Source organism: Bombus bifarius, unplaced genomic scaffold (assembly GCF_011952205.1).
Source record: "Bombus bifarius isolate JDL3187 unplaced genomic scaffold, Bbif_JDL3187 scf7180000008176, whole genome shotgun sequence".
Taxonomy (NCBI): Eukaryota; Metazoa; Arthropoda; class Insecta; order Hymenoptera; family Apidae; genus Bombus; species Bombus bifarius.
In genome coordinates, this window is record NW_022884493.1 from 120439 (window position 1) to 392036 (window position 271598).

A 271598-nucleotide genomic window follows, 5' to 3' on the forward strand; every position below is an offset into this window, starting at 1 on the left:
CGAAACCTGAGGCCGGATTTTTTCTGGAGGGGGAGGACGTGGGGGATTTATCCGCGAAGAACGTGGATTGCGAATCGCTTACATTTCGAACTTATTTCGTGCGAAGAAAGCAGTCGAGTGGGCAAACGAGCGAGAAAGAGAGAGAGGGTAGGGGAAGGGGGGGGGGGGAGCAGCGAATGACAAAATTACCAAAAGAATCATTGGAAGATTCTCGACGATACGAGAAGGAATTCGTTCAGATTTGTTCTGGAACAAAAAAAAAAAGGAAAAAACGCTTCCGATGTGCCTGTTTCAGCCGTGAAATTTACGTCGACTGGATCGGAAGTTGCGCAACGAGACGTTTACCGAACAAATCGGCAGTTTAATTCGTCGTCGTACTTTCATACCGGTGGGTCGTCTCGGTTAAACTTCGTTTCATAGGCGGCCGTGGGTATAAGTCGCGATAACAAGGGAAACGATAATCGAAGAAAGAGAAAGAGAAAGAAAAAGGAAAAAAAGAAGAAACGGGCAAACGTTCCCGGTTACGAAACCACCACGACTGTGACTACGTAAACGTCGACGTCGACGTCGACAGGCTGCTGGCCTGTTTTATGCAAACGCTCTATGTTGGGAGACTTGCGAAATCAATACGTAGTCTGCACCTCTTGCCTCTCTGCCTCTGTCACGCACACATTGTATGCACGTACACGCACACGTACACACACCCACGTGTTCTATCCCTTCACCGTTCCAACCCTATTTCTTCGACACTCTCTTGCTTCAACTTTTTCTCTCGCTAATTTTATGTGGCAGTACTCTCAGTCTCTCTCTCTCTCTCTCTCCCCTCCCCCCTCTCCCTCTCTCTCTCTCACCTTTTTTCATCTTATCAACGTGCCCATGGTTAGCCTCCTCGTCGAAACTCGAGCACCGCTCAAACTAGCCCTCGCCCAAAACTTCTCTCTCGACGGCTGATAGCCAGCTGTTGTCCATCTCCTTTTTCCTTTTCTTCGTGTTCTACGATTCGGATACACGCGAAGCGTACATCTGCCCTTTCACGTCGCGTTATTCTCGATTTCTTTGATTTAAAGCGTTAACAGCGTGGAAGGCTGAAGAAGAAGAAGAAAAAGAAGAAGAAGAAGAAGAAGAAGAAGAGGAAGAAAAAGAAGAGAAGCAACGCTGCGAATGATCGAAACATTTCTGTAAAACTAGCGAATTTGCCGTATTAGCTAAATAAATGTCTCTCATCGACGATCGAACGAGTGTTTTTACCTTGATCCTGATACCATGGGTCAGCATTGTGCGATTTTCTCACTGTCCTTTGCTCGTGTTTTGATCTTTGGTCTTGTCGTGCGATATGCTTTTTTTCTTTTTACTAGAACGAACGATAGATAGACAGACAGACAGACAGAGAGAAACGAAGGAAAAGACGAACGAACGATAGGATACGATAAGAAACAGTTGGAAGAGGACAAGGAAAATTTTCAACGAATTTGTTACGAGGATCGCACGGGGATAGGGGAATTTCTTAATTCTTTTACGAACAACTTGCTGGAGTCAGATGGGTACGGATTCCTGGGACCACGGTCGTTGTCGCGTCTCGTCGTCGATCTCGCGAGGTGACGCGGACAAAACGAAAAGAAGGCGAAAGAAGAAGGAAAGGGGGGAATGATAAAACGGGAGTGAAAAAGGTCGGAATGAATTTTCAGTAACAGTCGTAAAAACGTGGAAGATCAAAGGAACGGTTTAGCTCGAAGCACAGGCCTTTTACCTCTGTAACGATATTATCGTGCTTCCACCCATTCGCACCTTATTATTTTCCCTTTGTAGGTGAAAACAATATTCGCGTGCAACGTCCGCGTGACGTTCGCGAGAAACGAATTTCCCCTTGAAACAAAAGATGACGGATTCGTTGAGAAATCCGCGACTACGAGCTCGACAGCGAAGGTTCGCGGGTTTCGAGAAACGAGCAGTTTCTCGTAAGGAAGCGCGTTAGGCGCATTAGCACCGCGATATCGCGAATGGGCGTGACGGTTGTTATCGATTCGCGATTGAGAATTCCAAACAAGAGACAGAATCGCCGTTCATCGATTGCTTCTTTTCGAGCGCGAATAGCGGAAAAAAGAGGGAGGAGATGGACAAAAGAGGAAGCACCGCAGAGAGCTCCTCGGATTCGAGCGGAGTTTCGGATCGATCGGAACGTAAATGCGACCGCGTCTCTAAAGACTCTTTAGAAACGAGAACATCGAAAGAACGTTCGAAACGCAGCTGAGCTTTGGTCAGTGAACGCGGATATACGCTGTTAGGAAAGGACTTCGTGTACTTGGCACGATGCTTCCTTACCCATTCTTCCTATCGTCACGCACTTGCTTTCGCTGCTTCTTAGTATAATCTATAAAAAAATTATATCGGAATCAACGATGCGAAAATATTCTTATTACTCCGTCGATTTTTCCCTTCGTTAATGGTCCAAGAACATTGCTTATCATTTTCTAAACGAACGAACGAACGAACGAACGAACGAACGAACGAGCAAGACGCGATCTACGAGAACGATAAAGTTGGCGAGCAAACATTTCGGCGTTGGTACCGATTTATGGTTTATCGTTTCTCGAAGATGCGAAACGCGGTTGATAGAGAGAAGTAATATCGACCGGAAGTCGATCGACGAGGCATGATCGACAAGAAAATTGAGACGAGTCGAACCGATAGAAAGAGAAGAGACGAAATAACGAAAAGAGCGAAGCTCGCGAGAGTAGATCTACGAGAGTTGGATAAATTTTAACGCGTTAATCGTGGTTCCGGCAAATTACTGAAACGTTTATCGTTAAAACCCTACGTTAGATTAGTCTGTTTCAGAGATCGTCGCTTTCCAAGTAAGATAGATCGTGCGCGAATTAAAAGCCAGCCAGCATGACGATTAACGCGTTAACGTAATACGTGCGTCTTCTTTTAAAATCGATTTATCCGTCTTGGTTATGTTTACGTTCAAGCGCGTACGCGTAGGTGCGCGCGTATTTACGTATCGATAAAGCGTAATTGCGCGTACCTCGCGCACCCGTCACCGACGAGTCACGCGCGTTTACGATTCAATGGTTCGTGGTTCGTGTCAGGCTGAACCATTCCTACAACCAATGTCGCTTCGCCGAAACTAATCTGGGCTAGATGGCGGTCGCCTAGGAAGAAAGAATAGATCACTTATGGCGCTGGCTATCGCTTTGCGTTCCTCTCGGCCGTTTCAATTTTTCTTCTCCACTCGTCATCGTTCGTACGTACGGAGTGTGTACGCACGGAGACGGCTGCGCGTACACCCGTGTCTCTTAACCATCCAACACGGACGAACATTCTTTCACCTTGTTGTTTCCATTTTTTCTTTCTCCTTTCTTTCTTTTTCTTTTTTTCTTATTCCCGTCTTTCGCTCAGGCACAACGTCACGGCGATCGTATTCGACGGAATTGCCATTTCAACGCGTTTCAAGTTATTGCTCCGGTTACCGTTCGACGGACTCGTCTGTCGTTCAAGCGAAAAACTGTAACTCGTGTAATTGCGTTTGCGTGTTGTGCGTTTCATCCTCTCGCCCCTCACCGGAAATTAATCGCCTTAAAGTCTACACCGCGTCTAGCAGCCTTCCCCCTCTCCGTTGACCGTCGTTTCGTCGATGTTCGATCGTTATGGGCCATACGCTTCCCTTTTCGCATACTCCGCTATACATATCATTTCTTTTTTTCTTTTTCTTTTCCACTGTTTCGTTCAACCGCAAAAATTGCACGGAAAGCAGTCGCGGATAGCCAGACTCTCACTAGTTATTTTTCGCTCTCGGCACACGCATACGTCGCATCGCTAGTATTTTTCTTTGTCTCTCGCTAGTTCCCATACATACGCGAACAGGTGTATATATGTTTACATGTGTGCGCATACATGAACGTTCACATGTGCGTTTACACACCCACACAACGTACATACATATGTATACACGTAAACTTTACATATATACATATACATGTAAATACATATATTTACATATAGTCGAGCAATCGTGTTTTTTAAGACCGTTTCATCTACATGGTTTTATTTTCTTTGTTCTTTCTCTCTCTCTTTCACTCTCACTCACTCACTCACTCTCTCTCTCTCTCTCTCTCTCTCCCCCCCATTGGCAATTCTTTCGCGTAATACCTATTTATATATTTATAATATTTATATGTCTTTTTTCCCGTGCATTGGCCATACCTTTGTTAACTTCGGTTTGCAGTCGATTTCTTCCTTTCACACTTTCACTCGTTTCTTCCTCCCTCTTCTCATTCGCGCTGTCTTTCGCACTCTGTCTCTCCTTGTAACACTCGTACACAGATTCTCCCTCTCACTCCCTCTCTCACTCTCTCTCTCTCTCTCTCTCTCTCTGTTTCGCTACTCTCTTCGTTCATCTTATAAATGTACGTTAGTAACAATTATGTATTGGACAATGTTTAACAACGTAATGAATGCACGCGCGGGACACAGTGTCTGTTCTCCTTATCTCCGCGAATGCATTTCTTATTTCCGTGTACGCTGCACGTATGTATATGCGTGTACCTCTATTATGCGTGTAAGTAAGTGTATAAGACATGCTTTTCTTGTGCACGACCTCCTGCAATTTTACGACACAACGATGACGACGATTCTTCTCTTCGCTCGGTGCTTGTCTCGCTCTTGCTTTCTTTCTCCGCATAGTGGCTCTCGTGGCTTCGTTCGGTCACCTTCGCGTCTTCGAGATCCTACGCTTTCGACGCGCGTTCAGATGTTTACATTTCAGCGTGAAATCGTCCGTTAGACGAACGACTCTTCGTCTTTCCAAATATACTTCGTCGATTTCACCTGTTTTAAACGATCCACACGCTGAAACGAAACGCGTCCCCTCTGAAATTCTATCATGGTGTTCCGCGGTATGTGCAAGCGAGTTTCGTGATTCGAAGAAGATGGTAACGCTAGCGTGTGAACAATCTTTTTCTCGTGTCTCCATCTACCGCTAAAAGTTCAAGGACAATGAAAAAAGTAATTATTCTGCGGGTAGGTGTCGTTTAATTCTCCTTTAAATAATCGATTTCGTAGACTTCTCTTCTACACACGTGCTATTTCGTAACGTGTAAATATCCTGTGTGTGACGTTCAACGTTTTCGAAAAAAAAAAAAAAGAAAAAGAAAAGTTCGAAGCCACGTACACTGTGCAGGAAAGAACGTGAAAAACAAAATTTTTTTTCCTTTATACCACTATTTTTATAATATCTCTTTAGAATATTCCTCTATAAAAAATTCATCAGTTTCCTACGTTTTATTTTTTTTTCTTTTTCTAGTCAACGTATGTTCTCTAGCTTCTCTTGCAATTTTTTTTTCTTCTTATTTTCTACTTTTCGTTTACTCTATCGTTTTACTCCTCTCCACGCCTCGCACCTCCTCTCTCTCTTCCTCTCTAACCCCTCACAATCGTACGCATATACACTCGCGCCCTTCCTCTCTTTTTTCTCTCCTTTAATTTATATCGTTACACGTCTATATTAATGCAATACTTATTTATCGTAATGTCTAAACGAACACATATTTATACCTCGATAACGTCGTGTTTATTTATCTCCGTGTGCTAACCGTTGCCGGTTCTACCGTCGTATAATTCTCTTCTCGTATCGATTCGGCAGTCGAGTTGCTCGAATCTTGATTCGCGCGTTTCGTACATGCTCTCCAATTTTCTGTCTCACGACCGAAGTACTATCTACCTACATCTTTTTTTTTTTTGTGTTTTTTTAAATGTCTCGTTAATCGTTAACGGCTTATACGAAAACGTGTACTGGCATCTTCTCGCCCCTAGCGTTCCCGAGACTTCCACCGTTTTCACGCTCTCTCGCATTCGCTACCTCTCTCGCGTCTCCACGCGTATTCGCTCTTTCTCTTTCGTACGCTGTTCTCGCTTCGTTATACTACGGCGCAATCTTCCCCTCTGACGCTCGCTCTTTCTTGCTTTTTATCTCCTCGCGAAATAACGAATTATCTGTGTGTACGTGCTGGTTCCGTGTGTTCAGTGTATATGTGCGTGTTCTCTTCGTTAAATTCGAATGCATACGACGCATCGAACGTGTAACAATAACTGTAATCGTAATCATTCTATCGTTAACGTTAACGTTACTCCATTGTATCATCCCCACCTTTTATCGTTATCTCGTTATTTAATCGTTATCATTTACTTTATTATCCGTAAACTATTATTTATTCATTGTCCTTTGTCACCATTTTATCGTTATCATTATCGTTATCGTTTGTGTATCATCGTTTTCATCATCGTCGTCGTCGTCGTCGTCGTCGTCGTCGTCGTTGTCGTCGTTGTCGTCGTTGTCGTCGTCATCGTCGTCGTCGTCGTCGTCGTCATCGTCGGCGCCGTCTCCATCGTTATCGTCGAAACGTCGGCGTCATAGTCGTCGTTGCAATTACCGTCGCAGTCACCGTCTCCGTCATTGTCGTCGATATCCTCGTTAATATTTTAATTAATTAATTATTGTTGTGTATTGTTGTTCTTGATCTTGTTGTTATTGTTGTTTTTATTATTATTGTTATTACTATTATTATTATTATTATTACTATTATTACTATTATTATTATTCTTATGATTATTATTATTATTAATATTATTATTATTATTATTATTATTATTAGCGACAGACGTTACGATTTCATCGTTTTGTTTCACGTCCTTTTGTCCTCACGTGCGAACTTCGTGTTTCGACGTCGACGTGTTTCTTCGTCTCTTCGATAGCCGGATTCTCCCCATTTCTACTTTCCCCTATTCCTCCATGTGTACACATTTTCGGAAAATTACGTCGCACGAGTTTTCCTCCCGATCCTTCTCACACTCTGTTCCATGTATTTTTCATCTCCGTACGTACGTACTTCGAACGTTTCGCGTTTTCCTCTCTCCGCTTCCTAACGCTCGTCTGCCAGCATTTCTTGTACGCTCTTTCTCGGATTCCAGTCGTTCCGCGATGCGTGCTTCGCTCGAAGACGTTGGATCTATCGAGAGTTGAAAATCGAGAAAGGTACGGCCAAATACGTACTTGCCGACAGAGCTCTGGATATACCGATAGAAAAAACCTGTATTTTGTACGCTTTTGCGTAGACGAACTGCTCTATGGTGGGTCCTTTTTCCTCGAGAATAATTTCGAACGTCGTCTTCCAGCCGAACAAGATCGAGTCCACTGTTCGGAAACTTCTAAAGCCTCTCTGCTCCGTCTTCTCCTCTTTCTCCTCCTTCTCCTTCTTATTCTTCTTCTTCTTTCTTTCCTTTTTCGATTGGCCGCTTCGTCTCGATCACGCCGGAAACCACGAAAACGATCCTTCCTGCCGAGCGATATCGCCGTTCCGACGAATCCGCCGTAATGCGTTTCTCGTGATCGCCACCATCGGCGCAGCCACCACCACCGCCAGCACCATCGTCGCCATAGGCACTTTACCGTGAACGAATCGACGAGGAAACACTCGATCCAACGCTCGTACAACAACGAATCACGATACGTCTTTCGTAAATGGAAAAAGGATTCGTTTTTCACGACGGTGGTGGTGGTGGTGGTGGTGGTGGTGGTGGTGGTGGTGGTGGGGATGGTGGTGACGACGGTGGTTGGAAAGGTGACGACGATGGTAGTGGCGATGGCTGTGGCGATGGTTGTGGCGGTGGCGGCGGCGGTTGCAACGATACGAGTTAGCGTAGCACCGGTAGTCGAAGGATGACGCGTGTCGACGAATCGAGCGAAACGACTTTTCCCACGCGGCCGTCGAGGTCGAAATTTCCATCGGACACGACCGCTCGCCGATGATATTTTTCGCCATCTCCACCACCACCAGTACCAGCAGCGACACCACCAGCTTCGGCATCGACGTTCGATCACCAGCCACTTTTCCAGCAACCGGTTCGCACGGTAACGCGCGCCGACGTAGTTGCCGCGAAAGCAACGGCGCAACCAGACGACGATGTCTATCAGGCCGCTCGTTTTCTTCGACTTTGATTCGCTACCGCAACGATTAGCACGGTGATCGCGACCATCGCTACCCTCGTTGCCATCGAGCGGCACGACCGGCCACAGAAGGATCTTGGCGATCCAGAGGACGGGAATCGTTCGAACGTTGCCGAGGATGCTGGTTAAAACGGAGCATAGCCAGAAGAGTTGCGGAAGGATCGAGGCTGCCGATCGATCGGAGGAGGAAACGCTGGCGATCGAGTCGACGCCATCGCCGGTTCCGCACACCAACGTTCCCTGTTGCCGCCCCGTACTCGAAATCGACGCAGCTGCGGAGTAAGTGGACGAGTCGTGTCTCTGTTCGCGCTCCAGGCTGCTGTCCGTGAATCCCGATTCTTCGTATCCTCCACCTGGTCGAAACAAAAAACGCAGAACCTTTGTCTTACGTCCGATCCAACCTACGGTACGCCGCGTCTTTCCACGTTTCTACGCGGTAAAGAGACGAACGTACGAAGGAAAGCAACCGAGGCTCGAGCCATTCGCGCGTCTGACGATATCGCTATTCGTAGCGCGAGGGATCGCGATCCAACTGTCGCTGCTGTTCTTCCGCGACGTTTTCGACGCGCTTTCTTTCAACCGGAGAATCGGACCGTCGCGAAGAGATCAGCGTAAAGAAAGACGAAAGAACGTACGTACCTGTGGAAGCCGGTTGAATGGGATTAATTTCGCAACGGGGTGCCGTTGGAGGATCGTGGTTGTTGCCGCGTCTCCGTGGTTCCTTGTCCGTGCAATTCGCGCAAATACCCGATCCCGGCAACTCCTCGGAACACGCGTGAAAGCAGCACTCGTTCTCTTCGCTGCTGTGCAATGCCCTCGCGGCTTGCTCTCCGGTCTCGGGGATATTCGGATCTGAAATCATTTCCGTTTACAAGTGCCGCGTCTCGCGTCTTCCTTCGAACCAGCCACGCGTCTCGTCACAGGATTATCCGCCTTTCGAAATCGGCCATTTGGTCGGACGACTTTGAAGAGGATGAACAGGGTGCCAAAAATGCTATTACCCTTGTGCGATGTGGTGCGTGGTTCGACAGAGGGCGAGGGACGACAAGCGGTAAGAGGACGGTGGTAAAGTACAGGCGGATCGTCATCCACGACCAAAGAGTTACCTCTGCAAAGAAAAGTGGGTTCGCCGGCGTATTGCGTGGGATAGGCGGGAGCACGATCACCCGGAAGTAAATAGGGACAACGTTGCTCCACGGATTGGCAAAAGGACCGACAGGGCCTAAGTCTGCTTCCGGCCCAGTTGTTGGAGCTATTCAAGTCCTGTGGTTCCCCATGAGCAAAGTAAGGCACCAGGGAGCTGCACACCCATTTCCTATACGCTTCCTGCAATCACAAACGATCTGTTTAGTCTGCGTTAGAACGCGGCGGATCGGCCGATTCCAGTCGGCCGCTAGAAACAGAAAACACGTTCGCACGATGTGCGACCAAAAGATACGTTATCGCTCTCTTCTCGTTTCTACGCTCCGTTTTCGGAGTTCTATTTGCGACGATCGGAGGTCAGAGCAGGCAATAAGACGGGTCAGTGGCTGACCTACTTTAAATATTACACTTTCTGCGCATCCTCTAAGAGCGCGTTATAATTACGCTCTGGTTGCAGGAAAACCCTTTTATTCGCCACGGCGACTTATCCCCGGCTGTTCTCTCTATCCGTATTCGTTATCCTGCTTCTCGTCTCTCGTCGCTCCGCTTTATTAAGTATTTCGTGTACACAGCTGAAAGAAGCGCTGCTCGGTATCCCGGTGATACAGGATCGTGAAACGGGCTACGCGTTTCACGTTCTTCCGTAACCTTGGCTCGTGCTTTGCCCGGCAAGTCCAGCTGTACGGCCGCTGCCATACGAAAACGAGCGACCCGGAACAAATCTACGAAAAGCAACGACCTCGGCGTAACTGCCTCTGCCCTGGTTTCTACCGAATCTCCGACCAGCTCGCTTCTCGCCGCCAAAATCCGCTCGTTAACGCTCGATCGGCCGAATCTCACGATCGATCCCTGTCGCGATAAAGTCGCTTTTCCGCCAATTGCTGGTCGCAAAGGAACGCGCGACGCAAGCACGCGTCCCAATTGGAAAATATGAATTTCACCGTGGCGAAAGCGTACGGTCGCACGGTACATACGACACGCGCGGTACACGCGTTAACGCGATTTAACGGCCGTTGCATCGTTTTTCATTTGCAACCGTTCGCGCGACCAGACATACAACGGCGCGTTGGAATTGCATCGTACAGGCAGCAGTCGCGTCTTGCGGTTTTTCGCTCGTGCAGAGACTCGCGTGACTCGGCTGCCGTATCAAGTAGGCAACGTATAATGCGATACGATATAATACGAACTATTGGTTTGGCACCTAAGTGATCGCGAACTTTGACAATACCACCTCTAATGACAGTTGCCAACCCGATACGATCGAAACTTGTCGGAGTTGGACTTTGTTCGCGCAAATGCCACCTTTTCCTTTCGTTCTTTCTCTATCGAAAACGAACGAGTCGTCGATAACTGCGTTCGAACGGAACGATGTTGCGAGTTAACGGAGATGACAGTGCTTCCTGAAGAATTCTACGAATCGCAAAGAATCGACTAAGAAACGCGGCGGACGTAATCTGCGAAAACCCTGGACGAGCTACCCTCTGTCTGGTCCGGAGACGCAGAAGGGAGACTGTTCGTAAAGCCAAACTCGCGGCAACGCGACGATATCTCACGGTGCGAGTATCGTAGCTTCGCGTATAGATATCGACGCGTCTTTTCGTCGGATTGGAAAATAGAGCGGTGGAATCGGCGTCGAAGCTGTGGCAAGGACTCCGAGGCTGCGACAGCTTCTTCGACTCGACGAATGCCAAGAACGACGGCAGTTCGCCGCACGGTTAACGAGAAAAGAAAGGGCAAAGATTGCTCGGCGAGAAACGCGAAAGGAATAGCCGAGAACGCTAGGACGGTAGATCGGCGGATAGGTAGCTACACCTGAAGTACGCACTCCAAGTTGGTTGACCCAATTCTCTCCAGCCTCTGTCGAGTATCTACGTTCGAGCTAGGCAGATGCGGTACCCTCCCCTTCGGGCTACGTCCTTCCTTTCGTCCCTCTGCCAACCCCGGCTCGTGCTGCTCGTCTTCCACTCGCTCCACCCGCAACCCCGTCCCTCTGTCTCCCATCTCAGCCGTCTCGTCCACCCTGTCCCTTTTCCCGCTTCGTGTCTCGTCGCTCGCCGATCAGTCTTCTCCCACCTTGTGCTCCGTCGACTCATCCCCCTCGATCGGCCGTCCCTACCCTTCCTACGCTTACAATTAGATCGCTATAACGAAGCGCAGCTTTCGAACAATACGTCGTTTTCCGATTTCCTTCCGCCGAATTCTTCGACGCCGATGCGTTCGCGGTTACGTGGCGCGACGACGCGGGTCGCAACCTGCGCGGGTACGTTCCGCCTCCTTCCTATCCGATCATCCCGTCTTCTGTCTTTTTCCCGCCGACTGAATTTCTCTCCTTTTCTTTGTCCCTTTTTTTCTGCTCTCTCTCCTTTTTCGTCAGATCGACCAGATGGTTCTTAACCCGAATAACGAACGAAACAGCAGCCACGTATCAACGTTTCCGATTCACTGGTCGGACTGGGAAGAGAGAGAGAGGAGCAAAGAAATGGGAAATCGGATATAGTCGGTGGAAATGGTGCGTTTTGTTCGCACGACCATACACGTTCCACCGGTCGCGATGGACCGCGTACTTCGTTCCTTTTCACCCGGACTAACGTACATCGACGCCGAACCTGCTTTCTTCTCGCTCTACTTTTCTTTCTCTTCGATACGGGCGACAGATAGCGCGCAGCCAGAGGTCTGCGTGTGTGTACCGTACGAGTATCTGTGTGGTCGTATTTTCCGACGCGCGGCTGTGTACGCGTGTATGCACGTACAGCGCATACAACGACCCGTAATTCCGCCTGTCATTGTTCACCCCGGATCCGTGACATTAATTTTATCCCTCTTTCGGAATACGCCGGAGTGATCCTTTGTCTCGGTCAGGCCGTCGAGATCAAAGACGAGAGGCTTGAAATTAGTAATGCTCTTTGCGCCAACGATTCTTTCGTCTTTCTTTTTTCTAGAAAAAACGCCACCGCGCTTGTGTTTCGTTTCACGTAACTGGGTAATTTAACCGACGATTTCACCGCCGATCCTCAGGATCGGACAAGCGTCTCGCGACGAACGAAGCCTCGATCGCGACGACCGTGACACAGCTAGCACGAGGCACGTTCGGCTTGACCTGGCGTACGTGCTAATTTGCCCGCTGGGAAATTTTCAAACGATGCTCGTGCAACCGGAAACCGTAGCCCTCGGTTCCGGTGTTTCTCGTTTATACGCCGCACTTGGCTCGCGAACGAGCTTTTCGGCCCACGAGTGCCACGAGTGCGCCGGATTAATTACCTGCGAAAGCGAGCGGAGGAGAAGAAAAGGGAAACGGCGAATGTACAGATCGCACGGGGCGAATGCGTAATTCGTGCAAACCTGAACGAGTTGAGGTGTATAAGTCGTGTCCGTGATGATTGTGGCTGGAGTGACTGTAGATGTCGCTGCTGGGGGTACTGCTATATTTTCTTCCTATTTAGAATCGTGGAATAAAAATCGGACTTAGGTCGCTGGGATTCGATCCCGCGTTCCGAACGTTCGTAACCTAATGCGCTAACCACTGCGCTACCGTTAGTTGTTTACGTCGAGTGGCGGTATTTGTGCTGTCGAGTGCCGCCACAGAGTCAACGAGTCGTCAGCCTTTCGATCTTCGAAATGCCTGCGATTCTCGCGACGACCAGCTGTTCTTGCAACGTTACGCGCGAAATTTACCTCCACCCTTCGAAGGAAATTAATCAGGGGCTCGATGGAATGGGAAATGGAGAACACGCGGCACGGAAAGTGGCCGTGCGTGATCTTTGCAATTTTTCGTAGCTGCGACAGCTGAAACATGGAGAAGCAAAGGGGGAAAAGAAAACGTCCGCGACGCGATTCCTTTCCACCGTCAAAGTTCCCTCGATGGAGCTGCAACGCCGTGGTAAATTCTATCGTCAGTCCCGCGGCAAATTCCTCGGCCGTGTAGAAACCTCGACGGATCTCCGTCGAATAGCTCGGTGGAATGAAAGAAAGTATTTTTCGTTCTCCGGAGAAACGACGAAAAGACCGCCAGCAGAAAAGACGCGAGAAGAATGAAAAGGAGAAATAAGAGCACCGCTGAAACGCGAGATGCGTCAAGCGATACAACGTCGAGGAACAAAGATGCCTATCGCGGATACAGAGAGATGCGACTGTTGTTCGACGTGTCGTGTCGTGCGTCGTGTATCGAGTGACGATGAGGGAAGCGACGAAGAAAGAGAGACAGAGAGAAAGATAGATAGATAGATAGATAGAGATAGAGATAGAGATAGAGAGAGAGAGAGAGAGAGAGAAACGTGGAAAAGGATGGAAGGATGAAAAGGGAGAAAAAAAGAAAAGGGGCCAGAGGGGAAGGGGTAGGGAAGGTTAGAGCAGCTCGAATGGGGTGACGGGGTGTCGGTGGTGGCGCGCGGCGGTGGTTGGCGGTTGCAAAAGCAATGCCCTTAGTCGCGGTGACCTGGTTACCTGGCCCATATCCGTGCCACCGTTCTACCAATGCTACCCCAAATCCTACCCCTCCTCGAGCCAGCTTCCACAGCCTCCTGCTGCACCTTCTGCAGCCTCGTCCCGGTGGTTTTCTCCTCCTCTTACTCTTGTTGGATCCTGCCTTCGCGTGTTCGTCGTCCTCGTCCAGATAAGGACGTTTCTCGATCGTGCGTACCTCTCTCTCCTGCGTCCTTCCCCTCGTCTGCGTTCTATCGATGTGCGATCAGAGAGAAAACAACGGAAAATGTTGCTTCGTCCAACCACGCTCGTCTTCTCTTCCGACGTTCGATATTCGGAATTTCACCGGGCATAGATTTGCTCTCGCGTAGATTTCATTAACGGATAGGTACACCTGCACCGCTTTCAAACAGGCGAGTTTCAATATTGTTGGTTACTCGGTCGCTGCGTGCCGAATTCCAATTAGTTTCGCCCCAGAAAATGAAAGCTGCGCGAACCTCGCAGATCGACATTTTCCAACGGCGAAATTCCCAGCCAAGTAAATATCGATTATTTCGAGCGTTTCCCAGCGCGTTGTTTCGGAGAAACGAAGAAGAGAAAAGGAATCATACGGAGATATCTATGAAATTCTCGCGATCTCCTTACCTAAACGCCATTGCGAAGGATCTAGAAACACGACGACGGAGACGACGACGTTTCGTCGTGTAAACGCGGATGAAAATTTTCCCGTCTTCCCACCTTCGATCGGACAGCGACGGAGGGCTGACCAGAGGGACGTTGTACAGGCGAACGAGGACGATGGACGTATCGATCAGCCGAACCGTCTCGTCGTTTCTCCTTTGCCTCGGAGTAGTAAGAAATTTTCGATCGCAAGAGCGGTCGTTCGACGACGAACCGATTTAATTACGACGAACGCGGTTCCCGAGGGCTGTCCACTTTCTTCGAGTAGGCGCAGTTTTGCGAACAAATGAAAAAACATTCAGTTACGCTCTTATACGTCGACCGGGCGCCACTTCTTACCGAGACAATTGCTCGCAAGACGACAGCCGCTGGCAAGTGTCGCTTCTCCGGCCGCACAAAGGCTCGAACAACTTGGAACAAAGAACGACAAAACGTGCCTCGAGTACACGACGTTTCCTCCTTTTCCACACCGTTGCTTTCCCAGCCAGGCTCGATCAACGAACCGTTTGTCCAACTAAATCGCTAAATTTTCGTTTGAAAAGGAAGCGGTGGCTCGAATCGTATAAATCAGGCTGTAGAAGAGAAGAGAAAACGAAGAAAACGCGGAGAAATTGGCGTTCAGTGGGCACGGAGTTTGGTAGAATTCGATGTCGTTCGGTCGGACGATTACGAACAAAGAACGATACGTACGCGTATCACGGTCGTTGAGCGAAGCTTCGTTCGTGTCGAACGATGTATGTACATACGTCGGCCGTAAACGCGTCCGCTTATTAAACTTGGGTATTGCGCTGTAAATACGAGCGGTAATGAATTTCAACGGTCGACAAAGGGACCCGAGAATCTCCGATATCCGACTTACGCGAGCGAAAATTGAAAACGTTCCCTCACGGCGCTTACGTGGTTCGCACTAAACGCGACAATTACCGTTCGTATAGCTTCACATCGACCACTCTGACCGCTTAGACCTTTCCGATGATATCGTCGAATCGGAAGGAGAAGGAGGCGATGAAATGTCACTCGTTAGACTCTGCTCTTCTCTTCTTCTCTTTTTTATTCCATGCTTTATACGATTGAAAATTATCGTTTCTGTCGGTCGTCAAAAGGTTAATAGATCACCGTGTTCTCCTATTACGAGCGACTGCAACGCCATGGTTTCTCACTGCAGTCCATCGTCGTAAAAACCACCCACCGGCAAAGACGGAGCTGGCAATCACCGAGAGCGTCGCTCGTATCCCACTCGAGGCCGTTAACGATCAAGCAGCGACGATTCCACTGAACGGACAATAAGCATTTAGCCAGACAACGAGAAGATCGTGCGACGAGAATAAATAATCGCCGCGAATGAGAAATTATTGTTGCAAAGCGCGAGCGTGACATGCACCGCAGAGTTGTGCCCGAACCAGCGAGTTTGTAACTAATGCGATACAGAGATCGTTGCGTGTTGTTGCGCCGAGCGCCAAGTATCCCTCACTGAAATTAGCCGGCCGTTCGTGGAACAAGGCAATTTTTTAACGCTTTACCGACCGATACCCGATTAATCGACTTTTTATCGACAATCTTTCTTATTTAATTCGTTATTTAGTACTAAGGTGCTTTCTCAGTTGCGTCACACAGTTTTATACCAATTTGAAACCGAAACAGAGTCGGGGCCGGTCAGATGTGCGTATGCGCTGTTGAACCGCGAGCGGTCGGTAAAGTGTTAACTAGTTGTCCGATGTAAAATTTAAAGGTTTAAAGACGTCTCGCGCATCGAGCGCTCGGGCAGCGCCGAAGATTTGAGAAGCGGGAGAGACGAAGGGCCGCGAACCGATCGGATCAAACCTGTTTAACGTTTTCGTGGCAAAAGTTGGAGAAAGAGCGGCGGATTCGGGACTCGGAGATCGATTTACGGCGTTGAATAGCTAGTTACGTTGCAGCTATTTGCGTCGAAGAGGCCAGAACGTGAAACGAACATCGATAATCGAAAGAAGGGCGAGTACGCGGTGGTAACGTGATACCGCCACGTGACATACGTTTACCTGATGAGAGGATTTAAGGACGTACGCGATCGTACGTGGATCGAAGGTCGCGCGATAGACTTATTTGATCCTGGAATATATATAAAAAAAAAATAAAAAGTTATCAGCTCACTTCCTAGCTGTCGATGAGTTTTATCCCCCATCCGGTATGCGTTGCAAATTCGACGAACAATTGCGCGAGTTTGGAACAAGGATCGAATTTTTAAACGCGGTCGTCCTATTTCCTAAATTCGTTCGTATCAGATTACGACGATGACGACTGTTTCACGGGCTCCGATTCGAAAGAACGGCACCGCGTTCCCTTGGGTATTTCCAGATAAAAGTTTTCGAATATTTACGAACAGCCGACCGTGTCTATATCGGTGTCTATATCGCTCGGGAGTAGAAGCAGAAAAATCGCCAGATACGACGAGCTAAATATACCTATGCAGCACTCGCAAACACAGATAGAATTCGTCATTTCCTACCGCTGCCGTTTCTAGGCGAATCGAAAATATCAGCCTCCAACTAGCGTCGTCTTTCTTCCCTCTGGAAACACGGAAACACGGAAAATCGATTTCAGCTTGGGAACCACTATCCGCTGGTACGTATCGGCGATCTACGGGCTATGCTGAAAATTAATTTTGTCCAACGATAGGACGTAGGGCGTAGAGGGAAGAGAAAAGGAGAAGAGAAACGTAAACGACGACGAGAGAAAAGTGGATGTCCCCGTGAAGACGTATGGCGTAGCGTCGATGTTAAACCGAGGAAAATAACGCTCTTGGAGGAGATCTTCCTGCACGTGTACGCTGTTATCGATCAGGCGAAGGATACGACGGTGACCAACGCGTACGAAGAACCAATGGCGAACAACAACGATCCCTTCGATCTTCCTTTATCCTCTCGCGCTGTATCGCGTCGCGTCGTTCGCTGCCACAGGACTCGCTTCGCTCTTCTATCGATCGAGCTTCGTTTTCCTAATTTCTCCGACCGCCGTTCGTTGCGAGGGTTTCGCGACACGGTACCTCTATTCGTGGAGCTCGCGGATGCCGAGAGATCGTTTGTGAAAAGGCAGAAGGAAACGAGGAAGCGGTTTGCGGGAAGCAGGAATTTCTCACGGGCAATTTCCTAGCGGTCAGCCGTGGAAAGTTTGTAATTTTTAAATGGACGCGAGGGAACTGTGGCGACCACACACGGTCTTGTATTCCCCGGACGTTGCTCGCAAAGTCTCAACCTGCGCTACGTATCGCGTAAAAGCGAACCACGTTACCTCCGAGCCTCGCTTTCAACGTTCTCTCCAGGACGTTACTACGCCTCTCCTCGAGCTTCCTAACAAGGTAAACAGAAAGAAAAAATTGCCACTCCTTTGTTGCTCGTTCGTGTTTCGCACGATCGGATATCGTTTTCACCTGTAACGCGCGACCTCTGGCTTTGACCTACTTGAACTACCAGCATCGATGGTAATAGAGAGAGAACGCTGTCTCGGTCAAGTAAGTTTTACAGCTGAAAGACGCACAGGCCGAACGATTACAAAGAATTTCTTTTCTTCGCGATTAGCGCAAGTCGAGCGCGCTACTTTCATCCACGTACATACGTATTTCCCCCTCGATGAGAAACAAAAGCGTTCGTTCTATAGCTGAGATTTTCGTAGCGGTCTGTTTTACCTCGTTTCATCTGCAGCCACGTGCGATAGGACTTCCTTTTGTTTGTATACCGATCGTACGTAAGCGTCCACTAATATACGCGCGTAAGAAACCTTAGCGAACGATACGATATCCGCTCGTAGTCCCGTCGTTTTTCACGTATAGCGATTCGATGGAGAGTGGAGAGAAGAGGCAAGTATTTTTCGCGCGCGCCAACGTAAAAGAGGACGATTCGTGTGTCCTGTTAGAACCTTTTCATTCTTCTGTGCCGTTTCGTTGTATCGATCGAAAAAGTCTTCTGACTGTACAGCCACAGGACGAGAACCGATACCCGTTGTTTACAAAGTCTATTCACCGATGTTATACCCGTGAAAACTTCAAACAACGTTTTACACTTGCTCGCAATTCAAGTAATTAGATACGACCATCGCGATACGCATCGCTAGAAGAGAATCGTTGGCCGTGCGAGACAAACGGAGACAGAGGTCGAAGAAGATAGAACTCGCAAGAAACGGGGTCGCGCGAAAGAAAAGGCCCTTCCATCGTAGTCGCTGGTTTCTCTCGGTCGAATCGATTCCCTCGTTCCAAACCGAAGGAATTTTAACGGAAAGATGTTCGATGTCGACCCCTTGCGACATCGATCCGTGTTTTATCCGCGCAGCATTGCCTCTCCGGTTCTGCGTTATCCGGTTCGCTGTACCATCGTTCGTATTTCACCTTCGTTCTCTTCTCATCGCTGTTTCTTCACACTCTTTCGACGTTCTCGTTCGAATCGAACGGCAAGCCTTCTCACGCGCCAACTTTCCTGTCTTTCGCTTCGACAAGGAAAAGAAGAAAACTTTAACGAGTAGAATCGAGGGAGCACGGAGGGAGAAGCTAGCGTATCTCAGGGACGAAACACAAGCAATTCGATCGTGTAAATTTAGCGATAGGATGCTCCCGTTGCCAACGAGTTATCGACGTTCGATATCAGTCGTTTCTTCTTCGAGCGAAATAAATGTCTTGCCGAATCTTTCCTATAAATTATAGAAAGTTGTGGCAAGTTGGAATCAGGTTAAATCCGTGGTTAAAATATCGCCGCGTAATAGACGCCTTTACATCCATACACGTGATAAATAGTACGCTCTTTTCCACGATGCTAATCGCTCAGTTTCGCATGCCGAATCCTTCGCTTGCACACGGAAGGTTCGTAAAAAGAAGAGAAGAAAAGGTCGATATGGGCAAACGGGAGAGCGATGAATTCGTGGCGTTTCAACACCTTCGATCGTATCGCGTGTACTCGCCTCGCTCGGTACCTGCGTTAAACAGAGAAGTACACTCGTGTTGAGACGTGTGCACGTGTACGTCTCGATGGTCGTTATCGAGTACGTCTCTGGCGCTCAACGAGGCTTACGTCGGCTACTAGGATTACCAATTACACGAACCGTTGCCAATTTCTTGGTCGATGTTCATCGACTAACGACAGGAAAGCGAAACCGTGCAATTTTATGGCGAGAAACGTTTGCAACCTCGAAGGATAATACTCGTGGAAAGAGAAAGTTTCTCAAAGATAATAGAAAGTTTCGAGGGGAATCTTTCGGTAAGGTTACGTCTCGCAACGGTGTCGACTATAAAGTAAAACAAAGAAAATAGAAACGGAACGTCTCGTAAGCGCGTATAAAGCTGCGAACGTGAATTCTTATTCGCTGATTATCCGACAGCATGCGCTCGCAGTAAATCTACGTACATATACGTATTTCACAGCCGTCGATATTTTACGAGGATGCCTGCAATATCGATTCGGTAAGTTGCTAACCAGCGCACACGTGACTACACGATCGCATAGTTGCAACTTCGTGAACTAGTTGATAGACCAGCAGACTTCCGATTTCCTCCATTCTATTCCTTAAATGACGGTTGCCACTCGGGTACGTTCGCCAGTAGTCGACGTATGGCGGAAAGAGAAGGAACGTCAGCGAGCGTTTCTTTTCAGTTCGATTAAAACAACCAGCTATAGAATGAAATATCGACGACGAGTAAACTTAGTATTTTTGCTATACGAAAGTAAGAACGAGCTGTTGAAGTGTCACGCGAAGGAACGTAACGCGTGCTGTAAAAGTGGAGAGGGGACGGTAAGTAGGCGAGAAGAAAGATTGGCGAGAGTAGACCGAATTCGACGATGCCTTGCAATTCCGTCCGATATATGGGTCAGGACGGTTGTTTTCTTCGAGTATTTTTCCGGTTTCTGTTATCGCGTTCGTCGCATTTGCTACAGCGTCGTCGAATTATAAAAAGGCCAGACTTCTCGACACGATCTGTTTATTCCCCGAGACACGCGTCTTTTTTTTTCTTCTTCCCTTGTTTCTTCGACGATCGTCTTGCCGGCGTTCTCCTCCGCCAGGTATTTTGCCTAGTTTCTCGCAGAGGGAAGAGAAGAGCGAGAGAAGGAGAGCCAAGGGACGAAGAGAGAAAAGGACGTAGGGAGGCTGAGTCACGACGAGGGTAAGAAATTTAAAGGATTTCGCGGCTGGAGGCGCGTTTCGCTCGAGTTGCGCGAAATCTTGACGCGAAAAGGAGCTGTGCAACACAGTTCTCGAGTACTCGTAGCACCCAAGTGCAGGCTAGAATAATAGGTACTCGTAGCCGGTACGAAATGGCAGCTAAGCCCCGATTTTATTCGAGAATTTCTTTGCACGAAGGAAAGCCATTTGCACGACTTTATTACGGCGAACACGTGCGGGACAACAATAGAAAACAAACGTAATATTTCCAACATCATCTTACCAACGTTTTACGACAGAGAGCGGCGTCTACAGATTGGAGCAACGATCGATCGTATCAGGTCACGGTCAAATTATCTCTTATTATCGGCTACGGAGGATCGTGGCCGATCGAACTGTAAGCGCGACGCCAGCGGTATCGTCCGACAGACGGATCGAAAAGTCCCGATGGCGATACCTTGGGCACGCGTTTCGGCTATGTAGAATCCGGTACAGAGCAGCGAATCTATAATACAATCGTAACAGCGCTAACAGCTCTACGCTCGTGTCTATAACGTTCCTCTATTGGCGTTGAGTAGCTACCGAGCGAGGGCAATCTCGCTATTGATTGCACCTCGCATCCTCCCACCCCTTTTACTCTCCTACACCGGCTCCCCTCTCTTCGACCATCCTTCGTCCACCCCAACCTTCGGAGCAACCCCTCCGATTCCCCTTTTTCTCTATTCCGCTATCCTCTTTCCCTCCTCTAGACTCTTTCGATTCGAATCTGTTCCGTGACAGACGTTCGGCACGCGCGTATCCTTTCGTTCCTTCGACACGACATACGATGCCGATTATCAAGTCCGACGAGCGATCCGTTTCTGTCCGATTAATTCCTTTTCTCGATTACTCGGTGAAACGCGCGATAACGCGACGTACGCGTTACAATTCGCAGTAGTATCTATATACAGGATGGTTGGTAACTGGTGGTACAAGCGGAGAGGGGATGATTCTACGCGAAAAAAGGAGTCGAAAATATAGGATAAAAATTTTTCGTTCCAGGCTTTGTTTTCGAGAAAATCGACTTTGAATTTTCGCTCGGTACGCGTGCACTTTATCGCGTCTCGTTATAACGGATCTCACTCTGTAGATCGGTGTCTCGATGGATATTATCGCAGTTTCAGTTTGTTTTTGCCGTAACGGAAAATTAGGAATACATAATAAAATAATATTACAAAAATTGCTGAAAATGTTGCCCATTCTGCCGAGCACGTACTTCTGCTCTTCCAATTAAATTTCTACGAACACTTCCTAACGTATTCGATTGTTTTAAAGTACGAAGGGCTACAATAATCTTTTCTTCCAATTGCTCGCAACTTGCGATTTCTTCGGAATAGACAATTGATTTAATATGGCTTCGTAAATAAAAGTCAAGCGGAGTTAAGCGAGGAGGGCAACATTTTCAGCAATTTTTGTAATAACAAACTTTATGATTACTCCGTATTATTTCATCATGTATTCCTAATTTTCCGTTACGGCAAAAACAAACTTAAACTGCGATAATATCCATCGAGACAACGGTCTACAGTGACATCCGTTATAACGAGACGCGATAAAGTGCACGCGTACCGAGCGAAAATTCAAAGTCGATTTTCTCGAAAACAAAGCCTCGAACGAAAAATTTGTATTCCATATTTTCGACTTCTTTTTTCGCGTAGAATCACCCCCTTTCCGCTTGTACCACCAGTTACCAACCACCCTGTATATACGTATGTATGGTAAAATGGTACGGTTACGTCGCAAAGATCACGTACAGTCGTAAGGCTGATCGATAGCTGGAAGCAACTGGAAGCCGAATGGCAAGAGTTAAAGGAACAAGCAAGGAAATAAATATGTATCAGGAAATAGTATCGTCCGCGATAGTTCGAGAAGCGGCGGTCGCGCTTTGACGTCAGTTTTGTTTAATTAATTCGAGCGAGTTGAAAGAAACGATGGAGACCCGAGGTCGAGACTACGTCACAGACGAACAGGGCCGCGTTCGAATAAAACGGCAACTCGATTCAGCACTGCTAACGCGACCTTTCGTCGCTCGATTCCACCAGTGTTCCGGCCGGCCGAAATTAACGCAGCTTATTTTTACCAGCAATATCGAGGAACGCGTCGTCTCGCGCGTCGACTCGCGTCGACGGTCCAGCTTGACGTCAATTTTGTTAATTAATTCGCCTTCGTTAGAACGATCGATCGAACGAGACGCGTTAGCCACCTCGCTACCCGCGAAAACTCGATTTAACCGCTTAAACATTTATCGGGGACATCCTATCTCGTCGACTTGTTATCGTATCGAGAGACCGATATTTTCATTTCGAGCTACAGTTCGCCCCCTTTGCGAATCATAGCTTTTCCTCCGTCGTCGAATTTCACGTAGCGTCGCTTCGTCGCAGCTCGCCGTACGTTCGTCGAATGTAACGCTTTGCGCGTGTCGTAACGCTTCTGAAAAGTTGGGATCCGCGGCGGTAAACGCGATTACCGTAATTCGTTCGCTCGAAGGTCGAAACGGCGGAGCAACGAAGCCATCGTTTCCTCGTAATGCATCGCGTAAAGCCGCGCGAAAATCTACCAAATCCGTCTATCTGCTCACTACCGAAATACGCTTAGTTGAAACAGCGAAACGATAAATTACGGGAAAAGCCGGTCGTTCGATCGGTCGACGCGCGTTACGTACTCGACGAGAAACGTACGGACGCGGTGGACGATGGAAACGAGGGAAAATTTCAAACAAAAGAGAGATAGCATAGAGTGGCGCATCGGAAACGAGAGATACTGGAAGGAAACACCTAGCTAGTCGACATAATAAGGAACACTCTGACAGAGTCGCATTCATCCGCATAGTTTGTTGCCAATTACCCCAAGTGTCCACCTACGTCGAATTCTGCACCAGAGCCGAGAGACATCAACGTCGTATCGTTGAGTAACATGTATGCATAACTTGCATAGGACACGCGATATATAGCTATGCGCGTATATCTACGTAGCTACACGTATATGGATAATGTACACACGTAGGAAACGAACGAGGAAGAGGAGTGGCCGCGCACTGCATCGGACAGCTTGCAACTGCGTATATTGTACATCGGTAATAACCGTTCGCCAAAAATGTAGCCAAGCATAAACAGTTTTTTGCGCTGTTCCGTTCAAGCCATCTCAACTGAAAATCTTTGCCATTTTCGTTGGTCCACGAAGTATTTTATCGGAATTACGAGCTCGGATTTCGCTCGAAGGCAACGAGAACGAGTTACGAGTCGCGCCAAATAAAAGTTTCTTTGGCAACAGGCAACGCGATCTTGCTACCTCGCACCGTACGTTCTCTCTGTCTCTCCGTCTCTTTCCCACCATCTTTCGTTGCTTCGAGTTTCCCCTCGAGCGACGCTCCACGCTCCATCGTTCGCTTCCCTTCTCGCCTTTCCCTCTTTCTCGCGTTTCTATCGTTTTGCAAACCGTTCTTTCGTTCGTCCGGCCATCCACGCTCCTTACCGATCGCTCCTTCTTTTAACCTGGCGATCTGCCGTTCGTCTCGTTCGTGCCGAATTTTCCCATCTACGACAAGTACTAGCGAGTTTTCTCGATACGATATCGCTGTTACGCTTTCCGCCTTGCCGACTACCGCCGACTAAACTAATTTCGTTCGCTAAGGATACGTAGTTTACGAGCAAATCGTGGCTTATCCGAGGCACGCGCGTCATTACGAACAAGTCGTAAGCAAACTAGCTGCCACGGCCAACCAACAGTTTCGCACCGACGCACGGTTGACTATACTTGACGTTTAATCGTTAAACCACTTGGTACGCGCCAACGTGTCCGTACGCGTGTGTAAGAACAGTACGCACATGTTCGTAGCACGTACCAAGGGACGAGCGAGGCTGGAGCAAGCGCACTAATCGCGCGACCGGATTTCGCGGTTTTCCATCGTCGGGCGAAACGACGGGTAAGAAACGTAAACTTTCGGAGGCCGAATGGTCGACGGTTGGACGCGTAACGTTCGCTTTCCAGGCTAATCGTTCGTTACGTCGAACGAACGATACGTGGCTCGGACAGCGGTTTCGAGAAGGGACAACGAGCCATTAACAAGGTTACGCGAGGATTTCCCTCTATATCTGTCTCGGACGATCCGCGTGTATACTTTGCTCACCTATATACACAGAGACCCTGCAAGCAGCGTAAACGCGCCGACGCCAACACCGACACCGACACCGACACCGACGCCGGCGCCAGCGTCAATTTCGTAGCACAGAAAAGCAATGACCGGCTGCCCGTCGCCTGCCTGCAACTTTAACTGCAACTGCAACTGCGCCGGTCATAGTCTCCGGTACACCTGCACTCGGGACCTTTCAACCCTTGCTGGCTCCGGTATCACCTACCTATAGCGACGTAACGACGTAACGCAAAATGCTCGGACGTTATGTAGAAAGTTTCGTTGGATCGCACGGGAAATCGGTCGGGCCGAAAAAGTTTCAACGATAAAAACCGATAACCACCGATCGACACGTGACTGATAACGGCTGCCACGATGTTCAACGCACTGGAATATCTGCAAATTGATTTCCGATATAATCGTCGGGGACGTCGTACAAATTAGTTTACTACTTGATCGTACCAACTCGTTGCATGTTAAAACAATATCGGTAGTTGCCGAGGAGAGACGAGCAGTTCTAATCGAACAAGTAGCAAGTATAGCGTAACGAAGGTTTCTTTCAGAAATTGCGCCATCCACCGGATATCGCGAATACGCGGATTACAAATATAATACAAATAGGTATAGGTCCGCGTTCCTTCCTAAAGGTAGAACATCAATCCGGAGGAAGCGCGCTCGATGATTAGCTGTCTGGCAACGACCCGACTGATTGGGATCGAGACGCGAGGCACGTTCGTATCTCCGATACGTTGTCCTTAACGTTGATTTTAGTCGGATCCCGGTACACGTGCTTCGATTCGTTCTGCTAGGAATTTTCGCTCGTCGATGCGCCACCACGATGCCCTCTTTTCGTACGCGTTTCGTTCGAGCAAAAAGAAAAAAAAAAGAAGCCGATGAATAATAAACGAACCCGTCCGATTAGCTCACAATCAGCCGCCAATTAACGCGTTCTCGCGTTATATAAAACAGACTCGCGTACCGTAACCGGGATCCTGGCCATCTCGTGCAAGTTCGTTCATCCACTTTCGTTCTCCTAATTTGTAGGTCAACGATCCTTCAACTTTCATCGAACGCTGAACAGAATTAATTAATCAGTCCCTTTCCTTTTCTTTCTTTTTTCTTTCTTTTTTCGACAATCAGACGTTTTATCCCACGAAGAATCCGGCACGCGTTCCAAACGTGTCGCGGTCGCGTACGATGCAACGACGCGCTTACGACGATTCTCCGGCGGATAGTCGCAGCATCGACGGAGAAAAAAGAGGACGAAAGTTTGAGGCGGAGCGCAGATGCAGATCGAGGTAACGAACGAAGAAACGAATCGTCGCTTCATACATATGTATATAATGGCATTAAATCACGAGCCGCAAATGGGGCAAACGAATGGTCGTGCTAATCGCTCGAATCGATATCGCGCTCGTGCTACTCTTCTCGCGTAAACTTCTGTCCGCGCGATCAGCCGAAAATTTTTAACGCCGTGTAAGCTTGGCGCCACCAACACAGCGGCAGTCCGAAGGCACACCGTGGCGAACGATTTTTCATAGTCGGTAACATCGCACGATTAATCGGATCAATTTCTTCGCGATGTTCCCGAGACTCTCGCTATCGAGCGCGAAAAGGTGGAACAAGTTGCGCGCGATGCGAAGAATTTGCACTAGGTAAGATACTCGTTACGAGAAATATAACGGACGTACAAGGAGAGAGGGAAACGGGATTCGTAGCTAATTGGCAAACTTTCTGCGCGAAACGTTTCTCTGCGCTGAATCGAACGAAAGAGGAGATCGTTCGGTTGTTCGATGGTGCGTCCCGCCGATTCGTCTGCCAAATACCGTGTTTCCGCGTTTTCCCTCATCTCCCGGGAAAGAAGAGGGGACAAGATCTCACGAGGACGACGGTTATCGGCGAGACGAGGCGCTTCGTTTGCCAACTTTTGCGATTACTTTGCAAGTTGGTCGGTTATCGGCTAAAGGCTGGTCGAGCGAGTACGCTCGACGATAACAGAGCGGAGATGGGGGAGGAAACGAAGAGACGAAGGAAGAAGAGAAGGAGCAAACGGAGAGAAGAAGAGGAGAGAATAGAGAGAGAGAGAGGAAAGAGAAGAGAGCGTGAAGAGCCGTTACCTTGCAGTGGGTGCAGTTGAAGATGACCGAATAGGGCTGTGCACAGTCGTATCGCGCGAGCACTTCCTCGAACTCACAATGCAATCTTGCGGCTAACACATCGGCGTGCAACAGCTTGTCCAGGGCATCGACGCACTTCTGGCCACCGTTTAGCACATTCTCGAGCGGACCACCCTTGCCAGGTGCCAGGGCGTTGACCACCGCGTGGTCGCAGCAGTGCCGCAGACGCAACCCGCTCATGAACCAATATCGATTCTCCCTCGGGGTTAAAAAACTTCGCGTACTGGTCCGGCCAAAATCATCCCGACAGATGTCCCTCTTATGTGACTCCTCGAGATAAAAAAGGCACTGTTCCGGATCCATCCGTACGCCCTCGGCTTTCTCTCGGTCGGTCCTTCCCTTTTTGTCACTCGCCACCTCACCGCCGTCCGTCCCGGACGACTTTATCGAACTCGAGTCGAACCGTTCCGATTCCGCCACTGCTGTCTCTGTCGTTGCCTCCTTCTTTCCACCGGTCGACCAATAACAATTCCTTCCGGTGACCCTGACCTTCTCGATCACCTCGACGAACTCGGCATCGTTTCCATTACCGCCGTTTCCCTTCGAGCTTGCCACACAGGCGACCGGACAATATTTCGGTACTTCCGGTGGACCGCAGCTACCCTGAAGATCGGCCGGCGCTGGGCCCGCCAGATCGCAGGCCGATAACCAAGGATTTATTTGGTTCATCTCCCAGCTATATTCGTTGTAAGGATGTGTCGATTCGGATTCGAAAACGGCTTCGCCGCGATCTCGATACGACGATTCTTCCACCTCTCGTTGCTCGCGACCTTGGTCTTCCCGCTGTTGTAGTAGTTGTTGTTGTTGTTGTTCTTCGTGACGGCGACGGTGATGTCCGTTACTGGCGTACTCGGCGTCCCGGACCAATTGCTCTCGCACACCGTGCTCTTCCTCCAGTTGCCGATAACGTTGCTTCTGTTGTTGTTGTTGTTGTTGCTGCTGTTGCTGCTGCTGCTGATGTTGCTGATGTTGTTGACGCTGCTGATGTTGTTGACGTTGATGAGCGACGCTCGACGACAACAACAAGGAGGAAATTTGCGTGACATTGTGCCGCGGAAGGTTTTCGACTGGGCCGAGGGATGGATTACGGGTAAAACCGGAGATGAACTGTCCGGAGAGATTCGTCGAACACACCAGCGGCCAAGCCAATAAATACAAGATGAACAGCAATCCGTACTTTCGGCCGCGCCAGTTGTTGGATACCTTCGTCGTCGTTGGTCCGTTCCTCGAGAGTTTCGTTTCGTTCTCGCTGCTTCCGTTGGGGATGATCGGCTTCTGGAACCGGGCAGTGTAGTGGCTCTCGCGTCTCCCGCTGTTTCCGTTCGCGACGCAAACCTTTCCGCGCGTATCGCGTCCCGAATCGGCATTCCGCTTACGACGGCTTCGAAATTTACGAAAACGTTCTCCGTCGTCACAAATACCATCGTCCACCACTTTTCTCACTTGGAGTTTGTCCCCGTGGTTGCCAACGTCTCGACAAAATTTCGTCTCTTCTCGATACTCTTCCTGTCCAACACGAACGTTCCCGATCTCGCGGGACGACGCGACGACACGCGACGACTCCCCGATATCACGGTAGCTTCCGATATCATCGTCCTCGTCATTGTAGGCAGTGTAAGGAAATACATCGACCGAAGGAACGTTCGTAACATTCGCGATACGAATTCCAGAGAAATTGACGGATTCCTCGGTGATCGCGCGATCCCGATCGTCATCTTTCTTCCATCTCGTTCTCGGTTTCCTGCTTCCGGTATAACAAGACCGTGACCTCGATGCTTGGCACGTCGATAAAATAAGGTCATTGACGTAACACACGTAGTCGATGACATCGTTGTCGTCGTCATCGTCTTCGTCTTCGTCGTCTTCGTCTTCTTCGTCTTCATCTTCGTCCTCTTCGTCTTCGTCGTCGTCGTCGTCGTCGTCGTTGTCGTCGGTGTCGTCGTTGTCGTCGGTGTCGTCGTTGTCGTCGTCATCGTCGTCGTCGTCGTCGTCGTCGTCGTCGTTGTCGTTGTCGTCGTCATCTTTGTTTTCGACGGTGTCGGCGTTGTTGTCGTCGTTGTTGTCGTCGTCGTCATTGTCGTCATAACCGTTGTCGGCATCGTCATCGACGTTTTTCTTTTCCTCGCTTTCGAACTCGAACCGATCGTTCCCTCGCTGTACGCGACAATCACCGCTTTTTTTCTGCAAAATATTGGTGAGCGTGCGAATGCGCGGGCGCACTTCGCTGCGGTAAACCGAGTCGTAAGAGACACGAAAGGCAGTGGCGTTTCTGGTTTCGGATCCGTTTCCTTGCTCGATCGAGCAGCAACGTCGAACCGACGACAAGAATCGACGATGATGGACACCGTACGCGATAACTGCGGTGAATTGTCGTTGCCGTTGGAGAATCTCGGAACCACGAACGAACGGGGCCGAGAGTCGGAAACGAAAGAAAGAGATTCCCGCGGTGGTAGATCGGCGCGGAAGAAAATGAAGAGGCAAGCCCGAGGACGAGTAGCAGCGGTCGTTGCCGTTGTTCCAATCGTACGACGTGGATGGTGGTCCCGTGAATTCGGGCGGATCGAGCCGCATGGACACAAGCTCGGGAACGTTGTTAACGTCCCCGGTCCGTCCCGACGACGATCGTCCCCGTCGACGGCCCACGCCACTGACTCGTGACGCGGTCCAATATCCTTCGGTTTGTCCACGTTGCCTTTCCGTTCTCGACGATATCCGTTTCGATGATATCGACGCCGACGATATATCGTGATATCGAATTTGTTTCGCTGATGATCCCTGTTGCGATCGCGTACGTTCCCGTCGTCTGACTGCACAAGGCCCCGCATCGCTGCCACCAAAGATCGGGGCTCTTGTTAGCTCGCCGCGTATGCTTCTCGATTCTGCCGTTTCTCGTCGTCGTCGTCGTCGTCCTCCTCCTCCTCGCTTCTGTGCTCGTTGTTCGCTGGACGGACGACGACGGGTCGTCGGTAACGCCGAGGCGACTCGCGCTACCTCGTTCCTCGATTCTCCGCGGGTCGACGACGACGCGATCGACGGCCTCCGTGCTGGCGTCGCCGCGGCGATTCTCGTCGGTAAATCGTCGAGACTCGGATCTTCTCGGTTGCAGCGGCAACGAACACCGACTGTCTCGGGGAATCGAAGAGCAAATCGAAGAGCAGGCCGTGATTGCCGATCGAAGCAAGGCGAATCTTTCGTCGTAACTAAGTTGCCGGTGTCTATCGTATAACCGATACACGGAGGATCGAATTTGCGCGTAAAGAGGGACAGTAGATTGTTCGGCGAGTCGCTTTCCTCCCCGCGGATGATCGAGACGATCTTCTTTTCCAGACGACTCGTAAATGATGTCAGCCCCGCTCGTAGATATCCCGGAGCCGATAGCCGGATGACAGCTGTCCGAGCGGCCCGGGGCGGCGGGGCCCTTAGAAGTCCCCCTGGAGCAGGCGGCCTCCTTCTCGACGATCCCGGCGATCTCGACGATGATCTCGACGGTGATCCGCGAAGCGAACGGCCAACTCGAACCGCGCCAACGCGACGATAACTTGCACGGTGGTGAAAACACCGGACGCCAACTCGCGCGGCAATGACAGTAGTGGTAATAACAATGGCGTGACCACGCGTTCCACGCACTCGGGATTCTCGTGCCACCGCCGCCTCCGCCGCCGCCGCCGCCGCCGCCGCTGCTGCTGCACCCGATGATCCACCGCTTTCGCCTCTTCTTTCTGCCGCGCCACCTGCACCACCGACTCCTCGTGTCGTACAATCCCGCTGCTGCTCTCTTCTTCGCTCTCGATCTCGCTCTCGATCTCGCTCTCGATCTCGCTCTCGCTCTCGTTTTCGCTCGAACGCTCCTGTAACTGTTGTTGCTGTTGTCGCTGTTGTTGCCGCTGTTCCTGTCGCCGCCGCCGCTGTTCCCGATCTCGCTCCCGTTCCACCTGCCACTCGCGAATCTGTTGCTGATCTCGATCTCGATCCCGATCCCGTTCCCGTTCCCGCTCGCTCTTTCTCGCAATCTGATTCTCTTGCCAGATGGTAGCCGCCACTTCCGATGCCGTTGCGGCACTGCAACCACGCCGGTAACGGCAGCTCTCGACCAGATTGACCAGCGAGACAGTGACGATCGTAAACGCGATGACAACCGTCGTCGTCGTTGTTGTTGTTGTTGTTGTTGTTGTTGTGGTAGTAGTTGTTGCTGCTGTTGTTGCGCCGACAACGGCGACGGTGACGACGACGGCGACGGCGACGACGACGGCAGTGGCGACGGCAGTGACGACGGCAGTGGCGACGACGACGCCGGCGATACTGCCCGTTTCGAGGACGACGGAGACCTGCGATCTCTCGACCGGCGAAAGCACCTGGACACCGTAGTCCCCCTTCCGAGGCTCACCAGCTCCCGATACGGGGCACCGAGGTTCATGCTGCATCCTAAACGCCCGGCTATTCTCCCTTTTCTGTCTGCCCCCCTTCGGTTATCGCGGATGATCACGCTTGCCGATTACACGGCAACGCGTCCCACCGCGTTAACGACAACTTCAACGGCCACCACGTTGACAGCCTACACGGCACCGACGTCGTTTTCTTTGTTCGTTGCCATTGCGTCGGCTTCATGGACACACCCCAAGCAGGTTCGCCAGTAGCCTGCCGAGTATCCACCTTCCGCGCGAGTACTCTTACCTAACCTTTCCTCCTTGACCTCGTTGTGCTTTTCTCTCCCTCTCTCTCTCTCTCTCCGTCTCTCCTCAACCCTATCAGGCTGTCTTGCTCTTCCTTGCTCGCTCGCTCTCCCGATACAGTCAACGTATACCTGGTTTCTTACCCGACAACACCACCGTACGAGTTCTTATCTGCTTCCTCTTATCCTTTGTAACTTTTTCCAACGCGGGTCCGGACAAACACCTTCTTCTCCCTTCCTTCGCTTCTCGTTCGTATACAATACAGACAGGATTGCTTCCTCGGTGGCAAAGTGAGGTTAGGGGACTACCCTTGACAAATATGGTAGCGCGCACCAGGATCCGCGCGTGAGAGCTCGCGCGCGCGCGCGCGGAGGGGCGCGCGCACGGCCCTCTACACCGTGACGATGGAAATTCCAAACGATAGACGACGATAAGATCGTGGAATATTTCCTTCTTCCAAGGAATTCACCGATTCCTTTCTTCTTTCCTTTCCGTGCGTATTCCTCGTCGACTTCCTAGCACGAACGTTCGCTTCGTTCGATCGTTTCGTCGTTTCGCCGCGCGTCCTCGGGCAACCACCTTCTTACAAACTCGACGATTCCACTCGAGCCGTTTCGATACGCGAGACACTTGGACGAGGCACAAAACGGACGGATCGCGCGTCCGATCGGTTCACACGGGCTTTCGAAACGCTTCTCTTGCTCGCTGTACGAACATCGGATCGTAGCTCGAACACAGACGACGACTCGTTTCGGCTAAAATTTCAGCGAGCTTGTCGCCAAGCTCCTCGTGGCACCGTACTCCGTCTCGACCGTGGCGCACCTTTAAAATCGCGTCGTGTCACGTCGACTCGTTTGGTCGAATCCGGCGAAGGAAGACTGGCACGCGCCTGCTTCTATTCGGCACACGATTCGGCACAGATTTACAGACGGGTTATCGATACGCGCGCGACTCCTTCGCTCAACTTCTCTTATCGACGCATCGTATACAGGTTCGAAGGAAGTTTTATGCCACGACCAGCGCGACCGACGAACCTCTCCTTTTTTTCTTCCTCTCGCGCGTTTCTTTCGTTTTCCTTTTCGTTTCTCAGAACTAGGAAACGTTGGAGGCCGTGGGTACTGGCGTGGAAAGAGGCGAAACGGGGCCAAGTATACCGTGTTCCAGCGAAACCGACGAATCCACTTTTCGCGGTTTCGGGCGAGCAACCTTTATCGACAGGATGGTGGCGCGACCGATAACGATCGTGACTCGTCCAACCTTCTTTCTTCTTTCTTTCTTTCCTTCCTTCCGTTTCTCTACCTCTCCTCCCCCTCCCTTCTTCTTTCTTCTCCTTCGTCACCTGCGATTTCCTCTGTTCACCCTCGTACGCGAACGTTCCACAGGCAGGATCCCGCGTTTATCGTCGCGTAAATGAGAAATCCTGCAACGCGGACGGCGCTCGAACCACGCACGCAGGTACGCACGCACATACACACTTTTTGGGGTCGTGCGCGTGACGCGGAAACACCGACCCCGTAGCCGCGCACCAGCAACTGCGCGCGGGTCGTATGACGAACGTGCGGAGAGTCCCTCTTCGAGAGACGACGGAAACTTCGGTGCACCTTCGCTCTCTCGCTGCTCTGTCTTTCCAATTCGCACGCGCACACGCACACATACGTCGAAATTTCTCCTTCCGTTTATCCCCTCTCTCTATCCGCTACCGGTCATCCCCTCCTTCTACCCCATACTTTTTCCATCCCCTTCGTGCTTTCGTTCGCACGCGATTTTCCTCTTTTCACCGCCCTACCTTGCACCACCCGCTCCCTATTTAACTCGCTCCTTCTCCTTCTTTCCCCTGTTAGCCTCCCTTTCCAACCGACCCACCCCCGTCTATTTCGGTCTCCGTCTCTCTCCCCTCTATACACGTATTCCTACCAGTTGTAATCTCGGGTGGATCTCTTGCGCGCGCCTCTATCTCGGCTCCTTTCACCCCTATCCTCCTTTCCTATATATTCCTCTGGGAATATCAGCTACGTTGCCTCTCGCTCGCTGTCCACGTCCACGGCTATTACTCGCGAAAGAAAATTAACCACGGGATGGTACGTCGTCGAAAAACCATCGATATCGGTAGCCTGCGAATAAACATCGATCGCTTAAACACCATCACCGTTTACCGAACCAGATCGGCATCGGTTGATCTGCACGCCGTGCGTTCTGCATACTGTTTACGGAATAGAAAAGTGTCCCGTGATCCGCCATCTTTCTTTTTATCGCTCTCGTCCAGGGGAGCTCCAACCATTTCCACCCTGATGCCTGTTTCCCTACGCCTCGATTCTACCCTTCGCTCTGTTCCCCTACCTCGGCCACCCAACACGGTGCCCTTGCCTTGCCTTGCCATCAGCTTCGCGTTTGTCCGTCTCTCTCTTTCGTACCCCTTCCTCTACTCTCGCTATTCCCCTAACTCGCTTTTCGGCTCCTCCAGCTTCCTCCCTCCCCGTTACGCAGTTTTCACGATCCCCTACCGCCGATTTTCCACCTCTTCACCCCTTTATCCCGTATTTTTCCGTCTCTCGACTAAAAACAACGGTACACACGTTGCCGGTTGCCTTCTGCCCCACGCAGTGCGTCGCTTCTATCGTTTCTACTACCAACGTCTATCGTTACCGTCTCCGACTTCTATTTCTCTTCTTTCCCCCGTCCTTCTTTCTCTCTCTCTCTCTCTCTCTCTCTCTCTCTCTTTCTCTCACTCTCACTCGGAACTTTAACTCGATCTCTCGGCCTTCGAACAATTTCCACCGAGATGCTCCTTCATTTTCAGAGAAAGCAACAATTACCTTTCCTCGTCACCGTTCGCCTATTTCCGCTCCATATTTTTCTCTCTTTTCCGTAATTACCGTCTCGTTCGGCATTTCCGAGCTCCTTTCCTTCCTTCTTCCACGTTCGATAGATTCCTGTAATCGTACGCGTTCGCGCTATATCCGAAATTCCCGGACAACGGAGATACCGTGGTCGGGACCGACGCGAGGTCGAGCGTCTGAAAAAAGCGTCGGATTAAGATATCCTCGGATTCGATGTCGCGCCTCCTTTATTCGTTGACCTACTGTCGTAACAGATCCGATAGAAACGTAATTCTAATTGCTTGGGATCGTGTTCGCGAAAGACGTTCGTATCTCCTGTCTCCCACCTTCCCCCTCCGCCGCTTGCCCTGCTCGTACGATGCTCAATCGCTTCGTTCGTTGAACGTAAGGGATCGTCCGTTTTCGAGGACTGATCGTATCTCGATAAATGGCTGCGTTTCCAAGATGCGACGCAATCGTGCGTTCGTTTAAACGACGATCGTCTGATACTTATCTTTGTCGGAGAGAGTAACATCGATATTTACGGAATTGAGAAGATCGTCAACGTCTAAGGACGTATCGCCGTAGATGCAACCGTGATGTTCGAAATATATCTGTGGACGATGCAGCATTGAAGGCGCAAAGCGCATGTACCGCGTTAGCATCCAGAGCGACCACGTTTTCTTGCGCACGGATATACGCATACACGAGAAGGCGTATCCTACCAAGGACGTTTCGCAGCAGATCCTTCTCTCTCCGTCGCCCTTCTCCGCTGTCCCCCTCTCTCTCGTACTTATTCGCTCTCCCTGTTTGAAAGTTAGGTCGGCAGTATTACCGCGCATGACCACGGACGAAGGGAAATATTCGCGAATCGATAATTCGCGAGCAGCTGCAGCAACAGCAACGGGTTAGTCACGCGAACGACTAGCCCGTTCGATTATTACTGGAGCAATTCGCGTTGTGGTGGTAATCTCTAAATTATACATTGTTGTATATCCTTCGCGATATAGCACGGTCGTAGGTTAAGTCAACCGTCAAAGTCTATACGATCGAGACACCGATACGAACGAACGAAATTTCAGAAAGTTGGAGAGATAAGAGCCGGACTCTTAGTCAGAGTCTCACGGGTGTACCAACTCACCTATGGTTTGCCATCGGTATTTTACGCTTTAATTTAGAATCATACCGGCTACGGTAGAGAATTTATCGGTCTCGTAGAATTTGCACGTGTATCGTGTCACATTGTCGTACGTCAAGAGCATTCTCAATCTTAAGATGATTTTCGTTCAAGTATATCCTAAAATTTGTACGTCGTTTCCTGCGCGCATGAAAATTTTTACTTGTCCTTCGTGTCCTGACGATAGCGGAAAGATAGCGATAGCGATAGAAAATCCTTGCAAATGTTTACGATAGCCAGATAGCCATCGGAAATAAAAACTTCAAAAACGTGATCACGCAACGCTGATAAATACCTCGCAGAATAGACTCCGGCATTTTAGTGCTCATGAAAACGTGCGGTTATCTATATTCTTTCGAGCTAACTTCGATCGCAATGACATCTGATCATTGGCAAGGAATATGTATGTACACGCTTAAATATACACGCGGTACGATCATCATTGATCTCGTATCTTGATCCGCTCGTATCATGTGCACTAATTATCGCAATATCATTTCCTTTGTCTAATATCGTGAGTTGAATTTTAAAAAGTATATTCTTTGAATATTCAGATTTGTATCTTCAATTCTTTCTCCACCACTTTCCTTCCTCCGACAACACTTAGCATGTCGATCCGGTGTCAGTTACGGACATTAAACGCTATTAACAGATAGAACGTATAAAAACACGACGCAGGTAAACGTAAGGTCAAGTTGTTAGAATTCGTTTTCTTTATCTTCCTCGATCCTCGCGCAACGGCAAAATTCTATTTTTATAAATCGCCTCGAGAACGAAGATTTATCGATTGCGATAAGATAGAACACTCGGCAAAAATTACTTGTTCCATAATAATTTTGTATCCGTACTAAATCATTAATTTTCATTCATCGCGTTAAACATTATGTAACAGCTATAATATCTTCCTTGAATATGCGGATGCGATTACAGCGATGAATCGCCGACAAATTGCGTCGCGTTACAAACGTTATCTAACAATACATACAGATTTTTGTAACACGTTCTGAATGATATACCAATGGTTGCGATACGAGGAAATTGATAGAAACGTTCGATTACTTAATTTTCGGTCGCTAATGTGACACATCCATATCGTCGAGAAACTGTTTTGAAATAACTAGAAAAAAATAAAAAAATTACAATTACGTGTGTACGTGTCGGAATCTGACTGGTTATTAGCATCGGACGTGCTCGATTTTGTGATCACCGCATATGAAAAAGCAGCAAGAGGTAGAAAAAGGGATGTCGAAAGGTATGGGTAACAGAAGAGGAAAGATCAAGAGGATGAATAAGAAAGATTCAGAGGTGGAGGAAGAAATCGGGGTTGCTGCGATAGCGAAGGTGGAGAGGATGAAGCTATTCGGAAGGTTGAAGAGGCCGAAGCTACGAAGAACAGAGCACGATCTTTCCTCGTCATCGTGACCGTCTCTGGCCGATTTTCTAACAAGGAGGCCAATTCAAATGGCATTGTGTCGTCACGTGCGGCCACTCGCTCTTTCTCAACAGAACGCTGTTAGAACCTCTTCCCCCTGTACAACCGCAAAACTTTCCTACATTATCACCTCTCTGTACCTACCTTCTTCTTCTCCTCCTACTCCTCCACCACCATCCTCTTTCCTATTCTAGTCATTTTAGTCTCCCACCTCTTCTTTATTCTCTTGTATCAAAACAATCTTCCATGAAATTATACACACTTTGTTTCCTTTTTTCGCGAAATGCAATTTCCTACTCTTTTCCTTATTTTATGTCGGACCTAAAATTTATCGGACAACAGTAACATGTTTCTATACGAACAATTAACACAATGAACCAGTATGTATTTTGAATGTACTATGAAACACGATTCCTCCCTCTATTTATTTAAATAAATTACTTTATCTCGATAGCGATAGAAAAACTACATACAGTAGAACACAAAATATAAATATCTTTTTATTTTTATCCGAATAATACATCTAGCGTTAAACAATAAGACGATAGCAAGCCCAATCTTTCGATTTAGACATCATAATGATCAAGTAAAAATTCATTCTTTGATATTGTAAAATATACATATATATATACATACATACATACATACACTCATACATACATACATACATACATACATGCATGCAACAAACATACATACATACATACATACATACGAGCGCGCGCACGGATAATAAGTTCACACATACCGGCTATTTACACAATTTTATACAACTTTCCTTTCTCCCAAAAGACTTTATTTAAACACCAATCGAATCACAGTAATCATTTCCTAATTTCCGTAATTCCGTAATCGTATTTTCTTTAGATAATATGCTTTTCTAATATCGGTACGCAGTTTAATTTCAGATAATTTTATCACGTTATTAGGAAATGGCTGAAAGCTCCCCTTTCTATCTGTCTATATATATATATATATATATATATATATATATAAAAGTTTACAGAACCTATACAGAAAACGTCATGACAAAAACATTCAATTACATTTTATTACGTCATTTTAGAAAAAGATATTACAGATGTACCATTACTCTCTATCAAAGGTGTTTAACAAACAAATATTTCGTATTAGAATTTTATTGTATTTAGTTATATCTTATATGTTCTGCACATTGAAGAAAATTCTATTTTTGGTCTCTTAACCTATATATGTATATATATATATATGTATGTATGTATATACAATAACAAATAATATTTACAAACTCATGTTGCGCATCATATCATTAAAAAATATTTTTTCTCTCATTATATGTATATATGTATATCGCCAATAATCATCATTTAATGTTTATAAAATAACTAAAAGTATATCTATTCGTCTATCAAAGAAAATTATGTATATATCATGGTAACTGATAAAGAAAATGATAAATGTAGATATATTAATCGATAGCTGAGTGCAAAGATAAAATATCTAGGCCATAATTGTAAATATAAAACTGTAAATAAACATTAGTAATTTTAACGATGTTGATCAAAACTTTGAATAAAATAAGTGAATATTTCAAGTGGACTGATTATAATAATTTTGGGTAAACTGTTTCTATACGAATATTTTTTAAACGACTAACAGATATATCTGAAAGATTAAATTACATAGACATATGCCTAAAAAAATAATTTGCAGTCTTAACGCTATTAAACTATTTTCATATATTTAAAATGAGTTTTAGTTAAAACAAATTAATAGGGTAACAATTATTCTTACTATTAAAACAATGGCAGATCGTTTTGAAGAAGAAATTTTCTCTTACCTTGATATAAAATACACGATGTAGAAAAAATGGTTGATGAATGGTGAGAATGCTAGACAAATGAAATAAGTTTACAGAACATGCACGTTAATGCAAACCATTTAGTTGACCGAGTTACAAGTGGAGATAATTTTAGTTCTTTTAAATAAAAGGTAAAGTTCTTGAAGCATTCAAAATTTTCCATTTTTTCATAGTTACGATTATTTTAGTGATCTATATCAAATTTTGTAACACCTTAAAAGAACATACCAATTTTATCCAAGACATAGACATGTGATAAAAGAATAGATGCAATCGAACTTTATACGTGAATATCGGTCTCTTCATAATCAGTGTCAGTAATATTTGTAGCTTCATTTTCAATTGGTACAACAGATCCAATTTCACAAATTTGTGAATTCGCTACGGGTCGTCTATTGCGATTTATTATTTGAGCAACAGGGGCTGGCAACCCTTCAGCATCAGTATATAAATTCACCGTGTGTGGTTTAGTACTGCTCACAGAACACTCTAAGTCCGGCAACTCACCTAATTAAATGATTAAAGTTGCTATTTTCTTTTTTTCACTACTTTGTTTATTAACCCTCACAGTGCTAGGGAACACTATAACCATATAACAAACTATGTAGGTACTAATGAATAACGAATCATGTTAAGCTGCAATGGGAGGATTAATAAAAACCACATTTAAATGATGTATAAAAATAATTCTTACCATTGATGCTATGAATGTCAAACGCTCTGAAAACCGTTCCACTAGATGGTTCTCCAGCACTTATACTAGATTCATCATCTGGAGTATCAAACAATTCTTCAGAATCAGAACTACTGCTTGAATGGATCATATCGCGCTGCCTTGTTTCCGGCCTTCTAGCGCGACTAAAAGGATTCTCCCTCTGTCGTGAAAATGTTCCACCTTGAGTTCCTAATAAAATATTTCCAATTTAGTAGAATATAACTTATCATACGATACAAGTAATTCTGTAATTGAATTTTTTAATATGGAAAAATAAAGATTTTTTTCATACCTTGATGACCTTCACGAATCAAAGGTGTCGTGTCATCGGCATCCGAATCACTTTCGTCAGTAACAACTTGCTCATCCGCCGCAAAAACTTTTCGTTTACAAACAGGACAAACCCTACGATTTTTTGTCAGCCAAGGGTCAATACATTTTGTATGATAAGCTGGAAATAAATGATACGTTATTATTCAAGATACAAATAATATTAACTATAAAACATTTCATGTACTAAACAATGTGTTTAACTGCACTAAACACATACTAACCATGTGCACAAGGCAAAACTCTTAATTTTTCACCTTCTGCGTAATCATCTAAACAGATGGCACATGTTTCATATGGATCGCCTTTTGTATATTTATGCGTAGGAATCTTTTTCAAACTTGAATTAGGTAACCTATGCCTTCGTTGCCTTCTTCTATCTTTAATACATCTAACAATCTGTAATTTACAAAAAAATGTTTTAAATATAGTTATTTGCTGAAAACACTTACCACAATAATTTAGACATTGTTTAATATATGATATGCTTAGGATGTGCTCACCATAAAGATAACCATGACTAGAAAACATATCCCAACAACAATAGCAAAAGGTAAGAGCAAGTGTGTTATATTAAATGGAGTATCATCATTAATTAGTACAAAATACAATTCATCGTATAAATAATTTTCCTTAATAATCAATCCTGTGATCTCGCTAACAAATACAGATGGTATTAATATTCCTACAGGATCTCTAGCTTGCATTGGTTCTGTAACAAAGTATATATTTATAATTTCCCCCTCTCAATACTGGAATATTATTATACAAATATTTCCAATGATGATTATTATATATGTATATTTTTTATAATGAAAATAATTACCTAATTTGTTGCTGTTCACATTATGTATAATTACAGCGTCATATCCTGCTTTCTGTGCCATTCGTATTTTTCTTTCAAAACTACAGTTATAGCGAGCAATTAAAATTACCCAATTACCATTATAATTAGTAATATTGGGAGGGCCCTGTATTTCATGACATGCTGTAGGTGGTTCTGCATACACAACCATCCCCTAACAAAAAGTTTCCCGTAAATCAAAGTATTTATTTCGTTTCTAATTTGTATTTGTTTATTATTTTATTTTTTTATAAACTATCAAAACTATTAACATAATGATATCCCATAGATAATATTTTATATTTTATACATATCTGTATAAATACTGCGATATTTTTTCCAATGTGTATAACATAACAGGAAAGATCATAGAAGCATCATATATGATTGTATGTTAAAATACCTTAATCCCTTCAGATGGTATTAAACCTCCAAATCTTGCAGGTATGTCTCTAAATTCTTCTTCAATTTGATGCCTTGCAGCTGCAGAAAATACTAAAATATCTGCTCTGCTGCACATCACACAAAAGACAAGAAATGTAAGCCACAACTGAAGTTGGTGGCTTAAGCAACACTGTTTCATCTTTTAAAGTATCAGAAGTGTGTATCCACTATCTTGTTAATTTTAATACTCTATCAAGAATTTGATTAAGGACTTCATTATATATTGTATTTAATCCCAAGATACTAATGTATCCATCGCAATGAACAAAATAACGCTAGCCTGCCAAAATGATTATAATAGTTTCAGACTGTTTATTTACATTGTTGTTTACTTTTTATTTATGTATCTTACATATCATCATAAAATTGCAATTAATAAATTATACAATTTTATAATTTTTACAGTGAAGCTTGTGAACTTGTATTCAAATATTTCGATTAAAAACAACATTAGTTTTCAATGTGAATCTTTTTTCCCAATACATATTTCTTAGCGATAAGTCACATATTTTATAGTAATGAAGACCTTTTATCTTTAAAAGGATTGATTATTAGTAGATTTACTAGTAGATATGCTAAATATTGTTATATCATTAAGTAATAATTAGCTTTCCGTGCAATAACAAAGAAGTTAATTCGCATTTCGTGGAGTAATTTCCATTTATTTTACGTAATTAATGAGCGAAATTAAGGAATCAGACACATACAAAGTACCTAATATCGTGTGAATTATAACGTTCCCTTCTAACAATATATGTATGTTGTAAACGATTAATTATTGATTAATTACTAAATAAACGACCCGTAAGCAGAAAATATAAATGTTATTCTTTTGCTGGTATGAGAAAAAAGATTGTGCATTTAATGTGCGACGCACATCCGTAATTTCGATGTAATATATCGAGGAACGGTTAGCATGATCATAGGATATGATAATTGAATTTCTCCAAGTTATACTGGATACAGTAAAATACTAGATATAATAATTCATATGAATAAAAACAATATACACAAGTAAATAGATACGTGACAAACGGTGAGATACATATGTATGAAAATTTAACCCTATAATTTTTCTTGCTAGTAGAACGCTCAAATATAAATACATAGATAATTTCGATACATACTAGTATTCCTCTATTTTTTTCATCCAGGAAACTGCGTTATGTACGGCACGCAGGGAACGTTCAATCGGTTCGTAAAGTGCACGTACATGCAAACCATCCATTCACAGATGTAATATCGTAGATATTATGGGTATGCAATAAGATACATATCGTTTACACATCGCATTTCATTTGCACCTTCTTGAATCTTTCTTCCAAAAATTTGAGGTTATAAGGATATCGTAAAACGTCGTGAATATTGTTCACTGATAAAAACGTAAAATCTTTACGACGACATTAGGTCGACTGCGAAGTTGATTAATCTATTGAGTAAAATTTGTAAGCAAATGTCAAAGGCCCAGCTTTGTAAACGAATTGCTCATTCGTGCTTATTCATAATTACTTCGATAAAAGCGATTCGACCAGTCGCATGTACATAACACAAAAACCATCTATACAATTTCTCTATTTAAAAAAAGAAGAAACTGTACGTAACTTGATCACTGGAGTGGAGTCACGCGGATGTCATACAGATACATACATATACTTTTTCCTCTATTTTCTTGTGGAACTATCTGATAGAGCCATGACGAACATATTCATCGCTGTGTTTGCCTGTGTACACGTCCACGCGTTGCAAGCGCTAAATTTAAATTCAATTAAATGTCAGCTTATAACACATCGATTTTTATGTCATACGACTAATATTCTTTATAAAACTAACCTACAGATTAAACTTTACTTATTTAAACTTCCGATTCGTTATTTTCATATCCTAATCATTAAAGGAATGCTAATATTTATTTGAGATATTTTATTCTCTAATCTAATCTAAAGTATGTATGTAGTACTCAATTAAATTTGTTATTCTTATAATCAATTATAAAACTGATGTTAATATTTTTAATATTATTTTTATTTTAGTTCATTAAACAAATTAAACATATGACATGATTTTCGTAAAAAGTATATTTAAAGTATACATACTTACAATTAATATAATTAGTACAATTACAACTGTTTACATTAGATAAAACATCTACAACGCCAGTGTACTTAAATAATCACAGAAAAGACTGATTACTCAGTAAAATCAAACAAGGGAAGATACTTTTCTGTTTTCGGATGTAAAATTTATGTCTATGTATTTATAATCTCGTACTTTTCTAAGTTACTTATATTTTATGTTAAGAAATTATTAGCACATGTGCACATCACAAGTGTGAAGAACGATCATTTACAAAATATATGATTCAACAAGTGTAATACATAGCAAAACTGAAATTCGACTTTATCATTTATAAAGACAATTAAAAAAACATTATTTATATGTAATCTGGTTTTTTAATACTTAAGGAATAATTAATTGAATTTACATCATAGTATATAACATATTTTGCCTGAGTGACTTCGAAAAGACTATATTTTTACTATTTCAGCATAATTATCATCATTTATAAAAAAAGTAATTAACTATTACAATGGTAATATACTGAATATATTAAAAAGAAAGGTCATTATGGAAAATCAGAAATTTCGGCTTGTATCAAAGTGTTATTCCATTATAAATAAAAATGTGTGTATATATATATACACATATATACATACACATACACACATATAAGGTGAAGGCACTCATCAGCAAAATCGCTTATACTGAAACAAATTACAAATTTATACATTGCACCAAGTTCGTTATTTTCTATCAGATTTTAATAATGAAGTGAAACATTACTCTGATTTCATTAAAACTTTCCACGAGAAAATCTTTCATCCAAACGTTGTGCTTTATTAATGATAGCATTCTTCTGAGCTTGATCAAATCGATTAACTTGTAAGTCAATATCCCTGTCAAATGGTCTTCTAAGTACCTGCTCAGTTGATCTTGCCTTTTTCTCTTCTTTCTAAAATATATATTTTATTTACTAAAGTTTCATTTATCGAGAGATCAAAATATCTGAAAACAAAGTATGTAATAAACGTATACCCGCTTTTTTTCCTGAAGCTGGTTTTGATGTATTTCTAAAAGTGACTTTTCACATTTCTTATTTTTCCGACATTCAGTTTCATTACTTTCATCAAATAACTCTCGAATTGATGTTTGAACATTGTACAGTTTTTCTTCTTCCTAAAATAATAAAATATTGACAACTTTAATGTATTGAAATAATTCTCTACTCTACTAAATATTATATCGTATTTACTCGTTGTTTCCGTTTCTCAGCTTTCTTTGCTGGAGTATCTGTCCAGCACGACCTATCAGACATATCTGGACCTGTTTTCATTCGAAATTTTCGTGCTGTTAATCCTAAATTATTGATCTGAGTCGGAGGTAACTCGATCATCCATTCTTCCCGTTGATTCACCATACTATAATCCTAAAATGTTATTCATTATATTGTTGTCTTTGAATATTGTAAATATCGAAATATGATTTATTTTACCTCGTCCTTTTGTTCACTTTTAATTAGCTGCGCTCTTTGTTCCAATTGTCTATGTACATAGTTACTCTCTAACGCTGGATGATTAACCGGCAATGGACCTATGCCGTCTTCGTCTTCAGATTCTATTTGATCTACTTCATTATTATTAAACGACTCTATGGTATTTGGAAGAGTAGGGCCTATGGTTTTTGTATTTGTTTCATCATTACATTTCTGCTTTAATAAATGTGGTGGTAATGCTGGACCAAAGACAACATCCGAATCGTTTTGCATTATATTATCTCGATTAATACTATTTAGTGTGTCTTTTTCAATTCTTTCATTTATATTCTGTGCATCATATTTTGGTAAACAAGGTCCTATAAAATGTACATCTGTATTTGATTCCATACTAGTGGGGGAATTAGTTATTAACTGCGGCGGCAAAGCCGGTCCATATGTCGTAGATTTCTCAGCATACATATGAGATGAATGGACATCTGTTACTTTTACAGAGTCGTAATTATTAAGATGCAAGGAAGTTTGCTCAGTAAAATTCAAATTTTCTTCCTTACTATTTAAATCAACTGTATCTTTCCTTGATTCCGTCAGTATAGGCGACGTAGTACCTAATGAGGAATCTGAAATGGCACCAGAATTATTATTGCTGGAACCATACAACATATCATTCTTCCTTGCATTTACCTTTTGCGATCCTTCCATGGATTCGATTCGTATCACGTGCTTTTTCGGTGAATTATCATATTCATTGCTCAAATTTCTTTTTTTCGACTTCTTATTATGTTGTCGTGATAGTGAGTTCCTGTTTCTTATTTCCGAACTATCAGACATATTTTCATCCGTTTCCGACAGGATATCAAATTCAGATAAATTTAATTCCTCCTTATATCCTTGACTCTCCACTGAAAAATCTCGTTTCATTAGTGATTCATTACCGCTATGACCCTGCCCTATATTTTTGGGTGAGGAGTATGCTTCTAAGCGTTGCCCTTCATCTTCTTTTGCCTGCATCCTTTTATGTATGTATCTTTCAGACTCTCCTCGAAACTTACCGTGATCTTCAGATCTTACTTTATATGATTGATAACTTTTATCACGACTTTTATCGCAAATATGATGCTTATATTTTTCGTTAGATTTACTTCTATGCTTGTCATTTTGAGATCTATCATTTTCATTTCTGCTACGACATCGTTCTTGAGATCTGTCGCTTCGATGTTCGTTTCGATCTCGATTTTTGTGTCGTTTTGGGTCTTTTGTTTTATGCTTTGAGGATAACGAAGTACTTTTAGTATCCGAACTGACATCTCTTACACTTTTATAATCTTTATTATCTTCGCGTCTTGAGTTCCTTGACTCGACAGAATGTTTTGTGTATTTAGTAGAATATTTGAGGTCTTTATTATCAATGTTTAATTCTTTTGAAAATCTATGTTCTCTATTACAATCATGTTTAGATTTGTCTTTTTTGTCTTTGTATTCTATGTCACTATAGCAAAATTCCTGTTCTGACTTTCCTGATTTTACATCTACTTGCACATTATCTTTACGGGTGGCTTCAAAACGAAATCGTCGTCCTTCATCACTGTCCTGACTCTCCGAGTCAGAATCCATCGTAGTCATAATTAGTTACTTGCTGAAAGTAGCAGAAATTTAATTTTTTACATGTACATAAAAGAAATACACATATATTTTTAATATAAACAGATAACACCATATACATATATATGTAACAGAGATTAATTTTAATTCTTAACTCTTAATTATTCTAACTAGCTCATAAAAATATTTCATGACACGACTATACATTATGTGAACGATAATACCCAGGAAAAATAATTACAATTTAACTAGATGAGAACTTTATTTCAAATACATTCGTATGAAACATAGTACATATGACAGAATTAAAGTATGAGTAAAATAAATGTAATTACTACTCCATGCGCTTGGCTGTTTCCTTTGATTGTGCTTGGTTCTTCACACCTTCCACTATGCTTTTGACTTTACTTTGATTTGACTCTAGTTTTGAAAGGGATGTTATCTGTGAATTTGTTTGTAACATCTTCATTACTTTTGCTACACTGTACTGAACAGATTTCATAAATCCAGCAGTTATAATCCCTTTTAAACTTTGGGTAACACTGGATCTCCATACAATTTCTTTCAAGCATTCCTCTAATATTTCACCACAATCAGGATCATAAGCAATTGCTCGTAAACAATCTTCAGTATCCTTTGATCTAGGACCTTGAGACCATGCTCGGACAAGTTTAACTTGTGGTATTCTAGGTAACTGATTCAGATGATGTATTTTTGCTGTAGGACTTGCATCTTGATGACAGGTAACAGCCATTTTCTCAGACTTTGGAATATCAACATAATTTTCAAAATGTTGTAAAATTGGACTATATAATTGCTTGAAGTATGTCAGCTGAGGTAGAACAATGTTATTAACTTTTTCTTTATTCTCACCAAAAGTCATTCGAAAATCACCGTTGTAGGATAAACCAGCAATTTTTTTATAAAAGTCAACTTCCGTAAAATGCTGTGGAAGTAATAATAATGCTGTATGTACAGCTGAATGTAAATTTTGTACGAGAGCTGTAGGTAATTGAGAATATTCATTTGGTTCCACGAGTATTTTAACTGGCTTATGTAACCTTCCTGCTAAATATATATCGGTCCAATCTAACAGATCTTCTATTAGTGAAATTTCAGAAATTACACCATATTTGACAATATATCCTTCTGACATTTGAACTAATGTATTATAATATATTTTAGCACCCCATTTTTCTTGTACATTAGTAATTGCTTTATGTCCAAAAAATCTCAATGGTTGAGCGTAATGTTTAGGATTAAGTTTCAAATTTTCAGCATGCCATTGATTTACATTGCGAACAACAAATATAAGATCCACCATATTGTTAGACTGATTGTTTAATTGTTTGAATGCAGCAGATCCATATGCAAAGCAAAACTTTATGTTTCTTGGGAAATTTTTAAGTAATTCTTTCAATTGATGAACTCCTACTAACTTTTCCATTGTACAGAAATATTAACAGTACAATCAAGTTCTGTATAAAAGCACTCAATAGCTTTAATTCTGCATAATACTTCTTTATCCTTAAATATTAGACTAAAAATTGTAATGCAATCATTACAGATGTTTCCTCTTTTCTTTCTTCTATAAATTTAATTAGAGTACAGTTGATTTGTTTTGTGACTATCAAAATTATAAATGTAATTAAAGGAAAAAAAGAAGTGGCACTTGAAGTAAAATAAATATATTTCGGTCCCAAATCGTCTTACAGTTTCAACAAGAAAGATCGCAAATTTTTGGACATTTGTAATCAACTGCGCCCTTTATCAACCGAGATCCATTCCGTCTAACCTAAAATTTCGTCTCATGAATTGTTTAATTAATGTACATACTTACTTAAAGTTGAAGGAATATCCTATACCGAAGATTTACTACTATCCATTAACCTCAATAATATAATTAATTTAAAATAAACAAGAGTAAACAAACGACAAAATTATGCAATATAACATTTGTGCTGCGCATCGCATTCACAAAAACATGATTGCTTGAAGTACAATACTATCTGTTTTATATTGGCTAGTTTAGAAATCGCCAATTTCCGTTCTGTCTTTTCATTGGATTTAATCATTGGATACTTCTATGTCTATATTTGTTTGAACATTTTGATATATTTTCGCAGTTATTTTCACACATACACACATATATACCTGTATTAGTAATACAATTAACCATTTTAATAATTCTTAATTATTTCCTTTCAAAAATGTTCCAGTCTATTCGGTAGTATACATATATAGCTAGGTACTAGATGGTTTGTCAACTTTGTCACCCTAGTGTATTTTTTATGCAACTTCTGGTAGAGTACGAGAGCATGATTACTAATTCCAGATTTGCAATAGATTTATAATAATTTACAATTTATATCAAAACAATATATTTTCTAGTGTATTACGTGCATTATCTAGTTATATATGCACGTCTAAATTTGACAATGTTGAATATATAGTTAAACATAATAGCGAAGGAACACACGATCAAATTAGACGTTTTGATTACACGGTTGATATTACTTAAATAAAGGATATTATTTAAAAATATCTATTGGAATATCACAAGGAACTGCTTCGTTTTATTAAGAAATTGGGTATTGTAACAAAATCTGTACGTAGTATATTTCATGAAATATTGACTAACAATTCTATTTAACATATATATTATACAGACAAATAGAAATAGATATTAAAAGCTATGGAGGTTGAGGAAAATAACGCAGCGGCTTCAACGGATACACCGATGGAAGTTGACGAGGATAATTCTGGAAAAACTAATATCACATCAACAAATCCTCCTAGTGCTATCAAAGTAATGGCATCTTCTGGAACTGTTGGCTCTGTTTCTATCAGTCTTCATCCTCTTGTTATAATGAATGTTAGCGAACATTGGACTAGGCTTCGTGCTCAAGAAGGGACAGATCAACTAGGTATATATTTTGTATCATTTTTCGTTGTTCTTTCGTTAGATCATATTTTTCATAATTTTAATATTTTAGTATATGGAGCACTAATTGGCAAGCAAAAAGGACGTAATATAGAAATTATGAATTCTTTTGAATTAATGTTTACATGTATTAAAGATGATGTTATAATTGATAGAGATTATTATAATACTAAGGAAGAACAATTTAAACAAGTGTTTAGTGAAATGGATTTTCTTGGGTGGTATACTACAGGTGATATGCCAAATGAAAGAGACATTACAGTACATAAACAACTTTGTGAAATTAACGAAAGCCCTGTGTTATTGAAACTTGATCCAAGACCAAAAAATACTGATGTATGTATTTGTTATTATTAGCTATATGTGTACGTGCATGTTATTTAATAAGTATTTAATATGTCTTGCAGCAACTCTCTGTATCCATGTATGAATCTGTGATTGATTTGGTAAATGGCGAAGCTACAATGTTGTTTGTTCCATTGACTTACACATTGGCAACAGAGGAAGCGGAAAGAATTGGAGTGGATCATGTAGCGAGAATGTGTAGCAATGATCAAGGAGAAAGTTCATTGGGTAATTTCAGGCCTATTTAGTTAATTTATAATTATGTAAGTAACTGAAAATAAAATAATATTTAAATCTGTGATTTGTTTGTTACAGTTGCAGAACATCTTACTGCACAACATAGTGCTATAAAAATGTTACATTCAAGAGTAAAACTAGTTCTGAAATATGTACAAGCTGTACAAAATGGAGAATTAAAGGGGAATCATGAAGTTTTAAGAGCAGCCTGTTCTTTGGGTCATAGATTACCAGTTTTAAATAATCCCAAATTCAAAGCTGACTTTTATAACGTAAGTATATGTTACAATGTCATTAGGAAAAAAATTTGCCAACATATTTAATATATTGTTTGTGTTTTTAGCAATGTAATGACTTTGGTCTTATGACATATCTTGGTATCATAACAAAAGGTTGCAACAATATTAATCAATTTGTTAATAAGTTTAATATTTTGTATGATAGACAAGGTGTAGGTCGTCGATTGCGGAGCCTTTTCTTGTGATAAGTGAATAGGATTCATTGTTTTTATACTTGTATCTTTTTTACTCCATAAATTATAATGAATATTCTTGAAATTCAGTACAGTAAATTTAATTGGTTTGTAAATTGATTGCTGTAGTAGATATTGTACCTCTTAAAAATAAACATAAAAGTGAAATAAATATTGCAATACTTGGTTTGAGTTCGCAAGGATAATCAAATTCTATGTTACTTTTGTAATATAAATTTTTTAATACATGCTTCGTACTTCTTTTTTAATATACAATATACATACAAAGAATTTTGAAACACATTCTACATGATATTATTTAAAACAAAACGTACATCGAGAATGTACAAATGGTTGATACAGATATAGTTGCGCGCTTTTTCCTTTCTTGTTTTCATTTTTTTGTAGTAGTGGAAGACATCTCGTAGTATATATATATACATACATACATACATACATACATACATACGTACATAAGTTTATATATATACGTGATTTATGTTCTCAGAGGCCACATTACTCTCTCCTTATATACTCAATTTGTATCGTTAATGTAATTTATTTCGTATAAATTCTATTCAATATAAAAAAGCGGCCTATAAAATACGACTAGAAGTCTTTATCTAAAAATCTATATGATTATTACATATATCTTTACTTGACATTATATAACGACTTATAAATATTATACTGTACAAAATATATAGTATAATAAATTGTGCCTCGTTAATTATTGCAGGTAACTGTTATCCAGTTACATACTTTATGTTAACATAAAACAGAATTGACTTCTTTTTCATATGACTAGATCTCTATTGAATTAGGACAAATGTCTGTTCACGATTTCATCAAATAACTGTGTTAGTTACTTATAATATTTAATTTATATTGCACTAACGATATTTGATGTTACCTGTACAATATATAATATATTCTCTAAAAAGTACAGAATTTACAACTGTTATTTTTGTACATTAAGTTGTGCGAATTTGTTTGATATTGTATTGATATGAAACATTTTAACCACGAAAATTCATGTTTCTTTCTGATTCATACAAATGTTAAAAAACTAAAATTCTTTTGATTGCGAGATATCTCACAAATAATTTCTGAAGTACATTTTACTTTCACGAATTGCAAAAGACACACACTCGTTTGTTGTACTGTTTTGATATTACCTTCAAGTATTTAATAAGCTGTCTTCGATCATGGTAGCAAGTATGTCTACCAAAACAGACAGCATTAAATCGGGCTAAGGACTTGGTTTATCCATACCAATTATCTCCTCAAAAAGAGTATTTCTTCCTTCTGTTCTTTCATCAATAATGTGTAACGCAAATCTTAATGTTGCTGCGGCTAAATCGCCGACTGACCAATGTCTGTCCATAAGAACTCTACTCACAGTATCTAACTGAAATGTCAAATCCAAAGTGATAAAACAAATGGAATTGTGTATGGAAATGTTATATATGATTAGTGTTGTATTTGTTACCTTAGACAAACTGGGATTTCCTGTAGTATAATATATTAATTTTGGTACTCCTGCCAAGGAAGCAGCAAGCCATTGAATAACAAGCTTCAATTGTGGGTCACCCCTTAAACGGGATCCACAACCCCAGTTGCCTGTAGCAACAGGTAATAATCCACCTGTTTGTGGACTACCATCTCTTGGTATCTAAAAGATTATTTTAGTAAATTCAAAATTATTTGTCATTTTTATATAAACGTAATTCAAACCACATAAAACTATAAAATCTTGGACAATGTTATTATAAAATGCACAACAAGTTATATCATATTTTATATTAATATAAAAGTTATACTATATTAATCTACGAGTAAGAGACATTGAAGACGTTATCAGATAGAATGAGAGACAAATCATTAGTTATTGGGAATACAATTAAAAAATATTTTAAGCCAGATAGAGAAGTATATACTTGTAATTCATCATGCAATAAGTAACTAAGTTTAAAAGGCATTTATCGTTATCATAGTAAAAGATAATTAATTGGTGATATCATTACATGCATTATATTTATATTAATATATTTGTAACATAAATTTGCTCACGTTACATGTTATACTCGATTCGAATTGTTGCGCAATTTTGTCATTTCTGATATTGAAAGATTGTGCTGTGTTTATCCCTTTCACAGATCCAGATGTACTTAAAGAAACAGGATTAGATAGATACACGGTAGTTTCGTCATCAACCAAAGTTTGAAAAACTTCAGACGTAAATGTTACCGTTCTAAGCTTTTTACGTTGAATATCCTTTACCTCTTTTGACATAGTATGATTACTTAAAGCATCTTCAGAATATTCTACATCTTCAGACACAGACACCTGTATAGCGTAATGAACTGATGAGATTTGGCTATGTATAAAACGTTATTTAACATAGCAATAGTCTTCAGTTTGTCTCTCATTCTTCATCGATACAATAATTTAAAATAAAAAAATGTATAATCTATGGAATCATTAATAATCCATTTTAATAGATGTATGTTTGCAATATTATTGTTTCGTTCAAAGATCAAGTAATTTTGACTGAAGGAAAGGAAAGCATCTTGTTTCTTACTGATTGTTGCCTCCTATTTTTTTGACGGGCTAGCTCTAAACTCAAACTTCTCACAGCCAAAGCTAACTTATGGCTTTGATTTACGTCGGTAGAATCAATGAAAGGTTGCGGCTCGCCCTCTTGAACTGGAACACCAGCAAACGATTCACTAAGAGCTCTTTTTAATAATGAGCCTGCGAATTGAACTACTGCTCTATCTCTCGCGTCTAATTCACGAGACTCATCTGCTGTTATAGGGTCTTCTAACCACTTCGCCAGTTGTTCGTAAACTTCTTCGAGTTCCGAACAAAAATCTTAACATAAGAAAATAAGTCAGTTTCCTTACATTATATTTAAAAGCTGATTAAAGTATATTATCTATAAAATGTTCAGTGTGATACTTGCCAGAATTGTATTCAGTGCTGAAACTGTACCTACTACTTGCACTTGTGTCTCTTCTTTGTAGCATAGGTTGATTTTGCCGAAATCTACCTAACCATTTTTGTTCAGCTTCCAAAGATTCCTTCAAAAAATCTTCATCCACCGTTTCATCTCGTAAAACAAAACCCCTTGAACCTCCTCTTTTTACTCTATATAATTTTATATAGATAAAATAAATTTTTAATTATGGTACAGTGTGCGTATTTAAATAAATTGTCTTACTTAATATCTTGATCGCAAACGTGACTTCCAGATACGCTTATTCCTACTGCATAGCTACTCTCTCCAAACGAAGTATTCAACGAAGCAGCTCCAGTAGCTGTAGTTTCTCGTTTTAATGCGTCTCTTAATCGTTGAGCGAAAGTTCCTCTTCGTTCTGGGGTATCCAATTGAGTGCTGTAGCGTTTACTTAATTTCTGTTCTTCTTCCTCTTTATTGCAACAAATAATAATATATAAATTCCGCGTTTTGTAATATAGGCGATTGATTAAAAATATTACATACATACCCAAATCTTCATCTATAGTATCTTTCGCGCTATGGAAGCTGTCTGTACTTTGACTATTACAACTACTGTAAACCGACATTTGGCCAAGTGACTTTCGTGTAACTGGCAAAACTTCGCCGCTGGATCCAAGAACGATAAACCGATTTCTTTTGTTTGTATAACTAGTATCATTGTACACTTTATGGGGACTAGGTGATCTTATGGATTTACCATTTGGTTTGCTACGAACTTCTGTGAAAATATCATACTTGTGTTCACATAACACAGATTTATCTAAAAACAGATACGAATTATAATTCTGCGTGATTATTAATTATCTTCGATAATGGTTTTGTTATCGTATCTCCTTTGGTACCGTTATTTGTTGATAATATTTTATCATCCCCTTCTATTTCTGGAGGAGTGCTACTAAAACTTTCTCCGATCGGTGATAATCTCCGAGATGCAACTGTAACGTCTATATCTGATTCTGACTTTACAGGATCAGTTGGGCTACTTGGAATATGTCTTTGTCGGAATCCAAGTAAAGATTTATTCATTTCTCGTAATATATTATCTTCTTCGAATTGTGACAAAGGTAATCGTGAATAATCTTCAGGATCGATACAGCATACCGTTACCTGTGCAAAAATAACAAAGAAATAGCGTAAATGAAAACATATCGATAGTAAAAAGAAAAATTGAGAAAAATGATAATAGTATACTAACGATATTTGGTTTTGGCAGAGCTTCAAATATGGCTCTGTTGCGAGGATCATTTATTCTAGATAAATGCCTAACTCCTTCGACTATTAAAACTTCGTTGTCTTCTAAACCCTCGACAGACAATATTGCCACGAGCATTTCGGGATGCGTTGCTATCTAAGAATTAAATTAATAACTATAATCGTTGCTTTTTATTTCGAAAACAATCTCTATTGTTTAGTTTTTTCGGTCTCTCTTTTTTTCTTTTAGAAAGCTACGATTAATCCAGATGGAAATTATTTTTCTCACGCCTTTAATTATTTACATGTACGGTTTCTTGCGTAACATCACCATCAAGTACACCGCCACCAAATTTCGCACTCGCAAAGCAAACTCGCAGTACTTTAGCTTCTGGTTCCACTCTGTCTAAACGACCCTCGTGGCGTATCATCAGCGGACATAAAGGAACAGTGCTCTCTAACCAGTCCTCAATAGTTAACCACTGTTTTGATATCATTACCTAAAAATTTGATGTTCATTTCGATGTCACGAGATTTTGATAAGACTATAGCATCGAAAGTATAGCATACAGTACCTGTCTAGAAATTATTAATTTTCCATCTAAAGCGTTTTCAGTATCAAGGTAGTCGTAGTAGCGAAATATGCTTCTCAGTTTTGCTTTTTGCCCGTTACTAAAAAAAAAATAACACAGAATTACATTTACGTTTCATATTGACCTTTTATCCTGTGCTTTGCTGAAAGCATCCTTAACATTAAATACTTTTTACTCAATTTCTTGAGCTTGATCCTTACTTATGAAGATGTTTGAAGAAATTTGTGAAATTGAAGTCCCGTAAAGTTGGGTGCGTCTTTGCGGTTCTTTTTGGGTATGTGGAGAAGAACGCGTTCGCGATTAAAGATGAAATGAAGGCATAACTGTACTCCACGCAATCTCCTACAACGTAGACAAAAAATATCTCGTTTCGTCTTATCCAGGATATTTATTACATTATTATATTATTGTCAATCGCTCGACATTAAATTAAATGAAATTTATTACAAATTACCTTGCTGCTGAAGACTAAAGTGTAAACCTTGCGGAGGTTTACAAGATCTTAGAGCTTTCGCTCTTTCTACTATTCGTGGTATCGTATTTATAAAGATTTGATCCCGTTCGGTGAAATCGAGATCGGTATCAAGAAATGTCGCCAATCCGGAAAATAATTCAGGATCCTGTACGTCCTCTTCAGGATCAAGACTTATGCTGTAAAATAAATACGAAATAGCTTAGGGTAACTCGTTAAAGCTGGCTGGAAAACTTATAAAAACACGTAACAATTACAGTACAAAAAAACATTTAAAACATGGGTGATTTTTGTACAGATAGGCGTTGTATACTTAAGAGCATTTGGGTACATCTTTTATGGATATTTAGAAATATTTTTGATCAGATACCTTTTCAGTATGCACTGTTCCTCGTATCTTTATAACAGCATGTAGCAAAAAAATCGAGTTCGTTAATATCTCCGCGAGACGGAGCAATCAAATCGATTCGATATGCATATCATACATATATATTCGCGTTACCGGTTAATCGAAATTCGCGTATGCGTGATATTCATTTAAATAGCTGTAGTGACGACATACTTACTTGCACATGTCGTGTAGTCTTTGCATCGCTTCCACGAGATCTTCGGAATTCCTGGCAGCAGCCGCCCGGTCCAGTTGCTTTACGACGGCAGGCCACCATGGTAAGTCACAGGGTAACATTACTAGAGCCATTCTAATCGCCGATCTAAACATCAAATATCACGGTATCCGGTCCAACGACGCGTCGAGTATGTAAGTCGAAAAAGAGTGAAAGAAATAATCGGTAATAATCAGTCGTAAGCCAGACGACGTCGCTTCGATACTGTATTTATCTATATTCTCGATCGTGTTTCTAATCACATTGTATTTTATGTTAAAGGACTTAACATACGTAATACTAATCTTTGCAGTCATGCTACCGCATAACATTACGTGAAAAGTAAATATAAAGTTTCAGAAGAAATTCTTTGTTTATAGCTAGCCTACGATCACTGATTCACCGATTTGAAACTATCTATGTATAAGTGCGAAGTTGGACTACGATTGGACGATGATACGTAAGCTAAGAACGAGTACTCGTTATATTATGAACTAGATAAATTTTTGACTAAATTTTACTATGTAATATTTTCTATCTCATTGCTACAACAATTTCGCGTAATTATTTCGATCAAAATTCAATCAAATCCCACAGCATACATATATATACATATATATACATATATATACATATATATACATACATCTTTTTACCTGAATTATTATTAGTCTAATTGTAAATGTATTACTACAGCACACACTACTATGTGTATTACTTGCGAGCATACATATTGTATTCTTTTAAAGAATGGCAAGTAGTATAAATTTAAAACAAGCGCGATGTGCCTACCGAATCGTCGACACGGCATACGTACGTTTACGCGCGAATTGTCGCGTAAAAATAAATATTCCATGGTTATAAAATGAAACAAGGTTTCACGCGCCATGTAACTCGATATCCTTGGTCTCTCGCTTAAAAATATACGTCGTATTCCTTGTAAAATGGAACCTCTAATTAATTTTTAAATACACGTATTCGAAAGGATAAGTAAAAACTTCTACATTACGACACAAATTTCACAAATAAATTGTTCTTTTAATCGATATTATTCTCATTGTGCTTAGTAATATATAGACAAATAATTATATTAATATTACAATCAATTATTATAGAAAAAAGATAATTCATAGTACGAAAATCATATTAACGTTAATTGTATATATAGGCCATTTAATAAATTACCTCTCTCTGACACTTTTCCCGGTTCATTTCAAACTGTAAACATTAAAGTATTAAACACTCGATCCACGATTTTCGTTAAGCATAAGTCAGTTTTATCCAACGGACAGGCAAATAAATCTCCATCAAGGTCCCCATATAGATTTGAAAAGTGCTCGTGTGCCTGGTGGAAAGGGTTGTATAGTTAGTAATCTTTCGTCACGGATAGTATAATTAGTTTTTCTTGTAGGCAGGTGGAGAACTAGCCGGTTAATTCGCAAATATTGTGTCACACAGAGGTACATAGGTGCCCGATAACGTTTTGCAGGACACGAGTACGGCTATTCAAAACTAGAATTTACATAATCACCTAATTTACTCGATAGGTTGTCGATCAGCTGACGCGATCACGAATAAAGTCACATCTTAATGTGTGCCATTGCGTCAACGAACATGCTGCATATCGTCCAGTCAACACTCGTGCTATTGTAGCGTCTTTAAAAAGTAGAAAACACCCTACATACAGCCGAATTTAATGACTTTTGCCAATAATTTTTGACGACAATATTAGCAACTCTTTGATATGGTACAGAGATACATAGTTTACCCTCTAACAAATTTGACGCGCAAACTTATCGAATTGATTGGTATACGATGCAGCGAACCAATAAATCTATCTTCGCGGGTAGATGGCACAAAACGCAGAAATGACCCACCGTTAACTACAATCAGCTACAATACTATCTCGTCGTGCACAAACGATGGCTGGCAGTCCTTTTACTTTGTTCATGAGCCGCGACCGGCGGTTGGCGTTGTACGCACTATTTATAGAGCGGCGCCGGCGCCTTGCCAAACCCTATATAGAATTTTTGACAACAAACTTACTTATAATACTTTATTCAATCTGGGTGCCATACCAAGCATCAAGACAGTAATCTTCTAAACTTCTACTCGTTAACGTGATCTCGATACAAGTAAAATACTAACACAGTCTTATATTCAAAATTAACTATATATATGTAAGTACACAGCAAGACGCATACAGGACATACAGAACACATTTTTCTGCTTCACGTCTTGAATACCGAGTTCTCTTACCATTTTAACGTCATTTCCGATATTACCGAGTATAGTATAACGTCTGTGACTAAGTCATTGACTAACAAATCGTAGAGGGCGTAAGAAACACTCTGATTTTTTTCTAGGTCGGTAATTCAGAACGTGAGACACGAAGTCCCACCGCCCACGAGGTACAGAATATTTTTGTATCACATGCGATATTATCGATCCAGAATAGTAGTGGTTTGGATTGAAATTATATTTTCATAAAACTAAATTTTCCCTTCAAAAATTGGACGCGTAAATTATAAACATTATAGTTTACGATTCAAATGTGAATGATTAACTGGATTGTGTATGACTAATCGTTTCTTTGATCTTTTATCGACGGATCATCGACGGATCCTATCAGTCTCGAATGTCGCTGTGCAATACTTAGATAAAATTAACTTTAATTACAAAGATTATTGTATAATTTCTTAAATTTAATCAATAAATAGGTCTTTTTAAAGCGAATTCGAATGTCTTATCATTTATGCTTAACTCTCTCACCTTTGTCTTTTCTGTCATTTTCCCAAGTTAGATTAAGTGAAACGTTAAAAAATAAAGACGCAAGGTCCAGTGATACAATCCATTTCATACCCTGTTCTTCGCTGTAGGGGAGATGCTGGCCTATGAGGGGATGCAATTTCGATAAATATAACAACGATAGATACAAAAGTTCTTAATAATTACATCGGTAAAACAGCAAGCCGTTGGTAAGCTGACGCCACAAATGTCACGTTTATTCTGTACGTCGGTAATAATTCTTATGTTCGCCATGAAAAATCACAGAGGACGTAAGAAACACTCTGATTTTCTGGCAGGTCGGTATTTCATAACCTGAAACACAAAGTTCCATTTAATATCACATCTATCCTGTCCTTAGTCAGTGGTCCCACATATAGAAGTTTATGTACAATATATCTTGATTTATATATATATTGTATATTTTGTTAATACCCCTACCTACATTGTGACTAATTTATAAAAGATATTGGTAGGTAGGCATTCTATCTTATATCTTATATTCCATTCTGTACAGCTTAAAAAATTGATAACATGATATTCATACAAGAATAATTGTAATAAGAAGCAAGGACAAACATTTTATACTGTATGTATATTGTTATGACATATGTATAAACATACGTACATATATATGTATATGAAAGTTTGATGAAACATGAAATGTAGTTGAATATGTATGAGTAATTCAACTATATAGATTATATAAGAATATGTATTATTATTTTGAAATGATATCGATAATTATATCAAATTTTTCTCATTCTTAATGATTCCGTATAAATAATAAAGCATGGTGAAATTTTTAAATATAACTGATTAATATATTAAACGATATATTCTATGTAGATGGGTGGTTTGGAGATTTCAATACGTGATAAAGAAACATCCGAATACAACGATGAATCCCAGTCATTGAAGTTACTCCCATCCGAGTTGCTTACTGAGAATAGCCAGATATAAAAAAGATCTTTAAAATTCTTGTTCGACAATATATACATACATGCATAAAAACGTATTGTATAACGTAATGTATAATAAAACATAATTTGTTCATACACCTGTGGATATGCTACCTTGCGATTGCGACTCCGACAGGTGCCACCACCTTGCGGAATAATTTGAGTGATTCTAGTTACTGAATTTCAGTGATGCATCAAACAGAAATAAGTAGGATATATTTCACAAAAATTCTTGTTATGCTGGAATAATTTCATTTGAAATCATCTTTTATTTGCTTTATTTGTCGGAAAGATCGAGATATTCTCGTTTAGTAGTCTCTCATTTTGTTTAAGATATATTATTTGGATTATAAAGAAAGTTATGCAGTGCGGGGCCCGTGGATGTATAGATACATGCTTATATTCATCACAATCGTGTGTTCCAAGTTCCAACGGTCTCGGAAAGCGCTTGTGTTGAGCTGAGAAAAGAAGGGGTTTTTCATGTTAGTTCAGTGAGCTCACGCGCGTCGAAGAACAATCGTCGACAACGGTACGATCCGGAAATCTTCGACAACCAAAAATGGCGTTTCTCGCATAGTATATCGGCACGTTAAAGTCCATCCTAATTTTATCAACGAGTGGAGCAAGCTGTTTCAAAGAAAAATCGTGTAAATCAAGGAATAGCGTTCCTTCGGAACGGTTCCCTGAAATTTCGTGTTCAGGAAGTTGCTTCGCAGTATAACGACGTAAATATCAGTTCGCATACCACAACGTTCTTACTTTCTTACGTCTTCAGTTGTGCAAGTGAATGAATAAAACAATTTGCGTTTATAATATTTATTTCGGTGACGTGAACTTCGTTCTTAACGATCAAAATTTTTGCATAATTTCGGAATTATCCTTTTGCGTATTCTTTGAATAAACCTACTCCAAATCGCGCTCTTTCAACGAAGATTCCGATTGGTCACTTCATTAACTATTGACCAATCGACGAATGCTCTTCGTACAAAGTCTACACAATTTACGTACACACATTCTAGAAACTAAATTATCTATTATCTTACGTTAGAATGACTTCCATCGATCATAAACAATTATCCTGTTAAGTCGTTTAGAACCACGTCTGTTAGCGCCTGCCAAATCTTAATTAATATTGTGGAATATGCCAAAAATTGAGTGATTGACAATACAAAAATTCGGCAAGATAAATGTGGTGAAGCTGCAAGGAAAGCAAGTAAATTTCGTATACATCAGCTCTGTAGGTGCAAGTCTGTAACGTCGATATCTATCTGTGCTCTATTAAAGTTTCCCACGAAACAGTGAAAGAACTTATTTTTTCTATTCTTGTGATTAACTAATTTCTTGCAATACGTTCTTACAACGTTAGTATAAAATATCATACATAGTCGAATATTAAAAGTGTATTTTTGTTGCTCGGTAATTTTGTTCTTGCTGGTTTTATATTTATTTTCGCTATTTACGTTATATCTCGAAATCGAATTTTGAAATCGAACATTACACGATAAACGTACGATACCACAAGAGAATTCGATTCTATCGTGATCGTAATGTTCGATAGCATCGTCGGTCGAAGTTTTGGTTCAATGTAAAATTTTTACATACTTACGCAAGCTTCACCGGTCGGACAAGGTTTTGAGAGAACAGTGATGTCATAACATAGTGTAGCGTAACGAAGCAATTCCTTTGGCACGTGCAATTGATGTCACATTACTATAAGTATCATATTAGTAATTTGATTAGTAATAGGTTGATTTTTGATGAGACGTCTTTCGCAGATAAAGAACACGAGAACAGAATGGCTGAACTGCAATATTATTTCTACGCTTTCTTGTTTCCTTTCTCTTGCCTGTAACCGTAAGAGATTTAATGAATGCAAATAATGAAGTAGCGGAGCGCTGGATTTTCATTTTAACGGATATAAACTACATAAGATGCATCGATGATTAGAAACATAGCAGTGTACCGACATTTACTTTCACCATAAGATATATTTTAACGAACTCGCGGGGCAACAGTATCGTGCAATCAATCGAATCTTTTACTGATTTTTGGAAGTCAATAAATTATTATGTTGTACTCAAGAAAGTTCGATATTGCTATTATCTCTTGCCCTGAACATATTAAATCACTTGATTTATAGTTCGCGTTTAATTATCTCGAATTATTATTTTTTAATTAAGAATATTATATTAGTAGTAAGTAAGAATTTATACGGTATAATTTGTTCAATACACAATAGGAACAAAAATGGAATCGACCGAACAATTACGACCAGAAGAATTAGTGGGTCTCGTAGCCCGGTCTGCCGAGGGTACGGCAGCGAAAGGAATGCCTATCAAAGGACACGAAGATCTCTGGGTGGAAATTCAAGCGAACACTTTCCGAAATTGGGTGAACGAACACTTAAAACACGCGGTCGATGCTGCAAATGGTCCTGTGATCGACCTCGTTGAAGATTTTCGCGATGGTACACGACTCTGCGCTCTTGTCGAGGTACTTACTAAACGACGTTTGCCTCGATGGAATCCTAGACCAGCTAATCAACATCATCATTTAGAAAATGTTTCAACAGCCCTTCAAGCTATCGAGGCTGACGGTGTGAAACTCGTCAACATCGGTGAGATAAATTCTCTGTTACGCTAATTTCTCACTTATAGAATACGATACAAATGTTATACCAAGTACATATATGTATACGATTACTGTAGCAAGGAACGCGTCACATTATCTAATAATCGCTTTTCCATTCTAGTACTTCTCCTAGATGATTTGTGTATAATTACATACATGATTCCTTGATTTGTTCGATTTACATAATTATGTGCTTTTGATCAATTAATTATGTAATTTCTTTCTTGCTAACTGGTTGTGAGGAACAGAGAAACTTTATCTACTAATCGAATGTGCCATATAAACTACAGATTATTTTCTTCGATAAAACATCAAGCAATTAAAATGTTCGGAATCATATATATATATATATATATATATATATATATATATATATATATATATATATATATATATATATATATATATATATGTAAAGAGAAGCTCTCTCGGTGGTCAGTGGCAAAATGCACAAACACATGGCTTGTATGCGCTATGCTATGAGTCACATCACGATAAGCGTAATAGTTAAATGTGGATCATCGTCACAAATGTATTTTGTATAAACTTATATATACAAGTAAATCCATACATCACATTTTTTAATAATATTTTTCGAAATTAATGTTTTCACAGTGCTACAACGATAACATTTATGCACAATTAAACTTATCTTTCGAAATGAAAAATACAATTGTGACGACGTTGCTTGTAAATCAAACTTCGAGGTCATTGCCTTTCTGGTGTTCTATTGGCGCCTACGAGATCATGGTCTAGCACCATTACAATTAAACTTCATGTGTGTATCCAGCAGCTAATATAATTTCTAGCGCGTAAGTGCCTTATTAAGGGTCTTTAACAAGTGAAGAAACTTTTATAATTTTTTTAACAATACTTACTTACACTTAATGATGGCAGAGTTACTAACATTAAACCTCAGTTACGGTAATGATCAGCTTTATCTGTATAGTTTCTTTTTATTGACAGAAATTTAAATAACTTAAATAATTTTAATCTTACACTTGTTCTTTGTAGGTAACGTAGATATCGTCAATGGAAATTTGAAACTGATCCTTGGTCTAATATGGTCGCTCATTGTAAGGTACCAAATAGGCAAGTCCAAGTTCCCACCAAGGAAACTTATGCTTGCATGGCTCAAGGTCAGTACATATATGTAATTACACCAGTAACTTTGAGTAGATTTACTCTTATATATTTTGAGTTACACGCTGATACATAGGAAAACTTCTTAAGTCTTACGAGCTAAAGGCTGTTTTTTTTATCAATACATACACATTTTACAGACGGTCTTGCCAGAATGTAGAGTCAATAACTTCACTACAGATTGGAATTCAGGCGTATACCTGAGTGCGTTGCTTGATTATTGTCAACCAGGTCTATTTCCCCACTGGCGTCGGCTCGATCCTAACGATAGGTATACAACTGCAGAATCTTAACTTTTCTATAATTACTTTACAAATTACAAGTTAGAAATTCCATAAGAAATTTTATACTTATAGCGTGTATAACTGTCGAAAAGCTATGGAGATTTCAAAACGTGAATTCGATATACCTATGGTGTTGGAACCAGAGTATCTTGCATCTCCATATTTGGACGAATTATCGGGAATGACCTATTTATCATACTTCATGAAGGAAGGTTCGCCAGGTTTTCATGCAACATTACGATGGGTTAACTCACAATTATCTCATCCAGTACAAAATTTTACGGTGAGTGAGTACTTCTTACACTGGTATGAGATCATACTACGAACATTTTTCTATTTTCGAATCATTTCTTACAGACCGATTGGAACGACGGGAGAACTTTATGTAGCATTGTCAGAAACTTGGGTGGACCAGCTCCTGTTTACGATAAAATCGATACCGATCCTTCTGCATGGGAACATAATATACAGATGGGTAAATAGCATTTATGTGTAGTTACATGTAAGAGAGTATTTTCACTCTCTTTGTTTTTCCTTTTTCACTTTATTGTGCAAAGTACTATGTTTACTTTATATATTCTTCAAAAGGTATTGACGGAGGCAAAAAACTGGGCGTGGAGCCTATTCTCAAGGCAAAAGATATGGCAGATCAAAACGTAGAACATTTAGGCGTTATGGCGTATGCGGCAAACTTTCAATGGGTAAAGCCTCGCCCTCAAGCGAGCAAACAAATTGTTGTTCACATTGATAGCACTTCCGCTAGAGTGCAACAGCCGGTTAGTTCGTTAATTATTACCTAAGAACTTATTTGCGTTCATTCTTCCAAGTATATTGTTATATGTATTAACAAAATGTAACAGTGATTATAATCATTGCTTTTAGGCGCATTTCAAATTAGAGATTCTTACCAAAGAAGTAAATACAAGAGAAGTACGTGGTGAAGTGATAAATCCGAGCGGACGGATAGAATGTAGACTCACGTGGAACGGAATTCATGGGAAAGGAACCTTCATACCTACTGAAGTCGGAATGCATAAGGTTTGATTCGATAATTCTAAATACATTACATGTTGCGCATATTATATGAGCAATTAATACCCGAAGTTCATTACTGTTTGCGTCACAGTTAATGGTATATAACGATGGAGAATTAGTAGATGGATGTCCCTATTACTTTAGAGTTTTACCTCCTTTAACCAAAATTAAATCGCCTGGTATGGATCCGTGCGCGATAGGATCTATCGTCGAAGTTCTAGTCAACAGTTACGGTAAATATTTTATGTGAAATAAATGAGAAATTATATCAAATTACTTATATTTATAAAACAAATAAATTTTAGGAACTAGTCATGATGGCATTGATGTGACTGCGTGGTCCCCCACTGGAAGATCTCTGTCGTGTCCTGTCAAAGAGAATGATGGAGTTCATACTGCGACATTCCAACCTGATGAGACAGGAGAATGGAGTATCGCGATAACTCATAAAGGAAATCACATACAAGGTGGACCATTTACATGCTTTGTATTTGATCCTAATGGAGTAAAGGTACGTCAGTTTTTATATTGTATATTTTCATATTTATTTTATTGAATATCGATGATATTCAGTAAATATTTGTAGCTACTGGATACGGAAGGTGCTTTGCCAAGACAACCATTTTCATTTACCGTTGATGCAACAGGAACCGGAGGTCTTGGCGATGTAATAATAGATTTAGTCCATGATAAACAGTCCGTTCCTTTCAGAGTGGAAAATCTTGGACATATGCAATACCAAGTTTCATTCGTCCCATCAGAATCTGGAAAGTACAGAGTTTATGTATACTTCAATGGTTCCGATGTTCGAGGTTCTCCATTTTCTATTCGAGTGGGAACTCAAAAAGGATCGAAAAGGTCAAAAGAATCTAGTCTCGAAAGATCTAAATTATCTTCGTTGGAAAGACGAATGAATGGTTTGAACGTTTCGGTTGGAACTGATCGATCGAGTCCTGTACAGCAGAAAACTTATTCTTCGCCTACGTACAAATTACCCAGCCCAACTCAACGAGTACGCGAATACTCTCCCGTACAGCAAACTACCTCCACTTATAAGACATCGAATAATTATTCGTTGGAAAATTCTAGCTCGACATACCATACATCAACTTCTTTTAATCATACTCGATCTCCAAATCATAGTCCTGTTTCACGAAATCTTCATAGTCCATCTATGGTTAAAGATACGAAAGAAATTTACTCTTCCACTACATACAATCATTCAAGATCTCCGACTGTACAAAGTCCTAGCTTTATGAAAGAATCGAAAGACGTTTATACGTCCAATACAATAAGTAGATCACGCTCTCCAAATCCAAGTCCGACTGTACATGATCCAAGATATTCGCCAGTTATTAAAGAATCTCGAGAAATTTATAGCTCAGGATCATTAAAGCGATCTCGGTCACCGAACCGAAGTCCAATGACATATCGTAGCGCGACTCAAAGTCCTATCAATAGAAGTTTCAGTCCAAGAAATAACGACAGAGACAACGGTTATAATAGGAAAGATTCTATAGATAATGGAACAGTTGATACAAGTAGCAACGTTAGAGTATCGTCAATGGTAGGCGGAACATCTAGAAGAGATTCGTGGGATGCTATAGAGAAAACAAAATCTTTGTTATCTTACGGCAGTTTAGAATCTCTTGCTAATCTAACCAACAATTCTGCTACAGCTGAAAATACGAATAACCCAAATTATTTCAATAACAATTACAAGAATACTCAAGGTTATAATTCAAAGAATATTTTGCATACTCACAATAGTTCCTCAAATTTTATGTCCACTCAGAAACTTTCAACTTCGGAGTACAACATATCTCAAAAATATAACAATGAAAGTCATAATACTCGCACACAAACGCATGGAATTCTTAAAAACAAAAATAATAATTATTACAAAAGTGCGGATACCACAGATGGAATTACCGAACGGTATATTAATAGTGGAATCTCTACTAATTCATCAACGCAAGCTAGGGATTACGAACTTGCAAGTGGAAGTGCGCTTGAAACATTGCCGATCCATAGACCGGCTACTTTTATCATAGATCAAAGTATAGATCCGGATAAAGTTACCGTTAGTGTTTCTGGTAAGATTTTTTATTATATTATATTACTAGTACAGCACATCATATATTTTTCAATATAATTTATCCGATTTTAGGCCCAAATGGTAAAATAATTCCAGTACAGAAATCAACTCTCCGAGGTTTAACGTATACAATAACCGCCGAAGAAGTTGGAGAACATATCATTCAAATTTTAGTAAATGGCCAACATATTCAGGGCTCACCGTTCAGGTTTGTATTTACTGAAATTATTAATAAAGATATAATCACATAAAAAATTAAATCCTTTATTATATCAGATCGCAAGCATACAATGCACGTGGTATTCAGATTGGGAACATTCCGAATGGCATTGTTAATCAGCCAGTAGAATTTGAAAGTATGTATTTAAAAACATATATTATACAAAATAAAGGGTATTAATGCAAATTTATCTGTATTGTCCTGTATCTTTCAAATTTATAGTTGACGGATCTAATGCTGGATCTGGAAATCTAGAGATCCTCGTGAATGGTGGTCACGTAACTAGTTTTGTCAGAGCATTAGGTAGTCAACGATTCCTGGCATCATTTGTACCCCATGAAGCCGTTGTACACCTTGTGGAAATGACATTCAATGGCGAAGTAGTCCCTGGTAAGTCACTTTTTATTCGATATTTATACGATAAAAATCCGTTGCATTCCTACAATATAATAATTTAGTAAATTAAACTGAATGTAGTAGAAAATCTTTAAAGATAATATAGCGTAATAATATAAAATAAAATTTTAGATATTTCCAAGTTTAAAATATTTAAAGAAGATCTTTTAGACAATGATAATGTTATTTCTATTTCCTGAGTGAACGATTTTCTTCTCAAACTGCCTTAATGTATCAATCTTCTAATAGTAAAAGTGATCCATAGCTTTATATATTTCTATAAAGAAAATAATTAAATAGAGATGGTATTGCTTGAGAATTGAATCTCTCTATTTGGTAAAAGGAGTTACCAAATAAAGTTGTGCAATGCATAATATTTAACGAAAATGTTTTCTTACATTGTAAGAGTATAATCAGTACTGTTTATGAAATTTCTTATATTTATGTACGATATTATATTTAAATTTTGTACGAAAATTACATTTAATAATCTGCATGTCTTATATTATTTCACTTTTTTCGAGCACGTTTGTGCATACACACATACATATACATATACTGTCGGAGTCAACAGGTCATTGATCAGGTCATTGACTTGCGATTTCACGCATCCACGTGATGTTCCACTGACATATATACAACGTCATCATTTCCTTTCTTTCTTAAATTTTTTCCTTTCATTTATTAACTAAGCACAATCAATAATATCCCTATTTAAGTAGAAATATATTACTTTTGTTGTACAATATAATACGATTATACAATGTTTAGGTATTTCGGGAATTTATCTTATTGTTTGGCACAATCTTATAATAGTTTAGAACATTATTTACTATGACAGATTATGAAAGTAAAATTTGAAAGAATTTGTGCTACGCTACTGCACATCTACGAAGGATATCATTAACGATATAAAAAATTGCATTTTGCAACGGTAATTATACATTGCACGTGACCTACAATGCTGTAAAGAAGTTCGTTGGTGTACAGTTTTCCAATTGTTCCGAGCATTAAGATAGCTCAAAAATGTCATTTCTGGTTTTTAGAAAAAAACATGTTTAACATGAAAAAAATCAGAAAAAATTCAATATTCCGATAGCCTAGATTTTATTTTACAGTCTACGTCGTATAATATTTGTCGATAAATTACATTTAACAAATTCTTTTATATATATAACGCTAATGCTTTTCAAGTAGCATTTACTAGATAAAGTTTGTATAATATTTTTGTAATATTCAATCTTGTATATTATCATTAATTGAACAAGAATATCACGGGGAGAAGGAAACCGTAGGTGTGGTCACTAAAGTCTTTATATGCTTGTAGACGTATTTGGTTACGAACGAGGATAGTCGATCTCTGCCTACATAGAGGTAAACGTAATTCGCGTAACTGCACATACTATAATGATGATTATGATGATTCTTAAGATTTTCTAGAGAATATTGAGATTTAATATTAATATGTAAATATATCAATATGTCATGATATATAGCTACTATTAAGACAAAATGTATTCGATAATGACCTGGATATCTTTTTACTTTCTTGATATGTTTAAATAATGAGTATTTTTTTAGTTATATTTCTAATAATAGTAGTCTATGATAACTATGAAGAACAGCTGTTCTTATGCGATCATTTGTAAAGCCAAATATGTCCTGCGCCGTTATTATTTATCACGAGAGAAATGATTGCGGTTGTTTCTATTCTAACGCACCACGCAGAATAACTTATGGTTTGACGACATGTGGAATGCGTCTTAGATATATTTTTCAATTTCTTTATTTCAATTGCTTTCTCTTCTCGCTGTTTCGTGCTATTTTAATTCGATTTCCCTAATTTAAATTTATTTCTTAGTTATTTCCAAAATGTTGTAAAAGCACATCTATCGATTGTAATTAGAAATACGTATGTTGTTAAGAATTTATCTAGATATATCTACATATCAAAAAAATATATATACATACTTGCAATGTACCCATATACATAAGTACAATTTCTAAATGCAAGTGATGCGCAAATTACCGTAACGCTCGGTTAGAATATGTACTAACCATGAAAATTTCAATTATGTATTAATTACATCGCTACAGAAGAATTTATTGCGTTTATAGGATGGAAATTACGATACTGTGTTTATATAACATCATTGCTTTCGTGCCAAATTATGTATTCTTACATTACGTATAATTAATTCCAAATTATTATTGCATAAGTGATGTAACATTCATTACGATATTAGATTTACAAATTAGATTTGTTTTTTTAGATTTTTTTTCGTTAATCGTATTTAAATCAGTAGTTAACAATTTAAGAGATATTTTTGAAAATATTGAAACGAGTTTTCTTCCGTATGACCCGTTATGTCGGGGAATGCAGCGAATCATGAACCACAGTCTCTTCGACATAACTCCTGGCATTAAGAATGTAGCGCAAGACAATTCGGAACGAAAGGAAAGCAGGAAATCGTGTAAAACATATCGAACGCTTTTTAATTGCCCTTTTTACTTTTCATACATATAAAAAAACATTACTAATCTTGTTCTTTTTACATTAACAGACTTCAAAAGTATAAGATGTATTTAACATAAAATGTCACAAACACTGGCGAATTCACTTCCAAACTGTCCTATTATTGAAGCGATATATCAAATTTATTATGTCAAATTGGAATCTCCTCGCATGATTGGTTATAAAAGATGGCAATGCCAAATTACTAATAAAGATAAAGCTCTAGTTTTCCGACTCTCTCTCAAGGAAAAACCGAACGAACTCGACCGTCACGAAATTCCAATACATGAAAGCTATATTTCTTTTATACATCCAAGTATTGTGTTGTGATATTCGTTTAGTGTAGTAACAAAAATGTGATTATTAAATAGAATCGCGATACATGGAAGATTACACATTTGTTTCGTTTGTATCGAATGATGATAATCATTACTCTTGTCTAATCGTTAATTATACAGTCACACTTTTTCCATAGTTATTTTAAAGTAATTTCGTATTGAATGCAAATAGTGAAATTTCTATTTGCGGCCGACCTTAAAGTATCGAAATACGCAGATCAGGTATCCTATGAACGTGTACTGTAGTACATACATAATATACTGTAGCCGGTCGAACGAGCAAGAAACGGATGGGAGAACATACTCGTATCATGTCCATTTAAAACCCTACTCTGATTTATACTATAAAGTTAATTTCTAGTTAAAATAGTCTTTTTTTCTTGGTAAAAAATCATCGTATGAAGGGGAAAAGATCATAAAATCCGAAATGAAAGTAAATGTGGAATAAAATAGATACAGGGGAAAAAGTATGAAAGAGGATTGTTGAATGTATACCAAGAAAAGCACGGCCCTGGTTTTGGGCCTAAGCAGCAACCCAGTAGTAGCAGCAGCTACACCCGTCTCGTCGCTTGACTCTGAGTCTGTCTCGATTCTGAGTCGCGACCTGCTGACGTTTCTTCATCAAGAAATTAAAGCTATAAAGTTCTCTGACTTTCTCGATCATTCGATCTTTCTTCTATTTTTCGTCTTTGTAGTTTACAAATGATATTTAAAATGGATTTCCAACGGAATCATTCGCAATTAGTGTTCAGTAAAGATGGAATGATCATAATCGAATTAGTGCGCGAGCGATTGTGAAAATACTCAATATCTGTTCGTGCTTATGGCCGAGATCGAAGTGTATTCCATAATGGAACCGTATTATTGACCGATAGATTCGATTTGTGTGTTTCGATTTCCTATTTTGAAGTTTAGTACCCTTATAACGTAATTCGATTCTACCCTTTCTCCCTTAAGTTTTTCAGCATTTTTCAGGTCTCTTAGTTTAATATTAACAGTAGTAAAGGTAATTTGGTTTCTTGTATCTTCTTACAATTACCATAAATGTCAAATATTCTCATGTCAAATTCGAATAAATATAATCCTAACGATTTTCCCGCGATAATTATGAAATCTATTTTCTTCTTCACTTTACGTTATGCTTCTTCTTATACTAACTATAAAGGTTAGGAAGCACTTGATTGGAGTTACATAGTATTGCCGGAAAATTAAAATTTTACTCAAAGTGATGCAGTGTCATATATAAATTCTTCTATTATTTCTAACAAATTCATGGTGTATATTGAAACAATCAATTAAAGATTGTTACTATATTACTATGTATATATATGTATATATTTTTGCAATTTTATATATACAATTACTATCTGATAAAATTATAAATTTACAGGATCACCCTGGCGTGTGGGCATTATGCCAGCCCCAAAAATGTCAGTGATTGGGGATTCCATAAGATTGGTCCCTGCTGGTAGTCCAGCACTTTTTGAACTTTCTGCTCTTGGCTTTAATAGTAATGAAATTGATGTACAAATTATAAGTACGTATCTAAAATTAAGTATATTTCCAGATTTGATATTATATTTATTAATTACTTCGTATAATAAATATATAATAATTATTTCTAGCACCTTCTAAGAGACATGTACCAGCAAAAATTGACGAAGAGTCAGGAAGACCAGGAGAATTTCGCGTTGAATTTACTCCAATAGAAGTAGGCAGTCATCTTGTAGAAGTAACCATCGCTGGACAAAAGCTACCGGCAGGACCACTAGTTGCTAAGGTGTACAACAGCAGTTTGATACAAGTTACCGATGTACCCAGTGCTGTTGTTGGGCATGCCTGTCAATTTAGAGGTAACTAAAGATAACGAATTATAGAAGAAAAAATATAATACATGTCAATCTATATCCTTTGTTAATTTTATAGTTGATGCTAGTGCGGCTGGTGAAGGACAACTTGAAATTTCTATCAATGAAGGAGAAGTACCCAATCATGTTCAAGTAGTAGGGGGAGGACGTTGCCTTGTTTCTTTTACACCAGAAATTGCTAAATCACATTACATTGATATAAAATTTAATGGAGAAGCAGTGAAAGGATGTCCTTTTATTTGTAATGTATCTGATACCAGTAGAGTAACTTTAAGTTTAAATCACCTGGAATTAATTCCAGTAGATCAACCTGCTAGTTTTCATATGGGGGTTGATGGTAGTGGCAGTGCAGAGCTTGCAGTTTCTGTAAGAGGTCAGTAAGAATATCATATTATAAATTTCCCAGTACTATTTTATGTGATGCTAGGAAAGCGTATTCTTTTTAGGACCAAATAGTGAATTGCCCGTGAAAGTAACTGGAGATATAAAAAGTGGTTTTACTGCAGAATTTATTCCAAGAGACGTCGGTGTTCATTCGATTAGTGTTGAATATAATGGTCATCCTGTAAATGGCACACCATTTTTAGCTAAAGCATTTAATGCAGATAAAGTATTAATTGGCCCAGTAGCTAGGGGTAGTGTTGGTCAACCTACACATTTCACTGGTATGTAGAAAAGATATTTAAAAATTACTTCTGTTCAATTTTCGATTTTTTGTTACAATTCTTTACAAAATATTTATTGCTTTGATAGTTGATGCAAGTCAAGCTGGTGAAGGAAATTTAGAAATTACGATATCAGCTCGCAGTCAGAACATACCTACTCAAGTCACCCCACAGGGAAATGCTCGGTTTTCGGTTAGTTTCGTACCATTCGAGGCGTGCGAACACATAATTAATATAGCCTTCAATAAACGAACAGTACCAGGCTGCCCGATTGTAACTCGGGTAGGTGGTGATAGTCATGTAACTGTGAGTGGGCAGGCATTAAGCAGTGCTGGACTAGGACGACAAAGTTATCTTACCGTTAGTAATGTTGCCGGTAGCTTAGAAGATTTAGAAGTTAACGTTGAAGGTATGTCTATCTCCCTCTTATTGTCATTGACATTGACATTTCCTACTGTAATTGTATATTAATACGTGTATCCTGCATGTATATCTTTCAGTTCAAAGTTGTATCTTTACTGTTATCACACAAATGTCACAATTTTCACAGCAACATCATACCCTACGATATTCTTTTATTGTTCCAATTCAGTATTATAAGATTTTTGCAAATGTTGCACAGTGGTTTGCCGACAACCGAAAGTATATATATATAAGCACCTTCCATGTTGTATTTATCACTTTCATAATAAATTTTTGACTGTTTGTTACATTTGTTAGTAATATTCATGTAATGTATATCTTGTCTGTTAATTATGGTAGAAACTTGCACGAAGTTCTGCCTCTGTGTTGTCTATCTTGTTAATCTCTAGCTTGAGAGCAATTCTCTCTCTGTTGCAGGTCGGCCAGCTTTCAGACTACGACATTACTAGACTTCTCAAACACAACTAATCTCATTTTTATTTTAGTAATGGATTATATGAAATAACTGGTGGTGGGTTTTTTATTTAACGTATACTCTAAAAATATTGTATTGAGATAGCTCATTATGTCGTCTCCATGTTCTTCTACCACTAGTTACCACTTTAGAATATTATAAAGGCGTCGGTTTTACCTTAATATTCGTTTGTTAAAGCAGTGACTAACACTTCCCAATTTTACTGTTAACTACTAAATCAAAGTAAGCGTGACAGCCATTTTCGTGGTGCTATATATATGTTAATTTTATCTTTATCATAGACTCTGAATGTGAAACCCGTATTGCTTTAGCCAATGTGCCAACATGATCATTTATTTGAGTAGTACTTAGCTATTAAGTATAATATCAACAATGCAAAAATCGATCTCTAATCTATTTCTTAAATTTTCATACATTTTGCTTGAGTTACTTGTTTTATATAACTTTGCAGTATCTAATATAAACTAACTATCAATTTGAATTCAATTACCAGACAATACAAGCAAACTAATACCTTATTGAATTTTTATTTAAAAAGCTCCAGTGATTAGTTCTTTCATAATAACATGTCTGTATATATATACATATATCGCTTTCTTTAGACAATGCTTATCATAATTAAATACCTTAACATCAGAAAAGAACTTGATAGACTCGCATAAACGCTCCACTGTTCACTTTTGGTATCCATGTGATCCACCCTAGTAGTTGGCTGACTAAATTGTATTAAACAACTAACCGGCGGACTTGATAGGACCCAATGGACAGGCTGTACCCGCTCAAGTCACTGACAACAAAGATACAACGTGCAGCGTAGCATTTACGCCAAGAGTAGTTGGAGAACATAGAATTTCAGTAAGCCATCGGAATGTTCCCGTGATTGGTAGTCCATTTAGCTGCAAAGTGTATGACGTGACTGCTATCAAAGTGAAGGATTCTAAACATGGTGTTATTGGAATGCCTGTAACTTTCTTAGGTATTGTTGCTATAGTTAATAATATATTGAAATCTATTATATATTACATATATCGAGAGTTATTTGTTGATTTTCTTCTTTCTCTTTTTAGTTGAAACTAGTCAGGCAGGTCCAGGAAACCTGGAAGTGACGGTAAACGGTGGTCGCGTACCTACATCTGCTCAAGCTCAAGGTCCTCACACGTATGCAATATCGTTCACACCTCGGGAACCAATTGTACATACTGTGGATTTAAGGTTTAATGGAGAGGATGTACCTGGCAGTCCCTTTAGTTGCCAGGTATAATAATTATTTTATTTTTTTGCTCTTGTAATATTATTACGTATTTCTATTTATTATAGTTGTTTATTAAAAATAATTAACTTCTTTGAAATGTCAGGTAAGCGACACGGCGAAAGTAATAATAACTGAAGGACTAGAAAAAGTGTCTGTGAATCGTTTAACAACGTTTACAATAGAGGCAGATTCCTCATTAGGAACTCCTACTGTAGAAGTTCTCTCACCAACTAGAGAAAGTCTACCAATTCATGTCAAGCAAAGTGGCCATGGATGTTATACTGCAGGATTCACACCTAAAGATGTTGGTATGTGAATGAATATGAAACGATGATAATGGAAAGGATATCTAAAAGAAAGTACATAAAATTTATAGGTGATCATAGCGTTGAAGTAAAAATAAATGGATTGCATGTGGAAGGTAGTCCATTCTTAGTAAAAGCTTACAATGCTGATAAAGTAAAAGTAACAGATATAAATAGTGGTGTTGTTGGTAAACCGGTCTTCTTTAGCAGTAAGTGTAATATTTCCTTATTTCCTTTCATATATTTCATACATTAATTATATTTATACACGCATGTTTCATTTTAGTCAATGCTAGTCAAGCTGGTGCTGGCAATCTTGAAATTATTGTTGCTGTAAATGGTAAGAATGTGCCAAATTATGTGCAAAGCGAAGGAAATGCAAAGTTCAGAGTTAATTTCAAACCACAAGAAGCTGCTGTACACAGTCTTAGTGTTCGCTTTAATGGAGAACCTGTCCCAGGTAAATACAATGAATCCAAATACATAACAGTTATGTATTAGATGCCTCAGACTCAAATTTAATGTTTTATGTTTAGGCTCACCATTCAGCTGTAAAGTAGTTGGTGCAGGCCAAGCCATAATTACAGGTCACAATTTAAAAATGGGAGCTGTAAAGCAATTAATTTCCTTTATTATAGATCCACAAGCTCCTTCAACAAATTGTGACGTAATTGTAACACCACCATCAAACATATCACTTCCTATTACAATAGAACCTATAGAAGGAAAATATAATATCAGCTTTGTGCCTATGGAAGTGGGCAGACATAATATCAGCATATTAGTGGACAATGAACATGTGAAAGGCTCTCCATTTGCTTGCAATGTTTATGATGTTACAAAGGTAATCTTTTTAAAGTGTCACAAAATATCGTTTACTTGGACGAGTTATCTCACTAAAAATTCATGCAGGTACACGTATCAGGTCTTTCTGAAGCATTATTAGGTCAAGCAACGACATTTACTGTTGATGCAGCAGAAGCTGGTGAGGGGACATTGGAATTAGTAGTGAGCACGGACAATAACACAGTTAAGGCCGAAGTAGTTGCTTGTGCTCGTGGATTATACGATGTAACATTCGTTCCACAAACTACTAGTACTCATTATGTCAATATTAGTTTCAATGATGATAATGTACCAGGTTAATAAATCTTTTTCTTTTCATCAGATTTTAATTAATATTCATTAAAAGATTAGTAATTTTATATGTCGTCCAATAGGGAGTCCGTTCAAATGTCCAGTGATTAGTACAATGTTAGATGGACCATCTATGATTCGTGTTGGGAATACAGCATATATGGACTTAGAAATGCCAGGATTAGAGGGGCCTGTATCTGCAGAGGTTACAGGTAAACTTATGTTTCATATATTAATATTGTTATATGATGCATCCTGTAACATTATAATTCAACTGTGCGTCTGATATAGGCCCCGATGGTATAATTATTCCGTGCACACTGACGAAATTATCATCCAATTTATATCGAGTAGAAATTCGTACGCGACAGGTCGGTACCTACAGCGTAATATTCAGTGATGGTCACAAGATAATTAGTTCTCAGACACTTCAAGCTTTCGATCCTGGAAAAGTAACAATTAAGGAAGTGTCAGATGTAGTTTGTCATCGACCAGGAACCATACTAGGTATAACGTGTAAAATATAATTTTATATTAAAATAGATATGAAATATTTCTATTCTAAATAATTCTTTAAAATTCTGTAGTTGTTGCACCAAAAGAAGCCGGACCCGGAAAGTTGACCGTAAATGTACGCGCCGCTGGAGCTGATGTCGATAGCGTAGTTAGAGAAGGAGAAAATGGCCACTATGATATAATGTTTCATCCTACGCGAGCAGCTCCTCATAAAATCCACATAAAATATAACGAAGTTCATATATTGGGTACAGTATTTATTGTCTATTTTTATAGTTATCTGTTGATATTTTAGTTCAGTTACATTATTCACTGTGTGATTTTTTGTTAGGAAGCCCATTGGATGTGACAGTTCGTGGTCCTACTGGAGGAAGAGAAGTAACTGCGACAGGATTAGGATTATATCAATCATGCGTTGGCAAAGTGACCTCATTTACTATCGAAACTTTAGGAAGTCCTGGGAAAGAATTTGATGTAGTAATTAGTGGACCACAAGGTAATGCAGTTCCAGTTCGATGTTATCAGCATCGAGATGGAAATTTACTCGCCGAGTTTACTACAAATACTGTTGGTATGTAATTTAAAAATGCAAGTAATAATACTAGTAATATTATTATACCTAATAGTTGAAATATTCTCATTTTATTAGGGACGTATAAGATTGATGTCTTACAAGGCACAAAGCCAGTTTTAGGTTCACCTTTTTTCTGCCAAGCTTTCGATATTTCCAAGGTGAAACTGCAAGAACTAGGACCAATGATAGTATCTGTACATGACCACATCGCCTTCAAAAGTATAATAATAAAATTATAAATACATGCATATATATTTTTTGTTTCGCAAAATAAAATAACATTTTTATTATAATTGTAATCGTAAATTGTTATAGTAATAAAAACAGATGCTGGAATGGCGGATTTGGATGTAGTAGCGACAAGTCCACTGGGTCAAGAACTTCCGTTACAAGTTACTCCGCTCAACGATGGTGCAGAGATGGTTGAATTTTCTCCTAGCGTACCTGGTACATACATGATTAATATCACATATGGTAAGATTAATATACATACACTTTAAGTATACACTAAAATGTTTAACTAATGTAAAAAGTACTTTAGAGAGATAAAGAAAATTATATTTTTTTTTCAGGTGGGTGTCCTATACCAGACAGCCCATTAATATGTACAGTTGATGCAGCTGGACAAGCTCGTGCAAAAGGAGAAGGTTTATTAAGCGGTCATGCCGACAAAACAGCACATTTTATTGTTACTGGCACCAGAAGCCCTCCAGCAGTTCAGGTACTTAGCAAGAAGTGTAATATTTCATTTGACTCACATTCTACATGGATATTATTATGTTTTACAGTTTTATTCCTTTTTTTACCGTGCTTTATTACGATCTATTACTATCCTTCTTTAGGTAGATGGCCCGGATAGCGTTTCGAAAGCGATAATTGAAGCCGGAGCTAATCCGGGTACCTGGAATGTGTCCTATGTCCCAACTGAAGTTGGGGTATTTGACATTCGAGTTGTTTCTGCTGGTCAACAACTTCCAGGATCTCCCTGGCATCCAAAAATCATAGATACACGGAATCTACGAGTAATTGGTAAATAACAATAACCTTTATTATTGTTGCTATTATAAAAATAATATATTAACTTTTATAAATATTTTCTTTATTTTTCTAAGGTGGCTGGCCGGCTGTATGCGATGATGTTGGGCGATTAAAATTACATCCATCAAATAAAATTAGTTTCGACACTGCTGAAGCTGGACCTGGTGAACTTACTGGAAAAATAGGAGAGCATATGTTGTCTTTTGAAATGACTTCAAATAATAGACTGAAACTCATTCCGCCAGAATTAAATGGTGGGGAACATCGTTTAGAAATATTATTTAACGGAATACCATTCCCAGGGGCTCCAAAATTAGCAATTGTTCAAGACATAGAGGTATTTAACTATTCAGGATTATGTTTATACTATTATAACTGTAGCAAATTAGTATTAATCTCTTACTTTTAGCCGCCTATACAAGACACAAGTCGAGTTTTGCTAAGGGGAAGAGGTTTAACATCAGCAAAGTGCGGAGAAGAAGTTAGTTTCACAATAGATGGTTCTCAAGCTGGCACAGGCACACCAAAAGTTCAGTTATTTTCACCAACTAGCGAACTTAATGTAATGTTACAACATTTAGGTAATTATATCTTTTATTTTTTATAACTATGATTTTTTGTATTACGTCATAATTTGTTGTTTAAATTATGTTTTTACGTATAGGTGACAGCGTTTATCGAGCAAGTTACATACCATTAACGCCTGATCCTCTTCTAATGACTGTGTCTTGGAATGGAAGACAGCTGAAAGGATGCCCTTTGCAAATAAATGTAACGAGTGCCGCTGACGCGTCGCGAGTTATTTGTTCCGGAGATGGATTGAAACATGGTATAGTCGGTCAGGAAATAAGAAGTTTTATTGATACAAGACGTGCTGGACCTGGTATGTATTATACTTCATTATTTTTGTTATTTAATTGTGTGGGTTAAATCTAAATATCCTTTTATATTTAGGCGAATTAACGGCTCATTGCGTTGGTCCTCATAAAGTTGCTTATTGCGAATTATACGATCACGGTGATGCAACGTTTACATTGAACGTAAAACCTCAAGAAGCTGGACGTCATGCATTAACCATTAAGTACGCCGGAGAACATGTCCCTGGCTCACCTTTTACGTTACGCGTTTCTGGTGCTCCAGATGCTTCAAAGGTATCGTAGGATCTACATTTTATATGGATCATGATGCCCATGAACGAGAAAGATTAGTGGCGAAAAATGTTTTTAATAATAGGTTCGAGTTTACGGGCCAGGTATAGAACACGGAGTATTAGCAACATTTCAGTCACGTTTTATTTGCGACACTCGTGGAGCCGGCGCCGGTCAACTAACGGTGAGGGTTCGTGGTCCTAAAGGAGCGTTTAGAGTAGAAATGCAGAGAGAGACTCAGAAGGATCGGATAATCTTATGTCGATACGATCCAACGGAACCAGGTGATTATAGAGTCGAAGTTCGTTGGGCAGGCGTCCTTGTACCTGGATCTCCATTTCCCGTTAAAATCGTCGACACTCAAGACGAATTGCTAATGTTGACGCAGGTAATCAGAATGATGAAAATATTCAAAACAAAAAATATATCCAAACTATCCTTTTCCCATTGGTTTTAGAGTGGAGATAATTATTCAACAGGACATCATACTATTGCCTCATGGCGTGGATCACAAGCTATATTATAAATACATTGCGTATAAAGTTGTTATTATTTTATATGGACTAATAATATATTTTCATAATATATAACAATTCTGTAACTTATCTAAAATATATGCAGTAAAACAAATATTTTGACAACTGCTTTATTATATACAGTTTATTGTTTACATAAGAATACGGACGATCAAAACGTGCACGGAACAAAAGTAAAAAGTGGTAAAAGATAACTGCCAGCCTATCTATTAGAATGCAATATATTTTATAAACAAATATACACTATGACCTCTTTTTCTTTTCTAATTTACCAAGTTCTCTAAACACTTGTTTCTTCAATTCTTTCTGCCGTTTAAGTTTTCGTGCTTCAACGGCAGCAATTTTAGCTTGATGTCCCTCGATTCTTCGTTTAGTAGCTTCTTTAAGTTGTTTTTGTTTATAAGCGTAGTTGGTCTTAATCATTCTCATCAGCTTCGCAACGTTAGCTTCATTTGGTTCACGTATTACTGCTACTCTTCCTTTCTTGAAGTTTGGCTCGTGTTTTGATTTTGGTATTAATTTTGGTTTGTCTCGGTACGGGAGCTCTTTCTGTAAACTTCGGGGAATAGACAAAGGTTTGAACACTTTTACCATTCTCTCGATAGGTGTATACATAGAATCCTTGTTAGCAGGTGCGCGAATGTTCTTTTCTCTTTTTAATTGTCCAGTTGTTTTCATTCCTTGCCATCGATTCTTTTCTTCGACAGGTAACAGGAGCGATGTAACAGGATTATAAAATTTTGGAACGTCAATCTTATACCAAGTTCGACAGAAAACAATATCACTCAAAAGTATTTTGTCTTCGAATGTCGCACGGAAACATCCCTCTGGCTTTGATACAGCTTTCTTTATTTGACCGCGTATACCGGATACGGTTTTTATTCTAGCACCCTCAAATTTAGCAACTTCGAGTGCCGAGTTAAACATATCTTTTATAAAAGCTGTTTTTTTATAAATCTTCATCGGAACACCAGTAAGTTTCAATTTTTTCATGATCTGTGTGCTTTTATCCATCTCTACGATAGAACCTGTTGCCGCTATTCTAAAACCTGGTACCCTAGTGGCAACATCCTGAACTGCCAGGATTCCTGTACTTTGTGGTGTAACAGGACCCCAAAAATGTGCCATACAGGCAATATGTTCTGGAGTATATTTTAACATTCTATTTTTCAAGTTGTCTTCTAATTTTGAGAAAACTGGTAACGTCTGGAATCGACGCCAACCTACAGAAAGTATTAATGGATCTTTGCTCTTTAGGATCTTCGAATACCATCGATGCTTTTTTATTCTTGTTTGTACATATCCTATATTCTCTTCCCCATGTAACAACCCTCCAATAATTAATGGATATGTAGGATCCAAATTAGTAACCAGTTCACATGGCACAGTTTCAATTTCGACACGCACGTACATACCTGGGCGATAACCTTCCAATTGTACCCTTATGTTATCGTCTAATCCCTCAAATTCTGACTTATTTAAATTCGCTTGTTTTTCAACTTCAAGTTTCAATTCGTCGTAATATGTTTTAGATTCGCCGTTATCATACTCTAAATCAAATTGTTCCTTCAATTTTTTCTTCTTTTCCAAGAGCTTTTCCCTTTCCTCCATTTCATCCTTTATGGATTCTTTTCTACTTTCTGCTTCATGCTTTTCCCCAGTTTCCATATCTTCGAAATCACCGTACAATTCTTCGTCATTTACATCATCTAACTTTAAGAGTTCTTCTGCATCTTCCGATTCTTTCCATTTTCCGGTTACGAAACGATTTACTACAAGTATTTTATTTTCTTCGTCCAACCAATTCCGTTGAGTTTCCGGAAAAAATATACATTCTTCTTGATTTTGCAACTCTTTTTCTTGTACTTTTTGTTTCTGCTGTTCTTGAACGACACGGAAGATACCACCTATTTCGTCATTTTCAACCTCCATTTTCTCCACATTCTCATCCTCTTTCGTGCAGTTCCTATCGAACACTCCGTAAACGACTTTCATGAGATTTTTGTTACTTCGCTGACGTTTTTCGAATGCTTGTCTGGCTTGTTCGACTAAGTTTGATTTCCATTTTAATTCATCTTCAACTTCTTCGTCGTCCTCGATCTCATCAACTTCTTCCTCCCTCTTCTTCTTCTTCATATTATTAGCTTCGATATTTTCTTCTTCTTCTTCTTCCTCGGAAGTTTCACGAAAATCAGTTCCCTTTTCCGAGTCATCCATCTCTAATCCATCTCGTGAATCTCCGTCGCTTAATTCGTCAAAACTTTCGCTCTCGCTATTTATCCTCTCGCTTGTTTTACTTGAATCTAAATTTAATTGGTCGAGCGCTTCCTTAATCTTATTTTTTACGAAGATATCCGATTCCTTGCACAGAGAACGATAAACATCCGTGTCATTCGATACATTTGAAATTCTACCTTTTGTCAAATTCAGAGAGTTTTGCTTCGTAATAGATACGTCGTTGTCTTCCAGATTTGAATTATCTGACGAACTTTTCCTCTTTTTAACATTCTCTGGTTTATAGCTTTTACTTTTTCTCTTAAGGCCTTTCTTTTTATACGTTTCTTTCTCACCGTCATTGTCTGTCTGCAAACATTCAGCCTTCGCTTCCACTTCATCTACTTTCTCATTCTCACTTTCTTCCTCTTGATCGCTGTTTAACTGATCGTCTGCGATATCTTCCTGATCGCTATCATCAGATACATCGGAGAAATTCTCCAGTGATTGAGAATCAGAAAAGAGAACCTTTCTCCTGATCCTGCCATTATCAATTATAGTTTCTCCCTTATAACTGTCTAAATCTTCGCTTATATCCTGTGACTTTATTGGAGCAGCATCGCTAAATAACTGTAGCTCGCTGTATTGTAACTTTTGGTCTAATGTTTCCTGTGTGTCCATTAAAGCTCCAACCAAGCCTGTTTCTTCTTCTTCTTGATGAGAATGGCTACCACCCAATTCAACATAAACAGCATCCTTGTCATATACTATACCACCAACACCGGAAAAAGGTGCATAAATTAATCGTTCCTTTTCTACTAATGCACGTTTCTTTAACTCTTCAGGCAAAGGACACGGATCTGGCAAAAAACTAACATCTTTGATCTTTAGATCGCCACAACCCGGAATATGTATGGATGTTTCTTTATTTAATGGAATTCCTCTCACATACCTGTCAATATTAACAAAAAATTAATATTAAAAATTGAAAGAAACATAATATTTACATATATATATAATCCTTTACATACCCATATAAACTTATTGTCCTATCAACTTTTGGATTTTGTCTAATTAGTTCCGGAGATGTTAAATCTTCTACTCTATCAGCTAAAATATAAGGATGCGTGGTACGCCAAGTCAATGGCCTAAATTTCATGACAGAAATAAATCTTGCTAAATTTTTTATTTCTGTACGTAAATATTCTCCATGAATTAATCCAGATAGATAAAATAATTTTGCTCCGGCATAGACTTCCGTCCAAAATCTTTGTTTCAACGTCTTTTTGATTTTCTTTAACTGTTTTGCATTTTTTACTAAATCTAAGTGAGTTAAAACACCCATAATTCTAGGCATACCATGAACTTGACAGATGTTTAGAAATTCAAATATTTCCATCTCAAAGCCAAAGGACGCGTCTACCAAGAGCAACACTAAGTCTGCTACTTTAGCAATGTCTATCATACTATTTAGATCATTGTTACATTCCATAAAGGTAATTCTTCTTTTCTTCCCAGAAACTACAGTAACAGGGCCAACTATATTAGTTAATGGTTGTTTCACGTAACTCTTAATGAGACATTGAACAACTAAAGATTTGCCAACCTTCGGAGGGCCAACAATAGCAACTAAAACCGGAGGAGGTTCAAGAGGAGTTCTATCAACCAGTGGTATGTGTTGTTTCTTTGTTTCTATATCCTGTTTCCGTCTAAATTGTCTTTCTGCCTTAATCGCAGAATTAAATGTAAATGCCTTTGGATTTTTCTGTTTATCCGTAAGTTCTTGAACATGGCTTTTCTTTCGTTTCTTTTTTTCCGCTTTACGACCGGCATTACGCTCTCTATGAGTTTTATGAGTGACGTCGTTCCCCGTTTCACTTGACATTTTCAATTTCTTTATAAAACTTACTATTCGCTAATTGGTATTATAACATTAAGGTTATATTATATCCACGATACACTTTATACACATATTTCTGCATATAGAAACGGTATAATATTTGAAATAATTTCGATATTTCAACGATAAGCAGGTATTATAATTTGCAATACAATATTTAGAATACAAGAAACGCCACAACTTATAAATGTTTATCACGTGTTGTCTGCGAGGGCAGACGTTTGTCGTTTGAGCGATCGTTGCAAGAAGAAGGTTATGTTATGAAAACTATAATTTATGGGAAATGGAATTATACGAGACAGTATGAGAAAATACATTTCCAAGTTAGAAATTAATAAAGAATTCGATATAACGATCAAAGAGATTTATCACGAATAAAAAATATTTATTCTTGCATTCTTCGGTTAATATTTCATATTTTCACCGCTAGATGATTCTAGTTATTCTAACTATGTATACCGACTACTTATTCTTATATACGTAATATCAGAGGTAACATTAAATTTTGTTTGTATCTCGTACAATGTTCGGAAAACACTACGTTGATAGAGAACGTAAAGAGTCGTTTGAAACAAAAACGGGGGGGAGTTAACGCGTTAGGACAATATGTATCGTTAACACGGCCGCTACATTTTCCCCTGGGATCAAGCGATAGCAGACTTCGATTGAAAAGTCATCGATCAAAGGTATCTTAATTCGTACAATAGCCGGTGATGTTGTAAAATTTGGACGCATGATCGATCGTTCCATAGCATGGTGGCAAGGAGCTGGTTAACTGAACGCAATGTCGTTCTATTCTATGAAAGTAGAAACGAATAAAATGAAATTTCGAAGATAGACGTGCAGTGACATATTGGAAAGGAAGGAACGTGGTTCTGCGGTTGTTCCAGTCCGTCGAATCGGCACGTGACAGCTGTCACCTTTGAAAATCACGGCTAAAAAAATTGTTTAATATATGAGCGCGGATCCGCGACGATTTACACTTGTTTTCAATTGAGACGCCCCGAACCGCGGCGAATTGCTGCGACGATTGGGGTGACTTTTAAATGGAAGTATAATTTTAGGGTGTGAGCATTCCCATTCGACTTTCTAAATGTATATATTCATTTAAGTGCGATGAGTTTCTGGCCACCCCCACTCTCGAGAATATACAACGTCCCTTTTCTGTTCGTAGCCCAACGTTTTCAACGAATATGGGAACTAACTGAATCAGAATTACACCGAAGACACTAGAAACTGACCGCAGGACGACTTTTCGCTTTTCCCCGGATCTGTGTTTAACACTATGGGCTTGTAATTCGAGTTGGACAACGGTTAATCGGAGAGTCGATTAATTGGCGAAGGGCAGGCTACGATGTGCCCATGGCACATATGGCATGGGACGAGACGTTCCATGACTCGCCGGATTTTCAGACATTCGTTTGGAAACGTGAAAAATGTTTCGCTATCGTTCGAATTGGTCGAAAACTGTTCAGAGAGGAAGAAGAAACGGAAAAGGGAGAAGCGAGGAAAGGTAAGGATCGAATTGCTCGTATTTGCGGATACGTAAAATCGCGACTAACCTCGCGAAACGTGTGTATTTCCATGTCCATAGAATCCGAGGTACGACACGAAACAAAAGAAGAATTCGATGGTGGAGAAAGATTGCGAGGACAAACAAGGGTAGAACGTACGGTTCGTAGAATCGTAGGGGCTGATATTTATCATTCTATTCCGATCCTCGTAATACTATCGCCGATAAATTCTCGCGGATGCGTGGAGATACTGTAACGCGATCGCCGATAAATTCATATTTCCGATTGATCGGAGAAACTGCACCAACAAATCGTAAAGCAATCGAGCACGCGATCATTTAGATACGCGGACTGGCATATGCGTGCGCGCACGTTGCTTCGGACTCGAGCATTCCGAACAATATCAACCAATTATCGGACGATTGTGTCGCGGTGCCAACTGTCAACGTCGATGGTCAACCGGTCGATCGGCGGAGGGTGTGACCATCGGTCACGATCGATGGACGCGGTCCATCACCCTTCGGTCCATCGTCCGATCGAATTGCGAACCTTTGTTTTCGCAAGGAAGATCGCGCCGGACAAGTGTCGAATGCTACTAATTTTATGCGTGTTTGCTTTACACCGAACATTCGTTGTTTGTGCAAGAGATGGGCAAGCCATCGGACGAATCGACTGGACGCTTTCGCGCGTACTCGTCGGTCCGGCCGGAATTATGAATATAAATATTTGTAGGCCGAAACGAGCGAAGCTCCTCTTGTAAAATTATCCCTACCAGTTTCGCTCGTGGTGGATAGAAGCGTGGATAGAAGCGTGGATAGAAGCGCGTATAGAAGCGTGGATAGAATCGTGAAAAAATCGCGCGGCAACCTCTTCGAATTGGACAGCGTAAGTGGAAGAAGGAGCGACCGCTAACGCGCTAAGTGACGGCGCGGTGCCCGTTCGCAGCAACACGAGCGTACACGAGCGACAAGATTCGCGACACGCGACTTCACGTGCACGAGTCGCGTGCAGCCCGGAAGCGACGGTGAAATACTTTGCTTCGATTTCGACAGCCTTCTCCTATCCACAGAGCGACGCGGAATATCGCGCTAGAACTCTGCCGGAGTATCGATCGAGCTTTTCGATCGCGAACCAACCGCGACGGTCTTTCGAATCAGTTCGAATCAGTACAAAGCATCGCCGAATTACGCCGAAAATTCGGATATTCGGATCTCGCTAGCCGAAGAAGAAAAAGAGGAATTTTCGCGTTTTCGGATCCGGCGAATAGTCGGCGGATCGGCAGCGGTCGTTCGGTTTCGATAAAAAGTCAACGACGCGACGCACGATTAGTCGGCTTGGTTCCCATAGAGCCAGCGATAATCGTAGGAGCGCGTGCCGCGTGCGATTGCCGCGTGAGAACGGTTCTATCGTGATCGCACCCTCCCTCGTAGCCGGCCACCCTTCGTAGCGAGCGTTCGCGAGTCCTGGCAACCGTGGGAGTCGCGTCGAGAGATAGCCGAACCAGCAAAGCGATTTCACGCTAATTCAAGGACCGATCCGCGAGATCCAGTTTTCTCCGATAGATGCGACCGCATTCCTCTTCCTTGTGCGATTCGGTAGGCGTCAGTAGGCTCGTCGACGCGCGCAACGCCAACGCGCATCGAGTGGCGTCACGTTCCCAGATTTTGCAAAATCTCGCACAGGCACGAACAAGAGGGTAGAGGCGGCGTGCGACCAGTTAAGCGCCACGAGCGTTCCCACGAAAATCGCCCTGTCCGATCGCCGCTTTACTCCCCCTTGGTCTCTCGCTCTCTTTCTTCCCCCAGTCGCAAACCCCTGTGCTTCTAAAGGGAGCGCAGGGGTTGGGAGAGAGAGAGAGAGGAGAGGGGTTTTCACCTTGCGATCGAGAAGCGAAACAGAGAAGTTGCCCCCTCCGCACCAAGGAGGCGCGGCACACCTAGTCCCCACCAATAGTGCCAGGGACGAAACGGGGCACGCGGTCGTGTGCCGTCCCCAAGTCCGCCCGCACATGACAAACGTCGTCCGCCACGCGACCAGTGCACACGCCTGCGAGTGCGTCGCGTTTCGCACCATCGTCTAATATATCGCGAGTCTACTTGGCGCGCGTACACGCGACCGCGAACCTCCTCTGGAAGCCGCGACACGTGGACACCATCGACTTCCGGCCAACGCTACGCGAAACAACGATCGCATCTCGCGACGGCCGACTTCGTCTTCCTCTCGTCTTCGCGGTGTAACGTGGTGGTGAAGAGTGACAGCGACGATCGCGTTCGTCGCACGCTTACGAACCCGAAATAACGTACGACGCGACATCTTGCGATGAATCAGTGACGACCTGTTTTCGATCTGTGCGCGATTTCGTCCGCGAGGAAAGCGTCGCCGATCGATTTCGAGGAATACGACAGTTCGAGAGTACGGGACAATTGGCGAAGAAAGAAGAAGAAATGTGGAGGGTCGTGGTGGCGCGATCGGACGAAAACAGCACGTTGCTGTCATCGGAAATCGGCTCCGGGCCGGTCGGTCCGGTCGGCCCGGTCGGTCCCAATCACATCTCCGGTCTTCCCGGTCCGCCTTCCACTCATCATCATCACCACTGGGGCTATCCACCGCCGCCGCATCCCTCTTATCAGCCGCAGCATTCTGACGCACCGCGCCATCATCACGATCCGCGTCCACCTCACGACCTCAGGCATCCGGCCACCACTACCACCAGCACCGCCGATCTCAGACACGAGATGCACAGGTCGGATCCGAGGCATCCTTCCGCCGCATCGGAGATGCAGCAACGACACCAGCCACCGGAATTGCACAGGCCCGAGATGGTGCGACATCACCAGGATTTGTCGGGAATGAGGCCAGACATGGGCAGCGAAATCAGATCTAGTCACGAGTTCCCCGATCTTAAGATCGACGTCGTGGACATAAGGAGTCAGGAGAGCGGGCAGCAGCAGCAGCAACAACAGCAGCAACAGCAACAACAACAACAAACGTCGCAACAGAGAAACTTGAAGAGAGCTATGAGCGATTCCGATTGCGACGACGTGTTTTCCGAGGAGAGCGGCAAAGAACCGTAAGTTTCGATGCCGATTTCGATGCCGCGTCCAATCCGAGTGTTTCGTGTCCGATCGGCCGCACACGTCCAGATGTTTTCGCACGACGCGCTAATTAAAATCTCATTGTCTTGATTGAGAGAGGGTGACTGTTGCGAACAGAGCAACCCCCGGATCGGCCGTAACGTTAACAATAAATTCGATAGTTGTTCTCGGCGTTGTTAGTCGGTTACATAGATCGTGCACTTACGCTTTCCACCGACTAATTCGTTTCGATCGCTTTGTTGATTCTCTTATTTGTTCGATACAGTTGTAATTCGCCGGGAGGCGATTCCTGTCAGCACGCGTCGCGAAAGCGAAGAAGAGGAATGATAGAGAAGAAACGCCGCGACAGAATAAACGCGTCGCTCGGCGAGCTGCGGAGATTAGTGCCGGCAGCAGCGAGAGATCCTCACAGCGGCAAATTAGAGAAAGCGGAGATCTTGCAGCTCACCGTCGAACATTTGCGGTCGCTTCGAAACAAAGGTAAGCCTCTCGACGACCACCACCATCCGTGTTGCACGCCGGTTGGCCCCTTTCCGTGCTTCGACGAGTCCGACTCGTCCGACGAGGATCTTTGGCCCGAACGCGAATATCGCGAACAGACAGTGTAGAGCGAAACGTAATTATCGCAAGCCAGGTTCGCGAACGGAAAGTCGAGGGCCAAACGTAAACGTCGTACCGCCTACCGCTTGGGTCCAGTTTCGTCGAGCTACGTGGCACGGCAAGGGGTTAAATACCAGCCGCTGCTCGTTTGTTCGTTTCTGAAGAACGTCAGAAACGTCAGAATCTTCCGAGTACGTCGAACGATCCGATAAAGCGAAGGTCTATCAGCGATAGACGCGTAAACAAATTCGATAAATTCGCTCGTATTATATGCGTGCAAAGGCACAGGATTATGAAACTTCTATCGCGTACCTTTCGATCGAAACGGTTGGCACGCGAAACAGATACCGATACAGACTTGCGAAAACAGTCTCGCGGAGTGATTCTTGTTCCGATCGCTCGTATTTTGCTTCTTGAGGCAGAATAAACGCAGAAAGAAACGAACGACGACGAGTGCGTACGCGTCGATGCGTAAGACGCGCATAGATAGAGAAACAAAAGTGGCGCGATATCGTGGCGTCGGTGGTGAAGCGCTAGGCTGAAAATCTGGCGATATCCCGGCACCGGCGGTCAAGCGATCAACCGAAAATCACGCGTTATCGCGACACGTTGTAAGAACGTTCGAGCGAGTCGAGCGAAACGATCAAACGAGCAACGTTCTCTCGTAAATCGGTACGAAGCGATACTTTTTCCTACCGAAAGACACCTGTTGACCGTGCGGCGTGCCACGTATCGTGGTAATCGCGTGTGACTCGAAACTGTGCAACCGAAAAACCATCTGTCGTCTGTGCGTTAAAATCGTGAAAACACGAGTCGCTGTCGTTTACGGGATCTCGTGCACGATCGAGATCGAGTCGTTGGTCGGCATGTAAACGACGCTCGTGTTTCGCGATCTAAACGACACGAAGGCGCTGGAAAACGACGGCGTTCGTTCGTAAAGAGGATCTCGGTGTCGGCGCTGATCCAGCGGACAAAGAAAAAGAGAAGAAAGACGCGAGATCGAACGGTATTCCGGCGATTTGAAAGGGAAGCGCGTGGTCGCGTCGGTGAACGAGATATCCTTGGAGAGAAGCAGGTGGCAGGGAGGAGCTGCAGCCGAATCGGAGATCCTGTGGGAAGCACAGGAAGTCAACGACTCTTCCGAAGTGGTGTTCCCACGATTGGTGGCGAGTTAGGTAGTAGTGGGGTGTCCCGCGTGGCACCCTTCGTCAAGGAGGCACCGCCGAGTTGCTCACGGTCGGGGCAGATGTCGAACCCTGTGGGAAACCGACTCCCGTTTTATATCTGCGCGCGCGCGCGCGTACACACACGTACGCGTAGTTTTCGCCCTTGCCTTCTCGCCTACCTATCGGATAGCGATTCCCGTCTCTGTCGATCCACGATCACGCTCTCTCTCTCTCTCTCTCTCTCCTTCTCTTTCTTTTTTTCCAAACGCTCTGAACGCGATTTCTCGCGATTTTTCCAAACGCGAACCAATGTATCGCGTATTTTATTCGTCTTTGCGTAACCGGGGCGCCTCTTGCGAATCGCGCGATGCTCTCGACGAGAGGAAGAACCGACGCGACGTTCGAGCAACGGAAAAAAAAGAAAAGAGGAAGAAAAAGAAAAGAAACGCGGAAGAAATCAGCGTAGTAGCGTAGTCTGGATCTTCGCAGCCTGCGCGTAGCGGCTCGTATAACGCGCATCTGTCAGGATCTACGGGGGTCTAAACGGTTCCCACGCTACCTGTCCCGTTCCTCCTGTACGTACTACGCGTACCATATCCTTCCGGCTGCCATATCCTTTCGCGTAGATGAAAAATACGCGCCGATTCGAATGAAAATCGACACCGCTGCACGCGTACTTGACGCATCGTCTTGTAATTTTACAGGTCCCGAAGGATACGACAGTACGAAGCTGGCGATGGATTACCACGCGGTCGGCTGGGGCGAATGCGCGGCCGAAGTCGGTCGCTACTTGGTCACGATGGAAGGCCTCGACGAGAGGGATCCTCTGAGGTTACGATTGCTCTCCCATCTGCAAAGTTTTCACCGCGATCATCCTCCGTCCGCGGTGCCCTCGTCCGTGCCCCCGGTGACGAGTCTGACGTCGTCTTCGACGAGCAGCAGCTACGAGCCGGCGGCGAGCTCGGTTCCCCCTGGAATGCCACCTGGAACGGGTACTATGCCACCTCTTCTGGGTGGTAGCGCGCTCGGATGGGGCCAGTATCCCGGCCAGTATCCCCAGCAGCAACACGGTAAACCTTATAGACCGTGGGGTGCCGAACTGGCCTACTGAAACACGGCCCATCCTTAGGCGAGTTTCGCCACTTCCTGCGTCTTCTTATCATCTCGTCTCGTTTTCGAACGAACGTAGAACTCTCTTCTGATTTCGTATTCCTCTCCTCGGGGAATTCTCTTTTCTAAGTTACGACACGGTACGGTACTTTACGTACGATAGTCATGCGAGTACCTAATAACCATCCAAGCGGATGTTATCTATTTATTCGGTTCGACTCGACTCGCGATGCCTGCCGATCGAGCCACGACGTTGTACATAGATTTGTATATAGATATAATCGCAATTATTGTAAATAACGAAACGCGATCGAAATCGTTCGCTCTTATTTCTATTTTTTACTCCTTTATATTTCACGTTCCTCTTGTAACAAATATAGTCTGCTCGTTTGTATAATAATCGAGTCGAAGATGTATCGATCGAACAAGTGCCATTAAACGTATCGCGCTGCGTACGTCCTATGGAAGGAAACGCTCAAAGATGTTTGCAATAAAACGACGATAACGAAACATACCATAACGTATATTTATTTACTTATGTACATATAGACACGTACGTTATATCCGACTTCTCGTTTCTGCCGCTACGTTTCCCGCCGATCGAGTCAAATTCACGAAACCATCGAAACGCGCGAGTATTTATCTCTTCTGCCAACTTATTCTCTGCTCGCCTCTATCCCCGCTCCTTATCCTCTATCATCCAGGGTTTTCCCCGGAACAGGATTCGCGCTATGCCCGCTGACGCATCGTGCTCGTAACGACAAAGTCCGCCAACTATTCTTATGCAAAGATTCGTTTTGCAGCTTGCCGAGGCCAACTATTGGTCGCAACGAGAAACAAAGTAAGCGTCCGTGGTAGGGTTCCGCTCGAACAGCGGCATACGAACCAGTTTTGCGACTCGTTAAACCTTCCATAGAGAATACGTTCGCAAAACGGGAAATTCGCGCAGCTCGTTACGATCGATGAGAATAATTAGCCGCTGCTGCTTCTCTTTTTTTTCTTCTTTTTCTTTTTTACGAATATTCGAAATCCACGGGGAGTAGCCGAGCTAATTGTCAAACAGGAAGAATAGTGCGTGGGCACGTGGCTATTGTTCGATGCCGAGCCGCCGAATTACCGTCGCCTCTCTTTGCTCTTCGCGCTCCTCCCTTCTCTTGCGAACGTTACCATGGAACGCTGCTTGTTAGTTGTACATACCTATTTCGCGCGTTTAAGAAACTCGCTCGATCGTTAGTGTCCGCCACTCGATCGATCGCCAAACGTAACTCCTCTACCTTCACCTATGCACAAGTACAAGTACCTATGTACCTCTTTGATCGCAAGCGTAAACGCGTTATGCTGTACCTGCATATGGATACGGGTTACGTGTTTTGCGTTATCGAGAACGAACGCAAGCTTCGATCGAAGCTTCAACGACAAGGGTCATAAAAACGTCGAATAATCGTCGACAAAACTATTTTATTTACGATATATTCGCATGCATTAAAAAGTCACAGCCTCGTCGGACATACTTACAATAAGATATCGCCACTCGTTCGTTATCGTACATCGTCGTATCTATGTACATTCGCGCATATCCTATAACTATGTACATATAGATTCACGTAGTTTCACACATCTGTACACATACCTATACATGTAAATACGATACAAGTAAGTACACGACGCGTACAAACGTTATACCTAAAACTATGGTCGCACGAGAGAACCAAACGTTCGACATTATCTTAACATAAATCGTACGACGTGGTAATTCGAAAAGAATACTGCGAGTAAAATACGAGAGCGGCCTTTACTCCCGCGCGCTTCTTCCGCGAGCTTGAACCTAAGCTTACGACCAGCGGAACGTGTGTAGCCGGCACTCTGTCGTACTTGCGTAAGGAGTGCAACTTTCAGGACTAATTTGTACCATAAAACAATTTGATATCTCTGTGAGCATATCGTGTGAGCAAAATATCTTATCTCTAGAAATAATACTTTCGATAACGAAAATGTTTAAATCGCGCGTCATCGTGCATTTCAGGTAGATTATTTGCATATATCGAAGCATCGATATCTTTTTACGTCTAAGAAACAACGTATTTTTCTCCTTCCTCTTTTCTCGCTTCAGTTCCTCTACTGTCCCTCTGTTCGCTATCAACGATTAAATGCCAGCATCCAATCGAGTCGACGCGAGATCGAAATAACGAGTAAGCGCTCGTGAGAAAAATCCGACTCGATCGAATCGACGAACCACCAACGTGGTGGTATCTACCAACGTGTCGCTCTTCGGAAGACCGATGTAAGTACGTAATTAGACTATTCTTTCTTTCTCTCTGTTTATACGTTATAAACGTTATAAACAAAAATATATCTAATAGGCTCGATTTCACCCGACGTTACATCCTTCGCTCTTAAGAAGTATATATAGCTATTTTTTTAGACGGTTCGTTGCATCGTAAAAAAAAAAGTACGTATGTACGTAGGTAACGTATATATCCTCTTTGATAGAACGTAGGATTCGGCGTGGTCCAATTTTCGTTAAAATTCGACTCGAAAGATAACCGAGCGTACGACCATCTTATAAAGCGAACCGCAAAGGATATCCAAATGGCCGCCAATACTTGTGTTTTTTTTTTTTATCCTCTCGACTCTTCCATGTTCCATCCCGTTCGTCGATATCGTGGCTACGTTAGTACGCTCGAGGCGACGACAGCGACCACGAGATTTAGATTCGTCTGGCCAACGAAGAGAAAGATGGAAGTAACCGTATGGATTAAATACTCGTGGCAACCGTAACGTCGCATACGTTAGATCATCATTTCGTTCTCTATGTTCTCGTTTCGCTGATTCTCCTCGTATTCGTCACAGAAGCAACACATTGAGCCACCATCCTCGGAATTGTCGGCAACGTACGTCGTGAACGTGTCGATGCTCTTCGTATCCAGAGACGGTAAAGACCACGAAAGAGACTCTGTCTCCAACTCCGGCATGGCCGAGTGCCAAGAGGTCGAGTTTTGTGACTTTTTCGCCTTGCGGCTTCTCGTTGACAATTTCTTGATGGCCTGCAAATCGAAACAGCGGCATACGATATAGTCTCCACCACCTCCTTTATCTTTTCTCTCTACCGTTTCAGTCCGATTGATTCGAATTAATCGGCGAACAAACGAAACATCATCGTCGAACTCTATCGACAACTCGCTGAAACCGATTAAACATTTTGAACCGACTATATAGCAGCAGTAGGTTAGGTCGTAGATACACGTAGTACATGCACCTTACAAGCAAAGCATATGTCCGTGCGAGTTGGGTTGTAGTTAAACGAATCAATGTCGAGCAAGGCTAAAATCACGCTGACGAAAATTACACGGCCCTGCGTCGTATGAAAAATGTCCTATATAGAATTGATCGAAGCTTTAGTTAGACACGTGTAAAGAAATCTTGCAATGTACACGGGAAACGAGGAAAGGTTCGCTTCGTTACGGCGATTAGACGAAATTAAACTAAAATCAAAATAGCGACATCAACCCGGTGACTAGGTTAACGATGCGAAACGCGAGGTTAAAGAAATCAGGTCGGCCGATGCGACAGAAACGTGCGTGTATACGTGCGTGCGTGCGACATAGTCGAAAGGGATAATTGTCATCGCCTTACCCTAAGAAGTCTGCGACCAGATTTGCTCAGCAATTTTCGTAACATGTCCGATATCCGAATTTCCTTTCGATTGTCAGGAAAATTGAACGTAGCGGCGGCTGTAAGATTGATTTCTGACCGATACGAACTCTCACCGTGCAAACGAATCAGTTCGATGCGCACGCCTCAGCGTCGCGCGACCAAATACCGCTCCGAGCCACTAGACGGTCCTATTTATCACCTCGGCTGGCCGGATCTTATCGTACCACGCTGTACGAACGTCCCTATCCCCACTCAAACACTCACTGTGTACTACTTCCGAGTGGAATCGCGTTTCTACCTTATTGTACAAAGAGCGAACTTCATGAACGAATGGAGGAAGGGTAACCGAGTATGTACGTACCTCGCTGCTTACCTCTTCCCTTTTTTTCAAACGTACGCCAATCCTCTCATCGGTTACATATTTGAAAAGCACTTTTCCCTGCTTTATCTTCTATTATTTCTTCTTTTCCTTCCCATTCGAAACGCTGTCTATCGAAATACTAAAACGGAAGTGGAACGAGTATTCATACTCGCGACATACTCGCTGATCCATAGAGGATACGAGGGTGAAAGATCGAATCGAATTAAAGCGCGATCGATTCGACCTTTGCAATCGTATCGATAGCGAATGTATAATTTTTTCGTCGTTTACGATCGCGATGATACAAACGCGATACGTATCGATCCATGTTCGAAGATGATGTATACCGGCGAAGCTGAGAGAACAAAGAAAAAGGAAAGAGAAAAGAAAGAGAAGAAGAGGAGGAGTGCTCATTGAAAAGTTGGAGGGTGGCAGAGGCGCGTGGCGCGGTCGCGGGTACGCATGCGTGTACGCAAAGCTAGTAGACGCAATACATAGTAGATATGCACGTGCGCGACGTAACGCGTGTGAGCGAAGCTGTTCTCACGCGGCGACACGCGGCCACCATCTCCCCAATGCGCGTCGCCACGTGCCACCTCGATGCACCCACGGAAAACTCATAATTGTCATAACATTCGAGCTGTGCTCGCTCGAAGGAACGCCAATACCGGCTACTCGATCTACGAAAGTAAGTACTCTTCTTTGTAAAATCCCTCTACACATTCGTCGGAATAAATGGCTACACTTCCTTTATGTTTCTGGCCACGATTTCATAACACCGCGATCGTTTCGTACGCGATGCTCGCCGCGACCGTTCGTCGCCTTCAATCACCGAATAAGAGGTACCTTTATCATTGCTAGGTCGTGTCGCATCTTCGGGAAATCATTGTCACCTTTCATAAGGACGAGTTAAACGATTCTAAAGTAGCGTCATACGGACGACGTCACAATGCACCATTCCAATTACATCGATGACGTCAAACAAGACTACTTGCATCTTGAATTGTCCTGAAACTAGTTCGCCATCCTGTATATCTACCATACCATATGTACATAAATATATGTAGGAAGCATGTACGAAAGTCGATATAAGTAACAACGTGATAAAATAAAAGAGAAAAGATGCTTGACGGAAAGATGCGTGACGCATCCTCGTATCCCCTTTGCCTTGTCAGTTTTTAATCTTCGTATATTCGAACAAGCAAAGTAACCAAATCATCATGGCACGTGCCAAATATTTCCGACAGCGGTATCTAACCACCCGCTTTTTTCGCCCCGGTTAAACATAATACTCTGAACGTGGCCCGGTGACTCGACAAGCTATATACGTACTTAATCGGTCAAAGCATATCAGTGTTCTTAAAAAAAAAGGGGAAAATCGAATTTTCGGAAAAGAAACGACAGTTGCATATTTTCAACGAAGAAAAGAATGTGGAAGGGGAGAAAGAGAGAAAAGGGAGTATCGATGAAATAAAAAAGAGCGTAATCATTTTTAAAGGAAACAATCGCCGATATCGATAGAGTAACGAGCGACGCGTGCCGTGTCACGTGTCCCCCGATGCTCGCTCAAACATTATACACGACATGGCGTGCGCAAAATAAGTCTCACCTAATTGCGACGGCTGTTCCATTAGAGATTAAACTTCAAACGAGACTCGGTCAGATTCGTTCGGTTAATTAAGACAGCTCTCCCAAGTATAACACCGTCTTTGTATTCCCTTCCTTTCGTTCGGAGAGAGAAAACCGACGATATCGTATATCCAACGATTACCGCCCTACCTTCTGCCTTCCCGAAAATCATCAATACGGCACCATTGTCGTTCGATCGCGTTATAATCGATCGAACAAAATTTCCTCGTGATTCGAGAAATTGCACAAACAAACGTGCCTCTCTGACAATAGGAAAGTACAAGGATAGAAGGGACAATAGGGAAATCTGTTTATTCGTTCAATGAGAGTCAAAAGTCGCAGTATCGAGGTTGTTTAACTACTTTTACTAACCTCGATATATTACGTAAATCCGAGAGAACCATTCTTAATCTGTTACTCTTCTTTTCACTATGTCACGTATTGCTCGAGTTTCATTACGTCAAATTCACTTGTCACAAATATTTATAGAATCGTGATTTTCGTCACGCGTTGATCCGTAATAAACCGAAAACAGAAATAGTCACTAACATCCGAGCGAATCATTTTCAGCGTGATAATAAACGATATTTCTTTCAACGACAAGTCAGCGAAACAACGATAAACTATCTGTCATACTTGTCGATACGAAGAGGAATAGAAAATTTGTATACCTGTGGAAAGGTAGAAGCGAACTTATGTACACCTGTACTGGTAACGTGGATGCGTACAAGGTCCAACTGTATAGCGGACGCGTGGATAAAGGAAAAATGGAAAAAAAGGAAAAATAGAAGCGTTGATCTTTTGGAACATGGAGTGTCCGTTCCGTGGGAAACGTCGCAATTCGATCCTCACACGCCTTGCTTCGCATTGATTTAGACGCTCAAATATCGATTGACCAATGCTAAAATACCAGCTCAAATTACATAAACAACCAAATGTACATCTACATTTTATTCGATATTATTTATAAATACTTTTTGTATTCTACGTACAGAGATTCAATGGAGAAAAATGATCACTTTAATTAGGGCATAAAATGTAAGTAACCTTCTGATACGAAATAAATTGGACCGATTCCTTCCTTTGAACATAACGAAAATATATTTATTTACATTCTGTGGTATGAATCGCGTTAAATGTAACAGCGCCATGTACAACAAACAGTTCAAGGGACTAGAAGAGGTTTGTGCAGTGTGTTCGCGTCGTATGGTATATTTCTCTTGTTTCCAGGTAATAACATTGGCACTGTTTTAACGCGAAGCTCATAGGGAAAGAAATCATGACAAAAATTGTAAAAATCGTTTCGAGTATGAATAATATCAAGCCGTGCCATTTCTTTCATCAACGCGTACAATTCAGCTTTATAATTCAAGTATGATTTACGTTTGGCGATCAACGTTGTTACACTCGACAACTGATGTATAAATTTTTCAGAAACCACTCTAGTTTCCAACTTGAATCTCGGTTCCATACACTTCCACAAGTATTTATAAAGACGATCGGTAATCCAGTATTGGGGACGGGGAAGCCGAGGGGCTCTGTACGCTCGCCCATTCACCAAAAAAGCCTTATGGACTTGTTTCATAGGACGTTGATTCTGCAATGTAGACTTCGTATTTTTCTCAATTTTCTTTATTTTTTCTTCCCGCAAAGGCAACTTCTTTTGAACTTCTTGCTTGTTTCTATCTATTTTCATACGAGCTATTTCTCGTTCCTTCACCCTCTCTAATTCTCGTTTTATTCCATCTACTTTCTCTTTATCCCAAAACATTTTCAATGTTTTATCCGACATCAAAAAGTGCCTGATGCTTGTCTGGCCTTTTGGCTCCTCGCTATGTGTGTTTGTACACGTTTTGACCACCGTTGAATGTCGCGAAGGAGACGAAATTGCTTTTTTGGAAGGAGACAGAATTGCTTTTTTAGAAAGAGACGGAATTGCTTTTTTGGAAGGAGACGAAATTGCTTTTTTGGAAGGAGAAGACGGCAATCGAGAAAGATGTAGTGCTTCAGAGACCTTTGATGATTTCAGTGAATGTTCTGCTATTCCATTGGCTGTTGCATTTTCTCCTATTTTAATAGTACTTTCTTGATCTTCAAGTACAGTTTTAAATAAATTCTTCTTTGCATTCTTATTATTATTTGTTAACAACTTTGATTTCCATTTTAATATTTTATGATATGTGTCATCGTTATTGCTTTCCTTAGCGCTACTATGTACAGACAAACTACTACCTTCGAGTATTGTACTCTGTGCTTTTGGCATCGCAAAATGTATAGAATCATCCTCAAAATTTAATGCACACCGATTCGACTCTGTTTCGCTGGAAACTGATGTTTCGGTTGTTGCAGGAACTAAGTAGTTTGTTGCCATTTGTAACTCATTATTTTTATTCTTTGAAATATTAGACTTTAGTTTTGAAATATCATCAGTCTTTTGACTGTGATTCAAACTATATCCTTGTATCTTGTTTAATTGTTCAACGTTAGCAACTGTTTCGCTATTTGATGCAGAATTACTCTTAGAACTTTTTTTTCCACTTCTTTGCATAACTTTTAACTTAGTTGTCGTAGAATCATCTAAAACATTTGAAAAAACATTATCTTTGCTTTCTGTTACCTTAGAACGCGAAAGATATTTTCCTTTTGCAATTTTAGGTTCTTCGGATTCCGACGTTAGTATATTATTAGTCTTCTGTGCAATTCCTGGCGTAGTTGTCACAGAATCGTTTAATATATTCGAACCAATATTATGTTTGCTTTCTATTGCCTTAGAACGCAAGGGAAATTTCCTTTTTGCAATTTCAGGTTCTTCTTCAGATTCCGACGTTACTACATTATTATTTTTCTGTGTAACTTCTGACGTAGTTGTCATAGAATCGTCGAAAACATTCAAAAAAATATTATCTCTGCTTTGTTTTGCCTCTGAACGCAGAGGATGTCTCTTTTTTGCAATTTTCGGTTCTTCCTCTGATTCCGACGTTATTATATTATTACTTTTGTTTTTAACGTCTGACTTGGTTGTTACAGAATCGTTTAAAACGTTCAAAAAAATATTATCTTTGCTTTCTCTTGCCTTTGAACGCGAATGGTATTTGCTTTTTGCAATTTCAAGCTCTTCTTCAGATGCCGACGTTACTATATTACTATTTTTCTTTATAACTTCTGATCTAGTTGTCATAGAATCATTTAAGACATTCAAGAAAATATTGCCTTTGCTTCTTTTTGCCCTTAAATGCAAAAGATTTTTCTCTTTTGCAATTTTAGATCCTTCCTCGGATTCTGAAGTGACTACATTATTATTTTTCTTTTTAACATCTGACTTAGTTATTATAAAATCGTTTAAGACATTCGAGGAAATATTATGTTTGCTTTCTGTTGCCTTAGAGCGCAAGGGAAATTTCCTTTTTGCAATTTCAGGTTTTTCTTCAGATTCCGACGTTACTACATTATTATTTTTCTGTGTAACTTCTGACGTAGTTGTCATAGAATCATCTAAAACATTCAAAAAAATATTATCTCTGCTTTGTTTTGCCTTTGAACGCAGAGGATGTCTCTTTTTTGCAATTTCCGGTTCTTCCTCGGATTCCGACGTTATTACATTATTATTATCCTTTTTAACGTCTGACTTGGTTGTTACAGAATCATTTAAAACGTTCAAAAAAATATTATCCTTGCTTTTTCTTGCCTTTGAACGCAAATGATGCTTGCTTTTTGCAATTTCAAGTTCTTCTTCAGATTCTGACATCGGTACATTGTTAGCTGAATCTAATAAAATGTCATAATTAATAAAAAGTAGTTTTGTAACATATACTTCATAGATTAAAGGAACATACTTTTTTCTACGACATCTTCGTTTATTTTGGGAGAATTTGGAATACTTGAAACATCTAATATTTTCCACCATTCACCTGTAACCTGGCTTGTTTCTATTTGTGAATTAGAATCTAAATGACGACTAGTTTGATTTAAAATTTTCGAATCAGTTGATAGTTGCGTTAACGAAGTGTCTTCCAACTTTTTCCACCAGTATGGGTATTCTGAAATATAAACACTATAGTATGTATACTGTTTCATAATATAAATACCTAACCTAGACAAAGTTGTCAAGCGAATACATACCATCACCAAAAATATCCGTATCGGAATTTAAAATAGCAGAACTGTATCTAGACCGACGTTTGTTTAAACTTTTTCGTTTAGCCATTTTCAATAATATTTTAAATATTTGACATTTTTACAAAAACTATAATTTTCGCGTTATAATAACACTTAAAGTTCTATGATTCTTATTTATATCTTTCTTCTTATAAAGCTATTAATATCTGATAACTAAAGGTATAGTCCAAATAGCAAAATAAAATGATTAACCACTCTAAACATAAATTAGTACATTACATATATTTAATACAATTAGTACGAAACTACGAACACACATTTCTCCGTGTATATGTTTCTTTCTCACATAGAATGTGCGCTCTGTTCCTCGCGCATGTTTCTACCGCCAAAATAACCGAAACAAAAAATGTGCGTGTGGTTCGACCGTTTGACCGCTAAAGGCAACTCGTAGAGCGTACTTTTGGCTAAACTTTTTCCATGTTCATCAGCGATACCCCTATTCATCTCTGATTATAATAAATACACTAAATATAATGAACAATAAAATATATGCAAATAAAATCAAAATGTAATATATGGTGTTATTTTACGCTTTATTATTATATTTTCTTGTTATTGTTAAGCATAGTCATACATAATCATAGAAGTATAAGTATATCATACATATAAGATTATTAAATCAATCGCATTCAGAGTTACTAATTTCGGAGCATAAACGGAAAGTTTGTGTAAATTATGCTCTTGTACATGTAAAATTAGAAAACTTTCACATACAAAGTCTAAAGTTTATATACGCTTAATACAAACGTGAAATATGTATGTGAAGGTCACACGGTAATTCGCATTTTAAAATGATATTAACATAATGGAAATTTTCATAAATACTAATATCAGAAACCTTGTTTATAATACATACATAGATAAATGAAATAGGTACTTCTGTGTGATCAGCCTTAGATAAAAATCTCTTACTTTACTATATATTTATTTAGCTTTCGTAGATGAACGGGATCTAAGATTTTTCTTAGTCGCTTGGTCAACTTCTGGCAGATCGTCATCCTCGGACATGGCAGTTTTTTTTCCTAAACAAAAATCAATTTTGTACTTAAAATTAATGCTTTCAGTGTACGTTAACAATAGGAAAGTTCCTAAAGTCTTGTTTACCTTCTTTTTTCCTTGGCTTTTGTTTTGATTTCACTGTTGTTTGTACAGGAACTACATTTTCACGGGCACGCTTAAGTTGCCTCGAAATAAATACATAAGAAAGGTACGTTTGCAAGATAATGATATAGGTCAAAGCTGTAAATCTTATGACTGGAATATTAAAATTTCCAGTTGCGAAATTGAATACACTTTCAACTTGGCCTAAACCATACAAAAAGACTAACGTTGCAATAGGCAACGTTGCAACGCGTACGAAAACGTACATCGAGTTAGCAACGAGGAATGCCACTGTAACAAAATAATTGTAGAATATTACGAAAGAAGTAATTTTATATAAAACAGTATACCTAATGAAATTATACCCACTTTTTGTCACCTTTTCTTTTTTACCGACAAAATGTACAAGCCTAGCTCCATGAAGCATAGCATCTCCTATGTAATGTGGAACTAATAGTAAGATTCCTACTTGCTGGAAACTGTATAAAATAAGAAAGTATTAGAAAATAATAACTAATATTGTACACTACATAGAAAAATATGTATGTCATACTTAAAGATATAAGCTGCAACAGTGGAAAAGAATCCAATAGTTGCTTGTACAATTCGAGAAGGTATATCTTCCTTCTTTACTCTTTGAAAATATATTTCAGGATAACAATGCAACCAATAAGCAAGTTGGCAAATAAAGAACAATTTTGAGGAAAATGACATTGGCACAGGGTATTCCTTCCACAATAAAGTTATGTTTAATAACAAGTCCTCTCTAAAGGAATCATAAATTTATATTACATTTAATTATATAAAAAATAACTATATTTATATTTGATATAACAGACCTGATAATTATGTCTATACCCCATATAACAGATAGTATATAAAATAAAACAAGTTGACTGGATTCATTAAATTTGGCAAGTTTTACTTTACTAAGATGTAGACGTTTTGAAACTTTCTGAAAAAAGAAAATATAAATGTTAGTAACGGTTTTATTGAAAATATTTAGAATAAAGAAAATACAAATTAATGCATCTTACATCAAAAATATAATCTTGAAATACGGCGTGCATTACAATTGTTATCAAGAAAGAGAAAAATATAGCACATGCGTCTTTCCAACCAGTAGTATATTTCATTGGCATAGTCGGATCTTCAATATCTGAAGTTATATTGTGATGAATAGCAATAAATGTATATGCCCATGGTGATGTTACCTAAAAAATAATTTATAACTTATAATAGTGTATAAATAAGCGAACATTGTGTTAATCAAGAATATTATGTTAATATAACTTCACTTAAGCTCGATTTATTACATATATTCGTATTGGTTAATAAATAATGGCAATGGCAAATAACATATGGTTATCGAACTAACGATAATTGGAACTGTTATTAGGTATAAACTGTTCTTCGAACATAAAGTGAAATATATAAAAATAAAGAAAATCATCGCTAGCGAACTTTGAAAAATATGTATGGGTTAAATAAAAATATCATTGAAATTGAAGAAACTGAATACTGACCTGCAGCAATAAACCCGTTATGAAGATCATAGCCACACAAGAAACAATATCTCCATGATTTTGAATAATGAATTCATGACTGAATATAGGAGGGTTTTTATTTGAATTTTTGCGACCTTTTACTGCAACCATTATTTTCTAGGATTAAAAGCACCGTTCTTGTGACCACACGCGTCAACGACTTATTAAAAGTACCGTCAAATAATTCAACGTGTACTCAATTATACCAATACCTATATACATATACTATAGGCAACAACGCAACACACGTCGTACCGGGAAAGCAATAAATTAAAGCATGCGACCAACATTGAACAATGTGGCGCTTTCTGTCTTTACTTGTTGGCACCACGTAAGTCAGGAAAATTTTGAAATATATAACTCGGTCAATATATTATACGGTATGCATGTATTTCTCATATTTTTGTGATATTAATTAAAAAATAAATTTTTTATGACATATAATGAAAATTATCTCAGTTAACAATATTTTATACATTATTATACGGATGTTCTATTGTTTGTAAGTGCGATGATCAGTCTAATCCAAGGATCAAAAATAACTGTTATATATATATTTCTAAAACTTCTATGAAAAAAGATTATTGACTAATGATGAAGAGATAATTAAAAATTATTTATAAACAATATCCAATTTCCAATACATAATAAATTATTCACATGTGTATAAAATTGATGAATATAACAATAATATTAAATCATACGACAGGAAACATTATAAGATACACTTTATTAATAGTATTAGGTACATTTTTAGTGGTCACAATATTCTTATACATATTCCTATGCATTTATTGTTAAAACTATGCAATCACCACAAATATTTCGCGACACTTTAAATATTTATCTATAAATAAATATGTTAATAGTTATGTGACGGTAAAGAGAAAATACATATTTAACAATTCAATATTGAAACAAAATAATTTCTAGGTTTCATATATATTATGCCAGAGATAAACTGTAAAATTCATTGATCAACAATGAGTCGAAAATATACCTCTGTAATCGTAAAAATAATACTCTTCCAACGTTATATTTTCATTATATTATTAGTTAATCATAGTGGTATGATATTAACGCTTGTGTATTTGTACATTATATGTTTGTATTAGCATGCTTAGCAGTGGAACAATAATCTGTCTGCTCTGATGCACTTAAATGAACACATATGATATACGATCAAAATTCGGAATTTATACTTAAAGTTATATAAAATACATCTTGTGTCTGTGTGTGTTGTAACAGTTCTATTTTCATACACAAAAGCGGATCGATGTATTTATTTACACATGCTTTATAATATATTACTTTTGTTTATCCTTATACATTTTTAAAATTTCCTTTATATCCGATATTTTTTTGATCATCCGCTCTTGTATTGATAACTGTTCAAATTTGAAGTGCAGATCCTCCATTGATTAGGCCATAATAAGTTTATATTTTTAACAATCATACGTAATATGCGAAGGCAATGTAAAGAGGATATCTTCAAGAATCATTATAACCCTTTGAGAGTGTTATCTTCACAGATACAGTTTCGTTTATATTGAATAATATTTTTTCTTTCATATGCTTGTCAACAAAATCTATTGTCTCAATATTTTGCTAAATCATTTGCATTTACAACAACAATTTTAAATAAACAACATGCATAATCCTCCCTAAAATATGCACGTAATTTTGCTGTATTAAACTAGTTTAGGATTCAGTGACAAATATAAATTAGATTATTTTATGTTATCTTCGTGAGATGTTGTTCTGTATCTCAAATAAAAATATTTCATATCCTGATCTGATTGTTGTTGACTTAGATGAACGTGTTTACATTTTAAAAATGGTAGTCAGAAATGTAGACGTTCTTTAATATTGCAACATTCTAAATCGAAACACGACTTGTATTTTATATTAAATGGACGTGTCAGTCAGTTCCTTGAAAATCTTCTTTATGTGTTTCTTGATTGTATCACCGAACTTTAATTAACATCACCTTATCAATTTTTTTAAAAGAGAAATAAATTCAATAAATACCATGATCGTTAACATTAAAAAAATTTACGATTCTAAAATTTTGTAGAAATTGTTTTTTTCTACATCCAAGAAAACAATTTCGAGTTTAATATCTGTACGACTTGTCGAGATGAATACACATGATAATACACGAGTATAATAATAACACGAATTAAATCTAAATATTTCTGTGGTCACAAGCCTTAAATCTTAGCAAAACCTTTTAATGTTATATGCAACCAGTAAGACTTAGGTCTTTAGTTTGCCCTAAGTATCGCTTGTCGTTGCAAATTATATTTTGAGGTAGACAAGTATATTCTTCAAATAGCTTTTCATAGCTATAGGTAAAGCTAAACCAAATGATAAGTTTTCATTTAAGAAAGATGCCACATTACGTTTAATTTTATATCTTAATAGACCACAAATATAGCCTAAATTTACTCGCAAGATCGTAAAGTAGCCATGAAAGCTGTAATTCGATTCTTAGTTCACATTGCAACCAACAGTATTGGAAAGGGTAGAATATAATACCCTCTAAAAGCGTTGCCATACTGATGAATTTCTGTTAAAGCTACAAGAAAAAATTAAGTGTCAAAAATTTCATGCATTTTTAACATTAATACGATTGCAATATAATTATTGTGAGTGGTATCAAGATTTTAAATAGACAAGGATAACAAATCTGATGCTAAATGTGTTAAAAATGTTCATAAAATCTAAGACTGGAAGCTATTGTACTCGAATGTCGCATTGAGAGATTAAAATCGTTAATTGTATTAATTTTTATCGTCATATTCGTATAGAATTATATTATCTTGTATGTTCCTTGACTATGTTATAATATTTCAACATTGTTTTACATTATATTAATAGGTACTTATATTTTCATTTGTTCTATTTTCAGGTGTATGTATATGTGTGTACGCGCGCACGCGCGTTCCGATGGCAATGACAATAAATACTTGTACATTCAGTACAAGAATGTAATTTTTTATTCTCATCAATGAAAATGCTCGTTACGATGTCACACTACCTGTTTCATTCTTTTATATTACTAAGATATAGTTTACCTTCATGTTTCAGGTACTATTTTTGTACCTCCTACTTCTGAATTTTAAGCCGCAATCAAAATATATAAATTCACTATTTTTTAAACAAAATATTAATCTATACTCTTGATTATGTCAATAATATGCAGTAATTTACTATTTATTAAGACAATTCACATTAAGGAGATTAAGTTATATTAGAGCGCATTTCGCTATTGAGTAAACCAATCTATAAATGATAGGTATACAACATATGTGCATGTACACATTGCGATTTCATGTCAATCGCCAAAATAGTTAATCTATACTAAATCTCATAGAATATTAAATTTTACGATTGTGTATCTGAAGTTCCACTTTTTTTTCTCCCGCAAATAACAACGGAAAATAATTATTATAACGCCATACAATACTGTTTAACAAAATCTACAATTAACACTGCATATTTATGGAACATTACCTTTCATCACATACATGTAATTTATACAAGAGGATCGTTATCAAGATCCATTTCTTCTACAGTGATATAAAGTCCTTCTTCCTCATATGTAGACTCATGTTTTGCTAAAACTTTGAGTAATGGCCGCAATTTCATCCACCACTGATATGTCGGAATGCGGTGTCTGAAAATTTTACGAAACGTAAGTACACATTTCCGATGAAAATCAACTGCGATGCATTCCCGTTACTTACTCGAAATCCGTAACTTCAATAAGTTCTGTAAACGGCGTAAATCTATACTGTCTTCGCACAATACCAATCATAACTGCACTATCAGCATCCATCGCCGTTACCTTACTGCCATCGTTACTATATTTTTTTAATTGTTCGCTAAACCACTCAACTGCCTTAGACCCCATTTTTGTGCCCAAATTGCGATCAAATGGAGTCGGTGAACCACCTTGTTGCATGTGACCTATAAAAAATTTTGTAACTTGAGATCTATTGTTATTTAAAATATAAGATAGTATCAATTGTTAAACATATACCAATAATGTTCATTCTACAGCTAAATAGACCCTTTCCTTCTTCGCTAAAAAGTCTCTGCATAAAATCTGTATTATAATTCAAGTTAGCATTTTCATTTCTCAAAATAAGACCTCTCTGTACACCTTCAGACATTTTTGCTGCCATCGCAATGACATCTTGATTTAAGTCTTTAATATTAAACTTCTCTTCGAAAATATATGCTGCGTCAGCACCTCCGGCTAATCCAGCGACCGTAGCTAAATAACCGCAATATCCACCCATAGTTTCAATAATAAATACTCGACGCTTTGTACCTTGCGCCGATTGACGAATTCGATCACAGATCTAAGAATAACACAGATACACTTGACTAAATGAAATATACCAATTGCTGTATTATAAAATAATATATACACAACGTAAAAAATTCTACCTCTGTAATTTCATTTAAAGCAGTGTCACAACCTAATGAAAACTCGGTTCCTGGAACGTTATTGCTAATAGTCGCTGGAATCATAGCAATAGGAATTCGAAATTCTTCATACTTGTCCCTAGCTTTGAAAAAGGTAAGTCCTGTTTGATAACCCTTTTAGAAAAACAGCAACAATAACACATTATAATAGTAAGCAAAATTCTGAAAGACAGTGTATGAATTACTTTAACCCTGCAGAGATCGCGGTTAATCTGATAGATACATATGGAATTTGTTGAAAAATATTCTTAAAAAGGCATATCGTAAATCTTGCTGACAAAGAATAGCTATTATATAATAGATTAAATCTGTATATGTGTGTCATAGGAATATGTTATTTCCGTGAGAAATTTCTATATTTCAAACGTACTAATATTATTCGTGACGAATGTTTTTGGATTCTTACGCGTCCATCAATGAAGAATTCTAATTAGCTTATATAATTTTTACTTTTCTTATCCTTATTACTATGAATGTTTAATATCTATACTAGGTTTAATAATTATTAATAGTATCTGTTTTAATAAAATGAAATTTGTAATAATTTTTATATAAAAATCGGCACTGCAACACGGATTAAAGTCATTAACAATAAATACACCGCGATCTATGACGGAATTATTATAACCGAGATCTTCACAGAATTAAAGAACCATTACCTCAAACCCTCCTATGATGAGCAAAGCTTGAATTCCATATTCTTTAAGTCTCTGAGCAATTTGAGGCAACTGCTCCTCTTTGGGTGGAGCACGTTTAGTTCCTAAATAAGCACCACCTTGTGCTACCCAACCAGTGACAGAAGGCCAATCCATCAATTTAAATTTTCCACCCATAAGGCCCATTATTCCGTCGCAAATACCATATACCTAGAAGTTTGTAACATGAGATCTTGTATTACTATATAAGGATGTACTCATTTTTAAGACGATACCTTATCACCTCGATATATACAGTTCCGAACGAAAGAACGCACCGCAGCATTCATACCACAAGAAGGTGAACCAATATGCATCACACCTAACGTATAGTGTTGCTGTAATAAAATTTGGCGTTAATATTGTGGGGATATTTGATGTCGATTCATGCAGCGTGCACATAAAAAACAAATGCATTCTGCAATTTAACATAATGTTTGATATCAAGACTTTTAGTATGCTTGTGGTTTCTCTTATTCTAGCAGAAATACTTGTTACAGGTTATAACAATGTTATATTTGTTTAGTAATAAAAGAAATAAAAGAAATAAAAGAAATAAAAGAAATAAAAGAAAAGAAACAGACAAAAGAGAACAAAAATAACATCAAGATTTAGAAGTTAGTTAACTCACTTGTCCACATAAAGTGAATTGCTAATTTAGAAGGAATAGATGAGACTGTTAGAAAGGCTATTTTATGATGCATTAAAATTTAATATTCAGCAAAAATATATACACTTATACTTTCTTCTCTCAAAACAAATTTACCTTTTTTAATATCGGGCCATTACTTTCCTGAAGCAGCATTAAATAAAAGATATAATATAGGCAAATCTTCACTTTTTATATATTCTAGATACCAGAACTAAAAACCTTCACATGTTTTTTGTATGATTCATTATGTAAGATGTTCCGCAGTCGTGGTACAACAGAAAGAAAATAATTCGAAACGAATTTTCATGAATAGTGAACATTCAGTAATGAATATTCAGACTTGATTTTCGAAACGAAACTTCATATGGAAAATATTTATTCTATACTTTAAATTATTTGGACATCAGGAATCGTCTCTTTTTCGATCGTACCATGATTTCGGAAACAACCTGTATATTTATTCAACTGATTTCATATTTATTATTTTAATAATCTTATATGTTTGATAGAAGGCTTTAGGTTCATATCAATCTTTATATTATATGCAAAATTGCAACATACCTTACTAGGGTCGTGATCTACAGGTGCTTTCAAACGGGTTAACATTTTATATGTATCTAAATTACGAGCAAATCCCCTAAAAATATTTACAAAATGTAATATAATTAAAGTTTTATTTCAGTATGTAGTATGGATAACATACTTTCCGCGAAGTTTAACAGCAAGTTCCCAATTTTTATCAGCCATAGCTTGTGCTACTGCTTTAGTACGACGAACGCACTCCATAAGAGGTAATCTAACAGCTTGATTGCCATCCAGTGTAACAACACATGCTTCAGTATCTGGTGTCGCTTCCATCAATGCCATTACTGCTTCTGCTCCCATTCGACAACCCTATTATTTTTTATTAAGTATTAGTTATTACCAAATTAATCTAATACTTTTGTCTTTAATATGTTATTGGAAAAGAACATCATGATATTGTATATACTTATATAATAACTAACCAGAACTCTATCGAAAGCTGATGGATTACCACCTCTTTGAACATGACCAAGAACTGTAATCCTTGTGTCTTGTTGCAGTTTGTCTACAACAACTTTATGAACCTTCTCAGCAGTAATTGGTTGGCCGTTTCTATCTATTGCGCCTTCTGCCACAATAATAATGTTAAGTCGTTGTCCTGTGAGTCTTTCCTAAAAAATATATTTTAAATTTTTATAATCTTACACAATACGTATACGTAAGACAAATTGAAAGTTACATAGATAAGTGCAAAGATCGTTTACAAAAAAAATTTAGTTCGAAAGAAATTAAATTGTAGGCGAAAGAAAAGATAATAATATAGAAATTAATGACATTAATGTTCCAATTTATCTTCTATAAACATGCCAAACATTTAATTAGTTAATTTTGGAAATAATTAAACGTTACACATGGAACATGGAACTCTCTGAAAGAACATATTGTAACTATAATAAGCTTACCATTACAAGCAAATAAACTAAACTAAGATTAAAATATCTATAATATTCCTCTTCTTACTCATGAAACAGCATAGCAGCAAACAGCAAACAAGAGCATAAATTTAAAGCAAGGAGTCATTCTGTGATATTACAAGCAATGAGAAAATTAAATAGCTTTATAGAACTGTTTAAAAAATAAAAAAAAAAGATGTGCAGACCTGTAATAGCTTTTTGCACAGCTTGTTTGGCCAATCCTGTTCAGGTGGCCACTCTGGGATGAACACATAATCAGCTTCGGAACATATGGCTGCCACTAGAGCCAGGTAACTGTAATAGTATGTTATAAAAGCCAACTAAAAATATTACATTACATATATAACACAGTAACTATAATATAGTGAAATGGCCAGGTCCAATTTAAACTACTAATATAAATGTGAAGATAAATAAAGAAAAATGTTACTGTTAAAACATTACAAAAATATAATATTGCAAAAAGTTTAAAATCTTGTTTAGTATTGGTAACAAACTTTTAAAACTGAGAGAAATTTATAATATAAATGACCAAAAACTAATATATTCCTATTCTTCTTGATAATTTAACTATTTTGACGAAGGAGCAGACACACGTTTAATATGAATAAAAATGAACTCAATACAATATAATCTGGCTAATAAATTTAATATTATAGGAAAGCATGATTCATTAAAGACAGTATAATGATTGATCAAGGACGTGCCTGTTGCACAGCTTTGCAAAGTTCCTCAACCCAATCACCTGACGGCGGTACTTCAGGTATAAAGCAATAGCATGCTTCAGAAGATAAACTTGAAGCTAACGTCAGATACCTGAAAGACCTTTATTTTTTCATTATATTCACACTACCTTGAATTACTTTATTAGGACTTGTCCCTATCCTTACATTAAAAAGTTATTACAAACGAAGTTTTTGGTTCTTTTAATATTCTGCTTAACTGTAAGAAGGTGAGAAGGAATATGTGTAACACTGACAACAGAATTAAGCAATTAAAAATACATGAAAGATGACAACACAAATTATTGAATTTGTTAAACTAAATTAGGGGAGAAATAACACTGTAACAAAAAATTTAGAAAATTCCTAAACAACGTGCCTGCTCCAATTTTCTACATAATTTATCAGGCCAGTCAACAGGAGGCGGTGATTCCGGACAGAAAACAAAGTCTGCCTCTGCTGCTAAAGCACCCACAATTGCCAAATACCTATCCAAAAGGTTGTCACATTTGTAAGAAATAGTATGAAAACAGATATCCTTCAATTTATAAAATATTGTGATTGAGTATTTTTAGTGCTAAAATACTAAATTCTTTCGAAATACTAAATAACCAACTATTTTTTTTATTTATTTAAGAAACGAAAATTCTTAGCATTTCACCAATAAAGCATAATGATCAACTTACCCGCAATGTCGACCCATAACTTCCATTATGAATGTTCTTTGATGAGAATATGCAGTACTAACAATAGCATCAATACTCTCAATAATACGATGTAATGCTGAATCGGTACCAATAGTCATGTCTGTCCCACAAAAATCATTATCGATAGAACCTACCATACCAGCAATATGTAAATGTTGGTATTTTTCTGCTTGTTCTGAAGTAATTTCACCTAAAGAAACAGCATCTTAGTAAAGTATACATAAAAATATAATATTACAATAAAAATATCGGTTTTTTATTTACCTGCTGCAGCTAATTCTTTTAATAGATCTGACCATTCCTCTTTAAATAAATTTGCACCAGTAAGCGAACCATCACCACCTATTACAACCAAGTTAGCTATTCCACGAGTTACTAAATTTTTTGCAGCTTTTCTACGACCAGCACGTTCCCTAAAGTCTTTGCAACGAGCAGATCCTATTACTGTACCACCCTAAAGCACATAATTATAATAGTTTGAATGAAGCTGCAATAAAAGCATGACAAACAAAATACATACTTTATGAATGATACAAGAGACAGATGACCAATTAGCTTCTACAATATTATTTCCACCATCGACCATACCCTGATAGCCTTCATTGATGAAAAAAACTTTACAACCTAGGTAAATACCCATTCTAACAACTGCTCGAACTGCTGCATTCATTCCTAATGAATAAGTTTTATTATTAAAATTTAAGTAATAAAATATTAATTAATATGTATTCCTATTTTTTAATTGATCTTTTACCTTGAGAGTCACCTCCACTAGTAAAGACTGCAAGGCCTTTACCTTTATGACTACCAGGTTTTATGAACCTCTGTGCTGCTACTTCTTCTGCCATCTTTGCTGCAGGATACCAAGTATATCCCTGTAATATAACTTTTTTTGTAACTTTTTAGATAAAGAATTCACTTTATTCCTTTATTTAATAATATAGTAAGTGCTTATGATAACTTATTTTATAGATAGATATTAATCAATGTGCTTCTTTCGTTATTATTACAAAAACAAAATTGTCTCTTTTTTTCTAATAATCAGATCACGATCTTCCTCATTGTCATAACAGAAATATAGAGGAATATTTAATAGTAAATCAAAATATTTTCTTATAAGCAACCATTTCAATTTTGTATCAATCTAATACAAAAGCACAAAGAATATATGGAAGAAGAATGTGTTATATCCACCAAGTTTTCAACTCACTTGTAGAGGAATTTTTGGTTCCTTTTGAATATCAAATAATATTGAACTTTTATCAATATTATTTTCTGTTATGCTCGGAACTGAGGCACATGCCGTACAAAAATTAATTTTATCTTTTAGGAAGTTATGTTCTTTGTCATCTGATAAAAAGATTTATATTATTTTTCAAAATTATTATTATTTATGTTCTAATAACAAAATAGATTCTATACTTAATACATATTACTTAGTTTTGGGATTGGAACATGAGAAGAAGTAACTTCTTCCTTTGACTCTTTTGTTGTGCAAACACATATTTCATCATATTTTATGGACATTATATTATACAAGTGAACATACAAGAAATTTAAACAGACATTAAGAAATAAATTCTTATGCCCTGCATAATATATGTAACCTAAAATAATAAACACTATTTACACTATAAATCAACTCTATTCTTTGTCATAACATGAACATAGTAGCATCCCATTCATTTTCAGGAATTCATTACAAACATTTGTGTGACAATCATTGTTTATGCATGTATGAAATACACTTTTCATATTACAGTATACTGTAATAGCCTTTCCTGTATGAGCATACATTGCACAAAAATTAACGCGCAATGACAAAGTAAATAATAAATATAATATAAAATAACAACATCGAATTTTCGTCGAATAACAACTTATTTCACATGAGATAGTAATTAATCAAGGGCGAAAAATGAAAAGTGTAATGAATACACGAACAATGTTAAAGAACGTTACAACACGAAACATCTTCAGCAGTCCTTCGTATTTTAAAATAAGATAGCATGTGTTCAAAGAATCAATGGAATCTAGCACAGTCTCAATCTGTCGTGCATCAAAACATCGGAATAACGATGTTAATACTGAGTATAGGATAGATCATTGGGATTACTTCATTTGCATTTGCAAGGTAAAATTAATATATAAAAAAACGTCAAACTAATTTAAAAAATATATAGACTGATGAGCAGCAAAGCAGATAAATTTATTAAAAAATTGAATAATAGTCTATTGTAATGTGTATACAAGATAACGTCACTTTGTCACTGACAATTAGTCATTTAGTTATTTATTATCTATAAAAAGTACCTTTATATGTGTATATGTAAAGAAAATTAAATAATTTTCAACTCACCGAACAAATATATGTCTAGTTACCAATAAAGATTAGAATGTAGACAGTTCTTGTCTGATTTTAAAATTTCCTATACTTGTAGACTTACAACGCTCTGACTGAACATCAGACACCGCTCTCGCGTCTTGAGTCCAACTAAAACTGAAGGTGACCTTTACGTGTGCTTCAGCACGAAGTCTCCCACCAGTAATATTTGCTATCCAGCTCTCGCCCCTCCGCCTATGTAAAATTAAATTTAGGAAGTGGCCGTAGATGGTGCTAGTGATACATAGACAGCCAATACGATATTTCCTTGCCGCTGTATTTATTTTACGAAAACTATTTTAAATTCTGCTTACTAAAAATTTATATAATTTTGCCTGCTCTATTTTTTGTTGGAAGAAAACTAATTTCTATATATTCTGCTATATGCTACATGCAAAGATTGATAAATTCTACAAAAAAAACTTCCTACGTATTCATTATTTTGATCATACATATAAAACAGCAAAACATCTTGACTTAACCTATGGATTCAATCATCATTTTCACTAAATAGTTATTGACATACGACCTTTCAAAGACAATGTAATTCATTCTAATAATAATCTGAGATAAAATGAACTTTGCACGTCATAAATAACAATATATAAATATGTACTTTTACGGCTCCTTTACGAATGTGGTTTGACATTTAGTTATTTTTATTTTCAATCGTGTCACTGAAAAGAACAGAAGCTCAAAAATACCATCTATTTGCTTTTGCTTTAACAAATCGAAATTTCATCAACTACTAATAGAAAAGTTTTATGGCGTCTTGTGTATATATACATGTATGTAGATTGATCTATGATCAGATTATTAAGTAACGAATTTTTATCTCTAAAGAAAGAAATTAGTAACAGTGCCGAAAAAAATTATACGTGACAATGTCAATATTATTACAAATTTAAGGTGTAATAAGATATCCTTATACGACATATGAAAAGAATATCTTTGGATTTTAGCGATAAATTTCATCAAAACTGATCATTCTTTAAAAAATCAACTGTAATTGATCCGCCGGATTTTCAAACAAATTATTTCAGTTGTTTCTACATTTTATCAACAAATCAATTTTTTGTTTTACTTCTTTCGTAAATTTTATTACCTGCTGTTACTTTAATCCAATTTCGTTGGTTTTTTATCTCCAGCAATTATGTAAAGATCTGGATAACAGCCCTATGAGCAAAAAATAGTACGCAACTAAACTAAGCACTTTGCAAGTACTCGTTATATGCACTTCGTTATCCTGCCCTATGACTTCATATTTTTAGTACAGAGCACGATGGAACAAAAAATGTTATATCGAAATATCGTGAACTACTATTAGACCGATTCGATCTTATATAATCGGTTGCATTGGAAAAAAGAGAAAAAAAAAGAAAACTAAACGACAAAGAAATAAAGAGAATCTAGATATTTGAAGAAAATAGAAAGTTCCTTTATCAACTACGTCGATTGTATGTAAAGACTTGTATAATTATTTTGCAGTAGGATTCTTTTCTTGAAAAAATGCACGTATGCGAGTACGTATGCAAAAATAAAAAATTATGACGCGACACAAGAATGTAAGGATCTACATACGGATACTTATTAAAAGCCAACTAAATTACTATATTTTCGTAGTCGAATATACAAACATACATATTTTCGTATAAACTTTGAAAGTTAACAAGATGTACAAAGACATCGCGAACCCATTCAATGGCTAAGTTCTTAATTTCAATATAGGTTACCAAAATGTTGCAACACTGCTTTTTCTTTTATTTCAAGAGGGTTAAATTTAAGTGAATATCGTTAATACACAATCTGTTTTATTAAAAACCAATCCCCTCCATTTCTAGGCTTTTATTCGCTCGAATCAGTGTTGAAAATGATATCAAACAATTTTCATTTCACATCCAATCGAACCTATTTTTACCTATTTTCTAATTCTCTTCAGTATCTACATAAGATGGATCTCGAATCAATGATACCGAAGATAAATTATGACGAAGCTAGCGAGCATGAAAACGATAATAATAATATTAATTATAACGAAGAATTCTTACTGTATAGGAACATTGTGCTTACGTTGGCCTAGCCTCCGAAATCAAGTTTTCAAAATCTGTATTTAAAATACTGTTAAGGATGTAAGCGTTATTATGTTTTTGGACTTATTGACTCAATATAGAATATACTGTCCTTCCAGAACTTGATAATACTGGAAAGCAGAACAATCGAGATTATGGCTTTTCTGAGACATTTTATCAGAATTTATTATTTCGTGTAAACGTTTATAATAATTATAATTTACAATTACGATGATCGATGATAAATACAAATAGAACAACATAACTCGGGACGAGGAAACTAGGAAAATGTAGCGGATGAATATTTGAAATTTGCGATGGCTAGCTTTCTCCACGAGGAGAGAGAGAAAAAGAGAGAGAGAGAGAGAGAGAGAGAGAGTGAGTGAGAGAGAGAGAAATTTTACGAATCGAGATATTATATAATTATTAAAGTGAAGGACAATGTTTTACCATTTGTTGTTATAACACAGTGATAAATATTTCGATAATCAAATCACTAATCTAAACTTTTACAATGATCGAGTAAAAAGTAAATAGAAACGAGAAAATGAATAAAGGAAATGAGCGCAGGAAGGATTCAAATAAGAAAATTACAAAAATTGTACATCACCCCTTCGTAACCCGTAAGAGATCTTCGCTCTCTTTATCTACAAAGTAAATTTACGACGATGTCATTAATAAAAAAAAAAAAAAAGATATATGTATATATACATACTCGAAGATCAAAATATTGAAGGAAAAAGATATATAAATCGATTACAACGAATTAATGCTCCTTGTAGTAACAAGGATATAAGGACAAATGTTGATGGAACGCCGATGGTTTAGGAATTCCAAAAGGGCCAAGGAGAAAGAAAGAGGAATTGAATATTACTAAAGATGCGCTGCGCGAGACCGGTATTAAAGAACAATATATGTAGTTGCCTTCAAAGAATGGTGTCAATTTCCTTTTATAATATCTACCCGAACTCGCTTAACTGGTTCATTTATAGTTGGATTTAAGAAGACTCTCTCGGGAACCATTCTGCATAATTTTATCGTACCATTCTTAGTTCTCAGTCTCTTTTGCATCGGTAACTAATACTTGCGTAAACCGATAGAAAACGCACATTAAAAGGAATAAAATTATCAATCACGGATTCAATCGGTACTTTTCGAACGAAATCGTAATCTACGGATTAGTACTGATTTCCCACGTTGCTATTCGGAATCGATTTTATGGATACCTCTGCAAAATCGACTCGTTTTCGTACTCCAACTTCGTTCATTCATACTCTATTGTGTGTTCAATGCGACAGAAACATGGACACATTAAAAAGTACAACATATTTGGGGAACGTTTACCCACGCAACACACGCTGTAATACCGATAATCGTTATTTGTTTCCATATGGTAAACATTTACGTATATTATTATATGTTTTGTGTCTGTATATGTAAGTCTACGCCTGTGTGTTTAGGGTAAGCGCGCGTATTTTACATACACTTAAAAGTATCCATGCATACGAGACGAAGAATATGTCGAGTTCATTCTACCGAGACAGGTAGATTAGGACCTAATGGAATGGACCGAACCAGAGGCGGATGGTGGATTTCTAAGGATTTCAACCGACTATGTAACAATAGAAACAGAGTAAAAAAGAAACGAAAGCGAACAAATATTTAACGTTTATTTATTTTTAATATTGTAAAAAAGAATGATTGGTTTTAACATAGAAACAAATGGAATTTCGTTTATTCGATCGGCGAAAATTAGGAATTGTTACTTAGAATTTAACTAAGATACAAAACGGACTTGCCATAATTCTCAAATAATTAGAAGTACTTGATTCATACATATATACATGTTAATCCGCCCCTGGACCGAACGTATCCGTTGCATTTGGACGCGATCGATTTATCGTTATCGTTATCGTTTGACTCTTCCCATTTTTAAAATGGCAACGTTCGTCCCTTTTATCAAGGTTTCGTTTGAGCCGATCACAGACCGTTACACGTCTTTGTGATCTGCCGTTTGAATACGTCACCCCGAGATACCAAAAGAAACATGTTGTTTGATAAGTTGTGATGGTTGATGGTATAGGGTCACTATATAGGTGATCGATCAAGATCTATAATGGAGCTTTTATCCGTTAAGGAACAAACGGAAAAAAATTCATTCCGCCAACTTCGCATTTTTCTTTGCATTAACCGAATTCATAGATAATGCTCTGCTTAGAAGAAATTCTGTAAAGTTATTAATATAAATTTGCAAAATAGCAGGATATAACGAATTATCCTCGAACTCTATCGACAAATTTCACGAGATCGATCATGCCGACAAAAAAAGCTGATTATATATATATAATATATATACATGCATACACTCACGCACATACATATATACAAATGAGTATAGATGCTTGCGTACTTGCGTATGTATGTTAAAATTAAGGAGAATATGATTTTTTTTTTACACGCGTACACATAATTTGTTCTCGTTTTCTTTTTTTTCCTTTCGTTTATCATGACATTAGTAATCGAGTTTCCGGTAAATATCTGTTGTATATATATTATTGTGTATAATATATGTATATATATTATAACATATATACGGAAGAGAGGGGAAGAAAGAAAGATAGAAGAGAGGAGAGGAAATGGAGGAGGCGGAGCATAACGAGAGAAAGAGAATCACAGCTTGTGAGAATTATTGTAGTTAAAAATCAGGACAGAAGAAATATCGAGAGAAATTTCTTAAGAGGTAGTCACGTATCGATTGGCTGTTTAAGAAATCAAAATCAAGCGTCCCCTTCCTTCTCAGATATTCACGCGTTAGCAACGGACGGTCATGGCGTACGATGGATAAAAATGCATTCTTAAAGTTATGTGCTTCACTCACCTCGATAATACAGCAACTATGATAAGGACAAAAATTCGAATTTTGAAAAAATATTTAAAAAGAAAAGAGTCGTTTTAAACGTGTCAATTATAAACCATACACACACGGGTACGCGTACACATAAAAAAGATGGAATAGAAAACAGGAAACGAATATGCACACAAAATGTAGTATTCTGTACTCGCGTGCACGCGTGTGTATGCATAAGACTTTTTCGTGTACTACTAACGTGCAATATGTAAAAAGTATTAAATGTAAAAATTAAGTCACCACTGATGTGTTGGAACTTAATAACTTAATGTATTTTTACTCTCCTTTCTCCTCCTGCGTTCTTCCCTTCGTATAATAATATCGTACTTGCTAGACAATGTGAAATTTAATTTAATGACAACTGGATATAATGTAATTAGATTCATGCGTGCTTTTTTCCTTTCACTTCGTTTCTTCTCGAATCTCTGTTTCGTTTAGCGATACTTTAGATGGTAAATAGTGAGCAGATTTGGGAGTAGTGACAGTGTTTCGTGGCTGTTTCTCGCATCCCGCGTCTCATCTGAACAGCGATATCGATACAGGTTTCTGTTTCTACATACCCGTCAAAGACTAGTTTATTCAACATTTTACCTCCATCGGTCACGATTTCGACAGCATCATTTACACCCCGTAATCTACTAGCGATTACCTCTTTCTCTCTTATAACGTTACATATAACATTTTTGTTCTCTTCTATACTCTTCGATACTATCTTTTATACTACCTTATCGTTGTACGATGAGACAGCGTTTGCGAAATTCTCTCTGTCCTTTCCTCTGTTCATCCACAATTTGTTTTCTCCCGTTCTTCCACACAAACACGAGTCAATAACGCTTCCCTCGGATAAACTTGTTGTCAAGAGATCGAGTAACTCTCACGACTCGACCGCTTCCTTTCGTTAAGGGCCGCGCGAGGCGTGGTTACGCAATATCCTACGTTAATTTCGCATAAATTCGCTAATTTTTTCCTTGGCCTTTTGTTGTCTTCTCTTCGTTTCTCTCTCTCTCTCTCTCTCCCTCCCCTTTCTCTCCATCCCCCCTCCCCCTCCTGTCGTAGATCGACACTCCTTTTGAAATTGAATACTCAAATTCAAAACTTTTGACGAGTGGCAATAGCGAGTATATTCAGCGACCGGCACGTGAATCGATCCTTTAGGAAAGGATACGGTCGAGAACGAGATTCTCTCGTGTTCGAGCTTTCGAATCGGGCGTAACAGCTGTGGCGGTGGCATTGGCAGCAGTGTGCGGTCGCGTTAGAACAAAGAGGTCGTGACTTTCGAGGAGGAGATTAAAAAAATAAGGATGCGGAAAAAAGGCGACGTTGCCCTTGCGAATGTGTAATTGAAGAAAGGTGGAAGGAAGTAAGGACGTAAAGAAGGAAGGCAGGAAAGATGAAGAAAAGGATGGGAGAGAGAAAGGATGGGAGGCATAGAGGGCGACATAGAGGGGAAACCCGAAGAGGGATAAGACAGAATAATAAAACGAGGAGTAAGAGCGATAGGATAGTAAAACAGACAAGATAACGAAGATTGTTAAACGGAATGAGAAAAGAATAAAAGTGACAGGGAAGGAGGGACAGGGCAGCGAGGTACGCGAAGGACGAAAGGACAGGCGAATGAATAAATCGATCTCGGGTGGATGGATGGGTGAGCACTTCAAGGGACGGGGGGACGATAGAGAATAGGATGTTCTTATTAGGTTAGAAAGGACTTAAGCTTAGGAAGGTTAGTTATCTCCACCCTCCTGTGCTTCGTCCGCATCGCCCTGCGTGTCACTGGTCCAAAGAGTGAGGTTGTCGCGTAAAAGCTGCATAATTAGCGTGGAATCTTTGTAGCTGTCCTCGTTAAGTGTGTCCAGTTCTGCGATCGCATCATCGAACGCCTAAAACATTTATGCAAACGTTAAACTGGATAAAACGTACATTCCGCGTTCATTTCAATTTACACACACGATTTTATTCAGCAATCGCGCCAGAACTACAGGAACCGCATTCTTTCAATCACGCGAGATCACACATTCGTGCAAAGCATTAACCAATTTCTATTAGAGATAGAAAATGTTACGAACATATACGTATTAAATGCGTATGATGCGGAATGGTTACCGGATACAGTGGAGACTAATTACAGCAATGATCACACCAAATATCGAAGGAGCTTCTTTCTTTCTGTTGTTTTTTTTTATGGGTTAGTATGCACTCAGTAACATAGCATTTACCGCACAGTACCACGACACACTGATGTCAATTGTAAATTATATAAAGTACGTTTATTTGTTTAACCTATGATAGTCATCCAACCAAGCATCAAACTGTCGATTATCCCTAACCTGTTTGGCAAGATGACAGGCTCTAGCCGGAGAATTAATAATTTCGTAATAAAAAACGGAGAAGTTGAGTGCAAGACCGAGCCTGATGGGATGCGTAGGCTGCATTTTTGATTTTGCTATGTCAAACGCTTCTTGATACGCTTTCTGTGAATCCTCGACTACCGCTGCAATGCAAACCGAGAAATCTAAATTATAACTTTCATAAATTTCGAGATAGCGCATAACCTCTGTCGAGGTACATTTGTATAAGTGTATGTGTGTGTGTGTGCGTGTGCGTGTGTGTGTGTGCACGTCGGAATCGGAAGGAATAAAAAATAGGGAGAAGGAACCAATGGAGCGACTATCCAACCCCTGTGCGCAACTAAGTTTCTCGGGTTAAATATTCATACACGAGTTCGATCACGAAGCTTAGAATACACGCCGACAAGTTGTAAAAGTAAAAGCGTCTTCCCATCGAAAGATAAAGTAAAATCATATTTTTGCCTCCACTGCATCACCACCGCCGTCGTCTTTCCTATTGCAACTTTCCACGATTGCTGTGAACACTACCGACATCATCCTCGTTTTTATAAATTATACCTGTTTGGCCAGCTGGCAGGCCTTGTCTGGTGAGTTGATGATCTCGTAATAAAAAACGGAGAAGTTGAGAGCAAGACCGAGCCTGATGGGATGCGTAGGCTGCATTTTTGACTTTGCTATGTCAAACGCTTCTTGGTACGCTTTCTGTGAATCCTCGACTACCGCTGTAATGCAAACCGGGAAATCCATATTACAATTTCTACAAACGTATACATAGAGCGTGACCTCCCTCTATCGCGATATATATGTAAGGGGACCTCGGGATAGGAAGAACGAAGAGGAAACGGGAAAAGAAACGAGCATCCAGCTCGCCTGAATTCTACGCGAACATTTACAGTATTCGTTATGGTGTACGTGAGCGTACTATACGGTTGTGCGAACAAAAAGAAGTCGACCAGAGCTTAGATACACGACAAGTTGGAAAGGTTAAAGTGCCTCTTCCATCACCCCATAAACGATAAAGCGGAATATCATGTTTTTTGCCTCCACTGCATCACCACCATCCTTTCGCATCTTTCCGCGATTGCTGTAAACTCTATTATCGATATGCGTATCAACCCTCGCCTTTGTGAATTATACCTGTTTGGCCAGCTGGCAGGCCTTGTCTGGAGAGTTGAGGATTTCGTAATAGAAAACGGAGAAGTTCAGGGCGAGACCTAGCCTGATCGGGTGGGTAGGCTGCATCTTTGACTTGCTGATTTCGAACGCATCCTGGTATGCCCTCTGACTGTCGTCTACCACGGCTGAATATATTACGTGCAAAATTATCAGCAAAATTTCAATCTTTTCGTAATCGTCGATATTTCGAATTTAACACCGATGGTACCTCGATACATAGTCATCTTTAACGTTTCGCAGATAACGTGACGATGATACCGATACTAATAATAATAATAATATTAATAATAATAATAATAATAATAATAATAATAGTAATAATGACAACAACATAGATACAGAACGATCTGATACACGCTAACCGACATCAATTTACGAAACTCGTAATTCGACTTGTCCGCGTTTCAAACTAATTTCGAAAGAAACGACACCTCTCTCTCTCTCTTGTTTCTGTATGTTATTATGTGAATTTAACATCGAATATACACGAGCGAAATGAAACGTAACAGACGTTTTTGTCATTATCGAGAAAAATATACGGCGTTAAATTCCACCAACGTTTTAGGAACGTTTTTCTGTTCAGGTGTAACGCGTTATACACAGATATTCCGACATAGGACGAGCGTCATGGAATTTTTCAAATCCACTTAAATCTAAGAATATATCAGAGAGTAGTTTCAACGAAGAACACCTGCCGTTGCAGCTGTGCTTCCTTTTTTCTTTTTTTTTTTTTTTTTGAAGTACAACTACGAAGACGGTCACAGGTACGAGAGCATTGTGCGACACCTTTCTATTCGAAGAAAGACGTATATCGATTCTCTCGTACGAATTCAATGTCAGATTACAGACAGTGTATCTTCGATAGTGCAATTACTTTCAAATTACCATGTATCTCAAAGAAACTTTGTAACGCGAGAAAGAAGGAAAAAGAAAGAAAAAAAAAAAGAAAAAACAAAATCTTACGTCGTATTAACGCTTTAGAAGAGCGTCGATGAAAAATCAACTTCGACTAACAGTGATTATTAATCGGAATCGGTAAAGTTGTAGTTGTATAGCTGTTAGTAATTTATCGCATTACCAGATACATACCATTTCTGGTTTCTCCGGTAGCGACTTCTGCGAGATACCTGTAGTAGTCGCCCTTCATCTTGAGGTAGAATACTTTACTCTCGGCATTACTAGCCTTAGGGATCAGGTACTTATCAAGGAGTCCCTGCAATGTTGACAGTGCGATCAATTTTTACATATTTTCCCCTCTATTTAAATATTTACATCGATTTTTTTGTCTATTTATAGGTGATGTCGCGCAAAAATGAAAATCTCCGTTTCCATCGTATATACGCGAGTATACGACGAATATGCCAGTGAGTATTGGGAAACACTCCGGTGCTTTCCGTTTTCCAAACGCTCGTCGCTATAGCGGCTTGAAATATTAAACGCGTTTATGTAAATTTGTTTCGAATATTTGAACACGTCGCATCAAGCTAATCGCTATCAAAGCAAATTCAATCGCGATAAAGAAAGATGTTCTCGCGATTACTGGAACAAGTTTTGTCACGCTCGTTGGACGACGAGAAAAGATCGCAAGACGAGCTATTGGACAAGGAGCCGAGCCGGTGGTAATCAAGCCACGTGAAATCCAAACCGATGAGCGATCTTTGCTTTTGCCAGCCATGGAATACGCAGACGCGACAGAAAGGATCGTTCACCGATGTAAGACGATCCATTTATAAACACCAAAAGCCAGCTACTGCTCCGTGGACGTGTTAAATCTACCATATCAGAATGTTCCGACCAGAATAATGCACGTATCGTAGTTGATCGTGTGCGTCTCATCCACTTAAGAAGGAAATACTCAAACATTTCCCATTTATGTGAATTTCGTTATTCGTCAAATCGAAATTGCATAATAATAATTCGTAATAAAATGTGTAAAAGAGAAGTGAAAAAGGAGGGAATTCTTACCAATACGTCATAACAGATTTCACGCAGCTCCTTCTCAACCTTTTCCCTATATTCCTTGGCCATCTGCTGTTTGCGCTCAGAACCTTCGGTTTTCTGCTCGATGGAGGAGATGACTCGCCACGAGCTACGTCTTGCACCAACGACATTCTTGTACGCTACCGACAACAAGTTCCTTTCCTCGTTCGATAACTCGACTCCTGTTTCGGTGACTGCCTTCATCGCGGCTGCCATATCATCGTACCTTTCTGCCTGCTCGGCGAGCTTTGCACGCTGAACCAATTCCTCCTTATCGACGGACATTGTGTCGGCTAGAAAACAAAAATCTCGATATACAGAGCTAAACAAACAACGAGGCAATTCAGTCAGGCGTAATTGAAAGGACGAAGAAAACATTACTGAAAAGGAAAAGAGAAGAGAAGAGAAGAGGAGAGGAGAGGAGAGGAGAGGAGAGGAGAGGAGAGGAGAGGAGAGGAGAGGAGGTGTGTACATAACGTACATCGACACAGGCGTAACGGTACAACACAGTTGGATTAACTCGCGGCTTCAATGTCGCTGAGTTCCTTTTCTCATCTATCCGGGAGTCGCTGGTACGCGCGTGAGAATAGATTTCACCGACGCGTTTAGAACACAGAGTATGACGTACTCGGGCCGTGCGCGCGTGTGCTTCAACCTAACTGGCCTCGTTCGCACATAGTGTCGCGAGTATTTTCTTCCTTCTTCTTCGAAAAGAAATAGGGAATTTCTTCTTCGAAGCTACAGATGAGCAGATGTTTCGAAAACGCAGTTACATTCTCCTTTTATTCGGTTTGGTAACGGTCATTGACAATGGATTTACCCGAAAGAGAAATTCGGTCTTTCTCAGCCTTGACCATGAACGTCACGTGCACCTTTAGCTCTACACCAAACATTTTTACGTTCTAAATCAAATCGAATTGAATATAATGGATTTCACTGTTTGAATCTACGTTTCTCTTGCGATCAACGACCAATTCAATCGATTTAATGCATAAAACTATTTCACGTTGAAAACTTGAACTTTTAATTAATTTTTCGCTATTTCCAACCATTTTTATCCAATAATATCCATAATAATTATAATACTCTCTTATCACGATTCGTGTCTAGAAATTATGCACTCAACTAACAAATTATTTCCAATGGAATGATGTTATCGCGTGATTATTCCTACCGATTATGTTCAAAACGACACAAGCTGCTGCAAACGTTCCTTTTCCTGTTTCTATTAATACCGGTAGATTTTTATGTTCATTCGATCGATTTTTATCCGTTACATTTTTAAGCAGGATAGAAACGAGTATAACGATTGTGAAATCTTCCATAAAATGATCGATCGATAAGGATCGCGCATAAATGGAAAGAATAAAACTTCAACGACATCTTTACTAACGTGGATATAATCGCATGGTAACGATGAGTCACTGCATCGGACCGCGTTACAACGCCAAACCGTAGTAGGCACACATCTAAACATCTCGACTCCTTTTAACACGTTCTACGACCGTTCGTCGACCGTGCGCGCGCACGCGCACCCGAGATCTTCGGTTTCGTATTTGTACGCGTTTTACCCTACATTCTCGATCTCAACGATCGTTAAGAACATCGATTCATAGATAGAATCAGCGAAAATCATCGACCACGATCAACAGTAACTAGAAAGAATCCATAATATCGGCACGGAGCTTTTATATCAGCTATATCGCATATGGCGCCTGATTCTCCCCCAATGAGTCACGGCGGCAAGGAACATCGTTGTGACGCGACGTAACAGGCAAATCTATATACTTCTCACGCGTACGCGTCGATTACAACTGCATCCAAGAATGAAAGTAATGAATCGCGGATTATACCGGAAACGATACCATCATTTCTCTACGCGTTCCCCTACCGATGTTTAACGACGTTTCCATTTGACTTCAAGCAGAGTCGTTTTCTACTCCCATTCGTATCGATCATCCTCCTTTCTTTCTCGTGCACACAAATAACGCGCAAACTCCGTTCGATTCACGTTTTAAGATTCCAGACGGCTCGAAAAAATCAATTAGCAAAGTAATTTCGAATACGACGATCTATCTCTATACATACGATAAATACGGATTAATCCATCACTTATCGCGATAATAGCAGTAAAAAATTTGGAATTTGCTACAAGAAAATAAAACACGCTGTTCTTATTAACCTACTTCTAATCATAAGCTGAAACGCTGCTATAACATCGATCATTGGTATTCAAAGTAAGTAATTTTAAAAGCTGGAACATGATCGATTTCGTGTATGTGCGATATATGGTAAGTCTTTGTTATTAATTCCTCGAGCGAAATGCATTCTGTGCTACTTAAAGGGGTAACGAACAACGGTGTTTTACGTATCAATCAGTAAACATTTACATCATTGTCATAAAGCAACCATGAAGCAGCTCCTCCCTCCAAACGATTATTCGCAAAGCGGCGCACGCGTATTTTTCATAATTTGCGCATACCCAATTTACGAGTGCGATTCAACGTTGAAAAACAGATGAGCAGTTTTTCGAAACTTGTTTTCTTTTAGTGCGCCTTATCACGCTGGTAAATATAACGACGTAGAAACTGCGTATGAATCGTTATTGTCGCGATCGCCGTTCACATCCATTCATCTAATAGGACTGTTGGGACACGAGAACATTATGTCACCAGAAAAACTACCGTTTTTCTGTAAAAATGTGTATACGGCAATGAAAATTAGACTAAAATTTCTTGTTCGCGTGCTTCCGGTTCGTGGTATTTACTATGAACTATTATAAATCGGATTGGAACATTGCACCATGCAAAAAGATATTCAAGAATACGTTGGCTCACACGACGTTCAAGAAAAACGATTAATCGTAAATCTTATTACAAGATATACATTCATCGAGCATCGTTTTTCACGTTAATGTGTAAATAGTCGATAAAATTATGTACGACGTAAGTAATCACAAGCTGGATTAGTAATCAAATCGAGATTCGATTGAGCATCTCGGAGAAAACATATATCCATGAATCGATATTACAAATTGAATGATACTAAAATGGCAAATTGCGAATCGAACGAGTTAATTTCTTCGAAATTTCGTATCATTTCGTATGGTTGTTATCATTGGTCGATTATTCGACAAGTAGCACGATCCGCGTGACGGTAGATAGACGGAAGGTCAAGCAGCCAAATTCTTCTTCGAAGAAACCCGGACGGAAATATTAAACCGGTAGGTGTATTCAACGTCCTATATTTAATCGCGCGCAATCACCTGGCTTTAGGTTAGCAGAGACTCGGCGACACTGTTGCCGGATCTACACGAGAACTAATGAGAAATCCCACGTTGCCAGTGAAATATTTCCGGCGCAAATTTTTCAACCGGATCGCGAATGAAACGTGACGAAATACATACAACTGTTTGTTCGAACTAACCGATATAAATTCTACGTCTACTTCTCTTGGTCAAACCTACTTCGATAAACGATACGAGCGATTAACGCGAAATACATATTTCGTGCTTCTTTTACAATTTCTTCATACCCTTATCTTTCTTCTTTCAAATGCCATAACGATTCTTACAATTCATCTCGTATTAACTTTGCATTTGGTCCTAAATAGGTCCCCATTGGCCGACCCCATCCATTACCTACCACGACTAATCCCACATTGCATTAAAAATCTCGAAAATGAAATAACTTATATGATATGATCACCAAAAAGCGATAATTTCAGTCACTGAGATGAATACTAGTGAAGATGTCGCACGGATCGAAAAACGTGACATCTCTGTCACGTTGATAAAAATACGAATTTTATCGGCCGATTCTCATTTATCTATGTCTATCTATATCTCGTTATATTACGCGTTATATTCTGTACGATAAATTACGATTCTGTTAACGTACATTACGCTTACTTTAAATCGTTATTTTTCGCATTTAAACACATTAGCCAAAATTGATAAACTAAAGAAACAAGAGGAAACGAGGAGGTTTAATAAAATTTTACCAGTTGCCACACGAATACGTTTCAAGAGGTAGAAAAAGACATTCAATTTAGACACGCAAAGTGGTAGCTTCCGTGGGAGGTGAGGAGTAAAACTGACGCTGTCAGGCCGAAGGTCAAACGCGCGAAACGCTTTGAAATAAAAAAAATTGTGTACATTTATCATGAATGATTTGAGGTTATGCTCGACGTAGTCGCGTATCTCAGCCGAAGAGGGAGCAGTCAAACGGAGCGCCACGGCGCTACTTTCACGAAGCGAGAGCGAAATTCCTTGTCTACGCTCTCTCCCTCTGTCTTTCTCTCTCTCCCTCTCTCTCTCCTTAGTTAACACGCCCCGTCCTCGAAGCGTTCACAACCGCTTCATGTCGCGATATGGACTTGAACAAGCCGAGGACAAAGAAACCAACAACGGGAACACCTTGCTTCCGGCGAAAAACGAATCGGCGTCATTGCGGAGACCGCGCCGATTCACTTCGATTCTACTGCGTCGCAGTATTATACCGCAGAGATCGATAACCGATTCACTCTCCTTGACTCGTTAGTTTAATCGTAGGAAAACGCGACACAAAGCGAAATTTCCAGCACATTCTCGAAATACTAATACGGCCTGCAAGAAGGAGGTTCGAATAAAGGAGATACGGAAGCAATCACTTGTGCCTTGGCATGCATGGCAAAGAACGAAGTCAAACGAAAAAGATAAAAAAAAAAACTAAATAGGTAGAAAATAATTAGAGATTTAAGTAAATCGAGAGAGAAACTCGAAAGATAGAGCAGAAAAGTAAATGCGAGACATAGACTTATAGAAAAGAAGCAGAGCAACGAATCGTCGCAGTCTTACCTATATTTAAAGTCTTTTGTACAATAAATACTTAAATAAATATACGATCAGCGTATTCCGTAGTTTCGCGTAAAATCGGGAGGGGGGCCGAAAACTGACTAGACTCTCGGTACTGCTAGTTCTTTTTTGTTCAGGGGGGTAAAGAGCGAGAGCGTATTACGCGGAGAAACTACGCCGGGTCTTTTTCCTCAGTCACTCAGTTACGGTACCACACATCCCTCAGTGACCACTCCCGCACGACTGAGCCGGCAACGCTGCTCGTGGTGGGGACTCGGCGCGCCTCGTGCCCGGACTCGTCCGCATTCGGTTTTACTCGTCCTAGGTCGGTTTCCCTCGGTTTCCTTCGTGACCGAGCCGAAGTATTGATCGGTTCGCCCAGCATGGCCGGCTTGAAAGGTTGGGTGGGGCAGTGGCGCACGGTTGTCCCTGTCCCGGGACGCCAGCCATGGAATACGATGCGTAGCGTCGTATTGCGCTGCGCTACGCAGCGCTACGCGTTATATATTCTGCATATATACTTTCAATATCTCTTTCGCATGCATTCTATATCATTGCTCTTTCTTTTTTCATTCCTTTCCTTTCCCTTCCCTTCTCCTCTCTTCTCTTCTCTTGTAGTTTCTTTTCTTTCTTCCTGCCTCATATCCCTTCAAACTTGTTTTCTCGAATTAAATCAATCGGATAGGTACATCCTTTTCTCCATCGCTTTTTACGTCAAGTCCACTTCTCTCATACTTTTTATTTTTCGTTAATTACGCTGTATAAGTTACCAAAATGTTATTTTCCATGGTTGTTTCGAATCAGTGAAAAATTGAAATCGTGAAAAGTCGTAATAATTTTTTATCGATGTGTTATATATGTACATATATATTTTCACGTATATATTAACGTTTCATACGTTTATTTGTATGCATAATTAATTGCATTTATATAATTATTACGATACTTTTAGAAAAAACACTTCGAAAAGATTCGAATGACGAAACCATTTTCCATTTTAATAAAAATGTATGCGAACAGTGAAAATTGAACTTGCGCGTAAAATCAAATCCTCAACGTGACGCGAAAACACGTGTATCATCACGTGATACGCAGTTCTTGCCGGCGAATCATTTTGAAAATATACGATGTATCAAATAAACATCCAAAGATATCGATTGATTTCTATTTTCATTTTAAATGAAACTACTTTTCGTCGTATGGTTCGCCAACTCGTAGCCTAAGTACGTAAACGTAAAATCAATTGCAGTACGTATTAAACGGTAAAACGGCATTCCGCAAAATCTTCTGGCCTCGAGGTTCGCTCTTTTCAATAATTTCTGAATTTTCATACAGATTCACGTCACGAACGCAGGTGCATATATTTTGATTTTTTTCCGGTAAATCTACAATATATGAGGTGAAAAAAGAGGGAGAGAGAAGGAGAAGACAAGCAGGAAAAAAAGACAAATTAAAAATAGGAATGCATTTGGTTCGATAAGGAAAAAAAGACAAATGTGGACGATTCGTATCAACGAGAATACGAGTATAGAAAAAGTGGTAATTATGTAGAATACAATGGTTGTATCGAGAAGACGCGTACAAGAAGAGGTAGGTAGTTTTCGTCTCCTTTACTCTTTAGCTGGTTGGCGAAGCTAAAATGAAATATTGATCTGCGGAGGCGCGCGCAACCCCTGCAACCGACCCGCCCTTCTGCCTTGGCCACCATTTTCCATTGCTCACCCCCACCTCTGCTAATGCCGTTTTGCCATTCTTTGCCGAATCTTGTAGAAATAGGGTATTTATTTCGACCAATTGTTTCTGAGAAATTTTTTGGTAAAAGAAACAGATAAACCGATAATATAGTTCGTGGCTGAATCATTCAACCGTGCATTAAATCGTAATGCTTCTTTGTCCTAAGCGTTGTACCGTTTTTCATAGTTCTTTTACAACGAAGCAACCTCTGGCTTCCATTTCGCGATCATCATACACTTGTAGGAACAATCTTCCTATCCTTTAATTAAGACAACGTAACCTTGAGCTGCTTGCGATCCTTTAAACTCTTCTCTTTCAAACGATCAAACTTTCGACATTTGAAAGCTATGCGATCAGACATCACTAGCTGTCGTTTAGCATCTAACATTGTTATTCGCACTTTCACTGGCCATAACAGGCAGTCCAAATACCTATCATAAACCAATCGAAAGCAGAGTAGCATCAAGCTAATTGTCTTTGGCAATCCTTAAAATGAGTCGCCTTTGACATGCTTGCTCTTACACATTGACGATGACCAAAGAAACGAGTCGCAACGAGTCGATCGATAGTAATCGAGAAAATAAGAGACAAGTTCAAGCGTTACGTTTTCGTTTGATTCTTTCGTCGATTTATCATTGCTTGTTATTAGTGGTAGGTAGCGTATCGATACCACTGAATTTAACGTTTGAACGTTTCATACGAAACGACAGGTAATTCGATGGCAAACAATGAAGTAAAATAGTAGCTCCGCATGCATAACGTAAGTACGTTGATACAAACATGAGAGAGAAACAGATGGGCAACGCGTGAACTTGCCGTCTCGATTCGACCGTCTTCTTATTGCACGTAATAGAAACTCGGTAGCAAATACGAAGGAATTCTTCTAATTTCGAATCCATAGCGGTAAGACGTTGAGAAGTAGCGAAGTAATTTAGTTACTGTCATTACGACTCTATCGATATCACTCTTCGTACAGTGCGAAACAACAAGAGATTAGATTTCACGCTTTCGATTCGTACGGCACGAAGTATGTAATATTCCGATAAACACGTTAGATTCGAAAGGACATTATAGAATAATACGATATGCGATAAGCGTGAAATAAATTGCATCATAGACTGTGCAGTAGAGCGAGCGAACGTGGGTATGGTTGACAACCGTTGGAAGATCGGGTGAAATAAGTTGCGACGGACTGCGCATCAAGGTGCGTATAGTGATGCACGGTGTTACGTGAAGCACAGTGCGTGTCAAACGTTTAAGAGCGCGCGATATTACCGAAGAGAGCAAGTCGTTCGACGAGCGTCATGCGAGCGCGGTAACTGCAAGAACTTCGCAATTTTCGATTTCCAGATGACAAACCAGCTTATTCACGAGTGACTTCTTTTAGATTAAATTCAGCCGAAATATGTAAGAGGGATACGGTTAAACGATATCGCTGCTTTTTCTCTGTTCCGCGTTTGCAGACGGGCAAATATTTGACGCAGAAACGAGCGGTTTTTCGCAGCACGTCGGTAGCAACCGATAAGGCAAAAGAGCTCGTTTGATCGTCGGTCGGCCATGAACGAGTTTCTCGTTTCACGCGAAGAACCAACTTGAATACGCCTTTTCGAGAATAGATGATCGATATAAACGTATCGAATGAAACGAAGAAAAAAGAGAGAAGTGCAGGCCATCGAGGATAGAGGAAGCGTAACTGTTACGACACTGACCTTGTACAGGTGGACCGGCTTAAAACTGTCCTCGTATTTTTCAAGCTTCGTCGTGCCTAACGAAATTCTCCATTACCTCGTCGCGTCGTCGAGGCACCGGGCGTAGTCGCCAGACTCGAGGATATTTCGTTATTGATTTTCAATAGTATATGCACCATGCTATTTTTATTGCTGTGTTCTACAAGATTTGATAATATATCGAGAAACCAACGAGTAGGAACGATGAGCGAGCAAAGTGCGAGTTATAGGTACGTGAGAAAGCGTAAGAAACATTTGTATTTACGACGCAATGCAAATAAAACGATGGTAGTGGAGAGCCGTGTCAACGCGCCAGACATCGGCAACCAGTTTCCGATTGAAATGCGTATAAAGGGCGAGCTTTTGCGAACCATCAACAACGCGTACTACAGGTGGTAGAGCGTACGGATAACGTGTAGGCGTGATATTTCAGCTGCTTCTATATTTTTTCGACTCTCATCTCCAACCAGGTGTATCTCTGCTCCCTTCGAACAAGTTCAACTCGATGATTTCCACCATCTATTCGACGAAATCCACATTCTCCGTTGCTTCTTCCTTGACCATCTTGCTGTTATTCCCATGACTTACGTTTAATTTTACAATTAAGGGAAAACGAAAAGAAGGAAGAAAAGGGTGAACCATGTGAAAAACTCGTGCTTATTTAACACGCTGTTATTGCCGGTGTTCGAATGGCTAACTCGGGCAACAGACGTAGCAAGTGCGTGCTTGTACCGCTGCCATTCACTCGTCTTCTAATACACGCGTCTTCCGTTACGCTCGATATTTTCATTCACCTACGACGAAATCTTATGCCAACTTGAGTTCATCGAGCACACCAACGAGGTGGGGGAAAGGTTGACTGCAACGGGTCAGACTTCTTTCGACTTTTATGCTACTCTACTACTAGCTTCTTCTAGTTTCACGTTCGACCACACACACACACGTACACGCGCACGCGCGCGTCCGCACGCAAAAGTTGTCGATAAAAGGGATAAAATCGCAAACGCTCCTGCCGCATTACGATTTATACAAACCGAATAGTTTCCGTACCAAAACGATCCGCCTCGACAAATCGATCACTAGATTTATGATTCAGATCCTATCAACTAGATCCTATCAAACGTACGAAAAGTTATCGAACCGGACACGTTACTCGTCTCAGACTATCAGCAAAAATCAGATCCGATTATTCTTGAAAAAATCGAGCAAAAAACATCGTGCGCAATTGGTATTTACGTTAGAGGTGGCGTGCGTACATTCGAAGAAACGAAACACAGCGCCAGCTATACAGGATGAACTCGCGCGAGTTTCTGCGTCAGCCGTCTTGGAATAGCGAATGATGTCAAGCTCGCTGCTTCGATTCGGTTCAGCTCGTTCGTTCACGAGTTGGCCGGATACACACGATACTTCGCGATACATTCGCTGAATCGAGAGGATCTTTCGAAACTTTGAAACTCTATAATACCGACTAGTCGAATCGATATATCGACGTTACTGAAACATCATTAGCTACAAGAACAAAAGATAATATGCGACGCTTGCTCGAACGTCTTAGACTCGGGCAACCAATTTGGAGACGTTTGAAAACATGGTAACGTAGGAACGATACGAAAAAGCGAATAGTGCAAACTGCTGCAAGCACACCTATGCTAATAAAAAACCTCTACGATTATATCTTCTTATCGTCAATAACTCGCAAATAACGTCGATATTTTGCGGAAGGATGCTTAACATAAACAATTACGTAAAAATATTTCCGAATGAATAAACAAGCGTGTCACTCGAATAAAACTAATAATTTCATCGAAAGTCTGTCTAGTTGATTCTTTTTAAACAAAAGAAAACACCACTCGATTTAGTCGTTAGCAGTAAAGAGAATGTAGAAAAGTTCAGATGCGATCACTCGTCAAAATGGCAATACGATCGTGAACAACGATTAAAGAGACACGCGACGTTCTTGTCGTATCCAAGATACCTTATTAATCGGTAAAATTCAATTTCCGACCGTACACGATACTCGTACCATACACACTTCCACAAATTTCGATCGCAGCCACAAAGTGTTATACCTATGGTCCGTCCATAGAACCATAAAATCGATAGCTGACTACCCGTTCGATAACGCGTTTAATTACCGTTTTCTCTCATTGACAGTTGTCCTTGATATATAACACTACATGTAACAACACGACCACCGAGACTTTCTTCAACCTCTAACAAGCAAGAACTTGTTTGTTTTTAACCGACTAGTTTTAGCCGTTTAGTTTATAGCGTCACGTTAAAAGAACGAACAATGGTAGATAAGGGTAGCGTTCAGCAAGAACAACCCCCTGCTACTGCTCGATCAAATTCTTGAGCATACCGATCAACAACTCGAGACCGCACGCATACTCGCCAATTTATTATTACTTATAAACTTAGCGCGACAACTATCATTCGAAGCTTTTCTCGCGTTATTTCGGGGGTTTTCATTTCAAATTCGAACTTACAATAGTTGCACGCCAAATTACCGAATTATGGAAAGAAAAAAATAAGAGAAAGGTGGGAATGATGATCGAACGAAGGGACGGTCAGACTGGAAAAAAGAAGGAGTAGAACGTTGACATGAATCGATAGAATTACCGTGCCAACGATGTTTACGACTTTTCCAATAAATTTAGAAATGGAATGGAAAACACCTTGAAATAACAAAATGGCAAACTTATGAAACACATCACCTATATGATAACGAGCGAGCCTTAATAAGTAAGCTTACGGGAACGAAAATCTGTCGTCGGTACTATCGTCATCGCCATCGTCATTGTTGACCTTGGCAAAAGCAGTAAACTTTATCTCAATTCGAGTTGTTCGATGACCGAGAAAGAGTAAAAGAAAGATGCGAGAAAGGGAATTCACGGTCCTCCACTACGAACAAATGCCTAAGTACCTTCTACTAAAATTGCCGTTCACAAAAAATGAGAGATAATTCGCTATAATAAACTAATTCAAGAGAGAAGGTAGAGAATGGCGCGTTACTGCGTCCAATCTTTTTCGTGGAAATACTTTACGGAACTGAATGACGTACTACATATTTTGAGAAAAATGGACGATTATGAACTGCGCGCGTGTTATGTCGGTCAATAATGAGACAGTACATAAATTTATACATAACCTAACGCACGGGAACTAAAATCGAATGTTACTATTGATGGATACCTATATTACGTATATGGACTTGGGTGTTTATCAGGCAAGATGTGTCGACGCAATATCGAAAGCACGATGATCGGTTCACCTGTCAAAGGGCGTGTGCTCGGCACAACGCCTTTACGAAGATGGAAAGCGCGTGTCGTGCTTTAACACGATTTCAAGCGGAAGCAGGCCAAATACATATTGTACGCGAGAGAACAAGCTAAATCTACTACGCAATGTATCTCCGATTTCTCCGAACCATATAAGGGATCAAATATTGCAAGCAAATATTAGTTGTAACATCGATCCAACACTTACGCGGTTAGTTGTCATATCAAGAAATTCCTATGTTCGATGAAAACAACTGCCAATACGTTAACTATCGTGTAGGTATACGGTAGAGCGAGATTTGAAACTAATTATTTTTTCGATTCTTTTTAAGCATAAAATGTATAATTTCATCACCAACTATACAACTAAGATGGCGGCAATTATCTTGTTCGTTAGGGCTGTCGCGTCGCGTGCGTCGCATCCGCTGTGAGCGGCAAGTGACTACCTTCAGACCACCTTTTTATCGTACTGGAATCTAACGAACTTTATTAAAATGATAATTCGTTCGATAAACGAAACGATATGATGACGTACATCAAACGAGAACGAGTCGAAATGAACGATTTCGACTACGAAAATGTAATAAAACGACCAAGTTACAAGTTATTTCGAGCAACTTGTGAAAAAGATCAGGCGACTGCATGGCTACGGGGTCTACACGATCCGCGTTCAATTACACTTCGTATTATTTACGGGCGATATTTTAAAAGACATTGCGTGCAATGACCTCTGCTTCACTTGTACACACGCATATAATTACGTTTGAAAAAAGACTCACCTTTAGAGTGTTACAAACGGCCTAGAAAGTCGAGGCTTCGGCGTATTCAACGGCTCCCGTCCACTACGATCTCACAGAGTGCACTGGCGCAACGAGCGGAAGCCGCCATCTTGAACTGCATTCACTTGACGCTTTCCGTCCGTTCGAAATACACTTCTTTACCATTCCCGCCTTTTCTCAACTCTATCGACAAACTATTAATTCGCTTGTGTGCATTTGACAACATCAATTATTTTACATTTTTCCAAATATCTTTGCTATTCCTATGCTTCCTTTAAAATTCTGTTCTAATATATACATACGTAGGTACACATTTTCAATTGATTAAATTGTATGCATTTACATTAGCATGATATTACCGAATCAAAAACAGTTTGACATTCTTCTTTACATTTCAATCAATCGGTTACAATCGTTGTTTCAATTAATTTAAAAGTTGTACAATTTTTCTTTTTGCTTGACATATTTGTTTAAAGTTTGAATAATGTTAAAAACTCTATTGGAACTCGCACCCCCTACGTTTATGCGCCATTTTCTTCAAATACACGTACATTTACCGTAAAGAAAGTTCCTGGTTCGCTAAAGTGCTTCGTCGTTCTATAGACCTATCGTTATCAGTGATTTTTAAAATATCCTTGCAAAAAAGATGCCCAAGTCGAAAAGAGATAAGAAAAGTAACGTTACACTATATTATTCGATAGCTTTTATTTACTGTTTTATTACGAATGCATAATTTTCCCAGACTAACCTAAAAATGCCTCACGTGTCTCCGAGTAATTGATAAATTTGTATTTCACAGTATCTCTTACGAAAACAAATAAGAAAGGCCTTGCTTTGAAACAACAAATCGTGGAGGATGTTAGAAGTTGCGTTGAGAAATATGACAGGATATTTCTTCTATCCGTACATAATATGCGCAATAACAAACTTAAAGATTTACGATCGGAATGGAAAGACAGTCGGTTTTTTTTTGGTAAAAACAAGGTGATAGCGCTAGCTTTCGGTAAATTACCGGAAACCGAAGCTGCGGAAGGTCTTCATAAATTATCATTAGCATTAAGAGGACAATGCGGTCTGCTATTTACAAACAGGAGTAAGAAAGAGGTATATATTTCTCTATTAAAATATTAATTGTTGACACGTAGAAAGTTTGTATCTATTTGTTTGTATCTTGTTAAGGTATTGAAATGGATGGAAGAATATGAAGAAATAGATTATGCTAGATCTGGATTTGTTGCTCAAGAAACTATAGTGTTACGTGAAGGGCCAATGCCAGAGTTTTCACATAGTATAGAACCTCATTTCAGACAATTGGGAATGCCCACAGCTTTACAGAAGGGTGTGGTAACATTAATCAAGGACTACATTGTATGTAAAGAGGGTCAAACGTTAAATCCAGAACAAGCGAGGATTTTGGTAAAGATGTTTTTCTATATTTCATGTTACATCTTAAATACAATGAAATAATCGTTTGTTCCTGTTGCAGAAATTACTTGATAAACCATTGGCTACCTTTAAATTTATACCATTAGGTATATTTTCCAAGAAACATGGATATAAAGAACTTATATCTCAACATGATGTTAAAGAAAATATGGAAGAACAAATGGACATAGAGGAAACAGAAAATATTGATAATACATGAGATAGATACAACAGACAAATTTATATATGTAGGTGTTTTCTTCTACCTCCCTTCCTTCCACACATTTACTCATTTGCATGCACACATACACGTACACACAACGATATAGAATTTTACTTTTCAACTTACACATTTTGTTAAAAGAAAAAAAGAAAGAAAAAAAAAGAAACATATGAACATACCAATTAGACATTTTTGAAACAACTGATGTAAAATAGACATTAACATATTTTTAAAACCTCAAAATTATGAAATCTCCTTTTAACTATTGTCTGTTTATTTAAATCATTTAATGAAACAAAATGATGATGCTACCTCTATATTTTTCTATATTTTGGATTGTTGGAATTGTATGGGTAAATCATAAAATCGTTATGTTAGCCTATGACATGGATATCAAAAAACAACAAAATCTGAATTTAATTTATCTTTAATTGTCTACCTATATAGACGATTTATTATTGGTGCTCCGAGAATCCTTGTAATAATAATCGTAAGATGACTTTTAATGTAAATTCTGATACTAGAAGTAGTACGATATCGATCGATTCTTCGGATGTATCTGACAATGATGAATTTTTGAAACGTAATAGAAAGGGATTAAAATATGAGGTGTATATCAACAAATTCAAATATTAAATTAAAAAAAATTTATGTACTAATATTTATAGTATTACGGCTAATTAAGTTGTTTCGTTACGTATTTCATTATTGATTACAGACTAAAACGCGTTGGCCAAGCAGAACTTCGATAAATGAAATGTAATATGGACATGCAGAATTTCTATCATTGACGACGTCCTTCCATTAATGTAATTTGGCTGTGAAAAGAATAAACCTATAAAACTTGAACTATTTAACAAAACGATTAGTTTTTTATTACTTTGTTATTTATTTATTTTAAAAGCTACAAGATATATATCATTGTTACATATGTATTTATGTTTAGTTGCAGAATACTGAGCAATATCAAATAAATTACATGGGAACTTTGAAATTACATAATACGAGACACATCACAAAACATGTGACAAAATCTACTGAATTTTATAACCTATTTGAAAGAATTAGATCATTATGTGATGATATTATATTAACTATAACGATAAAAATAACGTAATATGCAAATATATAGCAACATACATTAATATGGCATATTCTATAAAACAAGATATTTTATCCAATGAGTAGCAGTATCCTATAAAATTTTATTCATTACGTAGAAACAGGATCTAGTGTAAAATTGCTTTTATTTTATAAGTATTCGCGTCTAGTTAAGCAATATTCATATTAGTTGCAGGAATAAGCATTCGAAATTTAATTTTGTAATTAAATTATTGCTAGGGAATGCTTTCAATAACTAATAATTTATGTATATTCATTGAGTATGAATTCAAACATAACTTCTAACTTTTTTTATGTTTATTATAAATATTATGTAATACCTATGAGACATTGCTGATATTATGTATATTTATGACAAAAAACATACACACAAGTAATAATAAAATAAAATTGATAGAAAATCATAAATTTAAAATAAAATTTAAATTTATTTGTACTCTCTAAAAGTAAATAAGCTCAAGAGAAGCAATAAAATAATACCAAAAATTAAATACATTTGATTTCGTATATATATATATATCATACCAAAATAATAACATAGTAACAAAATAGTAATAATAATAAACTTAATAACAATCAATATACATTGCTTTGCTATTACAAAGTGATAGCAAACTTATGATAAAGACTTGTAAATGGTACAGAAAAGATATTGTCATTTCCTGTATTACATTTTTCTTATAGTTCATTCTCCTTTTTTCGTGTTTCCTTCCTTTTTTTTCTGAGGAATAGTTCATAACCAACCAGGAAATGTTTTTGCGTTAAACTAAATGTCATTAAAATACAATACTGCACCGTCAAGTAATTTGCATCTACTAGCACTATCATTGTGTGGTTAGCGTCAGGATATCGATCTTCTTTACTATAACTGTTTCAAATAATATATCTCTAACATCATATTCTAATAGTACACATTTAAAATACGAAATATATTCTAAACTGAAAATATTTTCGGTTCTATTTTCTTTGGTGGAACGCAATTATATTCTTGCATGTTACTGACAATAGTTAAGAAATATTAAGATCATCACTTTCTCTCATGTTATTATGGTACTTTCATTAACAGAAAACGGCAATCTATACTACTTTACTAACATCCTTTATACTTAACTATCTTTAGATGATACGTTTTGAAAGACATAGGCATAGAATATGTTACTATCAAGAAAAGAAGAAAAGAAGAAAAAGAACAAAATTTCAACAACACGTTTACGTTATAAAATAGAACTTGTACATAGTTTGAAGAAACAATAACTTCGTATATGAAACTATATAGAAACATCAGATAGAAACATTTCTCATTGTTAGTGCAAATAACGAATTCACTTTTATACACTGTTATCGTCCTGACCCCGTTAGTAAGTTGTTCGAATTATATCACAATACACAAATGATTACGTTCTAGAATATGGCAATTTCACAGCACATTAATTTAACAGAGATCTCATATAAAAATAAATAAGAATTAATTTAACGAAATGTTCGATAAATATATTAGCTGAAGTAATATATAAATATCTAAATAATATTATAATACACTAGATTTTTATATGCTAGAATAGTTACGGTTAAACGTTTCTAAAAGCCAGAAATTTTTTGTGAAATTAAACGAGATGTATATTGGAAAAAATAGTAGTAGTGGTACGAATTACGTTATACTGTTTTCTGTTAATAATAAACGGAACTTTCTAGCATGATATATATAAACGCATTAATAAATCATTTTATACACAGGTTTATCACCATATCGAAATTACTCATCGGTATCATAAATGTTTTCAACTATCGACCAGCAACATAATGTATATTTAGTGGAATAATCTACGGATTATCTGAAGCACAGCGTGTAAGCGATCTGCTTTGAACTCTTCTTGAAGCGCATTATGACGTGATGAGTCCTTTAATTATATATATTGAAGCACTCGCATCGTGCTCTCTAAATGATAATTTTGCTATAAATTATATTGAAAACTAATTTAATGTCTTTGATAACTGACAACATAGTCCTATTACACTATGAGAATTGGAATGTGTTTAAATTCAATTGTAAAAGACAGATTACCTTTCTTACACACTGATCCACGTATCATTTATAAATGATGATAAATTACTTTTATACGTATTTAGTGTTCCTTAGAATCTTGCGTTCGACAAACAAAACATGACTACTAAAGCCTACATCACGGTGTAAATCTACTTCCGAGTCTCATCTATTTGAAAGTCAAGAATCACTACGTCTGAATATGTCCTATACCATATGAAATATAAAAGATGATTAATAGAATTGATTATTATCAAATTACAAATAAAATGTATCCATTTCTTCTGCAGAGTAAATATGTAAAATATTTTCACTTAGGTAATTTGTTTTTGAGCGTAAAGTTCTTCAAGCGATGGTACTTCTGGTATTGGGTCTCGCCAATATGCGAAATTACTAAATTCATCTGCAGCCTCTTCTCGCCATGCTGGGAAAAGATGGTCAACAATAAAGCTCATGTTTGAATATCTGAAAAAATAATATGAACAAATTGAATGTATCGGGTTTATCATAATACTATTATAATACTATTCTGCATGTTTGCTAAAAAACATTGGAAAACATAAAATCTGGGGTAAACGTCAAATGCATCGTTCCATTATAGGAAATAAGCTACTATATGTATCGCATTATTATACATATGCATATAATGAACAAAATTCTGCCGAAACAATTCCATTTCGTTGTGACCCTAATAATAGTTTCATCTTAGCATAAATATACATATGTATATGTGTATGTACATATATATTAGAATGGCGCTATATTTAGAAATCGAAAATTAATTTAAGCTTGCTGCTAAGGAAGAACATATGTAGTATGTTTGCAAGTATTTATATGAACTGCTTGATCAATTGATCAAAGATCTTTCTAAACAATAGCTCTTATGGATATTTTTATTTTAGTTTTCGAAATTAAAAAGCTTGAAGCTATATGATTAAATTCAGTAATGCAGAAACAATTCTTCTTTATCACTCGCTTGTAATGTTAATGAAAAAGCCTAATGTATCGACACAGTTGTCGCGCACAGTTGCATCTACACAGAACTTTGTCGTACATATGAGTAATATGTTCGAAGTACTTGGTTGAATGTTCGTGCATAAACAAAAAGAAAGTAAAAACTAGTTTACCATACACACACTGATAATACATTTAGGATTTTTATTTCGTAAAAGCTTTACGCGCATAAAACATGATTATCGTGTATGATTCAAGAGAAAATGATTAATTTCAGTGAAAGTTTCATCTCATCTGTGTAACATTTAAGGTGATGAATCTACATTAAGGCAGCTGTGGATGAATGAAAATGGAAATGATAAGAAGCAATCATGTAAGAACCAGTGCTTACCCTATAAGAATCATAAGAAGATAGGTAGGAGTTCTTGCACAACCAAATACCTCAAAGCATACTAGCAATGTCAAACTAAAGAAATAAGTTAAATTTCTACTTTTAAGAGAAAATAAATAAAATAAAAAAAAAAAGAAATTGCCATTGGAAAAATTTAACTGCGCTTCAACAATTTGTGGTATACATCATTATGAAAGATATATATATAACTATTATATTGAGATGTATTGTGTTATATGTAAAATATATCTTGATTCACCATAATATGAAATTTCTATGAGACTGCAAATATCACTATATTTTCTGAGGAAATCCCGAGTATAGAATAATATTCCTATTACGAGGTAGCAAATCTATATGCATTTAAAAAAAGGACCAATGGCACAAATATATTGTTTTGTATAGACCATTATCAATGGGATTAGTAGAAAAAAACAGCTACGGTTGTGCCGCCATCAGTAGGTGTTTCACATGGGCAGTGGCGGGAACAACTCATTGACGATATCGCACTGACATGCGTAACTGCAATCATAGAAATATCCGACCTATCAATATCTCTTTCTCAATAACAAATTTTCCTTTTCTGTAAAATATCTTCTCTTTTTCTTACTAACTGGATGAAATACAAATATCGAATATTTTTCATATCAAAATTATGAATAATGCTATTTAACAAATTAATCTTTATTCATTTAGGAAAAGCCTAGCGTACATACGCAATTCCTAAAAGCAATGTATGAAGATGCAACATAATATACGCATTTGTCCTTAGAATAACATGTTCAAATTATTTTGCAATTTTGTATAAAAAAAACATAAAAATATTAATTAAATACTAATACGCTAATAAACTGATTAAAGGATTGATTACATTGAGCACTACATTAGCGTGTCTGTTTAACTACTAATACAATAATGAAAGAATATAAATTGGCAGAAAAGGCAAATACTTACGAAGATTGGAATGTTTGCGTCAATTCGTGTTTTAATTCACCTCTATGGTTTATAGTAAATATACGCATAGTTGGAATTCCTACAGCTCGATACGCCCAAACGTCCTAGAAAAAAAAAACAATCAAAATGCAAGATATATACTATGTAATAATTCAGTAAAATATTTTGGGAAGCTATTGTAAATTTATAAGAAATATTTACATTAATTCGATTTCCGTAACCAGCATAAAATGGTTTTGAACCTTCTGGGAATAAAGCTTGAATATCACTAAGACAGGATATCTTAAATTCTTCAGGTTTTCTCTCTATAACTTCACGATGGAATGCTGAAATTAAGCTCGTTGGATTTAAAAGCAATGGCCCTTCAGGGAGTGATAAATCTCCCTGTCTAATGCTTTTCAAATATTCTCTCGTAACTTTGGCTTGTCCGATGGCCCTTGCAGAAAGATACAGCAATTTATAACCATTATTTTTAATTTTTGTAAATAACTGAGCAACACCAGATTGAGCCCAATCTTTGCCAACAATTGGCAGAATATGGCCTAATACATCAGATTTTGTAATAGTTCCATCTATATCAGAGATAACAATTTTATCGTCCCATCTCCACTTGTAAATATGACATTTACAACGTGTTGTGCCCTGATAAGCTGTAGTTACACTAAAAACTACTTCATTAGCTCCGTCTTTCAAATTAAGACTTGCCTGTAACAAGATAACAAACTCAGGATAAATACACACACACACACACACACACACACACACAAAGTATAAGAATTCGAAAATTTTATCTGTGTTAGAATGTTGTAAAAATCTTTTACATACTATCTGTGCTGATGACAATCTCAAAGTTTTACGATATTTTTCAGTAGATTCATAATACGATCTTCTCTCTTTAGGTATTTTGACTCCTTGTGATTGGTTTTGATTACTATCAGAATCTTCACTGCCACTATAACCTTCACCCTCTCTGTCGCGATTTTTCTCAATCTTGGCGATGTCTTTCGTTAATTTTGCAGATTGTTCTACCGTTTCCGTCACCGTCGTTATAGAATCTGCATTCTGGTCAATCTTTAATTCCCTATTTGCAGTTTCATCAACTGGAGTATTTTCTTTGGTTTCCATCTGTTCCGATTGTACAACGACTCCATCAGCTACAATACGCAAGAGAAGATAATTTAGATTATTTTACATATTACTTGAAAAATGATGAATAAAATTAAAAGGGAAACCATCTTACTTTGACTAAGGTCTTGAGACTTTTTGGTTGGTTGTGCAGAACGTCTCCATGAAAACCACGAACTATAACCACTACGGCTTTCGGGTTTGTCACTGCTTTCTTGTTTTTTCTCTTCATGCATCGGTAACGACATACATTGAGCATATAAATTTTCTATTGTACTTTGTGGTAAATGTCTTTGGAATACAGCGTAAGTCATTACAATCGGGCAAGCGGCCGCCCAATTATAGAATTTTCCATTAATTTTTACAACTAAATTTGGATTTTCATATAATTTTGGATCTGAACAGATATCTTCGAAATGGAGCAAATTTTGATGGAAAACTTCTTTGGATGGGCCAGTTTCAGAATCTAAACCACCGCATAAGGATAAACTAATATTCATATTGCCGTCAAATATAGAATGTTTTGGTTCCTCAAAGTCACTATCCAATGACTTTGGTCCACCGATAGCTCCTTCAACGCTGTTAGGGCTTTGTGGCAAGCTTGGTCCATTGCCTGACTCTGTATCTTCTTCGTCTACTCCTTTCCCATCTACAAACATGATATTAGAGTAATTACACATTTTATACAATTTATCAAAACAAATTATTTACTTTTAACTGCTGCTTGGCCTCTGTGAGAGGAAGGAAAATAGAGAGCTGCAACTTCCGGGTCCAGTTCGTCAGCGTTAAGATCACTAAGATAAATCCCTTCTGATTCTGGATTACGTCTTACACGAGAAGTTTTCCGCATAAACGACAACATACCACTGAGCATAGATCGGTGCGCTTCCACTGTTATTGAAACAATAGTTGATTAGTCTAAAGTATATAAAATTATATTTATATATAAAGACACGTTTTAAAAGATGAGACCAATCTATTAACTGATCAAGCAAAATATAATATTTTATACTTTTTATTTTTACGATTTTTATCTTTACGTTTCGATAATTTTTGTCTTTTGTCTGTCAATTGTACTAACTACTATTCGGTTGATTAACAGCATTTGATGAACTCAATGAACTTCTGTGAGGTGCGTGTGTGGATTCTGGAGGCAAACTGGGCAATTCACCCCATCTCCAACTCTGTTGATGACTTTTATCTTCCTCTCTTTCAGCACCTTCTTGCGTTATTTTACGCATTTCAAACTCTGTGTCAGATTGAACAGGTGAACATGGCCTGGAATCCTGATTCCTATTAAATATGATGATAATAAAAGGGTAAACAAATTAATTTTACATGTAAATAATCATTATACATACACCTTTCTCATAATTTCTATAATATTATATATAATTATATATACATATATGTACAATCATACATAACTTTAACATTTATACATACTCATAGGCACAATAATACAATAATACACAATCTATTCAATGGCAAACTTACTTTGTAATTTCAGTATCACTGAAGAAATGGAAATCTGTTTCAGGACGTTTATCTGTTGTTTCCTGAGATGAAACTATAGGTTCATCTTTTCTCCCCAATTCTACAGCTGGATTTGAATCCTTCAATATCTTTAACTGATACACATATCAAAATAAGCAATACTAGATCAATAGATGAATAATTAATATGAAATGCAACTATTAAACTTACAGATTCGGTAAGAATTTCATCCGGAATGGACGCGTCGTTCTCGCTTATTTCCGTCTGGCTACTGCTGCCATTGCTAGTCTTTCTCTGAGATCCTTTTTTTTTCAAAATGCTTTTCCTCTTCCGTTTCTTCTTACTTGCATTGGTATTGCTTTTGTTTTCTTCGACACTCGCGTCCTTTGAATTTTTTTTACTCATGGACACGTTCGATTCGTCACTCGATTTTTCTCTACTGCCACTACTTTGCACATCCTCCGTAATTGGTCTAAAATCATTCTTCACAACGCTAATTTTACGAATTCTTTCAGACGAAGTTACAGCTACAAAAGATTTAGGCGTGGACGCAGTTGTACACGTTTCATCATCATTAATACCATCCATATTAAAAATTTCTTCCTCGCCTTTTAAGGAATCTCGTGTTTCTTCTTTTTCTTCCTTCCAGTCGCTTAATAGAGCTTTCTCAAATTTTTGTCTCTGTTCTATAGGGAGTTCTGGAAAATTTTCTTTGAACAATCTTTCTTTATCTTCGTTTTTTAGAGCAGAATACTGTTTGCAAATTAGTTGTTGCTTTTGGACTGTAGAGATATCACCAAAATTATCCTTCAATATTTCTTCCCTCTCTTCTGAAGTTAAAGCAGCAATTTGGAGCCATTTTGCACGGTGCTCCAATGGAAGATCAGAGAATTGTTCGATTAAGAATTTTTCTCTTTCATCCGGAGGCAAAGCTGACATTTGCTCCCATTTCTCTCTTTCAGTAGACAAGATAGATTCTATAAGGATTTTATCCGTTTGCTCTGGAGGAAGATCAGAAAGAATATTAAATCTAGATGATGGGAAACAATTGTCTTCAGGGATAGGGGAACAAGCCAAATGAGGTGGAATTTCAGCGTCAGTCGGTGAACCATGAGAACTAACTTCCTCAACAAAAAAAGCTTCTCCAGAATCTCCTAATTTCATATGGATTTGTCTAGGTTCTCCATCTATTTCTATATCCACCTGTTAAGAGAATATGAAAAATAAATTATTTTTCCTCTGTGTTTGCTCCTACGTATCCTGAGCATTTCAAATGGCAAATAAAATTTATAAAAACTACTCAGTATTATTTAAAACACTACAAAGGTAAGATTTGAATATATAACAAACAAAATACGAGACACGATATTATAACAAAGATTTCAGAAGTTTCGAAAAAATTATAGACATGAGATAAAAACGATAAAAAACTATAAGAAGCTTACTATTTTTTCTCTGGAACGAAGTACTCCGAGCTTTCCAAAACGAACGTGAAAAGGTGAGCAAGTAAACGATCCATCCGGTTGTTCAACAACGATGACATCGATAGCACCGGTCAGCGTTGCTGCATTGATCTCATTGTAGAAAACGCGAAAGTTACTTATGAACTTGCCAATGTAGTTCATACTGTACATTGTACACTAACGTATAGTCTCAAACCACTCTAAAAATGTATTTCCGTTAGGATATTTCACCGCGTTGCAGTGATGCGTGCGTGACAAGATACTGGAAAGTTGCCGCGACACTGAACACCCGTATTTGTTTAAAGGTCTTTCGAGAAGAAAGACATCGTGTCTGGAAATATCGGATTTGAAGGGTGACTTAACCACATCGAGACATTGTTTTTCGATGGCAACCGTAAAACTGAGAAAATTCGTTGTTTCTTGCTCGAGCGAATCGAAAACTGCAACTGAATTGCCTTTCAATTAAATGACACGATTTTTAACGACTCACACAATACAACCGTCACTGTTACGAGTTACAAGACAGTCGAGAACTGTCAAAAATTTGTAGCCGGGCAAATACTTCGATTACAAATTTACGATCAATTTATCGTGGAAGTTGCGCATCGACATTAACGATTTGACGAATACACGTTGAAAATTAGAAAAGAACTGTGTCTATTCAACAGAATACACTTCCGTAATTCGGCTAAAACTTGAATTCTTTGTTCTTGAGAATACTTCGGTAAGAAATTCAGCCGACTACCAGCAGACGGTAGCCCAAATTGACGTTAGAACAGGTCACGTGTTCAGACCTGGCCAATCCAGGTTCCGATACACGTCGGTCAATAAGACTCAACGTCACGTGACCTCCTGGGAATCACGATGTACCGCGTCCTTTAAATGCTCTTACTAGATCTGAAAGCACAAAGACACAACATACGATTACCAATTTAATTATATCTAGGTACGTTCTCTTTGAATTAAGTTTTGAAGGAAACTAGCGTGGCGTTACGTTTATTTTCGTCGAATTGGTTTATCGTTACCCTTGAAACATTGATCGTCGAAGCTTTGTTAAGCATTGATTATACGTTTTCATTGAAACAATGAGAATATTTTAAACGTTGAACTTTGCTCTAATAAAAATTTGCGATATACGTGTAAATTTAACATTTTAACGCATATATACTAGTAACATTTTGCGTAACATTGTTAAGTAAGATTGCATTATGTTTTAAACGTGGTTAGATGATCTCGAAAAGTGAATGTAATAATCGAACATCGGTTTAGCCGAGATCCTCCAACCATTCAATCATTCGATCTTTTGGAAAATTACTGATTTTCTCTTGTTGTTGTTCTTCTTCTTCCTAGGAACTTTTGCAATTAGATTGCTTTCATATACCGTTTTGTTTTAGAAATGGCACGTAAGAACTTTGTATTTTGATCGTTCAGCTTTTATCGCTACAGATCCATATATGATAATCTCTTGCATAATCAAATCTCCATTTGCCACTATCATTTGAAAACGTTTGCTAAATATCAGCAATTCGTAATTGGACAAATTTCAAGAAATTCGATATTCTACTGAATGCTAATAATATAACACATATTCTTCCGAAATTGTTAGAGATTTCCCCGCGTGACGTCTCTCTCATCTCCTGTCTCATTGACATTCAAATGTCGCAGATAAATATTGTTAACGGTTAATACTACACACAGATTACACTAAAGCAGAATGTATAACAGAATGCAATACTCTGAATATGTCCGGTTATGACCCCATACAGACGAACGATTTTTATTCACGTGATATTGCTGCGACCATATGTCTGTCTCCGTTGTTCTTAACTGAGGAAACAGTTAGTGGATATGTCGCTCGTTTGCGTCGGGCCTAAAGTGTTAAAGAAAGAAGCAACAGCAGCAACTGTTTCCAACACAAAATAATCTTGCCCTTTGTGTAAATCATTCTGACGAACAATTTTCTCGAACATACATTGCAACTTGGTTAAGTTCACGGTCGGGAATCACGAGCTAGTGGCTACATATTCGCGTTACATCTGATACATTTACGAGTTCCTTGGCATTCGGCGACTCGCCAAAATCGAAAGACGTTCGAGCTAAAGCGAAACACATTCTTTCAGAGTATTTATCATTTCTCACTCGTTCGTTACTGTGGAGCTGTACTAGTCAGCCTCTCTTCTTTTTTTATCTACGATATTCTTTTCTTACTTTCTTTCTTTTACCCTTTTCTCATCTTTCTGTGTTCCTCTTTTTATAGTGTCTAATCGCGTGACTTTCAAGCTGCGTTTTCAAGAATGATACTGTTCTAGTTATTCTGGTTCGCAACTTATCTGAATGGCAGGCTTGTGTAACCGCGTGGCTCCATCGAAAGTAATCATGAAAACAAGCGAAACGAAAAATAAAACAAGAAAAAACAACGGGTGAGGATTTACGATCACTATGCTACACATACGCGCAATTTCAGCTCACTACGGTGACACACACATTTACGCGATATCAGCTTTTTTAAATATGGTGTAGAAGTAACGAACGAAAGCACAGCGTTGGCAAATGCAATTATTTTATCCCTTTCACAATTCCGATCGCTGATTCAAATTTCCAAAAAAAAAAAAAAGGAGAATCGCCGACTTCGAAATGAAAAGTTCCAAACACATGGAAGCGTAATTAGATTTCGTAATTATCGTGAAACTTTTTCTTCGGAAAAATAGATGACTCACCGTTGTTTGTCTATCTATTCTACGGATTCTTACATTTTTACTTTCTCAGGTGAGACTTTTCGAAATGATTAATCGAAGGCCGATTCGACAATGACTTGCTCGTTCCTGAAGGTTTTTACCGGAAATAACTTTAATCAACTTTAATGGATTTCACGCGTTAAGGCTGCGGAAATGCGTGTTGTTTCACTCGGAATCTCTCTCCTTCTCTCCAGTTTTCTCGGAACTATAATTACGTTACTGTCACGTCGCGATCGATATACACGCGACAGACACGTCTACGCGAACCTAATTTTGGACTAGTGGCTTCTTTTCTATTCGTTGCTCTCCTCCTCTTTGATCTCACCTTTCTATTCTTCCTGTTTCCCATTAAATAAACCAAAGGAGCAATAGAATGCAGGCAACGGTAGACGATAACAGTAGACTGGCATTGCTATGGCAAACGATTAAAATTTCAAAGATAAAATATCGGAATCTCCTGCCTCTATGTTTGGTCTCTACCTACAGACTAATTTATTGCCCATTCTTCGACACTATGCTTTACGTATGAAACAAAAATTTTTCTTTTCAAGCCGATCATTGGCGACATACTTTTTGCGTCTTCTTATCGAAGTCTCTAACTCCGTCCCGAAAAATTCGAACGGAAGAGAACGATTAAAATAAAAGAAAAATGATTCGAAGGAAAACTGTAGCAAGGCTACAACGCGTCTCGCAAGACGAGAAGCACACGCTTTAAACCTTGAGCTTTGATCATTCTACCGCTTTCGACAAAAATAAGCACGATCGAACCTGAGAAAATACGTGTGACAAGTTCGAAGAAACCAGTGCCAAATGACAAAAGCGAAGATAGACAACTGAATTATGCAATTAGCTTTCCTTCCTCCTTAGCTGCCATTTGTAAACCAACATTCGCTTTTTGCGAACATTGGTAGCTCGAGATACCAACAATCTTTAAATGTCGACAAAAATTGTACATATTATGCTTCGTGTTATTATATTTCTTATCACATAGCGTATCCACGCACAATTCTACACAGCCGAGCGTCTCGTTTCATTCATACATAACTACATACATACATATATACATGCATATGTATACACTCTACTACGTATAGTCTTTCGCACGGCCATTTCACGGTCAGGAAAATATTAGAAAGGAAACTATCGTATCAAATTAAATGGAAATAATAATTTTTTGTTGCAATCGTTAAGATAGGGATATATCTCGTTCGCAGTATGTCCTTTTCCTTTCACTTACCTATTCGAAAATACGGTCCGTGATTTCGTTGTCGTGGTAGAAAGCTTGAGAAATTCGCCAAGTGTGGTACACTCGTCGTGATCGTGTACTTTGTACTACCAAACGTTGAAAACACTTTGAAAAAGTCTATGTAAGGAAGAATCGCGTTGATAACGGTCCCAACGTAGTATTCGATTTCTTCCAACTTACCCTATCGTATTAGCACGTGCATACTTTCGAAAATTATTGGAGAAATAAAGGAAACTGGCTTTACTGACGCAAGAAAAACAAAGTGTAAACTACTTCACGCGAGCATTCGAGTCAAACTGAGTCAGCGACCGGAGAATCTTGACTCTCGATACTGCGCTTACGTTCTATCATGACCACGCGCGATCGCTTGGCGAATATATGTATATACACCGTGCCGCTCGTACTACATTACATACATATGCACATGTATAAATGTATGTTGTAAACACGCACACACGTGCCCATAGCATGCTGAACGCAGCCGTGGGTAACGTAAACACAATCCTTGTCAAGGCAGAGAAAACACGCGAGACTCGTGTTTTCGCCACTGAAAAACTTCTGATTGGTCGTCGATGCTCGGATCAACAGTCGAGCCTTCTTTTGCCTTCGTAGGAGAGTGGAAGGAAACAAAACACATCGTTCGATTGTTGACCTAAATTCTCTGTGCTCCTACATTTGCGTAATCAACTACACCATCTCATCGCATTGCGTTTCCTCGCGACGATGCTAAAATATATGCGTTGATAGAAAGATCATTTTGTTGTCTTTCGTCGATGCCTCCGATCAAATTTTTCTCACCCTTAACCTCTTCTGAATTCATCGGAAATTTACATAAAAAATCATTTGTTCTTTTCAAAAGTGCGAGTAGACTCTGTTCCCACATGTATTCATATGTATATCTACGCATTTCGCTGCATGTTGCTGACAATAATTCCTACAGCGTCGATCAGATTGCGTTGAGGTGATTAACCTTGTTCGGAATCAATCGCTGGGATAATACTAGAAACAAACTATGCGATATGAATGTATACATGTATATATATATATATGTATACGTATGTAGTTACATACTATCGAATAAACGAGCGGCGAATGAACGACAAGAAACAAAAAGCAAGTAGGAAGATATCGCGTTAGTACGAAGACCGAAAAAAACAACCTTGATTGGCAAACAGCAATCCTTCGAAAGAGAGAATGGGCTGTGGTTGTTTACGTAATATTGCGCAATACTATTGTTCGTTCGGTTATTTACCATCTAGCGCGGTTATAGTTGGCTCGATGCATGACACGTGTATGATCGCGCAAAGTTGTACTGAAAAACAAATCAATTTCGCAATCAAACGACAATACACCAAACGACTATAACGCTTAACGTTCACTAATCCGAACTTTTCTATTGGTTTATCCAGTATTCCTGGTAACAAATACTGTATATTGTATGTATTGTATTGTATAAGGAGTAGGTTAGAGAACAATTGTATGGACGATGACGACAAATAAAGCTTAATGATGTAAAACGTCAAGAAAATAACGTTCATTGTATATAGGCTAAACGAATCGAACAAAATCAGCATGAAACGCGCTTTTGTAAGATTACGTGTTTTTAACAACGACATCGCCTCGTAATCTCTCCTTCGCAATGAAGACGCTATGAATCGATAACTTTCGAGCTATTGCATAATATCACAACTTAGCTTAATCAGTGTGCGCAAGCGCTTTGCGTATCATGAATTTTTCGTTTGGCAAATGATCGCAACAGGTTTTTGAACAAATCTTTTAAAGCTGTTTCAGCATTATTGTTTATTGATTATAGATTCTACATGAAATAGTCACTGTCAAGATAACTGTCGAAAATGTTACATTTGTCGAATGTATATACATATATATACTGCTTTGTTATTGTGAACATGCCTATCATCAGTCGCGTATATTCTTGAGCGTTTACTTGTTTGCAAAATACAAATAGGAGCGTAATATGTACAAACCAAATATTTAATTACTTTAATAATTGGATTCCAATTCATTACGCATCACTTTTTTAATCGTCTGTCTTTTACATCGCAAAGACCGGTACGAAATGTAAAAACTCTTATACTTTTAAGTTTATTTTAAAGAAAGTAAAGAGTAACACTTTCAAACAGAAGATAAAAATACCTCGGTACAGTCTCATGGTATAGTTATTCAAACTATTAAATATATATAATTACAGTTAAAGTTTTAAAGACATCAAGCAGATCGATGAAAGGTGAATCGGTTGACGCAGTTGGTTCAATACAGACATATGTCATATAAATGCTAAATGTTGATTGATTTCGTGAGGGCACCACATACCAAATGATATTTATTTGCGTCGATAATATCGATGAATCGTTACATTCATCTCGACGTCTCGACTAGGTTCGAGTCCACGCTATTCTTCGAGAATAGATTTTGTTTGTCGAATTCAACCCGATAACGATTTTCTTGAAATTCGTGACTCCCAGATAACAATGCTATTCGAGATTACAAAATATTTGCTCGTGAAATATATCGATTCGTAACACATCAGGAAAATAACACTTTCGATAATTTTTCGAAAGTGAACGATGCCGAAGTAAGAATGGAATTAATTTATTCGATTAAAGCAATGTTCTTTTACCGTGGCGTGACAATTGTTATTGCTTTATTTGCCAAACAGAAAAAGGAAGAAAAAATTACGGAGAAGAGAAACATTTTACTGTCTTCGATTGGCCAACTATTGCCTTTCGTATCGAAACGTATTGTTGAAAGCTGAATGGATTCATTAACGATCCCGATGTTCGTCAAATTTTTCAGATCGTAGGTATATTTATGTTATTAGTCGTTATTATTTAAAATTATATAGTTTAGAAATTTGATCATTTTATCGTTATGCTGCGAATAGAAGCGAATGCTAGATTCTGAAAACAAAATCAAGATCCGAGATCAGCTGTTACGACGATAGCAAAATAAGTACATACCTGCATATTTACACTTCGGAAACTAAACGAAGAAGGAAGAGTTTGGTTACCAGTTTATTTACTTCCCAAATGATGCCTCTTCCAGCTTTCCACATATTTACGATATTTCGCAAACTACTTCTTTCGTGTCTCGAAGGAAATCGAAAATGGCTTCATGATGGAATCGTGATCATCCTCGTTTCATTCCGAGAATTCGATCTCGTTCTAATTCCTTCTAAATGAGTATGATTCTGTCTTGTTTCGGAAAATCCAATAGTCTTTTTGTGCTGAAAAAAAAGAGTTTGATAGAAAGAAACTTGCAGATAACGAAGTTTGATCCGATTGAGTAAAGATAATCAGCTCACTTTTTCGTTCCTCGATTCGAGTCAACGACAAATGCAAACTGATCGTAATGTTATTGATCCGATCATATGCAGATATCATACTTACATAGCTCATCGTCGAATCTGAGCCTGCTTTACTCGTAAACAAAGCTCGATTTTTAGGTTAGAAAATATCAACGTTATTGAAATAATATCATACTTTCAATAACAGAGAAAGAAAGTGAGAATGAGAGTTTTTTTTTTAATGATAAATAAAGGGAAATTCCATGTTCTTTGTAAGATACACTGCGACCATCTTTCTTCGATTCATAATCAGAGATACGCCTTTCGTATCGTGGCACAGTTTTTAGTAAACATGATTATTTCGGTTACAACGATTTTAGAAGTACAATGCATCAGGAGATCAAGTATCATAATAGATAGGCAATCTATTGACGTCAATATTCTTATTAAAGACATTCCTTAATCTTCCATTTCAAGTATGCCAGCAATATTTTTTTGTAATATACGTTGTGTATAGGTATGTAGCGAACACTGAAATTGAAAGTCAAATTAACGATTAATTACCTATCTCGCTTCCTAGTTGGCCCGCTTTCGAAACGGAGAATGCGTTTCGCTTTTTTCTAAACGAAACTGAAAGCGACTTGATCTTCCTTTTCATCTTAGAACGTTCAGAAATCTACACAAACAACTTTGAATGACCGAATTTGCAAACTAAAAAGAGGATAAGAAGGGAAAGAAAGAAGGAAAAAAAAGACAAAATGTGTTTTCTTGTCTTGTCTTGTTTTCATGTCCACATCGATATCGTTTATTCCTTTTCTTCGGGTTTATTGCGCAACTTATGAAAAATGAAACGTGCTGGCGCCATTACCGCCGCCATTATACAAAGATAAAAATTGACGCAAATGTTACGTTCAACGACATTTTTGTAATCATAATTAATAACAATATTCTTCTCGATCGGATGAAAGAACGTGTTTTACGATGTCTCAAGCAATGTTCCATTATTTCCATCAACTACTCCTTATTCAACAGCGCGAGGAGATATTATGCAGAGACAAATTCGGTCTACATCGGCATTGTCATTAATTTTTATATCATCGAACGTGAGTTTACTTTAAAGAGGTTTCAGTTATAATCGGTAACAAGTGTACAGATTTCGGATCTTTTCTGATAAGCGAAAGACGACAAGATCTTTCTTTGAACTTATCAGCAGCGTCCAAGGTAATGCTATATCGGATAATTTCGTTTTCCGGGTCCAGTAGAATTTTTCGTAGGAGGAGTAAAAGTGGTTTGGTGGACCGTTTAACGATATCTGTTACCAACGTCATCGTGATGCTCTTTGTGAAAAATACGTTGGTCGAAAATATCAAAGAACTTAAGCTTAATAGATAAGCAAATCTTACTCTTATAACGATAACTGTTAAGGTAAAGAAAGGATTCGGAAATACAAATAGTTTACTTCATTTCACACAAAACAGCTATACATATGTCGGGTAATCATTAGGATTTAAGGCGCGTAACGATTCTTCGTTTGAATTAGCCATTGTTTTACGAAACAGAGAATATATTTACGCGAATAAACAAGATTTTACAAAATATTATGAACAATGAGTTTAATAAATGATAAGATTAACAAACGATAAGTTTAACTAATAATTAGATTAAAGAATAATAAGTTTAACGAACAATAAGAGGAACGAATAATATGTCTTACGAATAATAAATTTAACGAATAACGAGATTAACGATTGATAGGTTTTACGAATAATGAATTTAATTAACGCTATTGACAATGTTCCGGGGTTCAAACGAATCCACGGTCAACGGGATAACTCTTTACTATGCGTAGAATAATTTTTAACACAAAAATACGATTGCTGAGACACTCGGTAAATTGCTCGATGTATCACTTTTCAAGGCGATCACACGAATGAATATCCGATGAAAATCTTTTTCGCTATACGACTGCATTTGTTTGTTATATGCTCGCTGGAGACATCGAGAAGGTTCCAATCGTTGTTGCTAGGCAATTTCTGTCAAAAGTTTGTTGTGTACTCTTTGGAAACATCGAGAAAGATCGAAACGCCGTTACTAGGCAGTTTCTGTCTGGAGATTGATTCCTAATACAACGTGCGTCCCATTATATCGACATCTCTAAAGTACAATTCTATGTGATTTCTAGGGAGAACGATACAACCGAACCACACCTTCGTCGGGCAAAACGTTTATCCTGTCACGACCGGCATACTTCAAATCCGACGGACTGACGATAGAGATAAAGATGTGGCGGCACTCGGCGACAATGTATATCGCTGAAGTGCCTAATGAACCATCAACATCCCAACGGTCCTTCCACCGAAGGTTCTAGAAGAAAGAGCACGTGGCAACGATCGCGGACGCCTAGCAAATGCATGGACGGTGGGGATGTTGAGGGATGACAAAAGAAAGTAATCGGATCCGATCGAAAGTAAAATCATAAGAGTCAGTCTTAGAAAGTCACGCCTAGAGTTCGGAAGTAGATTGTAAAGTATATTGATGTTAGAAAAAACATAAAGTTTTCTTTTTTATTTTTTACCTCAAATTCCTTTTTTATTTTGTTATTTTACGTGACAATCCCGTGACCGTGGCTACGTTCGGCGACCAGTTATCACCTCGAACCCACTTTCGCTTTCACAAATATCAAACAATTACAAATGACAATTGCTTAATTACAGTTATGATAAAATCTAGGCTAAAGCATTAGAAGGCTTCCTCAAAATTGCAAAGGGAAGGCTCCGGTTTTCCTTTCATCCCCGACACATATATATTACGCTCTGAAAACCTCGATAACCTTCTTGCACGCACGCTTGTTCTCAAGCGACTCTTCTAACATCTGGCGACAGTCTTTTGTCTCAACTAAGACCTGGACGCCCCCTAATGCTTACGCACACACACTCGCATGTACAGTGTAAATGTATCATCTACCCAACAACAACTTAAACTCAAAAGGTATGCAATCGATCATTGTATCTATCCAATTCTCGTGTTATCAACGTATTCGTAGTAATAATTTATATCGTTGCTCGATCAACTGTTTGAACGAAGGTCATAATGTCGATATAATTCGATAAGCCATTAGATAATTCAATAAAAATAGATAAAATTGACGATCGGTAGCCAGATTGTTGACAACTGATCATTCGACTGCATCGATTCATCATGGATTTTCAAATCCGACTTGGTTTCCTACTTCTCCTCCCTATTTTTTTTACTGCTGCCTTTGCGAACCTTCTCGATGCCGGGTAAGTCTTTACCATTACATATTTATGGTTAATAAACACGTATATACATTCGGATCGCATAATCAGTTTCGCTAACACATGTCCTCACTGTGAAATATCGTTTATACGTTTTTGGGGTACAGGGAAAACGACATCATGTCTGAGAACGTATCGGCTAATGTTAATAAGTTGTTCGACGCGATGTTACCCACGATTCGCAAATTTATTTTGAAGCAAGGATTGGATCCCATGAAATTGGAGGATGTATCTGAAAAACTGGTATTTATGCCATCAACTTGACCGAAATCCTTCGAATTTGAACGTCGATCATTCTTTTACTCTTATTATAGTCAGGACTAATAATTCACGACAGAACTCTGAGTTTAACGAATGGCTGGCTTCAAGGACTATCGAACGTAAGACGGGCGAACGATATTATTTTATCTTACCAAGATGAAAGTCTCACTTTGGATGCTACTTTAGCGTTTGACGTTCTTGACGTAAGGGAATAAACCGATCAAAACGGCTCGACCATAACCCGATAATTTCTGGAAAGTTACAGAACAAAAAAATTGTCAACTTTTTAGGCTAATTACGAGTATCTTATTAAGGACTTGTTGATCACAAAGAAGGGAGAAGTTCATGGTCGTCTCAGAGATATGGAGATGCGATTAATCATTGCATTCGATATGAACAACTATAAAATTGTCATCCCTATGGCCAAGATCGTTAAAATCGAGTAATTCTCATTTGTTTTTGCGTTAGCACAACTTTCCATCGTTTTGAAAGTGGTGCACAATTTTTAGAGCATGTTGAATTAGTTCTAATCGATTAATCTCTATTTTGTTTTCAGTAAGATCAACGTCATTTTTCTAGATGATCCGATAGTAAATGCTGCGGCCAAAGCCATTACTACCATATTTCGTAAAAGCATAACAAATATGGTGAACAAAGAGTTTTGGAAGGTAATGCAAGAATACGTTGATAAAATCAACGAAAAGATTCCTCAACCGGACCCACTACTGGAAAACCACATTATCTAGTTTACAATTTTATCTAATTTATTGTGTAATACCTGGTGCAACTTTAATGAAAGGTTATTTGGTGAATCTTTTTGTCAAGTGTAAAAATTCAAAATAATAAAGAGATTTTATATCTTTTTTCGACACGTGCATCGCAAGCAAAATTTGTAACGCTATCACGGTCGTGTATAATCAAGTATAGTGCATATATCCGGCCGTAATTTCAAATTTAGAACGATACGTTCAGTCCAGACAGTAGTTAAAGGAGTACTTATATTTTCAACAAATTCATCCAATCTTTTTATTTCGAGTATACACCGAGTTAATAGGTTACAATTCACGCTTTATTCCGACAACTTTATAGACATAGATAGTTACGCTGGTGCGTATAGATATAAGTTAACTAGGGATTGAACTAAGGGTAGAACTTGATCAAGAGATGCGACTGAACCAAGGATAGAAGATCAGTCCGGAGAAGTTGACTGATCTAAGGATGTAAAACCAGTCCAGAGATGTTGACTGATTTAAAACTGAGAATCCAGTCAAGTTCGGTGACGATGCTGCGGCGGAAGAAAGTTAGCGATGGATGTGTCTAGTGTACGGGACCATCGGATTTGTTGATGACAATTTTGGCTAGGAAAGTGAGGGCAATAGTCATTGTTTCTGATTGGATAAGAAGAAGGTTGGTGAACAAGGAAGGAACAAATGTTTAGATTATCGGCGGTCCGACGCGAACACCGATGCCTGATATGGTTCCTCAAGAGAGGTTTCCGCGTCTTATTACCTACGCTAAATACTCCACTGACTCGAAAACGTTCTATTATTCATCACCATCGTTATAATTAATGTCAAATTTTTGTGTAAAAAATACTGCATGCAAGGGAAGATCTAAATCTGGATTTTTCCTTTGTTCTAGATATATCTTTAAACTATCTATTAGCTGTCGAAAATCGGGAAATAAACTACATAATTTTTCAACAGTACGCTTCAAGTCATTTACTGATATTTCTGTGCCATTATCAAAGATATTAGCAAAAGTAAGCAATGTGCTAACAAATTTAGGCATACTACCAGGTTTCGAAGTACTACCTTTTACTGTTTCTTCAAGGACCTTTTTTATAAAAGAAATATTTATACGTACATCGGTAGCAGCCCCACTAGCAATTAAATACTCAGTAGCTTCCAAATTATCGAAAAATGTAGCAAAGCATACTGGAGTTAGGCCGATATCATTGCCAATATCCTTGTCTACACCTTTATTTATCAAATCTTCGATCATTTGTTTATCATTATATACAGCAGCAACATGTAACACTGAAATGTTAAGCCTACCAATAAGTGTTTGATCATCGCTAGTGTTAAGCACTGTTGCATCTTTGTTTAGCAAGAAGTCATAAACATCACGGTTATTGCCTATAGCAGCAATAAATAAAGGTGTTACTCCTAATATATTAACCGCTTTGATATTCGCTCCTCTTCTTAAGAGAAATTCAACGACATTAAGTTTCCCATGAAAAGCAGCTGTATGCAAAGGTGTAGAACGTGCGTTATCAATAATATCTACATCAATTTCTTTAAACTCATCTATAAAATATTTTACAACATCCAGATGGCCATTTTGAGCAGCGGCATGCAATGATGTCCAACCATCTTCGTCAATATCTTTAGGATGTGCTCCCTTTTCCCCTATAAGATATTTTATTACATCTAAATGACCATTGGAAGAGGCACAGTGTAAGGGTGTGAAGCTAGGTTCATCATCCTTAACTTTGGCATTATTCGTTATAAGAATTTTTATAATGTCTAGCCAATTAGCAAATGCAGCCAAATGCAAAGGAGTCCATTCTCCTAATTTCACATTTACTATATCCTGTAGTTGATGTTCCTTCTCAAGGTTGTTTAGAAAATTCTTGAGATCTTCTACGTTGCCACTTTTTCTAGCAGCACGAAACTTAGCATGCAATAAATATACATTATATCGCTCAGGCTGTAGAATTTTAAGAGTGTCTATCTGGCCACTGGAAGCAGCCAAAACTGCTGCTGTTCTACCAATACTATCCTCAATATCAATCAGCCCTCTGTTCGTATCGACAAGAATTCTAACGATATCTGAGTAGCCGTTGAAAGCAGCAACGTGTAATAACGTCCAGTCTGAAGCCTTTTTTGTAGTTAGAGAATCGTAAACAATAGTAGACACAATATCAATTTTTGCTTTCTTATCTACAAATAGTTTAACAACACTTGCGTGACCATTTTCAACAGCCATATATAAAGGAGTTCTGTTATACTTATCCTTAGCATCAATAATCTTACTAAATTTCTCTGGAAATTTTTCTTCCATTAGTATAGCCTCGTTTAGTATAGCCTCAACTGCTACATTATTGCCATTTTCAGCGAGCAAGTGCAAAGGGGTAGCGTTATTATAGCCGCAAGTAGGAATAGAGTTAGAATCGAAATAAAATTTATGAACTAAGTTTTTATATCTACTTGCATAGTTCCAAACAGAAGTAACATGACTTGTATTCTCTTTAGATATATTTTCATTATTTCCTATTAATGTTAGAGCCTTTTCTATAACTTCCTCTTCTTTATTTTTCTCTTTCAACATTAGTCTTATTACTTCCTGTACTAATCTGTGAATACTTGCCACTCCCCCTTCTTTCAAATCAATCATTGAATATTTATCGCATAGCTCAACGCCATCACAATCAAACATTTCGCTTGCAGGAATCTTGTCAGGAGCAAGATAAGCCATGACATTTAAAATATCTATAGCTTCCATGCCATGATTTTGATCTTTTTCTATCTCTTTTAAGGTAGTTACCCAAGTTGTTAAAACTGTTTCAGAATATCTGCCCTTAATTTTGTGGTAACCCTTGTTAAGTAATTTTGTGTTTTCATCAAGTTCTTTCAAATAATCGCTTATCTCAAATCTTTTATTCCTTCTTTTACTGGACTTTTTCTCTTGATTGATATATGTAATTGCTTGCCTCAAGGCTAATGGAAAGTATTGTAATCTTTTTGCTAACTCTTTTATGTCTTCCTTTTTTAAACCATCTTTTATTTCTATGGAATTTTTAATAAACATTGTAGCTTCTTTTTGAGTAAAAACATTTAATTCCATTACATGTATTTGTCCCTCATAACCTATATCCCAGTCCCGATTACGAGAAGTGATTAAAATGTAAGGTATTTTAGCACTAGGAGGTAAAGAGGTTGGTAAAAATTTTGCAATAACTGTGTACTCTTCAGCGTTATTGAATATAAAAAGACTTTTCACGTCGATAAAGTGCGTATAAACATCTTTAACAATAGATTTAACTTGTCTTTCTTGCATATTTTCACCTATTTTTTCATTGATCGGTATTTTCAACTCTTCAACTGCTAAGTTTTTAAACGACGTTAAAATTTCATCCGTTGCAGACTCTATCCATATAACATTGTTATTATAGTGTTCAGCATATTCTACAGCATATTTTCTAACTAATTCAGTCTTGCCTATTCCTCCCAAACCAATAACAGCAGTCGCTTGTGTTGTTAGTGCTCTTCTATCTTCATTTTGTAATTTTTCGTGTAACCATTTTAACTCATTACCTCTTCCAGTGAACGACTTTACTGGATTTGTCATATTGTAATAAATTGGTCTTCTTACCTGTATACTTTTTGGTGTATCATTCATTTTATCAATCTTTTTATTAATATTTTCTATTCCATCTTTTAATCCTCTTCCTGAAAAAAAATCATCTTCTTTGTACATATTATTTAATACTTCTTTTGCTTTTTTTATCACCTCCTCTAATGATAAAATGTACTTGTGACAGTCCTCATTTGATATCTGTGTCGATTCTGATGTGTCCTTTGACTTTCTCGAATCACTACCATTGCCTTCTTTACTACAGTATTCACCAGTGGTACCATCATACATTTCTACTAGATTCTCGTACACTTCTGAAGTTTTATATTCTTTATCACCTATTTTAATTGTATGTCCAAGTTTAGGCATTTTAGGGATTTTTTGCATTACTGTTATTATAAAGCTTTGTCTAGATTTACCTAACTTTACACCTTCGGTTATTAAGTTAACAGAGACAGAGACATTCGTATCTGGATTATCCTGTTTACACTGATTAACATAATTTATTATTCTTTTCGTGGCATCTATTGCTAACTTTTCTATTGCTCTTTCCAAATACTTATCAGTGATCATATTAAACTGAATTTGATAGTTGCAAAAAATATTACCACCAGCTTCTGCCAACATATTTTCTAATTCTTTTTCTTTTATACGTCTAAACACTTCAACAACTGTCTTAGCTTTTTTTCTATGAACTCTATTACACAAATATTTTGCAGCAACAACGAGTGGGTATACTGCAATTGATGCCCACAGAGAGATCTCCTCTATCACTTTTGTTGCTGTTTCCCCTGCTGCATTTTCTGCTGTTATATTATTTTTTGATGATATCTCATTTCTGTATTCGTTTAATGTTTTTATAAATCTAATAACAAATGTCTTTATAAATATTTCTAGGCGCTCATATGTCTCCTTTTTGTCAGGATCCGGAGAAATACTATCGCTATCTACTTGTGTAGAATGTTGTGGCTGTGGCTGCTGGTTTGTTTGGCCAGCCTTATGCTCGTGCGGCTCATTTGGCAGTTTTTGCATCGTTCATAAGAATAATAATAAATAATAATAATATAAGAATAAATAAGAAATAGAGCAATATCCCCTGAGAATTCCGCGTCCTTTAAATGCTCTTGCTAAATCTGCAAGCAAAAAGATGCAACACTCGTTTACTAATTTAATTATACCTAGATACAATTTTTTAAATTAAGTTTTGAAGGAAACTAACGTTTTATAGCTTTGATTAAGCTCTGTGATATATGTGTGAATTTAACACTTTATCGCGTATATACTCGTTATTTTGCATAACATTGTTAAGTAATTATATATTTAAAAAGTAGCTGCCATTCTGGATTTCAATGATTTTTTAATATGTTGTAAAGGTCAACATTTTGCGTTGTAACGCATACGCTGTCACGGATGCACAATTGTAGGCAGAATTCACTGTGTGGTACAGACAATTTTTTGCAACTATACCCAAAATAGCAGCAGCTCTGTGAATAATTATCGATAAGGTTGCATCATGTTTTAAATATAGTTAGATGACTTTGAAGAATCGATGAAATAATCGAATATCGATTTATAGTTTAGATCATTGCCGAGTTTAGTAGGTACATGCTCGTAGACATCGTGCGCAATAAAATGTTTTCCAGTGCGAGAAATTATTTTATTAGGTCGCTTTATCGGTCATGAGCGAACTATTTTGAAAAAAAAAAAATGGATCTTAACTTTATTAAATTAGACAAACAAACGATGAGGTTGCGTGCAAAGCTGTATCTAGGCGAGTGCCTTCTTTCATTTATACGTAAGTATTCACGTACATGTCCATACATTGTACTACATATAGTCGTCTCTGAATTCAGTCGGGCAATCATAAATAATAATTCATAATTATTTCCATGATTTCTATGAATATTTCTATGAATGATAATTTCTATGGATACCTAATGATTTTTGAATATGTGTATAACATTTTGAGTAACTTTTTCCTATATTAACAAAAAAGCTACCATTACAGTATGTATGTCTACAACTGTAGACTCCAACTACAATGCCCCTATGGATCCTCCCGAGGTTTCATATACATATATATGTCGGAGATAAGAGGACACCGGTGCCTTCCCTCTGAAACCTCGGGAAAATCCATAAAAACATTGTAATTAAAATCTACAGTTGTAATTAAACAATTTGCCATCATTCTACCCAATTGTATTTGTTTGAGACTTGTGACAATGAGCTTGGGCTCAAGGCGACAATTAGTCGCCGAACGTAGCCGCGGTCAACAGGACGAACTCTCCATCTAACAAAGGCATTGAGTAACCCTATAGCTCTCCTTAAAAGAAAGATTTGTAGCGGCACGTGGCAGTAAACATTCCAACGGTTTCTGACCCGTAGCTCGCCACACACAGATCCTATTCTCCGGGCAGGATGTTTACCAGATGCCGACGCGTCTCCGCAGTACGTGATCGGCTAGCCCGAGGACCGTCATAAACACTAATATCTAGTTACCTAAAATCCTTCAACAGATAAACAGTCTTTGTCCCAGTTACGGGAAGACAGGAGAGACCTATTTTTCCACGAACGACGTCTCCCACTAGCAACCTTCCCTCGAGGGCGGCTAGCATCCTTTTCTAACTACCGATATGGAGATTGGCCAATTAGCAGCAACGTCAATTTCCCTTACTTTCCGAACGTAGGATATCCCCGACGAATCCGATGATCTCGTGTCCTTAGACACACCCCGTCATAGTTTTCCTCTGAGGTATCACCGGGACGGAAAGTCATTCTCTCTTGTGATCTCGTCGAGAAAAAAAGATTAACGCCTTACGGTCAGTGAATATTAACACAGAATCCGACTTAGATTTTTGCGAGTGCGTACGACTACCGTCCCGTTGTCCGCGGATTCGTTATCGAACCTAAGACCATTGCCACTAGCGTCGCGAGTGTGTGATCATCGTGAGTTTGTGTCAACTCCGTAACAATTCTGTGTGTGTCAATAAAAATAACTTCAGTGTGAAAAAAAAATCATGGATAGCTTCAGTGAGGAATCCTTATCTGCCCCAAGCCCCCGCCACGAAGACGACTCGGGCCTAGATTCGGACGCTCACTCGACATATATGTGTGTGTGATAGTAATAATGGCGGTGTCAATGTTGTATTCGATTTCTTCGAACGTATTGTACTTACATACGTATACTTTCAGAAAATATTGGGAAATGGAAAAAAACTGGCTTTACTGGCGCAAAAAGAACAAAGCGTAAACTGTCTTGTGCGAGCACTCGAGTTATACTGTACGTTAGCGGCTAAGAAGTCCGGATACTGTGACTCATGTGTTATCTTAACCACGCCCATTTCTTTGGAACATACGTTTTTGAACGTAGTTGTGAAGATTTTATTTGGGACATCACAACGACAAAGGAGGTTTAATACGTATGACAGTCTCAGCAAATAGTATGCGTGAGAAAGGCCATGTTCCTTCCAGTTCGATAATTTAGACTCGCATTCCTTCCAAGTGAAAGCGAATTTACAAAATAAGTGCACACTTGAGTATTTATAATTCGGAAACTAAACAAAAACAACGGTAAATCGGAAGAGTTTGGTCCACAGTTTATTTGTTTCCCGAATGATGCCAAACTTTGCTTCTTTGTGTCTCGAGGGAAATCGAAAGTGGCTTTGTGATGAAATCGTGATCGTCTACGTTTCGTTTCGAGAATTCGATCTGGCATGGTGTATTTTCGATCTTTTTTTTTTTTTTTTCTGTACGCGGAGAAATCCTCATGGACACTCGCTGCTGCAGTAATCGCGTAACAGCAGAGTAGTGTCGGACTCCTACCGACTAAAATTCCACGATGACCATCCTATGCGTGTGACAGGAGTGCTTCAGGAACCTCTTATGAATTAACTTCCGTTGCACCCCCTTCTCGCGTCCTCTTATTTGAGCCAGTCCTAATACCTCCCGACTATTGAATTGGCGTTAGGGGGGGTCATTGCCTCTAGCGCTGTCGCTCCTTCCAGTCGTGATCCGTTGGGACGGCGGTGGAGCGGCTCTAGGTCGTCTGACTGCCATCCTTCTCCATCGTCTTATCCTACAGAGGTGAGAGTTTTTCTTTTTCTCCCTTCCCGCTCGCTCTTTCGCGAGCATAACTCGCTCGCAGAAGAGGCGGACTGCCTCGTATTCCTGTGACCCTCTCAACATCGCTTCTACAATCGCTGAGGGGGTCAACGTTTCTCCTATGGCGTGCCGCAGAGTGTAGCGGGGCAGCTCCCACGCCGGACAGAGCTCCAGGGTGTGCTGCGCTGTGTCCCTGCCCTCTCCGCAGTGGTGGCAGATGTCTGTCGTCTCTCGCCTTATTCTCTTCAGGAACTCGCCGAACACGCCGTGTCAGGTAGGCACCTGGGTCATCTGAAGTTCGTTCTTGTATGATTACGGAGGAAAGCTCGGTGTGGGTGTGTCTTTTGAACTAAGGACGTGGATTGGTTGTACACACTTTTCGTTAGAAAAGTGAGGGTAACGATCCGCGATGCCCATTGGTTATAGCTAACGTTACTAAATGAAGATTGGAAGAGGAAGCCTCCTACCGACGTGGCTTCGGGTGACCTTGTTCATGGGAAAAACCGGCTTTTCCGTTAGACAAATATCCACCTTTTCTGTTAGGTAACTACCCGCTTTCTCCGTAATTTATAAGTACGCGCAATAAACCTAAGGACTGTTTTCAGTAACATACATACCAGACCAGAAAATACTTGCAGAATTAAAGGTTCCTACAAACTAATAAGATTCAGTTTATGATGGGGCCTTAGATTTATCGAGGGTCTGTATAATGGTGCTTGGGCCTTGACGTTCAGACAATGAAGGACGTCGCACGGACCATCTCACGCGACGTGACACATGGCATTGATTTAAAGGTTAGAAGTTCTTTTTTTTTTTTATTTATTTATTTACATTTTACAATTTGTCCAGTAGGACATTTGGTAAAATATTATAGCTTAGTGGTATAATAATATAACATGTGGATGGCTACCCCCAGTGGGATACCATCTTCGAATTTGATTAATTTATTTCTTTAGTGTGGTGAGTGTTTGTTAGGTTATGTCCTTTGTGAGATCTGTTGGGTGTTTCCTTTTTAATCTTCTTTTTATGTTTGATGCGCCGACCGTTTCCGCTGCCAGCCGGTTTAGGTGCGTTGCTATTCTTTCTCTGTACCTTCTTGCACATCTGTTAATCTCCTCCTTGATAAAGGTTAGAAGTGATCATGATTTTGTCTCGCTTCGGAAAATCGAATAATCTTTCATGCGTTGAAAAAAAAAGGAACGCAAAATGCCCGGCCTTAGAGCTCGGTAGCGGGCGAACATTATACCGGTTGAACTGATCATCAACAATTAACTCGCTATTTATTTCTTCAAACGTCGATTTACATATCTCATCGATTAATCGAGAGTCTCCTTTACTCGTAAATAGAACTCGATTTTCAATGTTGGAAGGTAACAAGAAGGTTATCGGAATGATACCATATTTTTAACACAGTGAGGGGCGGGGGAGGAAGAGAAACAAACAGAGACAGACGGTCAAAGAGTTTTAATCATAAAGAAAGAGTATCGAAATACGAAGCAGCGAAGAACGGATATCACGTTATCACAACGACGGGCAGTCTATCAACGCCAATCTTAATTAAACACAATCCCTAATTTTATTTTTCAACTATGCCTGCAATATTTTTTTGTAATATACGTTGTGCACAAGAACGCAGCAAACACTGAAACTGAAAGTCATCCGAGGTACATATATACCTACCTCGCTTTCTAATTGACCCGCTCTCGAAACATAGAACCGATTCGCTTTCTTCTACGAAGCTGAAAGTAATACGATCTCCCTTCTCATCTTAAAGCGTTCGTGAATCTATACAAACAATTGTCAATAATCGGATTCATAACCTAAAAGGAGGACAAGAAGGGAGAAAAAGGAGAAAAAGAAGAAAGGAATACATTCGAAATCAATTGAAAAGATTTGTCCTTCCTTTTCAGTATTCTCTATTTCCCTTTATCGTCTATATCGACATAGCCCATTCCTTTTCTTCGGGTATATTACACAACTTATCAAGAATAGAACGTGCTGCTACCATTACCGCCGTATACAAAGATGAAACGTTCAGTATCGATGCGAACGTTACGTTTGACCACATTTTTATAATCATAGTTAATAACAACATTCTTCTCGATCGGATAAAAAAACATGTTTTACGATGTCTTAAGCAATGTTCCATTATTTCCAGCAACTACTCCTTATTCAGCAGCGCGAGGAGATATTTGCAGAGACAAATTCGGTCAGCGTTAACATTGCCATTGATCTTCATGTTATCAACTGCTATTTTCCCGATAAGGAAGAGACGAAAGGATCGTCTAGATCTATAGATCTAAGATGCTATATCTAGTAATTTCGTCTTCCGGGTCCAGTAGAATTTTTCGTGAGAAGAGTAAGAGTACTTTGGTGGATCGTTTAACGACGTCTATCAACATCGGCGTGACTCACTTTGTGAAAAATAAGTTGGTCGAAAACATCGAAGAACGAGCGTGCAGCGACGTACATTCGAGAATACCTCAAGGATAAGCAAGAAATTTCGTGATGATAATTCAAACTCAAAGGGTATGCGGCCGACGACGATTTTAAATTCCTTTTAGTCCAAATTCTGTATAATTCATCAACGTATTCGTTGCAATAATCTATACCGTTGCTCGATCAAATTTTTCAATGATGGTTGTAATGTCGATATAATTCGATAAGTCTTTAGATAACTCAATAAAACTAGAGAAGATTGATGATCGGGAGCCAGATTGTTGACAATTGATCATTCGACTGCATCGATTCATCATGATTTATCAAATTCTACTTGGTTTTCTATTTCCTTTTTCTATTTTGTTTACTGCTAGCTTTTCGAGCTTTGTCGATACCACGTAAGTTATTGCCACTACATATTTATCGTTAATAAATACATATATACATTTAGATCGTATGATCAGTTTTGGTAATACATATTCTTGTTGGGTAGATGATACATTTACACTGTACATGTGAATGTGTGTGTAAGCGTTAGGGGGCGTTCAGGTCTTAGTTGAGACAAAAGACTGTCGCCAGATGTTAGAAGAATCTGGAAGAGTCGGTTGAGAATAAGCGTGCGTGCAAGAAGGTTATCGAGGTCTTCAGAGTGTAAGATATATGTATAGCTGTTGTGTGTAAAATAAAGTAAACGATTTGTATTTCCGAATCCTTTCTTTACCTTAACAATTCTCACTCTGAAATATCGTGTATTTGTATTTGTCATCCGCGAAATGTCGAATACTTTGAGGAGAATCAACTGCTTCTAAAATATATCTTTTTTTACGGCACAGGGAAAATGACATCAGGCTTAAGAAGGTATCGGCTATAGTTAATAAGTTGTTCGACACGATGTTACCCACGATTCACAATTTTATTTTGAAGCATGGAATAGATCCTATGAAATTGGAGGATTTATTATACAATTTTCCTCCCTAATGGCCAAGATCGTTAAAATCGAGTAATTGTTATTTGTTGTTGCGTTAGCACAACTGTCCATCGTTTTGAAAGTGGTGCACAGTTTTTAGAGCATATTGAATTAGTTCTAATCGATTAATTTTTACTTTGTTTTCAGCAAGTTCAACGTCATTTTTCAATGTAATACAGGTGATCCGGTAGTTAATATTGCGGCCAAAGCTATTACTACTATATTTCGTACAAGCATAACAAATATGGTGAAGAAAGAATTTGCGAAAGTAGTGCAAGAATACGTTGACAAAATCAACGAAAAGATTCCGTAACCAGAACGACTATTGGAAACCGACATTTGACGCTACCTAGTACCTTTCTCTGATTTTATCTAGTTTATTGTGTAATACTTAGTACAACTTTGTCAAAAAATTACTTGGTGATGCTTTTTGAAAAAGTTCAAAATGATGAATTTTCATTTTGCTTCATAAGCAAAATTGTAACTCATTCACGATTGTATACAATCAAGTATAATGCATATATCCGTTCGTAATTTCAATTTGGAACGATACATTCAGTCCAGACAGTGGTTAAAGGTGTACTTGTATTTCCAACAAATTTATCTAATTTTTTTATTGCGAATCACAATTAAGAAAAAGCAGTTTCTCCTCAAGAAGACATATAATACCGTATAATAATAATAAGAGACTACACTTATATATTTTAATAACAAATTCATTCTGTCATTTCACAAACAGATTTGAGTAAGCCTTCGCGCTTAATAAATAACTATACGAAAAAGATTATCATATAAGTGTGATTGATATATCGTTTCTGAATACAGATGTAAGTACTCGTTAACTTGTGTTTTATGATACTTTAGTCGAACCGGTTCGGATCGAATTGAATCGAACGAAATAGGGAAGAGATTAGTCGAATCATAGGGAATCGAGTCGAGTCGAGCCAAATGAATTAAATAAATCGAATCAAGTAACAACGAGCAAAGCCGAGCCAAACGATGCCGTGCAATGCGATTACGACAGAGTTTATGGCGATGGCAGGAGTCGCAAGCGGCAAGCGTTACCGATGAGTAAGAGGCCAAAAGGCGAACGTGAACGTCGCATCGCGTCGTATCGCGTTGTATCGCGGCGTAGTGAATCCGAGTCGGGCCGAGTCGAGCCGAGCCGGGACGATCCGTGCCGACAAATACCGAACCGAGAGCGCAAGACGCTTATTTAGTGACAAATACACGCACCAAAACGTGCAATTGTCAAATAGCTTTTCGGACTAACATCAATCGGAAAACGAATCATACTTGTATAACTGTAATATAAAGAGCCATGTATTAACGAAAATTCCTTCGATTTCTTAGATACATCATCTTATTAGGAGAATGTATAATCTAAAGAGGAAACGATAAAATCAATTGAAATGCAACGTGTTAACGAACGCAGAAACACATTCGTAGAACGTACGATTATTTCCGAATCAGTGAAGTGAAGAAAGATCCGATAGGAAATTGGTACGGAAAATTTTATAGATGAAACAGGAATCTCGGTGAATTCGCGAGTGCCAAGGAGACAGGACAGAACAGGGCAAAGTTCGAATTCGAGTATTAAATGCATATTAGGATTTGAGGCTGAAGGTAAAAAATTGAGTAATAATAGAAAACGAGACGATAGTAGTTAGGAAAATAAAGGAACAAAGGAAAGGAAAGAAACTGAAGCGGTGAGGAGAGGAGAGAAGCGGAGAGGAGCGAAGCGGAAAGGAGAGGAGAGGAGAGGTTTGGTAGGAAAATAGTTGTAAAGAATTCTGGGAGATAGACGAGCAGCGTTGTCGAGCAGAGATCGCAAGCGGTGACAAGCGGTGACGAGCGGTGGCGCGCGAAGCGGAACCGAGTCGGACCGAGCGGAACCGAGCGGAGCCGAGCGCAAACTCGAGCGAGACCGAAGCCGAAGCTGAAATCGTAGGCAAAAGCGAAGGAAGGTTCGGACTTGGGCTCTCGGCGCTGGCTAGCGAGCGGATAAGCAGCCAGGCGGATCGGCGGCGTATCGCCGAGAACGTGCGCGCGTACAGTAATTGACTTTCTTTCGACGAAGAGCATCTCGCGTATCGAACTCGTTTGTTGAGGCGAGTGTGCGTCTTCCCGGCTGGACGCGCGCGTGTACCGGCCGTGTATGGACGGCGGCACGCGTGCACGAGTCGAGGAGGAAAAAGCCCTGGATTCGTCTCGCCTGCGATCCTCCGCTCGGCTCGGCTTCACGAGTTCCTCCTCGGCCGGCAGTCCTCGTAACGCCAGGCGTAAAAGGAAGAGGAGGAGACGACAACAGCGACGAAACAGTAACGTCGACGACGAGGACGAGCTCGTCGTCGTCGGTGGCGGTGGCGGTGGCGGTGGCAAAGTACTAGACACCGTCAACGAAACTGTCGACACGATCCCACCGATCAAGGAAGAACAACACCAGCCAGGGGAGCAAGTGATTTCCAGCGAGGAATCGACAACAAAGCAACCGAAAAATCGGCTTTCGCACACCAACGAATCTCAACGAAACGTAACTAGAGGAGGAAGCGGCTCGCGCGCGGCTGCATCCTCACTCAGCTCCGGCAACACGCTTCTCAACCGTCGAGTTGCTAGTAAGCGATCGTCCAGGAGATGCAACGCGAACGCGCGTAGGAACGCGATGACGATGGATCTCCAGAGACTGATCACTGAGGTGCACGCTAGGCCCGCGATCTGGGACCAGAAGAACGTCAACTATCACAATCGCGATGTCATTCTAAAGATGTGGCGAGAGATCGCGAGGGCTTGCGAGGTCTCCAGTGAGTATACGCCTCGCTCTTCTCTCTCCTCTTTCCTCTTCCCATTTCGCTCTTCTCTCTTCTTTCCGCCTCTTCTATTTGCGCCTGCGTCGTTGTACGCCTCCCTTACTATGTCTCAATATCTCTCTCTCTCTCTCTCTCTCTCTCTCTCTCTCTCTCTCCCTCCCTCTCCCTCCCCTTACTCCCTCTCAATCTCTCTCTCTTCCCCTTTTGATCGCATCCCTTCCACTTTTTCTTTCCCTTCTACCGTCACATTTTCAACTGTTTCTACTCGTACCATTCCCTTCCCCACTATCACCTTCCTGCGATTGTGTATTGTGTATGTCGTGTGTCCTTTTCATTCCTCGATCAAGCTATCGAATAACCGAGCGAACGACTCGATCAACTTGTGTGTATACGTACGTGTACACGATATAGTCGTGTCGAGATCAATTACAATCTGAACATATTAAATTTATTTGCTGGAAAACGGGCTACTTTCTAAGAGCGCGTACGGTCGATCGTTATTGCGTCGCCATTTCTATAATTTTTTAATTACAGTCAATGCCTACAATTTGTGGTAATATTGATAGCGAGCATGATTTTAATTACTGTTTACACAATATTCCGTCTGAGGTCGCGGTAATTTGAATCCATTGGATTCGTGGGCAAACGATTAAACGCTTGGAGCGCTACAAAATTTTATACTCGACGAAGCAATGTTTTCTTGGCCATTTATTTTTCATAAATTTTTCATTTTATCAATTGTCGTTTGTTATCAAAGTAACAAAGCCATGCGAATGCGCATTATTCACGTAGGAAAGTTTCGAAAAATTTTTTATCGTAACAAAAGAATTAACGGAGAATCTTCGTTTCCAGCGGACGTCGCAAAATCAAAATGGAAGCACTTACGAGACAATTTCCGCAACGAATTAAAGAAAACTTATAGAGGAAAATGCGATGGTGGCGCTAATGAACATGACTCAAAATGGGTTTGGTTCAAGAGCCTGTTCTTCCTGCGAGATCAAATGAATTCAAGAGTAATCGGGTGCACTCTTTCGCAAAATTGCTCGGCGGCCCTTCGATCGTCGCCAGAAGAAACGCAAATCGAACCTCAGATCGATATTTTAGAAGGACACGAGGAAACTCAATTTGACGATTTAGATGGTGATTCTTGTCAATCTTTACTCTCGAACGACGATGGTCTTCATCAAGTTATGCCACCGCCTAAGATGAGTAAGATGAGTAAGATCGGAAAAAGATTCGAATCTCTGCAAAAGAGACTAAGAGTCTCGCAAGAAGAAGAAGGAGACGATACTTATCATTTTTTGATGAGTGTTCGAAATCCTCTCAAAAGCTTACCGCTCGATAGACAAATGTTTATTAGGTTGAAGATTCAAGAACTCGTCTACAATGAAATCAATTTACAAAATCAACAGAATCAAACGTACGAAGTTTCACAAGACGTAAAACCTCCGAGAACAAGGAATGCTAGCGGAACAGCTGGAATCGGAGTCGGACTAGGAGGTGGCGACGTTGGTCTCGCCGCACCCGTTGCAGTTGCCGATACAAATGGTGGCAGCAGTGGTGGTAGTGGTGTTGGTGGTGGTGGTGGTGTTGTTGGTGGTGGTGTTGGTGGTGGTGGCGGCGATATTGCTGCTGGATGCGTTGGAGGTGGATTAGGGGGAGGACAAACCGTTAACAACATGTCTAACCACCCTGCATCGTTACTTCACAATTGCACGACAGAGGGCTCCAGCAACAATGCCTTTTTCGGTTAATATAATTTACATTTTAAAATGTAAGAACCGTAATTTTATTAATAGAAAATAAACAATGGTATTTTTTCAGTACCTGTCCCAAACAATTATTTTCACTGCTAATATCGAAGTCGCAGTTTTTTTCTAATTCGTTGACTTTGTCGATTGATTTCAGAAACAATGTCTAGCGAAGTCCGCGGAATAAAAGAACGCGGTCGATGTGCTTTTTTATTTCTAGTCAAAATAATCACTACCATAGCTTGTTACTGCTCTATAACTATTACTGCAGTCACTACTGCTCTTATCACTACTTCTACTGCTACTACAACTACTACTATTACTGCTACTGTTACTGCTACAGCTACTGTTACTGCTACTGCACTAGTACTACCGTTATTATTATTCTCATCAATCTTATCGAACCAATTATGGCACACAGGTCAAATTGGTTATGCCCGTTAACCAACCGGTGCATTCTTCCACGAAACATCCTCAAAGTTATGGTTTTTTTGTTTCATTGATTGATTTAAGAATGGATCGAACATACAAAAGAATAATTTAATTTCCGCAAGAGCAGGTTCCTTTTAGATAAAAATAACTTTTGCGAGAAACATTTTTACTGACTCGAAAGCTAAGGTGTGTTTCTTGATTAACGACAGTAGTATAGTTTCGTCGCGTTTATTGTCAGGTCATATTACCAAGTGATACTTATCTCCTCCGCGCTCTATCATACCTATCGAACAATAAAAATTAAACATTACTCCAATTGAAATGTATAAAGTAGATTACAAAATAAAATGAAGGTAATTATTCAAAATAGGGACGATCTCACTAACAAGGATTGCCAGTCGCTTTATGGCGGCCGCTTAAAAAGGTCTAAAACAAAACTATATAAAATACGATATGCAGTATCAGGGATATCTTTAAGTACATGTCTATCATACCAAGGATTCATGATTCTTCCTGTAAATATCCTTCTTCAAATTTTCATTGTCCAATTTTGCATTCATCGCTGTATCGATAACGCAGGGAGTGACATTGCGCTAGTAAAACGTTTTCCGCAAAATTTTAAATTTTAATCTTCAAATCACCAAAAATCGTTCCCTCAAATGTTGTTTTTATCTAAAAAGAAGTTATTTTCAAAATTTCAATCAAATCGAAGCACGGAAGGTCTTAACCTTCGAATGGAAAATGAAGCTATCTGTAAAATTTCAACCAAATCGGGTGTGACAAACTGTCTGAGATACGGCCCTGATCTTAAATGTAGCTTCAGTATGCGTAATATTATACGCAGAGAAAAAGCACTACCGTTAACAAGAATGTGAGATAGGAATTGTAGACAAGGTTCGATAACGAGATACTCACATCACAGACTATGGAATATTCAATGGAACTGAAATATTCAACCTCTCGCTGGTAGTTTCGCGATTCGTTGTACGATCCCGATATAGTACGTTTTGCGACTATTCGAGGATTACGAACGAGTAAAGAATTACAATTTCTCAATCGCGGCGACGACTGCTACGAAATTCTTTCTATCACTTTCTCATCGAGCATACGTATAACACCTATGTATAGCATCCGAGCAAAAGAAATATTCTTTTCATTTCACGAATCTGCGTCATTGATGGAACGTATCGTAGTAATAGTAGAGCTTCCAGTACACAATATCTTTTTTCTTTCTGACATAACTTTACCCTCTATTGTCTGCTTTCGTATCGCTCTGTAGCTACGATGTATGCGTGACACAAAGCTTTTCACCGAGATACCGAGTTTAAAGCCCATTTTTCAAGTTTTCTCGTTAATCATCGGTAGTATTCTTTGTTCAGAACCAATTGGAATTTTTGTGACATTGTAAATTACGACGTCCCACATTTGTCAATTAATTGTCAATCGATCCCCTATTATGTTTTCCGATTAATTTTTCGCTTGAAAAACTACACTAGTTTTATACTGTTTTCCATACGATTCGATCGGGACAAACTGTCACTCGATGTCATACAAACATTATAGAATACGTTCTTTCATAGGGAATGGTATTGTACGTCCCATACGTTGAGATAAAGTCGTTCGAATCGAGTTTGCACCAGTTCCTCGCGGTTGTTCACCGTTCAGTTGCGTTATTGGACATCGAAGAAACGACTCGTAGACGAGCCGGTTTTGAATATAGCTTTAATTAAACCAGGTTATTAGGTATAGCTCGCAGAGTATGGTCTGAAACGTTTTAGTCTTTGTTCGAGTAGAATTTATTAGACGAAGACGTCGCGCCGCGGTGAGGAAAAAAGGGAAATGTTAGCTTATACGCGAACAATCGGTAAAGCGGCACCGCGTGGATAAAAAGCTTTTAGCTGTTTCGACTTGCGTCAGGAATCTGCCGATCGCTGCTTAACGAGCGAAAACAATCGGATAAAGAAGACCAATTGCTTACTTCAACATCTCGGTATTGCTTTTCCATACCGTTCGCCGCGCTTTCCATGGGAATCTCGCGAAATAACGAGGTAACTTTTCGTTTGTATAGAAAAGTCACGTCGTCTAGACGGGATACGCTATATTTGTACGGTATATTGCACTGGTTGAATAGCTTATTCGAAAGTCTGCTCTGCTTCGTAGTCTGCTCGGCGGACCACTCGGTTTTTCCATACAAAGAGGATTAGTATCGTCCTCTTTGTCTTTTGCTTTCTTTCTCATACTCGGTGTTCATCGTTTCGTTTTTTTTTTTTTCACGGTGTTTCCCCTTCGTCTTCTTCTTTCCCAACAAACCATAAAGCCGCTTTCCCAAACAGTAGCAGTATCGCACACACTCATAACCTATCTATCTCCTGTTTCTTGTCTATATACATATTCTGATGTGGGTTTCCTACATCGTATCAACCACTCAAACCAATCAAATTTTCAACCGTACGAAGCCTAACGAATACATTGCAATAATCAAAAATCAAATGTATAACAACGCGCGTTTTGTGCAATATTTTCGAACGTGAGAAGAAAGGTGCAAAGATTTGTTCGAAACGAGTTTATCGTATTCTCGAACGATAACCATTGCCAAACCGATAAACATTTTGAATTCGTTCGCGCGTATCTTCCTTCCGAGAATGTGTCGTCGTATCGTCTAGCTGAAAATTTGAATAAAAAGCACGTTTACATTGGAGTTGAAGCGATTCTTGGCAAACGACGCAGAGAACGAAAAGCGAGTGACTCGGTAACAGATTCGGTGACCGACAGAGGTTCTCTTTGATCACAAAGAAAAACGCAATCGCTTCCCTTTTTCGCTATCCCGACGTCTGCTCTCTTTCCTGTGTAATCGTTCGTCTTCCATAATCGAAATCGCTTTGCATTCGATATCGTCTCTGTACTGAGTTTTAAGAAACAAAATACTAAGGCCGCCATAAACACAAAATACGTATACATACATATATATATACACATGCATATAGAATACACACGCATACACACGCGCGCGTGCACACACACATTGCAAGTTCGGACGAAGAGCGACTGCTAAATTTTCATTTTTTCCCTTAAAAAGCAAAATACGCCAAGGTAATATTCAATGAAATAGGGTTGTTGCGTCGTATTTCGGAAGGAACTGGCAGTCGAAACTCTGAGTTCCATTTATTTTGATCTTGAACTAGACGCCGTCATAACAGCTTATATAAACAAAGTGTATTCAGTGCTGCGATCTATTATAGTTTGGGTACACGGCGGCGATTGCCAGCCTGGCCCTGCCCTGCCTTGCCCTGGCGTGGCCTGGCCTGGCCTGGCCTGGCCTGGCCCTACCCTGCTCTGCCCTGCCCTGGCCTGGTCGACTCGGCCTGACCCGGCCCAACACACGCCACACTCGGAATAAACGCGCGAAAGCGACCGAGTGGAAGCCTACGATGAGTGAAACGAACCAACGCAACGCAACGGTGCCAGTTTCGCCAGTGAGACTTTAGCTAGCGTCCGAACCACTGGTGCATTCCACCGGTACGATTTCTACTTGCACGCACGCTGCTGGCCGCAATTTTCAGCTGCCGCGTTCAATTTTCATCTACCAAGCATTCCGAAGAATAAATCAGCACAGGGGCACCGGTGAAAAATTCGTATACGAAGATAAGAAAGTACAAGTTGACGCGCGTGCGCGAAAAGTTAGGGACCGCAGTCTCCGCTAAAATCTCTCCACACACAGATTCAAGCGTGTTGCGATTAAAGAAATTTGTCTGGTACCGGTAAATGATCCGTGATACGCGGTTCGGTGGTGAAAACACAACTTTTTGAAGAAATGGAAAAACAGCGAGCTCGTCGATGACTCGAAGTAAGTGGTACCGAACAAACATATGTACATGTAATTTTGGGTTATTCACGATGTGGATTCGCTCAACGATTACGAGAAGAACAGCGCTCGAACTAATACGAATTAAGTCGCCTTATGTACTTACAGTGATTGGCAATCGCACGTTTGATCGATCGATCGAAATATGTAATTGCTGTCTCGAAAGAGATTTTCTTTGTAATTCTCGGAGTTATCGGCTAATTTCCAAATTATTTTTGTCTCAACGTAGTACGTGGTATACATTTTCAGCGAATGGCGTGTTAGTAGTACTTCAAAAAAATAGATACTCTGGAAAACAGGTACCGGTAAATTTATTCCAAGAGATACGAAAATAGGAAGGGAAAAGGCAAGCGAATCGCATCGTTTGAAGCATATCCAAATGCAAGCCCTTAAATGTTTCGACACTGGTGTACTAACGTGCGTGGCGTTCGGACAATGTATCGCTTTCTGGACTGTAACTTATGTCAATTCATGACATATTTGGTGTAAATACATCGCGTCTGCGTTACATTTCGAGAGAAACGTTAATTTAGAGACAGGGTTCTGACTTGACGCTCACCACCGACACCTTCCATCTAAATCTCCCTTTCTCGAAATCGCACAACGATTTGTATATCAATGATTTCGTTTTCTCGTGTTATCTGTAAGCGAAAGTACGTCTTTCGTGTTTAAACATCGTTGCCTTTCTCCTTTTATAATATCCGCTTACTCTCGCCCCGCCTTTCCGTTCTCTTCATTCCTCCTCTCTTCTCTTTCTTCCTATGACTTCCTACGAGTCTCTTGCTCGTATTTTCTCTCAATCTTTTACCTCAACTTATCTTTCAAAACACGTTTTGCACGAAGAAATGCGTCAAGCTAGAATCGTCGAACTCAAAATCGAAATTATTCAGTATAATCTATAGCTTGATTAGGCCGGTATTCCATAACTAACAAACAAATAAATAAATAAGTAACGACGAAGGAGACTTGTCGCGAGAATCGAGATGACGGGGAATCGAGTGACGAACGAATTGGCCACTAGTACCTTATAAGGCGCGAAGGTTCGCACATAGCGGCAGCGCTATCGTCCTCCGATCTGGCGAAACCGGCCTTCGGCCGTGTTTGCTTCTCGGATTTCGCAATTTCGATTTTCTAGAGATACTTTCCGCGATCTCGAAACTGTAACCAATTCCGCGAGACTATGCAGCGTGGTTTGCACGTGCGCGCTCGCTAGTTTCGCGATAAAACAGATAGATTTGCCACGAGATTTATTTAAGTGGGAATGTCTGGAGGCAAGCGTCGAACGGTAACCTTTCGTCAACAATTAACGCGTACGAAGCACTAAGAACGCGAGTGGTACACGTCGAGGCGTGGCGGTGCATAAACTGTCGCACTCGACCAGCTCGTGAAACGTGTTTGCGCGGTCACGTTGGCAACACTAGCAGGAAATAGCTTTCATTGGACGCAGACAGAGACCCATCGAGTCGGTTCGCCTTCACCCTGCTCCGCAACACCTCGCCACGGTTCCTCTTGTCACGCTTCGCGTTTGCGCAAACCTTCTCGAACCTGGTAAAACACAAAGCGCTTCAAGTACGACTGGATCCGTGCGAATTTCAAGCTTTCTACTATTTGAAAATTCGTCGTGAACGGTTACACGATCGCGAGAATACCACGTGATTACGCGCAACGACTGTCAAACGTTCTCTAGTGCGAACACGTTGCGTGCAGTGCACTGATTCCAGTCGAATCGTACACTTCGATCGAAACCTTGTCCTCGCTTCTCTCTCTCTCTCTCTCTCTCTCTCTTTCTCTCCCGAAGAATCAGAATTGTAAAGAAGAACTTAACGCAAAAGTAGAAAGAATTAAAGAAGGGATAGTTATTTGATCGATGTAATTCGAAGGGAAATAGAAGAAAAAAAGAAGAAGGAAAGGAGTATAAAGAAAAAACTGCTGCGTTGAAAACGAATGTGAGTAATTATGAAAGAGTGGCGTCGAGCGCTTGTCGTGGTAGGGCCTCTTGTACAAGCACGAGCAAACCTCTGATTGCTGGAGGGAGAAAGATCTGGTCGGCAACAAGGTGGTTTGTGCAAACGCGTAGGTACGCGTTTCCAAAGGCAGGCATACGATCGACATCTGACTACCATCTGACGATCGTCCGTTCGAGAAGCGGCCTGTGGACTCGTGTGGACTGGTGGCCCCTCAGTCGAACGTCGAGCGCGGTCATCCACGCTACGTTTATCTTACTTGTGCTCGCGTTCGTCGTTCGATCGTAAGTCAACCGCGTGGCGAGAAGATCGCGTTACGTTCTTTCAAAGACCGTACACCTATATAAAAACACGGAATTTCGCAAGTGCATGAATTGATCGAAAAGCCGAAGATCGATTTTTGATCGACTTCCTTGGGAATCGTATCCGCGCGAACCAAGCAACATGTCGGATTTGGTCGGATACTCGCATGATTTTCTCGCGGAATTCATTCACCTCTACCGTAGTTTCCGCTGCTTGTGGCAGGTCAGGTATAGGGGATACAAGGACAGGATACTTCGAAATCGTGCTTATGACGCTCTCGTGCAAAAATTGAGGGAGGTTAATCCGATCGCGGATAAAGAGACTGTCATACGAAAAATCAACACGCTTAGAACCGCGTTCAGAAGGGAATACAAAAAGGTGCGCAATTCGCAAAAGATGGTCCAGAATCCTCGACTACGATACAGATCTTCGTTATGGTACTACGATATTTTAAAGTTCGTAGCGGAACAAAACGAAACGAGTCCACTAGATGAAGAGAGAGACTTTAAGAATGCTTTGGCTAACCCAACGGATCTCTCTCAAGAGGAGATGATGGTACGACCTCGTGCAATTTTTCTCGAGTTACCGAGACTGCGCAAATCGAGACTCTCGCACTCTCTCGCTTTCGCTCTCCCTTTCCCCTTAAAACCGTCCCTTCTCTTCCCCTCCCTTTCGTTGTTATCTATACTCATTTGCACTCCACTTTTACTTCTGTATTCTTAAACGAACACGCAAGCTTTTGGTATTTCAATTTTTTGAAAAATCGAATTTGTCGTTCGTGAACGAGTAATCGAAGGCGTCAAGTTGCGTTTCGTTCTGTAACGTCGTGGTGGTACATCACGAACGTAGTAAGTACGGTGAGAACAAGAAGATAAATATTTCGCGAGCAATACGATACGAGCAACAAGCTCGTTTCTTCCTCTTCTTATCCTTTCTTTCCTGCCATTTTTAGTCTCGCTTTTAATTTCTTTTTAACCTTCGCTCTATCTATTTCTCTTGCTCTTTACGGGACTTTATCGATCGGAAAACTCGACGAGCGTTACGATGCGCTGAGAATTACGTTTTAATCAAAAAGAAAGTCGAAACGTTAGTTTGTTCGTCCATATATTCGTATATTTAAAACGCTGTTGCACGAATACTTCGTGCGAAAGATTATGCAAGTTGGAAAGCATTTTTATTTCATTGAGAGCAAACTCGACACGACGCGATACGACACGATACGACGCGATACGATAAGATAGAACCTAACAACGCGATACGATAAGGCGGAACGTAACAACGCGAGTCAGTGCAACGACGTATCGAATGGTTCGTTCGGACGTTGGACTCTGTTTGTATCGCGTTCGTTCGTTCGTTGATCGTTATACACATACGCGTACTTTGATCGATACACCATAGTCCATATCGCTAGCATTGAATTACAGTTGGCAACGTAACTGTTTTCTAGTCTGTGCAAACGGACGTAGACAAGATCGAGCCACCGTCACCTGTACCGTCCCCGGCAGCTAGCTCTGCTCCGGCGTTTCAACCGATCATCCTTGAAACAGAGGGCTCGTACGCCAGAAGAATTTCCACCTCCGCATCGGCCGATCCTCTCAGAAGGAAATGTCATCAACAACCGGAAAGCTTTCAAGATCGTCAGCCGAAGGACTCGACGTGTGAAATCTCTCCGAGACAGTTTGCTAGCTCCGTAACGGACGACCATTTCGAGACGTTTGGTCGTTATGTGGCTGGAAAATTGAGGAAATCGATGCCTCGTCAAAGTATTATCGCCGAGAAAGTAATCGCGGAGGTCCTCTTGAGAGCTAATCTCGGCACCTTGGAAGAAGCTACCTGTCTTACGGAAAAAGTACCTTCTCGTTGCTTCTTAGTAATGGGCGATCGTTGAATATCACCGATCCATCACCGGCGTCCGTTTCTCCCTCATTTGTTCTCTCCAACAGTCGCCAATGTTTTGCGTTCGTTTACGCCGTTCATCCCCTGTCTTTCCGTTAAGCAGCATACGCGGTCGCATCTTTGATCCAAACTGACGCGCGCGTTTGTATCCAATGGTCAGGGAAGAACAGCGAACCATCGGCTGCCGGTCGAACAAAACACAACCTCGACAAATTTGCTCGCGAGAATGGCAGACAGGTCGCATCGCAGACGAGTCAATTCTGGCAGCCAGCCAATCAAACAAGACCTTTTGTTTTCCTACGCGTGAAAAACCCAGTGCACCACGATACATACGTATTTTTTATACGAATAAACCAGTTTCTTTGTAAGCAGATGATAACGATTTCTATTTTTTTCTTCTGTTTTCCACTCGAGATCAATCCACGATTCCATAATTATTCGTTTTATAGCAACATTTATATCCTAATTACGACTAGTCTCTTGACACACCTTTTCCAGGAATTTTTCTATTTCGTTTTCGCTTTCCCACAGCGAATCCATCCCGATGAATTCCATCGCCCAACTTTGATTCAAGTCGCTTTAAACTTTTGCAATGAAAGCTTCGTGTAATCGGTCAGTCAGTTGTATTACATCCGAACCAGGTATCATCGAAGTTCTCTTGCCGATACGATGATTTAAGCTTAGACGGGATAGTAGTATCTTAGATCTTAGATTACCTAGCCACGTTGCATTAAACCGGTCGCATAGGAAAATGACATTATCGAGACGTTATAATTATCGCTCGAAACGCAATTACCCTTTGTGATTCAAGGTTAGCTTATTCAATAACAATAAATTGTTTAAGAAATTTTTTATGTATCATGTTCTGTGTATTGAAATAAAAAGTTAACGGTTGACGAGGTGGCCGAGTGGTTAAGGCGTTGGACTGCTAATCCAATGTGCTCTGCACGCGTGGGTTCGAATCCCATCCTCGTCGGTGTTTTTCGTACCTTTTTCCTTTTTTTGTTTTCCCTGTGTTTAATATTTTTTTCCGATTATCCGAGTATCTACCACTTTTCATTGTCATCGATAAATACGTTTGAATCAAGGAAAAGATTAAATTTGCTTAAAAATTAGTATAAAAGAAAAGATCGAATAAAAATTTTGCTGCACAAAGAGAGAAAGATGGCGGCAGGTTAATATACATACATACATATATGGATATAATAACTTTAAAAGTAAAGTATAAGAATAAATGTTGGGATTCTGAAGGTTTCTGCCTAAACTTGAATTGCATGGTTAACGTGGTTGCGTGGAACACCATAGATCATAACCAAATTAGTAGAAAATTATGCGTGTTCGTCATTAATGTTCTCGACAGGATCTTACCTGAAAGTGGATGGTATGTTTGGTCAAACAAGATTTTCGACCTAAGTTGCGTTGCGTTTAAAAAGGCGCATATCAGATGCGTTTCAGGGTTTAGAGAAGTTGCCCTACGTTGAGCATTAACTTTCGAATGGTGTCAGAAGAACTATATCCAATAACATGTATTATTTATCTATATACCGACAAGATCTTAAGAGACACACCAGAGATATAGCCAACTTTAGTTTGTTCTCGGATAAAACCTTAGAAAGCCTCGTAAAACAAGAAAATTGCTCTAAAAGTTTCAGGCGTTTACGTTACAGCACATTATCGTTATACATAAATCGAGAAATTACGAAAACCTTTTTAGTGTAAAACGCGAAGTAAGTTATCGCCAATACTTGATCTCATCAAATAAACGATAGTGTTACGCAAAAATTTGCAACTTATTCCGTAACCCACGTTTCGTATCTATTACGAAAGAATCGAGCGTCGATAGCATTGTCGACGAGTATCGAAAAAATTTATTTATTAGTTAGGCAATTTTATTAGTACGTAATACATATAGTTTGCTATATCAAAGATCGCAAAAAATTATAGCCCGGCTAGCTCAGTCGGTAGAGCATGAGACTCTTAATCTCAGGGTCGTGGGTTCGAGCCCCACGTTGGGCGGAGTGTTATTTTTTGTTGCTGTATCGGCAAGATTTGCGTATTAAAAAAATACGTTGCTTTTTTTTTAAATTATGTAGATCTATTTTTTTCGCTTTGATATCAAATAAGTTCAAAAATAATGGAACAAGGAGGAAGGAAAGAAGACGGTACTAGGGGATGATTTTCAGTACCGTTTGCTTCGTCTGTTTGAAAATGGTATAGATTTAGCTCAGCAATTTTTCGGACGAAGTACCATACAAAAAAATTATACTTGTTCGATGCTTGGTACAATATAGGTACAATATTCATGGTCATTTATAAAGTCCTTGCTCGAAAGTCCTGACTCGATGTGACAAAAGAGAAATTCGCCCCCGGGTGGGCTCGAACCACCAACCTTTCGGTTAACAGCCGAACGCGCTAGCCGATTGCGCCACGGAGGCAACTTGTTTCGTCGTTTCTAATATATCGTAGCTGTGGTAAATGTATCAAATTACAAGTAGTGGAACTGATAACGATGAATAGAAGCGTAATCTACATCCATGCGATAATACAATGTATAGGATAGGATAGAAGAAACATCTAATTGTGGAAAAAGTCGATACACTCGAACCCGAGAACGCGCGTTTCTTTTCGTATTCCACCTAATTAGGTGATACATACTCGGAAGTAGAATGCGAGCAATTTGGTGGCGCGTGCACCTAAAGGTTGCACACGCAAGTACGTATCTAAGCCTGCTCGAGATAGCAGCAGAATCTCACGGTGAATTAGGTCGGCGCGATGCTCGTTTAAATGAATTTGAGTGGTTGGACGAATAACGTGTGTGTCGGTGAAAGGACTGCGTACACACACCGCTTAGCCGAAAGCAAGATACGCGAAAGGAAAGCTGTTCGCGTGACTGCTCGGTGGAGAAAAGAACAATCGCGGAGGCTGTGACTGGGTGTTTCGTAGCGGGAACCTTGAAGCGAGTTCGAGGGTGTTGCCAGAACGACGAAGGGTGTTTGCGGAAGGCTCGTTGGGAACGCAACGAGCGGATTCTCGTAAAGGGCTCGTTATCCTTTCCCGTTAGTTTCGGTAACGGGCCGCGTCTACTCGGATCAAGCGAAAAGAGTCGATCGCGAAGCCAAGCACAGGCAAGAGAGGCGGAGGACGACGATAGCCCTTCGTGCCTTGTCAACGAGCCATTAATTGTCGCTCGCGCGAGCTTATGCCATAGACTGTAGGCAATCTTTCTTTGCACTGTTCCCGCGGTTCTGCCTCAAATTGTCTTTCCCATTCTTCGTTTTCTATTTCTATTTCTCTTTCTTTCTCTTTTTATTATGCACGGAATCAAATAAGTTGTCTGGATTCTTCGCTGGAAATTTTGTGGCGAAACGTAATTGTGCCAAATGGAATTCCGAATCGCGTTCGATCATTACGTTACGCTCGAGCTTAATCGAGTCGTTCCTACTCCTTGCGCTCCTTTGTCTCCGTGGTGCAAGCGGGAAGAGGTAGCGAAGAAGGTAGCACACCAATTTCGAAGCTCGGCTGCGTAACACGTGTCAATCGTCGATGGGCGATGCGATCGTCGAATCGAATCGAGTGAAGTCGAGAGGATCCTCGGACGCGACAAGATCGATATTTATCCTGGCAAAAATCCAGGCTCGAAACAGTGCCAACTCGTATACGGATAATATCGCATCCCTCTGGTGAGATACCTACGTAATTATCGTCTCGACGAATTCACGTTTGTGCCCCCAATTTCCTTTCTTTTTTTTCTTTCTTTTTTTTTTTTCTCGCTGGCAAAAGATTAAAAAGGGAGATTCGGGAGCGAGGGTGTAGAGTAAAATTGACGCGAGGCAACATTCCAACATTTGGCGTCGAAGGCAGACAGATTCGGATTTAGTCGAATGGGAAAGTCGAGCATGTAAATGCGAGAAAGCTAGGGGCAGGCATTCGACCGAGCAATCGATAATCTTGCTTTTTGTTCGCGATGCAACCCCGAAAGGTATTCATTTGGCGGTATAAAAGCCGAAGGTTTCGATACTTTGAGACGGTTCGACGTCGCTTTGTCGAAAGCCACGAAGAGCCACAAACAATGGGAGGCACAAAGTCGAAAAGGTCGCTAAATGATAATTCAAACTAAATGATTCCTTCTCATTAAACCGAAGAAGATAAGAAGAAGGAAACAGTTATTCCATGCCGAGAATCGCGCAGCATCGATCCTACGAAAATACATAGTAAAATCGAAAGAGATCGTTGTCGTGTCTTTTCTACGGTAATGCTCGGCGAAATGAGAGCGGGAATTCTCCAAAGTCCCCTCGATTGGATCTGGCTACCCTACCTTGTCGAAGGGTGTCGTCCCGTTTAGCCACTGTTGCACAGGGACGTACGCTCGTCGTTCATTAGTCCTGCTCGTATAGCATACATTATATATATACTACGTAATCGTGTCAACGCTGTAACATCGATTTATTTAAGATCGTGCGTTTTCCCGTAGATGGTATCGTGGACACGCAAAGGGACAGCTATGTATGTATGTATGTACAATAATGTACATCGTGGGACATCGAACTCGATAGAGTCGTCTAGGTTTGTCAGCTGTCGAGAATGCCAGAGCGGCAAGAATTGGTCGGTTTCTGTCGGTCGCGAGAGCGAGAGGCGCACGAAATCAGGTAGAATTCGAAAGACGGTTCGTGCTCTCTAGTTCGTGTCGATATTCCGAGTGAGGCGGTGGGATGGCTCGTATCGACGGGAAAGAGCCGAGAGCTTGACAGAAGCGGACAGTATCAGGTGGAAGGGAGTACATAGAGTATAGAGGGAGAGCACCCCTTTCGAGTACGGCCCTGCAACGTGCCCACCCAATAAGGGTGCGTAGTCGGCGGCGCTCAGTCTCGTCGGAACGGTCAGTGAGGTAGGAGGTTTTGTTCCCGTAATATTAGAGTGTCGCGTGCCGGCCGCACTGCGGCCGTGCCTCTTGCTCTTCTCAAACGGTCCATACAACACGTCTCAAATAAGAAGTGACGCGCATCTTTTCACGCGTTTTAATTTCTCCAACGTGGAATCGTCGAGTAACCGTTCGATTCACGGAGAAGTTGATCGAGATCGGCGGATTTCGGTACTTTCGAAGCGTAAGAAGAGATCGTAACTGATGGAGGATGACGTTCGATGGAAAGCAAGGTAAAGCATTACTTCGAATACGTTCCTTCCGAGACCCCAATTCCTTAACGTTCGTTATTCCACCGAAAGCTTGACAATCGGCAAACAATCACTTCCCTACACTTTACTCATTTATGGACAAATGACCGCCGTTCGGATCAGATTTGTCTCCTAGCATCCGAACATACGACTTTCTCTCTACTACATACTATATAAACGAAATCTTATTGGCGATTGTATCGCCTCTTACCTCCTAGAAAAGAATCTTAATACCGTAATCTTATTAACGTGACGATAAAAGCGGCGATACTGTGATATGGAATATTTGGAGAATAACGCAGGTTAAAGGTTGTACAATAGACGGTGGGTCGTTGCAATACGATGCGTCGACGCGTAAAAGCTGCCGTCGTCGTTGCATCCGTTTTTTTGTCCGAGAGAGAAAAAGCACGTAAACGCCGTTTCGTACCAACAAAACGAACGTAGACGGACAACTTCAGTTCGGCATGGTAAGTGTGGTAACCGTCGTTTGCGCGGTTTTCCGAATCCAGTGCGCTCGAGTCCGTCGCACGCTAGCCATTATCGTTACATAACCTATATACGTTTGCGAACGCGGACCAATTCCACACGAGGAGAACACCTAGGACGGGACGGTATGGAAGAAGCAAAAGGTTCGTCGCGATTTTCCAGTTATTCAAACGGTTGATCGGACGCGGTGTAAATATCTACGAGTCTCGAAGGAATTTTGAACAAAGAAACGAAAATAGATTTCGCGTCGCGTTCCATAGAACGAAGGACCAATCAGTTTCAGCCGCTTCGAGAGCGACCGCGTCTACGGAACATAGAAACTATAAAAATGCTTGTTCCCTCGTTTTCTGCTTTCCTTTCTTTTTATCAAGCAGCAACTCCGCCATAACTTTTCGCTAGATATCGTTTCATTGTTTGCGCTCCTCTGGATAGGAGTCGAATTTCCAGGAAATATTTTCGCGGATAAACATGGAAAGGCAGAGAGAGAGAGAGAGAGAGAGAGAGAGAGAGAGAGAAAGAGAGTTCGCTCTATCGCGAGTAAGACAACTCGGGGAACGATTAACGTTACCGAGAGTCGTGTCGAAGGGTAGAATATCTTCTTCGAGAATAATACGTAGTCGAGATACTCGATGAACGCGTTCTATCGTGCGATACGGCACGGCTCTCGCGGCCGGAAACGCGAGCCGACGTGCGATATCATTTGTTCCCGGGAACATCGCGCGCTAAGGCGTGGCGTTTCTCGAAAGGCAAAGAAATAAAAAGGCCGAACGAAGAAAGACTCGCCAAGAGTTCATCAGTCTGAAAATTTCGTACAGAAGTCTACTCGAAGCAAAGTGGTGACAGACAGGAAATGATCGTCACCCGAATCAGCTTGCGAAGGAAACGCTCAAAGGGGAAACACAAAAGGGAGAAGACAAGTGCGAACGGGATAAGACAGTCCGCGGTAGGGGTAGTGGTGTATAATCGACTCGCGGTGTGCTTTATTTCGAAGATTCGCATTCGTCGGAGTTGAGAAAGGCGAGACTAAGATTCTCCTTCTACGTATCTATTCGTAACGCGAGTCTGATGAGTGCGAGCCGTCGCATCACGCGTCATGCGACCAATAGATACGGGCGAGCGAATGGATGGATGGATTATTTTTGGTCACGAGGATCCTCGTGGAGGGTAGTTGGCTCGAATTAGCCGTTCCGATAGAGGGTGCGCCAACAACTGGAGCAAAGGGGACGCCTTTTGCTATTTCTCTCGGCCTCCATCCCGATTAACGTTTCGTTTAAAGTTGCTAACGAGTCGTGTAAAACTTAAAATAAATTGCTCTTGCGACTCTCGATCGTTTGTGTTTGAGCTCGTCGATTGATGGAAGAAAAGCCATTCTACATACGTATACGGTACGTATATTGAGGATCGTTCTCTCGTTTTAGGCTTTCGATAAACCGAACCAAAGCTCTCGAAGAAAACCGGGCAAGGTCGAAAAGTATCGGAATACAGGCGTCTACGCACGACGAGTATCTACGTACTGGCGAGTCGCCAACCGACCGTCGATCGTTCCAATCGTTTCGTATATTTTTCTAACGCGCATATTTTCACCTCACGTCATTGTCACGAGAATCTTTCGGGGAGAAAACCGTGTTCTAGCAAGGGAATACCCGTTATCTTTTGTTCCAATGAACCAAACGAACCTACAAATTAGCTTTTCATTTTATCGAGATACCAACGTTAATCGGAATTAGATACACGAGCGAACGATCGACGGTCGAATCGTTTCGCGTTGTATTCCTCCTGATCCCAATTCGGACATTCGAATAGTAGCGACGCGACTTCTTAAGTTCGCGCCTTCTTCGAGAACAAAGTTACGCGTAACGTTTTATTTTATAGCTTGATTTACGATACAGCGAAATATCCCAAATCGAGTGACTACGTAACGATGGCTGTACCGTTGTTCGACGATTTTCAGCCTGGGACCGAACCAAGCTTTACCTCAGTGTCCTTGACACTGACCGAGGTTTGTCATTTCCTCTTCTCTTTATATTTTTCCCCAGTCGCGGATCCAGTCGTTTTCCTAACAAAGCAAACTTTTCTCACTGTGTCGCATCGACCGATTTCGCAACGAAATTCACTAAACAGTCGATGATCATGGTCGGTAATTACGATTTAGAAAACTGTCGCCATATTGGATTTCGATGATTTTTTTAACACGTTGTAGAAATCAACAGTCCGAACAACATTTTGCTTCGCGTGTTACTACCGGATTCTTTTAGTTCTTGGATATTTGAAAAAAATCTATCGGTACCATTCCAGTGAATTTTGTCCGTTTTCGAGGTATTTGCAAAAAATTGTCGATATTACTACAGTGAAGTCCGCCTATGATAATTGTGCATCCGTGACAGCGTATGCGTTAGTATTGGTTTGCCGTGTCACCGTGAGGCAACCGGATAGAATGACACCTAACCCGGGCCTATATAAACTATAAACAAAAGATAAGAATTAGGTTTGGTTTAGGCGTGTTACTTCATCCAGTCGCCGCGAGACGCGCATACGCTCTACGAACGCACAATTATCATAGGCGAACTTCGCTGCAGTAATATCGATAATTTTTTGCAAATGCCTCGAAAACTAAACCGAGCGGCGGTTATATGTACAGGAAAATGACATTCGGAATCGTATATTAAATATATGAAAATTACACGTCGCATATATTAAAAAAATGATCGACATTCAAGATGGCAGTAAACTTTCTGAATAATTACCTCAGAGTCAGCGCACTTGTGACCGCGTTATCACGGAGTTACATAATTTTGGCAACCGTCCAACTCGAGCGGAACAAGTCGTTTAGGTTAGAAACAAACGCGCGGTTGCGATCGCTTATGTGCCCGTGAACCGTCGTCGATGACTCACGGTGTTAACGTTATTACGTACTCGGAATTGTATTTATGTATAGATAATATAAGCGATATGGATCGAGCGCAACTCGATCGATCGCGCTGTGCGACTTCTCGCGAAACAAACGCGAGATACGCTTCCGTGAAGAAACATAGTCGTCGGAGGTATCAGGAATGCAATGGCAACGGCAACCGGGAAAAGGAGCTGGCGCGCCGGATCGATCCGGCCGGTCAACGAGCAAACCGATCGAGACTCGAACCGTGAAATCGCGGCGACTTGTTTTGTTCCTCGTTCGAGTTTACGCCTGAAAGGGAAATGTTTCGAGAAAACGCGGGGGTGGTGATGAGCGAGGGTCGAGCCGCGGCATGTCGTTCGGACGAGAAAACAGATCTCGTGAAAAACGAACGTTGCTTGGATCGATCGATCGATCGATCGATGGGATCGACCCGTAGATCCCCCGGCGGGGGTTGCCTGGGACGAGAGCTGCGAGAGTTGCCATGGCGACCAACGTTTGCCCCGGCACGGTCGTGGTCGCTACCTCCGCTGCTCTCCGAACCGCCCACGCGGCTGCTCGATCGAACCCTTTCCGAATCCCATCTTTCTAGCTAGCCGTTAGCCGGTACTCGCTTTTTCGCGTCTCTTCCGCTCGTCTACCAGTCGCGATCTCTCCGGGCCCACGACTACTTTTTCTCGAGAACCTCGCGTTCCCTTTCTCCCGTTCTCGATTCCTCGAGAAGACCGCGGTATCGCATCGACTCGCTTCGCGCTGTCGCCACAGTCTGCCGAAAGCGGCTCCGCATTTCCAGAATTCTCGTACGCTCGCGCGTTAGCTCGCTCGCGCGAGAAAATTATAATCGACAACGGGTCGATTATTTTTATCGTAGCGAGCGACGTTGCGTCTTAATCGAATTAATCGCATCATCGTTAAGCGTACGCCGATCGCACTCTGACCTCTTCGCTGTTCGACGCGCGATCGAAGGGTTAAGGACCGCGCTTCTTTCTTTATACGCGCCTCACAACGATAACGTCGCATCGATTCGATCCACCTTTTTCTTCCTCTTCTCGGAATATCGTTGCACGCTACCGCGCTCTACCTTCGATGTCTTTCTTCGCCGTCGGAAATACGATGTCAGTGTGCGAATGCGTCCAACGAAATCCAAGTCTTCCCGTTGGGCAAAATAAATGCTGCTAGTTCTCGAGAACGCCATCCCTTGCAACTAACAACGTAATCCACGAAAAAATGTAAACTCCGACTCTAAATTCAAGCGAAAATCGTAACCGCGAGCTCGCCGGCTTTGTATCCTACGACTAGACGACGAAGATGAAACCACCGTATAGCGTAGCGTGGCGGATCGTCCATTGTCTTGGTCGATTGTTTTCTCCTTACGTTTCTCGTTCGGCGTGCGTTCCTCTTTCGTCCAGCCTAGCACAATGGAACGACGCTCGAACAACAACGCACGTCGTGCTGCGCCGTTTTCTCCGAGTCGACGATTTTTTCGAAATGGCGAACCTCGACTTCGCAATTTTTTAATCGCCTTAACCCGCGCGCCTCCCGTTCGTCGCTGTGCTCTCTTTCGCGAAATATCGCAAACGAAAGTCCGCTTGCCTTCTTTCTCTGCCTCTTTTACTACGATTCCCTGTATCTCGGAATCATCTAGCCCCACTGGTTCCTTTTTCTTCGCTAACCGAGATAGGTTAACGCTTAGGCAGCAGATGGCGTTGTGGCGCTGCGTCGAAAACAAGCGACAGCTTTCTTCACCCTTTTCGCGATCCGAATTTCTTCTCTTTTTTATTCGCGCATCTCTCGCGCCCTTCGTTAGCTTCTCCTTCGACTTTTCTTCTTTTCGCGTAAAATTTCGCCGCTGCTCGAAGAAAGATGTGTCATATCCATAATAACGATAAGCCGTAAAACATAGACATAATTTTCTTGCCGAACGCCTCATCGAGAGAAATCTTCCAAGGTCGTCGAGAGGAACGGTAGTCGATCGATAAAGTCGATTCGGGTTTTGAACGAAACTAAACAGACGACAGCTTTCTGCGAACATTGCGCATCGAGGCGGACGAAACGAGCAACGTTACAATGCCGCTGGCCGTGCATGCTCATGGCTCGATTCTCCTTTTGAAATTGAGTTTTTCGTGGTGGGTGATCAGGACACAAAGCCGAAACAATCTAAGTATGCTTCTCTCGCGTTTTGTTTCAGATCTGTTGGGTCGCATCGTCGAGGAATGGACAAGGTGCGAGGAGAACAAGCAACGCGTCGGCCTTGCACGCTAATCGGACGAACGGCGGCAGGCTAGAAATTGGCGAGAACAGGAAACGTTCGCGAGCTTCCGGAAACTTTGTTCGGCTCGATCGCTCTAGGCTGGCTTGCTCGCGAAATGGATCGATTCTCGTCATCGCCGTCGATGACGTCGTCAGCGTCGTCGCCGTCAGCGCCGATGTCACCACCGCCGTGATCGAACGCGAGTCGAATTCGACGATCCCGCAACAGACCTGCAATCTCCAACACGGCGGGAGGACAGCTGATCTTTGAACGAAGCCTCGCGCACCGTTGGCCGATCACCGTCGCGCATCATGTTTGGAACGAAACTGCGCACATGGATGGAAGCACATATCGTGCGATCGAAAAAGAAAAAGGACCGAAAGGGCAAGGGGGAAAAGGGTTTCGACTCCAATTCCAATTCTCCTCGAAACGGGTCTCACAGGTCTCCCGCGTTGCACCAAGTGAGTATGTTTCGACGTGGACCGTACGAAACCCTCTTTTGGTGTTGTTTTGCCGCGACGGTCTCCTCCTCCACTCTCTCAAAGGTGAAAACGAGAGTCGCGGAGCAAACGAGCGAAGAGACGAGAGACGGGCAACGGCATCGCACTCTCTCTCTCTCTTTCTCTCACCTTCTGCTTCCGTCGACTCGCTTTCCTCTAGCAGCCAACTGCTATCCAATTAGACCGGTATACCGATTGTACACGGGAGTCGACTCTTGCGCTTTACCAGGTCGCTTCCATCGCGCAACTCTCTTCCATATCAGCCTTCGCGCGATTTTCCGCCCCTCCTCGATTTCGGAAGAACCGTGAGAACGATTGCCGACTTTGGATTGTCTGGATTCGCAGGTTCATCCGGTAGATTCGCCGTCGAGGAACGTGGACGAAATTCGATTGCACGGAGAGGATGGTAATCGGTGCGGTACCGTGACCGCGTCCTCTGGTACGTCCGCGGGCACCGGTAGCGTCAACCTCTCTTCTCCGGAAAGCGCCTACAGTACCGGATACTCGACGGACGGTACCTCACCCGGGACCAGTTATCCGCCGGAATATTACATCAACATCAGGACCGGAACCCATTACTTTCAGAGTAACGCGAACGTCAATGCCGGCACAGCCACAGGCAACTACAGTAACAACAACAACAACAACAACAACAGTAGCAGCAAGAACAATAACAATAATAACAACGGCAGACCGAAGAAACCGAGCGATTCGTCGGATTTGCCGGTCGCCTCCGCTTCTTTGCTCTCAGGACGCAACAGACATGGAAGGTTCGAGGGCAACGTCGAACCTTCCGTTTCTGGCTGTGTCACGATGTTCTCCGCGGCAACCACGACGATGGACAAGTTGGGGAAAGACGTGGCTCGATCCAACGAGTACGGGAGGACGAGTAAGGTAGGTATCCCGATCGGGATCCGTTGTCGTTGGTCACGCAGGGCAGATTCAACGGAGAGGAACGGACTCGCGTCTTCGTCCTTTTTAGATATCGACTCGACGAACGTTGCAAAGTGACGCGATACGCTTTGCCAAACAGATCGGCGATCGTCTTCCGCAAGAGGATCTATCGGTACAACGATCGGCGCTACCGAAGGAGAGGCGGACCGAGGAATCCTTCTCAGCGGAATCTTCGAGGAGCAATTTGACCGAGCCACCGCCGCCTTCCTCCATACCGCCGCCATTGCTCTCACCGACCGTTCAATCGCCGCGCGAACGCTCGCGAATCCGGACGAATCCGTGGCTGTCGGCCAACTCTTCCGGCTCGAGTACCACCACCACCGGCTTCAAATCGAGGTTGAATATCGACGATACCAGCAGCGGTTCTGGCCTGAAGCTCACGGAGTCGTCTGGAAGCGCGAGTGACGTAAACGCGAGCAGCGCGCGAGTAGGACGAGCCAGAAGAGAATCGAAACAGGAGAGTCTCAGCGCCGGAAGGAGTCCGTTAGTATATAGCAGAGTTTTCTTTGCCTCTCGAATTCCGCCGCCGAAACGGCACGATCGCCGATCTTTCTTCGAATCGAAATCTTTTTCGTAGGATAAATCAAAATTGGAGAATAGCATCTGGCATGGAGATTCGGCCAAAGATAGCTTTATCCGTGCAAAGACGCAACAGCAGCAGTAGCAGCACCAGTAGCGGCAGTAGCACTAACAGCAGCAGCAGCAGCGGCAGCAGCAGCGACGGCGGTAGCAACGTAAGCAGCGTTGCCGGTAGCAACGGCACCGGCGGTAGTAGCAGCAACGACAACGAGGACGGAAATAGGAACGGGAATGAGAAGGAAAATGGAAACGGAAACGGTAATAGAAAAGGTTCGTCCGCGTCGTCGATCACGCGAAGCGCCAGGTCATCCGAAGACGATATCACCTTGAACGAGATGATGGGCAAATTCGACGAAAGTTACGTTTACGAGAAGGAGACGGACATTTTGTCGGACAGCGATCCGACCGATTGCGAGGACTACATCGAATCTCTGTCCGATCTGGACGCCGTTAGAGACGGTGCCGATGAAAACGATCCTCTCGGCAACGATGACTTCGACTATATCGACAACGGTTCGTTCCTCGATCTCGACAATCTCGATTGCACCGGACGTTTCACCAACACCGGACACTGTACTTATTTCGCGTTCGCCGGCGAACTCGCTCGACGAAGCAGCAGACTGCGAGAGTCGTTGATGAAGCGAAGGAACAGGGACGACGCGGCGACGGCGGCCGCGGCCGCGATGCTTCAGAGGTATGTGCATGCGCAAATTCTATTTCCTGTCGGCGATGAAACGCGTCGCGCCTCTGTTCGCAGAACGATCAGCGCGAAGAATACCGCGAAGAAGCAAACAGCGCGACACAAGAAGCAACCAACGGACGAGAAGCAGCAGCAGTCGAGCGAAAAACGGAAAAAGAGATGCTCGCAGCGCAGGAAACCGAATTTCGACAAACGCGATCCGAATACCAGCGTAATAGGAGGAGTCGTTGGTCGCAATAACGACCGTAACGGCGACGACGACCACAACAACGACGATGACGAAGAAACGGCGGCAAACTTGAACCGCGTGCTGGTCGAGAGAATGCTGCTTAAAAACTCGGGCTTCAATCAGGGTAGTAGAAGCGTCGGTGGTACACCGATTTGTTTGCGTCGCAAGAAACAAAATTGCGACGTGAACAAAAATTTGTCACCGCTCCGATCGACCGACGAACGATCGTCTGCCGGCGGCCGGCTCGTCACCGGTGATCTCGATGTCGTCAAGAGACGTTCCAATTCGGTACGCGCGCGCGCTCTAATTTCTACCTATCTACGTATATCGGCCTATCCTACGTATACCGATTATACCGATATATCGGTCCTCTTTTTTTTTCTTTCGATCTACAGGTGAGCTACGTGAACGGAAACCTCGTCAGGCGGCGGCTAACTACCACCGACAACAACACCTATATGGCAACGTTCGCCTCCGAGATCGCTCTGATCGAGGCCGATAAGGAAGCGGACAAAAAGTATCGAGAATTGATCCTCGAGGCAGAGAACATTCTGGTGAACATGCAAAAGAATCAGACCAGCCTACCCATCGTACCATCGCCCTCCCGAAAGTTTCACAACGGACTGACGAACAAACGGGTCGAACTCATCAAAAATACAGAACTGAATATCGAACTTGCCCTCTCCAAGAGTAGAAACTCGCAGCCGGAATTGCAGAGTGGCAGCATCAAGGATCTCGAGCATACCAGTCCCAAGAGGCAGCAGTTCGTTCAACCATGTTCCCCGATGCGACGATTTGTCGAGCGAAACGTTTCCCCACCGGTGCCCGGTGCCACGGCAGCCACGTACCAATCGACCTCGATCAAATGCACCATCGACTCCCCTCTCGTTTCGAGAAGAAAGGCGACGGCGACGATGAACCAACGGCTGTCACCCGATAAAAGTATGCTTCGTTGCTCTCGGCCGAGAGTTTACGAGAATCAGGATCCCGACGACTACGATGGACGGCGAGTGAACACGATGATGGCGTCCACGACCGATTCACCATCGACGGTGACAATGTTCAATTGCAACGGTATCGTCGGTTCGGATCAGTGCGCCACGCGCTCTCGAACTTGCCCTTACCTCGTCGACAGGCCTCGCTGCACCTTTTTATCGCACACAGATTCTTTCCCCGGAATAAGTCGAAGAGAACTTCGCACCTCGAGATCGTCGCTCAACGCCGTAACCAAGGAGGAGGGAGTAACGTCGAGTTCCTCGGACTCGGAGGACAGATGCGACGTCAGGAGGCGAGCACCTCTAATGACTTTCAGGTTAGCCTGTCGAACGCCACATCCTTGACACCCACGTTCCCCCGTATCCGCTGATTTTGTTAGAGGCACCAGTTTTAAAGAATGCTCTTTTTTTATCCTTGCAGGTCAGTCGATATGGGTCCCATAAAAGAAGGATCCTCCTATTGTCCGCAAAGCGAGCCGGTCAAAAGGAAAGTGTACGCAGGCAGTGCTACCTATGGCAGGATACAAAAAACTTTAGGGGAGCACGTCACGTTGAGAAATTCGGACGGGGATACCGCCACCGACGATACCGGTAAGCAGCCCATACGATAAGTCGCGACAAGTATAGACAACTATCTACTACGCTATCCTTGTCGTTCACAGATGATTCGAGGAGATCTCTGAAAGAGAAAGTGGCTAGGCTTCGGCAAGAACGGTTGGCCGCAAACGCGTCCGTAAACGCTCAGGATTCGCAGATCTTCCAGCATCAATTGTCCCGACTGCGAAGGCAAATGCTGATGCAAACGATCGAGGGCCTGAAGCGAAGTCTCGAGGATCAGTCCGCGACTTTGAAGCAGACGTGTTTGGAACCGGTAATGACCGATCGATTGCCCTGAACCGATCGCGAAATCGAAAAGAATCGACATCTCCTCGTAAAATTGGCTCGCGATCGGCGAATCCGGCCGGTCGTGTCGCTGTGGAACAATCACGACGACGACAACAACGACGACGGCGACGACGATTCGCGCATCGAAGATCATCGAGCGACGATCCGCGACCAACAACTTAGGCGCGGCGCACGGTTACGCTCTTCTTCGTGTAACGTTCTGCCGAATTATAACATGTGATGCCCACGAAACGCGTCGAGTCACCGTGAAACGACGATGATCGACGCGAACTAGCCGAATTTCTATCTATCTATTCGTTTAGAAGGGAATCGATCTATTTTTCTGCCTGTTTATACACGGTAAGGGAGTCAAAATTAAGAATATGAAATATTTTCTGGGCATTGTTCTCGCGTTTTTTGCTCGACGTGTTAAAAATGATTACGCCGCCGCGACTGTACGTGATCCCTTCGAGTCGTTTCAGGAAGAATCGCATTCAGTGGAACAAAACCGAGAAACATCTTTTTCAATTTGCCGTTCTTACGATCAATTTGCTCTTATCGCGATTCGTTTTCTTTGTCTTTTATTTTTTCTTTTTTTTTTTTTCAATTTGTCTTTTAACTTAACGATCACAAACGATTCGCGTACTTTCACGGGCCTATTCGTAGATTAATTCTCGCGTCGACAGCATGCGCCGGTATCCCAATTTTCTCGTACATATGCATATATTAAACTCGTAATGTTCCTATTTCTACTTCATACTTGCTACTTCCGAAGATAAACTGTCAAAGTCACAACGGACTAGGAGCAAAGTTGTCGTCGATTCCGTCGGTCGGTCGGAACAAACATTTCCCGTTAGTATACCAAAGATAATAATCTAGCACGGTAGTATAGAATCGTTTAGTTGATAATAGCATCATATGCTATATAGACGTTCATAATATTAGAAAGCTACTACTAGAACGTTTTCTTCTGAGTTTCGTAGAAAAATGATATTGATTCGCGTGGAGAAATCGTCGAGAGATCTTCCAAGATCGTCAGAATCGAATTCTTACCGTCGACGATCAGTTCGATTCGTTGCGTAAAATATAATTCTGTTTCGCTGGTTCGGCGCCGATGATATTCAACTCTGACGGTCTAATAGACGAAAAATACTTTCAGTCACGGTGATATTTTTGTGAGAATAGACTGATAGCGTTATCGACATATTATATCTTTAGACTTAAGCGTTCGATGACAATTATTTCTTTGTGATTTACATATACGTTTCGAGTTCTCTCTCAGTAAGAGACGACAGTTCGTAATACGCGCACAATATTTATGTTTGTGTTAGATGTGCTAGAGACCATAGTAAAAGATGTTAGAGAACAATAGTGGTAGCGAATACTAGTACGCTAGCTAGTTAGCCAGTTATCGACTATACAATGTCGTAATATCGTTTTTTTTTTTTTTTTTTTATCCTCTCTTGTGATTTATTTTGCCCGTTTCGTTGGGCACTGTGATTGCAACTTTCTTAGCCAGTTTTAAAGTTAACGCCGTAACACGTGAAATACCTATTAATTTCACAGTGAATCACGGTTGGCTCAGGTCAATTCATTCGCAACTTTTATACCCGATACGTGTGTATCTATACACTCGTATACATATACACACATATATGTATATATGTTTAATTTTTCGTTCGAGAAGATTTAATTTCTACTTTATTTTTACTTTATACAAGTAAACGAATATTGTTATCATCATTGCCATTATCAACATCGTCATCATCGTTATTATCATCATTGCCATCGTCAACATAGTCATCGTTATTATCATCATTGCCATTATTATTACGACTATAATTTTCTTACGCGGAGAAGCTCGTTCCGGTCTGAATTAGCGTAAACGTGATATGTCAAGTATATGCTGATACGTTACTACGAAAATTTCCTAACTGAATATTGTTGTTTAGTATGACAACTTTATATTACTATTATCACCATCATCGTCATCGTCATTCGTCATTATCGTTACTATTACTAGTACTATTATTATTGTTTAGCAGTATCATCGTCATCGTCTTTATGGTTTTCATTACCTTAACTAATTAAGTAGACCGAAACATTCCGAAGGTAAGTACGCACTAAAGAACGAGTTCTAATCGCATAGCTGACTAGTCTTGTTCAAACTCTTCTATGGCTTGTTGATTGGTTAACGAATAAAATTTTCAACCTCCCCCCTGCTAACGCGCAATGCTAGTCACCCGGTTATTCAGGTGCAGGGTATAATCGGCAATTTTCAATCAACTTGGAAGAGTTATAAAATTATTGTTGCAAATTTCCTCTGTACTAAACCATTTACGAGGTTAAATGGTCTTTTTTTATATGATTATGAATAAATTATATTACGTCGTTGGAAATGTGCATTCGTTTACCTTGGTATTCTTTCCTACACGATTTAACGATGTCGCTAATTGCGGCAGATCGTCTTACTTTTTCTTTGCCTAGCTTATAGTAGTAGCAATAGTAAGTATCTATCCTTTTCTTATTATAAATATGTATTTATTATATCATAGTAGATTTGTGTATACATGAATGTGCAAGAACGTGTAAATCATATTCTATGTTTTCAATGGCAACAAACAAATAGCTTTTTATTATCTAGATTAGAAAATTACAAATTTCAAATCGATATAGGCACCTTTGAATGTCTCTGCTTACATAAGTATTTAAATATATGTATGCACAATATATGCGCAGATTACACATGTTTGTACATTGAAACAAATTGTTTAACAGAATACCATTAAAGTAGAGTATCAGCTTAGTAGTGAAAAGATGAGCAAACAAGGAAAAGTCACAAAGCTAAAAGAGAATCTATCGCCTCTATTTTTGTAAAATTTATATTGAATTCAAAGTATTTCTATTTTTCGTAGAGTATCCCATTATGTGTGAATCGATTGCAGTAACAACAAGCACGTAAAACTTATTATTTCATTCTTTCAAATCTGTGTTCTATTTCATAAATTCCAACAGGTTCTTTAATCTTGTCGCAATAATCAGCCCACTCTCCTTCGCTTAAATCTATATCTGTAAATACTTTTCCATCGTTTATGGCTTTGGCAGTCCATCCTTCTCTTGCTGAGAAATCACTAGGTTCGAGGCCCCGACAATCGAATATCGCTATCGTTTGGAATTTCTCCTGATCGTTCGCGAGAAACGATTTGATGGAATCCTCCAAGATGCTCATGGAATTTTCGCGAGAACAAAGTTTGCATTTGCTCGCAAAGTGATTCACCGAGTTTCCTCTTTGACTTGGAATGGACTCGCTCAAAGATACATAATTCCATTTTTCTGATACTTCGCCACAATTGCAGCAAGTAAATTTGAGGTACCATCTAAATTCTGTTCCCGATGGCTTCAGTTCCTCTATATTTTCTAACGTAGCTTTTATCTGAAATGCTATCTTTACCATTCTGATAAGATCTAGCTCTCTCCCTTTTACGACAGTTCCACGCGTGCCTTGATGTTTCCTATATTATTATATGTATATGTATATTTGTTAAAATAATATAACCTTATTGAGGTTATGTTACAAACGAATGATTCGTAAATGTACAAACGATATTTCTCTCCATACAATTAATTGCACAAGTAACAACACATGGACGCTTCTACACAAATTGTCTCGTGTTATACTATACTGTCAATCGAGAGCTACTTTTAAACCAAGTATTATAAACGTATCGTAAATAGTTAAAGTATAATTTTTGAATCGTGTATGTGCGCATGAGTACAATACCCGTTGGTAATGTAGAAAATGATTTAACAAATATTCTACAATTTAGTTTTTCATCTATAATCGTACATTTATTCAGTGTACATTTATTATTACACGAGTTAGTGCTTTGGAAATGGTCTAATCAGGTCTCGTACAAAATCGTTGCAGTGATCACGTTGTTCATAACCTGGATATTTATGAATAGCGGACAAAAGAAATAAGCATGAGACGAACAACTTTTCTTTCTGCAGTTTGTTTTTATATCCTAACCACGTATTCGAATGCAGAAGATATTTTAGGTTGTGGTGGATTTTTGAAAAGTCACGCCGATATCGATTTTGCTAAAGTACAAATAAAGTTGTGAGTAGTTTATCGAGCAGTTCCTGACCGAATCAAATTACAACACAAATTACGACAGATAATGACTTAAACTTTCAATCTATTTAGATATACAAAATCTGGTAGCCTCAAAGATTCTACAGAGTGTGCCCCTAACAATGGATATTATTTCCTTCCTTTATACGATAAAGGGGAATACGTTTTGAAGGTAATAAGAAACAATATAAGAAAACTTCATAATAACCTGTTGTTTAATGTATATTAATTAAAGAAATTAATTAAAGCCATTGTATCTAGTTTTGAATATTAGTTTTCTGTTTATATATATTTAGGTGGATCCACCTAGAGGATGGAGTTTCGAACCTACAGAAATTTTATTGGTCGTAGATGGAACTACAGATGCCTGCAGTGAAGGCAAAGATATTAATTTTACCTTCAAAGGTTTTGGTATCACGGGCAAGGTAAACTATCCGTGTGAAATACATTTTATACAAAATCTAATATATATATGGAGCGATGAAAATTATTCTATGAATTATTGGCAGTATCGTTAAGAAATGTAATACGATTTAGGTTACCAGTTTAGGATCGGATTCTGGTCCTAAAGGTGTTACAGTATCATTGTATAAAGAAAGCAACAAGCAAGTTCCTGTTGGTACAACGGTTACCATGGAAGGTGGTATATTTTATTTTACCCCCGTACAACCTGGACAATATGTACTTGTTGCGTCTCATCCCGTGTGAGTATCATCAGGTTTGACTTAATTGTGTTACGAGACACGTCACATTGTGTTACTTTATTCTTTAGATGGATGTTGAAAGTAAATACCGTGAAAGTAACAGTACGAGAAGGCAACACAGAACTTCCTGATGGTAGTCTGGTAATTTATGGATACGATGTGAGCGGTCGAGTTACCAGCGAAGAAGAAGCAGTTAGCGGCGTAACATTTGTATTGTTTGGAGTAAGAGTTTCTTATATTTTTCTTTCTGATATTTTTCCTGTGCACCTTGTGAAATTAACAAAATTTGATCTATTTGTCTTGCGTTTGGTTAGAACGGTGTAGCTAGGAATTGCGCAACGACACCTATAAGTAAAGATCTCGAATCTAGAAAACCACTTTGTCATGTTGCATCGGATAAAAGTGGTAAATTCATGTTTCCAAGTTTATCACCTGGCGAATATAAACTTGTTCCGTATTATATCGGTGCTCAAACTAAATTTGATGTTCAACCGCCTGAATTATCGTTCAAAGTGAATCACAGCAGCGTCCTATTACGTCAAGGATTTAAAGTTACCGGTTTTACGGTAAATGGTATCGTCCGTACCGCTATCAATGGAGATCCTTTGCCAGGAGCGAAAGTTTTACTTTCTCAAAAGCAAATCGCTATAACGAATGAACACGGAAAATATGTATTGGATAATATAAAAGCCGGTCAATATATTCTGAAAGCTGAAAGCGGTACGCCAAGTTTAATCTCAATTATTGCCTTTCTGCGGAAAATGCGAATTTCAGTTATTTATCTTGCGTTTCACTTCCTATAACGCTCAGAGGACTTACTGTTCAATGACAAATCGGTCAAGATCTCTCCCAATTCTCCGGAACTTCCCGTTTTGATACCAGCAGCGTATAAAGTTCGTGGCAAAGTTACTTTATCGGCAGAGGGAGGTTTAGATCATCGAAAAGTTTCCATCCAGAATACGGCTACCACGTTTACCAAAGAAATTGGAATAGATACAATAACAGGTGAATTTTCCGCCTATCTCACTCCTGATACGTATCAATTAAGCGTTATTGTAAGTGCGGAAGAGAGAGCTAAAGGTCTACAGTAAGTTCATTGTCGTTGGCTTTTTGCCTCTTTATTCAACTTTCTCGATATCTCTTGACGTTGATATGTTTTCAGATTTTTCCCACTGCAACAAACCATCTACGTGTCGTCCCGACCGGTGGGCAACATTAATTTCTTACAATTAAAAGCTACGTTAACAGGAACGGTAAAGTGTTTACCAGAAACCGATTGCAGTCAAGCATCGGTAACGTTGAAGGTACTGGACGGTATCACGATAAAAACAATTCAAACAAAAGGTTAGATTTTGTTTTACCTTATACCTATCTGATGGTTGATCTCTTGCTTTTGGAAATTCTGCGACAATAAGCATGCGTTGAAATAAAAAAATAAATTTTATTTCACACTTCAACGATACGGGACGCTATAGAACAATATTACAACGCGTTCTTATTGTCGTGGTCATATCGGGTAATTGATCCACTCGATACTACCGTTTTGTCTGTAAAGTTTCCTTTGATCATGCAGCTGGCCAATACCAATTTACGGACGTATTACCCGGCCATTACGAGGTGTTAATAGACAATGATGTTTTTTGTTGGGCGAATCCCAGCTATAGAATTTCTGTAACTTCAGAACGATCTGAATTACCGCCCTTCGAACAAACTGGATTTTCTGCTACTTTCATATCTTCTCACGACACCACGGTTGAATATTCGAAAGCAGATGAATTGAAAAAATTAACGTTAGCTCTGAACAAAGGAAGCACAAAGCATTGCGTATCAGAACCTGGAATGTATACATTTACGCCAAAGAGTTGCCACGTTTATGAGAAATCGTCTCACACATGGGATACGAACACTGTTTCGCCTATTTTATTACATTCGACGGAGCATAGTCATATAGGAAACATTTTAAGTCGATCCGCATTAGATGGAATTAAAGTAAAAATCGAGGATGCAGCGGGCGAGGTTATAATGTAAGCGAACACGTACCGTATTTTTATACAACTTTATTGTATCTTCACATTTCACATCTGACTTAATGTTAATGTTTGCGTCATTTCTATTACATAGGCTTGGTCCATTGAAATCAACGCGTCACGAAGATTTGTATAAATATGAATTCGAATTTAAGGCAAAAACAGATAACGTTTATACAATAACACCGTTATCAAATATCCTTCTATTCAGTCCGGCATCACTGAAGGTATTAGGTGTGAACGATTGCCAAGACGATATTGCTACGTTCGTGGGCGACTTAGGGAAGGTGAGTGCTGTAATCGTTCGCTTAAAGTGCTCAAATGCGTTCGCTCAAATTCCTCGTCACGATCGGGGTACATGTTATCATTTACACGTTGCTGCGTATCGTACAGATAATTGCTGGTAGAATCAATCCACCACTGGAAGGAGTTACCGTGAAAATATTTGGTAATGACAAAGCTGTACCTATACACACGCTGGACACGCAAGAAGATGGAACGTACAGTATTGGTCCTTTGGATGGGAAAGTAGAATACAGGTGCGCACGCTTCATTCCATATGTTTTTTCTAATTCATTCGTTTATAATTCTTCGCTGTTTGTTTATCAGCGTTACCGCGGAGAAAGAAGGATTTGTGATCACTGGGCCTGATTCCAACGGAGTATTTGCAGCTCACAAATTGGCTGAAATCATAGTACAGGTTTCCGATCAAGCTGACAATGTTTCTCTACAGGTACGTACGAGTCTGGGGCGACTAAACTCGATAGCAAATTATGGAGTTGGGTTTGATTATTGCGATATATAGGGTGTCCTGTTGTCATTGTCTGGTGAACAAAGTTATCGAAAGAACAGCATTACCGGCGAGAATGGGAAATTAATCTTCAATTCTTTGTCCCCTGGCGAATACTATTTGAGACCCATGATGAAGGAATACCGTTTCGATCCTCCATCGAAAATGATCAAAGTCGTTGAAGGTGCCACGGTAAAGATAAATCTATACGGGAAAAAGGTCGCGTTTAGCGCGTACGGTTCCGTGACATCGCTAAATGGTGAACCTGAAGCCGGGTTGCTAGTCGAAGTTCAGGGCCAAGGAGACTGTGATAACCTTCAAGAAGAGGCGACCACGGAGGAGAACGGTAGCTTTCGAATCCGGGGGCTTCAGCCAGCGGTAAGCGAAATCTCTGCTTGTAATTTAAATTTATTCGCTTTTTACGTTTTTGTCACGATCAAGGGATTCGTCCTTTCAAAAGAGTTTCAACAACAACTTTGAAAGCAACTTGTCGTCCTTTCTTTCGTACAGTGTACCTACGCATTCCGTCTGAAACCGAACGCCGAAGTTAACGCGCACATTCAACGTACCAGTCCCACCTCAACGTCAATACAAACTTCGTCGGACATTCGAGGTCTTCGATTGGTTGCGTTTCACCCTATAGCGCGTACCGACGTCTCGGTACACGTCCTGTCGATGCAACCAGAACACTATCGTACATTGAAGGTAAAACTATGCAGGGAAGATACACCCGATTCTCCGATACACACGACAAGATTAAATACTCAGCAGTTGAGCAAGGTCGGTAGCGCTTACAATGCTGGTTTCCTGGTCCATTTGCCTCCGTTGCAGGCAGACGGTAAAAAGTACTTTGTGCAATTAGAATCTTCATTGTCTCATGCGTTACACAAGTATAGAACCATACCCTTTTATTTCGAGGCGAATTCATCGTTCAAGTATGTAAAATTAACATTCAACGCGGAACGTAAGGTCGATCATAGTGATATGAATCAAACGTCCGTAGTCGCGTTACCTTTTATCATGTTTATCGCAGTGGCGTTTTTCAATCGGGAAAAATTATGGTTGTGGCTGAACGCTTTAATCGAAAGGTGGCCAAAACCGGCGCCGATTTCGAGAAGCCCGATACAAGCTGTTCCTGTCGATCCGAGAGCGGACGATATCATAGTCGAACAAATAATGAATATTAACAAAAGGAAAACCAAACCACGCAAGGCGTAATTATTAGCGATTTTTCGATCGTTCCGCGATATTTTCAGTAGCGTTACGATGATTAATGCGCTCGCGAACGCGATACGATCTCTTGTCGATCGATGATCGATCTCGTTGCATTTTATATGTACCGTGTACATTATGTGCGTGGATCGATTTAGCGAATACCGCTTTATCGGAATACTTGGCGCCGTAAATGCATACGCCGACTTTCAAGATGAAATGTTCGTTACTGCGTTTCTGAAGTATATATGTCACTTTCATAGATAATTATATTTTTATTATGCTGATATAATAAACGTAATTTTACTTTGCTACGTTCCGCTACAATAACGATTGTCCAAACGATAACATCGTACTTCTATGGCGATCACGGAGCAATAAACGCCTAGAAAACAAAAGATAAAAAGCTTTTTCATAAGAATAACTTGCGCTATCTTGGCGTACTTACTATAGGATTGACGTTGTACATGCATTTCATAAACATGAAAGTTTTTTCGCATTTATCTTCTGCGTCTAAAAAAAATAATTATCAAAATAATAGATCTATAACAGATAAACTCGCGGTCGTTACAATCGATGGAATACTTACCGACGTCCTTGCAACTATCGACCATTTCATTACCTATTTCTTTGTAAACATTTGGAATTACTTGTTTCAGTATGTTGTATCTTATTTTACCATTCTTGTCTATCTGTACTATGCAAAACGACAACACTGTTTTATAGGAAACGCGATATTATGGTCTAGCTAAGAAATACAATGCAGCAACATCGAACTTTACCATGTTAAACTTTTCCAGAACGCATTTAAAGTAACACTTCAGATTCTCATCTTCAGGAAATTCCCCGTATTCCGTACCTTCGATGGCCTCTGTAAGAGAAAGTCGTCGTTAGATTTAAACGACGAAGAGAAACGACATAGAAAAACAAAGGATCTGTGGAAAGTGTAGCTACGCATTTCGCCAACTTACCAAGCGTCGTCTTACTTTCGACGATACACTTCTTTCTATGTACGGATGTCATTCTCCTGAAGTCGTCGGGATCCGACTTGTTCGTAGAACATTCGGGTTATTTCCATTAAGAATGTAAAAAAAATAGCGAATCGAGATACCTATTACAATACTTACGGATATGGTACCTCCGTGGACGAGAACGAATTGCAACGTTAGAAGACAAATCGAAGACACGCAAACTGCCGCGGCTCTCATTTCTCCGGTAATTCGATGAAAATATTACAAACTCGACCACGCACGTCAGGAACGTCAAAGACACCAGAGTCAACTCTATACCGGCGCTACGAATTCGTACCATTTATAGACGTCCACTTATCACCACAACCGGCTAAAAGGATCGGTTGGCGTAATTTCGGGTTCATACGCCGTACAATTATTTGATTTTACTCGGCAAACAAACACGCCGCCTTCTTCGTCGGATGTTTATCTAATGATAGCGTCTAAACGCTAAAGGAGAAGTTAAGCCCCAAACAACAATAGACATTTAGCGTAAATACAGCCGTGTAAATTGCAAGAAAGGCAGAATTATCGAACTCGTAGCCAGCGGACGGTAAAATACAGGCTAACGCAAAACGTTCAATTAATGTTCGAATTTCGTGCAATCGAGCATGTTCCTAGCTACTTTAATTACTTCCTGCTATGCAACGAATAGACCTCGAGATTGCACGAACAAACTGACCATTTTCTTTATAAGGGAAACGATGCATGTTGTCTAGGCAACATCTTACGGATAGCAAGATCATCGGATGTTGTTTCGATTCGAAAAAGAAAATGCGTCACGACAATACGCGTTACTCGAACGAAGCGTATTTCGTTCGCAGGCCATTCCTTTCATTCGTATCGCGCGCATTTAATCGCGACCTCAATTGGCAATTGGATCATCCGAGCATCGGAAGTCGCGATCAACTGGATAGTTTGAACGATCACACCAGTTTCGTATCCAGGTCTCGACACCAGGTTTCAGCGATATATTACCGAGGCGGACGGATAGGGAACAGAGTCGGAAACGTTGATGTGGTGGAAACTGTAAGACAAAAGTAACGCGATAGACTAATGTCTCTTTCTTTTATTAACGTTTCGTACAGAAAGCCGTCTACTCGTTTCAATGGGTAACAATTCTGTTACGTGATAAGGCGAAACACAATTCAACGCCAGCTTCGATTCGTTCGATGAGATAGTTGCATCGCTTCCTTCCGATCTCGTCTCTTCTTCGATTCGAATGAAACTCGGTTAAAAGAGATAGTAGGTCTGAAACACAGGCGCAAACAAGTGGCTGACAAGATCAAAACGATAAACGAAACTGTCGTTCGTTGAATCAGAATTGTGTACTCACCCGCGGAGATGATTCCGCGTAACATTTGTTAAACCTGTACGCGTACTCGCAATTGTCACCTTTAGCTAAAAGAACGATCGATTAACGACCGAAATGACCGTGCAGGATCCGATTAATCGTATGCCATCGAGATAAAACTGGTGGAGTGTTGTTGTTTCACATAAGTGATGCTTTTGGGAAATGAATGTACAGGAAGGAACAAAGAGAGGTTTCGATCGAGAGGTTTCGATCGATCATTAAGACGAAAAATATAACAAATAGAATATAGATACCCAAATATTTACCGATCCCCTTGCACTCGCTGATCGCTTTCTGCACCTCTGCCCTGTAAGCTGGTATTCTTTGGAAAAACGTGAGCATGCCGTTCAAGCTGAGTTCTCTCTTGTCATCGACTAGCCCGAATTGTTCCCACAAACAGTACATGTAACACTGCGAACCAAAGAGAGAGCGCTTCTTTCTTTTCCGCTGAATAAGTTGCCCAAAACCGCGGACATACCGCGACACACCGACTTGCCAACTTTACCAATGTATTATTACCTTCAATTGACGTGTTTCGGGCCACTGACCATTCCTCACTGCCTCTATATCCACTGAAACAGGCAACAACCAAATTAGACTAATTTATTTATTAATTAAACGACGCGTCATTCGATCGCTACTCGACGGTCCTACCTGTCGCCACCCCTGTTTGCGTTTGACAAGCATTCACCACGCTAGCTGCCGTTGCGATCATTTCGTCCGAAACGAAACTCGGTCGCGTCTATGAAACATATTTTTCTTATCGTTAATCCTCTCGAGTTCGAGTCAGATCGAAATAATTACTGTCTATCTATATAAATCTATCCGTTTCTTTTTCCTTTCCTTGCATGCATATCCTTAGCCAAAGCTCGATGCGCGCGCGATCGCCACCGCGACCGCGCGACCATCGCTCTTCCTACTTCTTTCGAATTTCACAAGTAAAAACAAACATCAAATAGATCGAAACAGGATCGACTGCGAAGAACAAGATGGAAAGAGAATATTTTAAACGTGATATGATGTATTACGTACCCCACAACGAACTACTGGCAACCGAATCCAACAGACGATCAACAAGCTCAACAATACCGTGTAATTCATGATTCGTATCTGATATCGGAACGATATAAGTCGGAAAGAAATGTCGGAACGACTGATTTCCAATCGAAGCTAATCACGAATGAAATAACGTGGTATGGACGACCCGACGTTACGTTCGGAGGGCGAGAAAGAGTAACGACGATTAGCGATGTCGGTGAGCGCGAGGGCGCGACTGAACGTCTACGGTCGACGGCGATGGATCGACCGAACAAGGGGGAGATCTCTCCACCTCGAAATCTCATGTCGCCACCTTCGCTGCGAAATTTAGTCCACGCTGTACACTCGTTCGATTATATCCCTCGTTCCGTTGATAGATGACAAAACGGATCGTGTCTTTGCCTAACTTGCCTTCGATCATCGCATCGATTATCTTGTTAAACTATTTTTCGAACCCCGACGATTAAACCGTCTCTTCAAAGTCGAAAGACACACGGGTGAACGAACCTTTCGATTCTACATATATAGGCCAGGGTGTACGCATAAATGCAGATTTGATTGGCGGATATTACCATTTTGCGATCTGACCCTATGTAATTCCTCTTATCTCTAACACATCCAACCGATTCAAATGACTCGTTTCGTTCCTATTCATTCGTCGTTTACAAATTACAAAAGAACGAAGCTTATTCACAACTACCGTCGAACGAGAACCAAATACCAACAAACGAAAACGCATCGTGTTCGTTTAGCTCTTTACCCCAGAACTTCGTCTGTTTGGTTGATCGCCGACGAAAGTTTTCCTCTTTAATTTTATTTCTAAGCTCACTCGCAACAACGAGATTGGAGTTGTACAATCGATAGGCAGTTATAAGATCGTGCGTTCTGATTTTTGATTCGCAATCGCGTATTTTTGACACATTATCTTAACATCAACAGAAACAAAGGGAAAGAACGAGAAAGGTTTAGTAAAATATTCGCGCCAAAATACGAATAAACGTACACCTAACATATCTATTCAGCGCGCGAATCACGCGTCAAATAAGCAAGGGAAGCATTTCGTGGGTCAATACAATTCCGGCGAAGGTAGGCGAATATAGCCGAACGAATCGCCAGTAACGTTGTCTCGAGTACAGTCGCCTTTTAAAATTATTGACCATTGACTTGGCCGAACGCGAGTCGTAGTAATACTGATACATATACATGTATATGTATATATACACATATATTAGTCATCGAAAGAACGAGGTCATTCTACGAAATTTGCACAATGATCGTTAACTCAATGTCCGTCGAAATGTCGTGTTTGTCGCGTGATCAATTTTCTCATTTAACATAACCTTTTTAACGATTGTATCTTTCCCGCTGCTCGCGGATATACAGTCAGCTGATTTAGTATTGACGGAATATAAGCCGTTCTTTTTCCATAGAATAACAGGTAAATTTGATTAGATTTGCAAGAGATCTTCCTTCGGGCGTTCGTTTATTTGGAAATCTTTCAGTCGGATGAAATTTGTTCGATTTTCCACGGATGAAACGATTCCGACGAGCTGTTGGCGGTCGATGACATACACAGTACAGTCTGACCGAATTAATATTGACGCATTCTAACGCACGTTTGTTTCAGTTCTTAAATTGAAAACATTTCAAAGCCTAAACAGCGATCATTACGTGGTTTTGCTGTGTCGCATTTCAAATATTTCCTCAGAGAGAAGAAGTTTTTAAACAGCGATGCTTCGACGAATTTGGAATCGCGAAAGACAAAACAAGGACAAACGAATCTCGACAGACTGTACAGCTGAAGTTGTATTGACTACAGCGTTTTCTTCGAGCGACTGCATTTCGGCCAAAACGAGGTATACAACGGATATCGAGAGTGAAAATATAAAGTGTCGTCGATGATCTGCAACACTGAATGAATGATCTTAATTGGAAGAAGATAATCAAGGTAAATTTATCGAATGAAGTCGAGTTCGTTGAACGTTCCAATTGCATTCCGTCGACGCCAACATTTCGATCCATTTCTAGCACGATACCATGTCGAAGACAAGAAAGAAACAATGCTTTTTAAAATACGTTCGTAGCAGAACTTCGGTCACGAAGTGCGAATGATACGATGTGGAAGTTTTCGAAATTTGAAGATCGCGCGACAAACGAAAAGGATATCGCAAGAACCTAATTAAAATTTCGGAAAACTTTCTGATCGAGCACTGCCATTGTCACGTGATCCATCCTATTCTTACGTCACTTTTCGCGTAAAATTTAAAATTTTTTGCGACACTCTTGTCGCTTGTTTTGGATGAAACGATTCGGTAACTTGAAACAAAATGGGAAAAACGAGAGGAGTGCATGAAACAACGCCGGAATTAAGAAATCGAATGGTAGGAATGTATGAAGCAGGTTTAGGCCTGCGAGAAATTGCAGCCGCCGTAAATTGTTCGGTACGTAGTTTTCAAAGACTGCATCATATTACTTTCGATGAAACATACGATATTATGTACATTGTGTTTTATCGTTTTAGCAACGTACAGTAAAGAGATGGTTAAACAGATTCGACAAAGAAGGCACGGTGGAAACTCGGGAACGATGTGGACGTAAGAGAGCAACAACAGCGGAACAAGACGAAGCAATTGTTCGACTAGCCACACAGACACCGATAACGGCAGCAAAAGCTGTACTTCCTGCTTTAGGACTTACTTGTTCTGTCGATACTATACGCGAAAGGTTACATAAAGCTGGAATTCATAATTGGAGTCCTTCGCGAAAATACATGCAAAGAATCCCACTCGGGTTAGTTTTTTCGATGTTATCTGCTACTTTTTAAACGTTAATACCCTATTCTGTTTACGCCATTCGATTCTGCCTTTCCATTCGCAGCGATACGGATGGTGTTGCTATACAACAACCTGTATGGAGACCTACTGGAACGCAATTAGGGAAAAAAAAGTCTTCCAGAGATCCTAATAAGAATGAAAAGAATGCTAGTATAGCTAAAAAGAGAAATCCACTAAGGAAAATTAGAGCCAAAGATGTTTATGTCGGAGATGGAGCACCAACGGAAAGCGTAAAGTCTTCTAACGAACAACAGGCATTTATATATCAACAACAAAGTGCTTCGCAGACGCAAGCCAATGAAATACAAGCACCGCCTCAACCTTTACACCCTCAGACAGATTTTGGCAATACTCTGAGTTTAACTCAAGAAACGCAACCTATTTATCAGCATCCTGGTCTGAATATCTCTCAGAATTGGCCTCTAGATTTAGTACAAGGAAGTCATCATTATTCACAGGTTTGTATACTCTGCTTGTCCTTATATAAACATTCGTTCGATATATCATTTCTTTTCCCAAACATTAGGGTCAACAAAATTCAATATCTCACGAACAAGTAGTTTCCTCTCAACAGCTCCAAGAGTTGCACGCACAACAGGAACGGCAACACCATATCCAACAAGTACAACAAACGATCACGGATCAGACTCATAATCTTGATCAACAACAAGGGCAACTTCAAGCAGAAGTTCAGCAGCAACAACAGCAGCATCGTGATCACTTACATTCTCAGTTAACTAGTCCACAAACCAGTACGAATTTAGTTTCTGATAATTCTAATACTCGTGGTTCTCAAGATAATAATCAGTCTTCTAGCATAGAATCTAATCAGGATAAAGTTTCATCGGAAGAAGGTAGCACGAGAAATCAACTACAAAAAAGGAAAAAAAAAGGCGGGAAAGCAAAAGGGACATTGGAAACCAGCGTTGAAATTCGAAATCGTATGATCGGCATGTCCGAAGCTGGTTTATCCACGTTATCTATCGCGCTTGCAATCGACAGATCGGTAAGAAGGAACATGTTCGTCTTGATGGATTCACATAATTACAATGATCTCGAGGGTAGCCCCGTATACGCAATGCTCGTTATTAAATAGGAACGTACCGTTAAAAGATGGTTAGAACGTTGGCATAAAGAAGGCAACGTACAAACTAAAGAAAGAAAGGGTCGTCGACGAATCACTACTAAAGAACAAGACGAAGCCATTGTTGCTATGGCTACTCAGCAACCGCTGACTGCAGCTAAACATGTTGCGCCTGCTCTGGGTTTAAAATGTAGCGTTGATACAATCAGGGAAAGGCTGCATAAAGCCGGTATACACAGTTGGAAGCTTGGAAAGAAACAGGGGTTAGTATGTTAATTAAGAAACCAAAAAGAGGAAAGTAAAAAAAAGGAAGAAAAGAGAAACAAAGGAAAGATTATCCTTTATTACACGCGTCATATACATACATATATATACATATTTATCCGTATCAAGCAATGGTCAACTATTTTAGAGAAGGAAATGCTGTACATACTGTACACCTTTGGCAACCAAGTGGAAATCGACCGAATAAGCCAAAACTACCGGGTGAGAAGAAGAAAAAGTCAAGCAATAATAAAAAACGTGATCAAGCATCAAACAACACGCAGAAACGATTATCTACTAGAAAAAGAAAACCCGAAGCGGTTCCAGTGAAAATGGTTTCACCACCTGCAAACATAATGTCGGAACAAACTACTACTTTATCATTCCATAATCCTGGAACAAGTAAGATCAACATACCTTAACATAATATCATAATGTATTACTTTTGTACGTATGATCAAAACTAATTGATAATTTTGGAAAACCACTTTTTAGTGGCAAACTATGTTTCAGGTTCTAATATAATACAACCTATTCATAATATTTCCGCACCTCCTTCTACAATTGTTCAATCTCAATCGCATCCGCCAGCAGGTCCTCCGCCAGCATCTCAATCGATACAACCAATCAGTTCTATGATGCAACAAAGGCCTGACTGTCGATTAGCACCAGCAATTGTGACACCCGTATCGGGTCAAGGAAATACCGGAGTTGCCTATCCATCGTGTATGGTTGGAAGTAACAGTCACACAGGACACATGGAACAACCAGATCCTTTAAATTATGAACCGTACATTTGGAGTTTCTAATCATCGATTACACGAATAACATTAAATCATAAACTTCCAAATCACTTTTACAACGTATTGTTCCAAATTTTTTAACTTTTTATCACATCTTATAACGTTCGATTCAAAAACTCAAATTATTACATTAGCTTTACATTTATACTATTTATGATAGTAACGTGAAGCTAATTTGTTAATCGTAAGTCGCATTCGTAGAAATATTTCAGTATTTTTACGATTGCTAAAATTTGGAATAAAAGCCTCAAATAAATATTATCGAGTAACTAACGGTCTGTAAAAATTGAAATAGTATGTAAAATTTTAATCGATTATGATTAATCTTTTAATCATCCTCATAAATATATGAGTTAATTCATTAGAAGTAATTAATTTAATTATTAATAGATACCAAACAGAATATGACATTTTTGGAAAAAAGATTATTTTCTTTGTATTGTTTTTAAGATTGGATGTATCATTTATATGATTATAAATGCAATATCGTAAAATGATGGAAAAGCTTTTTGTACCGAATCGAAATTGTGAAACGAAGACCTTTAAATGTTCACTTTTAACGCATAACGATGTAATCGACATCCATCCTTTACATGGATAATAAGTTTTGATGAAATTCATATATGAAAAAACAATGTTATTCTAAGTATAAACTTTTATAAAATATTTTCCTTAAATTTAAAGTTATTACTTATTATTAAAAATTTAGTATTAGAAATTATTACTTATCAATCATTATTATTACCAGTATCAATTCCATCGATTTAAAGAATTTTCATGTTGAATGAAACTAATTGAATCAATTTAAGTCAACGTGAAAAAGACACGTCAGTATTGTGTAAATATATTGCGCATATGATCGTAATTAAACAGATATATTGATAAAAATAAAAGAAAAGTTATACAATGTTTATTTTGCTATACAATGTATTTTATCTTTGAATCGTCATTCACAATGTGGTAATGAAATACGTGAAATAAATGACTGTAAAAGTAGAAAATTTGTATCACTATTATTATTATTATTATTAATGCTATTATTATTATTGGTATTGTTACTTTCGTCTTTACGGAAGTTTCAGGGATGAAAACAAATAGTCTACGATGTTTTAAACTGTATACTTTTTTTATCCTTACATGCATATTTCTTATGACTATTCAACGTGTCGCTGTAAGAATTTGTCGTACAAAATGATGTTCTACATTACTTAATAATACGATTCATCACGTAAGTTCCCATATGTGTGAAACATTTTTTAGTACATCATCAGGATTGTTTTTATAAAACATAAAGAATCCTTGAATTTGCGCTGGGCTGACTTGTTTATTTTGCGATATTACAGTTTCTGTGAACTGTTTAGCAAGTTTATTTGCTCTGTCGTCAATATTCCTATAAAATCTCAAAAACATTTGTTCCACTTGTTTTGCGCTACACCAGCCTGAAACCAGAGAGCACCATTGATTCAGTACCATAAAAATTCGATCCATTTTTTATCGTTTAAAAATATAGTACCTATATACTCTTTTACATCTACTCTACCAGGCCTAACTAACGCAGGATCCAATCTTTCTAAGTAATTGGTTGTCATAAATAGAATTCTTGCTTCCGTAGAAGCAACGCCGTCCAAACAATTTAATAAACCACTAAATGTAACTCTATTCAAACCATCATACGCAGCTTTCACTGTAACAAAATAAGCGGAAGTTGATAATGCTTTAATGTAAAAAATTATGTACAATCTTATGAATTTGCTTCAGATTTGCCACCTACTTTCTTTGCTTTCTTCTCGGCTAGCAAATGCGGCATCAATATCTTCCAGAAGAATAATAGTTTGTTGCGGGGCTACCGCTAGTAAGTGATTTAATCTATCATCCGTTAAACCTCGCTCTGATAAGTTTAAAACACAAATGCCCAGTTCTAATTCACCAGCTAACGCAGTAATAAACGACGATTTTCCGCAACCCGGAGGGCCATATAATAAGTACCCTCGCCGATACGGAATTCCTACACCAACGGTAAATGTGTTTTGTACTTTGTGCGACGTTTCCCCGTACTATTATTTACATACCACGATCACTATACCATGCAGGATTTGTCATAAATTCACGACAATCGCTTATTATCCTTTCTGCTACCCCAATATCTAAAACGACCGAATCTAGTGGTCTTCGTTTCCTGGGATGTCCAAATTGTCTCCATTCACTTCCCATTGCGGTATACATTATTGTTTTGCCTTCATACTCCCTTAATGCCATCTGTCTGGCTACAAATAAATATTTGTTATTCAATAATATTTTAGCAATCCTGGCATAATGAGCTAGCCTCTTACCCTCTTCTAAAATATTAAAATAGATATTTTTATCTCTTCCTAAGGCTGTAAGTTGTACCGTTTCCCATGGTATACCCATTTGTATATCCAACGATTGTTGTTCTCTAGTTCGATCTACCCTTATCCAATTCCCTTCATATCTATTTATTTGAACATTAAACAAATAATTTACATTTAATCTAAATATATAATACAATTATGAAAACATTTAACTATTGTAATTTTAGCCATTATTACAATGTATCATACTTGTCATTGCAAAATGAAATATTGCAGTGATAAGTACAGTTATTTCTAACCTAATAAAATGTGTTCCAATACTTGGTATGAAATCATATCTAGTTTTTATGTGACCTGTTTCTTTTTGCTCGAAACTTGTTTCAACAGACAGATGTTGTGTTTCTTTTGCACCTTTGTGTGTAATCCATTGTAAAAGCCATTGGTAGCTTTTATCACGGCATGGAACTTCTAAAGTGATCATATAATGTCGCCTATGTTTGAAAAAAATTCAACATCATATATTATTGAATGACAGATAACATACAATTTGTATGTAAATAATACCTAAATAGTATCATTCCTGCTTGCATTCCTTTTCGTAACATCGCTGCTCCGGCACCTAACCCAAATAGACCAAAACCAGCTCCGAAATATGGATTATCGGATAAAGTTTGCACGTAATCTATTATCGTCATAATGCAATTATTTGTTTCTTTCTTAAACGCAGTAAAAGTATTAAATTGTTTTTATTACACTGCTTCATATGTACCAATCCTTCTTATGATATCAGTATCAGTAACGTTTAACTGTTTTTCATAACATACAATATTACTTTTCATTTACATTACATTTAAAACCGTCTAACTATAAAACAAGTTCTTCTTGACCTATTCTCGTACAATTTGAATACTATACAAAATCATAAGAAAGAAGAAAAAAATATTTTTTGGTTTAGGTTGCACAAAAGAATCTAGGAAATTTATAGATTTGTTTCAGAAGCACATCGATAGTCCTAGATTAAAAGTTTGCAAGTAATACATTTTTGAAAATGATTCATTCGTTTAAAAGGAATATATTACTGATATCTGATACTATATTTTAATAAATCGTCACATCTAGTTTGTGAAATCTGTAAATGAATGCTATGGGTATAATAATCATTCATACTAATACTACGTACTACCACGTATAAACTTAAAGGTAGCTTACGTAGCCGAACTTTTTCACCAGTACGATATTTACCGCACGTGCTCTGCATGGATTGGCTATTATCGTTATCCAATTCTTCCATAATATGAGTTTCATGGTAAATTTAAAGGTATGCAAATTTCATTAAAAGAATCCTTTTCTTCCATACTACGACATCATAAAAATCTATTAATTATATTATTCTTATTTTTAATAATTTTTATTATTTACATTTTTTTTCGTTTTATTCGATAGTCTAACGTCGATATGAATAGGAAGTTGTATCACTTTGATCTATCAATTATTTGAATATAATGATAGAAACATATCTTCGTAACAATGAATATTGATGTATAATAGATACGTTTAGTAGTTCGGCTATTTCATTGTATAGCAAATCAAAAGTATAACTTTTATTCTTCTCAAATTCTAAACATAATAGTATTGTCGCGGAAACATATTTTTCAACCTTATCGAACCTCTTACATTTTTACTACTACTTTTCCTACTATTAATAATCTTAATATTATTTGCAGATGCGGTTAATTATATTTTTTTATTTTTTACTACTGTGTGTGATATACATTAAAGCAGACAGAAGGGTAAATAAATATGTAACCACTCTAATAGATGCAAAATGGAAAGAAACACCCTTAGCTCTTGAAGCTGCTGAATATCTAAATGATGAAAATCCAAGTTACTTTTGGAAATTCATAGATGCTTTTGCCAATTATGATTTAAGAAATGGTAATTTTCATCTATCTTAACCTTCATTAAATTAGCAGCAATATAATTTCATGTTGTTTTCTTTTTTGTAGTTACAGAAAAAGAAAACTATGATGCTGTTATTGCTTTTGCTGAAAAATATTTATCTCAATCAGAGGTAGCATTAATGAAATTGGGCCTGTCTTTACGAATTTATTCGGCACGAGTGGAAATGTTCACACAAATGGCAGAAAATAAAAATGTTTCCATCTTTGATTGTTATAATGTAGTAGATGTCGGTGGAGTGTTTACTTGTTCTTTAGAAGAATTAGAGGAACTAGCTAGTCAAGTAGGTGACATGTAAACATTTGATACATGTATCTATTTTAATTGATTTCATTTATGCATTTTATCACTTATTACATAGGACACTTGGTTACGTCCAGATACATATAGTGTAGATCATCGTTATCATACGTCTCAGCAATCAGAAAAGATTATTATATTGTATGGCCAGATTGGAACACCAAAATTCTCAGATTTTCATAACAAATTAAAAAGTCTTACAGAAAATAGAGGAATTAGTTATATTTTGCGACATTATTTAAAGGTATTGTAATTATACCTGGTGTAACAGTAATAACAAACTTTTAACGTCTTTTATTATGGTCTTTGCAGGATAGAATAGACAAAAATGTACGTTTATCGGGATATGGGGTAGAACTGCAAATGAAGTCTACAGAATATAAAGCAACAGATGATTCGGATATCAAAGATAATGCAGGAAAAGACTCAGAGACCACTAATGATAGCACAGAAGAAATAGATGGAATTAATTTTGTAACATTAAAGTAAGGTGGTTATATCTTAATATGCATATAAATTTGATTTTCACGTTAGTATTAATTCTGAAGTATATATACGTTTTCAATTTTTCATTTATTCCGTTTTACCTACTTTTTCGTTCATTTTCTATTACTATAATTTGGCTTGATCATTTTAGAAACTTGTACCCTGATAAGCAATTAGAGCTGGATAAGTTACAAACTCATTTACTTGAAACTAGTCATGAAATTGGTGCTCTAAAAGTGTGGCAGTTTCAAGAATTAAGTCATCAAGCAGCTGAAAGGATAATGAATTCTCCCACAAACGAAGCCATTAATGTTTTGACGGATATTTCGCAAAATTTTCCAATGCAAGTAAATATCTTTTTACAATACATATTATTGATCCTGTTGCGAGCATTTTACGCTTTTATTTTATGTTGTTTAGTATTTCCTGTTAATGATGATATCCTAATTTATTTGAAGGCAAAATCTCTAATTAGAACAAAAGTGAATAATGAAATGAAGAAAGAAATGAAACTGAATCAAGCAATGTTTTCTACAAGTTTAAATATACAACCCACAGATACTGCACTTTTTATTAATGGCTTATTTTTTGATCTAGAAGCAGTAGATGTGCTTAGTCTTTTAGAATCATTAAGAAGCGAATTAAGAGTAATGGAATCTCTTCGTAAAATCGGTACGACACATGTTGTATTGTTAGGAATAACTCGTTAAGTGCAAAATGAACTATAACATTATTGAACATCTCATTTATAGGATTTAATAACAAGGAGATGAGTACATTGCTGACTTTGGATTTGTCCACTAACATGGATAAACAAGAATTCGCAATGGATATAAGAGATTCGGCAATAATTTGGGTAAACGATATCGAACAGGATTCAGCTTACGGAAGATGGTCGTCGTCGTTAACAGAATTATTAAGACCAACTTTTCCTGGCATGCTTAGAAATATTAGAAGAAATTTGTACAATTTGGTTTGTAAACGTTGATGATCTAGAATAATTACAATGTAATGTTAGACAGTTGTAAAGATACAAATCTATCTAAAAATTGTATATTTCAATAGGTATTAATTATCGACCCTTTAAGCGGAGAATCCACCCCTTTGATAACTTTAGCACAATCTTTATATCTACATTCCGCACCATTAAGAGTAGGCTTTGTTTTCGTAACAAATCACGATACTTCTATAACTGGATTGACTGATGCTAGTGTTGCCGTTAATAATGCATATCATTACTTTGCGGAAACTAAAGGATCGGAACATGCTTTGCAATTTCTGATAAATGTAAGGCCTTACAGTATTCGATCATTTGTTGTGTAGTTTCATTAATCATATATATGAAATGAACGATATTTGTAATTCATGATGTATAATTTTAGTTAGGAAATTATATTGGTTCAGAAGGTCCAGACGTAGAAGATGTAAAGAAAGCAATAAAAGTGCAAGATTCGTCTGCTAACGTAAATTATATCCTCGGTGAAGAATCTGAATATGACGTAGGACGTCACTTAGCTAATGATTTCGTAAAACGATCTGGTTTTAAAAAATTTCCGCAAGCTTTGCTAAATGGTGTACCTTTGTCAGCCGAACAATTGAACGCCAACTCATTCGAAGAAGCTGTTCTATCTACGATCATGTCACAAACGCCTGCATTACAAAAAGCAGTGTATCGAGGAGAAATAACCGAAGGAGATGATGTAGTCGATTATATTATGAATCAGCCAAATGTTATGCCTCGGTATGAGATTTTATTTAAAAATTCACGAATATGATCCTTGCGATTTCAGTTCGTTTATTATCTTTATTCACTTTGTTATAGCTTGAACGAGCGAATATTGAAACCGGAGAAACACACATGGTTAAACTTAATCGGCATTATACCTAACGATAAAGATTATAGTAAATGGAGTCCTCAAGATTTATCAACATGGTTGATGGATAGAATGCGTTATTTATACGTAACACGACGCACAAGTGTACACCATTTATATACCTTTTGGGTTGTAGCAAATTTAAATGATGCAGAAGGGAGACAATTATTACGCGAGGCGCTTGAATACATAGTAAGTGATTTCTCGCGCTTGTTTATGCACAGAGTTGTACAATAAAGTAACTAAGTAAATTATTTCCATTAATATTTAAATATAATTGTGCGGTGATTATGATTCAGGATTCGAATGCAGATGTCAGAATTAGTGTAATCGTTAATCCGCTCGACGGTACTAATGATGATAATACAATTGATATTAATCAAATAGTTCTAGCTACGTTACATAGCCTGCCGGCAGATAAGGCTATACGTTTTATTCGTAACATAATTAAAGAAGATGTTGCTAATGGCAAAATTGACATAGAGGTAATTATTTTTTTTTTTTACGAAAAAATTTGGCCATGCTAATGAATATTTAACAAATTATCGTAAAATTAGGAAGAGGCTGTAAAAGAACAGTTGAAAAACCAAGCTGATGAATTGTTTGTACATCGCCAGTACGTGAAAACGGTACTAAACCTGCAACAAGGAGTTAGAGCGATTGTGTGTAATGGAAGATTAATTGGTCCTTTAGATGAGGGCGAAGAATTTACAAGCGAAGATTTTTCGCTTTTGGAAAGATTCAGTCAAAGTATTTATGATGATAAATTGTTCAAAATATTAATAAAGGGACAATTGTTGGAAAATGATGAGTATGGTACGGAAGTTAATCTATGATAACATACATATGATGTACAGCTGTGGTATCTATGTTATTTGAATGATATAATGTTGTAATGATCTTTTGTGCAGAAAAAAACGAAGTCACCGATGATATGATAATGAAAATTACATCCTTATTAGCATCGCACCCTCAAACGAGGAGCCGATTTCACGTTCCATTTCACGGTGATGAATATAGGTGAGTGTGGAAATGGTAAAAAAATAATTTTTATGAGCGAGTTTAAACAATTAAACGATTCCTAACATTCTGATTGTTAATATATCTAGCGCCATAAAGGTTCCAGCAACAAATTCGGACGAAGTGGCATTTACCTTGATTGCTATCGTTGATCCAGTATCTCGCGGTGCACAAAAATTGGGTCCGATTTTAAAAACGCTTCGACAATCTTTAAACTGTAACGTTAAAGTGTTTTTAAACTGTTTGGACAAAAATAGCGATATGCCGTTGAAAAGGTATATTATATACTGTTCTTTTAATTTCATACGAAATTATATTACTACATTGAGCTGTTCCTTTTATATTTATGCATTTTATTTATATTACTTCAGCTTTTATCGTTTCGTGTTCGAACCTCAGTTACAATTCTCCCCCGACGGACGTGTTAATGGGGCTATGGCAAAATTTACAAAATTACCAACTTCATCTCTTTTGACACAGTATATTCACGCACCAGAAAATTGGTTAGTGGAAGTAGTTAGGAGCGTGTACGATTTAGACAATATTAAATTGGACAATGTAGCAATTGGAGTGCACAGGTAAGTGTATCGCGTTGGAAGAAACTATAGATCACAATTAAAATGTGTTTGTTGTATACCCACAATTCTTTGTTACAGCGAATTTGAATTAGAGCATTTACTTCTTGAAGGTCATTGTTTCGAAGCAGTAATCGGAAATCCACCTCGTGGATTACAAATCACATTGGGAACGGAAAAGCAACCACTTATGGTGGACACTATAGTAATGGCGAACTTAGGATATTTTCAGCTTAAAGCAAACCCAGGGGAATGGATATTGCGTTTGCGGCAAGGACGGTCGGCAGAAATCTATGATTTTACTACTATTGGTGGTCAAGATGTTTTACAAAACGGCAATGACGTAAAGGTTGTTATAAGTTCCCTCAGAAGTCACGTGTTGAAAGTCAAAGTATCGAAAAAGCCGGACAAGGTGGGAATGGATCTTTTATCGGAAGACGATAAAAGTTCTGGCTTATGGAACTCTATTTCTAGGTAAATAAAACTTGCACTGTTCGCTTTTGTATAGGTGTATGTCGAATTTTAGAATAGTTTTTAGAATAGTTTTAAATTCGCGTTGGCACTAAGTATATATAAAGATATGAAATATTTTTAGCACATCGTGTTAGGCGATCCTCTAACTTTAATTTCTGTTTATTTTCTCTCTCTTTTTAGCTTTTCCAAATTTTGGTAAGCTTTCAACAACTATTTAAACATTATCGCGTATAACGTATATTGCTCGTAATGTGTAAAGATACATAATTATTTTACCAATTGTTTCGCATCTTAAACGTGCGTTATACATCTGAATACAACACTTGTACGGTTATTCAATCACGTTACATACCTTCCTGAAATTCAACAAAAAAAAGAAACAGTTGAATTTCTTTCATTTCCTAATTTTATCGCTCTCTTCGAAATTAGGACATTTACGACAGCAGACGATAGTGACGATGAGGATGAAAAATTAAATATCTTCTCTTTAGCCTCTGGACACTTGTATGAAAGATTTCTGAAAATTATGATGTTGAGCGTTATAAAGCATACCAAAAGTCCCGTCAAATTCTGGTTTCTGAAGAATTATCTATCACCAACGTTAAAAGTAAGCGATTACGTTTATGAAGTGGAATTAATAAATAAATTAAACGACATATTTCAACAAATCTTCCTTCATTTTAGGATTTTTTACCACATATGGCAAAGGAATATGGTTTTGAATATGAATTGGTACAATACAAATGGCCTCGCTGGCTCCATCAACAAACTGAAAAGCAAAGAACCATATGGGGTTACAAAATACTATTTTTGGATGTGCTGTTTCCTTTAAACGTTAAAAAGATAATATTCGTTGATGCTGATCAGGTATAATAATTACGTACAAGCAATTACTGTAAATCATTAATATTTTTGTTATCTTTGCTTTTACTACTGTTACTTCTGTACGATCATAATAACATTGTATTATGTTAGGTTGTAAGGGCAGATTTAAAAGAATTGGCGACCATGGACCTCGGCGGCGCGCCATATGCATACACTCCATTTTGTGACAGCAGGAAAGAAATGGACGGATTTCGATTTTGGAAACAAGGTTATTGGCGAAATCATTTACAGGGGCGTGCTTATCACATCAGTGCTCTGTACGTGGTAGATTTGAAGCGATTCCGACGTATTGCAGCCGGAGACAGATTAAGGGGACAGTATCAAGCATTGAGCCAAGATCCTAATAGTTTGTCTAATTTGGACCAAGTCCGTACGATACTAACAGTAATACCGAAATGATTCGATTAAATAATATATAACGATTACAAATGAGCGCGTCGTTTTAGGATCTCCCCAATAACATGATTCATCAAGTGGGTATTAAATCACTGCCGCAGGAGTGGTTATGGTGTGAGACTTGGTGCGACGATGCATCCAAGAAATATGCCAAAACTATAGACTTGGTAAATAAAGTTTATATCATAGATTCGTTACATTTAGTTGATAATACATTTCTAACGTAAACTTAAACATATTGTTCGATCTTTGCATCACATAGTGTAATAATCCAATGACTAAGGAAGCTAAATTACAAGCTGCCGTACGTATATTACCGGAATGGATAGGTTACGATGAAGAAGTAAAAGCCTTACAGATGAAGCTGGAGAATGAGAATAGACAAACGGAGAAGGAGGAAAATGGTATTGATTAAACGCATCGATTAAACAACGATAGCCAATACTTTACCAATGCTTCTCGCAACATTATACATATCAATAGTATTATATATATCAATCTTGTTATCAATTCTTCTTGTCCTCTTTTATTTTAGAAACATTCGAAGATGTGGAAGATTTTACCAAGCACGAAGAATTATAAGCAGAAATGGCATGAATTGTACGGAAATCGATCAAGAAAAGGGAAGAGTTTTGCGAATAACTTTCCAAAACTAGTTAAATTTCGTTTTCAATATATGCAGGCACATTGTTGCAGTGACGCGTGATCTTTTTTAATGCCGAGGAAGTAAGAAGAATACGATACATTTACACGCGAATATCGAACGCTGCAGGGTGAAATAGATTACTGCAACTGATTCTATGAAATTCAGCGAAACATTCAGCCATTTGAAAATGGATCGTTGTTATCGTAATATCGTAGTAGTTAACTGTAGCCGGACAGCTATGACCGTGCCGTTAACACGATTGTGATTTTGTATTGTCTACTTTATAGTTGTAAAAAATAAACTTGTAACGTTTGTAAGCAATTTTTTATAAATACACGTTCCTTCGTCGAATGAGAATGCTTTCTCTTGCATATAGAATAAGAAAACGTTCGACCATATATGAAATTTTTCGCAATATTTGTCCATGTATATCAAAATTGTCACTCTGAGAAAAAAAGATCAATCGATTAATTTATAAAGTAAAAACATTTCCGAAAGAATACATCTTATTTGGCTAGTAATGACATCTTTCGTCGATAGAAAAACATACAACTGCGATAGATCGAGCGCGGTGAGCGGTCGAGACAAGTTTTCCGACATGTATAGCGGTTAATGTCTTCTTGTTTACATTATTCGTATTATTTGGTGAAATCGAAAGGAAGAAAGACTTGTATTTCTTAAGAGAAAGAACCTGCCTTTTGTCACAAGAATGGATAAAGTTATTCGAAGCAATCATATATCGTACGTAATTTCATTTTATCTTTTAATGTTTATAAGAATTTGAGACTTATAAGTATGTACATTTCTGTAACTATAAATTGTTTACAATGAAAATATACATAAGAGGCTATCAATCGATGAAACGATAACTTAACCAGTAACGTATCGGGTTAATTTACGTTCATTAACGACACGATTGTTTTCATATAAATTTTTAACGCAGAGGTTCTATTCATCTTTTTCATTTTCCTTATTTTTAATAATATGTTTTAATAATATGTTCGCATTCCAAAAGCCTGTTCTTAGTTTTCCGTAGTTCCTTCTTCGAAGTTCATTCGATAAAATCCTGGTATAATGGTTTTTGAAACGAATCTTTCGCACTTCTTCTAATGACGATTTACTTTTATTTTCGAGTTCATCTTGCTTGCGACAAAAGTTGAAAGGTGAATGAAAAAGAGGAGAGAAAGAAAAGATCCTGTAAGCACACATGTACACACAGGTACATTATCGTTTTTTGAAGTTATATCATCGAACACACGTTTACCCCGAAGAGATTTTCTTTGCAAAAAGTAAGTAATTACAATGTGATTAAATACAACAAGAAATACAGCACAACATTTGCGCGTTACAAACTGGAATCGAATTAATCGCTGAAAAAAAGACTGTACACTTGTCAAGAATACGGCTGACTCTGTTGATGCTCAAGTTTTGTTTATTCAAATTTAAGTAAAAGTGGTTTTGTATTTAAAAAATAATTGGCTAAATATGAGTTTCAAAAAATTGGATTTTTTCTATACACTTGACTCGTAAAACGATCGTTAGTTCTCAAACATCAGAAGGAAAGTCGCAATTTAAATGAATTGCGAATACGAATTTCTCGACCCGCGGCTACAGACTATTTTATCATGAACTTTTTACGCGCGTTTCCCAATAGATCCGTTTCTATAATCGAAATCGAGCACGAGAAATCAAATGGAGCGAAATCTTCTAGGCAAGGAAAAAGGAAGAGAGAATAAAGACAGAAAGACAGAATACGATCGATCGATCGAACAAAGTTCCAATCGCGATAGTTTTCGAGTCCATCCGTCTCACCGAACAATCGATAGATCGGATCGATGAATGATAGAAATTTCGGAAAACCAGGATAGTTTGTTAAAATGATAATTGTAACCAACGCTACGTCAGGAAATAACAGAAACAGGAAAGCGCGATACATCGAGGCACGAGGCTATCGTGCGCAAAGCGCAACAAAGATAGAATGAACGGCGAATAGATAGGAAGTTTGAAAGGCAGAAACAGATAGAGGAAGCGAGAAGTGGGGGAACCGATGAGCCAAGAAGGGGTGAAAGAGGAGGAAGGAAATCGGTAGAGAGCGATCTTGAAGCAGAAAGTGGGGGAGGGAATGGAGAAGGATAGCGTGGAAAAGAGCAAGAGGAAAAGAGAGGAAGAGCCGAGGAGAAACTGATCGAGAGTTAAGCTATCTGGTAAAACAAACGGACGAGGCTGGACAGTGGGTTTTCTACTAAAAGACGGGATGAAGTGGCAAACGGTTTGCGTTGTTCATACAACTAGTGACGCGCGCACGGGCTATTCACGTATCTCTGATCGGCCGAGGACTTAATACAATTGTCGACTTTCGGTTGTATGTTCGCGTCGCGTCCGTTTTTCGTTGCCCCGGGTCGGCTCACCTGGCCTCGCTACGCCACGAGTCGCATCGCTTCGTATCGCTCCCATCGGTTCGGTTTGACCACCGCGCCGCGCCGCGCCGCGTCGCGACGTCGCGTCTTCGTTTTCTCTCCCTTTTGCTTTTCTTTAACATATTTTTGATCGATCTACCGAACGGTGAATTGATTTGGTTATTCATTGCACGTCACGATCAGCGCTGCTGTCTACCGCACGCTCGCACGCACACGCATACACACACATACACGCAGTCCTCCGCAGCACGAGGATCATGGACGAGGAAAGGATCAAGCTGTGAGTTCGAACATCCCTTTCGAATTCGATCGGATCGATTCGGATCGGGTCGGATCGAATCGCCTCTCCCACCTCTTCCCACCTAGTAAATTCACCGCGTCGCATCACGTCGTCGCGCAGCGTACCGCACGCTATCATTACACGTTCGTTCTTACAAAGATCGTCACGGTATCCTGGCGAATGATTTTTACCAAAAATACATCTTTCATCAAAGAAATGGGACAACGATATTATTAATTATTTAGTTTCTCGACCACTCTGTTACATAGGAGAAACATTCGACCTCTCTGCTTACGCCAAATTCTTCTATCAAAATTCTACGACTTCCGAGCACTTATTCCGTTTACTTTCGAGCAATTATTTGTTTTTTTTTTTTTAAATCACTTTTTCTCTTACATCATTTCTACATGCTCAACTCACCATAACTTCGATACCGATAAAATCAAACTCGAAGGCGCGTCCGTGTCTTGACAGCCATGCCGTATGTCATACTATAAAGCAGGAAGTGAATTTCGTTCATCTATCTATCGCAAAGAAGAAGAAAAAATATTTGGGTACTTCACACGGTATTTGAACGTGACAGAGATGCGACTGTACGTTTGCTATTTATGCGCAGTCGGTCATGATCACCTGACGTTTAGCTACATTTGCAGTAAATCTCGTTGTAAGTTGTAAATCTCGGAATGGTAATACTTTGAGATAACTCGAAAAGCGAATTGGCGAGCAAATAGACGCATGTCGCTACAAAAAATTCTATTCGTCTTTACCACTTTGTATCTTTAGTATTATTAGACAAAAATACAAGAAATACCGGAAGTCGATCCAATCAAATATAATTGGAAGAAGCAATCAGTGTGATTAAAGTATATGTCGCGTATAACACGGTCCTGAATACCGTGTATGTATTATTCGTCCGAATGATTTTGCACACGGCATTACTGTTAGCCGGAATCGTAGAATTTTTGTCGCGAGAAGTCATTCTTACGGATAACGATTTAACGAATGCGCATTTGCACATGTTATCCTCGATGATATCTTGTTAGATAGCGAGCTACGTGAGAAACGATAACGATCGTTAAGAGGATCACGCGCGATCTCACGTAAGCGGGAGTTTCCACCTCATCGCCGACTTTTCTCCCTGAATTGCTTGCGCCGCGCTCTCCTACTTTCGATCTTATCTCGCGCGAGTTTTCCCCTTTGAATTTTAGGCGGCAATCTGTAACCACTCTAATTACAAAAAAAAAAAAAAAACAAGAAACAATAAGAAATATCGTGATCGATAAACAATAGATAACAATAGTAAACAACGATATTTCTCTATCGGTCTATGTGTCTATAATATCTATACGTGGAAATAATGCTGGATTTTTCAGCAAACGATCGAAACAAGAGAGACGTGCAAATGCGTATCTATCTATTTCTGCTTTGATCTATCTACATAGGAGTTATTCGCGACAATGAAATTTTTTTCTCACGATAACGCGTTCAGGGACGCTCGACACAGATCGGGCCAAAGCGGGATTAAGCGATCGAGCTCCACCGCCTTAAGCCCCCTTCACACGCGTCTGGAATGTTCTATATCTCTCTTGTTCTCCTTCTTCTTCTTTTTTTCTTCTATCCTCCTCGATTTTCTAACGAAAACCGAGAACCTCGTACTTTCGACTTGATCCGTTTGCGTGATAAATTTCCGATTTAGATTATAAAATGGCAATAGTGTAATAGAAATCAAGAGCAATGATTAAGTATGATAATAAATTCGGTTGTAATCGTTAACGTTCGTTTGCAGTTATCTTCCGCGTGAACGAAAACAAGGAGAGAGGAAAACATTACGGGCCAGAGGATCGTAAGAATAGTTTAGTTTCGATTATCTAATTGGTAATAGTAGTGTGCAAATAGTAGTGACGAAAGCAGATGGACGATAACGGTATAGAATATCATGAAAACGAAGAGAAACCAGAATGTATTACGAGTCCCGCGTTCCATAACTTGACAGAAACCATTTCCACGGAATTGATCGCGTACGTGATCGCCACGTTCATCGACTCTGTTTTACTGCACGTGGCTGCAACAATATACGAGCACGATAGAAGACAGAAATCAATTGGTTCTTTTGTTTACTGGTTAGATTCGAAGACAAGGCTGTATACGGATATGGGACGAGCATTCCACCGAATAACAATGAGATGGATGAGAACGAGGAGACCTCGTCGAGGAAGGTGATCTTTTGCGTGCACGGCAAGCTTTCTGGTTGTTGTACGGTTGTGAAGGGCGGTGCTACATCGGTCGATGAAATTAGCGAAACAGCGGCGACTGCAGTTAATGTCACCGCTACCGGCATCAACGGATCCGATTTTCAACAAACTGCTTCCAGTAAGATTCTTCCAAATTTAGATCCTATCGACTTCCAGGTCAGGCGAATGGTTATAGAGGCTATCTTCTTATTTATAATACTAAATGGATTTATCGATTATCTACAGCTCCTTAGCGTTATCAATTTCTAGATCGCCCTACTTTTACAAGTTACCCTCTTTATTTCACCTTACGTCCTAGTTCTTCAGATTTCACCACATAAACGTTATTGCTCGTATATGTGAATCAAGCGACGTTTAATGTAACAAAATTGACTTTTTTTCCACCTGAACCAGCAGTCTCAAAAAGAAAATTTATAAAGCCGGTAGCTAATTCAAGCGGAACATTAGCGTAATTTTAGTATATTCACATGTTTGTCTTGGTGTATCAGAGCGACTGTATTGTCCCGACATTTATCTTCCGACCAAAATTCTGTCAGATCAATGTCTGATAAAAAGTTTATCTTTATCATTTTTCTGTTAAATGTTTTTCTAGCTGTACCAGAAGACCATTGTCACAGAGAAAGGGACGAAGAGATCGATAAAAAGGCGAGAAAGAAATTACTGCTTGCTAGTACGCTGTGCGTACTTTTTATGATAGCAGAAATCGTAGGTAATCATCATGTAGATGTAAGAGCGAAATACTTGTACGATAAATGTTCAAGAAAATTAGATAAAAAATGAAGCTAATGATTATTTTTAAATGGAACGATCGCTCGGCTTTTCAGGTGGAGTATTATCGAATAGTTTGGCGATCGCAACAGATGCTGCGCACCTGTTAACCGATTTTGCATCGTTTATGATCTCCTTATTCTCGATATGGGTAGCTAGTAGACCAGCCACGAAAAAAATGCCTTTTGGATGGTATCGAGCGGAAGTAGGTGTAAAAGATTTGCTATTTCAAAATTGATTATTATTCCATTGTCTTCTCTCGTTCTTTCGTTTCTTGCTAGCAGACGCATATACACGCACGTATGCACGCACGCGTGCACGTACGCACACCATCAATAATATGTTCATCGTTATTCGCAGGTGATAGGAGCCTTGACGTCGGTTTTACTAATATGGGTAGTTACTGGAATTCTTTTTTATCTGGCAGTCGAGAGAATAATTCACAAAAGTTTCCAACTAGATACCACCGTCATGTTGATTACCTCTGGCGTTGGCGTTGTGGTAAATCTAGTGTTAGTGATATATTATACTCAATTGAAATAGTCGAACTGATAGATCAAATCAATCGCAGTCACGATGTAATACATTTTGAGTAACATCGATACAATTTTTATATCGCAGAATGGGTTTATCGCTGCATGAGCACGGCCATAGTCATGGACATGGTTCAGACAAACCGAATCGAAATATAGACAGCGGGAGACTCGATGAGGAAAATCCGTTACACAAGAGGAAAAATATCAACGTTCGCGCTGCTTTTATTCACGTTTTAGGAGACTTCATACAAAGCATAGGGGTTTTCGTTGCAGCATTGGTTATTTATTTCAAGGTATAGCTATATATGCATATGTACGCAATAGTTTTTCCCAATATTTTCTCATGAACGCGAAATTAATACACACTGGTAATAATTACAGCCAAGCTGGAGCATAGTCGATCCAATTTGCACTTTCCTCTTTTCACTGTTGGTGATATTAACCACGGTTGCGATAATCAAAGACGTGATGAACGTTTTAATGGAAGGAATTCCAAAAGGATTTGAATATTCTCAAGTGGAGAGTACATTTATGCAAATCGAAGGTGTGATGAAGGTGCACAATCTTCGTATCTGGGCGCTTTCACTGGATAAAACCGCGTTATCCGCGCATCTTGCAATAAGTAAGCGCATTCGAGCTCTTGTTTCATTAGCAGTTTCAGTTTTTGTTTCAGTCTAAACAAATTGTTTTCTTTTTCATTTTTTCCTATGAAGAACCAGGTGCGAGTCCTCACAATATACTGCGTACTGCTACTAGAAATATTCACGATAAGTACAAATTTTTCGAAATGACGCTTCAAATAGAGGAATTCGATGAACGAATGGAAAATTGTAAACAATGCAAGGCGTTATCGCAATAGTTGTAAATTTTTTGTGTTACGTATACTTTTGAGCTACCCTTCAGTCTTTATACACATGAAGTTGGATCATAAGAGATTCGCACGATTTGTAAATAGCTCAATTTATGAAAAACGGAAGCAACCTGTTGTTTCAAGTATACATCTTACTGCGATTAAAAAATCTATAGGGAAGATATTTCAACATCGCAAAGGATGTCAATTACTTATAAATATTGCGATCGATACAACGATTTTTTCACCTATTAGTGGAACAATTATTTACTGTCTCTCTCTCTCCCTCTCTCTCTCCCTCCCTCTCTCTTTCTCTCTCTATTTTCTTAATATAGAAATTATGTTTATTTATTTTAAATGTGACTTTTAACGACTTAATCAACTTATGTAATCATATAATCATGAAAGAGAACGTATTTACATTTAAACTAACTCCGAAATTGGTAAACAAAGAATAATCGTGTAAAAATATGGAAATAAAACTAAAATGAGAGAGAAAAAAGAATAGATCAAAAGAAGAAATTTGTGTTTAATTTATTTATATCCTGACATTGAATCGTTTTCAGATTGAAACATTTTGAACCAAACCGCCAAACATATCGATACATATCTTGTTTTTATTATCGAAGTTGATTACGCTATGCTTACAACTTCGGGATGTTATGCTTGTTTTGCGTTGTACGATCGTACAATCATACATAACCTTTTTAATCTTCGTTACGTATCAAACGACAGCTGTCAAAACGATAGTTATGTCGGAAGAAAATTTGTCGAGTTCAGAAAATGACGGGAGAGATGCTGCAACGCTATCAGAATTATTCGACAAAGCGTTTGAGCTATTTAATAATATCAATAAAACAGACGAACCTACCAACAGTTCCAAAGTTCAGGTACTAATTGTCAACAATTATGTATAATTCTTTTTAGGATCTTCTCTTTGCTCCCCAAATTGCGTTTCTCCAAATTTTGGTCGGAAATACAGTTGTTCATAAAAATCCTGCGCTCGAATTAAATATCACAAATTTTTAAATGTGCACAAACAGTTTGTATTTTTCCTACATACATACATAATACATGTTTTTTATTTCTTTTTGCTATATGCCAGTCTGATATCAAACGTACCATGAATATGTTAGAACAAGCTACAAGACTAGTTTCTATAGTCGATATGTTTAGCCAAAATGAAAGTTTCGAAGAAGTGGCTACGGAAAACATCAAATACTTTTTACTGCCAGCGTTCCTTGGTACACTCGCTACAAAAATTTGTAATGCAGATGATCGACTGCACATCGTTAACGTAGCTGAAATTTATTTCGTGGATTTTTTGAAACGCGTTAAGACTTATGGTTTGACCAACATCGAAGTGCCCGATATTAATCCAGAGCGTGAGAAAGAAAGCGTATCCGAGAGAGTTCGAACGAATGCTGAATTAATTACCGAAATGGTAAGTCTATTCTAGGTTTACAGGTCTCTGAAGATCATTACTGTTAAAATATTCTTCATAATGATACATCTACTACATGCATACGTATTATATTTGTAGGTAAATCGACGAAACACGAAACTACAGAGATTCAAGGAGCAAAAAGAGTTGGAATCGCGTTTGGAAATTTTAAAGAAAAGTCTGTCAGATCCAAACATAGATGATGAGGTCAAAAGAGAATATTTTGTAATGCTTATCAAATTATACGTAAATTTGACAATAGAAGAACTGAACTCGTTAGCAGCCGAAAAGCCAATTTTGGAACATATGAAAAACATGGGAAAATCTGGAACCATGTCCACCCAGATTTCGCAAAAACGTAAACCGCCTGCTCCAAAACTGCAACCAATTATTATCACTCGAGATGAAGTAGAGAAAAAGGTGTTTGGAGTTGGTTATCCTAGTTTACCTGTTCTTACTGTTCAAGAATTTTATGATCAACGAGTGAAAGAAGGAGAGTAAGTAGAAAGTTGTACAGTTGTACATCAATGCTTTTAACTAATTTAGATTTAACAAATATTTCAATGTATTTTTATCTTAGCTGGCCCGATCCTTCGCAACAGCATCAAACAAATTCAAAATGCTTGCAAGATTTAGTAAACAGACAAGGAATGAATAATGAAGAAGATGATATCAAAAAAGAAGAAATGATCGAAGCTGATGATCCAGAAACCTTGAGACAATTACGTGCCATGGATGAATATAAAGATACACACAGAAGAGGATGGGGCAATCGTGCTAATAGGAGTTGAACATGAAAAAATTCCATTATATTATATATATGTATGTATATACATATATACATGTATATATATATTAAGAGTAGTCTAGTACATAAGGTTTATATGTTCTTCTTTGATCTTCTATGTGACATCATATTGGTACCATTTGCATTAAGAGATGATAAAGATGGTATACTGTTTAAAGTAATATTACGATCCGTTACGTAATAATAATTTAAAATAAAAGAATTATGCCTTTTTAGAAAAATCGCTATTTTATTTTGTTTTTCATTTTTCCATGTATCTTCGCTAGACATTGTTTTTTTTTTCTTAAACAAGAATCACACGCACCTCGTAGATGCGATTCACGTCAATTTGCGATTGTCATAAACTATTCGTATTCTTTAACTAGTTATAATTAAAAAGTCAATGTTACAGACAAGTAAGTTAATGGTTAATCGTGATTGGAAATTACCAAGAGGGAAAGTAAGGTTTGAATGTTTGAAGCATTGACTAAAGACAGGATAGACGTGATAATATATGAGCGTGACATTATACATATATACTGGCATGGATAAACACTCAAGTGACATGAAAATGGTAAGAGTGTTTCCTATAATACTTGGTAGATAAAACAATTTCCTATTGAGATTCTACTTTTGTAATTGTATTCTCAAAAATGTGAATTTGCATCAATATCTAGAGTCTAATCGTGATTATTTATTTCTACATTCACTAGTTTACATTATGATGAAATTCATATTCTAACATTTTTGCAAAAACAACTTGCTACAAAGTAAACTTTATAGAATATCTTGCAGTTATAGTAAAATATGACAGGTTCTGTATAATTATCTTTTCCCAGTAGTTATCAAAATAGTTTTTTTTTGGAGATATCCCTTTCATTCACATATACATAATTACTTTTATAAAAATACTTCTGTGGTATTATATCTGTAGTATTACTCTTGTTAATATGCTATATATAAAAAACATATAAACTGTTTAAAACTTTAATTGAACATTAGGAATAAATTGCTTTTTCTATGTTCATTACAGAAAAGCTGTTTCGAGAGAAGAAACAACATCCAAGATACTACAAGCAGCCAGCAACAATAAACAAGCAATGATCTTCTTGGAAATCATTATATAATACAAATCAAAAATGAGATTGTTAATTGTAGAATAATTATACAAAGTGTATTTAAAAAGAGTTTCAATAAATCAGAATAGTTTAACAGCATTTTACAATCTTGTTATTTATATTTTTCACTATCCGAAATCCTAAACAAAACAAAAAATTAAATTGGGAAATAATTAGGATCACCCAAGACGATTCCGAAAAATTCCAGGAGTATGGCGTTATTTCCGGGAATCGTAAAAATTGTGCCAACTTCTATGCTGTCATGTTCTCCTGATAAGAGATCTTCGAAAGCTTCGAAAATTGAAGTAAAATTTAAGCAAATTCCTAGAATGTCACGTCATTTTTCAGAATCGCTGAATTTGTTCCACCTCCTGTGACGTCCTGTTTTCCTGATAAAAAAACATCGAAAACCTTGGTTCGTGAATGGCCAGAATTCCTTAAATATGACGTCATTTCCAAAAATCGCCGGATTCGTGCCACTTCCTGTGACGTCATGTTTTCCTGATACAAAATCGCAAAAGCGGTCCTACAATTTGATCGAAAATATCAACTTTGACGAAAGCCTAGAATGTGACGTCATTTCCAATAACAGCGGGAATTTTAGAAAACGACCCATTCATCGCGAATTACGCGAACTTAATGGTGAACAAGGCTATTTTTCGAGATTCGAATTTTAGAGCTTTGTTTTACAGTTCCGCCACCTTATTTCTCGTTAAAGGATTAGGATTGGCCATACTACGATAGTTGGGCAGGCGATGAAATGATTAAACTGCTGATTAACTTTAATTAAACGTTTACTGAAATAATTCAGTAATGTACAGTGTACAAATTATATAAATTGTATAAACTCTATTACGAATATTAATATAACTTAATAATAATATAGCTTAACTCTGTGCGTCTCATGATATTCTTAACCATTAATAATTGATTCAATTCTACTTAAAAGTAATTAATACGCGAAAAAATACGATAGTCTAAATGTATATACATAATAATGTGTCTTGCTATACTTTTATAATGAAATTCTTATAAATTACGTTTACAAATCCGTTTACAACCCGTCTTAAAGCTATAAATGAGTATATATAGACATTTGCATAAGTGGGACGGAAGAAAAATGAAAGGTGGATGGAGAGTTGCCTAGTATTAGGCGCGTTGGATGGCTTGGCGTTACCTAAGATTTATTTTGTATGCTAGATCGTCCAAGCAGAAATTCTGGAAGCCCAGATTCGTAACAATTGAAAACTTATTTCTGCTTAATTCGCATGCCACAAATTTTGTATTTTAAAAGTTGCATTTGAAATTGTGTTTGGAAGAAAATTAAAAAACATCAACAAACCATTGCTTAGAACAGCCATGTTTGACTCAACAGCTCTTGTCAATACAATTCGCACGTTGCAAAACCTTCTCGTCTAGTATTGCTCGTATTGTTTATCTTTGCCGTATACTACCGCTATCTTCGTGTAACAATAAATATATATCTGTCCTTATTGCACAGTATCGTTTCCTCTGCCTAATATGTGTATATATTCGTGTCCTTATCGCACAAGTTTGCGCTCTTTGTCTGCGAACAAACCATGTGCTGACATCTGTTGAAGGAGGAAGGAACAGCGACTTGGGGAATGCGAGGATAGATGGCACCACATGGTGTGTCCGTAGACAAAGAATACAAGATTGTGCGACAAACCATGTGCTGCCATCTACCGAAGGCGGAAAGAACAGCGACTTGGGGCATGCGAGGATAGATGGCATTACGTGGTTTGTCCGTAGACAAAGAACACAAGATTATGCGGCAAGGACAGACTATATGAACGGTCCTAGACAAAGAGGGTTGTAATGTGCAACAAGGACAGATGCGTTTCTTGTGTTCAAAGAGAGCAGTAGCATACGACATAGGCAAATATATGAATCAATTGTATCTTTTAAGCGCTCCTTTTGCGATCTTATCATCCTAATTAGTCCCCGAACTTTCGTCCCATACTCCCTTTAACTGTAAACGGCGTGAACGAACCAAATAAATTTATTTTTTCTGAATATTATTAAAAAAAAATTACAGTACTCTTATATTTAATGTATTAGACTGTAAGACAAGTGAAGCTAATATTTCTTCTGTGTATTACAGTGCAGCGATTTGCCACTCTTTTTCGAATCGCCATTAAACGTCTGCTTTCGACTAACTCCGTATGGTGTCGCCAATATTGCACGACGTTCTATTTCTGATTCGACGATAATTCTGATTCACCCTTCGCCTGTTACGAGAAGGCAATTCGCTCGCGAGTTTGGAAAGATTCTTCTTATGCTTAATTCTTCTAATAGATTGGCATCTACAGTTTCTAGATTTTTACGAAGTCATTTTGGATTTTACCAAGCTTAAATTGAATTTGAGATTTTAGTCTACTTCTATATTCCAAGTTCCTTTTAGTTCCAAATAACAAACTGAGTTACTTCTGTAAGTAGTTATCATAAAAAAGAGAATATAGTGACTTTAATAAAATAAACAAACGAAATGTTCGACGACAAAAATAATAATATATATTGTATATAAGATTATAAACAAGTACATGGTAAAAAGATTAGGATTGTAAATATTTTAAGCTTGATGTCATGAAATAGAAGCAGATGAAAATGGAAGTAAAGCTAAACGAACCACATCGAATATCAGGTCTATCTTGTACTTAGTCAATGGTTTAAAGTATCGGAAAACCAGATGGCGTGAACGGTTAGGTGCATGGGTGGCGCAGGTGTCAGCACGAAAACAGCAATGGTGTGGGTGTGAATCAGTGTGTAAGTATACGAGTGGGAATCGTATGCGTCAGCAACAGGTTGTCAAGTTGTGAGAACACGTTTTCGCGTTTTCTATTTTCAACGTAAGTTAAATTCGGAAAAGCGGGAATTATGCAGAGGCGCGAAAATTTGTTGGTTAAAGTTTCGAGATAGACTCGTTAACGTCGAGTTCAGAGTGACGAGTCGAGTAGGATTTTATTAACGAGATGGTTGTGATTCAAAGGCATACACCGAATGTAATTGTTCTTGGAAGTAGCAAATAATCTCTTCATGCATGAACTACTTATTTAGTTGTAAACAAATTTCTTAGCACGATCAAACGCTAATGAGTTGTTTCTTCCTTTGTATGCTTTCTTTCGAGGATTCATGCAACCACGTCAACCACTGTCGATTTAGGCTTTATTTATGGAATAAGATGATCGTGCAAGCAATGATAGGACATTCACGGATCACATCTACTCACAAATGTACGTATTTCGTTCATAAGTCTCTTGCTACGCGTGCTTTCGCGCAAAACTTTCCATCATAGAAAAAGGTTAGAGACAATAACATTTACATTTTTCGAAATCTTTGTCCATAGTTTCACTTTTCATGGAACATGCGTATGTTTACGCTTCCCTTATCTGGATCTCGACAGACAAATACGTATAATTTGCATAACGTAAGAATCTATTTGAATTTTTGTTTATTCGTATTTCGTGCCATTTTCTTTCAACATGGATTGTTTGAAAGTGTCAGCGATACTTCCTCCAGGCAATGTATATGTTAATTTGATTTGTGTCCTACTTTGAAAAGCAGATTATAAACTTCTTAAAAAAATGTCACGATCCGAACTGTTGTAAACGAAATTACGTATCGTATCGACGTATAAAGTTTTTGAACGATCGTCTTTACAAATTTATCGACGATTATGGTTATTACGATTCGAAACATTGTAAATTATCGTACGATGGTCAAAGTCTAAACGTCTTCTTATTTTTTCAGACACCTGGCAGAACAATTTTTAAATAGCAGATTAATAAAAGTAGATATCCTTCGAAGCATACGTAACAAAACTTTAAAAACTATGGAGAGGTCACAGACAACCACGTATATAGGAGGTGACAACCACCTTTTAGAGTATTGGGAAGAATATCAAAAAATGATGGAGGAAACCAAGCTGTTGGACGATTACCTCGAAGAGGAATATCCACGTAACTACGATGGTACGTAGTTTTCTATTACTGTTCATCTTTATAATTGACGGTAACAATTGTCAATTAACAAAGAATCTAAATTGGCTTTCAAAGACGGCGAAGAGGAAGCTGAATGGTTACGTACAGCTGGTTTAGGACAGTTGACGGAAGCATGGAAGGCTGGAAGAGAAGTACCGCCGGACGAATTGGGCGCAGCATTACGTCCGTTATCGCGAGCACAAGCTGAAGCAGTGAGACGTCGCGTTAAGTCGCTCAATCATACGGTGAAACAGCGTTTTAATCAACGACAACGTGTTCGTAAACCGGATATTAGAGATGTCTTTAAAGATATAGAGGTGCGAATTATAAAATGTATATTATATAGAAATTTATAAATTGTAAAAGGGAACAGCGATAGAGCGATCATTTTTTGTTAACGGGGTTCGTCGTTAGGCATCTAGTACTGGAACGAGATCGCGTAGTGCCACACCCGATTCTTTAGATTCCGCAACAGGTGTAACGCCAGAGAACGCTTCGCCTCCGTCACTGGCAACGGTTACCATCGACGATGCCCATCGTACAAGGTAAGACTCGTTTGTTACGGGCTTTTCCATGCTCGTGGCCACGTCGTACACACGACGTCTTAATCGTATTTTACTTTTTAAGTACTGTTACCGTGCCAAACTTTGTATCGGTTTTTCATCAATTACCAAACGATTGCAAATACAAAGAGACGGTACGTAGAACGCCGAGTGCGCCATCGTCGGCGGTAGACACGGCGATAACATCGGGATCGGTGTTTCCTTTCGGACATGTCTCTTCAAGTGGATGGGCCGGATATTCGTTACGAGGAGACGTTGCTAACGATTCAGGTATTTGACGTTGCAACGACACTTTTCCCGATTCTTTTTTACATAATCATAGAATCACAAGGGCACATTACGTTCATTTATAGAAGGAATTCAGCTGACAAGCTACCAGAGATTGGGAACGATACACGTGTCGAAACCAAGTATACAAAGACGAAGCGGAAGCGATCCTAGCGAAGTGGCAAATGCGACGGACTTAGGCGACGCTATCGAGAACACTCCAACGGATACTACGTTGAGGTGTGTTTCCAGGTTTTTAGGTCGCAAAATTTTAATCGAAGTATCGTATCGCCTCGACTGATAACGTGATTTGGATTACGTATGAAATTTTAGAAGAAATTCGGGGAATCACGCAACGGTAACCCGAAGTCATAGCAGTCTGTATGGATTAACAAGACCAGTGGACGAACGTTTGATTACTCATCCGTTGAATCGAACATCCTCTCACGGTCACTTGAGTTTCGAAGAAATGTGTAGAACGAACGAAGTAAACTCGGAAATCTGGAAGTCGGAAGCTCTTGCTTTGGCCGACGATGTACAGAATCGGCTGGGAGTAGAAACGCTTACGCAGCGAGATTTGACCAGGTTACAAGCGTTACTGTGGCTTGAACTTACCGCGGTATTCGATAAATATAATCTACCATTGAAAAAGCGGAAACCGAATAAGCGTCGGACGAAAGGTTCGCATCGATGCTAGTAAACTGCTTAACCAAAAAGTAAGACTCGATGTTATAATTACTGAACACCGTTATATTCGTAGCTGGAAACTTGTTCGGGGTTTCGTTGTCGACTCTTTTACTTCGAGACAGTCAATTATCGTCCGAGGAGAGTAATATTCCACTGGTATTTCAAAAGGTTCTTAACGAATTAACAAGACGAGGCATAAAAGAGGAAGGTATTCTTCGCGTTGGGGGACACAAGCAAAAAGTACATTTTCAACAAATCGAAATTATCAACGAAGATCGATATGCTAAGTACATACGTATGGAATAAATGACACTATCGTTGTTTCGTTCAGGTCGAATCGATGTGCAGACAGTTGGAAATGGATTTTTATTGCAAGCCGAAAGAAATGGACAAGTTGTTTAAATGCATGTCGTGCCACGATTTGTCGGCAGTTTTGAAAAAGTTGTTGCGTGACCTGCCACAACCGCTACTTACCGTAGAGCTTATCGACGCTTTCTACCAAAGTCACGGTAAGTTACGAACGTGTTAAGCTTAAGATGTTTTCCACTTTCGGTCTACTAGCGCTCTCGTTTCATTCGATGCGCTAGATTTCGAAGAACGTCGTGCGCGCACTTCGACGCGTCACTTTCTCTTTTTTGCCATATATTTTATTAAATAAAAGTTTTTCTTTTTACTCTGGTATGCGCAGGAGTGAAGGATCGCCAGGAGTTGTCGCACGCATTGAACTTGCTCGTACTATTGCTGCCAATAGAGAACCGGTGTACTCTGAAGGCGTTGGTTAAATTTTTCGAATCGATCGTGGAAAATCAAGCGTGGAATAAAATGTCGATCCACAACGTAGCGATGATAGTAGCACCGTCTTTGTTTCCACCGCGATACATTCATCCGCGTGATCGTACCGATTTGACCGCTCAGCTTAATATGGCTGCCATATGCTGTCAGGTAACGGAAGTTCTTCTCGTTAACGGGAACAAACTGTGGTATGTACCGAACGAACTTTTGAGTCAGTTACACAGACATTCCGAGGAAGAAAGATATCGAAAGTATAGAAAAAAGTTTTATTGATGTTTGTAAGATTCGAAGGAGGGGGAAAAAAAGAGGATAAGATAACAAAAGAGAGGGGCTTGTCCGTTTCGCTTTAATAAGTTAATCGATGGATGAATGATTTCCGAGAGGTCGTTGCCGGCAGTTTGGTTGATCGCGTTAGGACTCTTAGAGCCGAGCGACACAACCCTTAGCCCATAATGCCATCGCAATGGCACGGAATTACACATAGTTTGCTAGTCGGCGATTAACGTAATTTGAACGTATCCGTGTACGCGATGATAATTGGCAACCGATCGTTCGTTCGAGACGCGATTAGTTTTATCGATTTTCACGCTCTTCAAGGTGCAATAGGAAGAGATTCTATAGGATATCTTTGGATATGTTTGCGTGGATGAGAACAACGGTAACGTTCGTAAGGCGAAGATAAAGTTTCGTCTCCGATCGATCGATCGTACAGCATTTCCAGGTTGAACGTGCCTGTTGCCTGCTGTGTTGGAAAAGCCGCGTTATTCGCTCTGGTGCTACGTTAAATGGAAATGCGAGTTAAAACGCGAGTTGGGACGAAGCTACGAATAATCAACGAATTTACAGATTTATATGTCGCGCAACAGCGTGACTTAAAAAAAAAAAAATATGCGTCGTACCGTGTGTGAGTATTGTAATTTATTACTAACGATAGCGTGCGTGCGCGTTCCTGTGTGCGTGTGAAGATTTTGCAATTTATAGCACAGCTATGTGGTAATATCTAGTTTATTTTCTAACCGCATCTTCTCCACATCTTTCCTTTTTACTTACAAACGCGTATCGATGATAATTTATCGTTACTCGTTTCGTAATATTGCTCGAAGCGAACGAACGAAACGCTCAACGAATCGTCGCAGATTTTCGCCGAACGTTGACGCGTACCGTTTCGCGAACTCTGCTGCCTTTCTTCCATCCTCTTTGATGCGCCATATTACTGTAAGCGATTGTACATATCACCGAACGTGAGATCGTTACATTTGCGTGAATAAAGTGCCAAAGAAAATAAATGCCGATCGCAATTCTTTCATCCAGTGTTGGCTCCTTGTTGCATCTCCGTGACGAATTTTCGCAGCAAGTAAGTGAAAACGTTTCACGTGGTAAACGCTTTTTACGCAGTGGCTTGCGAAGGACGGGGAAAAAGGGAAAAAGAAGGGGAAAGAAAAAGGGAAGGAAAGAACGGAGGGAAATAAGGAGATTACGTTGCGGCGCGGTGACTAGATTTTTATGACAGGGAGGAAGATACACGAACACAGGGTGGAACGAACGATCGAGTCAGCGCACAGACGCGATCACTCTTTCGAGGTCGACGTCACCGATAATAGGTGCGAAAAGATCGTCGGCTAGTTCCCGGGGGCAGGATCCCGTCAAGATGGGTAGCACGAGCATAAGTTTGGCCATCCTGGCCGACGATTCGGTTCTACCAGCAAGATGTCGAACCAGAGCGTCCACTGCGGTGTCCGTTGCTCGCGACGTCAAACGTATGCCGTTCGCCGTCTCGGCGATCTCTGAATTTCCAAGGGGTGGGGGAAAAAGAGAAAGAAGCTTTAGAAAAGGGGAGAAAACACCGTCGTGGCACGGAACGTTGGAAAAAATGGTGCTGGTAGTGGGCGAAGATCGTAGACGCGCGTATCGTGCGTAAAAATAATTGATTACCGGGTCGACAGAGGATCAAGGTTTCCAGAATCGAGAGCTCGACACGATCGGGACGCAAATTAGAGATGGTGGCTCTTGCCGAGGATACAGCGTGATGGCGATGGTGTTGGGCGTTGTCGCCGTGTCTGTCAGCCGAGAGGGTCGTTTTCGGAAAATTAGTCAAGTCGACCGGCCAGATCGCAGCTCGCAGAACGAACGCCGCAGCCCATCCTCTTCGAAGAATCTTATTCTGCTCGTCGAAAGCGAGCATCGAAAAGTCTGGATGCTGGCGAGCGGCTCGCACGGTCGCGAAGAATATCCGTGCCGCGACTTCGTATCGTATCGTGTCTCCTGGAAGCAATTGCGCCTCGTTAGCATCGCGCGTCCCCCTCGTACGATACTATCGCCTCGCCGGTTTTTCTCTTTCGTTTTGTTTCTACCGTTTCTACCATGCGACCGTTCTACTCTGCGATTTCGTTTACCAGCGACAAGAATCGTAGGCACTCGAGGAGAATAGAGGATCCGTCTCATCGACGAGAAAGAGAGTCCGTTATCATCGACGTTAACGTCGGTCGCGTGATATCGCATCGTTGGGTTTGCAGCGACGGTCGCCTCCTTTGCGATTAGAATCGGTGCTACGATTCCTGGGTCCAAAGAAGATGAAAGAGATACCAACGGCGGTGGCGGTGGCGGTGGCGGTGGCGGTGGCGGCGGCGGTGGCGGCGGTGGCGGCGGTGGCTGCGGTGGCGACGACGACGCACGAGAGAAACGACGCGCGACGGATGCGATCTTGTTTCGTACGCGCGGTCCTCTCTCTTCCTGAACGGCTGGACAAAAGACAAAAACGACGAGCTATCGTCTGGCGTTCTCTTTGTCCGAGGATCGACTGTTTATAGAATATTATCGGAGAGCGCGATACAGTCGCGGTAAAAATAATGGTCGCGTCGCGTCCACGCGTCGAGAAGAGGCTCGCGACACGCGCTTTGTTTGCATCTCGTTTCGCCGGCCCCGTACGTCGTACGTCGTACGTCGTAGCGGCCGGCGTACTTGCGTTCGCGATCGAAGTCGATTCGATTATGCTTACCTGCCGTGTTCATGCCAACGGTAAAGCACTTGTTCAGGCGGCAATACGGACACCAATTGCGTCTCGCTTTGTCGACGAAGCACGCTCCGGTTCCGGCTGAAAAAATAAGGGGCGGAATCGCGAGACGATCTGGTCTCCGTGATCAGCTGGAAAAGCTACGGTACGGTAGGAAAAGAGGAGAAATCTCGCGAACCTATGCAGGTGAACAGAGCGCCGCGACGCACCGACCGCTTGAAGAAACACGAACAACCGTCGCAACAGTAAACCCCGTAATGTTTCCCGTAAGATCGGTCGCCACAAACCTTGCAAGCAACCGGCGTCGGCAGCGTTCTTCCTGCGATCCGCGACAAGCAATCGAATTAGTGGATGTTCTCGATCGGGCGAATCGTACGTCGAGCACTTACCCATCTTTCTCCGGCGGAGAATCGCAGACAGCGCGGAATATTTGGAAGCGAGGAGAGAAGCAAAGACGCGAGAACAGGACAAGAGAGACGAGAGAGCTCGGCGGGGTTCGTCCAGCAGGACGTCGAGGGTTGGACTGATCGGTGGACACACGGTGCAACGAGACCACGAGAGATCGTGAGAGAGTATGAGGGGCGCGCGAACGTCAGCCGGGTCGTCAGACCGCGAAAAGACAATATTTACCGAGCATCGTGGAGAAATCCACGTTGGCGACAGGTTCGAGAGCGGGAGGTAGCGCAACGCTTCGAAGGACGACGCGTCTCTCCTTCGACAAACGACAAGACGAGGTCGAAAGCTATTCTCTTTATTGCGCGTCGGAAAACTAATCATACAGGAACTGTACAAAAAAGCTGACATTTCTTCGAAGCGGATAGGTCGTTCGCGCGCCTTGGATTCGCCGCGTTCCATGCGCGATCTATCGGTCGATCAAATCGTCGACACGCCTCTAAAACTAGTCTACCGTAGAAATCTACGTCGATTACGAATCGACTCGCGATTTTTATTTACAATCGAGTACCTTTCGTTGGCGAATACATGTATACCGTTCGACGAACGTAAGCGTCAAACGTGTCAGAACGACCGTGTCACGACGCCGAAATCGATGAAAGTCGGTCGATAGCACCTAGTGTGTGGTCGCCACGACGTTTCCTTTTTCTCTTTTCGAGGGACGAAGACGACGAGAGAACTAAATATACGGCGGCGAATCGTCGACGAACGATCGACGAAAGCATAAACCTCGCTTATCCATTCGGTCGGTTCGCTTATCGGTCGCGTACGGTATATTGCGCGTAACGTACGCGGCAACGCGACAACGACGAACGACGACGGACGAGCGAGAAACGAAAAACGAAATGCGACGAAACGAGCAACGCACGACGACGACGAACGAACGCGCTCGTCGTCCGTTTCGCGTCGGCGATTGGCGCGCATCGCGGACATCGTCCCGTCGATTCTTCGACGTTGAGATCAAATTACGTGGAGGCTAACAACTTGGCAGCCGCGGTAACGTGATGTTGATGATGATAGGGAGCTTCCTGGCTCCCGTAGTACGTTTGCTGTTGATGCTCGCTGGTCGCCACCCCCAGTTGATGAGGATGCTGGTAATACGAGGAATACGGTTGACCGACGATGCCGTCGCAACTTCGCGGTTCGGTTTTTACGGTAGCTACGCTTCCGGTCGTCAATAGAGACGTATGCCCGAGATAGACCGGTCTGTCCGACGAACTGGACGCGCCACCGGCGGTCGATTTGGACACCTCGATTTGATGTTGCTGCTGTTGTTGCTGTTGCTGCTGCTGCTGCTGCTGCTGCTGCTGCTGTTGTTGCTGCTGTTGACTACCCTTCAATTCTGTGAATGGCAGAAAGATCGCCGTGTGGAAAACGAAGGAATGGCGAAAAGGATCGGCGAGGACTGTGGATTCCGTGCTTACCCGTGGACGGAGAAGAAGCGGCCGAGACGGCGTTTGTTTCGTGATCCACCGTGGACGATCTGGCGTTCGACTCGGGCGTTTTCTTCGGTTTTCGTTTTCGCGTCTGAATACCGTCTTTGCGCATCGCGAGAGGTCTGTTGACGCCGTGCAGCTTAAAGTAGAGACCGCAAGCGTTGCAAACAGGTTCGCCTTCGTTGTTGCGCCTCCAGAGAGTGGTAGTGCGGGTACCGCAATTCGTGCAGCACAAACCCAAACGCCTGGTGGCTGTCTGAAATCAGCGAGCGACATCCGCACGGGTTCGTGGTTCGTAGTAGTAGACGGCCCGCGACTAAAACGCGATCCACGCAACGACACGGTTGCTTTCCATCATCGACTTACCAGCCGTTTGGACGGCTTTATCAGCGGTCTGTTCATTCCGTTCATCTTGTGATAGAGTCCGCACGCGTTGCACAGATAATGCCCGGTGCCGTCCCTCCTCCAAAGCGGCGTCGATATAGCTCCGCAATTAACGCACTCGCGACCCTCGCCGAATTGAAAATCCATCGCGGTGTCTGAAACAATCGAGGAACGCCGGTTTTTCGCGGAACGATGGGTGGTGAACGCGCGCGACTTTCTCCCCCCCCGCCCCCCTCGCGCCAGCAGGTCGTCGACGTTGCCGAAATCGTGCCGAGAAATCGCTTCACCACTTTTATACGTACTTTTATCGGATATGGAAGAGGCGCGGCGCGACGCCGCGCCGCCGTCGAGTAGCCGAAAAAACGATATACGTATGTAAGTATGTAAGTACTGGCGCGGAAGAGGAACACGCCACGCACCGTGTGCACCGGCGGTGGAACACTCGACCGCGAGAATTCGTTTGAAAGAAGCCGCTATCGCTCGTTCGACGCAGATGGCCCACCACCGGCATCACCACCGACGTCGTCGCTGCCGTCGCAGTCGTTGCCGTGGTCGTCGTCGATGCGTGGCGGTGGTGCGCGTTCATCGACCAGCAGAGAGAAGCTTTTTTCCTCTTATCGAGCACGCATCCGTCGCGTCGCACTCCGCCGCTTTTCCTTCGCTCGATCTACATGGTCTGGTTAACGTCCAGCGTCTCCTAGCCTTTTTGGCGATCTGGCGGTTCGGATCGGCGGCAGGCAACGACGAGGGAGCCGAGAATCGCGAACGTTCCACGAAATGGAACGGACGACGGAGAAATCGATCGGCTGAAATGATACGAACCGTAAGGAGAGGCCCGTTGAAATCCAGCTCCATCGTAGGCTCGCCAGGAGGACATCATGGCGACGTTTTGGGCGTAAAAGGGGGCGGCCGCGGCGAGGCTCGAGTGAGGGTGTCCGGTGTGCGGATGGGCCGCGTGCGGATGCGGATGAGGGTGCGCGTGGCCGGAATGCGGACCCATGGCGGCGGCGGCAGCCGCAGCCGCGGCCGCGGATCCGCTCGCGTGGCCGGCGAGCGCGTGGTGCGCGGCGTACGTCTCCACGCCATGCTGCCACGAGGCCGCGGTCTTCTCCCTTTCGTGTCCAAGGAAATGTCGTGGTGCGTTAGCCAGGGTTGGTAGGAATCGGACGATGGCGATCGGTCGCCGGCGGACACTTACCAAGCGGGCGAGCCAGAACCGGGGAACGAGTGATATTGAGCGGCCGCCGCAGCGGCTGCCGCGGCTGTCGCAGCCGACGGGATCGTCGGCCTCGAAGATGGTACGTAGACGGGCGCCTGTAGCTGCTGGCCGTGTTGCTGTTGCTGCTGTTGCTGTTGTTGAGACTGCTGTTGGTAGTCGGAACTCGCGCCGTAACCGCTGCTTCCGCCCCCGTGGAACATCCTCCCCGAGAGCTAACACCACGGCATCTGTTCGACAGAAGAAAGCCTGGCGATTACTCGATGGAACCCCGAGCGGAGCGACGAGCACGAAAAACGGAGGGGGTTCGCCATAGTGGCGGCCACGGAGAGAGATCGCGCCGCTCGATCGACCGAGGTTCGTTCGTTCGTTGGTTCGTTCGTCCGTTCGTCCGTCCGTCCGTTCGTCCGTTCGTTCGTTCGTTCGTTCGTTCGTTCGTTCGTCCGTTCGTTCGTTCGTTCGTTCGTTCGTCCGGGTGGGACGACCGGCAGGCCGCAGGGCGCGGCAGGGGTCCGTGGGGCTAAGGGCAGAGGGGTAGAAGAGCCCGGGGGACGTCTCGGGGGCGGGAAGGACAAAGGGTGCGAGAAGGAGGCGCGCGCGCGCGCGAGGAAGGCAGCCGCGAACCTAGGAGCCCTCGCCGACGAACGGCCCCGTGTGCGTGACCGTGTGCAGAGAGCAACAGAAACGCCGCGAAACACAGACGAAGGGGGATGGAGATGCAGAGCGAGACGGAGAGCGGCGCGCAGCCGCGTCTCCACCTTCGAGGCGCGACTCCGCTCCGACCGTAGAATCGGAGATACGGGATAGCGGCCATCGCGGCCACGAATAAGATCCGTGTAGGCGGGACCAAAGCTCCGCCGCTTTCGCGCGTACGCGATTCCGCGAACGCGTTCCCGTCTCCGCGAACAGACTCGCCACCTCACGCTCCAAACTGTTTCTCCGTTTTTTCCATTCTTTCGTTTTCCTGTTTTTACGCGCTTCTCTCCCTCCCGACTCTGTCCGATCCCGAGGGACGACTCGAACTGGCGAGCGCGATACGATCGGATCGCGTCGACTCGAGCACCGATCCGAATCGCTTACGAGCGATTCAACGAGAGGATTCGCGGTAGGCGGTCGAGTCGAACGAAAATCCGTCGGCCAGACACCACGAGAATCGCACAGCGTACCGCGATCGCCAGTCCGATTCGCAACAAGCTTTTTACTCCGTCGAGTTTCTCTTCGTCTCGTCTGCTTCTCGTTTCGCGATTTTCTAGCCGTGGCAGAAAACGCGCGCCTCGAAGAAACCGAGGAGAAACCGAGCCGCCGGTTCGTACCGACGTACGCGAATCGCGGAGATTTACGAGCGTCGCTTATCGGTCGCGAAATGCGCCGGTTTATCGACGGCACGACCACATCGCGCGATAAGCATCGCGCTTTGGTCGCTTCGACGAGGCGAGTTACGCGCGCGGCTACGTCGCCGTATCGGCGCGATCGTGGCGATCCCGTTTTCCGAGAGAATTTCGGCGCGCGAGAAACACGAGCGTCCGGTACGGTTCCCGTGGATTTTCCGGGCGCGGGCCGTTCCGATGCGACGGCGAGGCTTCGCGGCGAAGGGCTTTAACGAGAACCGGTTAGAAGTCTAATCGTGTTTTCGACGGTGGAGCGGCGGTGAAGCGGCGCCGGAACGAGCAGGCATCTGGCGCCAGGCCGAACTTTGCGTTTTCAAGGCGAAAGGGACCGCGGCGAGATCTCGGGGAGGAACGACCACGAGCTACCGAGACTATCGCGCGGTCGCGCGTCCATACGATAGACACGGATCCGCGCGTCCTCGAGCGAGTCGTTAAAAGGAGCGTGAAAGACTGGAGCGACGGTTCGGATGACCGGCCCCGAACCTCGACTCGCCGATACCATGCGACACGCTAATGGGAATAACGTTCTTCGTCCACCTTTTCGGTTTTTTCCTTTCCTTTTCCTCTTTTTTTTTTTTTGCAGCCGGGCCGCGCGACTCGTCGTCTCGTCTCGGCTCGACTCAGCTCCACTCGGCTCGAGCTCGATTCCCCCCGTCCAAGCCCTTGCTCCCCTCGCTTCGTCTCCGTTTCTCTAGCGACAGCCGCCGAACGAGAGACGAGCGGACGACGACGAACGAAACGAAAGTACACGTATCGATTCTCTACGAGCCCGATTAATCGCTTCGAACGCCTACCGGTTCTCTCTTTCTCGACCTGACTCGAACGAGAGCCGTCGTTTCGCCTCTCACGAAATCAACGCGCACCGAAAAACGTCGAAACGTTTTCTCGCTCTCGGAGACGAAAGCCGGCAGCCGAACGGAGCCGAGCCGATTCGATACGATACGCGAAAAGGCGACTCTCACGGGACGAGAGTCGGACGAGTTGGGATCGAGAAGCAAAGTCAAAGTCCGATCCGTCGCTGAGTGTCGCCGGATGGGCCGATCGTTCGGTGCCAAGGCGCCACGGCGCCGACCGCGTAGAAGGGTTTCCTTGTAACCACGTCGTAGCAACGCGACTCACACTCTCGCACGCTTCTGTCTCGCCGCGCCGTTCGTCGCGCTCCTTCCATCCATTCGTCGTCGGCTACTTTGTCCTTCCGATTCCGATTCCGAAGCGGCGACGCTTCTCGCTCGATCAGGCTCGCGTTACCTTCCATTCGCGTACGATTTCCGCGATTTCTCTCTCTCTCTCTCTCTGTCTCTCTCTGTCTCTCTCTCTCTCTCCCTTTCTCTGTCGATCTACCTAGATACGAACGATAGCTGGATATCGAACGGCGAGCGCATCTAAACGCCGGGAAGCGTGTTAAAATTCTTTTCTCCTGTGTCTGGCGATCTCCTATCTCGAAGAACTAAAAGCGAAACGATGGAAGAATGGGACGGGGAACGGAAGAAACGGCGCTGCGGTGTGAACGCCCCTTTTCGTAACCCGATACCGAAGATGCAAACGAGAGATAAGATTCCTCGGAAATTGCGCACCGGTCCAGTTTCGGCACGCGCCTCTCACAGCCTGCCCGCCCTCCCTGCCGCGTGGTTTCATTGACAGGCACGCGAGCTTCGCAGCGTTCCGGAATTTCTACGAGATTCGCTACTACGTTTCCGTCCGTTACTCGTCGTCCGTCGCTCGCTTCGTCCACGTTCTTCCCTTTCTTTCTCGTTTTCGTTGCCAAGTCGCCGACGTTCGCAACTCTTACCGTTGCTCGGATCTACAGCTTGCAGCCGAACTCGAGTACTCGGATAGCCAGTGGATCGAGATCCGAGTATTCGAGTGTATAGCCGAGTATTCGGAGCACGTTCGCGCGATTTAGATTCTCGGTATAGTGGCTTTTCCTTCGGGAATCCGCTCACTGGTCGACGAGATTCCACCGTATCGACGGATTCGATCGAACATTCGTCTCTGCGGTGTACGGCGTTCAGACGCACGCGCGAGCAAAGATTCGTACGTGCTTGAGCAATCGTGAGAAAAAGAGGGGAATCCGGATACTCGAGTAATGGCACTCGTATCCGATTCTTGAACGAGAGTTCGGGTATTAACGAGTACCGCGAGTACTCGGATACCCGGCTGAGAGCTCTAATTCACGTAGCTACCTACACGGCCGGGTGAATCGCATACGGTCTCGCCGCGTCGGCCGTTGGCATAAATCCTTGACGAATTTCATTTACTCGCGCTTGTGCCTCGACGAGCGTGACGCCAAACCGGGCCGCGTGAACAGCGCGAACGGAAAAAGATAGGTCGAAAGAGGAGCGAGTTCGAAGGAGGAAGAAAGAGGGAAAGAGCGTGCATGTGGCTGTGCCTGTTTGCGTGCGTGAGTGGGAACGGCTGGTGAGACAAACGGGGCTATGGGGGAATCGAGGAAAGAGCGGAGAAAGGAGGACGGTTTCGTTACCTGACCTGCGAGAATTTCTGCTACTCGTCGCATCGTCGTCGTCGTCGTCGTCGTCGTCGTCGTCGTCGTCGTCGTCGCCGTCTTACGGAAAAATTCGCTACGCGTAAGAAACCGCGGGGAAATCGACGTAAAACTCGATAAGCGGCAACCAATGCTGTGCCTACGACCGCGGATAACTCTTCGTTTCTATATCCGGCCAGCGAGTACCGTTGCGAGCTCGAACCAATCCGCCGATAAACAAACGCGTTAAAAGAAACGCGAGCAACGCCGGTCGGTCGACCGACCGAACCAACCGAAAGATATAGGTGCATCAGGGACACGGACGTACGCGCCGACCATCCAGCCGACTCGCCGAAGCTGGGTCGTTGCGACGACCTATTTTTCCACCACCGTTTCACCGTTCGCGATAAAAACTCGAGCGGAGAAGACGACTTCCGAACGCTAGGTTCGCGCGGCCATATTCCTGATAAGCGAGCCGAGGGGGGCCGCAGAAAATTCCTCGAATAGTTTCCGAGTGTTTCCGAACTCGACCGGTTCGAGCACCGGCCGTCGCTTCCACCGCGAACATCGACTCCTCCCGATCGTTCGTCCAGTACCGAGTTCGTACACCGTTTCTTACGAAAAAACGCGTCGATCGCGATCGAGGAGGAAAGAATCGAGGCGATGGACGAAGAACGATTCGCCACGCCGATCCGATTCGCCCGACTTTCGACGTCCCCGTGGACACATGGGACGATGATCCGCTCGCTAAACTGTAGATCGATCATAGCGTATTTACGCGACGTTTTCTTCGAGCAGGCGTATCGCGAGAAGAATTTTCGTCGCACGAGCCGAAAACATCGTCCTTTTATAGCCCATTTCCGATCAATCGCCATCGAAGAACGACGAACAACGGTATGTTGGTTCGTGCAACACGGTTCTTACCTACAACGTGTACCTTTAAGAAAATTCCGATCTCGACTTCGCAGCATTAGAAAATAGAAGAAAGCTCCGAGCCGTGGCTATTTGTACGCGAATCGTTTAACGATCTCGTAGACTGCCGCCATATCGCGGAGAGTTTCAAAGCGATTGTTCCAGCGAGAAATTTTCTATGTTCAACCGCGTAACGCCGATTACCAGCTCGCTGGCCACGCCGGCATAAATCGTATCGCCATTAATATTAATAATGTGCTCTCCGCGATCGATATATCCTTTGAATCTTTTTCTACTATCGGAAAGTCGTTATATCGTATCTCGTTGTAGCTTTAATTGCGAGCGCAACGTTTACTTTTATACGTAAATACATATATTAACTATATACAGGGTGGTTGGCAACTGGTGGTACAAGCGGAAAGGGGGTGATTCTACGCGAACAAACAAGTCGAAAATATAGAATAAAAATGTTTCGTTCGAGGCTTTGTTTTCGAGAAAATCGACTTTGAATTTTCGCTCGGTACGCGCGCACTTTATCGCGTCTCGTTGCAACGGATCTCACTGTAGATCGTTGTCTCGATTGACGTTATTTTTAAAATTTTTTAAATTTTCAAGTTTTTAAATTTTTAAATTTTTAAATTTTTAAATCTTTATTCTATACTTTCGACTTCTTTTTCTATCTATATCTACAGCAATGTGTTACTTTACTTTAGAACCACGTTACATTCGAGCAGCATCGTTTCCTTCGAGGAAGTTTCACAGTGGCGAATATCACGATGTTTCATCGTTGTTTATCGAAGGAGCATCGTCGATGGTCACCGGGTTAACTCGGTGTACAGAGACTCGCGAGAGACCCTCGACTCGTTAAATCGTGTTATTCTAATTCGTAAAGCTAGCGTCATTCCCTGGACGCAGCTGCCGGCCACCTCTGAAATCGTCACCTTGTTGTCGCGAAACTCGACCGATCGTCTTTCTAAATCGTCGAAGGTTCGCATCGGCCGTTCCACGAGGATCCCGCCTCTTCTCTCTCATCCTCTTTATCAACGACGCGTGAACATTTTGCCGACATAGTGGATTTTTATTATCCGCCGATGATTTAAAAGTTTATCAACAGGCTGGAATCCTTAATCGTTGCCTGATATATTCGAAGCAATCTGTTTCGACTTCATGAATGGAGTGTTGAAAACACGTTGCCGTTTAATATCTCGAAATGTCATGTTACGCGTTTCACGCGGAAAAAAGCGGCACTTGATTTCATCTACTCCGTATAAATGATACACCACTGGATAAACGAGAAACAACAACCGACTTAGGCATTGCGCTCTCCTTTTCTCGTTATCTTCCACCGGCTATGTTACATATTTATTATTTTACATCGATGATCTAACCGGTGAATCTGCCCATGCTAGTAACGCGTTACTACACGCTGGCCACCTTACGCTGTATCTAAAAGTCGATTCGGTCGGGCATTCGCTTAACTCGCAATCCGATCGAACCGTATTAGCAAACACTGGCGTTCTCTAAATGATGTAAAACTAAATATACCGCGCAGCCGTATAACGCGGATTGCTCGTAAACGTTACACGCGCCATTTCCACCTATCGCTATCGACAACGTTCCTTTTTCCATTATATCGGAGAAGCTTGTGATCTAGGAGTTACACGTAAATTCGCCACTCCGTTTGCATCGGCGTATTGGTCGCACGATTAACAAGGCATACGAATGTCCGAGCTTCGTGAAACTCGTTTCACGCTCTATCTTTCACAGGCCGAAAGCTTTACAAACGCTATATATATATGAATAGTTAGGCCTACGTTAGAGTACGCATGCATAATCTGGACCGCCCACCGAGATAAATATACGTGAAACAAATCGAGTCGGTACAACGCAAGTTTCTTAGACTTTTCGTCGTTTAAAATGGAAATTCTCGTGTTAAAAAACGACCATAGTTACCGGCTTGTTGAAAACTCTCGTCACCTACGTTCTCCGCAGCAACGAAGACGCGTCGATTCCGTTTATTTTCTTTTCGACGAAAGAATTAAGCGTCCGTATATACCACGTCTGATACGACTCGACGGCCCTTTCGCATCTTTTCGCTCCTCTCCATTCTTTCCCGTGAAAATTGCCACCAAAGTAGTCGACTTTCCTCTCCACCGATCCTCTCCACAGAACGTGACTTTTTCCTCCGGATCCGTCAAACCATCGAAACACCCGTTCTATGTACGCGTCGTTCACTTTAACTCGTACTCGCCGCTACGCTCAATTCACTGTTTTCGTATATTTTTTCTAATAACGCGATAACGTCGTCACGATACGAGAGACAAGGCCGTAAACATCGCTGGAACCCGTCATCGGACACGCCACGGATTTTAAAAACGTTCTCGCTTTTCAAATATTCCGCTGCTTTCTGTCTACACCACGTCTCGATTATACGCGCGAAGCGCGTAATCCGACGCGATCGAATCGCGTCAAATTGCTGGCGAGCGAGCGATACGAATTTCCAAGATACCGTCGCTTTCGAAATTAACGAACCGATATACCGAAAGCTCGCCGTAACTACGAAGATATTTCTGAAACCTTCGAACACGTTCACTTCGCACAGCGTAGAAGCATAGCGCACCCGACCTTAAAATCCTCGTTCGGTTTGTCGTCTGTGCAGAAATTCTCGCGCATTTCGAATCACGCTCCTACGATATCCACTGGAGGAGGGCGACTCCTTCGTAGCGCTCCGGATCGCTCTAGTTCGAGTAACTTGGACTTTGCTCAACCGCCAATGACGCTAGCGAAATCGCCGATTTTTTCCCTAAGAATCCGTAATCTCCTTCGAATCTTTCTTGTCGACTCGTACGAAACTGAAAAAAATCACAACATAGAGTCGCTTCTGCCCTTCGATTCATTCGCTAGTCTCGTACGCGGCTACGAAGGGCGCAATGCCCGTTAGATAAATAAATAGATAAACCAGCGTCATTTGGCTGCTACGAAGGAAATCGTTGCTGCTTCGATGGTGTGCTTCTAAATATTTTCATTTCGACGGACGAAATCGAGTTTGCTCTCTGGCTAGCAGTTTTCTCGCACGGCTAATTCGGCCGCCTAGCCAACGATCGTCAGCGACGCGTCGGTGAAGCGAGCGATCTACTAGGCGTTATCTTCTACGTTTGTCGTTCGGCTGTGTTTTTCCGTCTGTATCGCGGCGAATTTGTATTTTTCGCTGCCCTTTTCCCTCTGTGTTTCCCGTTTTCCTGAGTATCCGGCAACTATCTGTCGTTGTAAATGCGTTTGTTCCAGCGGGCTCGTACACGAAAACGGACAAAAATAAACCGGTCTTCGCATCGACCGATATAGATCGATCCGTTCGAATCGAAGAAAATTACGGCGCATTCCGCGTAACTCGTCAACGACGGTGCACGCGATGGCCAAAGCAAAGAGACCGTGTTTCGCGCGTCGCAACGAGCAAGGGGCCGAAAGACGGTACAGCGAGTCGAAAAATGACGCTTTTCTTCGCATCGCTGTTAGTTCGGTTCGACCGTCGACGCGAAAAGCGCAACGAGCGATTCCATCGACAAAGGGAGTCTCGTCGTTGCCGTCGGTTCGTCCCTTCGTGAAGATAATTTCGACTAATTTTTCGAATCGGCGTGATTCGCTGGCCGTGGAAGCCGAACGAATCGGCGCGAGCGCGAGCGAGAACGTTTCTTGCAGTAACGGAAGGACGCGTTTAAGCGGATGCGCGTATCGCTTCTCGAAAAAAGCGAGCAATTTAAAGCGACCGTGGCAACCGGTATAACCGTCGCCTCTGAGTTTCCACGCGTTCCGAGTAAACGAGATCGCGATCGCGCTCGCATACGAAATATCGAGGCGAGCCCGTAAATATCAGAAGGGACGACCGTACACCCGCGTTTCCACGCGTCTACACGACCGTGCGCGAGCAAATCCAAAGAACGAAGCTCTTCCGTTCGCTAGCCGTGGAACGCGACTCGACTCCACTCCACTCTACTACTCCACTCGACTCGATTAGAATCCGAATCGAGTTTCGGTTCTCCTCTCTCTCTCTCTCTCTCTCTCCGATTCTCTCAGTCGCGCGAACGCTACGCACGCCAGGATTCTCGCTTCTCGTGCAGACTCGTTGCAATTATCTTCTTCTTTCTGCTCGAAAAACACCGTTGCGTTCGCGATCACGGCCACGTTTCGACGATATTCCGTGCGTTCTCGCGTCCCTCGTGCGATTTTCCACGTAGGAGAACCGCGCGAGCAAGAGGAAGAGGGACAGAGAGAACAAAGAGCGAGAAGGAAAGGAAAAAAGGAGAAAGGGACAAATGAGAAACGAGCGCGCGATCCGCGACACCCGGTTTGCCTACTTACGCCTACTTCGAAGTTTAGGCGGACGGCGAGTCGCGAAACCGCGTCTCTTCTGCCGAGGCCGAGGATCGCGAGCGTCGCAACGAGCCGCGACGGAAAGCAGCGGAAAAAAGGGAAAGCTACGTTCGACTCTGGCCACCGGGACTACCCGGGGTACCGTTGATAAGAGACAAGAGCGGCGGTTCTTCCCGGCGATTTAAATATTTATGAATTATAGAGTGGCTCGCCTTGTAGTTGGCGAATTTTTGTCAACGACTTTGAACCGGGAAGCGAGTAACTTCTCCCCTTCCTCTGCCGTGTCTATTCATTGGCCGACTCTAAAGGAGATTTATGCGCGCAGCCTCGAGCGTCGTCGAGAGAAAAGCACGCTCGCAGGCATTCGCGCGTTTCCAACGACCGGTCGAAACGAGACGCCTAACAACGAGAGACGCGCAACGTCGCCGCGCGATCCATTTCCACTCGAGTTTTTACGTTTGGGTCCGGACAGCTCGTAAACGCGCCGCCGCACGGCCCTCGTCCCCCGCGCGGACACCCGGATTCCCGGTTCGACTTCCGGTTTAAGCGTAGAACACGACTTTCCAATAAGGTCGTCGCCGATCTCTTCGGTCCCCGGATCCTCGGTATGTTTCCACCGTTTCGGGTGGCCGAGTTCAGGTACGAGAACGTTTTCGACCGAAACGCAACCTGCGGTTCCCTATCTTCGTTACGATATCTTTGCCTCTGCCCGTTGTCGTCTCTTCCTCGTCAGCCCGGTGTCTGGCGGCTGACCGTCGACGAACCCGGCTGACAGATGGGGAAAAGTCGAGCGGTTCCGTCATATCGTCGCGGTAGGTAGTATCGGTATCGATCTTGCCAAAGTGGCGACGCAGGGGGTGTGGATCGAACGTACGACCGCCATTTTACTCGGACCCACCATCGCGGTTTCTCCTCTCTCTCTCTCTCTCTCTCTCTCTCTCTCTGTCGCTGGCCCTCGTTTCATCCCCAAATCTATTTTACGGGGAAACGACGGAGCGACCGGCCGACCGTGGCAGTCCATTACGTTCGGCCGTCCTGTCGTTAGTTGGCCCATCAAACGAGAAAGCCCATCGATAGCAGGGGGTCGCCGGTTTATAGCCTCGCAACGCCATCGTCCCTACCTTTCGCTGTTTCCAGCGTCGCCGCTTTCCGCTTCGGAGAACTAGGCTCGTCTCTGTTCGCGATATTCTCCCTCGGCCGCGATATCGACGATCACGCCGCGACTCGCCGTCGAGCAGCGTTTCGTCGAAATATCGAAATGCTCGCCGCCGCCTAGTCGCCGGAGGCGGCGAGCGGACGACTCGACGATTCGGGCTAATTATAATATAAAACTTGCCGCGCCTTGTCGCCTTTCGTGTTCCTCCGCGATTCCTTTTCCTGTCCGTTTCCCTCGGGAACAAGGTTGCGCCGTTCGTCGCGGGCTCAGCCGTTCCCAACCGAAAGTCGCGTCCGGTCACGGTGCCGCTTGGAACGCGCGTCCTTCGCCACCGGCGTCCGATCGCGATCGATCTCGCCACGGATCGACGTCCGTTGGCACCGGCCGGCGGACGATCTCGAAGCGGCGAGACCGCGTCGCGTGCCGCGAAATCGCGACGATCGCGTCGAGGGGCGATCACGGCTTCGGTTGAGAAGCACGGTCGGTGTATCGGCAGGCCGTTGTCTCTATACTCCTCGAGGGCGCTCGATCAACGCACCAACACTTTCACGGCCGAGCCCCGATCCGATGCACGCACGCACACGAGCTCGCGGTCGACCAGCCGCCCGACCAGCCAGCCATCCGACCAGCCATCCAGCCAGTCGGCCCAACAGCCGCATAATACACGCGCCATAATACGCGCGCGTCGCATTAGACCTCGGTTAAGCGCGCTTGAAAACTCTGCGATCTGGTCGTTTCCATCCGACCGCTACGACCGCGGCACGGAGCGAGCCGCGGCGCGGAACGACGGAACGCGACGGCGTTCGAGGCACGCGACGCGCGTACGTTTGCTCGTCGCGTCAAGGGAAAACGCGATCGCGGCGATTTTCCGCGATTCGGTGATTTCGATCGACGGCTCGAGACGAGCGTGGAGCGGAGATAGGCGTTCGACGGCGGACCAACGAGGGACAAGAGGAAAAACGCACGGGGGGGGGGGAGCGGAAAGTGGAAGGAGGACGGAGAGAGAAAGAGGAGAGGAACGCGGCGGTTTAGCTTTCGAAAAGATCGCGCGTATCGGGTGCTGGACGCGACGGAGAGGAATCGATCGCGCGCTAATTAACCGAGTCGATTATTCGGCTGGCATGCACCGTCTCGGACCGGTTCTACCGTTCTCGAGCGTATCCGGGAAGTTCCGTGTAAACGTTGCGATGGAATCGCACGAAGACGCTTTGCTCCCGTTGCCGATCCCGTTCTCGCTCTCGGTTCGTCGTACGGCCGCGCCGTTCCGTGATCGGTCGTCGTTTTACGTCCACCGGCGTAAATTCGCCAACGGATGAAAGGCGCGCGGACGCGTTCCCATGCGTGACGACACCGGACCACGCTTCGCCGGCCAACCAGCCAGCACCTTTCGACTTTTTCGTGCACGCGATCTGGCGCGCGTGGTCGACTCTCGCGACTCGTCGAACGTCGCGTGAAATCGACGCGATGCAAGTCCGGAGAGAGGAGCGAAGGGCGAGAGAGGTTTCGTGCGAATCGGTCGGCCGAACGGCTGTCGGCCGAGACCGGTAGCAGAAACGGACGCTGCGGGACGCGCGTACGCCCGATCCAATTATCCGGTCGGTCTGCGAGAGCAGATCGCGGTCGCGGTTATCATAAATCAAGATTAACGGTCGGGAGGATCTTCGCCGCCCAACCGGTCGCCAGTCTCGATTTTTCGAGACTCCGAATATCCGCGTGCCGTTCGGTCGCGTCGCCGAGCGTCTCGCACGGTACGCTCGCGTGGCTTTGTAGCGCGGCGCGTCACCGGCGAGAGACACGGGAGAAAGGGCGAGCAGAGGAGGAGAGGAAAGAAGCGGAGCTGAAAGAGAGCTATCGCGCGATCAACGTCGATGCGTTAACGGGTTAAACGTATTCGCGATTACGCGATAATTCACGATTTTTGCCGCAGCATCGGGTAAACTGGTTTCGCTCTCGCGGGAAAAGACCGACTTCCTGCTCGCGTCGATCCGACGCGCCACGCCAACGGATTCGCCGGTATCGATGATTTTCGAGCGGCGATCGAGCAAACGCGTTCGCGTCCGCGACTGCTCTAGCGCGCGCGCGCGCACGCATCGCCGACCAATCTCGAGCATAAACCGGTCACCGACCGGACTCGAACGAGTTACGATAAATCGCGAGTAACGGCCGCCGACCGGAGAGATTCGCTGCCGGGTTCGCGTTAATTTTCTGTTTGTTTTCCAATTAACGTCGAGAACGGTGGTCCGTCGGTTGTGGCACGGGGATCGCGCGTGGCCCGCGTTGTCCGCCGCCTGTACGCTCGTACGCCCGCGCTCTGCGTCCACTCGTCGTCGGTCGGTAATTTCGGAGTAGACCGGCGGAAGCGGAAGAGAACGCGGCCACTCTCGCGTCGTCGATAAACGTCGAGAGAGAAGACGTCCGTGAGCGAGGACGGACGTCGCGACGTTCGCACGGTATTTACCGTTTCCGCGAGCAGTCCAAGGCGCGATCGCGTTCGAAGCGATATCTTCGGACGATCTTTCGAGCGGTCGAAACCGGTCGAGCACCGGATTCCGCCGGATCGTGTAGGTATCGATCGAGGGTATAACCGCGATCCGGCCGAATACATCGTCGGTACGGCGCGAGTAAGAAGACGCGCAGAAACGACGCGACGATACCTTTTTACCTTTATCGTCCCAATTAACGATAAGGATTCGTCGCGTTTATTCCAACCGGACCGGAATTGCCTCTACCAGACCGAGACGTTACGATTATCGTCCGGACCAGCTACGGCTACGATTTTATCGCGCTCTCTCCTACGATCTCGCTCGATCGAGTTAATCCAGCGGGTTGGTAGCGCGCGAGAACTCGCGATCGCCTCGCGTCTCCTTCCATCTGGGTTCTTTCTCCCCCTGTTTTCGATTGATCGCCGAGGAACACGGATCTGCGCGCGGTCGCGTTCACCGCGTGCTCGTCGCGTGTCAATTTTTAGCGAACCGCGCGACTCGTCGGTTCGTTGCACGGACCACGCTTGATTTTACCGTTAATCGAGTTACGTAAATCGAAGCGATGTATCGAAGCTAAGCACGCGAACCACGCGCCACGCCGTTCTTCGCCGTTCGCCGCGTAACCGCGAAAGTCGTTTCTCGTCCTTGACGACGTTTCGATTTCACGGCGGAAAGACGGACCAGTGGTCCGACCGACGACCGACTCGCCGACGAGGCGAGGGTGCCGTGGCGGCCGTATCTCTGGCAGCACGCCGACCGATACGCGTTTTATCGCGTCGTAATTCCTTACGGCCGGTTTTAACTATCGCGAGTGTCCCGCGGAGGGAGCACCGGTGGGTGCTGCGCCGCTCTTCCGGTTCCCACCGATCCCCTCGTGCCTTCTCGCTATCTGTGCCTCGTTCTCTAGCCACGGTCCGTGGCTGCCACAGCTTCGATTTCGTTTCGATCTCGTTTTCCGTGCTGCGTATCGAGACCGCGCCAACCGGATCGCCAGAAAACGAGCAGAGAAGCGGGACGGTTTAATCACGCGCAATCGCTAGGAGAAACGCCGCGTGTCTCTCGCGGTCGGACGGACCGAGAGAAGAGCGCAATTAGCGGCCGGCTATAATTTAAGCCGGTTCGATTAATGCATCTGCCGCGGAGCGGCGACGAGCTCGGACCGCGCGCCACCCTTCCGAGATAGGCGAGGGACGGCGGAGCGATCGTTGTCTAACCGTGGCGAGCATTTCGTCCGAGCTCTCACCGTGGTAATTAACGTTGGCGATACGTCGTCGTCGTCGTCGTCGTCGTCGTCGTCGTCGCCTTTCTCCGTTTCCTCGTCGGCGTTGTCGTTCTCGCGGTCCACGGGTTCGTTAAACCTGGAGCCTCTTCCTTCTCTCTTCTCGAATTTTTCGTTTACACGGCGATTTCCGTGATCGTCGCGCGTCCCGCCGCCGAGCCACGGACACGAGCATCGACGTCGATCGACCACGCGATTTTGCATTCGAACTCGATCGCCGCACCGCTAATTACGGATGGTAATTAACGTCGCGATACGCGCGATTCGCCGTTGCTTCGTTAAATCGCGCGTTCCTTCTCCTTCTTCGTGGCCGGCTCGTTGTTTCAGCGCGAGATTCCTCGCCGCGATCCAAACACGCCGATTCGTCCTGGTCTCCGCCTATGCGTTCGATCGTCGAGAATTCCGCCTCGCGACGGCGTTCCTTTTGCTCGTCGCGAGCTAGTTGACTCAAAGTCGCGACAGCCTCGTTGTACAGTTATATCCCGGATCCAGGATCGAAAGGTTGGCGCGTGTGTGCGTGCGTGCGTGCGCGCGCGCCAAACCTCTCGGAAGAAAGAAGAGGAGACGAAGGAAAAGGAAAAGAATAAGAGGAATAAGAAGAAGAAGAAGAAGAAGAAGAAGAAGAAGAAGAAGAAGCGGAGAAGGACGAGTACGCGAACGGAGAAAGACAGGAAAAAGGTGGCAAAGGATCGTTTATCCGGGAGTCGCGGCGCTCCGGCGTTATAAGCCGCGGCTGTGCGTGCGACCGCGCGAAGAAGGTGTTTGCATTGGCCTAGTGCCGAGCCGTTCGCGGCTTAAATTAATTACCTCGTCCTCCGACGTAACGGGTCTTTGGCCGATGCGCGCAACCTCGCTCGCCTCCTTCGATCGCTCGATACCATTTTACCGGATTTTACCCCGTGCCGGTCGTCCTCTTCTCTACCGACCCCGACTTTTGCCCGAGTCTCGACGAATTTCAGCGACGCCGCGCCATCGCCACCCACGATCGCGACGGAGAAAATCGCGACCGACGTAGGATGGGCGAAAACGCGGTTGATAAATCGGGCGACTTTGCCTATTCGTGATTCTCGAACGAGTCGCGAGATCGTTCGAGATCTTATCGATCCGACGGCAGACAGCGTGGCAACGTCGTTATTACGAGAACCCATGGCGATCGTTATCGATTCGTAAAAACGTTAACGATCGTTTTACGATGCTCGATAAACACGACACTCGATAAACGCGTATCGTACCGAAAGCGAACGCCAATAAAAATATCTATTCGATACGCGGAATAGCTGTTACGGTAAATTAAGCGTGCTTCGCGCGTTTCCCGATACCGCGAAACCAGCGATACGGTTTACTCGCGTCCTTCGTCTACTCGCAGCCCCGAGTTTTCGTCCTTCCGCGTCTCCGCGCGATCGCTGGTTTTAGCTTCCGCTCGCGCGTCGGATCGTCTTCTCCTCCTTTCTCTTTCCTCTCGTCCACGTTCGATGCGTTCGACGCGCGAACTCGCGAATCACCGGAAAACGATCGGCGGATCGATCGTCGTCTCGGTCGCGTTACGAACCGAGCGAACGGCCGCAGGTACTCGACGCGACGCTCTCTTAATAGCCAGCCTCGAAAGGGTGGCTGCGGAAAAAAAAAAAGACGGAACGACGTGGTAACCGTAAAAAGGTCTGCTTTCTTCGTGAACGAGACGAGGCGCCGGGCGACAACCAATTAGGCCTAAGAACCGGACGAGTGTTCTCGTAGGGAGACGCAGGCCGCCGGCCGCCGGCGCCGTTACATCCCTGGAAAAACCACTCGAACCTCGAGTTCGGTCCCTTTGCGTCACGATCTTCTCTCGCGTCCTTCTTTCTCGTCGAGCGCGACGCGACCGATCTCGAATTCCAGACCGTTCGAATCGTCGCTATCGCCTCTGCGCCCGAGTACCGCGCGATTCTTTCTTGTCCGCAACGCGCGACGTTTCGCGCGTAAATTTTCCACGAACACGCGGCGGCGTTTCGGCTCGGCTAGAAACTGGTCGGTTCGACGCGGTGCTCGTATCTCACCGCCGTTTCTACGGGAAATGGCCGTTCAGATAACGCACGGCCGGGGAAAGAATGGCGGTGCCGGCATGCTCCGATGTAACGCGATAAACGCGCGGCAACGTTTAGACGCAACGAGCGAGTTTATCGCACGTCGTTTAACGGACCCGTTCGACGCCGTTCCCGAGCGTCGAAGATCCGCCAGATTTTCGGCCAATTCGCCGCGGTGTGGCGAATGAACCGCGCGCGGACCTTCCACTGGAACCCAATCGAACGGTATTCGCCGAGCGATCGGACCGAATCGAACGGAATAGGAAAAGCGATACGGTCGTGGTATCGCGCGTACCGCGCGAGCGTCGCACGATCTACCTCCATCGTCGTTATCGTTAATTAACGTCGATAACCAAAAGCCTACGGATAACCACCCGTATCCTTCGCATTACGACGAACGCTTCCTCCTCCTAGCCACGCACCGATTATCGCTCGTCCGCGAACGAAAACGAACGCTCTCGTCTCTCCGGAGACGCGATTCTCGCGTGCCATCGTACGCGGAGTAACGCGCTACGCAGCTACTTACTCGTAATCAGCCGTCCAAACTAGACATCCTAGAGCGCCGGGGCAAGGTCGAATCGGACGTCGATGAAACGTTTCCACGTGTCCACCGTTTCCGCTTCCGTTTCCGCTTCTTCTTATCGTCGTCGTTGGCCGCCTGTCAACCGACGATCGTCCGCTGGATTCCACTACCGGCAAACTCCGTCGTCGACGGAGCGAAACTCGAATCGCGTTGGCAATTGCACCGAGGAGAACGATGCGTTCCACGCGACCAGGATCATCGAGTCGACGAACGACGGCACCGCGATAGCCAGCGACTCGCACGATCTATGCCACGAACAAAACGGTGACCGACGGCGGCGGCGGCGACTAGCGTCGACGAGAACCGTCGCGTGCGAGAACCTGGTCGACGTTCGCGGTCATTTCGAGAAATCGCGCGAAACGCGCTCTCTCTCTCTCTCTCTCTCTCGCTGTCTCTGTCTCTCTGTCCCTGTGGCTCGAGGTAAGGAAACCCGCACACCGATTCGTTTCACTGGCGCGCACCGATCGTCGCGACGACGGAATCGACGATCGTGTAACGCGCGCGACGACGTCGCGGTGGGAAAGGCGAAACGGCAGGAGGGAGAGGACGAGGAAGAAGCGCGAAGCGTGTGGGAATCGCGCACATTCGTCGACAACTGCGAGGCAGCGCGAGCCAACGAGCGAAACGAGCGTGGAAAGGACGCGGAGCGAGAACAGTTCCACGGAACGCGGTGCGAGCGATGACTGCGCGCCGCTTCGACGCTCGCTTGGACAGTCACCTTTGGCGCGGCGATCGTTGGCGTAACGGGGAGGGGGTGGTTTGGTCGGAGTCGCGAAGGCGAAGGCGAACGCGAAGGCGAAAGCAGTCGCGGCGTGGTCTAACGCGGAGGCGGGGGCGAAGGCGGAGGCGCGATCCGAGTCGAAGGGCGAACGCGACCGCGGACCACGGATCACCGGCGAGGAATCGTCTGGTCGTCGCCACGGCGGCTCGTCCGGCTTGTCCGCTTCTCGGCCGAGAGTCACGAGACTGTGCAGAGGCGAAGGAAACGGCGCGAGCCTTCCGTCGCGCGAGAGAACGAGACGGAGGTCGAAGCGCGCGCGTGGTAGGGATGAAAATCGCGAAGCGAACGCACGCGACCACGGCAGCCACGGCGCGAGGAACGCGCGTCCCAGGCAGACCGAGAGGCGGTCCGAGGCGGCGTATCGTACCGGCTCCTGGGAGGCGGAGTCTCGACGCCCACGAGCACGAAGGGCGTCGAACGACCGAACGACCGATCGGCCGGCCGACACGCCGCCGCGCATCGGCCACCGAGCAATTTTCATAAAATCCTTTTTACTCCAGGCTGCGACGCGACCTCTCTCTTCCGCTCTTTCTCCCTTTCTCTCTGCCTCCCTACCACCACCGCGCCTTCCTCCGGCCCTATAATGTCCGACCAGATCGTGCCCGGATAAGCCGTGTCCGCGACCGGATCGTACTTCTCCCGTATCTTCGGAAATCCGCGTTGCTTCGCCGCGCGGTACTCGCTTACGAGGAACCTACGCGCCATCCTCTCCCCTTCGCGTGCACGCCGCGGCTCGCGCATCCTCCACCCTTCGTCGTTTCTTCACGGTCGTCCGATCGTCCGAGAAACGCCGCGCGTCGATCGCCGATATCCACGGTTCGTCGCGCGTTTCCAACGGCGATCGCGATTTTCCAGAGTCCGTCGAATACGCTCGGCGGCGCGTCGCGTCCACGGAAAACACGGGAACGCGTGGCCGAGAGCGAAAAGCTACGGAGCACGCGCCCGTTTCGCGCGCCGCTTACCGATCGCCCCTGTCGGAAAACCGGACGTAGCGTGTCAGGTAGGAACCCCTGCGAGTGCGATGCTTATCGCTACGCCGGAAGTTCGCATCCAGGCCGACCCTCGGCCCAAACCCCTCGTACCTCGCCCCTTGCCCCTTGCCCCTTGCCCCTATCTCTTACCCCCCTATCCATATCCGACGTCGGACCGATGTTCGCCACTCGCACGGAGACCCTCTGTCTCGTTTCCGTCGCCCTCGCCTACTCTCTTCCCCGAGCTGGCCGTATCGCGCCCTTTTGCACGCACCCGCGTTTTCCCTCCGAAACACCGGATACCCGACTTTTCCATTTCTAGGATTAGTCGAACCGTCGCTCGCGTCCACCTAAGCCGATCGGTCGAGCCGTATCGATGTTCGGGCATCTCGCGTTCTCGTGTCATCTCCGCGTTCGTTTCCGACGTCCGTCTCCTCTGTCCGACGTGCGTGTCAAATTCTACGATATCTTTCTACCGTCGTCGTCGTCGTCGTCGTCGTCCTCTCCGTTCGTCGTCTCGCCGGCGCGAGAGTCGCAGCAACCCCGCCCGAGCTACGAATCGAAGACGCGTCGTGAAAACGCGCGGCCATTGACGCGGTCTGCGAACTTCACGGACGTCCGTTCGATTGGTTTCAACGCGCGCCGGCTGTTTCTTCCGTCTCTTAATTCCGAGTCGAGGGAAATCGACGCGATCCCGCGA

At 40.8% G+C, this 271598-nt stretch overlaps 33 protein-coding genes, 1 long non-coding RNA gene and 3 other non-coding genes across 94 annotated transcripts; 16 read left to right on the top strand and 21 right to left on the bottom strand.

Annotated features, from left to right (window-relative positions):
- Window positions 1-6620: 6620 nt before the first annotated feature.
- LOC117209437 lies at window positions 6621-29306 on the bottom strand. Its single transcript, XM_033451503.1, has 5 exons — window positions 28761-29306; window positions 26651-28502; window positions 9109-9328; window positions 8642-8854; window positions 6621-8355 (listed from the first exon to the last, which is right to left on the bottom strand). Exons 1-5 carry the CDS (start codon window positions 29279-29281, stop codon window positions 7121-7123), a joined length of 4041 nt encoding a protein of 1346 aa, XP_033307394.1. The 5' UTR covers window positions 29282-29306; the 3' UTR covers window positions 6621-7120.
- LOC117209434 lies at window positions 29276-31437 on the bottom strand. The gene has a single exon (XM_033451501.1). It carries the CDS (start codon window positions 31122-31124, stop codon window positions 29304-29306), a length of 1821 nt encoding a protein of 606 aa, XP_033307392.1. The 5' UTR covers window positions 31125-31437; the 3' UTR covers window positions 29276-29303.
- A 7062-nt stretch (window positions 31438-38499) lies between these two features.
- On the bottom strand, window positions 38500-42691 carry LOC117209388 (E3 ubiquitin-protein ligase RNF13-like). 2 transcript variants are annotated; one of them, XM_033451384.1, is made up of 8 exons: window positions 42106-42691; window positions 40938-41167; window positions 40517-40709; window positions 40194-40402; window positions 39915-40089; window positions 39653-39811; window positions 39340-39549; window positions 38500-39152 (listed from the first exon to the last, which is right to left on the bottom strand). In XM_033451384.1, the coding sequence occupies exons 2-8, from the start codon at window positions 41115-41117 to the stop codon at window positions 38926-38928; spliced, it is 1353 nt and encodes a 450-aa protein (XP_033307275.1). In that variant the 5' UTR covers window positions 41118-41167; window positions 42106-42691; the 3' UTR covers window positions 38500-38925. The 2 variants fall into 2 exon arrangements, with proteins under 2 accessions (XP_033307275.1, XP_033307273.1); XM_033451382.1 differs by having other exon boundaries at window positions 40938-41258.
- A 763-nt stretch (window positions 42692-43454) lies between these two features.
- On the bottom strand, window positions 43455-48277 carry LOC117209336. Of its 5 annotated transcripts, XM_033451269.1 has the most exons (6): window positions 47971-48277; window positions 44529-46164; window positions 44289-44462; window positions 44072-44212; window positions 43820-43988; window positions 43455-43740 (listed from the first exon to the last, which is right to left on the bottom strand). In XM_033451269.1, the coding sequence occupies exons 2-5, from the start codon at window positions 46149-46151 to the stop codon at window positions 43830-43832; spliced, it is 2097 nt and encodes a 698-aa protein (XP_033307160.1). In that variant the 5' UTR covers window positions 46152-46164; window positions 47971-48277; the 3' UTR covers window positions 43455-43740; window positions 43820-43829. The 5 variants fall into 5 exon arrangements, with proteins under 5 accessions (XP_033307160.1, XP_033307158.1, XP_033307159.1 ...); XM_033451267.1 differs by lacking the exon at window positions 43455-43740 and having other exon boundaries at window positions 43806-43988; XM_033451268.1 differs by lacking the exons at window positions 43455-43740; window positions 47971-48277 and adding an exon at window positions 46469-46608 and having other exon boundaries at window positions 43806-43988.
- LOC117209337 (phosphatidate cytidylyltransferase, mitochondrial) lies at window positions 46374-47972 on the bottom strand. Its single transcript, XM_033451274.1, has one exon. The coding sequence runs from the start codon at window positions 47575-47577 to the stop codon at window positions 46465-46467; it is 1113 nt and encodes a 370-aa protein (XP_033307165.1). The 5' UTR covers window positions 47578-47972; the 3' UTR covers window positions 46374-46464.
- Window positions 48278-48337: 60 nt separating the features above from the next.
- Window positions 48338-50378, top strand: LOC117209338 (COP9 signalosome complex subunit 6). Of its 2 annotated transcripts, none has more exons than XM_033451276.1 (6): window positions 48338-48738; window positions 48800-49057; window positions 49127-49410; window positions 49482-49647; window positions 49735-49928; window positions 50000-50378. In XM_033451276.1, exons 2-6 carry the CDS (start codon window positions 48826-48828, stop codon window positions 50138-50140), a joined length of 1017 nt encoding a protein of 338 aa, XP_033307167.1. In that variant the 5' UTR covers window positions 48338-48738; window positions 48800-48825; the 3' UTR covers window positions 50141-50378. The 2 variants fall into 2 exon arrangements, with proteins under 2 accessions (XP_033307167.1, XP_033307166.1); XM_033451275.1 differs by having other exon boundaries at window positions 48344-48721.
- Window positions 50379-50404: 26 nt separating this feature from the next.
- Window positions 50405-58196, bottom strand: LOC117209334. 8 transcript variants are annotated; one of them, XM_033451260.1, is made up of 18 exons: window positions 57543-58032; window positions 57197-57356; window positions 56829-56947; window positions 55976-56119; window positions 55780-55806; window positions 55392-55588; window positions 55138-55279; window positions 54920-55016; window positions 54650-54844; window positions 54349-54501; window positions 53996-54260; window positions 53641-53913; window positions 53355-53562; window positions 53097-53281; window positions 52713-53005; window positions 52202-52477; window positions 51621-51803; window positions 50405-51539 (listed from the first exon to the last, which is right to left on the bottom strand). In XM_033451260.1, exons 4-18 carry the CDS (start codon window positions 56104-56106, stop codon window positions 51381-51383), a joined length of 2784 nt encoding a protein of 927 aa, XP_033307151.1. In that variant the 5' UTR covers window positions 56107-56119; window positions 56829-56947; window positions 57197-57356; window positions 57543-58032; the 3' UTR covers window positions 50405-51380. The 8 variants fall into 8 exon arrangements, with proteins under 8 accessions (XP_033307151.1, XP_033307152.1, XP_033307153.1 ...); XM_033451261.1 differs by lacking the exon at window positions 56829-56947 and having other exon boundaries at window positions 57543-57667; window positions 57889-58031; XM_033451262.1 differs by lacking the exons at window positions 56829-56947; window positions 57543-58032 and adding an exon at window positions 58058-58196.
- A 2052-nt stretch (window positions 58197-60248) lies between these two features.
- LOC117209458 (filamin-C) lies at window positions 60249-80451 on the top strand. 7 transcript variants are annotated; one of them, XM_033451536.1, is made up of 40 exons: window positions 60257-60485; window positions 61997-62377; window positions 63406-63530; window positions 63675-63805; window positions 63891-64101; window positions 64176-64293; window positions 64407-64594; window positions 64701-64856; window positions 64945-65086; window positions 65159-65364; window positions 65440-66949; window positions 67024-67159; window positions 67228-67307; window positions 67394-67561; window positions 71811-71957; window positions 72046-72273; window positions 72347-72661; window positions 72735-72953; window positions 73042-73362; window positions 74606-74827; window positions 74919-75106; window positions 75207-75411; window positions 75480-75617; window positions 75695-75868; window positions 75945-76252; window positions 76321-76549; window positions 76629-76757; window positions 76837-77052; window positions 77133-77309; window positions 77393-77632; window positions 77711-77854; window positions 77951-78109; window positions 78208-78356; window positions 78478-78664; window positions 78748-79010; window positions 79083-79254; window positions 79338-79556; window positions 79628-79824; window positions 79907-80209; window positions 80279-80451. In XM_033451536.1, exons 2-40 carry the CDS (start codon window positions 62008-62010, stop codon window positions 80345-80347), a joined length of 8859 nt encoding a protein of 2952 aa, XP_033307427.1. In that variant the 5' UTR covers window positions 60257-60485; window positions 61997-62007; the 3' UTR covers window positions 80348-80451. The 7 variants fall into 7 exon arrangements, with proteins under 7 accessions (XP_033307431.1, XP_033307429.1, XP_033307427.1 ...); XM_033451534.1 differs by having other exon boundaries at window positions 62000-62377; XM_033451537.1 differs by having other exon boundaries at window positions 60258-60485; window positions 62000-62377; window positions 66649-66949.
- Window positions 80452-80453: 2 nt separating this feature from the next.
- Window positions 80454-84846, bottom strand: LOC117209459 (ribosome biogenesis protein BMS1 homolog). Of its 2 annotated transcripts, XM_033451543.1 has the most exons (3): window positions 84178-84315; window positions 83603-84092; window positions 80454-83523 (listed from the first exon to the last, which is right to left on the bottom strand). In XM_033451543.1, exons 2-3 carry the CDS (start codon window positions 84061-84063, stop codon window positions 80601-80603), a joined length of 3384 nt encoding a protein of 1127 aa, XP_033307434.1. In that variant the 5' UTR covers window positions 84064-84092; window positions 84178-84315; the 3' UTR covers window positions 80454-80600. The 2 variants fall into 2 exon arrangements, with proteins under 2 accessions (XP_033307434.1, XP_033307432.1); XM_033451541.1 differs by having other exon boundaries at window positions 83603-84846.
- A 3536-nt stretch (window positions 84847-88382) lies between these two features.
- On the top strand, window positions 88383-92466 carry LOC117209344 (hairy/enhancer-of-split related with YRPW motif protein). The gene is made up of 3 exons (XM_033451289.1): window positions 88383-89055; window positions 89346-89560; window positions 91551-92466. The coding sequence occupies exons 1-3, from the start codon at window positions 88430-88432 to the stop codon at window positions 91955-91957; spliced, it is 1248 nt and encodes a 415-aa protein (XP_033307180.1). The 5' UTR covers window positions 88383-88429; the 3' UTR covers window positions 91958-92466.
- A 928-nt stretch (window positions 92467-93394) lies between these two features.
- On the bottom strand, window positions 93395-95779 carry LOC117209347. Its single transcript, XM_033451299.1, has 2 exons — window positions 95590-95779; window positions 93395-95000 (listed from the first exon to the last, which is right to left on the bottom strand). The coding sequence occupies exons 1-2, from the start codon at window positions 95632-95634 to the stop codon at window positions 94746-94748; spliced, it is 300 nt and encodes a 99-aa protein (XP_033307190.1). The 5' UTR covers window positions 95635-95779; the 3' UTR covers window positions 93395-94745.
- Window positions 95780-95921: 142 nt separating this feature from the next.
- LOC117209348 lies at window positions 95922-97135 on the top strand. Its single transcript, XR_004487906.1, has 2 exons — window positions 95922-96659; window positions 96833-97135. It is a non-coding gene; the product is annotated as an uncharacterized LOC117209348 (long non-coding RNA).
- Window positions 97136-98570: 1435 nt separating this feature from the next.
- Window positions 98571-102086, bottom strand: LOC117209340 (uncharacterized protein PF11_0213-like). Its single transcript, XM_033451279.1, has 4 exons — window positions 101720-102086; window positions 101434-101637; window positions 99579-101365; window positions 98571-99506 (listed from the first exon to the last, which is right to left on the bottom strand). The coding sequence occupies exons 1-4, from the start codon at window positions 101802-101804 to the stop codon at window positions 98766-98768; spliced, it is 2817 nt and encodes a 938-aa protein (XP_033307170.1). The 5' UTR covers window positions 101805-102086; the 3' UTR covers window positions 98571-98765.
- Window positions 102087-102288: 202 nt separating this feature from the next.
- Window positions 102289-104699, bottom strand: LOC117209343 (translocating chain-associated membrane protein 1). Its single transcript, XM_033451288.1, has 7 exons — window positions 104404-104699; window positions 103915-104091; window positions 103717-103832; window positions 103431-103643; window positions 103247-103356; window positions 102881-103168; window positions 102289-102798 (listed from the first exon to the last, which is right to left on the bottom strand). The coding sequence occupies exons 1-7, from the start codon at window positions 104533-104535 to the stop codon at window positions 102701-102703; spliced, it is 1134 nt and encodes a 377-aa protein (XP_033307179.1). The 5' UTR covers window positions 104536-104699; the 3' UTR covers window positions 102289-102700.
- Window positions 104700-105135: 436 nt separating this feature from the next.
- LOC117209342 (ATP-dependent 6-phosphofructokinase) lies at window positions 105136-115864 on the bottom strand. Of its 7 annotated transcripts, XM_033451281.1 has the most exons (18): window positions 114410-114432; window positions 113954-114074; window positions 113720-113871; window positions 113464-113653; window positions 113179-113389; window positions 111956-112064; window positions 111279-111467; window positions 110975-111165; window positions 110833-110908; window positions 110386-110412; window positions 110251-110271; window positions 109856-109957; window positions 109584-109790; window positions 108886-109038; window positions 108473-108797; window positions 108177-108399; window positions 107944-108106; window positions 105136-107005 (listed from the first exon to the last, which is right to left on the bottom strand). In XM_033451281.1, the coding sequence occupies exons 2-17, from the start codon at window positions 114045-114047 to the stop codon at window positions 107965-107967; spliced, it is 2412 nt and encodes an 803-aa protein (XP_033307172.1). In that variant the 5' UTR covers window positions 114048-114074; window positions 114410-114432; the 3' UTR covers window positions 105136-107005; window positions 107944-107964. The 7 variants fall into 7 exon arrangements, with proteins under 7 accessions (XP_033307172.1, XP_033307178.1, XP_033307173.1 ...); XM_033451287.1 differs by lacking the exon at window positions 114410-114432 and adding an exon at window positions 115559-115864 and having other exon boundaries at window positions 105136-108106; XM_033451282.1 differs by lacking the exon at window positions 111956-112064 and adding an exon at window positions 112872-112980 and having other exon boundaries at window positions 105136-108106; window positions 114410-114433.
- Window positions 115865-117172: 1308 nt separating this feature from the next.
- On the bottom strand, window positions 117173-138560 carry LOC117209345 (14-3-3 protein zeta). Of its 7 annotated transcripts, none has more exons than XM_033451292.1 (5): window positions 137848-137871; window positions 126049-126356; window positions 125173-125296; window positions 124045-124208; window positions 117173-122439 (listed from the first exon to the last, which is right to left on the bottom strand). In XM_033451292.1, the coding sequence occupies exons 2-5, from the start codon at window positions 126346-126348 to the stop codon at window positions 122284-122286; spliced, it is 744 nt and encodes a 247-aa protein (XP_033307183.1). In that variant the 5' UTR covers window positions 126349-126356; window positions 137848-137871; the 3' UTR covers window positions 117173-122283. The 7 variants fall into 7 exon arrangements, with proteins under 7 accessions (XP_033307183.1, XP_033307187.1, XP_033307185.1 ...); XM_033451296.1 differs by lacking the exons at window positions 124045-124208; window positions 137848-137871 and adding exons at window positions 122887-123050; window positions 130901-131167; XM_033451294.1 differs by lacking the exons at window positions 124045-124208; window positions 137848-137871 and adding exons at window positions 123466-123629; window positions 130901-131167.
- Window positions 138561-138860: 300 nt separating this feature from the next.
- Window positions 138861-140094, top strand: LOC117209346 (mRNA turnover protein 4 homolog). Its single transcript, XM_033451298.1, has 4 exons — window positions 138861-139092; window positions 139218-139522; window positions 139598-139834; window positions 139905-140094. The coding sequence occupies exons 1-4, from the start codon at window positions 139065-139067 to the stop codon at window positions 140061-140063; spliced, it is 729 nt and encodes a 242-aa protein (XP_033307189.1). The 5' UTR covers window positions 138861-139064; the 3' UTR covers window positions 140064-140094.
- Window positions 140095-142233: 2139 nt separating this feature from the next.
- On the bottom strand, window positions 142234-153919 carry LOC117209339 (phosphatidate phosphatase LPIN3). Of its 3 annotated transcripts, XR_004487905.1 has the most exons (12): window positions 153586-153918; window positions 149596-150510; window positions 148361-149353; window positions 148151-148284; window positions 147735-147946; window positions 147365-147544; window positions 146769-147302; window positions 146354-146682; window positions 145730-146233; window positions 145529-145632; window positions 144575-145096; window positions 143570-143694 (listed from the first exon to the last, which is right to left on the bottom strand). XR_004487905.1 is itself a non-coding variant. In XM_033451278.1 (11 exons), exons 2-11 carry the CDS (start codon window positions 149782-149784, stop codon window positions 143544-143546), a joined length of 3315 nt encoding a protein of 1104 aa, XP_033307169.1. In that variant the 5' UTR covers window positions 149785-150510; window positions 153586-153919; the 3' UTR covers window positions 142234-143543. The 3 variants fall into 3 exon arrangements, 2 of the variants coding, with proteins under 2 accessions (XP_033307169.1, XP_033307168.1); XM_033451278.1 differs by lacking the exon at window positions 144575-145096 and having other exon boundaries at window positions 142234-143694; window positions 147735-147931; window positions 153586-153919; XM_033451277.1 differs by lacking the exon at window positions 144575-145096 and having other exon boundaries at window positions 142234-143694; window positions 153586-153917.
- Window positions 153920-159910: 5991 nt separating this feature from the next.
- LOC117209432 lies at window positions 159911-161330 on the top strand. The gene is made up of 5 exons (XM_033451499.1): window positions 159911-160179; window positions 160302-160437; window positions 160509-160658; window positions 160746-160897; window positions 161012-161330. The coding sequence occupies exons 1-5, from the start codon at window positions 160097-160099 to the stop codon at window positions 161199-161201; spliced, it is 711 nt and encodes a 236-aa protein (XP_033307390.1). The 5' UTR covers window positions 159911-160096; the 3' UTR covers window positions 161202-161330.
- Window positions 161331-161406: 76 nt separating this feature from the next.
- LOC117209431 lies at window positions 161407-165957 on the bottom strand. The gene has a single exon (XM_033451498.1). It carries the CDS (start codon window positions 165844-165846, stop codon window positions 162001-162003), a length of 3846 nt encoding a protein of 1281 aa, XP_033307389.1. The 5' UTR covers window positions 165847-165957; the 3' UTR covers window positions 161407-162000.
- Window positions 165958-173414: 7457 nt separating this feature from the next.
- On the top strand, window positions 173415-185024 carry LOC117209379. The gene is made up of 3 exons (XM_033451364.1): window positions 173415-175122; window positions 175981-176902; window positions 184888-185024. The coding sequence occupies exons 1-2, from the start codon at window positions 174480-174482 to the stop codon at window positions 176880-176882; spliced, it is 1545 nt and encodes a 514-aa protein (XP_033307255.1). The 5' UTR covers window positions 173415-174479; the 3' UTR covers window positions 176883-176902; window positions 184888-185024.
- LOC117209353 lies at window positions 183582-185328 on the top strand. The gene is made up of 2 exons (XM_033451304.1): window positions 183582-183995; window positions 184888-185328. Exons 1-2 carry the CDS (start codon window positions 183582-183584, stop codon window positions 185326-185328), a joined length of 855 nt encoding a protein of 284 aa, XP_033307195.1.
- Window positions 185329-186230: 902 nt separating this feature from the next.
- On the top strand, window positions 186231-186312 carry Trnas-gcu. The gene has a single exon. It is a non-coding gene; the product is annotated as a tRNA-Ser (tRNA).
- Window positions 186313-187279: 967 nt separating this feature from the next.
- Trnak-cuu lies at window positions 187280-187352 on the top strand. The gene has a single exon. It is a non-coding gene; the product is annotated as a tRNA-Lys (tRNA).
- A 345-nt stretch (window positions 187353-187697) lies between these two features.
- Trnan-guu lies at window positions 187698-187771 on the bottom strand. The gene has a single exon. It is a non-coding gene; the product is annotated as a tRNA-Asn (tRNA).
- A 2414-nt stretch (window positions 187772-190185) lies between these two features.
- On the top strand, window positions 190186-209848 carry LOC117209376. Its single transcript, XM_033451352.1, has 23 exons — window positions 190186-190487; window positions 196070-196593; window positions 196978-197526; window positions 197666-198069; window positions 198164-198859; window positions 198923-199382; window positions 199490-200406; window positions 200511-200680; window positions 200752-200960; window positions 201750-201826; window positions 205182-205281; window positions 205406-205534; window positions 205647-205811; window positions 205880-206035; window positions 206128-206533; window positions 206624-206900; window positions 206976-207157; window positions 207387-207837; window positions 207935-208127; window positions 208234-208379; window positions 208450-208573; window positions 208646-209008; window positions 209141-209848. The coding sequence occupies exons 2-23, from the start codon at window positions 196444-196446 to the stop codon at window positions 209846-209848; spliced, it is 7032 nt and encodes a 2343-aa protein (XP_033307243.1). The 5' UTR covers window positions 190186-190487; window positions 196070-196443.
- On the bottom strand, window positions 203843-204818 carry LOC117209383 (CXXC motif containing zinc binding protein). The gene has a single exon (XM_033451378.1). It carries the CDS (start codon window positions 204426-204428, stop codon window positions 203943-203945), a length of 486 nt encoding a protein of 161 aa, XP_033307269.1. The 5' UTR covers window positions 204429-204818; the 3' UTR covers window positions 203843-203942.
- Window positions 209849-210097: 249 nt separating the features above from the next.
- On the bottom strand, window positions 210098-211198 carry LOC117209385 (general odorant-binding protein 83a-like). Of its 2 annotated transcripts, XM_033451380.1 has the most exons (6): window positions 210970-211195; window positions 210814-210889; window positions 210625-210713; window positions 210432-210534; window positions 210291-210355; window positions 210098-210227 (listed from the first exon to the last, which is right to left on the bottom strand). In XM_033451380.1, exons 1-6 carry the CDS (start codon window positions 211048-211050, stop codon window positions 210210-210212), a joined length of 432 nt encoding a protein of 143 aa, XP_033307271.1. In that variant the 5' UTR covers window positions 211051-211195; the 3' UTR covers window positions 210098-210209. The 2 variants fall into 2 exon arrangements, 1 of the variants encoding a protein (XP_033307271.1); XR_004487910.1 differs by having other exon boundaries at window positions 210291-210534; window positions 210970-211198.
- Window positions 211199-211893: 695 nt separating this feature from the next.
- On the bottom strand, window positions 211894-213500 carry LOC117209384 (general odorant-binding protein 69a-like). The gene is made up of 6 exons (XM_033451379.1): window positions 213239-213500; window positions 212861-212948; window positions 212726-212778; window positions 212461-212617; window positions 212189-212253; window positions 211894-212103 (listed from the first exon to the last, which is right to left on the bottom strand). The coding sequence occupies exons 1-6, from the start codon at window positions 213305-213307 to the stop codon at window positions 212086-212088; spliced, it is 450 nt and encodes a 149-aa protein (XP_033307270.1). The 5' UTR covers window positions 213308-213500; the 3' UTR covers window positions 211894-212085.
- A 693-nt stretch (window positions 213501-214193) lies between these two features.
- LOC117209378 (probable basic-leucine zipper transcription factor Q) lies at window positions 214194-219230 on the top strand. Of its 7 annotated transcripts, none has more exons than XM_033451362.1 (9): window positions 214194-215192; window positions 215273-215685; window positions 215766-216034; window positions 216122-216536; window positions 216605-217084; window positions 217175-217425; window positions 217575-217828; window positions 217922-217939; window positions 218021-219230. In XM_033451362.1, exons 2-9 carry the CDS (start codon window positions 215572-215574, stop codon window positions 218233-218235), a joined length of 2016 nt encoding a protein of 671 aa, XP_033307253.1. In that variant the 5' UTR covers window positions 214194-215192; window positions 215273-215571; the 3' UTR covers window positions 218236-219230. The 7 variants fall into 7 exon arrangements, with proteins under 7 accessions (XP_033307253.1, XP_033307254.1, XP_033307251.1 ...); XM_033451361.1 differs by having other exon boundaries at window positions 214195-215192; window positions 216605-216830; window positions 216900-217084; window positions 217922-218235; XM_033451356.1 differs by having other exon boundaries at window positions 214195-214682; window positions 214747-215192; window positions 217922-218235.
- LOC117209381 (mitochondrial chaperone BCS1) lies at window positions 219143-221634 on the bottom strand. The gene is made up of 7 exons (XM_033451375.1): window positions 221124-221634; window positions 220859-221050; window positions 220560-220699; window positions 220299-220493; window positions 220001-220234; window positions 219743-219913; window positions 219143-219668 (listed from the first exon to the last, which is right to left on the bottom strand). The coding sequence occupies exons 1-7, from the start codon at window positions 221252-221254 to the stop codon at window positions 219454-219456; spliced, it is 1278 nt and encodes a 425-aa protein (XP_033307266.1). The 5' UTR covers window positions 221255-221634; the 3' UTR covers window positions 219143-219453.
- An 88-nt stretch (window positions 221635-221722) lies between these two features.
- LOC117209377 (UDP-glucose:glycoprotein glucosyltransferase) lies at window positions 221723-229492 on the top strand. 3 transcript variants are annotated; one of them, XM_033451353.1, is made up of 24 exons: window positions 221723-221877; window positions 222284-222494; window positions 222566-222801; window positions 222880-223062; window positions 223131-223303; window positions 223456-223651; window positions 223763-223976; window positions 224057-224277; window positions 224370-224591; window positions 224687-225045; window positions 225127-225370; window positions 225478-225663; window positions 225736-225994; window positions 226090-226198; window positions 226288-226473; window positions 226570-226776; window positions 226855-227247; window positions 227428-227442; window positions 227677-227854; window positions 227932-228114; window positions 228223-228498; window positions 228579-228695; window positions 228791-228932; window positions 229064-229492. In XM_033451353.1, exons 1-24 carry the CDS (start codon window positions 221854-221856, stop codon window positions 229108-229110), a joined length of 4581 nt encoding a protein of 1526 aa, XP_033307244.1. In that variant the 5' UTR covers window positions 221723-221853; the 3' UTR covers window positions 229111-229492. The 3 variants fall into 3 exon arrangements, with proteins under 3 accessions (XP_033307244.1, XP_033307245.1, XP_033307246.1); XM_033451355.1 differs by lacking the exon at window positions 221723-221877 and adding an exon at window positions 222014-222151; XM_033451354.1 differs by lacking the exon at window positions 227428-227442.
- A 109-nt stretch (window positions 229493-229601) lies between these two features.
- Window positions 229602-236531, top strand: LOC117209380 (zinc transporter 2-like). 9 transcript variants are annotated; one of them, XM_033451366.1, is made up of 10 exons: window positions 229602-229915; window positions 230309-230463; window positions 233658-233714; window positions 233997-234241; window positions 234716-234832; window positions 234948-235096; window positions 235252-235403; window positions 235513-235720; window positions 235809-236049; window positions 236141-236531. In XM_033451366.1, the coding sequence occupies exons 2-10, from the start codon at window positions 230342-230344 to the stop codon at window positions 236284-236286; spliced, it is 1437 nt and encodes a 478-aa protein (XP_033307257.1). In that variant the 5' UTR covers window positions 229602-229915; window positions 230309-230341; the 3' UTR covers window positions 236287-236531. The 9 variants fall into 9 exon arrangements, with proteins under 9 accessions (XP_033307257.1, XP_033307260.1, XP_033307262.1 ...); XM_033451369.1 differs by lacking the exon at window positions 230309-230463 and having other exon boundaries at window positions 229604-229915; XM_033451365.1 differs by lacking the exon at window positions 229602-229915 and having other exon boundaries at window positions 230220-230463.
- Window positions 236532-236922: 391 nt separating this feature from the next.
- LOC117209382 (immunoglobulin-binding protein 1) lies at window positions 236923-239725 on the top strand. 2 transcript variants are annotated; one of them, XR_004487909.1, is made up of 6 exons: window positions 236923-237167; window positions 237383-237721; window positions 237821-238218; window positions 238302-238543; window positions 238921-239082; window positions 239542-239725. XR_004487909.1 is itself a non-coding variant. In XM_033451376.1 (5 exons), the coding sequence occupies exons 1-4, from the start codon at window positions 236940-236942 to the stop codon at window positions 238510-238512; spliced, it is 1176 nt and encodes a 391-aa protein (XP_033307267.1). In that variant the 5' UTR covers window positions 236923-236939; the 3' UTR covers window positions 238513-238543; window positions 239542-239725. The 2 variants fall into 2 exon arrangements, 1 of the variants encoding a protein (XP_033307267.1); XM_033451376.1 differs by lacking the exon at window positions 238921-239082.
- A 2596-nt stretch (window positions 239726-242321) lies between these two features.
- On the top strand, window positions 242322-246267 carry LOC117209372 (rho GTPase-activating protein conundrum). Of its 2 annotated transcripts, none has more exons than XM_033451343.1 (11): window positions 242322-242496; window positions 242810-242880; window positions 243398-243618; window positions 243703-243944; window positions 244042-244172; window positions 244255-244460; window positions 244544-244697; window positions 244791-245137; window positions 245218-245384; window positions 245476-245653; window positions 245833-246267. In XM_033451343.1, exons 3-11 carry the CDS (start codon window positions 243480-243482, stop codon window positions 246207-246209), a joined length of 1941 nt encoding a protein of 646 aa, XP_033307234.1. In that variant the 5' UTR covers window positions 242322-242496; window positions 242810-242880; window positions 243398-243479; the 3' UTR covers window positions 246210-246267. The 2 variants fall into 2 exon arrangements, with proteins under 2 accessions (XP_033307234.1, XP_033307235.1); XM_033451344.1 differs by having other exon boundaries at window positions 242323-242413.
- A 567-nt stretch (window positions 246268-246834) lies between these two features.
- On the bottom strand, window positions 246835-249831 carry LOC117209374 (nuclear receptor subfamily 2 group E member 1-like). Of its 2 annotated transcripts, XM_033451346.1 has the most exons (6): window positions 249336-249831; window positions 249125-249265; window positions 248932-249027; window positions 248330-248674; window positions 247869-248198; window positions 246835-247720 (listed from the first exon to the last, which is right to left on the bottom strand). In XM_033451346.1, exons 1-6 carry the CDS (start codon window positions 249799-249801, stop codon window positions 247488-247490), a joined length of 1611 nt encoding a protein of 536 aa, XP_033307237.1. In that variant the 5' UTR covers window positions 249802-249831; the 3' UTR covers window positions 246835-247487. The 2 variants fall into 2 exon arrangements, with proteins under 2 accessions (XP_033307237.1, XP_033307236.1); XM_033451345.1 differs by having other exon boundaries at window positions 247498-248198.
- Window positions 249682-270093, bottom strand: LOC117209375 (GATA-binding factor A-like). 4 transcript variants are annotated; one of them, XM_033451347.1, is made up of 6 exons: window positions 269090-270093; window positions 252418-252665; window positions 252042-252331; window positions 251202-251374; window positions 250824-251091; window positions 250365-250741 (listed from the first exon to the last, which is right to left on the bottom strand). In XM_033451347.1, the coding sequence occupies exons 2-6, from the start codon at window positions 252636-252638 to the stop codon at window positions 250365-250367; spliced, it is 1329 nt and encodes a 442-aa protein (XP_033307238.1). In that variant the 5' UTR covers window positions 252639-252665; window positions 269090-270093. The 4 variants fall into 4 exon arrangements, with proteins under 4 accessions (XP_033307241.1, XP_033307238.1, XP_033307242.1 ...); XM_033451351.1 differs by lacking the exon at window positions 269090-270093 and adding an exon at window positions 267311-267415; XM_033451349.1 differs by lacking the exon at window positions 269090-270093 and adding an exon at window positions 259843-259894.
- Window positions 270094-271598: the final 1505 nt, after the last annotated feature.

What these genes read in the sequence shown, in the direction of transcription:
- LOC117209458 (XM_033451536.1), top strand. Translation starts at nt 62,008, where the DNA reads ATGGAATCGACCGAACAATTACGACCAGAAGAATTAGTGGGTCTCGTA. An exon ending in TTTAGAAGTTAACGTTGAAG is followed by an intron (nt 73,363 to 74,605) that starts GTATGTCTATCT and finishes CGGACTTGATAG; the next exon opens with GACCCAATGGACAGGCTGTA. An exon ending in AATGCCTGTAACTTTCTTAG is followed by an intron (nt 74,828 to 74,918) that starts GTATTGTTGCTA and finishes TTCTCTTTTTAG; the next exon opens with TTGAAACTAGTCAGGCAGGT.
- LOC117209345 (XM_033451292.1), bottom strand. Translation starts at nt 126,348, where the DNA reads ATGTCCGTCGATAAGGAGGAATTGGTTCAGCGTGCAAAGCTCGCCGAG. An exon ending in TACCGGAGAAACCAGAAATG is followed by an intron (nt 124,209 to 125,172) that starts GTATGTATCTGG and finishes TAATATATTCAG; the next exon opens with CCGTGGTAGACGACAGTCAG. An exon ending in CCTGCCAGCTGGCCAAACAG is followed by an intron (nt 122,440 to 124,044) that starts GTATAATTCACA and finishes TAAATGTTTTAG; the next exon opens with GCGTTCGATGATGCGATCGC.
- LOC117209384 (XM_033451379.1), bottom strand. Translation starts at nt 213,307, where the DNA reads ATGAATTACACGGTATTGTTGAGCTTGTTGATCGTCTGTTGGATTCGG. An exon ending in TGCCAGTAGTTCGTTGTGGG is followed by an intron (nt 212,949 to 213,238) that starts GTACGTAATACA and finishes TATGTTTCATAG; the next exon opens with ACGCGACCGAGTTTCGTTTC. An exon ending in GCAAACAGGGGTGGCGACAG is followed by an intron (nt 212,779 to 212,860) that starts GTAGGACCGTCG and finishes TGCCTGTTTCAG; the next exon opens with TGGATATAGAGGCAGTGAGG.
- LOC117209376 (XM_033451352.1), top strand. Translation starts at nt 196,444, where the DNA reads ATGTTTGGAACGAAACTGCGCACATGGATGGAAGCACATATCGTGCGA. An exon ending in GGTCTCCCGCGTTGCACCAA is followed by an intron (nt 196,594 to 196,977) that starts GTGAGTATGTTT and finishes CTGGATTCGCAG; the next exon opens with GTTCATCCGGTAGATTCGCC. An exon ending in CTGACAATGTTTCTCTACAG is followed by an intron (nt 208,574 to 208,645) that starts GTACGTACGAGT and finishes TGCGATATATAG; the next exon opens with GGTGTCCTGTTGTCATTGTC.
- LOC117209379 (XM_033451364.1), top strand. Translation starts at nt 174,480, where the DNA reads ATGGACGGCGGCACGCGTGCACGAGTCGAGGAGGAAAAAGCCCTGGAT. An exon ending in GAGGGCTTGCGAGGTCTCCA is followed by an intron (nt 175,123 to 175,980) that starts GTGAGTATACGC and finishes CTTCGTTTCCAG; the next exon opens with CGGACGTCGCAAAATCAAAA.
- LOC117209388 (XM_033451384.1), bottom strand. Translation starts at nt 41,117, where the DNA reads ATGAAACAGTGTTGCTTAAGCCACCAACTTCAGTTGTGGCTTACATTT. An exon ending in TACCATCTGAAGGGATTAAG is followed by an intron (nt 40,710 to 40,937) that starts GTATTTTAACAT and finishes ACTTTTTGTTAG; the next exon opens with GGGATGGTTGTGTATGCAGA. An exon ending in AGTTTTGCCTTGTGCACATG is followed by an intron (nt 39,812 to 39,914) that starts GTTAGTATGTGT and finishes ATTTATTTCCAG; the next exon opens with CTTATCATACAAAATGTATT.
- LOC117209342 (XM_033451287.1), bottom strand. Translation starts at nt 114,047, where the DNA reads ATGGCAGAAGAAGTAGCAGCACAGAGGTTCATAAAACCTGGTAGTCAT. An exon ending in TAGATCACGACCCTAGTAAG is followed by an intron (nt 110,413 to 110,832) that starts GTATGTTGCAAT and finishes ATGCTGCTTCAG; the next exon opens with GAAAGTAATGGCCCGATATT. An exon ending in ATGGCCCGATATTAAAAAAG is followed by an intron (nt 110,272 to 110,385) that starts GTAAATTTGTTT and finishes CTTCTAAATTAG; the next exon opens with CAATTCACTTTATGTGGACA.
- LOC117209343 (XM_033451288.1), bottom strand. Translation starts at nt 104,535, where the DNA reads ATGGTTGCAGTAAAAGGTCGCAAAAATTCAAATAAAAACCCTCCTATA. An exon ending in TTCAAGATTATATTTTTGAT is followed by an intron (nt 103,833 to 103,914) that starts GTAAGATGCATT and finishes TTCTTTTTTCAG; the next exon opens with AAAGTTTCAAAACGTCTACA. An exon ending in GTTGCAGCTTATATCTTTAA is followed by an intron (nt 103,357 to 103,430) that starts GTATGACATACA and finishes TATTTTATACAG; the next exon opens with TTTCCAGCAAGTAGGAATCT.
- LOC117209431 (XM_033451498.1), bottom strand. Translation starts at nt 165,846, where the DNA reads ATGCAAAAACTGCCAAATGAGCCGCACGAGCATAAGGCTGGCCAAACA.
- LOC117209337 (XM_033451274.1), bottom strand. Translation starts at nt 47,577, where the DNA reads ATGGAAAAGTTAGTAGGAGTTCATCAATTGAAAGAATTACTTAAAAAT.
- LOC117209375 (XM_033451350.1), bottom strand. Translation starts at nt 252,638, where the DNA reads ATGTTCCACGGGGGCGGAAGCAGCGGTTACGGCGCGAGTTCCGACTAC. An exon ending in GGTTCTGGCTCGCCCGCTTG is followed by an intron (nt 252,332 to 252,417) that starts GTAAGTGTCCGC and finishes TGGACACGAAAG; the next exon opens with GGAGAAGACCGCGGCCTCGT. An exon ending in TAAAGCCGTCCAAACGGCTG is followed by an intron (nt 251,092 to 251,201) that starts GTAAGTCGATGA and finishes CGCTGATTTCAG; the next exon opens with ACAGCCACCAGGCGTTTGGG.
- LOC117209346 (XM_033451298.1), top strand. Translation starts at nt 139,065, where the DNA reads ATGCCCAAGTCGAAAAGAGATAAGAAAA. An exon ending in GTCGAAAAGAGATAAGAAAA is followed by an intron (nt 139,093 to 139,217) that starts GTAACGTTACAC and finishes TGTATTTCACAG; the next exon opens with TATCTCTTACGAAAACAAAT. An exon ending in CAGAACAAGCGAGGATTTTG is followed by an intron (nt 139,835 to 139,904) that starts GTAAAGATGTTT and finishes TTCCTGTTGCAG; the next exon opens with AAATTACTTGATAAACCATT.
- LOC117209372 (XM_033451343.1), top strand. Translation starts at nt 243,480, where the DNA reads ATGGAGAGGTCACAGACAACCACGTATATAGGAGGTGACAACCACCTT. An exon ending in AGACGTTGCTAACGATTCAG is followed by an intron (nt 244,461 to 244,543) that starts GTATTTGACGTT and finishes GTTCATTTATAG; the next exon opens with AAGGAATTCAGCTGACAAGC. An exon ending in GAATAAGCGTCGGACGAAAG is followed by an intron (nt 245,138 to 245,217) that starts GTTCGCATCGAT and finishes TTATATTCGTAG; the next exon opens with CTGGAAACTTGTTCGGGGTT.
- LOC117209385 (XM_033451380.1), bottom strand. Translation starts at nt 211,050, where the DNA reads ATGAGAGCCGCGGCAGTTTGCGTGTCTTCGATTTGTCTTCTAACGTTG. An exon ending in CGAAAGTAAGACGACGCTTG is followed by an intron (nt 210,714 to 210,813) that starts GTAAGTTGGCGA and finishes TTTCTCTTACAG; the next exon opens with AGGCCATCGAAGGTACGGAA. An exon ending in TTCTGGAAAAGTTTAACATG is followed by an intron (nt 210,535 to 210,624) that starts GTAAAGTTCGAT and finishes TGCATAGTACAG; the next exon opens with ATAGACAAGAATGGTAAAAT.
- LOC117209339 (XM_033451277.1), bottom strand. Translation starts at nt 149,784, where the DNA reads ATGTACAGTATGAACTACATTGGCAAGTTCATAAGTAACTTTCGCGTT. An exon ending in TTCGTTCCAGAGAAAAAATA is followed by an intron (nt 149,354 to 149,595) that starts GTAAGCTTCTTA and finishes TTCTCTTAACAG; the next exon opens with GTGGATATAGAAATAGATGG. An exon ending in GTCTCAAGACCTTAGTCAAA is followed by an intron (nt 146,683 to 146,768) that starts GTAAGATGGTTT and finishes TGCGTATTGTAG; the next exon opens with CTGATGGAGTCGTTGTACAA.
- LOC117209377 (XM_033451353.1), top strand. Translation starts at nt 221,854, where the DNA reads ATGAGTTTCATGGTAAATTTAAAG. An exon ending in CTTTGCAATTTCTGATAAAT is followed by an intron (nt 224,592 to 224,686) that starts GTAAGGCCTTAC and finishes GTATAATTTTAG; the next exon opens with TTAGGAAATTATATTGGTTC. An exon ending in GCGAGGCGCTTGAATACATA is followed by an intron (nt 225,371 to 225,477) that starts GTAAGTGATTTC and finishes ATTATGATTCAG; the next exon opens with GATTCGAATGCAGATGTCAG.
- LOC117209338 (XM_033451276.1), top strand. Translation starts at nt 48,826, where the DNA reads ATGGAGGTTGAGGAAAATAACGCAGCGGCTTCAACGGATACACCGATG. An exon ending in AGAAGGGACAGATCAACTAG is followed by an intron (nt 49,058 to 49,126) that starts GTATATATTTTG and finishes TTAATATTTTAG; the next exon opens with TATATGGAGCACTAATTGGC. An exon ending in CAAGACCAAAAAATACTGAT is followed by an intron (nt 49,411 to 49,481) that starts GTATGTATTTGT and finishes TATGTCTTGCAG; the next exon opens with CAACTCTCTGTATCCATGTA.
- LOC117209459 (XM_033451541.1), bottom strand. Translation starts at nt 84,456, where the DNA reads ATGTCAAGTGAAACGGGGAACGACGTCACTCATAAAACTCATAGAGAG. An exon ending in AGGACAATAAGTTTATATGG is followed by an intron (nt 83,524 to 83,602) that starts GTATGTAAAGGA and finishes TAATATTGACAG; the next exon opens with GTATGTGAGAGGAATTCCAT.
- LOC117209344 (XM_033451289.1), top strand. Translation starts at nt 88,430, where the DNA reads ATGTGGAGGGTCGTGGTGGCGCGATCGGACGAAAACAGCACGTTGCTG. An exon ending in GAGGAGAGCGGCAAAGAACC is followed by an intron (nt 89,056 to 89,345) that starts GTAAGTTTCGAT and finishes TGTTCGATACAG; the next exon opens with TTGTAATTCGCCGGGAGGCG. An exon ending in GCGGTCGCTTCGAAACAAAG is followed by an intron (nt 89,561 to 91,550) that starts GTAAGCCTCTCG and finishes GTAATTTTACAG; the next exon opens with GTCCCGAAGGATACGACAGT.
- LOC117209383 (XM_033451378.1), bottom strand. Translation starts at nt 204,428, where the DNA reads ATGGTAAAGATAGCATTTCAGATAAAAGCTACGTTAGAAAATATAGAG.
- LOC117209374 (XM_033451345.1), bottom strand. Translation starts at nt 249,801, where the DNA reads ATGGAACGCGGCGAATCCAAGGCGCGCGAACGACCTATCCGCTTCGAA. An exon ending in TCTCCGCCGGAGAAAGATGG is followed by an intron (nt 249,266 to 249,335) that starts GTAAGTGCTCGA and finishes CGCGGATCGCAG; the next exon opens with GAAGAACGCTGCCGACGCCG. An exon ending in GCCTACGATTCTTGTCGCTG is followed by an intron (nt 248,199 to 248,329) that starts GTAAACGAAATC and finishes AATTGCTTCCAG; the next exon opens with GAGACACGATACGATACGAA.
- LOC117209432 (XM_033451499.1), top strand. Translation starts at nt 160,097, where the DNA reads ATGGATTTTCAAATCCGACTTGGTTTCCTACTTCTCCTCCCTATTTTT. An exon ending in AGGATGTATCTGAAAAACTG is followed by an intron (nt 160,438 to 160,508) that starts GTATTTATGCCA and finishes CTCTTATTATAG; the next exon opens with TCAGGACTAATAATTCACGA. An exon ending in TAGCGTTTGACGTTCTTGAC is followed by an intron (nt 160,659 to 160,745) that starts GTAAGGGAATAA and finishes TCAACTTTTTAG; the next exon opens with GCTAATTACGAGTATCTTAT.
- LOC117209381 (XM_033451375.1), bottom strand. Translation starts at nt 221,254, where the DNA reads ATGACGATAATAGATTACGTGCAAACTTTATCCGATAATCCATATTTC. An exon ending in ATTGGAACACATTTTATTAG is followed by an intron (nt 220,700 to 220,858) that starts GTTAGAAATAAC and finishes TCAAATAAATAG; the next exon opens with ATATGAAGGGAATTGGATAA. An exon ending in TGCATGGTATAGTGATCGTG is followed by an intron (nt 220,235 to 220,298) that starts GTATGTAAATAA and finishes CCGTTGGTGTAG; the next exon opens with GAATTCCGTATCGGCGAGGG.
- LOC117209334 (XM_033451262.1), bottom strand. Translation starts at nt 56,106, where the DNA reads ATGGCTCTAGTAATGTTACCCTGTGACTTACCATGGTGGCCTGCCGTC. An exon ending in GAACAGTGCATACTGAAAAG is followed by an intron (nt 55,589 to 55,779) that starts GTATCTGATCAA and finishes TTTATTTTACAG; the next exon opens with CATAAGTCTTGATCCTGAAG. An exon ending in AAAATAGGAGGCAACAATCA is followed by an intron (nt 52,478 to 52,712) that starts GTAAGAAACAAG and finishes TACGCTATACAG; the next exon opens with GTGTCTGTGTCTGAAGATGT.
- LOC117209437 (XM_033451503.1), bottom strand. Translation starts at nt 29,281, where the DNA reads ATGCGGCTCGATCCGCCCGAATTCACGGGACCACCATCCACGTCGTAC. An exon ending in GACGACGACAACAACGACGA is followed by an intron (nt 28,503 to 28,760) that starts CAACAACGCCGA and finishes CAATGACCTTAT; the next exon opens with TTTATCGACGTGCCAAGCAT. An exon ending in TCAACTGCACCCACTGCAAG is followed by an intron (nt 9,329 to 26,650) that starts GTAACGGCTCTT and finishes TTGTGATTGCAG; the next exon opens with GAAGCGTATAGGAAATGGGT.
- LOC117209340 (XM_033451279.1), bottom strand. Translation starts at nt 101,804, where the DNA reads ATGGCTAAACGAAAAAGTTTAAACAAACGTCGGTCTAGATACAGTTCT. An exon ending in TACGGATATTTTTGGTGATG is followed by an intron (nt 101,638 to 101,719) that starts GTATGTATTCGC and finishes TTTATATTTCAG; the next exon opens with AATACCCATACTGGTGGAAA. An exon ending in CGAAGATGTCGTAGAAAAAA is followed by an intron (nt 101,366 to 101,433) that starts GTATGTTCCTTT and finishes ACATTTTATTAG; the next exon opens with ATTCAGCTAACAATGTACCG.
- LOC117209378 (XM_033451357.1), top strand. Translation starts at nt 215,572, where the DNA reads ATGGGAAAAACGAGAGGAGTGCATGAAACAACGCCGGAATTAAGAAAT. An exon ending in CAGCCGCCGTAAATTGTTCG is followed by an intron (nt 215,686 to 215,765) that starts GTACGTAGTTTT and finishes TTATCGTTTTAG; the next exon opens with CAACGTACAGTAAAGAGATG. An exon ending in CGCTTGCAATCGACAGATCG is followed by an intron (nt 217,085 to 217,174) that starts GTAAGAAGGAAC and finishes GTTATTAAATAG; the next exon opens with GAACGTACCGTTAAAAGATG.
- LOC117209434 (XM_033451501.1), bottom strand. Translation starts at nt 31,124, where the DNA reads ATGAACCTCGGTGCCCCGTATCGGGAGCTGGTGAGCCTCGGAAGGGGG.
- LOC117209353 (XM_033451304.1), top strand. Translation starts at nt 183,582, where the DNA reads ATGTCGGATTTGGTCGGATACTCGCATGATTTTCTCGCGGAATTCATT. An exon ending in TCTCTCAAGAGGAGATGATG is followed by an intron (nt 183,996 to 184,887) that starts GTACGACCTCGT and finishes ACTGTTTTCTAG; the next exon opens with TCTGTGCAAACGGACGTAGA.
- LOC117209336 (XM_033451269.1), bottom strand. Translation starts at nt 46,151, where the DNA reads ATGACTACGATGGATTCTGACTCGGAGAGTCAGGACAGTGATGAAGGA. An exon ending in AAAGTGAACAAAAGGACGAG is followed by an intron (nt 44,463 to 44,528) that starts GTAAAATAAATC and finishes ATAACATTTTAG; the next exon opens with GATTATAGTATGGTGAATCA. An exon ending in CTGAGAAACGGAAACAACGA is followed by an intron (nt 44,213 to 44,288) that starts GTAAATACGATA and finishes TTATTATTTTAG; the next exon opens with GAAGAAGAAAAACTGTACAA.
- LOC117209382 (XM_033451376.1), top strand. Translation starts at nt 236,940, where the DNA reads ATGCTTGTTTTGCGTTGTACGATCGTACAATCATACATAACCTTTTTA. An exon ending in CCAACAGTTCCAAAGTTCAG is followed by an intron (nt 237,168 to 237,382) that starts GTACTAATTGTC and finishes GCTATATGCCAG; the next exon opens with TCTGATATCAAACGTACCAT. An exon ending in CAACGAGTGAAAGAAGGAGA is followed by an intron (nt 238,219 to 238,301) that starts GTAAGTAGAAAG and finishes TTTTTATCTTAG; the next exon opens with CTGGCCCGATCCTTCGCAAC.
- LOC117209347 (XM_033451299.1), bottom strand. Translation starts at nt 95,634, where the DNA reads ATGTTACGAAAATTGCTGAGCAAATCTGGTCGCAGACTTCTTAGG. An exon ending in CTGGTCGCAGACTTCTTAGG is followed by an intron (nt 95,001 to 95,589) that starts GTAAGGCGATGA and finishes TTCGATTTGCAG; the next exon opens with GCCATCAAGAAATTGTCAAC.
- LOC117209380 (XM_033451366.1), top strand. Translation starts at nt 230,342, where the DNA reads ATGAAAAAGAGGAGAGAAAGAAAAGATCCTGTAAGCACACATGTACAC. An exon ending in AGAGATTTTCTTTGCAAAAA is followed by an intron (nt 230,464 to 233,657) that starts GTAAGTAATTAC and finishes GTTCGTTTGCAG; the next exon opens with TTATCTTCCGCGTGAACGAA. An exon ending in TATGATAGCAGAAATCGTAG is followed by an intron (nt 234,833 to 234,947) that starts GTAATCATCATG and finishes TCGGCTTTTCAG; the next exon opens with GTGGAGTATTATCGAATAGT.